The sequence below is a fragment of the Lissotriton vulgaris genome, chromosome 12 (assembly GCF_964263255.1).
Source record: "Lissotriton vulgaris chromosome 12, aLisVul1.2, whole genome shotgun sequence".
Lineage (NCBI taxonomy): Eukaryota > Metazoa > Chordata > Amphibia > Caudata > Salamandridae > Lissotriton > Lissotriton vulgaris.
The window spans coordinates 14,109,764-14,313,134 of NC_141700.1; the positions used below are offsets into that span (position 1 = coordinate 14,109,764).

Sequence of the window (203,371 nt, forward strand, 5' to 3'; positions counted from 1 at the left end):
GCCACATCACTCTGGGGGCACCGCCACATCACTCTGGGGGCACCACCACATCACTCTGGGGGCACCACCACATCACTCAGGAACACGACCACATCACTCTGGGGACACGACCACATCACTCGGGGACACCACCACATCACTCAGGGACACCACCACATCACTCTCGGGACACCACCACATCACTCTGGGGGCACCACCACATCACTCTGGGGGCACCACCACATCACTCAGGGACACCACCACATCACTCTGGGGACACGACCACATCACTCGGGGACACCACCACATCACTCTGGGGACACGACCACATCACTCGGGGACACCACCACATCACTCAGGGACACCACCACATCACTCTGGGGACACCACCACATCACTCTGGGGACACCACCACATCACTCGGGAACACCGCCACATCACTCGGGGACACCACCACATCACTTGGGGACACCACCACTTCACTCGTGGACACCACCACATCACTCGGGGACACCACCACATCACTCGGGGACACCACCACTTCACTCGGGGACACCACCACTTCACTCGGGGACACCACCACACCACTCTGGGTCAGCACCACATCACTCAGGGGCACCACTCGTCACTCGGGGACACCACCACATCACTCGGGGGCATCACTCGGGGACACCACCACATCACTCGGGACACCACCACATCACTCGGGGACACGACCCACTTCACCCTTCCACCAACTCAATTACAATAACTTTTATTTAAGTATTAAAAAAATGAAAAGCCATTGTTATTTGTAATATCAATACATCTAAGTCATGTAAATACAACTCATATTGCATTACAAATGCTATAGGTGTCACATTTGCAAATGTTATAGCTATTGGCATTGTCATACACAATGCCAATAACTCAAACTTTAATGCTGCGAGACCTATTGCATTGTAAATGCTTGTCACTATTGTAAGGCTACCTGCTCCCTTTAGGCCAGATGGGCTGCTGGAATTATTACACTCTATAATCCCAGCAGGCTCAGGGAACATGGTAGAAAATAATGTTTAGTATGCCTGAACTCAGAATAATAAAATACTTCTTTTAGTAAAGTTTATTTTAATATCCTGTGTTTGCAAATGCTACTTTTAGAAAGTTAGCATTTGCTTGCCTAACCATTTCAGCCCGCCTCTGCTAGGATGTGTATCTGACTGTCTGGGATGTGTGAGTGACAGGGCTGGGGGATGACAGGTGGTGAATGCAAGGATTACACCTTAGTGGGAGGTAGGAGTGGCCCTGGACTTTTAATCAGGCTGTGCTCTGCCACCACAATGCTGGCTCCGCCCCCCTGGGGGGCGACTGATGACTCAGCCTGCACCTGGCCCAGGAAGGGCGAAGCACCATCAACAAGGTACTCCTGGCTGACCCTGGCCACACAATGCTGGCTCCACCTCCTGTGGAGCGTCTGATGTGCCTGCCCCTCACACTGAAAGAAGACACCAGAGTACACCCAACAAGAGCTTAGAGACTGAAAGAAATTATGCAGAGGCCCCCCTGGCCTGAGAAGACAAAGGAAATGGGGTATAAAAGTAGGAGCCCTGCTCCTTGTAAATTAGATCCTGTTCAGATCCTGTTTGTGCTACAGAAGAAACTCTGCCCGAAGAGAAGGACCTGGAAAGACTACAAGGAGGAGTGCTGTCTCTGGCCTGTGTCTGGTGCCTTGCTGCAGAAGGAGAGGAGAAGAAAAGACTGAAAGAGACTTTTGCTTTATTGAACTTTGTGCCAAACTCTGCTAAGAGATCTCCAAGGGCTTGCTGTGGAACTTGCCCCCTGAACTGCGCCCCAGGAACATTGGGCGCTACCCCCCCTGGAAGAGGAACTGCTGCTGAGGATTGTGTCCCTGCATCGCTGCCCCGGAAAGCTGAGTGCGCTTTGCCCCCATCGTGCCCTCTGACAAGCCTGCGCTGCCCCTGTCCTGCCAAGCACCGTGAGTTCCTGCCGCCGAGTCGCAGCTCGCACAGCAAAGGTCAGCGCCGCCTGACCCCAGCACCGTGACTGCCTCCCTGAGCCGAAGCTCCCAACGCAAAGCAAAGGACCCGTCCGGTCCAATCACCACAATCTGCTGGCCCTTGCCGGTGGAAAGTACAGAAAAGACAGACCAGAAGCGTGGGCTCGCCTTCCGTGAGAAGCCCTGCTGTAAGCGATCATCCAATCTGCTGCACCCCTCTCCAGGACCCCAGGACTCTGCCCTTGAGAGCCTGTGTCCCCCGGAGCACCGCCAGCCTGAAGGAAAGCGACCCCGTGGCCTCCGCGTCACCCCGCCCTCCAGGACAGCACCGCCCCGCTGGACGACAGCCTAGAGCCGTCCGACCCGAACCAACATCAAGAGCCAAGTTATTGTGCGCTGTGAATGGATGCGCAATGTTTTGCTGTGTCCCCGAGGCTGGCACGCCTCATAGTGCGCTTTTAAAACTGTTTGCCGCTTATGCCTGTTCGCTGGAGGCTTGTACGCCTCCCACTTCACTGTAGTGCCTCGTGGAGCGCTTCGCATCCAGTGCGCCACGTACTGTGTTTCCTGAGGCTGGTACGCCTTACGCTTCACCCTGAGCCTGTGCGCGCTGTACTGAAGCTCTCCCGAGGCTGGTACGCCTCGTACTGCTGGGTTCAGTGTTCGCGTCGTACCCCGTCTCACGCGAGAAGCGTGAGAGTGTGCAGGGGTTCAGTGTACGCATCTCACGCGAGATGCGTGAGACTTGATAGGGCATTTTGCTGTTATCGTAAGGAGCGCACAGGAGCGCTCCAGAGGGCCCAGACCTTCCAACAAACAGTGAATTAAGTAGTACACAGTGCCTGGAGAGCCAGAAATTGTTCTGAGAAGTAATCTCACCTTTTAAAAGAGACTGGACATTGTGAGGGTGTGTTGTGGAGTATTCAACCCTCTTTCAAGAAACTGTCCAGTGTGACATTAAGAACTGTGACCTCATTTTAAAGGGAGTGAAAGCATTCTAAAGTACTGTCCCTGCATAATAAGAACTGTGGCCTATTGAAGAGTAACTGAAACCATTTTCGTGCATAAGACTGTATTTACAAGCCTACGTTGAATATATATACATAAAGATATATTTTTACTAAAATACAGTTTGGTGTCATTGTGTGGTGGGTTAGTGGTCATTGGGTGTGATGTTGCAAATGTTTAACCCTATGTGCTCTAGAGATTAGCCTTGACTGCTTGCGCCACGCTACCTAGAGGGTAAGCAGGGGTTATTTTTAGAGGGTAATCCTTCGCCCTGACTTAGAGGAGAGGGTCCCTGCTTGTCGCAAGTACATACCTGTGCCAACCAGAGACCCCCAATTCTAATAGTGAGGATAGTGGTGATGTCCGTTACCACAGGATACTGTGGCACAACAATTTTATTAACGGCTCTAAGATCAATTACAAAACGGTAAGCATCACCATGTCCCTGTGTACCGGAGTCAGAATTACTTTTCAAAATTGGGAGAATCGGGCTATTACAAATATTGGCAGCAGTTTCTTCCACCACCCCTTTGTCAATGAGATCTTGAATAATGGACAGCAGAGCCCGTTCACCGACTGGTGCAATTTTATACTGCGGGATGCGTGGTAATTTCGCGCCATTCTTCAATGTAATATGAACCGGGGGAATATCCAACTTACCCACGTCTGCGTCCCCTGTTGCCCATAAGGCCGCGGGAATGTCATCAAACTCAGGGGGAAGAGGTTCTTTTTTAGCAAAACATTGTTTCATGCAGTCAGTGCGGGGTTGTATCGTTAAATAAACCCCATCAGTGGAGCAATGTATTTTGGCATTCAACTTTTTCAGCATATCCAAGCCCAGCAGATTCCCCCCACAATGCGAAGTTAGTAGAAAAGGTGATTCAACAGTGGCGGGACCGATCGTAAAGGGGAGGGGTTTGGAGATGGGTTCCGAGAATCCCACGGAAACATTATTTTGCCCGGACAGAGCTGCCCCTGGAACCAATGATCGAGCAACTGAACTATTCATTGCTCCTGTGTCAATTAGGAAATTCTCAGAAGTCCCCATCAATTCCCCTTTTACATAAGGTCCCTGTTGGTTGTCTGGGATCGACACTTGGCCCCTACTCTGTCCCTGGCTGTCCTAGGCATGGACATACGCATCCTGATCCTCAAATGTGTAATCATCATGATAATACTGCCTGCCCTGGTGACAATCGAAATGATTTCATTCAGACTTGCCTGATCCTTCCTCTCTTCGCATATCACTCCGATCGGAGCCGCCTCATCCTCGTCCCCGTCCTCGGATTGCGCCGTTCTGGGCAAGCAACAACGGACACTGCGCTTTCCAATGTCCTTCCTCCTTACAATATGAACATTGGTTTATCCCTACCGTCGGAGCCCCGCCTGTGCCTCGGCCTGCGCCCGCCCCTCTGGACATGGGCCCTCTGGCCCCTCTCCCCCCCTCCTTGACTTCGGACAACTTGCTGAAGCAGCACCCAAGTTTTGAGGTCTTTGGCCTTTTTCTCTACTTTATCCCTACTTTCATTTTCTCTATGTTCGTAGTATTGAGCCATACTCAAGATCACGGAAGGGGTGGAGGTAGTCCAGGTACTCTCTGCAGTCTGTAACCGCGCAGAAATTTCCGGGCCAAGTTTGTTACAAATCTGTTCACAAGCAACCTAATTCCACCCTCCGTGGCCAAATCTTGCCCACTAAAGTCTATGAAGACTCCTTCAAACCTAGTGAAGAAGTCGGATACACTTTCATCCTTTTTCTGCCTACAAGCTGTCAGTTTGTCCCAGTCAACTTTTCGCGGGGGTATCAAGGTGTGCATATATACTATTATTTTTGCCGGCAAAGAAGTTATTTCATTTCTAGGCTTATCCCCTGGTTTACGATCTCGGTCCCAACCTCTCAAGTCTTCCCAGGTTCCCCCTAGTTCAGCATGATCAGTGTTGTGTACCTGCCGCCATATATCAACGGGAACTAGTAACCCAAAGAATAACTCGACATCTGCCAGGGTCATTACGGCAGAGGCAGCAGCCTCTGTCAGTTCCTTGTAGTAGGCGGTGGGATTCTTACGGGGGTCAGGTAGTTGGGATTTCAGAGCAAGAACTTCGCTTCTTTTCCACAGAGTGTATACCCATTGTTCCTGGAACCGGGCATCTACTCGAACCCGTGTTACTTGGTTGGCAGCATCGCGTGCTTCGGGAATTTCGGGATGGTAAATAGGCTGTACCTCTCGCATGGGATGTTGAGAAGTCCAATTGGGACTCTTTAAAAACATCCTGCCTCGATACTTAACCAGTGTGTCGACATTCTTATATACCTCCTGTAGATCCATATTGAATTTATGGGTCTAATCTCGGATGTTATATAGTATCTGAGGGGCACTTCCTTCTCGGAAGCTTACTTCCCAAGCTCCTATGAGGAAATTAGACATTTGGTACAGTGCGTGTTGCTGCATCACCGGCTCTAAATCCTTAAGAGTACTCCATATGTCGGCTACAGTATATACATTGTTCCGCATCCACTGGGCGGCCTGATCTGCCAATGCTTCTTTTTTGCCATACTCCACAGATGATCTAGTGAATAGTCGTTTACCGTCCAAACCTCCCGGTCCCCCTTTTGGTGTCTGTCCCGATTCTCCGGGCGTTGTGCCGGCTGACTGGGAAGTCCATACGGGGCTCGGGACACTTAACAGTGCACAGGGTGATTCCAGGGTATGCCTGGGGTCAGGGACAAGGGTGGCCAGGTCTCTCACTGAGGTAGGTGGGGCACTGATATTCCCCTGAAGGGTGAGAGACTTGCGTTCCTCCGGTGCGGAGGCTTGGGGTGCAGCCGCCACTTGAAGGGGTACCGCAGGGTATATGCGCTGTGGAGCATACGGTGGGGAAGGTCTTTTATCTAACAGATCCTCTATCTCATCTTCGGCCTCAGTTCGTGTTACATAACTCTTATCCACCTGCAACCTAAACTGTCTATCCGCGTACTCAATATTTTTCTCTGTCTTATTCTTGTCATGTGCAATGGCTTTCTGGGTTATAGTTTGCCCTTGCTGTATTTTTAGAAGTTTCTCGGACCGAATGCGACTCCTCTTTGCCTCTTTCTGCCATTTGTTAAGGGTGTCAAACATAGCCTGTCTACTGCGCTTAGCAAAGAAACGCTCTTGTAAATACTGAATCTTTTTCTCGTCAAAAGACCCAGTTTTCGGCCACTGTAGTTCCACATTATCTTTGGTGTATTTGTGCCATAAGGTATTGAAAAGAAGGGGACCTATCCCGTGCTTGCAATACATATCCTGGCTGGGTGTTCCTTCCGGAGGGGCTGGCTGGCTTTCGTCCAACCTCGTGCTTCCTCGGTGAATGCAGCCAAAGCATAATTTACTAAAGCACGGCATTGCCCTTTTCTACCTAATTTGAGCTGAAAAGGAATCGAGTATTATTGTTCATAACACAGAAGAATCAATAATCATTAATCATATCACTCTCATACACATGGCCATGTTTTCATTCAAAGTCACTCTTTCATCGAAAAACAAATCTTCAATTTGACATCAACAAACGGAAACACAGATATTTGCAAACAAGAGGTGGAGCCCGTCGACTCCCACCTATGGAGAACTCTTTCCAAACTTTTAAAGCTGCAAAACGTCTTCTTATAACAGTCTTGTCCTTAGACTGCCTAGAGATAGCTACACAGGTTTCTAAACCACAGACTGACCTACGGGCCATCCGACAGCATTCATGGTTCACCTCCCGAACTATTCTGGCTAAGCCCGCTTTTTCAAGCGCCGCTCCAGATCTGTCCGGGTGCTACCCAATCTCAACTGCCGGCGTTCCCGAGAGCAGTCCGGCCTGGTGAAAACCGCAATTCCCACAAAGGCGTCTAGTCTCTATCTCTAGTTATCCCTCACAGACCAAACCAGAGGCATATGCACGTGCAATTTCACTGTTGCCCCGTCAGACCCCCTATCTCAAAGTTTCTCCGTGACTACAGGTCACCAAATGCCAAGTTCCAAGTCCAAAATTGCAAAATTATATCCAACACAAAACAGGACAAGACACTCACCTGGTGCACGCAGGTCATATTGTACGTTCTTCACTGCCAACTCCTGCTAATGCCAACATGGCTGGTTCTCGGGTTGCACCCGAAGGACTCCGGCGTGGGCCACTAGCAGCTGGGGTTCTCGCGATCGGGAGAGCGGAGCAGACTCCGAATTCTTTTTGGTCTATTCTTCAACCCCCCCGATCAAAATTACCCCTTTCAATGTCCCGCTTTTCTTCTGATTACAGAGGGACGACCCCAATGCGGAGTCCCAGCGGAGTCGCCAACTGAAGCACCGAAAAATATTTACCACCACAAAATTAGAGTTATACTTACAACCAGTCCCATTCCCATTACCAATAATCAGTCGGTTGGCAGTGTAGAAGGTCCAATCGTTTATTATAACAAACAAACTCTGCCAGAGGAGCTCCTTGCGACCTCACCCCACAAGGTTCGCCAAGAAGACTGCTGGCACATTGTCAGAACATCACATATATACTGTTAATTCTCGAAACCATTACCTAAGATGGAAAAATACAAGTTGGTACACGTTGGTGCAGAGGGAAAGACCATATATGGGAGACAAAGCGCTCTTGGTTTAGCTCATCCTATATTAGCAAGGTCGTACGGGTGACTCCCTTCTGCTAACTTCGAGAGAGTCCGCCCCGCACCCCTCCTGGAATGTGCCTATCGCGCCTCCTCCTTCTACCTATAACCTTGACAGGCCTAACGAGCAGAGACACAAGTTTTGCAACAGTTGAGCTATTTCTTAGGGGAACGACTTTGGTGCAAGAAATGAATGGGGTCTGCTAATGTAGGGCTTCGAGCGAGGCCACAAAATGGCGTCGGTCAAGTCAAGCAAGTGTAAAACGTGCAATGCAGTGTATGTTAGAACCCTAAATTACTGCGATTCGGGGGTATGTTAGTGTTTGCGTACTTGAGGTGAGTAATCTAGATACATCATGCTAATTCTTAATAATCGATTATATGCGTTACACTACCGGAAATCATTCCGGGTCCTCAAAACAGATGAGACACCAAACCTACATCTCACATAGTCTTTTACCTGGCTTCAGACGACCTCCTCCAGCATATTGCTTTCATGGCTGTAAATATCCCAGCACCTCTCCCCGTAAAGCAAAGACCTTTGCCCTGCAGCATTTAGCTACTCACTAACACACCTTTCTCACGCAGCTCCACCAAAGATTTTGCCTACAGGAGCCTTCGTGGGATCCTAATGCTTTTCCGCACATCGACAAAGCCATCTCTTTCGTGCTCCCCGTCTCTGAAACTCCTTTCTGGTGCCCGAGTCTCCCCAAGGTTTCCTGCGGCTGTGACAGAAAGTGCAGTTAAATCTCCACCATTGATTGATATCTTCCAGACAAGAAGGTTCGAACCCCTGGCAAACCCATAAGATGAGTCACATTGGAAATCAGTAGGGATTTTTCAAGAAGCCCTCACTCACCACCCTGGGTGGTGGCATGCTTCATCATCGGGCCCACCAGGAGAAGCCGAATGCCTCCCTGGTGTGCTACAACGCCAGATTACTGCGGAACAGGTTATTCATGGCAATAGTGTCAAAAGAAATGGGAGTTAAAAATGTCAAAGGCTGTACCATACAAAAAGTTTATTCAATGGTCAGTCTGACATAGATAAAACATATGTGTGGGAAATCTACCAAATAATGGTTTGGTTGTTACCACTTAAAGTGGGGTCAACATGTTTCTGCCCATCTATGTGTAATTTACTGGGCTTTCATCAGGACCATAAGTAGTGTACCTCGGCGGTATGGGCACGCTAAGGCCCACCCTTACCAGAGGACATGAAAGTTAAAATCAGGTGTAAAAATGAGATTGGGCAAAAAACAAACCATCAAGTTGTGGGTTTTCCCTCAATTGAGAGGAACCTGTATAGTTTGTAAATTAAAAGATCCACATCCCATAGGTCTCCGGAGGGGGTGGAGGCGACAATGGCACAGCGCCCGCAACGCCTGACACCCGCTCGGCACCTAACGTCTCCTACTACCGGACCTCGTGGTCCCTCTCAATTGAGGGAAAACCCACAACTTGATGGTTTGTTTTTTGCCCAATCTCATTTTCACACCTGATTTTAACTTTCAAGTCCTCTGGTAAGGGTGGGCCTTAGCGTGCCCATACCGCCGAGGTACACTACTTATGGTCCTGATGAAAGCCCAGTAAATTACACGTAGATGGGCAGAAACATGTCGACCCCACTTTAAGTGGAAACAACCAAACCATTATTTGGTAGATTTCCCACACATATGTTTTATCTATGTCAGACTGACCATTGAATAAACTTTTTGTACGGTACAGCCTTTGACATTTTTAACTCATATTTCTTTTGACACTATTGCCATGAATAACCTGCTCCGCAGTAATCTGGCGTTGTAGCACACCAGGGAGGCATTTGGCTTCTCCTGGTGGGCCCGATGATGAAGCATGTCACCACCCAGGGTGGTGAGTGAGGGCTTCTTGAAAAATCCCTACTGATTTCCAATGTGACTCATTCAGGTTGATTTGTCCTTCTCTGCTTTCTGTGCTCATACATTTGTCTTTCACGACACTCTTTTGTTGTTTGAAAAGATTGACCAGGGGGACCAAGAGTGTCCTTTACAACTCCCTCTCTCTCAATTTGTTGTTACAAACCCATAAGATGATCATGTCCTCCCCGTCCTCCCAACTGACCTTCCATCGTTGGCACCAAAAGAGTTACTCCATTACCAACTGAACAACCACTGGAAACCAAGCTTGGGAAACCCAACAGGGGTCACCAGCCCCTGAACCCGGCGGGGATCAAGGAGCTGCAAGAGCTGCCGATATGTTCTGTAAATTAGTTCTGTGTGCGGGAAGGTCTCCCTCAGGGCTGGACTGGCTGCCAGGCATTCAGTGGGCTGACAGGGTAGGGGCCGCTTTCACTTTTACTGCTGGGGTCCTGCTGGTGCTCGTGAATAAACAATGCAAAGAACTGGTTTTTAAGTGTACTTGAAATCCATTTGTGTTTGCATTATTTAGAACCGCCCGGCAACCCTGGTCTTCCTCCAGATTCCCCAAGAAGATAGCATTACCGCTAGCTTTATTTTTACGTTTCTATAGCACCCTCTACCAAGAGATGTTGGGTACTTTACATTCCATCTCAACTGTGGGGCTGGAATGTTTCAGCTCTTGCATCAGCATAGATGGGAAGAGGAGCTGGCATAACTGCTAGGGCAGTCAACCTCAAATCTGTCTCGGCAAGGACGCACAACTCTTGTGATTCTGGGCAAATCACTTAATCTTCCTGTGATTAACAAAAATTAATGTGTCCTCATATAACGCAACTGATGCTATGTATAGCGCTCTGATACCCAATACCTTCGAGTTAAGTTTGCGCTATATAAAAGTCCGTAAAATAAAAATAGAGAGCTCCAGGGTTCATTGGAGTCAACCTGCAGGCACAGACACAGCTCTCTGGGTGGAGATCTTAACTTACAGTAGGAATGTAGCGCATGAAAGACTATGGAGGCCAATCCCACCCATTCGTGGCATTTCAGGCATGGTGCAAAGATGGAAGGAAGGAGGAACAGCAGAGAGAGGAGGTGAACAGATAGGTGAGGCGAGAAGGCGATGAAAGTGGAGAGAGCAGAGCTAGTGGTGAACTGTAGGAGCATTCTTTAAAAGAGCTGAATAAAGGGAAAAGGAGGACGTGATGAAGCACACACAGAGGATGAGGCAGTAAGGGGAGTGGAGGAGAAGAAGGTGTAGTAGAGCAAGAGGATGGGAGGATGGAAATAGCAGAGAGAAGAGGTTTAGTTGGGTAGGAGAGCGAAAGGACACTTGGGAGAGAGTTGAGGCAGAGTGCGAAGGTGATATACTGGGATAAAGAAATAAGGTCTGCGTCCTGCTTGGTTCCTGATGCAAGTGTTGTCTGAAAAGCCAGGTTATCCTTGTTGTGAAAGGTTAGTGGGTCATCTTTGTGTTCTAGTTCTATAAATAAACCAGAAAAAGAGCCACACCAAAGCCTCTAATTCACGGGCTGAAACTGTACGAAACCCAATTGAAGAATGAACCTTCTCAGCAGAGGATCAACATTACAGGTTACCATTCCTGGCCCAGCCCTAACGGCCTCCATGTAGGCTTTAGACTGCAATTTCACAGCAAAGAATCTTGTTAGTGCCTGTTGCTATCTAGTGGGTTGTTTTTTTACACCAATCATCAAGGTGCTGCGTGTTCTATCCCTATCCTTTAGAAAGTTTCATCCAAAAAGACTCTTTTCATCCTGGTTATTGTAGTAAATGTAAATACCAGCATTTGTAAAGCGCACAGCTACCTCCGGAGAGGTGTCCCGGCGCTGGGGGCAGTCGGGTAGATTAAGCAAGCTATTGCCCAGAGTGACATGGTGCTGGACTAACCTGCTGCCGGAGCATGGGATCAAACCGTGTACCCTGTGGTCCGGAGTCAGGCACCCTGGCCGCTGCGCCACACCTCTGTATGTGGGAAAACTTGGGTGAGATGCATGAGGTTCTGACACATGATCCGTTCATGCTGCAGTGAGCCTGTTGCTGCTGGGCCTCATGCCAACGATGCTCACAGCAGGATTTCAGACACAGCACACGCCAAGAATGTGACCTCTCTCTCCCCATGCCTGACAGACCAACTCCCAGTGCCGCTCAAATAATATTTAAGTTATTTATATAGAACGTCTATTAAAAGCAATTACATGGTAGGTTGTTACTTGCCATTAGTGTTGCCGAGTCCAAATGGATAGTCATCTTCTTAATTGCAGTTTAGTGAAGCACAGCCCTGACTTATGAAATGGAAGAATGATTCCTTGCTCCAGCTCTCCTCCCCTCTTCCCCACTCAAACTCAACACCACTCTCCCTTCAACTTCCCACCACCCAGTCCTCAGCTCTATCCCCGTCTCTCTCATACTTTCCTCCTCACTCCCACTCCCTCATTCCCTCACCACCTGCTCTACCAAACCTCCCTGTGGCTCCCATCTTGAACTCCCCATTCAAGCTCTTTATTTTATTTATTTATTTTTATAGTTTTTTATAGCCCAAACATGACCCTTGCAGATATCACAGTACTTTACAGAATTGCGCCATGGGGGAGTAGTAGAAACCGTAATATCACATTCACTGCAAGTTCACTAACAATCGAATAACATAGAGCCTTTGTTAGTAACATATTGTCATGGTTCATGCCAGTGAAGGTACCAGGTAGCGTTGAGCAGCAGGGGGGTAAAGTTGGTACTGCTCGGCAGTGCGCCTTAGGTTTCCAGAGATAAATTATCATGTGAGTGACTGACATCTTGAGAAGACTTTTGTTCATAAAGAATTCTTTTACTTCTTTCCTGAATGAGATGATTGAGGGATTTCTTCTGATTTTGGGAGTCAGTGAGTTCCAGATTCTTGGGCCAATCCCAGAGAAGGCACGGTTGTAGGTTTTCTTCTTGTGAAATCTCTGAGGTTTTAGAAGAAAGGTGTTGGAGCTTCTGGATTGTCTAGAACCGCTCGAGAGTCTGAGTTACTGGGAGAGATTGTTGGGGTATTGTGGTGGGGGGCTTTATGTGTCATGCATGCAATTTTTCGCTGGATTATTGCTTCATAAGGGAGCCAGACGAGGGATTTGAGATCCGGGGTGACGTGGTTGTATCTTTTTGAGCCAATGCTGACTCTAGCAGCTGAGTTGAGCGAGGCCCTTAATAGAGCTCGTTTAGATCTGACTTGTACAGCATGTTAAAATCATTGGAAGAAGGTTTTAATTTTCTTAAAATACTCATTTGATGATTAGCTGCTTTGATGGAGGCACAGATGTGTTTCTGCATGTTGAGATTCTTGTCAAGGGTAACACCCAATGACTTTGCAGAGTCAGTGACTTGTGGAGTGCAGTTAAGGGCTGTAAGGTGTTTCAAACATTCTTCGGTGATCAGTGCCTGGTTGGGAGGGGTGATTAGAATGATTTCAGTTTTTTGAGTATTTAGTTTGAGGTGATTAGTTCTTAGCCACTTTTTGGTTTTCTTTAGTGTAGTGTGGAGGGAGCTGATATCATCTGGGCAGAAGACATTCAGGTACAGCTGTGTATCATCCGCATACGCGTGGTATTGGATGTTGGTTGAGCTCAGAAGTTCAGTTAGGGGCTCCATGAATAGGTTGAAGAGGGTGGGCTAAAGAGATGATCCCTGTGGTACCCTAAGAGTGGACTCAGATAGAGAGAGAGTGTTTGACTCTTTGACATCTGTTAAGGAAGTAGAAGGAGAACCATCTAAGGACGAGACCTGTAAGGCCCATACGGTGTTCCAGAAGGTCTAGGAGATTTGCGTGCTTAGCTGTATCGAATGCCGATGATAGGTCAAGGAGGACTAAAAGACAGGCCTGGTTCTGGTCCACCATTTTTAGCGCATCATCAACAATGTGTGTCATAGCAGATTCGGTGCTCTGCCCCGCACAGAAGCTAGATTGAGATTGGTCTAATAGATGGAACTGATCGATGTGGTTGCAGAGTTGAAAGTGGACACATTTTTCTAGGAGTTTCGCCAGGGTAGAGATATTGGAAATAGGTCGGTAGTTGTTAAGGTCAGTTTGTTCCACTTTAGTTTTTTTCAGAATGGGAGTAACTTGACCGGACTTTAGGCAGTCCGGGATGAAGCCTTGAAGGAAGGAGGCATTAACAATCGTGATCAAGATTGGGAGTATTACAGGTATGTCTTTCTTCAGGCTCAAGATATCTCTCTCCCATACACAACCCTCCTGGTCCCCACATATATCATAAGCATCTATAACTGCAAACACAACGCCTGACACAAAATGGAACCCAAAATCTACTCTCCCTGAGATCCACTCCACTCCTCCCTCGCTCCAGATCTACTTAGTTCCATCGCTAAACTAACTCAAGAAAATTGAGAAACTAACTCCTGCAGTTGGCTAGTTGTCCCTCTCACTAGCCTGTTGGAAAGCATACTCACATCCAATCCACCAAAAGAAACATGCGTCCTACAAAAACATCCCTTTGAGGGATCATCTTCCGAGAAGTAATTGTGATCCGCATCCCAATTTAACAAAGTCCTCCCTGAAAGTCAAAGAAGTCAGCAAACTCGCTGATAGCAACAAAATCACAGCTGACGTCTGTGAACCAGTGAAAGACCGAGCCTGAGGCAGCCCGGTCTTCTTAAACCTAAGACTACACTGTTCTTATGCAACATTCACTAAAAAGGAAGTGAACAACCGTGTTCAAATTATGATCAAAGTGCCTAAGAACATGGTGTCCAACTCCACCCACCCCTTGCTTAGGTGTATAGGACACACGTGCTGATCCGCAGCTAGGCACTGCGCGGAGGTCTCTCACAATACTACAAAGGATGACACAGCTATCATAGTGCTAGCAGAAACCTGGCTGTGGAACTCCACAAACAGCATCTTCAACATGTTTTTCTCTCAGCAGTGCTACATCCTACGGTGTGACCACGAACACAGACACTGTGATAGAGTGCCTGTTATCCTCAGGCACACGTCAGACCTCAGAAAACCTCTTATTGGTCACTAACACTCCCTCCAATGCCTCTCTCTGGAAATCTATGCTCACACGATCTCTTATCTCATGCCTGAGGTGATCTACCACTCCCCTGGTGATCCCAGCACATTCATTGAAGAATGCCTGGCATTTATCAACGCCTCAACCGATGATATCTGAGGCCAGCATCTCCCTCTGTGATTTCAGCCTACACTGGGGCACTGCTAACAACAGCTCTGTTAACATGTTCTCATCATTTCTCGTTCCCAGTGATCTCCTACATCGTTGTTGAAACCCAACGCACTGTAAAGGTGCTACTCTCTCTAGACCTTATCGTCACACGGAATACTCATCTATGCGCCACGATGCCCAATGCATATCACATGCAGCTTCCATTTCTGCTAGCCTTTGTCCATTTGAGGTCCTGATGCCAACAGAAAAGAAGAGATGGTGTGGTTTTGTGGCATAAAGAACATTGACATTAGTGCTCCTGCCAACAGAGCATAACAGAGCCTCCCCAACTTCAATTCCCATAAAGACTTTAATTCCACAAATAAGGAATGCAACAGTTGCATAAAGGACTTGATTGAGAGATTTATACTTCTGAAAAGCAAAAAGAAAAGTCTGAATCCCTCACTACCGCCCTTCTCGAAATATTTTTAGGAATAACGAAAATACCATAGTGTAACGTGGCCGGGAAGGGAGGCCGGGAGGACTGGTGGACACCTGATGGTCTTTCCCCTTCTAATCTACAGACTGGCAGACCGAGGGATGCGTGGGAGCTTCCGGAGGACGAGAGTGTAGACGCGTCCACGGGCTCCTTTAATTGGGCGTATTGCAACGAGGAGGAATCCCCTCCTCCTGATGACGTCGCCTCTCCCGGATGGATGAAATCGGGGGAAGTCCTCTACGCGGGGTGTGTGACGACACCGGGACAGCGAGGAGCAGCCCAGGCGAGGAGACGAGAACGGAGGCGCGAGCTGAAGACGGAGGACCCGAAGGACTCGACTGTGGAGGAAAGCCAGGAGGCCAACGTTTCCACGCTCCGCCGTGCCATACTCCCGAGGGAGGAGTATGGCTTAGCCAGGTACGGCGGCGTTTGGCGGGCTGGTTGGGAAAGGGTGCCCCTGTAGCTAACGCGAAGTAGACTTGAGGTTGTGTCCGTCCTGCCGTTTCCCACCCCTCTTCCCGCAATCCCTGTCTTGCTCCCTTTTCCTTACCCCTGTACCTCACACGTACCCTCCCTCCGCAGAGCACGTTTGTAAAGAAAGAGGTGTCCCTGCACAAACACCGGGTTCCTTTGGGGAAAAACGCGATAAGTACATAGCGGCTAACGGCGTCCCTCTCTCCTTCTTTTCTTCCATGACCTGAGCCCTGAGACCACCCGGCAGTGATACGACCGAGAAGGGAGACCAGTACCCCGGGACCCTAAAACAGAGGAGGAACACCACCACCACGGATAACTCCGTATTTGCAAGGGAGAGACTGACTTACAGGACACGCCGCACTATAAAAATAAAACCTAGCTTAAAGAGACATACTAGTCAGCCTCTTACTGTTGAAACGCCTGCTCCCATAACGGATACCGGTCCCAGCACCTCTCCCACGCTTACACATAGAAAACTAGGAAAGTCAGAGGCAAGCACCTCGCCTTCCAGTCTTACTCCTCTTAGGACTTAGGAAGCTAGAACTCCAACATTTTCAGAGCCAAATCCTCTCCCTTTAAATTGCTACTGGACACCTCCAAAATAAACCGAAACTTCTCTTTCAAGTGATGAAACATTCAAACTACCGCACTTTTAACACCTTGATCAATGCTCCAGAAGACAAGTGTGAAGACTTAGTAAAATGTTCTTTGCTGAGAAAGTAAAACTATTCTGTTGAGGTGTCTTTCCATCTATATATCTGCCAACCCAGACCATCTGTTGTAAGGAGGAGACGGACAAAAGTGAAGGGAATAAAGTATTTATTAGGACAGAAAGGCCCACGGGAATACAGTTGGGGCAAAGGTAGTGTGAGGGACAAGATGTGAGAAAATGCAGGGGACGCCGGGGTGACGTCACCTAAATACCAATTCCAAGCATTCCAAAATGGAATGTGTGACGTAACATCAAGAACATAGATAACGCACTGCATAACGATCTGCACGGTCACTGATGTGGACCAACATTCATAAATCAGAACACCATCATAGGTGGTTTGTAAGGACTATCCCCGACAAGCCACCTCCTGGATTATTTCGAAACTGGATACAGCAAGCGGCACGGAAGCTGTCCTGCCTGTAGACTGTTCTACAAGTGATCGATGATGCTCTCAGCATCCTAATCTCAGGTTACTCCAGCTTCTTTGTCCTTCTCAAAATGTCAGCACCCTTTAGTACAGGCAACTATTGCTCGCTACTTAAAACATTGAAAGAACAAATAGATATTGAGGGAACAATTCTAAACTGGGTTATCTCCTATCTCTCAAACAGCTCCCAGGCAGTCAAAATAGGCAATGACCTATCTAGAAAAGCTAACCTTCCACAAAGGGTTCCACTGAAACGGATTCTACCTTTCTGTGGAGCCACTTAGAGAGCTTCCCAGTGATGCTGGTTTACTATAGCACCAATATGTGTCTGATACTCAAATCTACCATACAATCTCTTCCCCGAACTACATCTACCAGCTTTTACATTTCAACACAACCTCAACATCATCTCCTACGCCGATGACACCCAGCTGATCCTCTCCCTCACCAACGACCCCGCCACCGCCAAAGCCAACCTCCAGGAAGGAATGAAAGACGTCGCAGAATGGATGAAGATCAGCCGCCTGAAACTGAACTCAGACCAGACGAAAGTCCTCATCCTAGGACCATCTCCCTCTGCCTGGGACAACTCCTGGTGGCCCCCTGCCCTGGGCATCGGACCCAAACCAACGGACCACGCACGCAACCTGGGCTTCATCCTGGACTCCTCCCTCACAATGACCAAGCAAGTGAATGCTTTCTCGTCATCCTGCTTCAACACCCTGCGCATGCTCCGAAAGATCTTCCGGTGGATCCCCACCGAAACCAGGAAGACGGTCACCCAGGCCCTCGTCACCAGCCGTCTGGACTACGGGAACACCCTCTACACTGGAACCACAGCCAAACTCCAGAAAAGACTCCAGCGCATTCAGAACGCCTCAGCACGACTCATCCTGGACATCCCTCACCGCAGCCACATCTCTGCCCACCTGATTAACCTGCACTGGCTCCCCGTCAACAAGAGGATCACGTTCAGACAGTAGCGGTGCGTCCATTGGGGCATAGGGGCGTAGCCCCACTAAGCCCTGGACGCACCGTGGTGGCATTGCTAAGCTTAATAAATATAGCTGCACTAATTCGCCGATGCCATCAAAACATAAACACTTGAGGCATACAGAACGGGCTGGTAAAACGCAGCGCGGGTGTGACACTGATCTCGGCCGGAGTGCGCAGGGGGTGGGCGGGGGGCGGGGCTGCTGGCCTGCTGCAGCTGCTTGAGTGACAGTCTGCAGCAGGCCAGCACTGTGCGCACTAGTGTGCTGGGCTGAGACTTGCCCGCTCATGCGCCGATGCCAGATTCAAAACACTTCAGGCCTAGAGACAGGGCCGGGGGTGCGGATTCAGCCGGCCGGGTTTTCAAACGCTGCCCAGGGCGAGCAGCAAATGTGCCCCCCTAGCCAATCCTGGTGCTGCATGCAGCGCCAGGATTGGCTGGTCCACCACGTAACATCCATTATTGGATGCCGCACGTGGGTGGGGGCAGAGTGGCGTGACCCCGGGCAGAGAGGAGAAGCAAGCAGACCCCGGCGAGAGCCCCGGAGACCCTGGCATAGAAACTTCCCTTGGCCAATGCCGGCCCATGAGTGAACCTAGTGGGGCACTTTCAAACTGTCTTCCCGTGACCGTCACGTGCAAGAAGTGTTCCAGACTGCAGTCAAAGAGCTGGGTGAAGGCCGGGCACGCTGTGAGCAACAGAGGCCCTCTCAGCACCTTCAGATGCGGAACACGATGTGAAACATGCTGCTCGTCGCCCGGAGGGTAGGGACCCAGCGCTTTCCCCGTGTTCTCTTTCAAGTTTTAATTCTTATATGCATGATGCAGCCAGAGGAAACTGTTGGCAAATAGGCCCCTGCTCCCGACCTGGTGGTTTTAATTACACTGAACTCTTAACTTAAGGTGACGGGTGATGGTGGTGCGGAGCCCTGGGGCTAACATGCCCCCCAAGCTATGTAAATATCAAAAGGGCGGGGCTAGGGGGCTTATGGGGCCCACCTGGGGGCAAGGGGGGGGCAGAGAGAAGCTGGCGTAGGTGTGTGGGTGCTCCGCTATCCCGGGCAACATGGAAATGTACATTTAAAAAATATGTATTTGATGTGTTCATATAGAAATCTGGCTTTATAAACTCTGATGTGTTTTTATTATTGGTGTTGTGTAAAGCGCCAGCATCTCCCTCGTAGCGCTGGAAAGTCTTGGGCGCTATGGTCCCCAGTGCAGGGTTTCCTGCTGCCATGGCAGCAGATGTGGGGAGAGAGTTGGCGGTTCTGCGGACGTTGTTAGGGTCCGTTACATCCTTATAAGAATAGATGACCCGGGGATTGATTTAGTAGCGTGGATAGCTCCTTCTTGAAGAAGCGGGTCCTCGCGGAGCTAGCCGCATTAGATTCCACCCAATGAAATACATCCACAGAAACCCTCTAGATCACGCCCCTTCACCCTCTGTGGGATAGAAGAGGACTGTAGCTCAGCTGGTGGTACGGGTGACACTGCACATAGAGGAACACTGGGGCAACCCTGTGACGATGGGGCCCTGTACTGTAGCAAGGTAATTTGCAATGAAGTAGCCAATGGATGCATGAACACACCAAGTACGGGCCGACTCAGCCTTTCATCCTTCTGAGTCTGGTTCGCATAATCTTTGATGGGGGAGGTGCCGAGGGGCAGTTGGCCTCATCTAGAGAAGCTTTAGCTTGTCATTGAAACTCATTTAATGGGCAGTAACTGCGGTAGGGCGGGGGTGGGGGGGGCATTGCGCAGCAACACACACAAATGTGCACTCGCACAACGAGAAGCGGCGCGAACCTAGGAAGGTTCGGATTATAAAGGTCTATACATGATAACAACGAGGGTCAGTGAATTGCAAGGTTGCTACTACCAGGTCCTGGACGTCATGAGTTTGAATCCTGCAACACTAACTCATCCCTACGAGGACAATATTTAGAACCGTATGTTTTTTAAATCTTTTATCTGTAAACATTAGGAGTGCAAAGAAATGGTCTCAGTTAAGGCAGTGGGTGCTATAAAAAGAATCAGTGAGAAAGAATTGTGTGGATTTTGACAATCACTTTTTGAGAATATGTGTCCCCTCTTTACACAGCTACAAAGTATGTCATAAGAAAACATGATTAACGTGACAACCATTTGATCACGGTCCATTCACTAAAATGAGGTGCTCTTCTGGGACTAAGGAAATAATGAAATTGGCTAAACGTCCTGCCGGAGTATCTAAAACACGGAGAGACATGGACAGACACATGCACACAGAGGACTATGTGTGTTTTAGCAGGCATGTCTCATTTCGCCACCGACAGACTGAGGGCTGTTGCAGGTGCACATAATCTCCAATCATGACCACTTTTTGAAATAATGCATTATTCCAGCGGAGTCTTGTTACCCAAGATGCGCGGAATATTGGCTAAGATCTGTAAGAGTTCCTTAAAACAAACAACCATTTTATCTTGAGAAAATCTATTCATTTTTTGTCATCTCACCCAGTACAGGGGAACGTACGCTTTGTTTGACTGAAGCGGGTCAGGACGAGAACGATTTGGCATGTCAAAGGCAACACAGTGGTATTTAAATGGGTGTCTGAGACCGATGCAAGAAGTGTACACTAAATAGGAAAAAAATAAACGTATACTCACGCTGAGTGACGAACTGTATGAATATTCTTGTAAGGAGAATGACTGAAACACATCTATGTTGAATTTTTTCTTTTTGGCACAGTGACAATTTATCACACTAACTAAAAACTATTCAAGTGGTTTAACTGAATGCAATTTCATCCTTGCTTTGCCGAAGAAATCCTTCTATTGCTGCGTGCATGTTGATGTGTCCAGTTGGTGCAAGGATTCCGTATGAGTCCGTAAACCTAAATCTAGTGCTTAATTTGTAAACAAATATGTGCTGGGACCCACATTTTTCTGAAAAAGCACACCTCTTGCGTCTTTCATTCACCCATATACTATCCCTGCCCCTATATCGCACTGTCGTAGGCTCCTTTCCTTCCTGCTTTTTCCCTTACCATGTTTTCAGTCTTTTTCTTTCTCCTTCTGCCCTCCTTTGCTGCTTTTCTCTCTCTTGTTCTAGGTTAAAGTCTGATGATTACAAATTAGTCCCAACCCCCTAAAAAGAGTGCCAGTGGGCCTCTCCTGCATGCACCTGCTCAAAATATGCATTGCTTAAATGAATTCATCACCATCTTTGCAGAGCTGCATCTCCGTTGCCCAACATAAAAAGATGCAGCTGCTGTTCCCGTTGAGATCCTTTTATAATTTCAGTGCCAGTAAAATGTCTATCTGAAAGTCTGTCTTCGAGCAGTTATGAATGAAGCCTTCTGACTGCCATTTACTAACACAAATAAACCTGGCAGGCAGAGAACTGGATTGTGATGGCTGCTTCTGGTACCGTGAGACTGCTACTCAGATGGGTGTGGGAGTGCTGACTTCTAGTATGTGAGGCGTGTAAGAAAGTGCCTGATGGTGTGTGTCTGTGAGGAGAGAGAGTTCTCCCCGTATTTAGTGTGTTTGGATTTTCCATCATTAGGGCTATACCATCTCCATGTGTGTTTTACCTGAGCCAATGGCTGAAGATATACTATGTACTTATTAAAGGATAGACAAGTCTTACTCTAGAATTCGTGCTGTAGGAGTAATTTTGAAGTGGAGTCCACTTTTGCTGCCTGTGAGCCTTCACAATCTGCTCTCCTAATGATGCCGACCATAGATTGGGGGTGATGAATGACCCAGGTGGTTCACCAGGACGTAAAGAGTCTTCAAGCTATTTAGGTGTGTGACACAACTTGTACGTACAGTACGTGTTCAGCGGTGTTTTGAAAATGTAGAACATATTGTTTGTACTTGTAATTTTATAGCAATACATTGGTACCTTCTTCTGACCCCAACATGGCAATGTGTCTGATGCAACTCTTCCCAAAGACTAACTGTATATCCTGTGACAATTGCTGTGCAAAGTATGGTAGAGCAGAGGTAAATTTTCTCTCAACACTGCCCTGCTTTGTGGGCGGGCAACCACTTGCAGTGACGCCACACCCACAAATATTTATTTTTTTAGGCTGTCAGCCATTAACACCTGCGGATCAAGGTGCCCGGCAGAGAGACATAGGGCAATGTAAAGCTTAGTTGTAGGTAAGCTGCGCGCATATTGTGGGGTGGCTAACAATGTTTATACTGGTGTCTGCTTATTTAAAAACAGGATGTTTGCACAATACACCCTGCTTCTTTTTTCCATCAACATATTTTGTTACTTGAATATTGTCCTTCTGGGGTCAGGTGTCTTTCTCAGGACTACAGGTATCTGACATCAAATAAATATTTAAAGTTCCATCACTGACAGTATAAGATAGGTTGCATTGTCAGAAAGTTTGAAGTGATGCCATAAATTACAGCCAAAACCGGCGTAAACGCAATTTGACCAGTTGAGCACATTTACATTTGTTTTAGGCAACCAGACTTGTTTAGCTGTCTGCCCCTCCCTCGGGCTAGTTGCACGACTGAAATATACCCAAATTGCCACGCATAGTGATTGTGTCTGCCCAGTCTCAGTGAATTGTACACCTTCTTGGGTATTTTGTGAAAGTGTTTTTTTTTTTTAATAGCGCATGCTACCTATATTGAATCTTTTTGAAGCTGCCTACATATTTCAATGCAACTCGAACATGGCGGTAGTAGATAGTGAGACCTTTTCTTTTGGACCTGGGACATTAGGTGGTTACTGGGCACTATATATGGTGGGCACTGCTAAGGGAGGCAGGACTGCACTGTTCAGGACGGCACTTGTTTTAGCACTTTGTGAAAGCTGATAATCTAAATCATTGCGACTGACATGCCTTTTTTTTTTAATTGCCTCAAGCTGTGCATGGTGCGAGCGTGAGCCACACTGTTAAAACATGGTATTTCAAGCTGGTATTTATTTAAAGTCTTATAGTCTGGATTCAGCACCTGAGCCTAATAGGACGGAATGTATGAAGCTCTGTGGTTATACTGAATAAGCAGCCATCTATTAATGTAATAACTGCACTTTCACAATTGCTTTATTAACCTTCCTGCTTTCTCAAATTTTCTTAAAAATGCACAATTTTTCTTCTTTTTTTTCAAAATTTTCTTGGGGGGTGTTACCCCTCCCAAACCCCCCTTTTGGGGTTCGGGTTTGATCGCTTCGCTCACTCGCGACGGTGCAGTATGCAAATCACTTTGCGCCCCACCACTTTCAAATGTCAGCCACCGCCCCTGCTTTCAGACTCCTCACCCACGCACACAAGGCTCTCCACGACACGGGCCCGAAGTACCTCAACAGCCGCCTCACTTTCTACACACCCACCCGCCAGCTCCGATCCGCCAGCCTTGCCCTCGCCTCCGTCCCACGTTTTCGGAAATCCACCGTCGGAGGAAGATCCTTCTCCTACCTGGCAGCCAAGAAATGGAACTCCCTCCCCACTCACCTACGGCTGACCCTGGACCATCTCTCCTTCAGGAAACAACTCAAGACCTGGCTGTTCAAGCAGTAGCGACCCCCCCCCCCTTCAGCGCCTTGAGACCCTTACGGGTGAGTAGCGCGCTATACAAATTTATGTGATTGATAAAGTAGATGTCTAACCAATGCTTTAAACTAATTCCAACTAAAACGGAATTCCCACTAATGTTGCTAGAAAAACTACCCATCAATGGATTGTTTGACTTTTGTTCTCGTTTGGGCTACAAAATGGCTATTGTGGAGAATGTCGAATAACTCTGCGTATGTGACAATTAGCACAATACCGACTGTAGAAACTTTGGGGCATAAGGTACTTCATCCCTGACCAGGATCTAAAGTCTGTAGTCCAGGCACCATTTCTTTCGAGATTAAACTATGGAAATGCTCTCAGAAATCCATGTGGCCTCCGCTTCCAGCTGTGCTCCATGTGGTCACCTGCTTTGTACTGAATGTCAATAAACTAGACCACATCTTTCTCACGCTGCATGATCTTTAATGGCTCATCATCAAAGCAAGAGCAAAAATAAAGGTTGCCTGCAGCATTAACTAGCCCTTCATTGCTAAGAAACTGAAAATCTGAGGTTCTCAACGAGCCTCTGTAATTGAAGGAAGAGCGGAGCGTGAAGCACTCATTATCTGGGAGTGCTACAAGGATTTGGAACTCTCTTTCCCACCTCTGTGTAACCCTTGTCTTGCTACCTTCAAAGAGGAACTACAAATCCTCCTTTTCCAAACATACTTTAACTAATGGCTGTCACAATTTCCACCCCCTCATTTCCATTGCCTTAGTTAGTAAGCATAGTACTGGTTCTTATTCTGCCTCCTATTTGAGTACCTTTTTGGCACTTAACCCTGGAGTAAATGTGCCTTAAGCTTCTGTTCGCTATAATGTCCTTGAGCCAAGGTTATAATGTAGAGAAATACATGAATAAAGGAAAAACTAAATAAACAATACATGTTTATGTTACATATAGACACTGATTTATACAATACACTGAAAACTGTGCATTTCTAATTGCCTAAACTCCATTGCGAGCTGTGTCATAGTCATTGTTGCCAACTGACCCATGTTATGAGTGAACATTTGAGCCAATTCCATTTTTTCAAGGTACGACGTGCGGGGATGTTTTGGTCCTATTTATGATGTATACAGAAAACTACAAGTCCCAGCATTCTTGGTGTTGATGGCTGAGAACCCGTATAGACCAAAAGCCACCGATCATGACAAGCATCCAGTTGGCAGATATTTGCAAAATGCTTATCATGCATTTAAAGCTCTCGAAAAATAAACCTACATTGAGAAAAACACACTCGATACCCTCAAAAAGGGACAGAGCTAGAGAAGAAGGAGGACCCAAAGGTCACCGCTTTGGTCGCCCTGCTCAAGTCCCTCTTCTGTTTCTCTAGCGGTGTCGCTGTTCCTGAGCCATCATGGCGCCCAAAGTTTCCTGAGACTTAGACGAAGGACTGAAGGGGCTGTAATGGTTGGTAAATATGGCTCTCCGTTGCTGAGCCGTACACTGACGGCGGCCGGCACTGTTCCAAGATGGCGGCACCTCTATCACCTGTGTTTTCTGGCCGCCGCCAGCGTGCCTGGATTTCAGGTCCTTTAGGGGATTGTAGTCCTTATTCTGGATATGTTACTGTCTTTGACTTTCGCACGAACTACATCCCCCGTCATGCCACGCTCAATGTCTGTTGCGTGCGCCTGCGCAGTGCAGAGGGCTGCCTGGAGGGCAATGGCGGCGCTGAGGCTGCGGGCGGTGTGTGGTCTCCTCCGTGCGCTCCAACACGAGAAAGGTGAAAGGGCCGAGCCTGGCAGCAGGGAGGGGGCAGCGTCTGAAGAGAGATAGCGGGGTGCAATGTGGTGCGCTGTGAGTGCAGTGTTGGGGCACTTCTAGGGGTGACTGACAAACTTATAGTGAGTGTGTACAAACAACACCTCAGCCCCTGCCAGGGACACCGGCTTCAGCAGCCGAAGCCCCTTCACTCACAAGCACAGCGTGCCAGTTGTGTCAGCTTCACTCACTCACATGACAGGTAGCAGTAGTGTCATTGTCATCTTCACTCACAGTGTTGTACAGCTTTCACTCACAAGCACATCAGTGGCACACTTCCCACTCACAGGACAGGTACTGCACAAGTAGCAGTAGTGCAACCTTCACTCGCATACAGTGTTATACATCTTGAGCTTTCACTCCCAAGCACATCAGTGCAGGCTTCCTACTCGCAGGACAGGTACTGCACTAGTAGCAGTAGTGTCAGCTTCACTCACAGTGTAGTACAGCTTTAAGCTTCTTTCAAAAGCACAGCAGTAGCACACCTCCCACTCTGGACAGGCACAGCACAAGTAGCAGTAGTTTAGACTTCATTCGCAGTGTTGTACAGCTTGAGCTTCTTTCACTCCCAAGCACAGCAGTGGCACACTTCCCACTCACAGGACCGGTACTGCACAAGTAGCAGTAGTGCAAGCTTCACTCACATACAGTGTCGTACGGCTTATACTTGAGCAGTAAAAATTGCGTTTAGTGGACAAAATAAACGTCAAAACTGTGCAAGACTCATTCTATACACGCCACCAGGATCTGTTGGCCTTAGTCCTGCTAGCTCACAGTTTACCGTCTGTACCCCCTAACCTTGCAAACTAACAGGTGGAGTGTGCAACCTCAGATCATGACAACCCTGACTCCCCAAGGAAATCCTGGAAATAGATTAGAACCCTTTCGTTTGGTAACTCATGAATACCCAAAGAGACACATGGCGTTTTAATTATTTGAATATTTTTTAAATATGTAGGGGTGCACACCTCTTTTTCTGTTTTTTTTGTTCCTCATTTTTTTATCTCTCTCTCCTTCATACAATTGCGTGCAGAAAGGTGAAAGGCATGCCCAACTGCCATAGGTTAATAATAAACGTTATGTAGGATGGGACTCCAAAGCCCCAAAACCTCTTGCACAGCTTCATGCCGCCACTGGCGTGCATGTTTATTCAAAATGTTCTTTTAGCCATTTTCTAGTGTTCCATCATTTAACGATACTCCTTAATCTTCTTTAAACACATTTTTTCTTCTTTTTCTCCCAAATCCACAACAGCGGTATACTGCCATTTTCAATTTTCTAATATTCAATCTGTGCCAATCCAGGCCTCTTCAAAGAATATGAATAGTGCAAAAGTTCATCTCAAGCAGCCTTTTATTACACGTAAAAACCCAATGCATTTCGGGCTATATGCCCTTCTTCGGGGGTTGCTACAATTAAAATGAACACAAGAGTTACAAGTCATAAATAAATGTAACATCTGCAACATGATTTCATTAAAGTGTCCTTTTTTTTAAAAACATTTCATTTTAGTGCATTGCATTATCCTCTGTATTTAACTTCCCCATGAAACAGTTCTTCCCTTCCCGGCTGTAATCCAGAGAGCTTCCAATAGTCCGTTTAAACTCACTATAGCTGTCAGGTGGTCTCAGAATCTCTCCCTCCCTTCAACGTATACTTGCTGAGTCCCTCTATCCTGCACTACAAAACACCAAAGCAAGCCAGATCTTACTTCTAACCTCTTCCGGTATGAAAATATTATTTATACTATTTATACTTCAATCCGCCCTTGGTGCTGGACTTTTTCTCACCCTGCTGCGATAGCGTATGCGCCTGAAGATGTCCCAAGGCCTCCCAGAGCTTTTTAATACAAGTTAAACGTGTCTTCCATCCCGTTCTTAAACATACCTGCTATGCTAGTTTAAAAGCCTTCCGTCCTCATTTCTTCCTCAACCAGTGAGCTGCTCCTCTTCCCTCCCGCGCTCTTAAATCCCTCCACCTGTGAGCCCATAAACCCTCACGATCGGTTACAACCCAGAAATTTCCCACCTGTTGCGTGCCTCATTTGTCGTGAAAACTACATTTCCCAACAGACATTTCGTAAAAATAGTATGCAATGTTCATTTGTGAAAACGTAAACATGCCGCTAAACTCTTCTATATCCATTTTCCTATCCTTGTATGCTTGTGCGCTTGGGATGAACTTGGATGTTACGCCAGCTGTGTGGATTTTAACGTTCTGTTTCATTTTCTTATTCGTCAGTCTCTTTATTCCACGGGTGCAATCCCTAGTTGTAGGGCTGTAGTTATGAACATTTTTTAAAGATGTAGGGGTGCACACCTCTTTTTCTGTTTTTTTTGTTCCTCATTTTTTTATGTCTCTCCTTCGTACAATTGCGTGCAGAAAGGTGAAAGGCATGCCCAACTGTCATAGGTTAATAATAAACTTTATGTAGGATGGGACTCCAGAGCCCCAAAACCTCTTGCACAGCTTCATGCCGCCACTGGTGTGCATGTTTATTCAAAATTTTCTTTTAGCCATTTTCTAGTGTTCCATCATTTAACGATACTCCTTAATCTTCTTTAAACACATTTTTCTTCCTTTTCTCCCAAATCCACAACAGCGGTATACTGCCACTTTCAATTTTTAATTATTTGAGCATCTTGATTCTTGAGTAAAATACATGCATTGTAATAATCAATAGAAAGGAACAGAATGGTGTGATCAGCATTACGAGAATGGTGAAGAAGATAAACAGATCATCCATTGTGCTGGTACAGAGAATATTTGCTTGCATGTAAGTACTGTAATCTATTGTACTCCTACCTAGTTTACCTATTCTAGTGTGAGTGAATGTGCCAGAATCCCTGCAGGGTAATCCAACGTCCCGCAATCTGTGAGTTAATGTCATCAGGGAGTCTGTTTTGCTGAAGAGATGGGCGTCATCCTTTGCAGGAGGTAAAGAGGAATCTGCTGAGCTTGAATTCCAGAATGGGGCGACCTCACATTGCCAGCGAAATGCTCCTCTAACTAAACAATGAGTGATGTTTATCTAATAAGCAACACCCATGTTGCCATGCAGAAGTCCGAGCCAGGCTGCCATTATTGATTCCACCCTGACAGAGCTGTGGCCAAGTGAACAATAATAACATTTCGAGCAGTGAGCTTTAGCTTTCGTACAGGATGTTCAATGAATTTGATTATGGGCCTACGAAGATGTGCAAATGTAAGCAAAGCTATTTCTTGGAACAATATCTGTTCCGAGCAAATATGAACCAATAATATCTAAGTCCATTCTTGAATATTGTAAATGTAAAAGGAATAGAGAGTACATGGGCTGTATACTTGCCATCACAAGTTACCTAGCCCCATGATGACTTTTCTATACCATAAGATGTTTACCAACATCTTGTCTTAATAAATCCTCACTGATGCCAGTGTTGGATTTATTACTAAACGCACACAGGAGACCCCTTATAGGGTCTCCATACAACCTACCAAGCACTGGTGTGGTCTCTGACTAGTCTTAGCCAGCCTGCCACCACCAGACAAGTTTCTGACCACATGCAGTGAGAGATAGTGCTCTCAGAGGCCATAAACAAAGCCTGCTCTGGGTGAAGGAGCCCATTTTGGGATTGCAGGAATTAACCTATCATGACTAGGGTAGTGCCCCTTCCCACAGGAAGCATTCACTTAGAGGGTGTAGACACCCTGAAGGTCACCCCCTTTAACACTCCTAAATTTAGTGTTTCAGTGGTATCCCTGGACATCAGATTCGATGGATACAAAGAAGATACGAACAAAGAAGAGCTACTGACCCGAGAACAGAAGACCTGCTGCAGAATTTGTGTCACAAAATCCTGCCTGTTGATTCCAGGACTCGACAATAGTGATGTGCTGTCTCGTCTTGCAGTTATGAGAACGTCAAGAACCCCGAAGCACCCCCAGCCATTTGCTGATCGCCAGTGAACTCACTTGGGGTAGAGGAACGAATCCCCTGCAGACCGCAGGCATAGAACCAGCAGAGTCTGGTATACTGATTTGCTGCTCCCTAGCGACCCGCATCATCCCAGCAAAACAAGGTAGATCCGCTCCGAGAGTCCTGATCTGTCTCCCCCACCAAGTGTGAAGACACCTGGATCCACCGGAGCCGTGCCTCACCAATACCCCGCAACCTACACAGACACAATCAAGAATGAGGTTTGAAACACACGCGCAGACACAATGAATAATGAGGTTTGAAACACACACACACACACTTTTTCTATGTCTCCAATGGAATTGTCAGGTGTCTGATACGACGGTGGCTTCATAGGGTTTCCCTCCCAGGCACGAGGTGACGTTGGTCTGTGGGTCGGACAGGCCACCGGCTGCCGTGGCGTCAGCTCTCTGCCGCCGCGAGCCTTGAATGTCCCTTTGCCCCGCCAGTCCAGTAGGTGAATCGGCGCAGAGTGGCACCAAGCTGTACTTGACACCTGCCTTTATGAGCACCTCAGTGTTTGCCTAAAACACAATTCGGCCTTTAAAGAGAGACTGTGACACAGCCCATTCAACAGATAGATGTCCACGCCACACACCACCGCTGCGGCATCGCAGCTAGCTTAAGTATTTGTTCGGAAAGCAGAAAAAACAGCATAGATTAATGTCCGAAGGAGGCAGGAAGGGAGGGCTGCTTAAAAGAAAGGGTGGGAGTGTTTACATTTGCTTCATGTCTTGAGAGATGTTTCCTGGAACAACGTGTGTCAGTGGCTCAAACAGAAGAACGGGGACAAAAAATGTGAAATCAAAGTATTCCCACACGGTTCACACTAATTATGTGGTGTGTGGCAAACATTTGGAAGACAGTGATACTGTTCATACCGTGAAAAAGACAACGCAAGGTTGCACAGAAACACCCCATTAGGCAAGTGATATTTCGAGGAAAGTAGAAACATATTAGTTAAAAAAAATATTTACCCATATATTTAAAAAAATCGAAATTTGAAGTGCAGTGTAATTATAAACACGGGCCACTGGTACAAAATTCACAGAACCAACCCAAACAGAAGCTATTGGCATCGTACATGAAAATGCCTTTTATTTATGTTTTAAAAACCAACAAGTAAGTAAAAGACATTGCCATTTACAATGCCAATTGCTCAATTGCTCAAAGTCTCACAACTGTGAGACCTATTGCATTGCAAATGCTTGTTTGTGTCTGTGATTGCTGCCATATGGTGAAAGTACCTGTGCCTTGGTCATTTTTGGTTTTGAAAATCTGGTCATGGCATTATGTGATGCGTTGCAGGAATCCTGTATGTTCTTGGCGGCTGGTGAAGAGTTGAATACTGGGATGTACAGTTATTGGTGTTGCTTGAAGATTGCATGGATGATGGGCTAGGGTGCTGCTTTGTATCTGGTGTAGATAAAGACTCCTAGGGTGCAGCTTTGTATCTGGTGTAGATAGACTCCTAGGGTGCTGCTTTGTATCTGGCCTACATAAAGACTCCTAGGGTGCTGCTTTGTATCTGGCCTACATAAAGACTCCTAGGGTGCTGCTTTGTATCTGGTGTAGATAAAGACTCCTAGGGTGCTGCTTTGTATCTGGCCTACATAAAGACTCCTAGGGTGCTGCTTTGTATCTGGCCTACATAAAGACTCCTAGGGTGCTGCTTTGTATCTGGTGTAGATAAAGACTCCTAGGGTGCTGCTTTGAATCTGGCCTAGATAAAGACTCCTAGGGGTCAGCTTTGTATCTGGTGTAGATAAAGACTCCTAGGGTGCAGCTTTGTATCTGGTGTAGATGAAGACTCCTAGGGTGCTGCTTTGTATCTGGCGTAGATAAAGACTCCTAGGGTGCAGCTTTGTATCTGGCGTAGATAAAGACTCCTAGGGTGCTGCTTTGTATCTGGTGTAGATAAAGACTCCTAGGGTGCTGCTTTGTATCTGGCGTAGATAAAGACTCCTAGGGTGCAGCTCTGTATCTGGTGCAGATAAAGACTCCTGGTGCAGCTTTGTATCTGGTGTAGATAAAGACTCCTAGGGTGCTGTTTTGAATCTGGCGTAGATAAAGACTCCTAGGGTGCAGCTTTGTATCTGGCGTAGATAAAGACTCCTAGGGTGCTGCTTTGTATCTGGTGTAGATGAAGACTCCTAGGGTGCTGCTTTGTATCTGGTGTACATAAAGACTCCTAGGGTGCTGCTTTGTATCTGGCGTAGATAAAGACTCCTAGGGTGCAGCTTTGTATCTGGTGTAGATAAAGACTCCTAGGGTGCAGCTTTGTATCTGGTGTAGATAAAGACTCCTAGGGGTCAGCTTTGTATCTGGTGTAGATAAAGACTCCTAGGGTGCTGCTTTGCATCTGGCGTAGATAAAGACTCCTAGGGTGCAGCTTTTTATCTGGTGTAGATAAAGACTCCTAGGGTGCAGCTTTGTATCTGGCGTAGATAAAGACTCCTAGGGTGCAGCTTTGTATCTGGCGTAGATAAAGACTCCTAGGGTGCAGCTTTGTATCTGGTGTAGATAAAGACTCCTAGGGTGCAGCTTTGTATCTGGCGTAGATAAAGACTCCTAGGGTGCAGCTTTGTATCTGGCGTAGATAAAGACTCCTAGGGTGCTGCTTTGTATCTGGCGTAGATAAAGACTCCTAGGGTGCAGCTTTGTATCTGGCGTAGATAAAGACTCCTAGGGTGCAGCTTTGTATCTGGTGTAGATGAAGACTCCTAGGGTGCAGCTTTGTATCTGGTGTAGATGAAGACTCCTAGGGTGCTGCTTTGAATCTGGTGTAGATAAAGACTCCTAGGGTGCTGCTTTGAATCTGGCCTAGATAAAGACTCCTAGGGTGCTGCTTTGTATCTGGTGTAGATAAAGACTCCTAGGGTGCTGCTTTAAATCTGGCCTAGATAAAGACTCCTAGGGTGCTGCTTTGTATCTGGTGTAGATAAAGACTCCTAGGGTGCTGCTTTGTATCTGGTGTAGATAAAGACTCCTAGGGTGCAGCTTTGTATCTGGTGTAGATAAAGACTCCTGGTGCAGCTTTGTATCTGGTGTAGATAAAGACTCCTAGGGTGCTGCTTTGTATCTGGCGTAGATAAAGACTCCTAGGGTGCAGCTTTGTATCTGGCTTAGATAAAGACTCCTGGTGCTGCTTTGTATCTGGCATAGATAAAGACTCCTGGTGCTGCTTTGTATCTGGCATAGATAAAGACTCCTGGTGCAGCTTTGTATCTGGCATAGATAAAGACTCCTAGGGTGCAGCTTTGTATCTGGCATAGATAAAGACTCCTGGTGCTTCTTTGTATCTGGCATAGATAAAGACTCCTGGTGCAGCTTTGTATCTGGTGTAGATAAAGACTCCTAGGGTGCTGCTTTGTATCTGGTGTAGATAAAGACTCCTAGGGTGCTGCTTTGTATCTGGTGTAGATAAAGACTCCTAGGGTGCAGCTTTGTATCTGGCGTAGATAAAGACTCCTAGGGTGCTGCTTTGTATCTGGTGTAGATAAAGACTCCTAGGGTGCAGCTTTGTATCTGGCGTAGATAAAGACTCCTAGGGTGCAGCTTTGTATCTGGTGTAGATAAAGACTCCTAGGGTGCTGCTTTAAATCTGGCCTAGATAAAGACTCCTAGGGTGCTGCTTTGTATCTGGTGTAGATAAAGACTCCTAGGGTGCAGCTTTGTATCTGGCGTAGATAAAGACTCCTAGGGTGCAGCTTTGTATCTGGTGTAGATAAAGACTCCTAGGGTGCTGTTTTGTATCTGGTGTAGATGAAGACTCCTAGGGTGCTGCTTTGAATCTGGCCTAGATAAAGACTCCTAGGGTGCAGCTTTGTATCTGGCGTAGATAGACTCCTAGGGTGCAGCTTTGTATCTGGTGTAGATAAAGACTCCTAGGGTGCTGCTTTGAATCTGGCCTAGATAAAGACTCCTAGGGTGCTGCTTTGTATCTGGTGTAGATAAAGACTCCTAGGGTGCTGCTTTGTATCTGGTGTAGATAAAGACTCCTAGGGTGCAGCTTTGTATCTGGCGTAGATAAAGACTCCTAGGGTGCTGCTTTGTATCTGGTGTAGATAAAGACTCCTAGGGTGCAGCTTTGTATCTGGCGTAGATAAAGACTCCTAGGGTGCAGCTTTGTATCTGGTGTAGATAAAGACTCCTAGGGTGCTGCTTTGAATCTGGCCTAGATAAAGACTCCTAGGGTGCTGCTTTGTATCTGGTGTAGATAAAGACTCCTAGGGTGCAGCTTTGTATCTGGCGTAGATAAAGACTCCTAGGGTGCTGCTTTGTATCTGGTGTAGATAAAGACTCCTAGGGTGCAGCTTTGTATCTGGCGTAGATAAAGACTCATAGGGTGCAGCTTTGTATCTGGTGTAGATAAAGACTCCTAGGGTGCAGCTTTGTATCTGGTGTAGATAAAGACTCCTAGGGTGCTGCTTTGTATCTGGCATAGATAAAGACTCCTAGGGTGCAGCTCTGTATCTGGTGTAGATAAAGACTCCTGGTGCAGCTTTGTATCTGGTGTAGATAAAGACTCCTAGGGTGCTGCTTTGTATCTGGCGTAGATAAAGACTCCTAGGGTGCTGCTTTGTATCTGGTGTAGATAAAGACTCCTAGGGTGCAGCTTTGTATCTGGCGTAGATAAAGACTCCTAGGGTGCTGCTTTGTATCTGGCGTAGATAAAGACTCCTAGGGTGCTGCTTTGTATCTGGCGTAGATAAAGACTCCTAGAGCGCTGCTTTGTATCTGGTATAGATAAAGACTCCTAGGGTGCTGCTTTGTATCTGGTGTACATAAAGACTCCTAGGGTGCAGCTTTGTATCTTGTGTAGATAGACTCCTAGGGTGCTGCTTTGTATCTGGCCTACATAAAGACTCCTAGGGTGCTGCTTTGTATCTGGTGTAGATAAAGACTCCTAGGGTGCTGCTTTGTATCTGGCCTACATAAAGACTCCTAGGGTGCTGCTTTGTATCTGGCGTAGATAAAGACTCCTAGGGTGCTGCTTTGTATCTGGTGTACATAAAGACTCCTAGGGTGCTGCTTTGTATCTGGTGTAGATAAAGACTCCTAGGGTGCTGCTTTGTATCTGGCCTACATAAAGACTCCTAGGGTGCAGCTTTGTATCTGGCATAGATAAAGACTCCTGGTGCTTCTTTGTATCTGGTATAGATAAAGACTCCTAGGGTGCTGCTTTGTATCTGGCGTAGATAAAGACTCCTAGGGCGCAGCTTTGTATCTGGCGTAGATAAAGACTCCTAGGGCGCTGCTTTGTATCTGGTGTAGATAAAGACTCCTAGGGTGCAGCTTTGTATCTGGCGTAGATAAAGACTCCTAGGGTGCTGCTTTGTATCTGGTGTAGATAAAGACTCCTAGGGTGCAGCTTTGTATCTGGCGTAGTTAAAGACTCCTAGGGTGCAGCTTTGTATCTGGTGTAGATAAAGACTCCTAGGGTGCAGCTTTGTATCTGGCGTAGATAAAGACTCCTAGGGTGCAGCTTTGTATCTGGTGTAGATGAAGACTCCTAGGGTGCAGCTTTGTATCTGGTGTAGATGAAGACTCCTAGGGTGCTGCTTTGAATCTGGCCTAGATAAAGACTCCTAGGGTGCAGCTTTGTATCTGGCGTAGATAGACTCCTAGGGTGCAGCTTTGTATCTGGTGTAGATAAAGACTCCTAGGGTGCTGCTTTGAATCTGGCCTAGATAAAGACTCCTAGGGTGCTGCTTTGTATCTGGTGTAGATAAAGACTCCTAGGGTGCTGCTTTGTATCTGGTGTAGATAAAGACTCCTAGGGTGCAGCTCTGTATCTGGTGTAGATAAAGACTCCTGGTGCAGCTTTGTATCTGGTGTAGATAAAGACTCCAAGGGTGCTGCTTTGTATCTGGCGTAGATAAAGACTCCTAGGGTGCTGCTTTGTATCTGGCGTAGATAAAGACTCCTAGGGTGCTGCTTTGTATCTGGCGTAGATAAAGACTCCTAGGGTGCAGCTTTGTATCTGGTGTAGATAAAGACTCCTGGTGCAGCTTTGTATCTGGTGTAGATAAAGACTCCTAGGGTGCAGCTTTGTATCTGGTGTAGATAAAGACTCCTAGGGTGCAGCTTTGTATCTGGCTTAGATAAAGACTCCTGGTGCTGCTTTGTATCTGGCATAGATAAAGACTCCTGGTGCAGCTTTGTATCTGGCATAGATAAAGACTCCTAGGGTGCAGCTTTGTATCTGGCATAGATAAAGACTCCTAGGGTGCTGCTTTGTATCTGGCATAGATAAAGACTCCTAGGGTGCTGCTCTGTATCTGGTGTAGATAAAGACTCCTGGTGCTTCTTTGTATCTGGCATAGATAAAGACTCCTGGTGCAGCTTTGTATCTGGTGTAGATAAAGACTCCTAGGGTGCTGCTTTGTATCTGGTGTAGATAAAGACTCCTAGGGTGCTGCTTTGTATCTGGTGTAGATAAAGACTCCTAGGGTGCTGCTTTGTATCTGGTGTAGATAAAGACTCCTAGGGTGCAGCTTTGTATCTGGCGTAGATAAAGACTCCTAGGGTGCTGCTTTGTATCTGGTGTAGATAAAGACTCCTAGGGTGCAGCTTTGTATCTGGCGTAGATAAAGACTCCTAGGGTGCAGCTTTGTATCTGGTGTAGATAAAGACTCCTAGGGTGCTGCTTTAAATCTGGCCTAGATAAAGACTCCTAGGGTGCTGCTTTGTATCTGGTGTAGATAAAGACTCCTAGGGTGCAGCTTTGTATCTGGCGTAGATAAAGACTCCTAGGGTGCAGCTTTGTATCTGGTGTAGATAAAGACTCCTAGGGTGCTGTTTTGTATCTGGTGTAGATGAAGACTCCTAGGGTGCTGCTTTGAATCTGGCCTAGATAAAGACTCCTAGGGTGCAGCTTTGTATCTGGCGTAGATAGACTCCTAGGGTGCAGCTTTGTATCTGGTGTAGATAAAGACTCCTAGGGTGCTGCTTTGAATCTGGCCTAGATAAAGACTCCTAGGGTGCTGCTTTGTATCTGGTGTAGATAAAGACTCCTAGGGTGCTGCTTTGTATCTGGTGTAGATAAAGACTCCTAGGGTGCAGCTTTGTATCTGGCGTAGATAAAGACTCCTAGGGTGCTGCTTTGTATCTGGTGTAGATAAAGACTCCTAGGGTGCAGCTTTGTATCTGGCGTAGATAAAGACTCCTAGGGTGCAGCTTTGTATCTGGTGTAGATAAAGACTCCTAGGGTGCTGCTTTGAATCTGGCCTAGATAAAGACTCCTAGGGTGCTGCTTTGTATCTGGTGTAGATAAAGACTCCTAGGGTGCAGCTTTGTATCTGGCGTAGATAAAGACTCCTAGGGTGCTGCTTTGTATCTGGCGTAGATAAAGACTCCTAGGGTGCTGCTTTGTATCTGGCGTAGATAAAGACTCCTAGGGCGCTGCTTTGTATCTGGTATAGATAAAGACTCCTAGGGTGCTGCTTTGTATCTGGTGTACATAAAGACTCCTAGGGTGCAGCTTTGTATCTTGTGTAGATAGACTCCTAGGGTGCTGCTTTGTATCTGGCCTACATAAAGACTCCTAGGGTGCTGCTTTGTATCTGGTGTAGATAAAGACTCCTAGGGTGCTGCTTTGTATCTGGCCTACATAAAGACTCCTAGGGTGCTGCTTTGTATCTGGCGTAGATAAAGACTCCTAGGGTGCTGCTTTGTATCTGGTGTACATAAAGACTCCTAGGGTGCTGCTTTGTATCTGGTGTACATAAAGACTCCTAGGGTGCTGCTTTGTATCTGGTGTAGATAAAGACTCCTAGGGTGCTGCTTTGTATCTGGCCTACATAAAGACTCCTAGGGTGCAGCTTTGTATCTGGTGTAGATAAAGACTCCTAGGGTGCTGCTTTGTATCTGGTGTACATAAAGACTCCTAGGGTGCTGCTTTGTATCTGGTGGACTCCTAGGGTGCTGCTTTGTATCTTGTGTAGATAAAGACTCCTAGGGTGCAGCTTTGTATCTTGTGTAGATAGACTCCTAGGGTGCTGCTTTGTATCTGGTGTACATAAAGACTCCTAGGGTGCAGCTTTGTATCTGGTGTAGATGAAGACTCCTATGGTGCTGCTTTGTATCTGGTGTAGATAAAGACTCCTAGGGTGCAGCTTTGTATCTGGTGTACATAAAGACTCCTAGGGTGCAGATTTGTATCTTGTGTAGATAGACTCCTAGGGTGCTGCTTTGTATCTGGTGTACATAAAGACTCCTAGGGTGCTGCTTTGTATCTGGTGTACATAAAGACTCCTAGGGTGCTGCTTTGTATCTGGTGTACATAAAGACTCCTCGGGTGCAGCTTTGTATCTTGTGTAGATAGACTCCTAGGGTGCTGCTTTGTATCTGGCCTACATAAAGACTCCTAGGGTGCAGCTTTGTATCTGGTGTAGATAAAGACTCCTAGGGTGCTGCTTTGTATCTGGCGTAGATGGACTCCTAGGGTGCAGCTTTGTATCTGGCGTAGATAGACTCCTAGGGTGCTGCTTTGTATCTGGCGTAGATGGACTCCTAGGGTGCTGCTTTGTATCTGGCCTACATAAAGACTCCTAGGGTGCTGCTTTGTATCTGGTGTAGATAAAGACTCCTAGGGTGCTGCTTTGTATCTGGCCTACATAAAGACTCCTAGGGTGCTGCTTTGTATCTGGTGTACATAAAGACTCCTAGGGTGCTGCTTTGTATCTGGTGTACATAAAGACTCCTAGGGTGCAGCTTTGTATCTTGTGTAGATAGACTCCTAGGGTGCTGCTTTGTATCTGGCCTACATAAAGACTCCTAGGGTGCTGCTTTGTATCTGGTGTAGATAAAGACTCCTAGGGTGCAGCTTTGTATCTGGTGTAGATAAAGACTCCTAGGGTGCTGCTTTGTATCTGGCGTAGATGGACTCCTAGGGTGCAGCTTTGTATCTGGCGTAGATAGACGCCTAGGGTGCTGCTTTGTATCTGGCGTAGATGGACTCCTAGGGTGCTGCTTTGTATCTGGCCTACATAAAGACTCCTAGGGTGCTGCTTTGTATCTGGTGTAGATAAAGACTCCTAGGGTGCTGCTTTGTATCTGGCCTACATAAAGACCCCTAGGGTGCTGCTTTGTATCTGGCGTAGATAAAGACTCCTAGGGTGCTGCTTTGTATCTGGTGTACATAAAGACTCCTAGGGTGCAGCTTTGTATCTTGTGTAGATAGACTCCTAGGGTGCTGCTTTGTATCTGGCCTACATAAAGACTCCTAGGGTGCTGCTTTGTATCTGGTGTAGATAAAGACTCCTAGGGTGCTGCTTTGTATCTGGCCTACATAAAGTCTCCTAGGGTGCAGCTTTGTATCTGGTGTAGATAAAGACTCCTAGGGTGCTGCTTTGTATCTGGCGTAGATGGACTCCTAGGGTGCAGCTTTGTATCTGGCGTAGATAGACTCCTAGGGTGCTGCTTTGTATCTGGCGTAGATGGACTCCTAGGGTGCTGCTTTGTATCTGGCCTACATAAAGACTCCTAGGGTGCTGCTTTGTATCTGGTGTAGATAAAGACTCCTAGGGTGCTGCTTTGTATCTGGCCTACATAAAGACTCCTAGGGTGCAGCTTTGTATCTGGTGTAGATAAAGACTCCTAGGGTGCTGCTTTGTATCTGGCGTAGATGGACTCCTAGGGTGCAGCTTTGTATCTGGCGTAGATAGACTCCTAGGGTGCTGCTTTGTATCTGGCGTAGATGGACTCCTAGGGTGCTGCTTTGTATCTGGCCTACATAAAGACTCCTAGGGTGCTGCTTTGTATCTGGTGTAGATAAAGACTCCTAGGGTGCTGCTTTGTATCTGGCCTACATAAAGACTCCTAGGGTGCTGCTTTGTATCTGGTGTACATAAAGACTCCTAGGGTGCTGCTTTGTATCTGGTGTACATAAAGACTCCTAGGGTGCAGCTTTGTATCTTGTGTAGATAGACTCCTAGGGTGCTGCTTTGTATCTGGCCTACATAAAGACTCCTAGGGTGCTGCTTTGTATCTGGTGTAGATAAAGACTCCTAGGGTGCAGCTTTGTATCTGGTGTAGATAAAGACTCCTAGGGTGCTGCTTTGTATCTGGCGTAGATGGACTCCTAGGGTGCAGCTTTGTATCTGGCGTAGATAGACGCCTAGGGTGCTGCTTTGTATCTGGCGTAGATGGACTCCTAGGGTGCTGCTTTGTATCTGGCCTACATAAAGACTCCTAGGGTGCTGCTTTGTATCTGGTGTAGATAAAGACTCCTAGGGTGCTGCTTTGTATCTGGCCTACATAAAGACCCCTAGGGTGCTGCTTTGTATCTGGCGTAGATAAAGACTCCTAGGGTGCTGCTTTGTATCTGGTGTACATAAAGACTCCTAGGGTGCAGCTTTGTATCTTGTGTAGATAGACTCCTAGGGTGCTGCTTTGTATCTGGCCTACATAAAGACTCCTAGGGTGCTGCTTTGTATCTGGCCTACATAAAGACTCCTAGGGTGCTGCTTTGTATCTGGCCTACATAAAGACTCCTAGGGTGCTGCTTTGTATCTGGCCTACATAAAGACTCCTAGGGTGCTGCTTTGTATCTGGCGTAGATAAAGACTCCTAGGGTGCAGCTCTGTATCTGGCGTAGATGGACTCCTAGGGTGCTGCTTTGTATCTGGCCTACATAAAGACTCCTAGGGTGCTGCTTTGTATCTGGCCTACATAAAGACTCCTAGGGTGCTGCTTTGTATCTGGCCTACATAAAGACTCCTAGGGTGCTGCTTTGTATCTGGCGTAGATAAAGACTCCTAGGGTGCTGCTTTGTATCTGGTGTAGATAAAGACTCCTAGGGTGCAGCTCTGTATCTGGTGTAGATAAAGACTCCTGGTGCAGCTTTGTATCTGGCCTACATAAAGACTCCTAGGGTGCAGCTTTGTATCTGGTGTAGATAAAGACTCCTAGGGTGCTGCTTTGTATCTGGCGTAGATGGACTCCTAGGGTGCAGCTTTGTATCTGGCGTAGATAGACTCCTAGGGTGCTGCTTTGTATCTGGCGTAGATGGACTCCTAGGCTGCTGCTTTGTATCTGCTTTGTATCTGGCGTAGATGGACTCCTAGGGTGCTGCTTTGTATCTGGCGTAGATGGACTCCTAGGGTGCTGCTTTGTATCTGGCCTACATAAAGACTCCTAGGGTGCTGCTTTGTATCTGGTGTAGATAAAGACTTCTAGGGTGCTGCTTTGTATCTGGCCTACATAAAGACTCCTAGGGTGCTGCTTTGTATCTGGTGTACATAAAGACTCCTAGGGTGCTGCTTTGTATCTGGTGTACATAAAGACTCCTAGGGTGCAGCTTTGTATCTTGTGTAGATGGACTCCTAGGGTGCAGCTTTGTATCTGGCGTAGATAGACTCCTAGGGTGCTGCTTTGTATCTGGCGTAGATGGACTCCTAGGGTGCTGCTTTGTATCTGGCCTACATAAAGACTCCTAGGGTGCTGCTTTGTATCTGGTGTAGATAAAGACTCCTAGGGTGCTGCTTTGTATCTGGCCTACATAAAGACTCCTAGGGTGCAGCTTTGTATCTGGTGTAGATAAAGTCTCCTAGGGTGCAGCTTTGTATCTGGCGTAGATGGACTCCTAGGGTGCAGCTTTGTATCTGGCGTAGATGGACTCCTAGGGTGCTGCTTTGTATCTGGTGTACATAAAGACTCCTAGGGTGCTGCTTTGTATCTGGTGTACATAAAGACTCCTAGGGTGCAGCTTTGTATCTTGTGTAGATAGACTCCTAGGGTGCTGCTTTGTATCTGGCCTACATAAAGACTCCTAGGGTGCTGCTTTGTATCTGGTGTAGATAAAGACTCCTAGGGTGCAGCTTTGTATCTGGTGTAGATAAAGACTCCTAGGGTGCTGCTTTGTATCTGGCGTAGATGGACTCCTAGGGTGCAGCTTTGTATCTGGCGTAGATAGACGCCTAGGGTGCTGCTTTGTATCTGGCGTAGATGGACTCCTAGGGTGCTGCTTTGTATCTGGCCTACATAAAGACTCCTAGGGTGCTGCTTTGTATCTGGTGTAGATAAAGACTCCTAGGGTGCTGCTTTGTATCTGGCCTACATAAAGACCCCTAGGGTGCTGCTTTGTATCTGGCGTAGATAAAGACTCCTAGGGTGCTGCTTTGTATCTGGTGTACATAAAGACTCCTAGGGTGCAGCTTTGTATCTTGTGTAGATAGACTCCTAGGGTGCTGCTTTGTATCTGGCCTACATAAAGACTCCTAGGGTGCTGCTTTGTATCTGGCCTACATAAAGACTCCTAGGGTGCTGCTTTGTATCTGGCCTACATAAAGACTCCTAGGGTGCTGCTTTGTATCTGGCCTACATAAAGACTCCTAGGGTGCTGCTTTGTATCTGGCGTAGATAAAGACTCCTAGGGTGCAGCTCTGTATCTGGCGTAGATGGACTCCTAGGGTGCTGCTTTGTATCTGGCCTACATAAAGACTCCTAGGGTGCTGCTTTGTATCTGGCCTACATAAAGACTCCTAGGGTGCAGCTTTGTATCTGGCGTAGATGGACTCCTAGGGTGCTGCTTTGTATCTGGCCTACATAAAGACTCCTAGGGTGCTGCTTTGTATCTGGTGTAGATAAAGACTCCTAGGGTGCAGCTTTGTATCTGGTGTAGATAAAGACTCCTAGGGTGCTGCTTTGTATCTGGTGTACATAAAGACTCCTAGGGTGCTGCTTTGTATCTGGTGTACATAAAGACTCCTAGGGTGCTGCTTTGTATCTGGTGTACATAAAGACTCCTAGGGTGCAGCTTTGTATCTTGTGTAGATGGACTCCTAGGGTGCAGCCTTGTATCTGGCGTAGATAGACTCCTAGGGTGCTGCTTTGTATCTGGCGTAGATGGACTCCTAGGGTGCTGCTTTGTATCTGGCCTACATAAAGACTCCTAGGGTGCTGCTTTGTATCTGGTGTAGATAAAGACTCCTAGGGTGCTGCTTTGTATCTGGCCTACATAAAGACTCCTAGGGTGCAGCTTTGTATCTGGTGTAGATAAAGTCTCCTAGGGTGCAGCTTTGTATCTGGCGTAGATGGACTCCTAGGGTGCAGCTTTGTATCTGGCGTAGATAGACTCCTAGGGTGCTGCTTTGTATCTGGCGTAGATGGACTCCTAGGGTGCTGCTTTGTATCTGGCCTACATAAAGACTCCTAGGGTGCTGCTTTGTATCTGGTGTAGATAAAGACTCCTAGGGTGCTGCTTTGTATCTGGCCTACATAAAGACTCCTAGGGTGCTGCTTTGTATCTGGTGTAGATAAAGACTCCTGGTGCAGCTTTGTATCTGGCCTACATAAAGACTCCTAGGGTGCAGCTTTGTATCTGGTGTAGATAAAGACTCCTAGGGTGCTGCTTTGTATCTGGCGTAGATGGACTCCTAGGGTGCAGCTTTGTATCTGGCGTAGATGGACTCCTAGGGTGCTGCTTTGTATCTGCTTTGTATCTGGCGTAGATGGACTCCTAGGGTGCTGCTTTGTATCTGGCGTAGATGGACTCCTAGGGTGCTGCTTTGTATCTGGCCTACATAAAGACTCCTAGGGTGCTGCTTTGTATCTGGTGTAGATAAAGACTTCTAGGGTGCTGCTTTGTATCTGGCCTACATAAAGACTCCTAGGGTGCTGCTTTGTATCTGGTGTACATAAAGACTCCTAGGGTGCTGCTTTGTATCTGGCCTACATAAAGACTCCTAGGGTGCTGCTTTGTATCTGGTGTAGATAAAGACTCCTAGGGTGCTGCTTTGTATCTGGCCTACATAAAGACTCCTAGGGTGCTGCTTTGTATCTGGTGTAGATAAAGACTCCTGGTGCAGCTTTGTATCTGGCCTACATAAAGACTCCTAGGGTGCAGCTTTGTATCTGGTGTAGATAAAGACTCCTAGGGTGCTGCTTTGTATCTGGCGTAGATGGACTCCTAGGGTGCAGCTTTGTATCTGGCGTAGATAGACTCCTAGGGTGCTGCTTTGTATCTGGCGTAGATGGACTCCTAGGGTGCTGCTTTGTATCTGCTTTGTATCTGGCGTAGATGGACTCCTAGGGTGCTGCTTTGTATCTGGCGTAGATGGACTCCTAGGGTGCTGCTTTGTATCTGGCCTACATAAAGACTCCTAGGGTGCTGCTTTGTATCTGGTGTAGATAAAGACTTCTAGGGTGCTGCTTTGTATCTGGCCTACATAAAGACTCCTAGGGTGCTGCTTTGTATCTGGTGTACATAAAGACTCCTAGGGTGCTGCTTTGTATCTGGTGTACATAAAGACTCCTAGGGTGCAGCTTTGTATCTTGTGTAGATGGACTCCTAGGGTGCAGCTTTGTATCTGGCGTAGATAGACTCCTTTGGTGCTGCTTTGTATCTGGCGTAGATGGACTCCTAGGGTGCTGCTTTGTATCTGGCCTACATAAAGACTCCTAGGGTGCTGCTTTGTATCTGGTGTAGATAAAGACTCCTAGGGTGCTGCTTTGTATCTGGCCTACATAAAGACTCCTAGGGTGCAGCTTTGTATCTGGTGTAGATAAAGTCTCCTAGGGTGCAGCTTTGTATCTGGCGTAGATGGACTCCTAGGGTGCAGCTTTGTATCTGGCGTAGATAGACTCCTAGGGTGCTGCTTTGTATCTGGCGTAGATGGACTCCTAGGGTGCTGCTTTGTATCTGGCCTACATAAAGACTCCTAGGGTGCTGCTTTGTATCTGGTGTAGATAAAGACTCCTAGGGTGCTGCTTTGTATCTGGCCTACATAAAGACTCCTAGGGTGCTGCTTTGTATCTGGTGTACATAAAGACTCCTAGGGTGCTGCTTTGTATCTGGTGTACATAAAGACTCCTAGGGTGCAGCTTTGTATCTTGTGTAGATAGACTCCTAGGGTGCTGCTTTGTATCTGGCCTACATAAAGACTCCTGGGGTGCTGCTTTGTATCTGGTGTAGATAAAGACTCCTAGGGTGCAGCTTTGTATCTGGTGTAGATAAAGACTCCTAGGGTGCAGCTTTGTATCTGGCGTAGATGGACTCCTAGGGTGCAGCTTTGTATCTGGCGTAGATAGACTCCTAGGGTGCTGCTTTGTATCTGGCGTAGATGGACTCCTAGGGTGCTGCTTTGTATCTGGCCTACATAAAGACTCCTAGGGTGCTGCTTTGTATCTGGTGTAGATAAAGACTCCTAGGGTGCTGCTTTGTATCTGGCGTAGATAAAGACTCCTAGGGTGCAGCTTTGTATCTGGTGTAGATGAAGACTCCTAGGGTGCTGCTTTGTATCTGGCGTAGATGGACTCCTAGGGTGCTGCTTTGTATCTGGCCTACATAAAGACTCCTAGGGTGCTGCTTTGTATCTGGCCTACATAAAGACCCCTAGGGTGCTGCTTTGTATCTGGCGTAGATAAAGACTCCTAGGGTGCTGCTTTGTATCTGGCCTACATAAAGACTCCTAGGGTGCTGCTTTGTATCTGGTGTACATAAAGACTCCTAGGGTGCTGCTTTGTATCTGGCCTACATAAAGACTCCTAGGGTGCAGCTTTGTATCTGGTGTAGATAAAGACTCCTAGGGTGCTGCTTTAAATCTGGCCTAGATAAAGACTCCTAGGGTGCAGCTTTGTATCTGGCGTAGATGGACTCCTAGGGTGCTGCTTTGTATCTGGCCTACATAAAGACTCCTAGGGTGCAGCTTTGTATCTGGTGTAGATAAAGACTCCTAGGGTGCTGCTTTAAATCTGGCCTAGATAAAGACTCCTAGGGTGCTGCTTTGTATCTGGCGTAGATGGACTCCTAGGGTGCTGCTTTGTATCTGGCCTACATAAAGACTCCTAGGGTGCTGCTTTGTATCTGGCCTACATAAAGACTCCTAGGGTGCTGCTTTGTATCTGGCGTAGATAAAGACTCCTAGGGTGCAGCTCTGTATCTGGTGTAGATAAAGACTCCTGGTGCAGCTTTGTATCTGGTGTAGATAAAGACTCCAAGGGTGCTGCTTTGTATCTGGCGTAGATAAAGACTCCTAGGGTGCTGCTTTGTATCTGGCGTAGATAAAGACTCCTAGGGTGCTGCTTTGTATCTGGCGTAGATAAAGACTCCTAGGGTGCAGCTTTGTGTCTGGCGTAGATAAAGACTCCTAGGGTGCAGCTTTGTATCTGGTGCCCTCACTGCGGGGACGGAACACTGGCTGTTGGCATCAAATGCTGTGCCCTCACTGCGGTGACGGACACTGGCTGTTGGCATCAAATGCTGTGCCCTCACTGCGGTGACGGAACACTGGCTGTTGGCATCAAATGCTGTGCCCTCACTGCGGTGACGGAACACTGGCTGTTGGCATCAAATGCTGTGCCCTCACTGCGGGGACGGAACACTGGCTGTTGGCATAAAATGCTGTGCCCTCACTGCGGTGACGGACACTGGCTGTTGGCATCAAATGCTGTGCCCTCACTGCGGGGACGGAACACTGGCTGTTGGCATCAAATGCTGTGCCCTCACTGCGGGGACGGAACACTGGCTGTTGGCATCAAATGCTGTGCCCTCCCTGCGGTGACGGACACTGGTTGTTGGCATCAAATGCTGTGCTCTCACTGCGGGGACGGAACACTGGCTGTTGGCATCAAATGCTGTGCCCTCACTCCGGTGACGGAACACTGGCTGTTGACATCAAATGCTGTGCCCTCACTGCGGTGACGGAACACTGGCTGTTGGCATCAAATGCTGTGCCCTCACTGCGGTGACGGACACTGGCTGTTGGCATCAAATGCTGTGCCCTCACTGCGGTGACGGAACACTGGCTGTTGACATCAAATGCTGTGCCCTCACTGCGGGGACGGCACACTGGCTGTTGGCATCAAATGCTGTGCCCTCACTGCGGTGACAGACACTGGCCGTTGGCATCAAAAGCTGTGCCCTCACTGCGGTGATGGACCACTGGCTGTTGGCATCAAATGCTGTGCCCTCACTGCGGTGACGGAACACTGGCTGTTGGCATCAAATGCTGTGCCCTCCCTGCGGTGACGGAACACTGGCTGTTGGCATCAAATGCTGTGCCCTCCCTGCGGTGATGGAACACTGGCTGTTGGCATCAAATGCTGTGCCCTCCCTGCGGTAACGGACACTGGCTGTTGGCATTAAATGCTGTGCCCTCACTGCAGGGATGGAACACTGGCTGTTGGCATCAAATGCTGTGCCCTCCCTGCGGTGACGGACACTGGCTGTTGGCATCAAATGCTGTGCCCTCACTGCGGGGACGGACACTGGCTGTTGGCATCAAATGCTGTGCCCTCACTGCGGGGACGGAACACTGGCTGTTGACATCAAATGCTGTGCCCTAACTGCGGTGACGGACACTGGCTGTTGGCATCAAATGCTGTGCCCTCCCTATGGTGACGGACACTGGCTGTTGGCATCAAAGGCTGTGCCCTCACTGCGGGGACGGAACACTGGCTGTTGACATCAAATGCTGTGCCCTCCCTGCGGTGACGGAACACTGGCTGTTGGCATCAAATGCTGTGCCCTCACTGCGGGGACGGGACACTGGCTGTTGGCATCAAATGCTGTGCCCTCACTGCGGGGACGGAACACTGGCTGTTGGCATCAAATGCTGTGCCCTCACTGCGGTGACGGACACTGGCTGTTGGCTGCTGTGCCCTCACTGCGGTGACGGACACTGGCTGTTGACATCAAATGCTGTGCCCTCACTGCGGTGACGGACACTGGCTGTTGACATCAAATGCTGTGCCCTCACTGCGGTGACGGACACTGGCTGTTGGCATCAAATGCTGTGCCCTCACTGCGGGGATGGAACACTGGCTGTTGACATCAAATGCTGTGCCCTCACTGCGGTGACGGAACACTGGCTGTTGGCATCAAATGCTGTGCCCTCCCTGCGGTGACGGAACACTGGCTGTTGGCATCAAATGCTGTGCCCTCCCTGCGGTGACGGAACACTGGCTGTTGACATCAAATGCTGTGCCCTCCCTGCGGTGACGGAACACTGGCTGTTGGCATCAAATGCTGTGCCCTCACTGCGGGGACGGAACACTCGCTGTTGGCATCAAATGCTGTGCCCTCCCTGTGGGGACGGAACACTGGCTGTTGGCATCAAATGCTGTGCCCTCAATCCGGTGACGGAACACTGGCTGTTGACCTCAAATGCTGTGCCCTCACTGCGGTGACGGACACTGGCTGTTGGCATCAAATGCTGTGCCCTCACTGCGAGGACGGAACACTGGCTGTTGGCATCAAATGCTGTGCCCTCACTGCAGTGACTGAACACTGGCTGTTGGCATCAAATGCTGTGCCCTCACTGCGGTGACGGAACACTGGCTGTTGGCATCAAATGCTGTGCCCTCACTGCGGGGACGGAACACTGGCTGTTGGCATCAAATGCTGTGCCCTCACTGCAGTGACGGAACACTGGCTGTTGGCATCAAATGCTGTGCCCTCACTGCGGGGACGGAACACTGGCTGTTGGCATAAAATGCTGTGCCCTCACTGCGGTGACGGACACTGGCTGTTGGCATCAAATGCTGTGCCCTCACTGCGGGGACGGAACACTGGCTGTTGGCATCAAATGCTGTGCCCTCACTGCGGGGACGGAACACTGGCTGTTGGCATCAAATGCTGTGCCCTCCCTGCGGTGACGGACACTGGTTGTTGGCATCAAATGCTCTGCTCTCACTGCGGGGACGGAACACTGGCTGTTGGCATCAAATGCTGTGCCCTCACTCCGGTGACGGAACACTGGCTGTTGACATCAAATGCTGTGCCCTCACTGCGGTGACGGAACACTGGCTGTTGGCATCAAATGCTGTGCCCTCACTGCGGGGACGGAACACTGGCTGTTGGCATCAAATGCTGTGCCCTCACTGCGGGGACGGAACACTGGCTGTTGACATCAAATGCTAAGCCCTCACTGCAGTGACGGACACTGGCTGTTGGCATCAAATGCTGTGCCCTCCCTGCGGTGACGGATACTGGCTGTTGGCATCAAATGCTGTGCCCTCCCTGCGGTGACGGAACACTGGCTGTTGGCATCAAATGCTGTGCCCTCACTGCGGGGACGGAACACTGGCTGTTGACATCAAATGCTGTGCCCTCACTCCGGTGACGGAACACTGGCTGTTGACCTTAAATGCTGTGCCCTCACTCCGGTGACGGAACACTGGCTGTTGACATCAAATGCTGTGCCCTCACTGCGGTGACGGAACACTGGCTGTTGGCATCAAATGCTGTGCCCTCCCTGCGGTGACGGAACACTGGCTGTTGACCTCAAATGCTGTGCCCTCACTGCAGTGACGGTACACTGGCTGTTGGCATCAAATGCTGTGCCCTCCCTGAGGTGACGGACACTGTCTGTTGGCATCAAATGCTGTGTCCTCCCTGCGGTGACGGACACTGGCTGTTGGCATCAAATGCTGTGCCCTCACTGCGGTGACGGACACTGGCTGTTGGCATCCAATGCTGTGCCCTCACTGCAGTGACGGTACACTTGCTGTTGGCATCAAATGCTGTGCCCTCCCTGCGGTGACGGACACTGGCTGTTGGCATCAAATGCTGTGCCCTCCCTGCGGTGACGGACACTGGCTGTTGGCATCAAATGCTGTGCCCTCCCTGCGGTGACGGACACTGGCTGTTGGCATCAAATGCTGTGCCCTCACTGCGGGGACGGAACGCTGGCTGTTGACATCAAATGCTGTGCCACTGCGGTGACTGAACACTGGCTGTTGGCATCAAATGCTGTGCCCTCACTGCGGGGACGGAACACTGGCTGTTGGCATCAAATGCTGTGCCCTCACTCCGGTGACGGAACACTGGCTGTTGGCATCAAATGCTGTGCCCTCACTGCGGGGACGGACCACTGGCTGTTGGCATCAAATGCTGTGCCCTCACTCGGTGACGGAACACTGGCTGTTAGCATCAAATGCTGTGCCCTCCCTGCGGTGACGGACACTGGCTGTTGACATCAAATGCTGTGCCCTCACTGCGGGGACGGAACACTGGCTGTTGGCATCAAATGCTGTGCCCTCACTGCGGGGACGGAACGCTGGCTGTTGGCATCAAATGCTGTGCCCTCACTGCGGGGACGGAACACTGGCTGTTGGCATCAAATGCTGTGCCCTCACTGCGGTGACGGACACTGGCTGTTGATATCAAATGCTGTGCCCTCACTGCCGTGACGGACACTGGCTGTTGGCATCAAATGCTGTGCCCTCACTGCGGGGATGGAACACTGGCTGTTGACATCAAATGCTGTGCCCTCACTGCGGTGACGGAACACTGGCTGTTGGCATCAAATGCTGTGCCCTCCCTGCGGTGACGGAACACTGGCTGTTGGCATCAAATGCTGTGCCCTCCCTGTGGGGACGGAACACTGGCTGTTGGCATCAAATGCTGTGCCCTCAATCCGGTGACGGAACACTGGCTGTTGACCTCAAATGCTGTGCCCTCACTGCGGTGACGGACACTGGCTGTTGGCATCAAATGCTGTGCCCTCACTGCGAGGACGGAACACTGGCTGTTGGCATCAAATGCTGTGCCCTCACTGCAGTGACTGAACACTGGCTGTTGGCATCAAATGCTGTGCCCTCACTGCGGTGACGGAACACTGGCTGTTGGCATCAAATGCTGTGCCCTCACTGCGGGGACGGAACACTGGCTGTTGGCATCAAATGCTGTGCCCTCACTGCAGTGACGGAACACTGGCTGTTGGCATCAAATGCTGTGCCCTCACTGCGGGGACGGAACACTGGCTGTTGGCATAAAATGCTGTGCCCTCACTGCGGTGACGGACACTGGCTGTTGGCATCAAATGCTGTGCCCTCACTGCGGGGACGGAACACTGGCTGTTGGCATCAAATGCTGTGCCCTCACTGCGGGGACGGAACACTGGCTGTTGGCATCAAATGCTGTGCCCTCCCTGCGGTGACGGACACTGGTTGTTGGCATCAAATGCTCTGCTCTCACTGCGGGGACGGAACACTGGCTGTTGGCATCAAATGCTGTGCCCTCACTCCGGTGACGGAACACTGGCTGTTGACATCAAATGCTGTGCCCTCACTGCGGTGACGGAACACTGGCTGTTGGCATCAAATGCTGTGCCCTCACTGCGGGGACGGAACACTGGCTGTTGGCATCAAATGCTGTGCCCTCACTGCGGGGACGGAACACTGGCTGTTGACATCAAATGCTAAGCCCTCACTGCGGTGACGGACACTGGCTGTTGGCATCAAATGCTGTGCCCTCCCTGCGGTGACGGATACTGGCTGTTGGCATCAAATGCTGTGCCCTCCCTGCGGTGACGGAACACTGGCTGTTGGCATCAAATGCTGTGCCCTCACTGCGGGGACGGAACACTGGCTGTTGACATCAAATGCTGTGCCCTCACTCCGGTGACGGAACACTGGCTGTTGACCTTAAATGCTGTGCCCTCACTCCGGTGACGGAACACTGGCTGTTGACATCAAATGCTGTGCCCTCACTGCGGTGACGGAACACTGGCTGTTGGCATCAAATGCTGTGCCCTCCCTGCGGTGACGGAACACTGGCTGTTGACCTCAAATGCTGTGCCCTCACTGCAGTGACGGTACACTGGCTGTTGGCATCAAATGCTGTGCCCTCCCTGAGGTGACGGACACTGTCTGTTGGCATCAAATGCTGTGTCCTCCCTGCGGTGACGGACACTGGCTGTTGGCATCAAATGCTGTGCCCTCACTGCGGTGACGGACACTGGCTGTTGGCATCCAATGCTGTGCCCTCACTGCAGTGACGGTACACTTGCTGTTGGCATCAAATGCTGTGCCCTCCCTGCGGTGACGGACACTGGCTGTTGGCATCAAATGCTGTGCCCTCCCTGCGGTGACGGACACTGGCTGTTGGCATCAAATGCTGTGCCCTCCCTGCGGTGACGGACACTGGCTGTTGGCATCAAATGCTGTGCCCTCACTGCGGGGACGGAACGCTGGCTGTTGACATCAAATGCTGTGCCACTGCGGTGACTGAACACTGGCTGTTGGCATCAAATGCTGTGCCCTCACTGCGGGGACGGAACACTGGCTGTTGGCATCAAATGCTGTGCCCTCACTCCGGTGACGGAACACTGGCTGTTGGCATCAAATGCTGTGCCCTCACTGCGGGGACGGACCACTGGCTGTTGGCATCAAATGCTGTGCCCTCACTCGGTGACGGAACACTGGCTGTTAGCATCAAATGCTGTGCCCTCCCTGCGGTGACGGACACTGGCTGTTGACATCAAATGCTGTGCCCTCACTGCGGGGACGGAACACTGGCTGTTGGCATCAAATGCTGTGCCCTCACTGCGGGGACGGAACGCTGGCTGTTGGCATCAAATGCTGTGCCCTCACTGCGGGGACGGAACACTGGCTGTTGGCATCAAATGCTGTGCCCTCACTGCGGTGACGGACACTGGCTGTTGATATCAAATGCTGTGCCCTCACTGCCGTGACGGACACTGGCTGTTGGCATCAAATGCTGTGCCCTCACTGCGGGGATGGAACACTGGCTGTTGACATCAAATGCTGTGCCCTCACTGCGGTGACGGAACACTGGCTGTTGGCATCAAATGCTGTGCCCTCCCTGCGGTGACGGAACACTGGCTGTTGGCATCAAATGCTGTGCCCTCCCTGCGGTGACGGAACACTGGCTGTTGACATCAAATGCTGTGCCCTCCCTGCGGTGACGGAACACTGGCTGTTGGCATCAAATGCTGTGCCCTCACTGCGGGACGGAACACTGGCTGTTGGCATCAAATGCTGAGCCTTCCCTGCGGGGACGGAACACTGGCTGTTGGCATCAAATGCTGTGCCCTCACTGCGGTGACGGACACTGGCTGTTGGCATCAAATGCTGTGCCCTCACTCCGGTGACGGAACACTGGCTGTTGACCTCAAATGCTGTGCCCTCACTGCGGTGACGGACACTGGCTGTTGGCATCAAATGCTGTGCCCTCACTGCGGGGACGGAACACCGGCTGTTGGCATCAAATGCTGTGCCCTCACTGCGGGGACGGAACACTGGCTGTTGACATCAAATGCTGTGCCCTCACTGCGATGACGGAACACTGGCTGTTGGCATCAAATGCTGTGCCCTCACTGCAGTGACGGAACACTGGCTGTTGGCATCAAATGCTGTGCCCTCACTGCGGTGACGGACACTGGTTGTTGCCATCAAATGCTGTGCCCTCACTGCGGGGACGGAACACTGGCTGTTGACATAAAATGCTGTGCCCTCACTGCGGTGACGGAACACTGGCTGTTTACATCAAATGCTGTGCCCTCACTGCGGGGACGGAACACTGGCTGTTGGCATCAAATGCTGTGCCCTCACTGCGGGGACGGAACACTGGCCTTTGACATCAAATGCTGTGCCCTCACTGCGGGGACGGAACACTGGCTGTTGACATCAAATGCTGTGCCCTCACTGCGGGGACGGAACACTGGCTGTTGGCATCAAATGCTGTGCCCTCACTGCGGTGACAGACACTGGCCGTTGGCATCAAAAGCTGTGCCCTCACTGCGGTGATGGACCACTGGCTGTTGGCATCAAATGCTGTGCCCTCACTGCGGTGACGGAACACTGGCTGTTGGCATCAAATGCTGTGCCCTCCCTGCGGTGACGGAACACTGGCTGTTGGCATCAAATGCTGTGCCCTCCCTGCGGTGATGGAACACTGGCTGTTGGCATCAAATGCTGTGCCCTCCCTGCGGTAACGGACACTGGCTGTTGGCATTAAATGCTGTGCCCTCACTGCAGGGATGGAACACTGGCTGTTGGCATCAAATGCTGTGCCCTCCCTGCGGTGACGGACACTGGCTGTTGGCATCAAATGCTGTGCCCTCACTGCGGGGACGGACACTGGCTGTTGGCATCAAATGCTGTGCCCTCACTGCGGGGACGGAACACTGGCTGTTGACATCAAATGCTGTGCCCTAACTGCGGTGACGGACACTGGCTGTTGGCATCAAATGCTGTGCCCTCCCTATGGTGACGGACACTGGCTGTTGGCATCAAAGGCTGTGCCCTCACTGCGGGGACGGAACACTGGCTGTTGACATCAAATGCTGTGCCCTCCCTGCGGTGACGGAACACTGGCTGTTGGCATCAAATGCTGTGCCCTCACTGCGGGGACGGGACACTGGCTGTTGGCATCAAATGCTGTGCCCTCACTGCGGGGACGGAACACTGGCTGTTGGCATCAAATGCTGTGCCCTCACTGCGGGGACGGAACACTGGCTGTTGGCATCAAATGCTGTGCCCTCACTGCGGTGACGGACACTGGCTGTTGACATCAAATGCTGTGCCCTCACTGCGGTGACGGACACTGGCTGTTGGCATCAAATGCTGTGCCCTCACTGCGGGGATGGAACACTGGCTGTTGACATCAAATGCTGTGCCCTCACTGCGGTGACGGAACACTGGCTGTTGGCATCAAATGCTGTGCCCTCCCTGCGGTGACGGAACACTGGCTGTTGGCATCAAATGCTGTGCCCTCCCTGCGGTGACGGAACACTGGCTGTTGACATCAAATGCTGTGCCCTCCCTGCGGTGACGGAACACTGGCTGTTGGCATCAAATGCTGTGCCCTCACTGCGGGGACGGAACACTCGCTGTTGGCATCAAATGCTGTGCCCTCCCTGTGGGGACGGAACACTGGCTGTTGGCATCAAATGCTGTGCCCTCAATCCGGTGACGGAACACTGGCTGTTGACCTCAAATGCTGTGCCCTCACTGCGGTGACGGACACTGGCTGTTGGCATCAAATGCTGTGCCCTCACTGCGAGGACGGAACACTGGCTGTTGGCATCAAATGCTGTGCCCTCACTGCAGTGACTGAACACTGGCTGTTGGCATCAAATGCTGTGCCCTCACTGCGGGGACGGAACACTGGCTGTTGGCATCAAATGCTGTGCCCTCACTGCAGTGACGGAACACTGGCTGTTGGCATCAAATGCTGTGCCCTCACTGCGGGGACGGAACACTGGCTGTTGGCATAAAATGCTGTGCCCTCACTGCGGTGACGGACACTGGCTGTTGGCATCAAATGCTGTGCCCTCACTGCGGGGACGGAACACTGGCTGTTGGCATCAAATGCTGTGCCCTCACTGCGGGGACGGAACACTGGCTGTTGGCATCAAATGCTGTGCCCTCCCTGCGGTGACGGACACTGGTTGTTGGCATCAAATGCTGTGCTCTCACTGCGGGGACGGAACACTGGCTGTTGGCATCAAATGCTGTGCCCTCACTCCGGTGACGGAACACTGGCTGTTGACATCAAATGCTGTGCCCTCACTGCGGTGACGGAACACTGGCTGTTGGCATCAAATGCTGTGCCCTCACTGCGGGGACGGAACACTGGCTGTTGGCATCAAATGCTGTGCCCTCACTGCGGGGACGGAACACTGGCTGTTGACATCAAATGCTAAGCCCTCACTGCGGTGACGGACACTGGCTGTTGGCATCAAATGCTGTGCCCTCCCTGCGGTGACGGATACTGGCTGTTGGCATCAAATGCTGTGCCCTCCCTGCGGTGACGGAACACTGGCTGTTGGCATCAAATGCTGTGCCCTCACTGCGGGGACGGAACACTGTCTGTTGACATCAAATGCTGTGCCCTCACTCCGGTGACGGAACACTGGCTGTTGACCTTAAATGCTGTGCCCTCACTCCGGTGACGGAACACTGGCTGTTGACATCAAATGCTGTGCCCTCACTGCGGTGACGGAACACTGGCTGTTGGCATCAAATGCTGTGCCCTCCCTGCGGTGACGGAACACTGGCTGTTGACCTCAAATGCTGTGCCCTCACTGCAGTGACGGTACACTGGCTGTTGGCATCAAATGCTGTGCCCTCCCTGAGGTGACGGACACTGTCTGTTGGCATCAAATGCTGTGTCCTCCCTGCGGTGACGGACACTGGCTGTTGGCATCAAATGCTGTGCCCTCACTGCGGTGACGGACACTGGCTGTTTGCATCCAATGCTGTGCCCTCACTGCAGTGACGGTACACTTGCTGTTGGCATCAAATGCTGTGCCCTCCCTGCGGTGACGGACACTGGCTGTTGGCATCAAATGCTGTGCCCTCCCTGCGGTGACGGACACTGGCTGTTGGCATCAAATGCTGTGCCCTCCCTGCGGTGACGGACACTGGCTGTTGGCATCAAATGCTGTGCCCTCACTGCGGGGACGGAACACTGGCTGTTGGCATCAAATGCTGTGCCCTCACTCCAGTGACGGAACACTGGCTGTTGACATCAAATGCTGTGCCCTCACTGTGGGGACGGAACACTGGCTGTTGACATCAAATGCTGTGCCCTCATTGCGGTGACGGACACAGGCAGTTGGCATCAAATGCTGTGCCCTCCCTGCGGTGACGGACACTGGCTGTTGGCATCAAATGCTGTGCCCTCACTGCGGGGACGGAACGCTGGCTGTTGACATCAAATGCTGTGCCACTGCGGTGACTGAACACTGGCTGTTGGCATCAAATGCTGTGCCCTCACTGCGGGGACGGAACACTGGCTGTTGGCATCAAATGCTGTGCCCTCACTCCGGTGACGGAACACTGGCTGTTGGCATCAAATGCTGTGCCCTCACTGCGGGGACGGACCACTGGCTGTTGGCATCAAATGCTGTGCCCTCACTCGGTGACGGAACACTGGCTGTTAGCATCAAATGCTGTGCCCTCCCTGCGGTGACGGACACTGGCTGTTGACATCAAATGCTGTGCCCTCACTGCGGGGACGGAACACTGGCTGTTGGCATCAAATGCTGTGCCCTCACTGCGGGGACGGAACGCTGGCTGTTGGCGTCAAATGCTGTGCCCTCACTGCGGGGACGGAACACTGGCTGTTGGCATCAAATGCTGTGCCCTCACTGCGGTGACGGACACTGGCTGTTGATATCAAATGCTGTGCCCTCACTGCCGTGACGGACACTGGCTGTTGGCATCAAATGCTGTGCCCTCACTGCGGGGATGGAACACTGGCTGTTGACATCAAATGCTGTGCCCTCACTGCGGTGACGGAACACTGGCTGTTGGCATCAAATGCTGTGCCCTCCCTGCGGTGACGGAACACTGGCTGTTGGCATCAAATGCTGTGCCCTCCCTGCGGTGACGGAACACTGGCTGTTGACATCAAATGCTGTGCCCTCCCTGCGGTGACGGAACACTGGCTGTTGGCATCAAATGCTGTGCCCTCACTGCGGGACGGAACACTGGCTGTTGGCATCAAATGCTGAGCCTTCCCTGCGGGGACGGAACACTGGCTGTTGGCTTCAAATGCTGTGCCCTCACTGCGGTGACGGACACTGGCTGTTGGCATCAAATGCTGTGCCCTCACTCCGGTGACGGAACACTGGCTGTTGACCTCAAATGCTGTGCCCTCACTGCAGTGACGGACACTGGCTGTTGGCATCAAATGCTGTGCCCTCACTGCGGGGACGGAACACCGGCTGTTGGCATCAAATGCTGTGCCCTCACTGCGGGGACGGAACACTGGCTGTTGACATCAAATGCTGTGCCCTCACTGCGATGACGGAACACTGGCTGTTGGCATCAAATGCTGTGCCCTCACTGCAGTGACGGAACACTGGCTGTTGGCATCAAATGCTGTGCCCTCACTGCGGTGACGGACACTGGTTGTTGCCATCAAATGCTGTGCCCTCACTGCGGGGACGGAACACTGGCTGTTGACATAAAATGCTGTGCCCTCACTGCGGTGACGGAACACTGGCTGTTTACATCAAATGCTGTGCCCTCACTGCGGGGACGGAACACTGGCTGTTGGCATCAAATGCTGTGCCCTCACTGCGGGGACGGAACACTGGCCTTTGACATCAAATGCTGTGCCCTCACTGCGGGGACGGAACACTGGCTGTTGACATCAAATGCTGTGCCCTCACTGCGGGGACGGAACACTGGCTGTTGGCATCAAATGCTGTGCCCTCACTGCGGTGACAGACACTGGCCGTTGGCATCAAAAGCTGTGCCCTCACTGCGGTGATGGACCACTGGCTGTTGGCATCAAATGCTGTGCCCTCACTGCGGTGACGGAACACTGGCTGTTGGCATCAAATGCTGTGCCCTCCCTGCGGTGACGGAACACTGGCTGTTGGCATCAAATGCTGTGCCCTCCCTGCGGTGATGGAACACTGGCTGTTGGCATCAAATGCTGTGCCCTCCCTGCGGTAACGGACACTGGCTGTTGGCATTAAATGCTGTGCCCTCACTGCAGGGATGGAACACTGGCTGTTGGCATCAAATGCTGTGCCCTCCCTGCGGTGACGGACACTGGCTGTTGGCATCAAATGCTGTGCCCTCACTGCGGGGACGGACACTGGCTGTTGGCATCAAATGCTGTGCCCTCACTGCGGGGACGGAACACTGGCTGTTGACATCAAATGCTGTGCCCTAACTGCGGTGACGGACACTGGCTGTTGGCATCAAATGCTGTGCCCTCCCTATGGTGACGGACACTGGCTGTTGGCATCAAAGGCTGTGCCCTCACTGCGGGGACGGAACACTGGCTGTTGACATCAAATGCTGTGCCCTCCCTGCGGTGACGGAACACTGGCTGTTGGCATCAAATGCTGTGCCCTCACTGCGGGGACGGGACACTGGCTGTTGGCATCAAATGCTGTGCCCTCACTGCGGGGACGGAACACTGGCTGTTGGCATCAAATGCTGTGCCCTCACTGCGGGGACGGAACACTGGCTGTTGGCATCAAATGCTGTGCCCTCACTGCGGTGACGGACACTGGCTGTTGACATCAAATGCTGTGCCCTCACTGCGGTGACGGAACACTGGCTGTTGGCATCAAATGCTGTGCCCTCACTGCGGGGACGGAACACTGGCTGTTGGCATAAAATGCTGTGCCCTCACTGTGGGGACGGAACACTGGCTGTTGACATCAAATGCTGTGCCCTCATTGCGGTGACGGACACAGGCAGTTGGCATCAAATGCTGTGCCCTCCCTGCGGTGACGGACACTGGCTGTTGGCATCAAATGCTGTGCCCTCACTGCGGGGACGGAACGCTGGCTGTTGACATCAAATGCTGTGCCACTGCGGTGACTGAACACTGGCTGTTGGCATCAAATGCTGTGCCCTCACTGCGGGGACGGAACACTGGCTGTTGGCATCAAATGCTGTGCCCTCACTCCGGTGACGGAACACTGGCTGTTGGCATCAAATGCTGTGCCCTCACTGCGGGGACGGACCACTGGCTGTTGGCATCAAATGCTGTGCCCTCACTCGGTGACGGAACACTGGCTGTTAGCATCAAATGCTGTGCCCTCCCTGCGGTGACGGACACTGGCTGTTGACATCAAATGCTGTGCCCTCACTGCGGGGACGGAACACTGGCTGTTGGCATCAAATGCTGTGCCCTCACTGCGGGGACGGAACGCTGGCTGTTGGCGTCAAATGCTGTGCCCTCACTGCGGGGACGGAACACTGGCTGTTGGCATCAAATGCTGTGCCCTCACTGCGGTGACGGACACTGGCTGTTGATATCAAATGCTGTGCCCTCACTGCCGTGACGGACACTGGCTGTTGGCATCAAATGCTGTGCCCTCACTGCGGGGATGGAACACTGGCTGTTGACATCAAATGCTGTGCCCTCACTGCGGTGACGGAACACTGGCTGTTGGCATCAAATGCTGTGCCCTCCCTGCGGTGACGGAACACTGGCTGTTGGCATCAAATGCTGTGCCCTCCCTGCGGTGACGGAACACTGGCTGTTGACATCAAATGCTGTGCCCTCCCTGCGGTGACGGAACACTGGCTGTTGGCATCAAATGCTGTGCCCTCACTGCGGGACGGAACACTGGCTGTTGGCATCAAATGCTGAGCCTTCCCTGCGGGGACGGAACACTGGCTGTTGGCATCAAATGCTGTGCCCTCACTGCGGTGACGGACACTGGCTGTTGGCATCAAATGCTGTGCCCTCACTCCGGTGACGGAACACTGGCTGTTGACCTCAAATGCTGTGCCCTCACTGCAGTGACGGACACTGGCTGTTGGCATCAAATGCTGTGCCCTCACTGCGGGGACGGAACACCGGCTGTTGGCATCAAATGCTGTGCCCTCACTGCGGGGACGGAACACTGGCTGTTGACATCAAATGCTGTGCCCTCACTGCGATGACGGAACACTGGCTGTTGGCATCAAATGCTGTGCCCTCACTGCAGTGACGGAACACTGGCTGTTGGCATCAAATGCTGTGCCCTCACTGCGGTGACGGACACTGGTTGTTGCCATCAAATGCTGTGCCCTCACTGCGGGGACGGAACACTGGCTGTTGACATAAAATGCTGTGCCCTCACTGCGGTGACGGAACACTGGCTGTTTACATCAAATGCTGTGCCCTCACTGCGGGGACGGAACACTGGCTGTTGGCATCAAATGCTGTGCCCTCACTGCGGGGACGGAACACTGGCCTTTGACATCAAATGCTGTGCCCTCACTGCGGGGACGGAACACTGGCTGTTGACATCAAATGCTGTGCCCTCACTGCGGGGACGGAACACTGGCTGTTGGCATCAAATGCTGTGCCCTCACTGCGGTGACAGACACTGGCCGTTGGCATCAAAAGCTGTGCCCTCACTGCGGTGATGGACCACTGGCTGTTGGCATCAAATGCTGTGCCCTCACTGCGGTGACGGAACACTGGCTGTTGGCATCAAATGCTGTGCCCTCCCTGCGGTGACGGAACACTGGCTGTTGGCATCAAATGCTGTGCCCTCCCTGCGGTGATGGAACACTGGCTGTTGGCATCAAATGCTGTGCCCTCCCTGCGGTAACGGACACTGGCTGTTGGCATTAAATGCTGTGCCCTCACTGCAGGGATGGAACACTGGCTGTTGGCATCAAATGCTGTGCCCTCCCTGCGGTGACGGACACTGGCTGTTGGCATCAAATGCTGTGCCCTCACTGCGGGGACGGACACTGGCTGTTGGCATCAAATGCTGTGCCCTCACTGCGGGGACGGAACACTGGCTGTTGACATCAAATGCTGTGCCCTAACTGCGGTGACGGACACTGGCTGTTGGCATCAAATGCTGTGCCCTCCCTATGGTGACGGACACTGGCTGTTGGCATCAAAGGCTGTGCCCTCACTGCGGGGACGGAACACTGGCTGTTGAAATCAAATGCTGTGCCCTCCCTGCGGTGACGGAACACTGGCTGTTGGCATCAAATGCTGTGCCCTCACTGCGGGGACGGGACACTGGCTGTTGGCATCAAATGCTGTGCCCTCACTGCGGGGACGGAACACTGGCTGTTGGCATCAAATGCTGTGCCCTCACTGCGGGGACGGAACACTGGCTGTTGGCATCAAATGCTGTGCCCTCACTGCGGTGACGGACACTGGCTGTTGACATCAAATGCTGTGCCCTCACTGCGGTGACGGAACACTGGCTGTTGGCATCAAATGCTGTGCCCTCACTGCGGGGACGGAACACTGGCTGTTGGCATAAAATGCTGTGCCCTCACTGCGGTGACGGACACTGGCTGTTGGCATCAAATGCTGTGCCCTCACTGCGGGGACGGAACACTGGCTGTTGGCATCAAATGCTGTGCCCTCACTGCGGGGACGGAACACTGGCTGTTGGCATCAAATGCTGTGCCCTCCCTGCGGTGACGGACACTGGTTGTTGGCATCAAATGCTGTGCTCTCACTGCGGGGACGGAACACTGGCTGTTGGCATCAAATGCTGTGCCCTCACTCCGGTGACGGAACACTGGCTGTTGACATCAAATGCTGTGCCCTCACTGCGGTGACGGAACACTGGCTGTTGGCATCAAATGCTGTGCCCTCACTGCGGTGACGGACACTGGCTGTTGGCATCAAATGCTGTGCCCTCACTGCGGTGACGGAACACTGGCTGTTGACATCAAATGCTGTGCCCTCACTGCGGGGACGGAACACTGGCTGTTGGCATCAAATGCTGTGCCCTCACTGCGGTGACAGACACTGGCCGTTGGCATCAAAAGCTGTGCCCTCACTGCGGTGATGGACCACTGGCTGTTGGCATCAAATGCTGTGCCCTCACTGCGGTGACGGAACACTGGCTGTTGGCATCAAATGCTGTGCCCTCCCTGCGGTGACGGAACACTGGCTGTTGGCATCAAATGCTGTGCCCTCCCTGCGGTGATGGAACACTGGCTGTTGGCATCAAATGCTGTGCCCTCCCTGCGGTAACGGACACTGGCTGTTGGCATTAAATGCTGTGCCCTCACTGCAGGGATGGAACACTGGCTGTTGGCATCAAATGCTGTGCCCTCCCTGCGGTGACGGACACTGGCTGTTGGCATCAAATGCTGTGCCCTCACTGCGGGGACGGACACTGGCTGTTGGCATCAAATGCTGTGCCCTCACTGCGGGGACGGAACACTGGCTGTTGACATCAAATGCTGTGCCCTAACTGCGGTGACGGACACTGGCTGTTGGCATCAAATGCTGTGCCCTCCCTATGGTGACGGACACTGGCTGTTGGCATCAAAGGCTGTGCCCTCACTGCGGGGACGGAACACTGGCTGTTGACATCAAATGCTGTGCCCTCCCTGCGGTGACGGAACACTGGCTGTTGGCATCAAATGCTGTGCCCTCACTGCGGGGACGGGACACTGGCTGTTGGCATCAAATGCTGTGCCCTCACTGCGGGGACGGAACACTGGCTGTTGGCATCAAATGCTGTGCCCTCACTGCGGGGACGGAACACTGGCTGTTGGCATCAAATGCTGTGCCCTCACTGCGGTGACGGACACTGGCTGTTGACATCAAATGCTGTGCCCTCACTGCGGTGACGGACACTGGCTGTTGGCATCAAATGCTGTGCCCTCACTGCGGGGATGGAACACTGGCTGTTGACATCAAATGCTGTGCCCTCACTGCGGTGACGGAACACTGGCTGTTGGCATCAAATGCTGTGCCCTCCCTGCGGTGACGGAACACTGGCTGTTGGCATCAAATGCTGTGCCCTCCCTGCGGTGACGGAACACTGGCTGTTGACATCAAATGCTGTGCCCTCCCTGCGGTGACGGAACACTGGCTGTTGGCATCAAATGCTGTGCCCTCACTGCGGGGACGGAACACTCGCTGTTGGCATCAAATGCTGTGCCCTCCCTGTGGGGACGGAACACTGGCTGTTGACATCAAATGCTGTGCCCTCAATCCGGTGACGGAACACTGGCTGTTGACCTCAAATGCTGTGCCCTCACTGCGGTGACGGACACTGGCTGTTGGCATCAAATGCTGTGCCCTCACTGCGAGGACGGAACACTGGCTGTTGGCATCAAATGCTGTGCCCTCACTGCAGTGACTGAACACTGGCTGTTGGCATCAAATGCTGTGCCCTCACTGCGGTGACGGAACACTGGCTGTTGGCATCAAATGCTGTGCCCTCACTGCGGGGACGGAACACTGGCTGTTGGCATCAAATGCTGTGCCCTCACTGCAGTGACGGAACACTGGCTGTTGGCATCAAATGCTGTGCCCTCACTGCGGGGACGGAACACTGGCTGTTGGCATAAAATGCTGTGCCCTCACTGCGGTGACGGACACTGGCTGTTGGCATCAAATGCTGTGCCCTCACTGCGGGGACGGAACACTGGCTGTTGGCATCAAATGCTGTGCCCTCACTGCGGGGACGGAACACTGGCTGTTGGCATCAAATGCTGTGCCCTCCCTGCGGTGACGGACACTGGTTGTTGGCATCAAATGCTCTGCTCTCACTGCGGGGACGGAACACTGGCTGTTGGCATCAAATGCTGTGCCCTCACTCCGGTGACGGAACACTGGCTGTTGACATCAAATGCTGTGCCCTCACTGCGGTGACGGAACACTGGCTGTTGGCATCAAATGCTGGGCCCTCACTGCGGGGACGGAACACTGGCTGTTGGCATCAAATGCTGTGCCCTCACTGCGGGGACGGAACACTGGCTGTTGACATCAAATGCTAAGCCCTCACTGCGGTGACGGACACTGGCTGTTGGCATCAAATGCTGTGCCCTCCCTGCGGTGACGGATACTGGCTGTTGGCATCAAATGCTGTGCCCTCCCTGCGGTGACGGAACACTGGCTGTTGGCATCAAATGCTGTGCCCTCACTGCGGGGACGGAACACTGGCTGTTGACATCAAATGCTGTGCCCTCACTCCGGTGACGGAACACTGGCTGTTGACCTTAAATGCTGTGCCCTCACTCCGGTGACGGAACACTGGCTGTTGACATCAAATGCTGTGCCCTCACTGCGGTGACGGAACACTGGCTGTTGGCATCAAATGCTGTGCCCTCCCTGCGGTGACGGAACACTGGCTGTTGACCTCAAATGCTGTGCCCTCACTGCAGTGACGGTACACTGGCTGTTGGCATCAAATGCTGTGCCCTCCCTGAGGTGACGGACACTGTCTGTTGGCATCAAATGCTGTGTCCTCCCTGCGGTGACGGACACTGGCTGTTGGCATCAAATGCTGTGCCCTCACTGCGGTGACGGACACTGGCTGTTGGCATCCAATGCTGTGCCCTCACTGCAGTGACGGTACACTTGCTGTTGGCATCAAATGCTGTGCCCTCCCTGCGGTGACGGACACTGGCTGTTGGCATCAAATGCTGTGCCCTCCCTGCGGTGACGGACACTGGCTGTTGGCATCAAATGCTGTGCCCTCCCTGCGGTGACGGACACTGGCTGTTGGCATCAAATGCTGTGCCCTCACTGCGGGGACGGAACGCTGGCTGTTGACATCAAATGCTGTGCCACTGCGGTGACTGAACACTGGCTGTTGGCATCAAATGCTGTGCCCTCACTGCGGGGACGGAACACTGGCTGTTGGCATCAAATGCTGTGCCCTCACTCCGGTGACGGAACACTGGCTGTTGGCATCAAATGCTGTGCCCTCACTGCGGGGACGGACCACTGGCTGTTGGCATCAAATGCTGTGCCCTCACTCGGTGACGGAACACTGGCTGTTAGCATCAAATGCTGTGCCCTCCCTGCGGTGACGGACACTGGCTGTTGACATCAAATGCTGTGCCCTCACTGCGGGGACGGAACACTGGCTGTTGGCATCAAATGCTGTGCCCTCACTGCGGGGACGGAACGCTGGCTGTTGGCATCAAATGCTGTGCCCTCACTGCGGGGACGGAACACTGGCTGTTGGCATCAAATGCTGTGCCCTCACTGCGGTGACGGACACTGGCTGTTGATATTAAATGCTGTGCCCTCACTGCCGTGACGGACACTGGCTGTTGGCATCAAATGCTGTGCCCTCACTGCGGGGATGGAACACTGGCTGTTGACATCAAATGCTGTGCCCTCACTGCGGTGACGGAACACTGGCTGTTGGCATCAAATGCTGTGCCCTCCCTGCGGTGACGGAACACTGGCTGTTGGCATCAAATGCTGTGCCCTCCCTGCGGTGACGGAACACTGGCTGTTGACATCAAATGCTGTGCCCTCCCTGCGGTGACGGAACACTGGCTGTTGGCATCAAATGCTGTGCCCTCACTGCGGGACGGAACACTGGCTGTTGGCATCAAATGCTGTGCCCTCACTGCGGTGACGGACACTGGCTGTTGGCATCAAATGCTGTGCCCTCACTCCGGTGACGGAACACTGGCTGTTGACCTCAAATGCTGTGCCCTCACTGCGGTGACGGACACTGGCTGTTGGCATCAAATGCTGTGCCCTCACTGCGGGGACGGAACACCGGCTGTTGGCATCAAATGCTGTGCCCTCACTGCGGGGACGGAACACTGGCTGTTGACATCAAATGCTGTGCCCTCACTGCGATGACGGAACACTGGCTGTTGGCATCAAATGCTGTGCCCTCACTGCAGTGACGGAACACTGGCTGTTGGCATCAAATGCTGTGCCCTCACTGCGGTGACGGACACTGGTTGTTGCCATCAAATGCTGTGCCCTCACTGCGGGGACGGAACACTGGCTGTTGACATAAAATGCTGTGCCCTCACTGCGGTGACGGAACACTGGCTGTTTACATCAAATGCTGTGCCCTCACTGCGGGGACGGAACACTGGCTGTTGGCATCAAATGCTGTGCCCTCACTGCGGGGACGGAACACTGGCCTTTGACATCAAATGCTGTGCCCTCACTGCGGGGACGGAACACTGGCTGTTGACATCAAATGCTGTGCCCTCACTGCGGGGACGGAACACTGGCTGTTGGCATCAAATGCTGTGCCCTCACTGCGGTGACAGACACTGGCCGTTGGCATCAAAAGCTGTGCCCTCACTGCGGTGATGGACCACTGGCTGTTGGCATCAAATGCTGTGCCCTCACTGCGGTGACGGAACACTGGCTGTTGGCATCAAATGCTGTGCCCTCCCTGCGGTGACGGAACACTGGCTGTTGGCATCAAATGCTGTGCCCTCCCTGCGGTGATGGAACACTGGCTGTTGGCATCAAATGCTGTGCCCTCCCTGCGGTAACGGACACTGGCTGTTGGCATTAAATGCTGTGCCCTCACTGCAGGGATGGAACACTGGCTGTTGGCATCAAATGCTGTGCCCTCCCTGCGGTGACGGACACTGGCTGTTGGCATCAAATGCTGTGCCCTCACTGCGGGGACGGACACTGGCTGTTGGCATCAAATGCTGTGCCCTCACTGCGGGGACGGAACACTGGCTGTTGACATCAAATGCTGTGCCCTAACTGCGGTGACGGACACTGGCTGTTGGCATCAAATGCTGTGCCCTCCCTATGGTGACGGACACTGGCTGTTGGCATCAAAGGCTGTGCCCTCACTGCGGGGACGGAACACTGGCTGTTGACATCAAATGCTGTGCCCTCCCTGCGGTGACGGAACACTGGCTGTTGGCATCAAATGCTGTGCCCTCACTGCGGGGACGGGACACTGGCTGTTGGCATCAAATGCTGTGCCCTCACTGCGGGGACGGAACACTGGCTGTTGGCATCAAATGCTGTGCCCTCACTGCGGGGACGGAACACTGGCTGTTGGCATCAAATGCTGTGCCCTCACTGCGGTGACGGACACTGGCTGTTGACATCAAATGCTGTGCCCTCACTGCGGTGACGGACACTGGCTGTTGGCATCAAATGCTGTGCCCTCACTGCGGGGATGGAACACTGGCTGTTGACATCAAATGCTGTGCCCTCACTGCGGTGACGGAACACTGGCTGTTGGCATCAAATGCTGTGCCCTCCCTGCGGTGACGGAACACTGGCTGTTGGCATCAAATGCTGTGCCCTCCCTGCGGTGACGGAACACTGGCTGTTGACATCAAATGCTGTGCCCTCCCTGCGGTGACGGAACACTGGCTGTTGGCATCAAATGCTGTGCCCTCACTGCGGGGACGGAACACTCGCTGTTGGCATCAAATGCTGTGCCCTCCCTGTGGGGACAGAACACTGGCTGTTGGCATCAAATGCTGTGCCCTCAATCCGGTGACGGAACACTGGCTGTTGACCTCAAATGCTGTGCCCTCACTGCGGTGACGGACACTGGCTGTTGGCATCAAATGCTGTGCCCTCACTGCGAGGACGGAACACTGGCTGTTGGCATCAAATGCTGTGCCCTCACTGCAGTGACTGAACACTGGCTGTTGGCATCAAATGCTGTGCCCTCACTGCGGTGACGGAACACTGGCTGTTGGCATCAAATGCTGTGCCCTCACTGCGGGGACGGAACACTGGCTGTTGGCATCAAATGCTGTGCCCTCACTGCAGTGACGGAACACTGGCTGTTGGCATCAAATGCTGTGCCCTCACTGCGGGGACGGAACACTGGCTGTTGGCATAAAATGCTGTGCCCTCACTGCGGTGACGGACACTGGCTGTTGGCATCAAATGCTGTGCCCTCACTGCGGGGACGGAACACTGGCTGTTGGCATCAAATGCTGTGCCCTCACTGCGGGGACGGAACACTGGCTGTTGGCATCAAATGCTGTGCCCTCCCTGCGGTGACGGACACTGGTTGTTGGCATCAAATGCTGTGCTCTCACTGCGGGGACGGAACACTGGCTGTTGGCATCAAATGCTGTGCCCTCACTCCGGTGACGGAACACTGGCTGTTGACATCAAATGCTGTGCCCTCACTGCGGTGACGGAACACTGGCTGTTGGCATCAAATGCTGTGCCCTCACTGCGGGGACGGAACACTGGCTGTTGGCATCAAATGCTGTGCCCTCACTGCGGGGACGGAACACTGGCTGTTGACATCAAATGCTAAGCCCTCACTGCGGTGACGGACACTGGCTGTTGGCATCAAATGCTGTGCCCTCCCTGCGGTGACGGATACTGGCTGTTGGCATCAAATGCTGTGCCCTCCCTGCGGTGACGGAACACTGGCTGTTGGCATCAAATGCTGTGCCCTCACTGCGGGGACGGAACACTGTCTGTTGACATCAAATGCTGTGCCCTCACTCCGGTGACGGAACACTGGCTGTTGACCTTAAATGCTGTGCCCTCACTCCGGTGACGGAACACTGGCTGTTGACATCAAATGCTGTGCCCTCACTGCGGTGACGGAACACTGGCTGTTGGCATCAAATGCTGTGCCCTCACTGCAGTGACGGTACACTGGCTGTTGGCATCAAATGCTGTGCCCTCCCTGAGGTGACGGACACTGTCTGTTGGCATCAAATGCTGTGTCCTCCCTGCGGTGACGGACACTGGCTGTTGGCATCAAATGCTGTGCCCTCACTGCGGTGACGGACACTGGCTGTTTGCATCCAATGCTGTGCCCTCACTGCAGTGACGGTACACTTGCTGTTGGCATCAAATGCTGTGCCCTCCCTGCGGTGACGGACACTGGCTGTTGGCATCAAATGCTGTGCCCTCCCTGCGGTGACGGACACTGGCTGTTGGCATCAAATGCTGTGCCCTCCCTGCGGTGACGGACACTGGCTGTTGGCATCAAATGCTGTGCCCTCACTGCGGGGACGGAACACTGGCTGTTGACATCAAATGCTGTGCCCTCACTGCGGGGACGGAACACTGGCTGTTGACATCAAATGCTGTGCCCTCACTGCGGTGACGGAACACTGGCTGTTAGCATCAAATGCTGTGCCCTCACTGTGGGGACGGAACACTGGCTGTTGACATCAAATGCTGTGCCCTCACTCCAGTGACGGAACACTGGCTGTTGACATCAAATGCTGTGCCCTCACTGCGGTGACGGAACACTGGCTGTTAGCATCAAATGCTGTGCCCTCACTGTGGGGACGGAACACTGGCTGTTGACATCAAATGCTGTGCCCTCATTGCGGTGACGGACACAGGCAGTTGGCATCAAATGCTGTGCCCTCCCTGCGGTGACGGACACTGGCTGTTGGCATCAAATGCTGTGCCCTCACTGCGGGGACGGAACGCTGGCTGTTGACATCAAATGCTGTGCCACTGCGGTGACTGAACACTGGCTGTTGGCATCAAATGCTGTGCCCTCACTGCGGGGACGGAACACTGGCTGTTGGCATCAAATGCTGTGCCCTCACTCCGGTGACGGAACACTGGCTGTTGGCATCAAATGCTGTGCCCTCACTGCGGGGACGGACCACTGGCTGTTGGCATCAAATGCTGTGCCCTCACTCGGTGACGGAACACTGGCTGTTAGCATCAAATGCTGTGCCCTCCCTGCGGTGACGGACACTGGCTGTTGACATCAAATGCTGTGCCCTCACTGCGGGGACGGAACACTGGCTGTTGGCATCAAATGCTGTGCCCTCACTGCGGGGACGGAACGCTGGCTGTTGGCGTCAAATGCTGTGCCCTCACTGCGGGGACGGAACACTGGCTGTTGGCATCAAATGCTGTGCCCTCACTGCGGTGACGGACACTGGCTGTTGATATCAAATGCTGTGCCCTCACTGCCGTGACGGACACTGGCTGTTGGCATCAAATGCTGTGCCCTCACTGCGGGGATGGAACACTGGCTGTTGACATCAAATGCTGTGCCCTCACTGCGGTGACGGAACACTGGCTGTTGGCATCAAATGCTGTGCCCTCCCTGCGGTGACGGAACACTGGCTGTTGGCATCAAATGCTGTGCCCTCCCTGCGGTGACGGAACACTGGCTGTTGACATCAAATGCTGTGCCCTCCCTGCGGTGACGGAACACTGGCTGTTGGCATCAAATGCTGAGCCTTCCCTGCGGGGACGGAACACTGGCTGTTGACCTCAAATGCTGTGCCCTCACTGCAGTGACGGACACTGGCTGTTGGCATCAAATGCTGTGCCCTCACTGCGGGGACGGAACACCGGCTGTTGGCATCAAATGCTGTGCCCTCACTGCGGGGACGGAACACTGGCTGTTGACATCAAATGCTGTGCCCTCACTGCGATGACGGAACACTGGCTGTTGGCATCAAATGCTGTGCCCTCACTGCAGTGACGGAACACTGGCTGTTGGCATCAAATGCTGTGCCCTCACTGCGGTGACGGACACTGGTTGTTGCCATCAAATGCTGTGCCCTCACTGCGGGGACGGAACACTGGCTGTTGACATAAAATGCTGTGCCCTCACTGCGGTGACGGAACACTGGCTGTTTACATCAAATGCTGTGCCCTCACTGCGGGGACGGAACACTGGCTGTTGGCATCAAATGCTGTGCCCTCACTGCGGGGACGGAACACTGGCCTTTGACATCAAATGCTGTGCCCTCACTGCGGGGACGGAACACTGGCTGTTGACATCAAATGCTGTGCCCTCACTGCGGGGACGGAACACTGGCTGTTGGCATCAAATGCTGTGCCCTCACTGCGGTGACAGACACTGGCCGTTGGCATCAAAAGCTGTGCCCTCACTGCGGTGATGGACCACTGGCTGTTGGCATCAAATGCTGTGCCCTCACTGCGGTGACGGAACACTGGCTGTTGGCATCAAATGCTGTGCCCTCCCTGCGGTGACGGAACACTGGCTGTTGGCATCAAATGCTGTGCCCTCCCTGCGGTGATGGAACACTGGCTGTTGGCATCAAATGCTGTGCCCTCCCTGCGGTAACGGACACTGGCTGTTGGCATTAAATGCTGTGCCCTCACTGCAGGGATGGAACACTGGCTGTTGGCATCAAATGCTGTGCCCTCCCTGCGGTGACGGACACTGGCTGTTGGCATCAAATGCTGTGCCCTCACTGCGGGGACGGACACTGGCTGTTGGCATCAAATGCTGTGCCCTCACTGCGGGGACGGAACACTGGCTGTTGACATCAAATGCTGTGCCCTAACTGCGGTGACGGACACTGGCTGTTGGCATCAAATGCTGTGCCCTCCCTATGGTGACGGACACTGGCTGTTGGCATCAAAGGCTGTGCCCTCACTGCGGGGACGGAACACTGGCTGTTGACATCAAATGCTGTGCCCTCCCTGCGGTGACGGAACACTGGCTGTTGGCATCAAATGCTGTGCCCTCACTGCGGGGACGGGACACTGGCTGTTGGCATCAAATGCTGTGCCCTCACTGCGGGGACGGAACACTGGCTGTTGGCATCAAATGCTGTGCCCTCACTGCGGGGACGGAACACTGGCTGTTGGCATCAAATGCTGTGCCCTCACTGCGGTGACGGACACTGGCTGTTGACATCAAATGCTGTGCCCTCACTGCGGTGACGGACACTGGCTGTTGGCATCAAATGCTGTGCCCTCACTGCGGGGATGGAACACTGGCTGTTGACATCAAATGCTGTGCCCTCACTGCGGTGACGGAACACTGGCTGTTGGCATCAAATGCTGTGCCCTCCCTGCGGTGACGGAACACTGTCTGTTGGCATCAAATGCTGTGCCCTCCCTGCGGTGACGGAACACTGGCTGTTGACATCAAATGCTGTGCCCTCCCTGCGGTGACGGAACACTGGCTGTTGGCATCAAATGCTGTGCCCTCACTGCGGGGACGGAACACTCGCTGTTGGCATCAAATGCTGTGCCCTCCCTGCGGGGACGGAACACTGGCTGTTGGCATCAAATGCTGTGCCCTCAATCCGGTGACGGAACACTGGCTGTTGACCTCAAATGCTGTGCCCTCACTGCGGTGACGGACACTGGCTGTTGGCATCAAATGCTGTGCCCTCACTGCGAGGACGGAACACTGGCTGTTGGCATCAAATGCTGTGCCCTCACTGCAGTGACTGAACACTGGCTGTTGGCATCAAATGCTGTGCCCTCACTGCGGTGACGGAACACTGGCTGTTGGCATCAAATGCTGTGCCCTCACTGCGGGGACGGAACACTGGCTGTTGGCATCAAATGCTGTGCCCTCACTGCAGTGACGGAACACTGGCTGTTGGCATCAAATGCTGTGCCCTCACTGCGGGGACGGAACACTGGCTGTTGGCATAAAATGCTGTGCCCTCACTGCGGTGACGGACACTGGCTGTTGGCATCAAATGCTGTGCCCTCACTGCGGGGACGGAACACTGGCTGTTGGCATCAAATGCTGTGCCCTCACTGCGGGGACGGAACACTGGCTGTTGGCATCAAATGCTGTGCCCTCCCTGCGGTGACGGACACTGGTTGTTGGCATCAAATGCTGTGCTCTCACTGCGGGGACGGAACACTGGCTGTTGGCATCAAATGCTGTGCCCTCACTCCGGTGACGGAACACTGGCTGTTGACATCAAATGCTGTGCCCTCACTGCGGTGACGGAACACTGGCTGTTGGCATCAAATGCTGTGCCCTCACTGCGGGGACGGAACACTGGCTGTTGGCATCAAATGCTGTGCCCTCACTGCGGGGACGGAACACTGGCTGTTGACATCAAATGCTAAGCCCTCACTGCGGTGACGGACACTGGCTGTTGGCATCAAATGCTGTGCCCTCCCTGCGGTGACGGATACTGGCTGTTGGCATCAAATGCTGTGCCCTCCCTGCGGTGACGGAACACTGGCTGTTGGCATCAAATGCTGTGCCCTCACTGCGGGGACGGAACACTGGCTGTTGACATCAAATGCTGTGCCCTCACTCCGGTGACGGAACACTGGCTGTTGACCTTAAATGCTGTGCCCTCACTCCGGTGACGGAACACTGGCTGTTGACATCAAATGCTGTGCCCTCCCTGCGGTGACGGAACACTGGCTGTTGGCCTCAAATGCTGTGCCCTCACTGCAGTGACGGTACACTGGCTGTTGGCATCAAATGCTGTGCCCTCCCTGAGGTGACGGACACTGTCTGTTGGCATCAAATGCTGTGCCCTCCCTGCGGTGACGGACACTGGCTGTTGGCATCAAATGCTGTGCCCTCACTGCGGTGACGGACACTGGCTGTTGGCATCCAATGCTGTGCCCTCACTGCAGTGACGGTACACTTGCTGTTGGCATCAAATGCTGTGCCCTCCCTGCGGTGACGGACACTGGCTGTTGGCATCAAATGCTGTGACCTCCCTGCGGTGACGGACACTGGCTGTTGGCATCAAATGCTGTGCCCTCACTGCGGGGACGGAACACTGGCTGTTGGCATCAAATGCTGTGCCCTCACTCCAGTGACGGAACACTGGCTGTTGACATCAAATGCTGTGCCCTCACTGCCGTGACGGAACACTGGCTGTTAGCATCAAATGCTGTGCCCTCACTGTGGGGACGGAACACTGGCTGTTGACATCAAATGCTGTGCCCTCATTGCGGTGACGGACACAGGCAGTTGGCATCAAATGCTGTGCCCTCCCTGCGGTGACGGACACTGGCTGTTGGCATCAAATGCTCTGCCCTCACTGCGGGGACGGAACGCTGGCTGTTGACATCAAATGCTGTGCCACTGCGGTGACTGAACACTGGCTGTTGGCATCAAATGCTGTGCCCTCACTGCGGCTACGGAACACTGGCTGTTGGCATCAAATGCTGTGCCCTCACTCCGGTGACGGAACACTGGCTGTTGGCATCAAATGCTGTGCCCTCACTGCGGGGACGGACCACTGGCTGTTGGCATCAAATGCTGTGCCCTCACTCGGTGACGGAACACTGGCTGTTAGCATCAAATGCTGTGCCCTCCCTGCGGTGACGGACACTGGCTGTTGACATCAAATGCTGTGCCCTCACTGCGGGGACGGAACACTGGCTGTTGGCATCAAATGCTGTGCCCTCACTGCGGGGACGGAACGCTGGCTGTTGGCGTCAAATGCTGTGCCCTCACTGCGGGGACGGAACACTGGCTGTTGGCATCAAATGCTGTGCCCTCACTGCGGTGACGGACACTGGCTGTTGATATCAAATGCTGTGCCCTCACTGCCGTGACGGACACTGGCTGTTGGCATCAAATGCTGTGCCCTCACTGCGGGGATGGAACACTGGCTGTTGACATCAAATGCTGTGCCCTCACTGCGGTGACGGAACACTGGCTGTTGGCATCAAATGCTGTGCCCTCCCTGCGGTGACGGAACACTGGCTGTTGGCATCAAATGCTGTGCCCTCCCTGCGGTGACGGAACACTGGCTGTTGACATCAAATGCTGTGCCCTCCCTGCGGTGACGGAACACTGGCTGTTGGCATCAAATGCTGTGCCCTCACTGCGGGACGGAACACTGGCTGTTGGCATCAAATGCTGAGCCTTCCCTGCGGGGACGGAACACTGGCTGTTGGCATCAAATGCTGTGCCCTCACTGCGGTGACGGACACTGGCTGTTGGCATCAAATGCTGTGCCCTCACTCCGGTGACGGAACACTGGCTGTTGACCTCAAATGCTGTGCCCTCACTGCAGTGACGGACACTGGCTGTTGGCATCAAATGCTGTGCCCTCACTGCGGGGACGGAACACCGGCTGTTGGCATCAAATGCTGTGCCCTCACTGCGGGGACGGAACACTGGCTGTTGACATCAAATGCTGTGCCCTCACTGCGATGACGGAACACTGGCTGTTGGCATCAAATGCTGTGCCCTCACTGCAGTGACGGAACACTGGCTGTTGGCATCAAATGCTGTGCCCTCACTGCGGTGACGGACACTGGTTGTTGCCATCAAATGCTGTGCCCTCACTGCGGGGACGGAACACTGGCTGTTGACATAAAATGCTGTGCCCTCACTGCGGTGACGGAACACTGGCTGTTTACATCAAATGCTGTGCCCTCACTGCGGGGACGGAACACTGGCTGTTGGCATCAAATGCTGTGCCCTCACTGCGGGGACGGAACACTGGCCTTTGACATCAAATGCTGTGCCCTCACTGCGGGGACGGAACACTGGCTGTTGACATCAAATGCTGTGCCCTCACTGCGGGGACGGAACACTGGCTGTTGGCATCAAATGCTGTGCCCTCACTGCGGTGACAGACACTGGCCGTTGGCATCAAAAGCTGTGCCCTCACTGCGGTGATGGACCACTGGCTGTTGGCATCAAATGCTGTGCCCTCACTGCGGTGACGGAACACTGGCTGTTGGCATCAAATGCTGTGCCCTCCCTGCGGTGACGGAACACTGGCTGTTGGCATCAAATGCTGTGCCCTCCCTGCGGTGATGGAACACTGGCTGTTGGCATCAAATGCTGTGCCCTCCCTGCGGTAACGGACACTGGCTGTTGGCATTAAATGCTGTGCCCTCACTGCAGGGATGGAACACTGGCTGTTGGCATCAAATGCTGTGCCCTCCCTGCGGTGACGGACACTGGCTGTTGGCATCAAATGCTGTGCCCTCACTGCGGGGACGGACACTGGCTGTTGGCATCAAATGCTGTGCCCTCACTGCGGGGACGGAACACTGGCTGTTGACATCAAATGCTGTGCCCTAACTGCGGTGACGGACACTGGCTGTTGGCATCAAATGCTGTGCCCTCCCTATGGTGACGGACACTGGCTGTTGGCATCAAAGGCTGTGCCCTCACTGCGGGGACGGAACACTGGCTGTTGACATCAAATGCTGTGCCCTCCCTGCGGTGACGGAACACTGGCTGTTGGCATCAAATGCTGTGCCCTCACTGCGGGGACGGGACACTGGCTGTTGGCATCAAATGCTGTGCCCTCACTGCGGGGACGGAACACTGGCTGTTGGCATCAAATGCTGTGCCCTCACTGCGGGGACGGAACACTGGCTGTTGGCATCAAATGCTGTGCCCTCACTGCGGTGACGGACACTGGCTGTTGACATCAAATGCTGTGCCCTCACTGCGGTGACGGACACTGGCTGTTGGCATCAAATGCTGTGCCCTCACTGCGGGGATGGAACACTGGCTGTTGACATCAAATGCTGTGCCCTCACTGCGGTGACGGAACACTGGCTGTTGGCATCAAATGCTGTGCCCTCCCTGCGGTGACGGAACACTGTCTGTTGGCATCAAATGCTGTGCCCTCCCTGCGGTGACGGAACACTGGCTGTTGACATCAAATGCTGTGCCCTCCCTGCGGTGACGGAACACTGGCTGTTGGCATCAAATGCTGTGCCCTCACTGCGGGGACGGAACACTCGCTGTTGGCATCAAATGCTGTGCCCTCCCTGCGGGGACGAACACTGGCTGTTGGCATCAAATGCTGTGCCCTCAATCCGGTGACGGAACACTGGCTGTTGACCTCAAATGCTGTGCCCTCACTGCGGTGACGGACACTGGCTGTTGGCATCAAATGCTGTGCCCTCACTGCGAGGACGGAACACTGGCTGTTGGCATCAAATGCTGTGCCCTCACTGCAGTGACTGAACACTGGCTGTTGGCATCAAATGCTGTGCCCTCACTGCGGTGACGGAACACTGGCTGTTGGCATCAAATGCTGTGCCCTCACTGCGGGGACGGAACACTGGCTGTTGGCATCAAATGCTGTGCCCTCACTGCAGTGACGGAACACTGGCTGTTGGCATCAAATGCTGTGCCCTCACTGCGGGGACGGAACACTGGCTGTTGGCATAAAATGCTGTGCCCTCACTGCGGTGACGGACACTGGCTGTTGGCATCAAATGCTGTGCCCTCACTGCGGGGACGGAACACTGGCTGTTGGCATCAAATGCTGTGCCCTCACTGCGGGGACGGAACACTGGCTGTTGGCATCAAATGCTGTGCCCTCCCTGCGGTGACGGACACTGGTTGTTGGCATCAAATGCTGTGCTCTCACTGCGGGGACGGAACACTGGCTGTTGGCATCAAATGCTGTGCCCTCACTCCGGTGACGGAACACTGGCTGTTGACATCAAATGCTGTGCCCTCACTGCGGTGACGGAACACTGGCTGTTGGCATCAAATGCTGTGCCCTCACTGCGGGGACGGAACACTGGCTGTTGGCATCAAATGCTGTGCCCTCACTGCGGGGACGGAACACTGGCTGTTGACATCAAATGCTAAGCCCTCACTGCGGTGACGGACACTGGCTGTTGGCATCAAATGCTGTGCCCTCCCTGCGGTGACGGATACTGGCTGTTGGCATCAAATGCTGTGCCCTCCCTGCGGTGACGGAACACTGGCTGTTGGCATCAAATGCTGTGCCCTCACTTCGGGGACGGAACACTGGCTGTTGACATCAAATGCTGTGCCCTCACTCCGGTGACGGAACACTGGCTGTTGACCTTAAATGCTGTGCCCTCACTCCGGTGACGGAACACTGGCTGTTGACATCAAATGCTGTGCCCTCACTGCGGTGACGGAACACTGGCTGTTGGCATCAAATGCTGTGCCCTCCCTGCGGTGACGGAACACTGGCTGTTGACCTCAAATGCTGTGCCCTCACTGCAGTGACGGTACACTGGCTGTTGGCATCAAATGCTGTGCCCTCCCTGAGGTGACGGACACTGTCTGTTGGCATCAAATGCTGTGCCCTCCCTGCGGTGACGGACACTGGCTGTTGGCATCAAATGCTGTGCCCTCACTGCGGTGACGGACACTGGCTGTTGGCATCCAATGCTGTGCCCTCACTGCAGTGACGGTACACTTGCTGTTGGCATCAAATGCTGTGCCCTCCCTGCGGTGACGGACACTGGCTGTTGGCATCAAATGCTGTGACCTCCCTGCGGTGACGGACACTGGCTGTTGGCATCAAATGCTGTGCCCTCACTGCGGGGACGGAACACTGGCTGTTGGCATCAAATGCTGTGCCCTCACTCCAGTGACGGAACACTGGCTGTTGACATCAAATGCTGTGCCCTCACTGCCGTGACGGAACACTGGCTGTTAGCATCAAATGCTGTGCCCTCACTGTGGGGACGGAACACTGGCTGTTGACATCAAATGCTGTGCCCTCATTGCGGTGACGGACACAGGCAGTTGGCATCAAATGCTGTGCCCTCCCTGCGGTGACGGACACTGGCTGTTGGCATCAAATGCTCTGCCCTCACTGCGGGGACGGAACGCTGGCTGTTGACATCAAATGCTGTGCCACTGCGGTGACTGGACACTGGCTGTTGGCATCAAATGCTGTGCCCTCACTGCGGCTACGGAACACTGGCTGTTGGCATCAAATGCTGTGCCCTCACTCTGGTGACGGAACACTGGCTGTTGGCATCAAATGCTGTGCCCTCACTGCGGGGACGGACCACTGGCTGTTGGCATCAAATGCTGTGCCCTCACTCGGTGACGGAACACTGGCTGTTAGCATCAAATGCTGTGCCCTCCCTGCGGTGACGGACACTGGCTGTTGACATCAAATGCTGTGCCCTCACTGCGGGGACGGAACACTGGCTGTTGGCATCAAATGCTGTGCCCTCACTGCGGGGACGGAACGCTGGCTGTTGGCATCAAATGCTGTGCCCTCACTGCGGGGACGGAACACTGGCTGTTGGCATCAAATGCTGTGCCCTCACTGCGGTGACGGACACTGGCTGTTGATATCAAATGCTGTGCCCTCACTGCCGTGACGGACACTGGCTGTTGGCATCAAATGCTGTGCCCTCACTGCGGGGATGGAACACTGGCTGTTGACATCAAATGCTGTGCCCTCACTGCGGTGACGGAACACTGTCTGTTGGCATCAAATGCTGTGCCCTCCCTGCGGTGACGGAACACTGGCTGTTGGCATCAAATGCTGTGCCCTCCCTGCGGTGACGGAACACTGGCTGTTGACATCAAATGCTGTGCCCTCCCTGCGGTGACGGAACACTGGCTGTTGGCATCAAATGCTGTGCCCTCACTGCGGGACGGAACACTGGCTGTTGGCATCAAATGCTGAGCCTTCCCTGCGGGGACGGAACACTGGCTGTTGGCATCAAATGCTGTGCCCTCACTGCGATGACGGACACTGGCTGTTGGCATCAAATGCTGTGCCCTCACTCCGGTGACGGAACACTGGCTGTTGACCTCAAATGCTGTGCCCTCACTGCGGTGACGGACACTGGCTGTTGGCATCAAATGCTGTGCCCTCACTGCGGGGACGGAACACCGGCTGTTGGCATCAAATGCTGTGCCCTCACTGCGGGGACGGAACACTGGCTGTTGACATAAAATGCTGTGCCCTCACTGCGGTGACGGAACACTGGCTGTTTACATCAAATGCTGTGCCCTCACTGCGGGGACGGAACACTGGCTGTTGGCATCAAATGCTGTGCCCTCACTGCGGGGACGGAACACTGGCCTTTGACATCAAATGCTGTGCCCTCACTGCGGGGACGGAACACTGGCTGTTGACATCAAATGCTGTGCCCTCACTGCGGGGACGGAACACTGGCTGTTGGCATCAAATGCTTTGCCCTCACTGCGGTGACACACTGGCCGTTGGCATCAAAAGCTGTGCCCTCACTGCGGTGATGGACCACTGGCTGTTGGCATCAAATGCTGTGCCCTCACTGCGGTGACGGAACACTGGCTGTTGGCATCAAATGCTGTGCCCTCCCTGCGGTGACGGAACACTGGCTGTTGGCATCAAATGCTGTGCCCTCCCTGCGGTGATGGAACACTGGCTGTTGGCATCAAATGCTGTGCCCTCCCTGCGGTAACGGACACTGGCTGTTGGCATTAAATGCTGTGCCCTCACTGCAGGGATGGAACACTGGCTGTTGGCATCAAATGCTGTGCCCTCCCTGCGGTGACGGACACTGGCTGTTGGCATCAAATGCTGTGCCCTCACTGCGGGGACGGACACTGGCTGTTGGCATCAAATGCTGTGCCCTCACTGCGGGGACGGAACACTGGCTGTTGACATCAAATGCTGTGCCCTAACTGCGGTGACGGACACTGGCTGTTGGCATCAAATGCTGTGCCCTCCCTATGGTGACGGACACTGGCTGTTGGCATCAAATGCTGTGCCCTCACTGCGGGGACGGAACACTGGCTGTTGGCATCAAATGCTGTGCCCTCACTCCGGTGACGGCACACTGGCTGTTGACATCAAATGCTGTGCCCTCACTGCGGTGACGGAACACTGGCGGTTGGCATCAAATGCTGTGCCCTCACTGCGGGGACGGAACACTGGCTGTTGACATCAAATGCTAAGCCCTCACTGCGGTGACGGACACTGGCTGTTGGCATCAAATGCTGTGCCCTCCCTGCGGTGACGGATACTGGCTGTTGGCATCAAATGCTGTGCCCTCCCTGCGGTGACGGAACACTGGCTGTTGTCATCAAAGGCTGTGCCCTCACTGCGGGGACGGAACACTGGCTGTTGACATCAAATGCTGTGCCCTCCCTGCGGTGACGGAACACTGGCTGTTGGCATCAAATGCTGTGCCCTCACTGCGGGGACGGGACACTGGCTGTTGGCATCAAATGCTGTGCCCTCACTGCGGGGACGGAACACTGGCTGTTGGCATCAAATGCTGTGCCCTCACTGCGGGGACGGAACACTGGCTGTTGGCATCAAATGCTGTGCCCTCACTGCGGGGACGGAACACTGGCTGTTGGCATCAAATGCTGTGCCCTCACTCCGGTGACGGAACACTGGCTGTTGGCATCAAATGCTGTGCCCTCCCTGCGGTGACGGACACTGGCTGTTGACATCAAATGCTGTGCCCTCATTGCGGGGACGGAACACTGGCTGTTGGCATCAAATGCTGTGCCCTCACTGCGGGGACGGAACACTGGCTGTTGGCATCAAATGCTGTGCCCTCACTGCGGGGACGGAACACTGGCTGTTGGCATCAAATGCTGTGCCCTCACTGCGGTGACGGACACTGGCTGTTGACATCAAATGCTGTGCCCTCACTGCGGTGACGGACACTGGCTGTTGGCATCAAATGCTGTGCCCTCACTGCGGGGATGGAACACTGGCTGTTGACATCAAATGCTGTGCCCTCACTGCGGTGACGGAACACTGGCTGTTGGCATCAAATGCTGTGCCCTCCCTGCGGTGACGGAACACTGGCTGTTGGCATCAAATGCTGTGCCCTCCCTGCGGTGACGGAACACTGGCTGTTGACATCAAATGCTGTGCCCTCCCTGCGGTGACGGAACACTGGCTGTTGGCATCAAATGCTGTGCCCTCACTGCGGGGACGGAACACTCGCTGTTGGCATCAAATGCTGTGCCCTCCCTGCGGGGACGGAACACTGGCTGTTGGCATCAAATGCTGTGCCCTCAATCCGGTGACGGAACACTGGCTGTTGACCTCAAATGCTGTGCCCTCACTGCGGTGACGGACACTGGCTGTTGGCATCAAATGCTGTGCCCTCACTGCGAGGACGGAACACTGGCTGTTGGCATCAAATGCTGTGCCCTCACTGCGGTGACGGAACACTGGCTGTTGGCATCAAATGCTGTGCCCTCACTGCGGTGACGGACACTGGCTGTTGGCATCAAATGCTGTGCCCTCACTGCGGGGACGGAACACTGGCTGTTGGCATCAAATGCTGTGCCCTCACTGCGGGGACGGAACACTGGCTGTTGGCATCAAATGCTGTGCCCTCACTGCGGGGACGGAACACTGGCTGTTGGCATCAAATGCTGTGCCCTCACTGCGGTGACGGACACTGGCTGTTGGCATCAAATGCTGTGCCCTCACTCCGGTGACGGAACACTGGCTGTTGACCTCAAATGCTGTGCCCTCACTGCGGTGACGGACACTGGCTGTTGGCATCAAATGCTGTGCCCTCACTGCGGGGACGGAACACTGGCTGTTGGCATCAAATGCTGTGCCCTCACTGCGGGGACGGAACACTGGCTGTTGGCATCAAATGCTGTGCCCTCACTGCGGGGATGGAACACTGGCTGTTGGCATCAAATGCTGTGCCCTCCCTGCGGGGACGGAACACTTGCTGTTGGCATTAAATGCTGTGCCCTCACTGCGGTGACGGACACTGGCTGTTGGCATCAAATGCTGTGCCCTCACTGCAGTGACGGAACACTGGCTGTTTGCATCAAATGCTGTGCCCTCACTGCGGTGAACGAACACTGGCTGTTGGCATCAAATGCTGTGCCCTCACTGCGGTGACGGACACTGGCTGTTGGCATCAAATGCTGTGCCCTCACTGCGGTGAACGAACACTGGCTGTTGGCATCAAATGCTGTGCCCTCACTGCGGTGACGGACACTGGCTGTTGGCATCAAATGCTGTGCCTTCACTGCGGTGACGGAACACTGGCTGTTGGCATCAAATGCTGTGCCCTCACTGCGGTGATGGACCACTGGCTGTTGGCATCAAATGCTGTGCCCTCACTGCGGTGACGGAACACTGGCTGTTGGCATCAAATGCTGTGCCCTCCCTGCGGTGACGGAACACTGGCTGTTGGCATCAAATGCTGTGCCCTCCCTGCGGTGATGGAACACTGGCTGTTGGCATCAAATGCTGTGCCCTCCCTGCGGTAACGGACACTGGCTGTTGGCATTAAATGCTGTGCCCTCACTGCAGGGATGGAACACTGGCTGTTGGCATCAAATGCTGTGCCCTCCCTGCGGTGACGGACACTGGCTGTTGGCATCAAATGCTGTGCCCTCACTGCGGGGACGGACACTGGCTGTTGGCATCAAATGCTGTGCCCTCACTACGGGGACGGAACACTGGCTGTTGACATCAAATGCTGTGCCCTAACTGCGGTGACGGACACTGGCTGTTGGCATCAAATGCTGTGTCCTCCCTATGGTGACGGACACTGGCTGTTGGCATCAAATGCTGTGCCCTCACTGCGGGGACGGAACACTGGCTGTTGGCATCAAATGCTGTGCCCTCACTCCGGTGACGGAACACTGGCTGTTGACATCAAATGCTGTGCCCTCACTGCGGTGACGGAACACTGGCTGTTGGCATCAAATGCTGTGCCCTCACTGCGGGGACGGAACACTGGCTGTTGACATCAAATGCTAAGCCCTCACTGCGGTGACGGACACTGGCTGTTGGCATCAAATGCTGTGCCCTCCCTGCGGTGACGGATACTGGCTGTTGGCATCAAATGCTGTGCCCTCCCTGCGGTGACGGAACACTGGCTGTTGTCATCAAAGGCTGTGCCCTCACTGCGGGGACGGAACACTGGCTGTTGACATCAAATGCTGTGCCCTCCCTGCGGTGACGGAACACTGGCTGTTGGCATCAAATGCTGTGCCCTCACTGCGGGGACGGGACACTGGCTGTTGGCATCAAATGCTGTGCCCTCACTGCGGGGACGGAACACTGGCTGTTGGCATCAAATGCTGTGCCCTCACTGCGGGGACGGAACACTGGCTGTTGGCATCAAATGCTGTGCCCTCACTGCGGGGACGGAACACTGGCTGTTGGCATCAAATGCTGTGCCCTCACTCCGGTGACGGAACACTGGCTGTTGGCATCAAATGCTGTGCCCTCCCTGCGGTGACGGACACTGGCTGTTGACATCAAATGCTGTGCCCTCATTGCGGGGACGGAACACTGGCTGTTGGCATCAAATGCTGTGCCCTCACTGCGGGGACGGAACACTGGCTGTTGGCATCAAATGCTGTGCCCTCACTGCGGGGACGGAACACTGGCTGTTGGCATCAAATGCTGTGCCCTCACTGCGGTGACGGACACTGGCTGTTGACATCAAATGCTGTGCCCTCACTGCGGTGACGGACACTGGCTGTTGGCATCAAATGCTGTGCCCTCACTGCGGGGATGGAACACTGGCTGTTGACATCAAATGCTGTGCCCTCACTGCGGTGACGGAACACTGGCTGTTGGCATCAACTGCTGTGCCCTCCCTGCGGTGACGGAACACTGGCTGTTGGCATCAAATGCTGTGCCCTCCCTGCGGTGACGGAACACTGGCTGTTGACATCAAATGCTGTGCCCTCCCTGCGGTGACGGAACACTGGCTGTTGGCATCAAATGCTGTGCCCTCACTGCGGGGACGGAACACTCGCTGTTGGCATCAAATGCTGTGCCCTCCCTGCGGGGACGGAACACTGGCTGTTGGCATCAAATGCTGTGCCCTCAATCCGGTGACGGAACACTGGCTGTTGACCTCAAATGCTGTGCCCTCACTGCGGTGACGGACACTGGCTGTTGGCATCAAATGCTGTGCCCTCACTGCGAGGACGGAACACTGGCTGTTGGCATCAAATGCTGTGCCCTCACTGCAGTGACTGAACACTGGCTGTTGGCATCAAATGCTGTGCCCTCACTGCGGTGACGGAACACTGGCTGTTGGCATCAAATGCTGTGCCCTCACTGCGGGGACGGAACACTGGCTGTTGGCATAAAATGCTGTGCCCTCACTGCGGTGACGGACACTGGCTGTTGGCATCAAATGCTGTGCCCTCACTGCGGGGACGGAACACTGGCTGTTGGCATCAAATGCTGTGCCCTCACTGCGGGGACGGAACACTGGCTGTTGGCATCAAATGCTGTGCCCTCACTGCGGGGACGGAACACTGGCTGTTGGCATCAAATGCTGTGCCCTCACTGCGGTGACGGACACTGGCTGTTGGCATCAAATGCTGTGCCCTCACTCCGGTGACGGAACACTGGCTGTTGACCTCAAATGCTGTGCCCTCACTGCGGTGACGGACACTGGCTGTTGGCATCAAATGCTGTGCCCTCACTGCGGGGACGGAACACTGGCTGTTGGCATCAAATGCTGTGCCCTCACTGCGGGGACGGAACACTGGCTGTTGGCATCAAATGCTGTGCCCTCACTGCGGGGATGGAACACTGGCTGTTGGCATCAAATGCTGTGCCCTCCCTGCGGGGACGGAACACTTGCTGTTGGCATTAAATGCTGTGCCCTCACTGCGGTGACGGACACTGGCTGTTGGCATCAAATGCTGTGCCCTCACTGCAGTGACGGAACACTGGCTGTTTGCATCAAATGCTGTGCCCTCACTGCGGTGAACGAACACTGGCTGTTGGCATCAAATGCTGTGCCCTCACTGCAGTGACGGACACTGGCTGTTGGCATCAAATGCTGTGCCCTCACTGCGGTGAACGAACACTGGCTGTTGGCATCAAATGCTGTGCCCTCACTGCGGTGACGGACACTGGCTGTTGGCATCAAATGCTGTGCCTTCACTGCGGTGACGGAACACTGGCTGTTGGCATCAAATGCTGTGCCCTCACTGCGGTGACGGAACACTGGCTGTTGGCATCAAATGCTTTGCCCTCACTGCGGTGACGGACACTGGCTGTTGGCATCAAATGATGTGCCCTCACTGCGGTGAACGAACACTGGCTGTTGGCATCAAATGCTGTGCCCTCACTGCGGTGACGGACACTGGCTGTTGGCATCAAATGCTGTGCCCTCACTGCGGTGAACGAACACTGGCTGTTGGCATCAAATGATGTGCCCTCACTGCGGTGACGGACACTGGCTGTTGGCATCAAATGCTGTGCCCTCACTGCGGTGACGGAACACTGGCTGTTGGCATGAAATACTGTGCCCTCACTGCGCTGAACGAACACTGGCTGTTGGCATCAAATGCTGTGCCCTCACTGCGGGGACGGAACACTGGCTGTTGGCATCAAATGCTGTGCCCTCACTGCGGGGACGGAACACTGGCTGTTGGCATCAAATGCTGTGCCCTCACTGCGGGGACGGAACACTGGCTGTTGGCATCAAATGCTGTGCCCTCACTGCGGTGACGGACACTGGCTGTTGGCATCAAATGCTGTGCCCTCACTCCGGTGACGGAACACTGGCTGTTGACCTCAAATGCTGTGCCCTCACTGCGGTGACGGACACTGGCTGTTGGCATCAAATGCTGTGCCCTCACTGCGGGGACGGAACACTGGCTGTTGGCATCAAATGCTGTGCCCTCACTGCGGGGACGGAACACTGGCTGTTGGCATCAAATGCTGTGCCCTCACTGCGGGGATGGAACACTGGCTGTTGGCATCAAATGCTGTGCCCTCCCTGCGGGGACGGAACACTTGCTGTTGGCATTAAATGCTGTGCCCTCACTGCGGTGACGGACACTGGCTGTTGGCATCAAATGCTGTGCCCTCACTGCAGTGACGGAACACTGGCTGTTTGCATCAAATGCTGTGCCCTCACTGCGGTGAACGAACACTGGCTGTTGGCATCAAATGCTGTGCCCTCACTGCGGTGACGGACACTGGCTGTTGGCATCAAATGCTGTGCCCTCACTGCGGTGAACGAACACTGGCTGTTGGCATCAAATGCTGTGCCCTCACTGCGGTGACGGACACTGGCTGTTGGCATCAAATGCTGTGCCTTCACTGCGGTGACGGAACACTGGCTGTTGGCATCAAATGCTGTGCCCTCACTGCGGTGACGGAACACTGGCTGTTGGCATCAAATGCTTTGCCCTCACTGCGGTGACGGACACTGGCTGTTGGCATCAAATGATGTGCCCTCACTGCGGTGAACGAACACTGGCTGTTGGCATCAAATGCTGTGCCCTCACTGCGGTGACGGACACTGGCTGTTGGCATCAAATGCTGTGCCCTCACTGCGGTGAACGAACACTGGCTGTTGGCATCAAATGATGTGCCCTCACTGCGGTGACGGACACTGGCTGTTGGCATCAAATGCTGTGCCCTCACTGCGGTGACGGAACACTGGCTGTTGGCATGAAATACTGTGCCCTCACTGCGCTGAACGAACACTGGCTGTTGGCATCAAATGCTGTGCCCTCACTGCGGTGACGGACACTGGCTGTTGGCATCAAATGCTGTGCCCTCACTGCGGTGAACGAACACTGGCTGTTGGCATGAAATACTGTGCCCTCACTGCGCTGAACGAACACTGGCTGTTGGCATCAAATGCTGTGCCCTCACTGCGGTGACGGACACTGGCTGTTGGCATCAAATGCTGTGCCCTCACTGCGGTGAACGAACACTGGCTGTTGGCATCAAATGCTGTGCCCTCACTGCGTTGACGGACACTGGCTGTTGGCATCAAATGCTGTGCCCTCACTGCGGTGACGGAACACTGGCTGTTGGCATCAAATGCTGTGCCCTCACTGCGGTGAACGAACACTGGCTGTTGGCATCAAATGCTGTGCCCTCACTGCGGTGAACGAACACTGGCTGTTGGCATCAAATGCTGTGCCCTCACTGCGGTGAACGAACACTGGCTGTTGGCATCAAATGCTGTGCCCTCACTGCGGGGACGGAACACTGGCTGTTGACATCAAATGCTGTGCCCTCACTGCGGGGACGGAACACTGGCTGTTGGCATCAAATGCTGTGCCCTCCCTGCGGTGATGGAACACTGGCTGTTGGCATCAAATGCTGTGCCCTCACTGCGGTGACGGACACTGGCTGTTGGCATCAAATGCTGTGGCATTACTGCGGCGACGGACACTGGCTGTTGGCATCAAATGCTGTGCCCTCCCTGCGGTGACGGACACTGGCTGTTGGCATCAAATGCTGTGCCCTCACTGCGGTGACAGACACTGGCTGTTGGCATCAAATGCTGTGGCATTACTGCGGCGACGGACACTGGCTGTTGGCATCAAATGCTGTGCCCTCCCTGCGGTGACGGACACTGGCTGTTGGCATCAAATGCTGTGCCCTCCCTGCGGTGACGGACACTGGCTGTTGGCATCAAATGCTGTGCCCTCACTGCGGTGACGGACACTGGCTGTTGGCATCAAATGCTGTGGCATTACTGCGGCGACGGACACTGGCTGTTGGCATCAAATGCTGAGCCTTCCCTGCGGGGACGGAACACTGGCTGTTGGCATCAAATGCTGTGCCCTCACTGCGGGGACGGAACACTGGCTGTTGGCATCAAATGCTGTGCCCTCACTGCGGTGCTGGAACACTGGGAGCTGTTCTTATTCCGGTTACATTACACTGGTTCCTAACCTTCCTGCAGTATGATCATGACCAGACCTCCCTTTGGTACCATCACATAACCCATAGAGCTGTCTTTGCTTCAGTAACATTAAACTTAGATCTACCATTAACGCAGCGATTGAACATTGGTACACTCCGCTATCAAAGGGTAGTAAACGAGGTGCTGTCTTACAAAACAGACGGCCTTATTTTGAGTTTGACTGACAGGGTACTCTGCTACAAAGCTGGCTGAGGACCCTGTTCCCCAACTCGCGATTCCCCCACTCAATTTAGAGTGGGGTGAACGGCAGTGTTTCTGCCGGGGGACCTTCGGCTGGTGAATACCTTTGACTGATGGCCTGACTGACATTAGGACCTTGGCAGTGGGTGTCAGACTTTTAACCTTTTTGAAGTTGGCTGTTCTGAGATTTTTGCTGTTTGGGTCCCGACAGAAAATACGATTAATGACCCGCCCCACTCACTGAAAAACTGTTCCCAGTGCATGAATGCCATTAATAATTTGAGCAACAAACTGTAGCTATGGTAGTTTGTTTATAAAGTACAGAAAAACTTTAATGTGTTGGTGCATTGAACATAGAGCATACCCAGCAAAGTTTCAGTGCCTTAGGAGAGCTGGTTTAGCAACAGCCTTCTTGGTGGATCTGTCTAAAGATGTCAGACTGTAGCTCTCCTGCATAATGTATTTCACCCCTTTATAGGCCCGGCGCAAGAAAGTACAGCCTGACGAACTTTAAATAAGACCCAGAGCTGTCATGGGATCACATTCGGCTGGCGCAAGAACACCACCATTTTACATGTTCACTTTTAAACTTGAAATATGGTCTTGAACATTGACATTTGACACACATTTCATAGCATGCCTGTATAGGATCATTTTCTCTGAACTGGCTTTTATATTCCCAATTCTTCATAGGCATTTTTTCTGGAGCCTTGAACATTTCTGTACAAGTGCTGCCTTCACTGCACACAATTGTATTTGTTCTTGTACGCGCTCGACATCTCTGTGTACATAGAATCAATAATGGTGGTCTGACTGGTGCTTTGGTATGGAACAAGGATGAAGTTTATTATATAATATATATATGTGTATGGCATCCCTCCTTTGTGTATGTTGGAGAAGCATTTAGCTGACACTGTCAGGGTCACCCACGCCAGAAGTCCAGCCCAGCTGATTCCAGTTTACCTCCTGCGAGGGACGGTACCGGGCTCTCCAGCAGGACGGGCTCCCTATGACACCCACATGTAATTGGTGAGTTAGATCACCCTACAGGGGTTCTGGCAGATTCGCCCACCCTATATCCACGAGGTTAGGGAGCGCTAGGTAGGAGCACAGAATATAATTGTATTTGCATGCAAACATATACTCGATGTGATGCAATGGTTGAACTCTTTATCTTCTTTGTTTACTCTCGAAATTGTTTATTCTGTTTCCTTCTATTGATTATTGCAGCGCACGTATTTTATACGAGAATCTCGTTGCTTCAATAAATATTGAAATGCCGATCTGAGCAATTCTTGTGCTTCTCTTTGGGCAGGCACAAGTTACCTAATGAAAGGTTTCTAGATCTGTTTGCACGATTTCTTTGGGCTGTCAGGGAAGTCCTGTTCTGAGGTTGCACATCCCACCTGTTACCTGATTGGGATGGGGGCAGCTGGTGCAGCTGGTGCACTGTCAGCTAGCCTGGATTCAGGACAACAAATCCCAATGGTGTGCCTGGACTCAGGCTCGCACAGTTCCCCAACAAACACACAGTTTTACTGAATAAGTAGAAACCGTACGACAGAGTCTCTGAATTGTTGATAAAAAATTGCAAGCTTCTTACTTTTGGTCAACAGTGGCATATCCGGTCTGTGTTTGGCTAGAAGTAGCATATTTAAGGACTGCTGAATGATTCCCCTAGACAGACATTATGTGTTGTTGTCCAATAGTTATTTTAATGCTTTTGAAATTGATAGCCTGAGGAAGACAGCAAAGTAACTATTGGTCAAACATGTTGACGATTTATGCATGGTACTCCATCCAATATATTGCTTGTTTTTACCTATGCTACTTTTTCAGTGGACTCTTATATGGTTGTTGTCTGGAACGGCTAGCTATTTCTTATTTTAATGCCTTTGAACCTTTCATGTCTCTTGTCAGGCTGCTCATTTGGGACATTCAGAAGAAGATATTCACCTGTAAACCCTAAAAATGATGCTGGAGCCGTGGAGAATGTGCCCGTGGTGGAGCTGGTGGAAGGTAACCTTTGTCCTGACCCCATACCTCTACCAGGAATGTTTTATTGAGTGGTTCCTGTATACTGTGCCCAATGCCAGCTGAAGACAGATTCTGTTCTGCGTTATTTTATTGTAATCACTGAGTTAGTGACATGGTTGATTGTAGAGGTCAGATTTGGCTTATAAATAGTGGGTGTGGCTTGTGATCTTTAGGTATTGTCAGGCAGGTGCTGGTGAGGCAACAGGATCTGATGTGGGTTGAGGGGTGGGCGGCGGTGAGGCCATGACCAGAGCATTAAAGGGTAGGGGCTGGAGAGACAGCAGGATCTGATGTGGGTTGAGGGGTGGGCAGCGGTGAGGCCATGACCAGAGCATTAAAGGGTAGGGGCTGGAGAGGCAACAGGATCTGATGTGGGTTGAGGGGTGGGCGGCGGTGAGGCCATGACCAGAGCATTAAAGGGTAGGGGCTGGAGAGACAGCAGGATCTGATGTGGGTTGAGGGGTGGGCAGCGGTGAGGCCATGACCAGAGCATTAAAGGGTAGGGGCTGGAGAGGCAACAGGATCTGATGTGGGTTGAGGGGTGGGCGGCGGTGAGGCCATGACCAGAGCATTGAAGGGTAGGTGCTGGTGAGGCAACAGGATCTGATGTGGGTTGAGGGGTGGGCGGCGGTGAGGCCTTGACCAGAGCATTGAAGGGTAGGTGCTGGTGAGGCAACAGTATCTGATGTGGGTTGAGGGGTGGGCAGGGGTGGGCGGCGGTGAGGCCATGACCAGAGCATTGAAGGGTAGGGGCTGGTGAGGCAACAGGATCTGATGTGGGTTGAGGGGTGGGCGGCGGTGAGGCCATGACCAGAGCATTGAAGGGTAGGGGCTGGAGAGGCAACAGGATCTGATGTGGGTTGAAGGGTGGGCGGCGGTGAGGCCATGACCAGAGCATTGAAGGGTAGGGGCTGGAGAGGCAGCAGGATATGATGTGGGTTGAGGGGTGGGCGGCGGTGAGGCCATGACCAGAGCATTGAAGGGTAGGGGCTGGAGAGGCAGCAGGATATGATGTGGGTTGAGGGGTGGGCGGCGGTGAGGCCATGCCCAGAGCATTGAAGGGTAGGGGCTGGAGAGGCAGCAGGATATGATGTGGGTTGAGGGGTGGGCGGCGGTGAGGCCATGCCCAGAGCATTGAAGGGTAGGGGCTGGAGAGGCAACAGGATCTGATGTGGGTTGAGGGGTGGGCGGCGGTGAGGCCATGCCCAGAGCATTGAAGGGCAGGGGCTGGAGAGGCAGCAGGATCTGATGTGGGTTGAGGGGTGGGCGGCGGTGAGGCCATGACCAGATCATTAAAGGGTAGGGGCTGGAGAGGCAACAGGATCTGATGTGGGTTGAGGGGTGGGCGGCGGTGAGGCCTTGACCAGAGCATTGAAGGGTAGGGGCTGGAGAGACAGCAGGATCTGATGTGGGTTGAGGGGTGGGCGGCGGTGAGGCCATGACCAGAGCATTAAAGGGTAGGGGCTGGAGAGGCAGCAGGATATGATGTGGGTTGAGGGGTGGGCGGCGGTGAGGCCATGACCAGAGCATTGAAGGGGCTGGAGAGGCAACAGGATATGATGTGGGTTGAGGGGTGGGCAGCGGTGAAGCCATGCCCCGATCATTGAAGGGTATGAAGGGTAAGAGCTGGGGTGCGGCAAAGCAGAGGACAGAGGGAAAGCTCAATGAGGGACGTCAGATAAACATGTTCTATGGCACCAGGAAGGGGTACCTCACCTCTGGCCATGGACTCCAGAGGGTTCACCCAGGGCGGCTGCAGGCGCTCTACCTGAGATGTCTGAAGGAGTCTGTGAAGTTACAAGGCTAGTAGGAGCTGTGTGCGGGGTATATAGTGGAGCCTGCAATGGCTTCTGATCGTCTGAAGATGGCCGGTCACAGTGTATCCAGAGGATCTGGGTTCCTCTGTGGGGGTTGGTCTAACACGGGTAGTGATCACAGATTCCATATGTGGTGTCTGTGGATTACCCTCTCTTTGATGGGGTTCTGCATGTGCTTTTAGTCTTGGATGTGATTTGGTTGTCTTCTGTAGTGAGTATCTTGGTCTGTATGACAAGGCCACCTGCTAACACTTCCATCATTGGTTGTCCTTAACACTTGCAGTGTTGGAACTTCGAATGCATCAGCTCCTTGCAGAGAATCCGCATGGTTGCTCCTTGGATGAGACATCGCTTCCACAAATGAAGGACGATAACAGTCCGAGCCACCCACAGAATTCAGAGACTTTAAGCCCAGAGAGATGTCACAGCAGCTGCCCCAAACCTAGCCGATGGATGGAAAAGCTGGACAAGGAGAGGTGGACCAATCAAAAGAGGCAGCAGCGCTTAGAAGAACAGTTATGGCGTTCTCCTTTCCGGCAAGGGCTTGGCATGGACCCTGAAGAAGCAGCCAACACCTCTCCTCACAATGATGCCTCCATAGACCCCAAGCCAAAGCTGCCAAAGTTATTCACACCCAAAAAGAAACCACCAAAGGGAAGTAAGGTCAAGGAGGTGAAGGCACACCAGCCCTCCATCAAAACCATCTCTTCCCGCAAGGGCAGCTCCACGAAGGCCAGTGCCGGCAGCCAGAGGCTAGAGATGCTGGCAGATGCGGCTCATCTGGCTGCCATTGAAGCTCTAGAGGACCAGATGCAAGGCTGGGAGGCGCTGAACACAGGCCCTCCGCTGACTGACAAAGAGGGCAAAATGCATGAAAGCCACCAGCTTGGCATTCTGGCCTTTTTGGAGGCGTGTGTCTTCACGGGTGCCCTAGAACCTGCCCAACAGTTCCTGCTCTACCACCACCGCTTCCCGGCCAAACGGAAGCTCCTGGGCTTAAAGATGTACAACCTCCTACTGCACGGCTGGGCACAGAAGGTAGGAAAAGAAGTTAATTCATGGCCAAGCGAATGAGGCAGGGAAAGGGTGGCGCATTCAGCCGTACTCAAGGGCTTGCAAGGGCTAGGAAAGGGAGGACACAAAGACATGGGAAGGAGGGAGCATGTGGCCTGGCGCCATACTAATAAATGCTAATATATGAAGCGGCAGGAAGGAATGAACATGCAAGCTACCTGCCAGCAAAGTTTAGGTAGTTTGTAAAAGTATCAGATGAAGTGAGCATGCAGTAATGCACCAGGTATAACGGAGTGAAGATGTGAAGGTATGTAAAGGGGGAGCATCCGGCTGGGCACCACTCCAAGTGAAGGACCTTTGTGAGGGTTTGGGAAGGAGCGGGTTTGTGACCTTGCTTCTGTCTAACTAATGGCAATATATCTGTATGCACAGTTGCTTAGGTTTACTTGGATGCATGTGTTTGCTTGTTGGTGACCTGTATTTCTAGTTTGAAGGGTGTATTTGCCTGTCCACTTCTGCCTATGTTTGTGTTTTATATATGTGAACAGAGCAATGTTCCTTTGGGATCATTTGAAAGGCAAATAGTTTTTTAATTTAAAGGTCAAGTGAATTGTACCCAATAATGCAGTCCAAGCCATGCGTATGTTTAGTATTACTGTGAAGAAGAAAAGAAAGGACCCAAAGTGAACATATCATACAGTAAATATATTTATGAGAAAAAATCACCGTTAACGTGCTACAAGTAAATTCCAAGTGAAGATACAGCTCTTAGGTGTACCAAATTTGCAAAGAGTGCAGGGAGTTAAATAAAGCTGATAAAACATAAAACAAGTGGCTGTTTCCAATTTTAAATTCTGGATTATAGAAAAGTTTGTTATTGAATTGTAAGATAAGGTGGTAAAAAGATAGTTGTAATTCGGTTTAATGTCGACTCTCGGGACCATATCAAGGGCACTTATAAATATATCAACCCATAAAATTAAACTGTTCAAATAATGGGGTAACCCTGTGTCCCTCAGAACCTGGGTAATATAGACGTTTCAAGAAAAAGCGGTTCTGTCGGGTAGACCTATTATTACTTCAAAATACAATATATGAAATACTGAGAAATTATGATACTCTCAACACACACATGGAAAAAAACCAAAACTAGTACTCTGTAAATCTGTGCTCAATCTTTATCAGAATTACTTCATTCCGTTATGAGCTGTTTGTTTGTATCAAAAGAAAACAAGTCATGTACAAAATACTGTTTAGTGACATTTGTGCATAGTGAAAAAGTGACTCAGTGCGCAATATATACAATATTAACAGGACATTATATCTAAAATTATTTCTGTAGAAGAGGCCAGAGTTCTATTTGAAACCACAGTTTCATCTTTGTTGTGGAAACCGGGTCATTCTGGACCTAAAGATTAGTGATAGTCAATATGATCACGCTTGTAACTGCTGGCCAAGACTCTGTTCCGTGGCTTTGTTACCAGATTGATCGCTGCATTGGACTGAATCATATTGACCCTTTGTGCGATTGCACTTCAGGCATAGAACCCCCATGCCTGGCAGGACAGTGCACCTATAATCTCAGCTTCTCGGTCTTGATAAAGGCCCTCCGTGACCACCAACAGGGGCACAGAAGGGTCCAAACGTCAACGTAATCTTTAGGTCCAGAATGACCCGGTTTCCACAACAAGGATGAAACTGTGGTTTCAAATAGAACTCTGGTCTCTTCTACAGAAATAATTTTAGATATAATGTCCTGTTAATATTGTATATATTGCGCATTGAGTCACTTTTTCACTATGCACAAATGTCACTAAACAGTATTGTACATGACTTGTTTTCTTTTGATACAAACAAACAGCTCATAACGGAATGAAGTAATTCTGATAAAGATTGAGCACAGATTTACAGAGAACTAGATTAGTTTTTTTCTCCGTGTGTGGTGAGAGTATCATAATTTCTCAGTATTTCATATATTGTATTTTGAAGTAATAGGTCTACCTAAAAATTAAACTGGACTAGCAATTATCAGGAAGCAATTATAATATATGTTCTTACATCTACAAAATGAGTCCAAAACAGTTACCGTAGAAAATGTTGTAAGGAAAGTGAAATAACTAGAAAAAATAAAACAGTGTATTATTCAGGGGCATAGAGGAGTTAAGCGAAACCTTGACAAACCCAGCAATATATTTCTCTGCACACAATTTTTTATGTTTTAAGATTTTTAGGGCTTTAATGTTTGTCGGTATCCTCTGTACCGTTTGACCTTTTAGAACGCACTCCCTGGGGCGAGCCGTTGACAATAAGCCTAATTGGGTGTTTTTTGCCTCTGTTAAGGGGGTATCCTGCAATTTAGTGGCAGACATTTCTATAATTCCCAATTATGAATTTAGACACTTGAAGAATTGTTTTATGATTTCCATGCTTGATTTATCTTTTGAAATCTGCACATTTTCTAGACCTGAGCTCTGTCCTGTCTCTTGGTATTAGCCTATACTTCCTTCATTTCTCCTCGGTGCCACATATATTGATGCTTTGTTCTCCAGGGTCCTTCCTTTCATTCTTAACAGTGATCTTTGCAACTTGGATTAAACTAATTCTCTGGGTACAGTTCACTTGACCTTCAAAAAAGACAAATTCTTTTTCAAATGACCCCGAAGGGACTGTTTCTCTCTTCCCATGTGTAATATTACCCAGGGTCCCAGGCGTAGAGAGTGCCCCTTCGTTCTCCCATGAGTGTTTCACGTCTCAGTGTCTTGTTTGTGTGTGCCGGAATCTCTGTCCATTGATGTATGTGTGCCGGCTAATGGTGGTGATCCTTCCACGTTCTTGCCCTTGTGTTTGAAGCGCTGTATAGAGGCGGTCGACTGGCTATGGTAACCCTGAAGTTCTATAGGACAGTACAACCAAAACCGAGCCAGGCGAGCTGTGAATATGCCTTGAGTCAGAGAGAGGGGAAATAGATTGGCGAGGAGAAAGGGCAGAGGGTAAGAAGATGGACAGTTGTCAGGAGCAGGCTGGGCAGCGAGGGATGCCGGTAACAGCCCTTTGAGGCACAGGTCAGTGAGAAACATAAGGAACTAAATTTGGCCTGGGGATTGGCGAAAAAGGTCAAAGTAGAGAGAGATCGGAGGGGAAGGACAGGCCACGGGAGAAGAGTGACACTACGGCAGGCTAGTATGAAAGCAGGTAGTGCTGGAGCTGTCAGTAGAATGAGGTGTGACTGGGGCATCATCTTCTGACAGTCAGCCCACATTCACCAGTGGATGAGTTTACCACTGTGCACACCTCCTACTCATCCTCTCCGTTGTCGTGCCATGACAAGGTTCGCCTCACGCTTTGGCTCTTGGAGCCATGGATATTCGACAAGTAATTCCCCACCCTTCCTCAAGCGCCTTGAGACCCTCTGGGTATGTAGTGCGCTATATAAATTACTTGACTTGACATGCCGGCCCCTGGGCTCGGCTCGGACTCTGCTTTTCTCGTAGAATCGCTGTCTTTTCCTCCTCTGGTGCTGTACTGACAGCATACAAATGATGCAAAACTCGGGTACTTCATTTTCTTCACTAAAAGTTCCCAATAGGTTGTAATTTGAAGAATAGGAGAGAAGATAGCCTAAGTGAGTCAAGAAGGGAGACAATGGTAGTGCAGTTCTTTGTGTAGGGGCTTTTAGAGAAAGACCTTTGCAGAATCTAACTCTAGGGAGAAGTGACTGGGAAGGGCATAAGGATATGAATACACAGCGACAAGAGAGGAGAGACCCGGAGGTGCAAAATCATGTAGACGGGAAACATGCAGCTGAATCTAATTTGGAGACAGCACTGAAAAGGCATCCAATTAATGTATATAAAAGAAGGAAATACATGCAGAAAAGGAATGTTTACATCCAGATGAAGAAGCAGTGGAGAGGAAGTTAAGTGTGAGAGAGTAACTATGAGAACCAAACCATGACTCTAACTGGCACAGATAATATGAGGTGTTGCTAACTTATTTCTTACTTGTACGGTATTGTTGACAACAGCAAGTGCAGAGAAGAGGTGTGAATTAGATAGTGATGGAGCGGACGCATGGAAACGCAGAGTGCAGACTAATGAGTCTATGTATTGTTTATTTCGTATGTTTTAATTGTTCATGCCTGCCTTTGTGGCTCTGTTATAATGGACAAAAACTGTGTTTTATTGTTAGCAAGGAGTACATGATGAATCTAAGCTAAGCCAGTGACCACACACTGTGCCACTGTTCATAAAATGGCCTATGTTACATTTGCAGGCTGTGAGGCATGTCATTATGTGTCTTGGAGTGGGACTTTTTCTGTTACATTTGGATTTTGACACTGGCTAATGTGCTGTCATCATGTTTGCCGCGTAGAGCTTAAGTGCACCAGTGCTCTCTGTGATAACACATATTTCTTCCTGTGTCTACAGGGATCCTTGCAGCCAATTGGCCGGCTCTTCAACATGATAGAGGAGGCCGGCCTGAAGCCCAACGTGAGCTCCTACGCAGCAGCCCTGGAGTGCATGGGGCGCGGGAACATCTCGCCCAAAGTCATCCGCAGGTAAAGGTAGGGAAAGAGGTGGCGCTTGTACGCCTCACTTCCCCTTTTGCTGTCTGACGGTTTCATGTACTGGTTTGGTTTTGTTGAAAGTGAACTGGATAACTAGCTGACCAGCGAGCGGACCAGCTGAGCCCAAGAGGCAAGCAATGCGCAGTCGTACCGGTGTGCTAGACTGACCCTCAGAGTCTAGGGAGTGGGTTGCAGAGTCGCACTGGTGGGCTGGACTGACCCTCAGAGGCTAGGGAGTGGGTTGTAACGGTGCACTAGTGTGCTGAACTGCCCCGCAGAGGCTAGGGAGTGGGTTGCAGAGTCGCACTGGTGTGCTGGACTGCCCCGCAGAGGCTAGGGAGTGGGTTGCAGAGTCGCACTGGTGCGCTGTACTGACCCTTAGAGGCTAGGGAGTGGGTTGCAGAGTCGCACTGGTGTGCTGGACTGCCCCGCAGAGGCTAGGGAGTGGGTTGCAGAGTCGCACTGGTGTGCTGGACTGCCCCGCAGAGTCTAGGGAGTGGGTTGCAGAGTCGCACTGGTGTGCTGGACTGCCCCGCAGAGGCTAGGGAGTGGGTTGCAGAGTCGCACTGGTGCCCTGGACTTCCACGCAGAGGCTAGGGAGTGGGTTGCAGAGTCGCACTGGTGCGCTGGACTGCCCCGCAGAGTCTAGGGAGTGGGTTGCAGAGTCACACTGGTGCGCTGGACTGCCCCGCAGAGTCTAGGGAGTGGGTTGCAGAGTCGCACTGGTGTGCTGGACTGCCCCTTAGAGGCTAGGGAGTGGGTTGCAGAGTCGCACTGGTGCGCTGGACTGCCCCGCAGAGTCTAGGGAGTGGGTTGCAGAGTCGCACTGGTGTGCTGGACTGCCCCTTAGAGGCTAGGGAGTGGGTTGCAGAGTCGCACTGGTGCGCTGGACTGCCCCGCAGAGGCTAGGGAGTGGGTTGCAGAGTCGCACTGGTGCACTGGACTGCCCCGCAGAGGCTAGGGAGTGGGTTGCAGTGTTGCACTTGTGCACTGGACTGCCCCGCATAGGCTAGGGAGTGGGTTGCAGAGTTGCACTGGTGCGCTGGACTGCCCCGCAGAGGCTAGGGAGTGGGTTGCAGTGTTGCACTTGTGCGCTGGACTGCCCCTCAGAGGCTAGGGAGTGGGTTGCAGAGTCGCACTGGTGCGCTGGACTGCCCCGCAGAGGCTAGGGAGTGGGTTGCAGAGTCGCGCTGGACTGCCCCGCAGAGGCTAGGGAGTGGGTTGCAGAGTCGCACTGGTGCGCTGGACTGCCCTGCAGAGCTAGGGAGTGGGTTGCAGTGTTGCACTTGTGCGCTGGACTGCCCCGCAGAGGCTAGGGAGTGGGTGCAGTGTTGCACTGGTGGGCTGGACTGACACTTAGAGGCTAGGGAGTGGGTTGCAGAGTCGCACTGGTGCGCTGGACTTCCACGCAGAGGCTAGGGAGTGGGTTGCAGAGTCGCACTGGTGCGCTGTACTGACCCTTAGAGGCTAGGGAGTGGGTTGCAGAGTCGCACTGGTGTGCTGGACTGCCCCGCAGAGGCTAGGGAGTGGGTTGCAGAGTCGCACTGGTGCCCTGGACTTCCACGCAGAGGCTAGGGAGTGGGTTGCAGAGTCGCACTGGTGCGCTGGACTGCCCCGCAGAGTCTAGGGAGTGGGTTGCAGAGTCGCACTGGTGTGCTGGACTGCCCCGCAGAGGCTAGGGAGTGGGTTGCAGAGTCGCACTGGTGCCCTGGACTTCCACGCAGAGGCTAGGGAGTGGGTTGCAGAGTCGCACTGGTGCGCTGGACTGCCCCGCAGAGTCTAGGGAGTGGGTTGCAGAGTCACACTGGTGCGCTGGACTGCCCCGCAGAGTATAGGGAGTGGGTTGCAGAGTCACACTGGTGCGCTGGACTGCCCCGCAGAGTCTAGGGAGTGGGTTGCAGAGTCGCACTGGTGCGCTAGACTGCCCCGCAGAGTCTAGGGAGTGGGTTGCAGAGTCGCACTGGTGTGCTGGACTGCCCCGCAGAGGCTAGGGAGTGGGTTGCAGAGTCGCACTGGTGCGCTGTACTGACCCTTAGAGGCTAGGGAGTGGGTTGCAGAGTCGCACTGGTGTGCTGGACTGCCCCGCAGAGGCTAGGGAGTGGGTTGCAGAGTCGCACTGTTGCGCTGTACTGACCCTTAGAGGCTAGGGAGTGGGTTGCAGAGTCGCACTGGTGTGCTGGACTGCCCCGCAGAGGCTAGGGAGTGGGTTGCAGAGTCGCACTGGTGTGCTGGACTGCCCCGCAGAGTCTAGGGAGTGGGTTGCAGAGTCGCACTGGTGCGCTGGACTGCCCCGCAGAGTCTAGGGAGTGGGTTGCAGAGTCGCACTGGTGTGCTGGACTGCCCCGCAGAGGCTAGGGAGTGGGTTGCAGTGTTGCACTGGTGTGCTGGACTGCCCCGCAGAGGCTAGGGAGTGGGTTGCAGAGTCGCACTGGTGCGCTGGACTGCCCTGCAGAGCTAGGGAGTGGGTTGCAGTGTTGCACTTGTGCGCTGGACTGCCCCGCAGAGGCTAGGGAGTGGGTTGCAGTGTTGCACTGGTGCGCTGGACTGACCCTTAGAGGCTAGGGAGTGGGTTGCAGAGTCGCACTGGTGCGCTGGACTGCCCCGCAGAGTCTAGGGAGTGGGTTGCAGAGTCGCACTGGTGCGCTGGACTGCCCCGCAGAGGCTAGGGAGTGGGTTGAAGAGTCGCGCTGGACTGCCCCGCAGAGGCTAGGGAGTGGGTTGCAGTGTTGAACTTGTGCGCTGGACTGCCCCGCAGAGGCTAGGGAGTGGGTTGCAGTGTTGCACTTGTGCGCTGGATTGACCCTTAGAGGCTAGGGAGTGGGTTGCAGTGTTGCACTTATGCGCTGGACTGCACCGCAGAGGCGAGGGAGTGGGTTGCAGTGTTGCACTTGTGCGCTGGACTGCCCCGCAGAGGCGAGGGAGTGGGTTGCAGTGTTGCACTTGTGCACTGGACTGACACTTAGAGGCTAGGGAGTGGGTTGCAGAGTCGCACTGGTGCGCTGGACTTCCACGCAGAGGCTAGGGAGTGGGTTGCAGAGTCGCACTGGTGCGCTGTACTGACCCTTAGAGGCTAGGGAGTGGGTTGCAGAGTCGCACTGGTGTGCTGGACTGCCCCGCAGAGGCTAGGGAGTGGGTTGCAGAGTCGCACTGGTGCCCTGGACTTCCACGCAGAGGCTAGGGAGTGGGTTGCAGAGTCGCACTGGTGCGCTGGGCTGCCCCGCAGAGTCTAGGGAGTGGGTTGCAGAGTCGCACTGGTGTGCTGGACTGCCCCGCAGAGGCTAGGGAGTGGGTTGCAGAGTCGCACTGGTGCCCTGGACTTCCACGCAGAGGCTAGGGAGTGGGTTGCAGAGTCGCACTGGTGCGCTGGACTGCCCCGCAGAGTCTAGGGAGTGGGTTGCAGAGTCACACTGGTGCGCTGGACTGCCCTGCAGAGTCTAGGGAGTGGGTTGCAGAGTCACACTGGTGCGCTGGACTGCCCCGCAGAGTCTAGGGAGTGGGTTGCAGAGTCGCACTGGTGCGCTGGACTGCCCCGCAGAGTCTAGGGAGTGGGTTGCAGAGTCACACTGGTGCGCTGGACTGCCCCGCAGAGGCTAGGGAGTGGGTTGCAGAGTCGCACTGGTGCGCTGGACTGCCCTGCAGAGGCTAGGGAGTGGGTTGCAGTGTTGCACTTGTGCGCTGGACTGACCCTTAGAGGCTAGGGAGTGGGTTGCAGTGTTGCACTGGTGCGCTGGACTGCCCCGCAGAGTCTAGGGAGTGGGTTGCAGAGTTGCACTGGTGTACTGGACTGCCCCGCAGAGTCTAGGGAGTGGGTTGCAGAGTTGCACTGGTGCGCTGGACTGCCCTGCAGAGCTAGGGAGTGGGTTGCAGAGTCACACTGGTGCGCTGGACTGCCCCGCAGAGTATAGGGAGTGGGTTGCAGAGTCACACTGGTGCGCTGGACTGCCCCGCAGAGTCTAGGGAGTGGGTTGCAGAGTCGCACTGGTGCGCTGGACTGCCCCGCAGAGTCTAGGGAGTGGGTTGCAGAGTCGCACTGGTGTGCTGGACTGCCCCGCAGAGGCTAGGGAGTGGGTTGCAGAGTCGCACTGGTGCGCTGTACTGACCCTTAGAGGCTAGGGAGTGGGTTGCAGAGTCGCACTGGTGTGCTGGACTGCCCCGCAGAGGCTAGGGAGTGGGTTGCAGAGTCGCACTGTTGCGCTGTACTGACCCTTAGAGGCTAGGGAGTGGGTTGCAGAGTCGCACTGGTGTGCTGGACTGCCCCGCAGAGTCTAGGGAGTGGGTTGCAGAGTCGCACTGGTGCGCTGGACTGCCCCGCAGAGTCTAGGGAGTGGGTTGCAGAGTCGCACTGGTGTGCTGGACTGCCCCGCAGAGGCTAGGGAGTGGGTTGCAGTGTTGCACTGGTGTGCTGGACTGCCCCGCAGAGGCTAGGGAGTGGGTTGCAGAGTCGCACTGGTGCGCTGGACTGCCCTGCAGAGCTAGGGAGTGAGTTGCAGTGTTGCACTTGTGCGCTGGACTGCCCCGCAGAGGCTAGGGAGTGGGTTGCAGTGTTGCACTGGTGCGCTGGACTGACCCTTAGAGGCTAGGGAGTGGGTTGCAGAGTCGCACTGGTGCGCTGGACTGCCCCGCAGAGTCTAGGGAGTGGGTTGCAGAGTCGCACTGGTGCGCTGGACTGCCCCGCAGAGGCTAGGGAGTGGGTTGAAGAGTCGCGCTGGACTGCCCCGCAGAGGCTAGGGAGTGGGTTGCAGTGTTGAACTTGTGCGCTGGACTGCCCCGCAGAGGCTAGGGAGTGGGTTGCAGTGTTGCACTTGTGCGCTGGATTGACCCTTAGAGGCTAGGGAGTGGGTTGCAGTGTTGCACTTGTGCGCTGGACTGCACCGCAGAGGCGAGGGAGTGGGTTGCAGTGTTGCACTTGTGCGCTGGACTGCCCCGCAGAGGCGAGGGAGTGGGTTGCAGTGTTGCACTTGTGCGCTGGACTGACACTTAGAGGCTAGGGAGTGGGTTGCAGAGTCGCACTAGTGCGCTGGACTTCCACGCAGAGGCTAGGGAGTGGGTTGCAGAGTCGCACTGGTGCGCTGTACTGACCCTTAGAGGCTAGGGAGTGGGTTGCAGAGTCGCACTGGTGTGCTGGACTGCCCCGCAGAGGCTAGGGAGTGGGTTGCAGAGTCGCACTGGTGCCCTGGACTTCCACGCAGAGGCTAGGGAGTGGGTTGCAGAGTCGCACTGGTGCGCTGGACTGCCCCGCAGAGTCTAGGGAGTGGGTTGCAGAGTCGCACTGGTGTGCTGGACTGCCCCGCAGAGGCTAGGGAGTGGGTTGCAGAGTCGCACTGGTGCCCTGGACTTCCACGCAGAGGCTAGGGAGTGGGTTGCAGAGTCGCACTGGTGCGCTGGACTGCCCCGCAGAGTCTAGGGAGTGGGTTGCAGAGTCACACTGGTGCGCTGGACTGCCCCGCAGAGTCTAGGGAGTGGGTTGCAGAGTCACACTGGTGCGCTGGACTGCCCCGCAGAGTCTAGGGAGTGGGTTGCAGAGTCGCACTGGTGCGCTGGACTGCCCCGCAGAGTCTAGGGAGTGGGTTGCAGAGTCACACTGGTGCGCTGGACTGCCCCGCAGAGGCTAGGGAGTGGGTTGCAGAGTCGCACTGGTGCGCTGGACTGCCCTGCAGAGGCTAGGGAGTGGGTTGCAGTGTTGCACTTGTGCGCTGGACTGACCCTTAGAGGCTAGGGAGTGGGTTGCAGTGTTGCACTGGTGCGCTGGACTGCCCCGCAGAGTCTAGGGAGTGGGTTGCAGAGTTGCACTGGTGTACTGGACTGCCCCGCAGAGTCTAGGGAGTGGGTTGCAGAGTTGCACTGGTGCGCTGGACTGCCCTGCAGAGCTAGGGAGTGGGTTGCAGAGTCGCACTGGTGCGCTGGACTGCCCCGCAGAGGCTAGGGAGTGGGTTGCAGAGTCGCACTGGTGCGCTGGACTGCCCCGCAGAGGCTAGGGAGTGGGTTGCAGTGTTGCACTTGTGCGCTGGACTGCCCCGCAGAGGCTAGGGAGTGGGTTGCAGTGTTGCACTTGTGCGCTGGACTGCACCGCAGAGGCTAGGGAGTGGGTTGCAGAGTCGCACTGGTGCGCTGGACTGCCCCGCAGAGGCTAGGGAGTGGGTTGCAGAGTCGCGCTGGACTGCCCCGCAGAGGCTAGGGAGTGGGTTGCAGAGTCGCGCTGGACTGCCCCGCAGAGGCTAGGGAGTGGGTTGCAGTGTTGAACTTGTGCGCTGGACTGCCCCGCAGAGGCTAGGGAGGGGGTTGCAGAGTTGCACTGGTGCGCTGGACTGCCCCGCAGAGGCTAGGGAGTGGGTTGCAGTGTTGCACTTGTACGCTGGACTGCCCCGCATAGGCTAGGGAGTGGGTTGCAGAGTCGCACTGGTGCGCTGGACTTCCCCGCAGAGGCTAGGGAGTGGGTTGCAGTGTTGCACTTGTGCGCTGGACTGCACCGCAGAGGCTAGGGAGTGGGTTGCAGAGTCGCACTGGTGCGCTGGACTGCCCCGCAGAGGCTAGGGAGTGGGTTGAAGAGTCGCGCTGGACTGCCCCGCAGAGTCTAGGGAGTGGGTTGCAGTGTTACACTTGTGCACTGGACTGCCCCGCAGAGGCTAGGGAGTGGGTTGCAGAGTCGCACTGGTGCGCTGGACTGCCCCGCAGAGGCTAGGGAGTGGGTTGCAGTGTTACACTTGTACGCTGGACTGCCCCGCAGAGTCTAGGGAGTGGGTTGCAGTGTTGCACTTGTGCACTGGACTGCCCCGCAGAGGCTAGGGAGTGGGTTGCAGTGTTGAACTTGTGCGCTGGACTGCCCTGCAGAGGCTAGGGAGTGGGTTGCAGAGTCGCACTGGTGCGCTGGACTGACCCTTAGAGGCTAGGGAGTGGGTTGCAGAGTCGCACTGGTGTGCTGGACTGCCCCGCAGAGGCTAGGGAGTGGGTTGCAGAGTCGCACTGGTGCGCTGTACTGACCCTTAGAGGCTAGGGAGTGGGTTGCAGAGTCGCACTGGTGTGCTGGACTGCCCCGCAGAGGCTTGGGAGTGGGTTGCAGAGTCGCACTGGTGCCCTGGACTTCCACGCAGAGGCTAGGGAGTGGGTCGCAGAGTCGCACTGGTGCGCTGGACTGACCCTTAGAGGCTAGGGAGTGGGTTGCAGAGTCGCACTGGTGCGCTGGACTGCCCCGCAGAGGCTAGGGAGTGGGTTGCAGTGTTGCACTGGTGCGCTGGACTGACCCTTAGAGGCTAGGGAGTGGGTTGCAGAGTCGCACTGGTGCGCTGGACTGCCCCGCAGAGTCTAGGGAGTGGGTTGCAGAGTCGCACTGGTGCGCTGGACTGCCCCGCAGAGGCTAGGGAGTGGGTTGAAGAGTCGCGCTGGACTGCCCCGCAGAGTCTAGGGAGTGGGTTGCAGAGTTGCACTGGTGCGCTGGACTGCCCTGCAGAGCTAGGGAGTGGGTTGCAGAGTCGCACTGGTGCGCTGGACTGCCCCGCAGAGGCTAGGGAGTGGGTTGCAGAGTCGCACTGGTGCGCTGGACTGCCCCGCAGAGGCTAGGGAGTGGGTTGCAGTGTTGCACTTGTGCGCTGGACTGCCCCGCAGAGGCTAGGGAGTGGGTTGCAGTGTTGCACTTGTGCGCTGGACTGCACCGCAGAGGCTAGGGAGTGGGTTGCAGAGTCGCACTGGTGCGCTGGACTGCCCCGCAGAGGCTAGGGAGTGGGTTGCAGAGTCGCGCTGGACTGCCCCGCAGAGGCTAGGGAGTGGGTTGCAGAGTCGCGCTGGACTGCCCCGCAGAGGCTAGGGAGTGGGTTGCAGTGTTGAACTTGTGCGCTGGACTGCCCCGCAGAGGCTAGGGAGGGGGTTGCAGAGTTGCACTGGTGCGCTGGACTGCCCCGCAGAGGCTAGGGAGTGGGTTGCAGTGTTGCACTTGTACGCTGGACTGCCCCGCATAGGCTAGGGAGTGGGTTGCAGAGTCGCACTGGTGCGCTGGACTTCCCCGCAGAGGCTAGGGAGTGGGTTGCAGTGTTGCACTTGTGCGCTGGACTGCACCGCAGAGGCTAGGGAGTGGGTTGCAGAGTCGCACTGGTGCGCTGGACTGCCCCGCAGAGGCTAGGGAGTGGGTTGAAGAGTCGCGCTGGACTGCCCCGCAGAGTCTAGGGAGTGGGTTGCAGTGTTACACTTGTGCACTGGACTGCCCCGCAGAGGCTAGGGAGTGGGTTGCAGAGTCGCACTGGTGCGCTGGACTGCCCCGCAGAGGCTAGGGAGTGGGTTGCAGTGTTACACTTGTACGCTGGACTGCCCCGCAGAGTCTAGGGAGTGGGTTGCAGTGTTGCACTTGTGCACTGGACTGCCCCGCAGAGGCTAGGGAGTGGGTTGCAGTGTTGAACTTGTGCGCTGGACTGCCCTGCAGAGGCTAGGGAGTGGGTTGCAGAGTCGCACTGGTGCGCTGGACTGACCCTTAGAGGCTAGGGAGTGGGTTGCAGAGTCGCACTGGTGTGCTGGACTGCCCCGCAGAGGCTAGGGAGTGGGTTGCAGAGTCGCACTGGTGCGCTGTACTGACCCTTAGAGGCTAGGGAGTGGGTTGCAGAGTCGCACTGGTGTGCTGGACTGCCCCGCAGAGGCTTGGGAGTGGGTTGCAGAGTCGCACTGGTGCCCTGGACTTCCACGCAGAGGCTAGGGAGTGGGTCGCAGAGTCGCACTGGTGCGCTGGACTGACCCTTAGAGGCTAGGGAGTGGGTTGCAGAGTCGCACTGGTGCGCTGGACTGCCCCGCAGAGGCTAGGGAGTGGGTTGCAGTGTTGCACTGGTGCGCTGGACTGACCCTTAGAGGCTAGGGAGTGGGTTGCAGAGTCGCACTGGTGCGCTGGACTGCCCCGCAGAGTCTAGGGAGTGGGTTGCAGAGTCGCACTGGTGCGCTGGACTGCCCCGCAGAGGCTAGGGAGTGGGTTGAAGAGTCGCGCTGGACTGCCCCGCAGAGGCTAGGGAGTGGGTTGCAGTGTTGAACTTGTGCGCTGGACTGCCCCGCAGAGGCTAGGGAGTGGGTTGCAGTGTTGCACTTGTGCGCTGGATTAACCCTTAGAGGCTAGGGAGTGGGTTGCAGTGTTGCACTTGTGCGCTGGACTGCACCGCAGAGGCGAGGGAGTGGGTTGCAGTGTTGCACTTGTGCGCTGGACTGCCCCGCAGAGGCGAGGGAGTGGGTTGCAGTGTTGCACTTGTGCGCTGGACTGACACTTAGAGGCTAGGGAGTGGGTTGCAGAGTCGCACTGGTGCGCTGGACTTCCACGCAGAGGCTAGGGAGTGGGTTGCAGAGTCGCACTGGTGCGCTGTACTGACCCTTAGAGGCTAGGGAGTGGGTTGCAGAGTCGCACTGGTGTGCTGGACTGCCCCGCAGAGGCTAGGGAGTGGGTTGCAGAGTCGCACTGGTGCCCTGGACTTCCACGCAGAGGCTAGGGAGTGGGTTGCAGAGTCGCACTGGTGCGCTGGACTGCCCCGCAGAGTCTAGGGAGTGGGTTGCAGAGTCGCACTGGTGTGCTGGACTGCCCCGCAGAGGCTAGGGAGTGGGTTGCAGAGTCGCACTGGTGCCCTGGACTTCCACGCAGAGGCTAGGGAGTGGGTTGCAGAGTCGCACTGGTGCGCTGGACTGCCCCGCAGAGTCTAGGGAGTGGGTTGCAGAGTCACACTGGTGCGCTGGACTGCCCCGCAGAGTCTAGGGAGTGGGTTGCAGAGTTGCACTGGTGTACTGGACTGCCCCGCAGAGTCTAGGGAGTGGGTTGCAGAGTTGCACTGGTGCGCTGGACTGCCCTGCAGAGCTAGGGAGTGGGTTGCAGAGTCGCACTGGTGCGCTGGACTGCCCCGCAGAGGCTAGGGAGTGGGTTGCAGAGTCGCACTGGTGCGCTGGACTGCCCCGCAGAGGCTAGGGAGTGGGTTGCAGTGTTGCACTTGTGCGCTGGACTGCCCCGCAGAGGCTAGGGAGTGGGTTGCAGTGTTGCACTTGTGCGCTGGTCTGCACCGCAGAGGCTAGGGAGTGGGTTGCAGAGTCTCACTGGTGCGCTGGACTGCCCCGCAGAGGCTAGAGAGTGGGTTGCAGAGTCGCGCTGGACTGCCCCGCAGAGGCTAGGGAGTGGGTTGCAGAGTCGCACTGGTGCGCTGGACTGCCCCGCAGAGGCTAGGGAGTGGGTTGCAGAGTCGCACTGGTGCGCTGGACTGCCCCGCAGAGGCTAGGGAGTGGGTTGCAGTGTTGCACTTGTGCGCTGGACTGACCCTTAGAGGCTAGGGAGTGGGTTGCAGTGTTGCACTGGTGCGCTGGACTTCCCCGCAGAGTCTAGGGAGTGGGTTGCAGAGTTGCTCTGGTGTACTGGACTGCCCCGCAGAGTCTAGGGAGTGGGTTGCAGAGTCGCACTGGTGTGCTGGACTGCCCCGCAGAGGCTAGGGAGTGGGTTGCAGTGTTGCACCTGTGCACTGGACTGCCCCGCAGAGTCTAGGGAGTGGGTTGCAGAGTTGCACTGGTGTGCTGGACTGACTGACCCTTCGAGGCTAGTGAGTGGGTTGCAGGTTGCACTGCTGTACTGGACTGCCCCGCAGAGTCTAGGGAGTGGGTGGCAGAGTCGCACTGGTGCGCTGGACTGCCCCGCAGAGGCTAGGGAGTGGGTTGCAGAGTCGCACTGGTGCGCTGGACTGCCCCGCAGAGGCTAGGGAGTGGGTTGCAGTGTTGCACTTGTGCACTGGACTGCCCCGCATAGGCTAGGGAGTGGGTTGCAGAGTTGCACTGGTGCGCTGGACTGCCCCGCAGAGGCTAGGGAGTGGGTTGCAGTGTTGCACTTGTGCGCTGGACTGCCCCTCAGAGGCTAGGGAGTGGGTTGCAGAGTCGCACTAGTGCGCTGGACTGCCCCGCAGAGGCTAGGGAGTGGGTTGCAGAGTCGCGCCGGACTGCCCCGCAGAGGCTAGGGAGTGGGTTGCAGAGTCGCACTGGTGCGCTGGACTGCCCCGCAGAGGCTAGGGAGTGGGTTGCAGTGTTGCACTTGTGCGCTGGACTGCCCCGCAGAGTCTAGGGAGTGGGTTGCAGAGTTGCACTGGTGTGCTGGACTGACCCTTAGAGGCTAGGGAGTGGGTTGCAGAGTTGCACTTGTGCGCTGGACTGTCCCGCAGAGTCTAGGGAGTGGGTTGCACTGGTGTGCTGGACTGACCCTTAGAGGCTAGGGAGTGGGTTGCAGAGTCGCACTGGTGCGCTGGACTGCCCCGCAGAGGCTAGGGAGTGGGTTGCAGTGTTGCACTTGTGCGCTGGACTGTCCCGCAGAGTCTAGGGAGTGGGTTGCAGAGTTGCACTGGTGTGCTGGACTGACCCTTAGAGGCTAGGGAGTGGGTTGCAGAGTCGCACTGGTGCGCTGGACTGCCCCGCAGAGGCTAGGGAGTGGGTTGCAGAGTTGCACTGGTGTGCTGGACTGCCCCGCAGAGTCTAGGGAGTGGGTTGCAGAGTCGCACTGGTGCGCTGGACTGCCCCGCAGAGGCTAGGGAGTGGGTTGCAGAGTTGCACTGGTGTACTGGACTGCCCCGCAGAGTCTAGGGAGTGGGTTGCAGAGTCGCACTGGTGCGCTGGACTGCCCCGCAGAGGCTAGGGAGTGGGTTGCAGAGTCGCACTGGTGCGCTGGACTGCCCCGCAGAGGCTAGGGAGTGGGTTGCAGAGTTGCACTGGTGTGCTGGACTGACCCTTAGAGGCTAGGGAGTGGGTTGCAGAGTCGCACTGGTGCGCTGGACTGCCCCGCAGAGTCTAGGGAGTGGGTTGCAGAGTCACACTGGTGCGCTGGACTGCCCCGCAGAGTATAGGGAGTGGGTTGCAGAGTCACACTGGTGCGCTGGACTGCCCCGCAGAGTCTAGGGAGTGGGTTGCAGAGTCGCACTGGTGCGCTAGACTGCCCCGCAGAGTCTAGGGAGTGGGTTGCAGAGTCGCACTGGTGTGCTGGACTGCCCCGCAGAGGCTAGGGAGTGGGTTGCAGAGTCGCACTGGTGCGCTGTACTGACCCTTAGAGGCTAGGGAGTGGGTTGCAGAGTCGCACTGGTGTGCTGGACTGCCCCGCAGAGGCTAGGGAGTGGGTTGCAGAGTCGCACTGTTGCGCTGTACTGACCCTTAGAGGCTAGGGAGTGGGTTGCAGAGTCGCACTGGTGTGCTGGACTGCCCCGCAGAGGCTAGGGAGTGGGTTGCAGAGTCGCACTGGTGTGCTGGACTGCCCCGCAGAGTCTAGGGAGTGGGTTGCAGAGTCGCACTGGTGCGCTGGACTGCCCCGCAGAGTCTAGGGAGTGGGTTGCAGAGTCGCACTGGTGTGCTGGACTGCCCCGCAGAGGCTAGGGAGTGGGTTGCAGTGTTGCACTGGTGTGCTGGACTGCCCCGCAGAGGCTAGGGAGTGGGTTGCAGAGTCGCACTGGTGCGCTGGACTGCCCTGCAGAGCTAGGGAGTGGGTTGCAGTGTTGCACTTGTGCGCTGGACTGCCCCGCAGAGGCTAGGGAGTGGGTTGCAGTGTTGCACTGGTGCGCTGGACTGACCCTTAGAGGCTAGGGAGTGGGTTGCAGAGTCGCACTGGTGCGCTGGACTGCCCCGCAGAGTCTAGGGAGTGGGTTGCAGAGTCGCACTGGTGCGCTGGACTGCCCCGCAGAGGCTAGGGAGTGGGTTGAAGAGTCGCGCTGGACTGCCCCGCAGAGGCTAGGGAGTGGGTTGCAGTGTTGAACTTGTGCGCTGGACTGCCCCGCAGAGGCTAGGGAGTGGGTTGCAGTGTTGCACTTGTGCGCTGGATTGACCCTTAGAGGCTAGGGAGTGGGTTGCAGTGTTGCACTTATGCGCTGGACTGCACCGCAGAGGCGAGGGAGTGGGTTGCAGTGTTGCACTTGTGCGCTGGACTGCCCCGCAGAGGCGAGGGAGTGGGTTGCAGTGTTGCACTTGTGCACTGGACTGACACTTAGAGGCTAGGGAGTGGGTTGCAGAGTCGCACTGGTGCGCTGGACTTCCACGCAGAGGCTAGGGAGTGGGTTGCAGAGTCGCACTGGTGCGCTGTACTGACCCTTAGAGGCTAGGGAGTGGGTTGCAGAGTCGCACTGGTGTGCTGGACTGCCCCGCAGAGGCTAGGGAGTGGGTTGCAGAGTCGCACTGGTGCCCTGGACTTCCACGCAGAGGCTAGGGAGTGGGTTGCAGAGTCGCACTGGTGCGCTGGGCTGCCCCGCAGAGTCTAGGGAGTGGGTTGCAGAGTCGCACTGGTGTGCTGGACTGCCCCGCAGAGGCTAGGGAGTGGGTTGCAGAGTCGCACTGGTGCCCTGGACTTCCACGCAGAGGCTAGGGAGTGGGTTGCAGAGTCGCACTGGTGCGCTGGACTGCCCCGCAGAGTCTAGGGAGTGGGTTGCAGAGTCACACTGGTGCGCTGGACTGCCCTGCAGAGTCTAGGGAGTGGGTTGCAGAGTCACACTGGTGCGCTGGACTGCCCCGCAGAGTCTAGGGAGTGGGTTGCAGAGTCGCACTGGTGCGCTGGACTGCCCCGCAGAGTCTAGGGAGTGGGTTGCAGAGTCACACTGGTGCGCTGGACTGCCCCGCAGAGGCTAGGGAGTGGGTTGCAGAGTCGCACTGGTGCGCTGGACTGCCCTGCAGAGGCTAGGGAGTGGGTTGCAGTGTTGCACTTGTGCGCTGGACTGACCCTTAGAGGCTAGGGAGTGGGTTGCAGTGTTGCACTGGTGCGCTGGACTGCCCCGCAGAGTCTAGGGAGTGGGTTGCAGAGTTGCACTGGTGTACTGGACTGCCCCGCAGAGTCTAGGGAGTGGGTTGCAGAGTTGCACTGGTGCGCTGGACTGCCCTGCAGAGCTAGGGAGTGGGTTGCAGAGTCACACTGGTGCGCTGGACTGCCCCGCAGAGTATAGGGAGTGGGTTGCAGAGTCACACTGGTGCGCTGGACTGCCCCGCAGAGTCTAGGGAGTGGGTTGCAGAGTCGCACTGGTGCGCTGGACTGCCCCGCAGAGTCTAGGGAGTGGGTTGCAGAGTCGCACTGGTGTGCTGGACTGCCCCGCAGAGGCTAGGGAGTGGGTTGCAGAGTCGCACTGGTGCGCTGTACTGACCCTTAGAGGCTAGGGAGTGGGTTGCAGAGTCGCACTGGTGTGCTGGACTGCCCCGCAGAGGCTAGGGAGTGGGTTGCAGAGTCGCACTGTTGCGCTGTACTGACCCTTAGAGGCTAGGGAGTGGGTTGCAGAGTCGCACTGGTGTGCTGGACTGCCCCGCAGAGTCTAGGGAGTGGGTTGCAGAGTCGCACTGGTGCGCTGGACTGCCCCGCAGAGTCTAGGGAGTGGGTTGCAGAGTCGCACTGGTGTGCTGGACTGCCCCGCAGAGGCTAGGGAGTGGGTTGCAGTGTTGCACTGGTGTGCTGGACTGCCCCGCAGAGGCTAGGGAGTGGGTTGCAGAGTCGCACTGGTGCGCTGGACTGCCCTGCAGAGCTAGGGAGTGAGTTGCAGTGTTGCACTTGTGCGCTGGACTGCCCCGCAGAGGCTAGGGAGTGGGTTGCAGTGTTGCACTGGTGCGCTGGACTGACCCTTAGAGGCTAGGGAGTGGGTTGCAGAGTCGCACTGGTGCGCTGGACTGCCCCGCAGAGTCTAGGGAGTGGGTTGCAGAGTCGCACTGGTGCGCTGGACTGCCCCGCAGAGGCTAGGGAGTGGGTTGAAGAGTCGCGCTGGACTGCCCCGCAGAGGCTAGGGAGTGGGTTGCAGTGTTGAACTTGTGCGCTGGACTGCCCCGCAGAGGCTAGGGAGTGGGTTGCAGTGTTGCACTTGTGCGCTGGATTGACCCTTAGAGGCTAGGGAGTGGGTTGCAGTGTTGCACTTGTGCGCTGGACTGCACCGCAGAGGCGAGGGAGTGGGTTGCAGTGTTGCACTTGTGCGCTGGACTGCCCCGCAGAGGCGAGGGAGTGGGTTGCAGTGTTGCACTTGTGCGCTGGACTGACACTTAGAGGCTAGGGAGTGGGTTGCAGAGTCGCACTAGTGCGCTGGACTTCCACGCAGAGGCTAGGGAGTGGGTTGCAGAGTCGCACTGGTGCGCTGTACTGACCCTTAGAGGCTAGGGAGTGGGTTGCAGAGTCGCACTGGTGTGCTGGACTGCCCCGCAGAGGCTAGGGAGTGGGTTGCAGAGTCGCACTGGTGCCCTGGACTTCCACGCAGAGGCTAGGGAGTGGGTTGCAGAGTCGCACTGGTGCGCTGGACTGCCCCGCAGAGTCTAGGGAGTGGGTTGCAGAGTCGCACTGGTGTGCTGGACTGCCCCGCAGAGGCTAGGGAGTGGGTTGCAGAGTCGCACTGGTGCCCTGGACTTCCACGCAGAGGCTAGGGAGTGGGTTGCAGAGTCGCACTGGTGCGCTGGACTGCCCCGCAGAGTCTAGGGAGTGGGTTGCAGAGTCACACTGGTGCGCTGGACTGCCCCGCAGAGTCTAGGGAGTGGGTTGCAGAGTCACACTGGTGCGCTGGACTGCCCCGCAGAGTCTAGGGAGTGGGTTGCAGAGTCGCACTGGTGCGCTGGACTGCCCCGCAGAGTCTAGGGAGTGGGTTGCAGAGTCACACTGGTGCGCTGGACTGCCCCGCAGAGGCTAGGGAGTGGGTTGCAGAGTCGCACTGGTGCGCTGGACTGCCCTGCAGAGGCTAGGGAGTGGGTTGCAGTGTTGCACTTGTGCGCTGGACTGACCCTTAGAGGCTAGGGAGTGGGTTGCAGTGTTGCACTGGTGCGCTGGACTGCCCCGCAGAGTCTAGGGAGTGGGTTGCAGAGTTGCACTGGTGTACTGGACTGCCCCGCAGAGTCTAGGGAGTGGGTTGCAGAGTTGCACTGGTGCGCTGGACTGCCCTGCAGAGCTAGGGAGTGGGTTGCAGAGTCGCACTGGTGCGCTGGACTGCCCCGCAGAGGCTAGGGAGTGGGTTGCAGAGTCGCACTGGTGCGCTGGACTGCCCCGCAGAGGCTAGGGAGTGGGTTGCAGTGTTGCACTTGTGCGCTGGACTGCCCCGCAGAGGCTAGGGAGTGGGTTGCAGTGTTGCACTTGTGCGCTGGACTGCACCGCAGAGGCTAGGGAGTGGGTTGCAGAGTCGCACTGGTGCGCTGGACTGCCCCGCAGAGGCTAGGGAGTGGGTTGCAGAGTCGCGCTGGACTGCCCCGCAGAGGCTAGGGAGTGGGTTGCAGAGTCGCGCTGGACTGCCCCGCAGAGGCTAGGGAGTGGGTTGCAGTGTTGAACTTGTGCGCTGGACTGCCCCGCAGAGGCTAGGGAGGGGGTTGCAGAGTTGCACTGGTGCGCTGGACTGCCCCGCAGAGGCTAGGGAGTGGGTTGCAGTGTTGCACTTGTACGCTGGACTGCCCCGCATAGGCTAGGGAGTGGGTTGCAGAGTCGCACTGGTGCGCTGGACTTCCCCGCAGAGGCTAGGGAGTGGGTTGCAGTGTTGCACTTGTGCGCTGGACTGCACCGCAGAGGCTAGGGAGTGGGTTGCAGAGTCGCACTGGTGCGCTGGACTGCCCCGCAGAGGCTAGGGAGTGGGTTGAAGAGTCGCGCTGGACTGCCCCGCAGAGTCTAGGGAGTGGGTTGCAGTGTTACACTTGTGCACTGGACTGCCCCGCAGAGGCTAGGGAGTGGGTTGCAGAGTCGCACTGGTGCGCTGGACTGCCCCGCAGAGGCTAGGGAGTGGGTTGCAGTGTTACACTTGTACGCTGGACTGCCCCGCAGAGTCTAGGGAGTGGGTTGCAGTGTTGCACTTGTGCACTGGACTGCCCCGCAGAGGCTAGGGAGTGGGTTGCAGTGTTGAACTTGTGCGCTGGACTGCCCTGCAGAGGCTAGGGAGTGGGTTGCAGAGTCGCACTGGTGCGCTGGACTGACCCTTAGAGGCTAGGGAGTGGGTTGCAGAGTCGCACTGGTGTGCTGGACTGCCCCGCAGAGGCTAGGGAGTGGGTTGCAGAGTCGCACTGGTGCGCTGTACTGACCCTTAGAGGCTAGGGAGTGGGTTGCAGAGTCGCACTGGTGTGCTGGACTGCCCCGCAGAGGCTTGGGAGTGGGTTGCAGAGTCGCACTGGTGCCCTGGACTTCCACGCAGAGGCTAGGGAGTGGGTCGCAGAGTCGCACTGGTGCGCTGGACTGACCCTTAGAGGCTAGGGAGTGGGTTGCAGAGTCGCACTGGTGCGCTGGACTGCCCCGCAGAGGCTAGGGAGTGGGTTGCAGTGTTGCACTGGTGCGCTGGACTGACCCTTAGAGGCTAGGGAGTGGGTTGCAGAGTCGCACTGGTGCGCTGGACTGCCCCGCAGAGTCTAGGGAGTGGGTTGCAGAGTCGCACTGGTGCGCTGGACTGCCCCGCAGAGGCTAGGGAGTGGGTTGAAGAGTCGCGCTGGACTGCCCCGCAGAGGCTAGGGAGTGGGTTGCAGTGTTGAACTTGTGCGCTGGACTGCCCCGCAGAGGCTAGGGAGTGGGTTGCAGTGTTGCACTTGTGCGCTGGATTGACCCTTAGAGGCTAGGGAGTGGGTTGCAGTGTTGCACTTGTGCGCTGGACTGCACCGCAGAGGCGAGGGAGTGGGTTGCAGTGTTGCACTTGTGCGCTGGACTGCCCCGCAGAGGCGAGGGAGTGGGTTGCAGTGTTGCACTTGTGCGCTGGACTGACACTTAGAGGCTAGGGAGTGGGTTGCAGAGTCGCACTGGTGCGCTGGACTTCCACGCAGAGGCTAGGGAGTGGGTTGCAGAGTCGCACTGGTGCGCTGTACTGACCCTTAGAGGCTAGGGAGTGGGTTGCAGAGTCGCACTGGTGTGCTGGACTGCCCCGCAGAGGCTAGGGAGTGGGTTGCAGAGTCGCACTGGTGCCCTGGACTTCCACGCAGAGGCTAGGGAGTGGGTTGCAGAGTCGCACTGGTGCGCTGGACTGCCCCGCAGAGTCTAGGGAGTGGGTTGCAGAGTCGCACTGGTGTGCTGGACTGCCCCGCAGAGGCTAGGGAGTGGGTTGCAGAGTCGCACTGGTGCCCTGGACTTCCACGCAGAGGCTAGGGAGTGGGTTGCAGAGTCGCACTGGTGCGCTGGACTGCCCCGCAGAGTCTAGGGAGTGGGTTGCAGAGTCACACTGGTGCGCTGGACTGCCCCGCAGAGTCTAGGGAGTGGGTTGCAGAGTTGCACTGGTGTACTGGACTGCCCCGCAGAGTCTAGGGAGTGGGTTGCAGAGTTGCACTGGTGCGCTGGACTGCCCTGCAGAGCTAGGGAGTGGGTTGCAGAGTCGCACTGGTGCGCTGGACTGCCCCGCAGAGGCTAGGGAGTGGGTTGCAGAGTCGCACTGGTGCGCTGGACTGCCCCGCAGAGGCTAGGGAGTGGGTTGCAGTGTTGCACTTGTGCGCTGGACTGCCCCGCAGAGGCTAGGGAGTGGGTTGCAGTGTTGCACTTGTGCGCTGGTCTGCACCGCAGAGGCTAGGGAGTGGGTTGCAGAGTCTCACTGGTGCGCTGGACTGCCCCGCAGAGGCTAGAGAGTGGGTTGCAGAGTCGCGCTGGACTGCCCCGCAGAGGCTAGGGAGTGGGTTGCAGAGTCGCACTGGTGCGCTGGACTGCCCCGCAGAGGCTAGGGAGTGGGTTGCAGAGTCGCACTGGTGCGCTGGACTGCCCCGCAGAGGCTAGGGAGTGGGTTGCAGTGTTGCACTTGTGCGCTGGACTGACCCTTAGAGGCTAGGGAGTGGGTTGCAGTGTTGCACTGGTGCGCTGGACTTCCCCGCAGAGTCTAGGGAGTGGGTTGCAGAGTTGCTCTGGTGTACTGGACTGCCCCGCAGAGTCTAGGGAGTGGGTTGCAGAGTCGCACTGGTGTGCTGGACTGCCCCGCAGAGGCTAGGGAGTGGGTTGCAGTGTTGCACCTGTGCACTGGACTGCCCCGCAGAGTCTAGGGAGTGGGTTGCAGAGTTGCACTGGTGTGCTGGACTGACTGACCCTTCGAGGCTAGTGAGTGGGTTGCAGGTTGCACTGCTGTACTGGACTGCCCCGCAGAGTCTAGGGAGTGGGTGGCAGAGTCGCACTGGTGCGCTGGACTGCCCCGCAGAGGCTAGGGAGTGGGTTGCAGAGTCGCACTGGTGCGCTGGACTGCCCCGCAGAGGCTAGGGAGTGGGTTGCAGTGTTGCACTTGTGCACTGGACTGCCCCGCATAGGCTAGGGAGTGGGTTGCAGAGTTGCACTGGTGCGCTGGACTGCCCCGCAGAGGCTAGGGAGTGGGTTGCAGTGTTGCACTTGTGCGCTGGACTGCCCCTCAGAGGCTAGGGAGTGGGTTGCAGAGTCGCACTAGTGCGCTGGACTGCCCCGCAGAGGCTAGGGAGTGGGTTGCAGAGTCGCGCCGGACTGCCCCGCAGAGGCTAGGGAGTGGGTTGCAGAGTCGCACTGGTGCGCTGGACTGCCCCGCAGAGGCTAGGGAGTGGGTTGCAGTGTTGCACTTGTGCGCTGGACTGCCCCGCAGAGTCTAGGGAGTGGGTTGCAGAGTTGCACTGGTGTGCTGGACTGACCCTTAGAGGCTAGGGAGTGGGTTGCAGAGTTGCACTTGTGCGCTGGACTGTCCCGCAGAGTCTAGGGAGTGGGTTGCACTGGTGTGCTGGACTGACCCTTAGAGGCTAGGGAGTGGGTTGCAGAGTCGCACTGGTGCGCTGGACTGCCCCGCAGAGGCTAGGGAGTGGGTTGCAGTGTTGCACTTGTGCGCTGGACTGTCCCGCAGAGTCTAGGGAGTGGGTTGCAGAGTTGCACTGGTGTGCTGGACTGACCCTTAGAGGCTAGGGAGTGGGTTGCAGAGTCGCACTGGTGCGCTGGACTGCCCCGCAGAGGCTAGGGAGTGGGTTGCAGAGTTGCACTGGTGTGCTGGACTGCCCCGCAGAGTCTAGGGAGTGGGTTGCAGAGTCGCACTGGTGCGCTGGACTGCCCCGCAGAGGCTAGGGAGTGGGTTGCAGAGTTGCACTGGTGTACTGGACTGCCCCGCAGAGTCTAGGGAGTGGGTTGCAGAGTCGCACTGGTGCGCTGGACTGCCCCGCAGAGGCTAGGGAGTGGGTTGCAGAGTCGCACTGGTGCGCTGGACTGCCCCGCAGAGGCTAGGGAGTGGGTTGCAGAGTTGCACTGGTGTGCTGGACTGACCCTTAGAGGCTAGGGAGTGGGTTGCAGAGTTGCACTGGTGTACTGGACTGCCCCGCAGAGTCTAGGGAGTGGGTTGCAGAGTCGCACTGGTGCGCTGGACTGCCCCGCAGAGGCTAGGGAGTGGGTTGCAGAGTCGCACTGCTGCGCTGGACTGCCCCGCAGAGTCTAGGGAGTGGGTTGCAGTGTTGAACTTGTGCGCTGGACTGCCCCGCAGAGGCTAGGGAGGGGGTTGCAGAGTTGCACTGGTGCGCTGGACTGCCCCGCAGAGGCTAGGGAGTGGGTTGCAGTGTTGCACTTGTACGCTGGACTGCCCCGCATAGGCTAGGGAGTGGGTTGCAGAGTCGCACTGGTGCGCTGGACTGCCCCGCAGAGGCTAGGGAGTGGGTTGCAGTGTTGCACTTGTGCGCTGGACTGCACCGCAGAGGCTAGGGAGTGGGTTGCAGAGTCGCACTGGTGCGCTGGACTGCCCCGCAGAGGCTAGGGAGTGGGTTGAAGAGTCGCGCTGGACTGCCCCGCAGAGTCTAGGGAGTGGGTTGCAGTGTTACACTTGTGCACTGGACTGCCCCGCAGAGGCTAGGGAGTGGGTTGCAGAGTCGCACTGGTGCGCTGGACTGCCCCGCAGAGGCTAGGGAGTGGGTTGCAGTGTTACACTTGTACGCTGGACTGCCCCGCAGAGTCTAGGGAGTGGGTTGCAGTGTTGCACTTGTGCACTGGACTGCCCCGCAGAGGCTAGGGAGTGGGTTGCAGTGTTGAACTTGTGCGCTGGACTGCCCTGCAGAGGCTAGGGAGTGGGTTGCAGAGTCGCACTGGTGCGCTGGACTGACCCTTAGAGGCTAGGGAGTGGGTTGCAGAGTCGCACTGGTGTGCTGGACTGCCCCGCAGAGGCTAGGGAGTGGGTTGCAGAGTCGCAGTGGTGCGCTGTACTGACCCTTAGAGGCTAGGGAGTGGGTTGCAGAGTCGCACTGGTGTGCTGGACTGCCCCGCAGAGGCTTGGGAGTGGGTTGCAGAGTCGCACTGGTGCCCTGGACTTCCACGCAGAGGCTAGGGAGTGGGTCGCAGAGTCGCACTGGTGCGCTGGACTGACCCTTAGAGGCTAGGGAGTGGGTTGCAGAGTCGCACTGGTGCGCTGGACTGCCCCGCAGAGGCTAGGGAGTGGGTTGCAGTGTTACACTTGTGCACTGGACTGCCCCGCAGAGGCTAGGGAGTGGGTTGCAGTGTTGCACTTGTGCACTGGACTGCCCCGCAGAGGCTAGGGAGTGGGTTGCAGTGTTACACTTGTACGCTGGACTGCCCCGCAGAGTCTAGGGAGTGGGTTGCAGTGTTGCACTTGTGCACTGGACTGCCCCGCAGAGGCTAGGGAGTGGGTTGCAGTGTTGAACTTGTGCGCTGGACTGCCCTGCAGAGGCTAGGGAGTGGGTTGCAGAGTCGCACTGGTGCGCTGGACTGCCCCGCAGAGGCTAGGGAGTGGGTTGCAGTGTTGCACTTGTGCGCTGGACTGACGCTTAGAGGCTAGCGAGTGGGTTGCAGTGTTGCACTTGTGCGCTGGACTGCCCCGCAGAGGCTAGGGAGTGGGTTGCAGTGTTGCACTTGTGCGCTGGACTGCCCCTTAGAGGCTAGGGAGTGGGTTGCAGTGTTGCACTTGTGCACTGGACTGCCCCGCAGAGGCTAGGGAGTGGGTTGCAGTGTTGAACTTGTGCGCTGGACTGCCCTGCAGAGGCTAGGCAGTGGGTTGCAGAGTCGCACTGGTGCGCTGGACTGCCCCGCAGAGGCTAGGGAGTGGGTTGCAGTGTTGCACTGGTGGGCTGGACTGACGCTTAGAGGCTAGCGAGTGGGTTGCAGTGTTGCACTTGTGCGCTGGACTGCCCCGCAGAGGCTAGGGAGTGGGTTGCAGTGTTGAACTTGTGCGCTGGACTGCCCTGCAGAGGCTAGGGAGTGGGTTGCAGAGTCGCACTGGTGCGCTGGACTGCCCCGCAGAGGCTAGGGAGTGGGTTGCAGTGTTGCACTGGTGGGCTGGACTGACGCTTAGAGGCTAGCGAGTGGGTTGCAGTGTTGCACTTGTGCGCTGGACTGCCCCGCAGAGGCTAGGGAGTGGGTTGCAGTGTTGAACTTGTGCGCTGGACTGCCCTGCAGAGGCTAGGGAGTGGGTTGCAGAGTCGCACTGGTGCGCTGGACTGCCCCGCAGAGGCTAGGGAGTGGGTTGCAGTGTTGCACTTGTGCACTGGACTGCCCCGCAGAGGCTAGGGAGTGGGTTGCAGTGTTGAACTTGTGCGCTGGACTGCCCCGCAGAGGCTAGGGAGTGGGTTGCAGAGTCGCACTGGTGCGCTGGACTGCCCCGCAGAGGCTAGGGAGTGGGTTGCAGTGTTGCACTGGTGGGCTGGACTGACGCTTAGAGGCTAGCGAGTGGGTTGCAGTGTTGCACTGGTGTGCTGGACTGCCCCGCAGAGGCTAGGGAGTGGGTTGCAGTGTTGAACTTGTGCGCTGGACTGCCTCGCAGAGGCTAGGGAGTGGGTTGCAGTGTTGCCCTGGTGCGCTGGACTGCCTCGCAGAGGCTAGGGAGTGGGTTGCAGTGTTGAACTTGTGCGCTGGACTGCCCCGCAGAGTCTAGGGAGTGGGTTGCAGAGTCACACTGGTGCGCTGGACTGCCCCGCAGAGGCTAGGGAGTGGGTTGCAGAGTCGCACTTGTGCGCTGGACTGCCCCGCAGAGGCTAGGGTGTGGGTTGCAGTGTTGCACTGGTGCGCTGGACTGCCCCTTAGTGGCTAGGGAGTGGGTTGCAGTGTTGCACTTGTGCACTGGACTGCCCCGCAGAGGCTAGGGAGTGGGTTGCAGTGTTGCACTGGTGCGCTGGACTGCCCCGCAGAGGCTAGCGAGTGGGTTGCAGTGTTGAACTTGTGCGCTGGACTGCCCCGCAGAGGCTAGGGAGTGGGTTGCAGAGTCGCACTGGTGCGCTGGACTGCCCCGCAGAGGCTAGGGAGTGGGTTGCAGTGTTGCACTGGTGGGCTGGACTGACCCTTAGAGGCTAGCGAGTGGGTTGCAGTGTTGCACTTGTGCGCTGGACTGCCCCGCAGAGGCTAGCGAGTAGGTTTCCCATCCGGGCTGGCAGCACTGTAATCCAGAGGCGTATGGCAGATACACTCTGTGGCCCCAAGAGATGCGTCTCTGCTGAAGCTGGGGGCCTGTCTGCAAAGCCAGGTACTGTTCTGAGGCTCGGTAGTTGGCTGGAAGGCGGATAACCGCACTGGGGCTACATCGCAAGTTGCCCCTTTAGGTTGGTGGGTAGTTCTCTTGAGCCCTCTTCCTTTTCCCGTTGTCACCGTGTGTGGTGTGACACGAGCAGTGTCATGATTTCTTCTTCAGATTATTCATCCTAACAGAGCTCATTCTGTAATGCAGCTTATCCCTGCTCTTTCTCGTGGTCACTATGGAATAAATGGATGTTTTAATGCCCCTGTCCTGGCCACAGAACGCTGCTTAAAGCCCCAGTGTTGTTGTCTATAAAGGTCACAGTGCAGGGGTTGCTTGAGGTGGAATTCTGTAGATGAATACTGCAGCTCCCTGCCTGTGGGTCAGGAGACCGTATACGGCATATAAATCCACATTAGATGCAAGATCAAACTCCGACATACAGAGGCCTTTTAGATCAACCTAGTGTGCAGTGTATTAGAGCAAACGACAAGTATAAAAAACATAGCTACATTTATCCAGAGACCAGCATTGCCTGAACTACGAGAGATGTGTTTAGAGTTTGCCTGAGTTGGTTGAGGATTTCTGGCCGAAGTTTGAGGCTTGGTGCCAACACTGCCAGTTCACTGGATAAATTAGCTAGTGTCGGAGTGAAACAGGAGAGCTTCTATCTTCTATATGTACTGCTGCTCACTGCGCTGTACCTACTCTGCATGTGACGGAAGGTTACACGGCTCTAGATGAGCTGTAGGTATTCACTGTGTGAGGGAGTTCACACTGCTGCTCCCTGCACTGTACCTGCAGTGTGTAAGAGAATCTTGTGCCGCTGCTCCCTGCGCTGTACCTGCAGTGTGCAAGAGAATCTTGTGCCGCTGCTCCCTGCGCTGTACCTGCAGTGTGTAAGAGAATCTTGTGCCGCTGCTCCCTGCGCTGTACCTGCAGTGTGTAAGAGAATCTTGTGCTGCTGCTCCCTGCGCTGTACCTGCAGTGTGTAAGAGAATCTTGTGCTGCTGCTCCCTGCGCTGTACCAGCAGTGTGTAAGAGAATCTTGTGCTGCTGCTCCCTGCGGTGTACCTGCAGTGTGCAAGAGAATCTTGTGCCGCTGCTCCCTGCGCTGTACCTGCAGTGTGTAAGAGAATCTTGTGCCGCTGCTCCCTGCGCTGTACCTGCAGTGTGCAAGAGAATCTTGTGCTGCTGCTCCCTGCGCTGTACCTGCAGTGTGCAAGAGAATCTTGTGCTGCTGCTCCCTGCGCTGTACCAGCAGTGTGTAAGAGAATCTTGTGCTGCTGCTCCCTGCGCTGTACCTGCAGTGTGTAAGAGAATCTTGTGCTGCTGCTCCCTGCGCTGTACCAGCAGTGTGTAAGAGAATCTTGTGCTGCTGCTCCCTGCGCTGTACCAGCAGTGTGTAAGAGAATCTTGTGCTGCTGCTCCCTGCGCTGTACCAGCAGTGTGTAAGAGAATCTTGTGCTGCTGCTCCCTGCGCTGTACCAGCAGTGTGTAAGAGAATCTTGTGCTGCTGCTCCCTGCGCTGTACCAGCAGTGTGTAAGAGAATCTTGTGCTGCTGCTCCCTGCGCTGTACCAGCAGTGTGTAAGAGAATCTTGTGCTGCTGCTCCCTGCGCTGTACCTGCAGTGTGTAAGAGAATCTTGTGCCGCTGCTCCCTGCGCTGTACCTGCAGTGTGCAAGAGAATCTTGTGCTGCTGCTCCCTGCGCTGTACCAGCAGTGTGTAAGAGAATCTTGTGCCGCTGCTCCCTGCGCTGTACCAGCAGTGTGTAAGAGAATCTTGTGCTGCTGCTCCCTGCGCTGTACCAGCAGTGTGTAAGAGAATCTTGTGCTGCTGCTCCCTGCGCTGTACCTGCAGTGTGTAAGAGAATCTTGTGCTGCTGCTCCCTGCGCTGTACCTGCAGTGTGTAAGAGAATCTTGTGCTGCTGCTCCCTGCGCTGTACCTGCAGTGTGTAAGAGAATCTTGTGCCGCTGCTCCCTGCGCTGTACCTGCAGTGTGCAAGAGAATCTTGTGCCGCTGCTCCCTGCGCTGTACCAGCAGTGTGCAAGAGAATCTTGTGCCGCTGCTCCCTGCGCTGTACCTGCAGTGTGTAAGAGAATCTTGTGCCGCTGCTCCCTGCGCTGTACCTGCAGTGTGCAAGAGAATCTTGTGCTGCTGCTCCCTGCGCTGTACCTGCAGTGTGTAAGAGAATCTTGTGCCGCTGCTCCCTGCGCTGTACCTGCAGTGTGTAAGAGAATCTTGTGCCGCTGCTCCCTGCGCTGTACCTGCAGTGTGCAAGAGAATCTTGTGCCGCTGCTCCCTGCGCTGTACCAGCAGTGTGTAAGAGAATCTTGTGCCGCTGCTCCCTGCGCTGTACCAGCAGTGTGTAAGAGAATCTTGTGCCACTGCTCCCTGCGCTGTACCTGCAGTGTGTAAGAGAATCTTGTGCCGCTGCTCCCTGCGCTGTACCTGCAGTGTGTAAGAGAATCTTGTGCTGCTGCTCCCTGCGCTGTACCAGCAGTGTGTAAGAGAATCTTGTGCTGCTGCTCCCTGCGCTGTACCAGCAGTGTGTAAGAGAATCTTGTGCTGCTGCTCCCTGCGCTGTACCTGCAGTGTGTAAGAGAATCTTGTGCTGCTGCTCCCTGCGCTGTACCTGCAGTGTGTAAGAGAATCTTGTGCTGCTGCTCCCTGCGCTGTACCTGCAGTGTGTAAGAGAATCTTGTGCTGCTGCTCCCTGCGCTGTACCAGCAGTGTGTAAGAGAATCTTGTGCTGCTGCTCCCTGCGCTGTACCAGCAGTGTGTAAGAGAATCTTGTGCTGCTGCTCCCTGCGCTGTACCAGCAGTGTGTAAGAGAATCTTGTGCTGCTGCTCCCTGCGCTGTACCAGCAGTGTGTAAGAGAATCTTGTGCTGCTGCTCCCTGCGCTGTACCTGCAGTGTGTAAGAGAATCTTGTGCTGCTGCTCCCTGTGCTGTTCCTGCAGTGTGTAAGAGAATCTTGTGCTGCTGCTCCCTGCGCTGTACCAGCAGTGTGTAAGAGAATCTTGTGCTGCTGCTCCCTGCGCTGTACCTGCAGTGTGTAAGAGAATCTTGTGCTGCTGCTCCCTGCGCTGTACCAGCAGTGTGTAAGAGAATCTTGTGCCGCTGCTCCCTGCGCTGTACCTGCAGTGTGTAAGAGAATCTTGTGCCGCTGCTCCCTGCGCTGTACCTGCAGTGTGCAAGAGAATCTTGTGCTGCTGCTCCCTGCGCTGTACCAGCAGTGTGTAAGAGAATCTTGTGCCGCTGCTCCCTGCGCTGTACCAGCAGTGTGTAAGAGAATCTTGTGCTGCTGCTCCCTGCGCTGTACCAGCAGTGTGTAAGAGAATCTTGTGCTGCTGCTCCCTGCGCTGTACTTATTCTACATGTGACGGAAGGCTGCCTTTTCTTTTCTGAATGGGGCTTCTGGGGCTGCCTGTAGTGTGGTTGCAAACCTCCTGGCTGTCTCACTGCACCAGTACCTATTTCTGATGGATCCTACAGGCCTCAGTAGTGCAAGGTCGGCTTTCCCTCTCTTCACTGTCTAAGAGCATGACACAGGATGGAAGTCAAAGACAGTGTCTAGATGCAGTGTTGGACACACCGTCTCCAGGCAGCCCTCTGTCAGGCCGACAACAGTTCTTGTTTGTCTAAGATGCTGGAAGCTAATGATGATGCCATTTCCCATAGGCAGAAGCGCACCTACAGGCATGAGCAGGAGTCGGCCGACAGTCACCGTCATTATAGTTTAGGTCTTGCCTAGGCAGCACTTGAGCCGTCTCTTCAAGACATGCTGTGTTCAGGATATGGGCTTTAAGTTCCGTCCATGATTTCAATTGGCTCTTGTGACTGTCCTATGTCAATGTTTTATTGTCTTTGGTTCTTTGCTTACCAGTCCCCCCTTTTCTACTCTTGTAACCTCCCATAAAGACTGCCCCTATTTCATGTGTTGTTACTCAGAATGTTTTATTTACAGTTTGTGAGCACTCTTTTGTTAAAGACTTATTCACCATGGCTACTGTTGCAGGCACAACAGCTATTCACTGCCCAAACCTCACTTCCTCAACATGTTGTTCTTGAAATTGTTTCTTGTAGTTTTAGGTGTGTTTTTCTATGGTTTCCGTTGCATTAGCGTGCAAGGTAACATTTTATTTATTCCAGCACGGCATGCTGCGATTCATCGTTACCAATGGCAGCCGCCTGTCTTTTCTTTTAATGTGCGTGGCTCGCCCAACAATGTTTTTTTTTTTGGGAGTGGGGTATGCCATGCCTTATTCATACCAATGACAGCCACTGAGAGGACACCAGCGCCCTGGGCAGGATGCACACGCTGCATAGTATTGCAAAACACCATAGCCCACTGTTTCGTCCTCTGTTGCTCAAGTTAAAACTTAAGAAGTGCCCTTCGTTGGCAGCCTGTTGTGCTTGGGACATAAAAGTACCAGGAAAGTAAATGCAATATTGCGACCGCCCATCTCCAAGCCCGTCGTTATGCTTGTGCATTAGACACCCGGCGCAGGCGCACTGTTGCCGGTTGCAGTTTTATGACAAAATAAAAGTCTGGCACGGCATGAAGCAGGAGCAACGCAGTAAGGGAGTGAAGATCAACACTTATTTTAGCTGAGTGTGCACAGGCAATGCTTCGGAAAGTAGCTTAACAACATCAATTGCTCTAACTTTCAACAATGTGAGATCTATTGCATTGTAAATGCTTGTTTAAAGATAATATTGGGACTATAAGTGGAACATGGCTGTCACCGATAAGTTGGTGGGTCTCCCAACCATGTCTAACTACATCTGTTGATCCTTTGTGGTAGCAATCCATCTACTAACATGCATTGCAACTTTTTTCAGCCTGTGCCAAAAATTCACGCTCTGCACGTATGTCTGCACTCATCCCAATCATACTTAGTCCCTTTATCAAGAAACATGCTCACTTTGCTGCCTTGAAATGGCCATTGTGTCGCTGATGCCTCCCTAGATCTGGATGGGTGAGTCCTTGCTGTTTGCCACCACCAAGTGTTTACTGCTTACCTCCAGGCTCAGAAAACCCAATAGTGTTTTACATGTCTCAGATCTCTCAAATGTACCGTATAACAAGGCTCTGCTCTCTACGTTTGTTACTAAACCACCTCTGCTTACTGTTGGGGGAAATGTCTTTTCTGCAACAGATGTGAAATGGCTCTTTATAACTCTGTAGCGGTATGTTGCCGCTTTTTGGGCATCTCTCATGCAAACTCTGCGTGATATCGGGGAAAGATGTCCTATTGGGCATCTTTCCTTCTTAAAAGGCAGAGCTTGGTGATGACGATGTTGCCATACACGAAGGAGAAGGCGGCAGCGTCACCAGTGCAGGACTAAAGGTGGCTTATATGTGTGTGTGTCTTTCCGCCTTTTTGTGCCTGTGTGTGTGTCTTGCTGCGTATGCCTGTACATATGTGTCTATATTTGCATACATTGTATTGGTACGTAAAATATATGGCACATTTTCCATAAAGAATTCAAAAGTCCTATTTTATTGATAAGTTTAGCAAGTCCTTCAAGTTTGGAATATCATCTTGGAAATCAAAGGTCCCTCTATTTCTAAAGTTTGGTGAACAATGTAAAACTCTTTTTTGAAGTCCGGTTTTGTGCACTTTAATATTGGTTCTTCCAGAGATCATCTAATTAGCAAAAAGGCTAAAGAACATGTGGATAAACTTTGGCCATATTTGTCTACACTTAAAGCCCATGTGTTTCCTTTGCATAAAAACATATGAAAGTGAAGGCCTTGGACCATGGAGTTTTAAATTCTTTCTGATGCACTGAGAATGTATTTTATGTGTGAGACTGAGAACTGAAGTGGAATGGATGTAGACACTGTTGAAATCTTACTAGCAGCTGTAGGGAAAAAGAGGAAGGCCGCACCATTGATATGCTGCTACAGGGTATCAGTAGCATTAAAAAAAATCATGTTATGTTATGGTCCTCTTATATAGCGCATGACTCTCCCAGGGGCATATCAGCGCTTACTTAGGCGAAAACCGGAGGGAAAATGATGCATCAAAGCCAAAGGGAGTTAAAATAGGAAGGTCTTGAGTTGTTTCCTGAAAACCAGATAGGAAGTATATTTACGCAAAGACTCTGGTAGGGAATTCCAGTACTTGGGGGCAATATATGAGAAAGCTTTGCCTCCTGAACGGGTACGTTGAATGCGAGGGATTTTCAACAGCGCCATCTCGTTTGATTTCAGGTTACGACAGGAAATCTGCTTACAAAATTTCTGTTGCAAATAGCCAGGACCTGTTCCATTGATGGCTTTTAAAGTGAGACAACAGACCTTGAAGAATGATCTCTCTTTCACTGAAAGCCATTGAAGCTCTCTGAGCAGCGGGAGTGATGGAGAGCCTGGGGGTGGTTTAAGACCATCCTTGCCGCCGTATTTTGGATGATTTGAAGTTTAGCTACCAAGGTTTCACCTACTTCGGCCAATAGGGCGTTCCCGTAGTCCAAGCGGCTCTACACCGTCGCCTGGACCACTGTTCTACGATGTTTCGCTGGTAGGTATGGAATAATTCTACGGAGTAGACGAAGACTATAGTAGCATGAGCTTGTGATGTTTTTGACATTGTCCTTCATAGTCAGTTTGTCATCCAGTTGTACTCCCAAGCTCTTCACTGAGGATGAGGGATTGGGCGCCCTCCCCAACTGGGCAGGCCACTATTCGGCCATATTGAAGTTATTCGTTCTTCCCAGAAGCATAAGCTCTGTTTTTTCTGGATTAAGTTGAAGGCAGCATTCTGTCATCCAGTTTGAAATGGCCAACATTCCTGCTAAAAAACGCAATCTCTCCTCATTTAGATTCGATCCAGTATGGAAAATCAGCTGAGTATCGTCTGCATACAATATAATCTCAAACCCAAAAGGTCGAACGATCTTGGCCAGTGGAGCCATATATACGTTAAAGAGAGTAGGGCTCAAGCAGGAGCCCTGTGGTACTGCCTTATCTAGCAGGAATTTTTGAGACCTGAAAGGGCCCAGCATGACCGTTTGCCCTCTGTCTTCCAGAAACGTTTTAGCAATTTCAGAGCGAGGTCCTCAACACCACATTCCCGTACCCTCTCCACAAGCAGTCGATGGGAGACAGTATCGAATGCTGCGGAGAGGTCCAAGAGGATGAGTATTGCAGATCCTCCCTCGTCAAGGGTTTGTCTTATTGAATCCGTGACTGCCAATATGGCGGTCTCGGTACTAAAGCCCGGCCGAAAACCGGACTGCGAGGGGTCCAAGATATTATTAATCTCTAAATAATGACTCAGTTGTTTATTTATCATGTCAGTTGTCCCATTTTGCTAGTTTAGTTGGGCCTCATTGGAGATATGGTCTAGATACTGTTCCTCTGTGGGCTGTGTTAGCGGTGCTTCCTCCTGCCCTCTGCTTCTTTCCCTTCCTTCACCTGTGGCTGACCAGGTTCTTGTTTGTACTGCAGGTGTTTGCTTCAGCTGACTGAGGATGGACTACACCTGGATCAGCTGTTCAAGGACTACCCCTTCCAGTTGGATGAGAAGGAGATGGTGCTTCGGGCCATCCATGCGGTCAATCCCAAATTCCAGCCTCCCACCTTGTTGCTTAGGGAAAAGTGCTCCTCGCCTTTACTCTTGGACTTCTACTGCAAGGTACGGGCAGAGGGGGACCTGTTGCTGAGCCCTGCTCCAGAAGCAGCTCAGCTGCTGCCATTTGTGTGGGACTTGGAAGTGATGACCACCCAGGAGGTATAGCTGTGAGCCACGATTAGTAATGGGGGGCTTTTGATGTGGGTGTGTGCATCGTCTACATCAGTATTGGGTGAGTATTAAGAGTTGGGCAGTGCATACAGACTAGTATTCTTTGTTAATGCCATATGCTCAACATCCTGGAGTTAGGTGTTCCGGGTTTGTAAAGCCATGGCTGTTGCTATTCTTACATGCAGTAGGCGGTCTCTCTGGATTTAGCTGCATTCCCTTCAAGGCACGCGATGATCGAAGCTGTGGTCTCTGATTCAGGAGCTGTTATTCAATGCAGTAGACAGCCTCTGCTGCTTTAGCTGCACTCCTTATAGGGCACACTACGATCGGAGCTGTAGTAGCCTGATCTCTGCTGTGGTCTCTGCTGCTGTAGCTGTTCTTAGGTGCAGTAGACAGCCTCTGCTGCTTTAGCTGCACCCCGTACGGGGCCCGCTATGATCTAAGCTGTGTTAACCTGATCTCTGCTGTGTTCTCTGATGTAGGAGCTGGTCTTATATGCAGTAGGCGTCCTCTCCTGCTTCAGCTGTACTGACTGCAGGAAACGCTGTGACCGAAGGTGCAGTAGTGTGATCTCCTCTGTGGCCCCTGCTTCAGCGCCTGGTGTGTGTAACTGGTTGTGCTTACATTCTGACTCCTGCAGCACAAACCTGGGTCGGGGCTGCAGTAGTCCTCCTCTCTCTTGACTGTGGTCTTTGCTGCAGATTAGCTTGTCTTGCTATAGCTGCAGTGTCTGCCGGACAGGCCATTATCCTGTCTGCCGTTCCTTCCTCAGCTGCTGGCTCCTGCTTCTTCATGCTCCTCTTCTTAGTGTCATTCTCGAAGTCATACCCAGCTCCCCCTCTCAGATACTTTGCTGCTTTGATGAAACAAGCGCTCGCTGGTTCGGGTGGCGGATTTTCTGGTGTGCTTTAGGTTGAAGCACCAGTGCCATTTAACCCAGGCTACCTCCGCTCCTTACATTATGTACAGTATAGGTGACGGGCTGATTCCTACTTGTGCCTACAGTACAACCGGAATACTGTTTGTAACCTTAGCCGGAGTGTGCAACACTGTGTGATCCCACTCTTCTCCTGGGTAAAGTATAATGACCAGGTATGGTGTATGCCAGGTGGCCCTGCGGTGCTGTGGCGTGTACCCTCATGAGATGCAGTGACTGCATTGTTGATTTCTTTCCTAGGTGGATCCTGTGTCCTATCCAAAGCTGGAGTTCTCAACGTCAGACCTGCAGAAACGCTTCCAGAAACAGCTTTCTCTGGAGAGAGCGGGAGTGGTTACCATTGACTCTGTGGAAGCGGTGAAACCTCTGACCGATCAGAACCATAAAGCGGTATGTTCTCTGACTGGAATTTTCCAGTAGGCTCCTGTTGAAAGGAAGATTACCCTGTCACATGCAGCAAAAGGCTTCAAGGGTCCTTCAGCTAGGATGGGAGAGATCTGATTTCTTGGCACATTTGCAGATATACCTGAAGGACGTCTCTAGCGAGGGTAGGAGTGGGTTGATTCCTTGGCACGTACAGTGATAGGCTTGAAGGGCGCCTGCCGCGAGAATGCAAGAGATCCCGCATACCATTGTGTTCAGCTTGCATGATAGATAGGAAGACGTCCTTCATTTGCTAACACCCACAACTTTTGCTTTTGAAAGCTTTTTTCCTTTTGATGATGTGAAAATCAGAGAGTCAGACAGTTATAGAAGGTCTTTTAAGCAAATTCATAGCCAGAGATTGCTTTTAGAAGTTGAGGTAAAGCCCTGTTGGTTCCGCCAGTATATTCGATCCAAGCATGCTAGAAAAGCAGGAGGGTTTGGTTGCCCGACAGTGGCGTCATTGTTGCTAATTTTGCGGCAGTGTTTTTCAGGTATAGATCAGCACACGTTAAACAGTGTCTTCTGGACAGAGCTCTGATTGGAAGTCACACTCTGTTGTTGCTCTCTAGAGAGCTCTAGGCTGTTTGGTTACCTCCTGCTCCAGGAGTTGGGTCTTGGAAGGGGTTTGGTGAAGCAATAGTGTGGTTGGGTGTGACTGATTCGTTTCAGAGGCTCCAGTGACCCCTCTAGTGCTTCTGGGTGACGGATGCTGCGCAGAGGGGTTGTTCAGGGATAGTACAGGTATGCACAGGTGTGCTAGTGATTGGTGGTAGGCTTGGGTTTGGAAGGGTATGTGACTGGTAATAAGATTATGCTCAGAGTGGTTGGTAATGGGGCGCAGGAGTTTGTTTGGAGTGTTGGGTATGAGTGGCACGCTTAGGATTGACTGCTGTCTTAGATCGTTATCGAAGCCTACGTAGTGCATTTAGTAACTTCCACAATATCATTGTGAAAGTCTGTGGCATCTTTAACCAGAAGCGCCTAATATTTCCTGTTACAAGTAATTCAAACAGGATATTTAATTCTGTAACAGAATGAAGACAGCCGTGTACCACCATAAACCGCTTCCAAGACAGATATAGTTCTGTACTGGTCAAAAGTATTTTGAAAGCTTTATTTATTAATGAAACTTGAAGAACAGAACCTGCTATTTAGTAGCCGTGGTGTTAAAGAGGCATTTGTCCAGGGTCGATGGGCTTTGTTCTTGAGTCTTGATGTGGGACGTTGCTCCTATTACGCAGAGTGTTGCAGGATGAGTGATACCAGGGCTCAGGCAAAGTGTGGGAATAGGTTTCAGTTCTAAGTTGAAACGTTCCTGTGATCTCGTGGATTTGTTTTTGATGGAACCGAGAGCTTGTTTGTGAAGAGGTCCAAGTGAAGCAGTTTTCTTCAATTGATTGCTTTTGACGCATCGTTCGGACCGTCCTCTATTACTTGTGCAAATGAAAGTTGTTTAATCGGTGGAAATGTGTACATCTTGAGGGTAGACACCCCTGTCTTGGTGTTCCCCTGCAGCGAGAGCTGTTGAAGGTTCTTCGTGCCCGCTGGCGGAAGTCTCTTCGCCGCGCCTTCTATGACTCGAAGGTCCGAATGGCTGCCCTGAACATCCAGTCACAGCGCATAAACCTGCACCCCTTCCTGTGCCTGCTGGACGACGAAGAGTACGTGGATATTATGCTGCAGGTATGTTCTCGCATTGAAGGCGGTGCTCCTTGTGATAGTGGTGCGCATGCAGAGTGAGACCGCTGTAGTAGAGCGCTTGTGCATCTCCCACTGGTGAAGCTGAGCATCTTCGGTTCAGGAGCCCCCCCTGCAGATCAGAGACACATTTTGAAAATTGCATCTTTCTTGGTGGTGTGTGTTGGAGCTCTGTGAATGGAAATGTTGCTTGGACAGTCTGATGCCTGATGTTAGCTCTGATACAATAAACATGTTGTTCTGGTAAAGGCAAATGCTTCCGGTTTGCTTACGTATCTCGGTTTCCCTCGAATCCCTTTGCTTGCAGAGCTTGTCTAACCTCCCTCCCAGCGGTGACTCTCTCCTGGTTGTCGCCAGAGACCTGGGCACACAAATCTACAACAAATATTCCATCCGGAGGAAGACTCGCAGCCAGGTGGAGAGCAAGGTGCAGGCCCTGTATGCAGAGTATGTGCAGCTGCTTGCAAAGGAGAGCCAGGTGAGCCGTATGTGGCGGGAGGGCCCCACTCTCCCTGCGGAGTGAGGGCACCCAAGCTCCCGGTGATAGGCAGTCTGACAGTACATAGGAAGGATTTCGTTAAATGAAAATACATTTTTGGCTGTTAATCAGAAGAGTGTGGATCCTTCACCCATATCTCCCATGTGCACTCTTTTCTGTATCTAACGTAGCAGAGCTTAACATATGTATTTGTAAAGTGCACATTTCCCCAGAAGTGTATCTTGGTGCATAATTAACAGATGTTTTTTGTCACTCAACGGCACATTTTATTGGCCCCAGAATTATAAGTTGACCTGCCCGGATTCGAACCTGTGATCATGACATCAAACCCAGACCTCTGCAGTGCATGGGTTAGCCCACTGAGCAGGCTAGAGCTGTAGCATATCCTAAACCTGCAGGTCTTGCACTTTTCCTCTTCTCTGTATTTTGCACACTAATAAAGAGATTTAGAATACCATATTTCACAGCTAGATTTGTCTCTTGGCACTTTAATAGCAACTGCTATGTTTACTGTTTCAGTGCTTTTTACAGAAAAGTGCTCTGCCTAACCCTTGTGCAGCATTCACAGTATCATGTCCACTGTAGTGTGCAGCATTCACAGTATCATGTCCAGCATTGGCTGTAAGATGGCCACAAACATGTCCTGTCCAACCTGCGTTACAGTACAGTGTGTCCAGGAATGCGCCTATTCTAACAGTGTGTGCCTCTTGTATAGACCCCAAACAGTGAACCACTGTAGTCCCACTGTATTGTAGCTTCCTTGATATAACTCTGAGTAGGCTGGGATGGTTGGGCTGGTGTAAAGTGCACTCCTCAGCGCTCCTACTCAAGCCTTAATGTGGCATGGGCCGCCTATCTCTCGTGGGCCACTGTTTCCCTATCTCTTGCTTTGATAGGGCAGGCAGCTTTCCTCGTTGGATTCCTTATTTTATGTTGCATCAGTTATCTACTGCTTTGCTGCAGCACAGGCCTGAGTGCGGCCTCTCATGCCTTGCTGCAGCACAGACCTGAGTGCGTCATCTCATGCCTTGCTGCAGTACAGGCCTGAATGTGTCATCTCATGCTTTGCTACATCAGAGACATGAGTGTGTCATCTCCTGCCTTGCTGCAGCACAGGCCTGAGTGCGGTCTCTCATGCCTTGCTACATCAGAGACATGAGTGTGTCATCTCATGCCTTGCTGCAGCACAGGTCTGATTGTGTCATCTCATGCCTTGCTACATCAGAGACCTGAGTGTGTCATCTCCTGCCTTGCTGCAGCACGGGCCTGAGTTCATCATCTCATGCCCTGGTGCTACACAGGGCCTCAGTGCATCATCTCATGCCTTGGTACAGCACAGGCCTGAGTGTTTCATCTCATGCCTTGTCGCAGCACATATCTGAGTGAGTCATCTGATTCCTTGCTGCAGCACAGACCTGAGTGCGTCATCTCATGCCTTGCTGCAGTACAGGCCTGAATGTGTCATCTCATGCTTTGCTACATCAGAGACATGAGTGTGTCATCTCATGCCTTGCTGCAGCACAGGCCTGAGTGCGGTCTCTCATGCCTTGCTACATCAGAGACATGAGTGTGTCATCTCATGCCTTGCTGCAGCACAGGCCTGATTGTGTCATCTCATGCCTTGCTGCATCAGAGACCTGAGTGTGTCATCTCCTGCCTTGCTGCAGCACGGGCCCGAGTTCATCATCTCATGCCCTGGTGCTACACAGGGCCTCAGTGCATCATCTCATGCCTTGGTACAGCACAGGCCTGAGTGTTTCATCTCATGCCTTGTCGCAGCACATATCTGAGTGAGTCATCTGATTCCTTGCTTCAGCACAGGCCTGAGTGTGTCATCTCATGTCTTGCTGCATCAGAGACCTGAGTGCTTCATCTCATGCCTTGCTGTAGCACAGAGCCTCAGTGCATCATCTCATTTCTTGGTGCAGCACAGTCCTGAGTGCGTCATCTCATGCCCTGCTGCAGCACAGCCTGAATGCATCATCTCATGCCTTGGTGCAGCACAGTCTTGAGTACATCATCTCATGCCTTGGTGCCTCACAGGGCCTCAGTGCATCATCTCATTTCTTGGTGCAGCACAGTTCTGAGTGTGTCATCTCATGCCCTGCTGCAGCACAGCCTGAATGCATCAACTCATGCCTGGGTGCTTCACAGGCCTGAGTGTGTAATTTCATGCTTTTCTGCAGCACAGGCCTGAGTGAGTCATCTCATGCTTTGCTGCAGCACAGGCCTGAGTGCCATATCATGCCTTGCTGCAGCACCGGCCTGCTTGCCTCATTTCATGCCTTGCTGCAGCACAGGCCTGCTTGCCTCATTTCATGCTTTGCTGCAGCACAGGCCTGAGTGCCTCATTTCATGCCTTGCTGCAGCACTGGCCTGGATGTTTACCTTATGCCTTGCTGCAACACAAGCAGAGTAGTTAATCTCATGCATTGCTCTAATGCAGACCGCAGTACCTCATCTCATATTTCTCTGCACTTGTCCCACATAGGTCAACAATTATCTGCCACGTGAATACTGGCAGAAGCTGGAGTCTGAGATGGCTTCGGGCCCTTCTTTGGTTCTTGATGACTGTCCGTGGCCACACATCTTGCTGGTGCAGCTCGGTGCACACTTGGTTGATCTCATGGTGGGCGCCATTAAGGTGATGAATACAGCCCCAGATCCGAAACCAATTCCTGTGCTGTATCACATGTACACGTTTCGGAGCCATCGGCAGGTGAGTTGTTTGGGGCCCTTCTCGCTCATACTGAGCCAGATGATACCTCGTTTTGTACCAGGCGATAGCTGGGAGTCTGTCTTTGGCTGTCACAGAAACAAACCTAGCGCTAGAGTTAGGAAGTCACAAAGGACATATGTCTATCTCTTCTTATGTGAAGTGACCAGTGGCCAAGATGTTCTATTCCTATTTTTTGCTTTCGGACGCCGACACGGCACAGCAGACATGGAATAGTGAGAAGTTACGGGTGACACCTATGCTCATTGTATTTACAAACCTTCCCTGACACTGAGAGGCGAGAAACTGGAGAGCACCCCTCCTGCACCCTTTGCACATATGTGACTTCCAGGCACTGGCCAGCCAGAAACAGAGCACCCCTCCTGCGCCCTTAGCATATACATGACTTCCAGGCACTGGGCAGCCAGAAAAAGAGCACCCCTCCTGCACCCTTTGCACATACATGACTTCCAGGCACTGACCAGCCAGAAACAGAGCACCCCTCCTGCACCCTTTGCACATACATGACTTCCAGGCACTGACCAGCCAGAAACCAAGCACCCCTCCTGCACCCTTTGCACATACATGACTTCCAGGCACTGAGCAGCCAGAAACAGAGCACCCCTCCGGCACCCTTTGCACATACAGGACTTCCAGGCACTGACCAGCCAGAAACAGAGCACCCCTCCGGCACCCTTTGCACATACATGACTTCCAGGCACTGACCAGCCAGAAACCAAGCACCCCTCCTGCACCCTTTGCACATACATGACTTCCAGGCACTGACCAGCCAGAAACAGAGCACCCCTCCGGCACCCTTTGCACATACATGACTTCCAGGCACTGACCAGCCAGAAACAGAGCACCCCTCCGGCACCCTTTGCACATACATGACTTCCAGGCACTGACTAGCCAAAAACAGGAGAGCACCTCTGCTAAATCCATAGCACATACTTGACTTCCCTCCCAGCACTAACCAGCACGACTCTGGCGAGTGCTATTCCCGCTTATCTTGTTGCATTCATGACTTCCCTGCACTACTCCCAAGAACTTGGCGAGCACATGTCCTGCATCAGTTGTACATGCATGACTCTCTGCCCAGCAGTGACTGGTGAGGAGCTGGAGGGTGCCTTTCTGTAGCTCTTATACATATGTGTCAGATTTTTCCCTCCTGTGACCTCTCAATGTCTTTGAGGGTTCACACCCTGCCACAGTGTACCCTTTTTTAGATGCATGCTTTCTACTGATGTGCTTTGAAATGAATATCCTGAAGGGTTTCCACTCAGTGGGTAGAACATGTGTTGATCTGGGAGGTCGGCTTCACTGCTGCAAGCTTCATCTGCCTTTGTCTGTAGATCTCTCTAGGTTGGAGATTGCTGCTCGCACCATTCTTCTATTGTGCTTAGAACAAGCTTTGTCTTGTCCTTGACACTCACGGTGTGTTCTCTCATGTGCCTGCCATGTGCGGTTTCTAAAAATCACAAACCATAAATACAGAACATTGTATCATTTCCCCATCACCTTTCCTTTTCATTTACCTCATGGTTGCCTCCTAACTATCCATAGCGTGCCCTGTCAGATGCCTGATGTCACTTCTCCCTTTTCCCAGTAGCTCTGTTCCTGTCTATGTTCCGCCCATCACTTTGTCTATATGATTCTTACCCGGCAGTTCTTCTACAGTTTCTGTTACTGCCAGAACTTACTTTTTTCCTGCCAACCAGTGGTCTCCATCGCCCTAGCGCTTTCCTCTCCCTTAGTTTGTTTCCAACGCACGCACATATGAACTGCTGCTGATCTCCTAGCAGCTGTCTCTCTTCTCCTCCAGCTCTTTTCCTGTGCGTCTGGCCTGCTCTTCTTTTGTCTCTCCTTATGTTATATAACCTTTTCTCTTGCTGTTGCTTCACCATTTAGTTGCAATTAAATCTTCAGAAGTCTGAGGAATGTTTTTGTACCAGAGTTTTCTGAGCCCCATCTTCATTTCCTCCCGTTTTCCAGATTGGCTTCATCAAACCTCACCCGATCCTCACCCAGCTGCGGTCTGATGCAGCAGAGACCACCCTCACCTTTGATTCTTATATCATGCCCATGCTGTGCCCTCCCATTCCCTGGACATCGCCCCGTTTCGGCACCTATATCCTCACCCCCACAAAGCTGATGCGCTGTGTGGAGGGGGCCATCCAGCACCAACTCCGGCTGGAGCGGAGCCCTGTGGCAGACCTGCATCCCGTGCTGGACTCCCTCAACCAGCTGGGTAACTGTCCTTGGAAAATCAACCAGCCTATTTTGGACATCATCATCACAATTTTCAACGAGAAGGGCAACGAGAAGCTGGACGTACCGCCGCCCCTCTCAGAGGCACCTAAATATTGTCCCCTGGAAGACGCCATCCCTGTTGACAAACTGGCCATGAAGCGGGAAATGGCGATGTGCCGTAAGAAGACGGCCGAGATGTATAGTCTGCGCATGGACGCGCTCTACAAGCTGTCCATTGCAAAGCACATGAGGGACGAGGTTTTTTGGTTTCCACACAACATGGACTTCAGAGGACGAACTTACCCCTGCCCGCCGTACTTCAACCACCTGGGCAGTGACGTCACAAGAGCCATCCTCCTTTTTGCCGAGGGCAAGGCTCTGGGCCCGCACGGGTTGGACTGGTTAAAAACCCACCTCATCAACCTGACCGGGCTGAAGAAGAAGAATTCTCTGCGGGAAAGGCTGGCATATGCCAACGAGATCATGGACGACATCCTGGACTCCGCCGACTGCCCGCTGACGGTATGTATTCAGACCGCGTGAGCTGAGCGCTCTGGGTTCCATTGAAATTGTGCTGCTGCTATAGTAACAAAGTTGTTGTGGTGTTTAAAACATTAAAATGAAAATGATGGTCTTGCATTAGTAATATACTTCTATTTTGCCTGTATCTTAGTGGATGTTTTGCAAAGACCGGTTTGCCACAGGTTTTAGCAAAATCTGTTCAGTGAGAGTATTGTTTCGGATATGTTACTGTAAACTGGAACCATGTGATATTCAAACACATCCGCTCCATGTCAACTGCTGAAGTGAATTACGTGGGATGTAAAAAGAAAACACTTTCAATAAATACAATTATTGGGACATGTTCAATCAGAAATTGATGTGGTTAAGTGAAGGTTAACATGCCAGTGAGTATTTCTAAAAAGTAGCTACTTTCTTTTAGAAATCAGGCTTTGTCTGTTCTGCAGTCCAACAAAATGGTCATTATTGGAATAAATAGGAATTTTGCAATATTTTGGAATACTGGGGGGGTTTCTAAAAGCAAATGTTTAATTTGAACTATACATAGAATACACATTTTTGTACGTACAAATTCGACTTTTTTATTTACCAAGCCAATGATTGCAAACATGAGGACTGATAGCAACATTAGTGCTGAAATGCATATTGTTGTGTTCTCAGACCAGCTTTCAGTTTTTATGAAATATGATTCTAACGATCACTCCATATGCGATTATAACTTTTAAACTAAACTTAAGCCCTATCTTATAGGAACTTCTAGCTTGAGATTCCTTACCTTAGAATTTCCTAAGGCGTCTGTCTGGATCCAAAAGATTTTTTGTGCACATTAACCCTGCCCGCCGGTTGATGGTGTTGTCCGTCCTGGAAGTGACGTCGCGGTACCTAGATAGGCACCACCCAGGTGCGCTGACGTCAGTTCTTTTCTTTCTGCACCAGCCAGCACTAATCCGGAGAAGCGCTACCCCTCTGACGCTTTTTGACAGGCCGTTTTCCATGTTTTTGTCTGCTCCTTTTGAGGCTTATGTTATGTCAAAATTTTGTACAGCGTTCACATCACCCTGGGGCATTGCGGCGCTAACTAGGCAGAAGAAATATTCCTTAAAGGGAGGACGAAAAGATGAATCACCCAAGATGTTAAAACAGGTAGGCTTTCAGCTGTTTCCTGAAGACCTGATAGCTAGTGATTTTACGTAAAGCCTGCGGGAGTTGATTCCAATACGTTGGCGCTAAAAAGGAAAAATATCTGCCTCCCGTTCAGACCAGCCGAATTTGAGGAGTCTGTAACAGATCCTGAGCACTGGATCTGAGATTCCTACAAGGGGAATATTTCTGTAATTTTTTTCGCAGATACAGAGGGCGTCTTTCATTTAATGCATTGTACGTCAGGCAGCAAATCTTAAAAAAAGACCTTTCCCTTAATGACAGCCAATGCAATTCCTTCAGCAAGGGAGCTGACGGTGAACCTGCCGGCTGATTTAAGATCATTCTGGTAGCCGTGTTTTGAACCACCTGAAGTTTGGCCAGTAGTGTCTCTCCAACTTCCGCCAGCAAAGCATTCCCATAGTCCAGGCGGCTCGTTACCATGGCCTGTACTAGAATCCTGCGATGGGGAACGGGTATGTAAGGTATAATTTTTCTCAACAATCGGAGGCCGTAATAGCACGAACTAGTCGTGGCCGAGACGTGATGTTTCATATTCAAGACCCAGTCAAGCTTTAGCCCCAGATTTTTTACTCTTAGTTTGGGCGAAGGGGCGAGTCCCAAGTGCGTCGGCCACCAGTCGTCTGACCAGACATTTATGGCTTTCCCCATAAGAATCACCTCGGTTTTTTCCGGGTTTAACTGGAGACAGTTTTCTGTCATCCAGTCAGAGATGGCAAGCATACCGGTGGCAAAGCGGACTTTGTCGAGTGCTGGGTTTGGACCAATGGTAAATATCAGCTGTGTATCATCTGCGTAAGAGATGATCTCGAAACCCAGCCGCTCGACAATCCTTGCTAATGGAGCCATTTATAAGTTAAAAAGAGTTGGGCTTAAACAGAAGCCCTGCGGAACTCCCCTGTCAAGATGTCTTTTTTCAGAGGTGTATGGACCCATCATCACCGTTTGGGTTCTGCCAGACAGAAAGTGTTTAAGCCACTTAAGTGCAGCCCCCTCGATACCCGAGGCTGCAAATCTCTCCGCCAGTCTAGAATGCGAGATGGTATCAAAGGCTGCGGAGAGATCTAGGAGGATCGGAATGGCTGAACCCCCCGCATCAAAATTCAGTCTGAGGGAATCGGTCACTGCCAGGATTGCAGTCTATGTACCAAAGCTTGGTCGAAACCCTGACTGTGAAGGATCCAAAAGCTGATTATCCTCTAGATAGGTACTCAGTTGTCGATTAATGATACCTTCCAGAATTTTGCTCAACAAAGGAAGAAAAGAGATGGGCCGATAGTTAGCAAGAATTAAGGTGTCCGCCATGGGTTTTTTCAAAATAGGGCGCACATATGCCTCCTTCCATGTCACTGGAATGGTATCCGTGTGGATTGAAAGATTGAAAATATCTCTAATAATTGGAGCACAGCAGGTTGCTAATAGAGCCATTGTTTTAGGCGGACAGGGATCTGAAGGTGACCCTGATTTGGCCGGGGTCAGACCTTTCATAACCTCCTCTGTTGTAATTTTATTTATTTATTTGTAAAGTTTAATATAGCGCGAACAAGATCTTTGCAGATATCCGAGCGCTTTACAAGACACGGGGTGATAGAGTAATACAATGTAATAGTTGAGGTAGTTAGGTAGTTACATAGTTACATAGGTAGGTCAAAAAAACATGAGGTAGGTCACAGGTGAGGTAGTGTCGGTACAAGGTGCATAGTCAAACAGTTGTGCCAATAATATAAAGTACAAAAATAAGGAGCATATACTTGCGTAAGCGTGTTAAAAATTTTTGGAGATAGCATAAAGGAGGGCATAGTTGAGGTGGGTGAGTGCAGGATGTGTAGTCACATAGGTGCATCAGTAGTACAAGAGTAGGGATCGTTGAGGTGGTGTAGGTACAGTGTGCAAAGTCAGGCAGGTGCGTCAACAATATAACAATATACAAAGAGGGAACGTATACAATCAAGTAAGCCGATAATACCAGTAATACATAAAGACCAAGGTGGTCAGGCAGGTCTTACAGAGCAGATTCATGAGAGATACAGAATAATAGATCATGTGTGTTTAGCCATGAGGATAGCTTTTACTTCTTTCTTAAAAAGTTTGTTGGAGGAGATGAGCCTGGTTTCAGGGGGGAGTGAGTTCCAGATCCTGGGTGCTATTCCTGAAAAGGAGCGTTTATAGGTTTTTTCCTTCCGAAATCTTCGAGGCTTCAGTAGAAGATTGTTTGTGCTTCTAGTAGTTCTAGAGCCACCCGAGATTGTCAGCTTTTGAGTGAGGTAGCTGGGCGAGTTGTGGTGTACAGCCTTGTGAGTCATGCAGGCGATTTTCAGATGTATTCTGGCTTCAAAAGGCAGCCAGTTCAGGGATTTAAAGTCAGCGGAAATATGCGAGTGTTTTTTTGAACCAGTGATGAGTCTCGCTGCAGCGTTAAGGGACGCTCTTAGGGGTGCCGTTGTAGTTAGGGGGGAGCCCGCAGAGGGCGGTGCTACCATATTCTATGTGCGGGATGACTATAGATTGTACTGCGGTTTGGAAGTCTTTGGCTGGGAGGAAGGGTTTAAGTTTTCTCAGGGTATTGATTTGGAAGTTCGCTCCTTTGGTTGCCTTGCTGATGTGCTGCTGCATGTCGAGATTGGCGTCGAGTGTTATGCCTAGAGATTTTGCCGAGTCTACGATGGTAGGTTGTACATTTAGAGCCGTTAAGTGTTTAAACCATGTTTGGGCCGTAGAGATTTTTGCGGGAGGTGAGATCAGGACGAACTCAGTCTTCAGCGCATTGAGTTTGAGGTGATTCTCGGCAAGCCAGGATTGGGTGTTTCTGATCGTGGTGTTCAGAAGCATGATGTCCTTGGGAGATTGTATTTTGAGATAAAGTTGGGTGTCGTCGGCATACATGTGAAAGTGAACATTGGATGTCTGTAGCAAAGTAGTGAGAGGTTCCATAACTAGGTTGAACAGTGTTGGGGAGAGGGAGGATCCTTGCGGGACGCCTAGCGATACAGGTACCGGAGGGGACAACAGGTTGTTACTTTTGAATCTTTATGACCGGTTGTGTAGAAAGGAGATGAACCACTTGAGAACAGTCCCAGAAATGCCCATTCTTGTGTTTAACAGTTCGAGTAAGTTCTTATGTTTAACTGTGTCGAATGCTGAGGAGTGATCCAGGAGGATGAGGAGGCAAGTATCGTTTTGGTCTAGGATTTGGAGGGCGTCGTCCACTATGTGAGTCATGGCAGTTTCGGTACTGTGCCCTGCTCGGAAGCCTGACTGATGGGCGTTAAGGAGATCAAACTTGTCTATGTGTTTAGTCAGTTGTAGCTGTACGCATTTCTCCAACAGTTTAGCGAGGGTGGGAATATTTGTAATAGGGCGGTAATTGTTTAGATCAGTGGGGTCTGCTGTTGGTTTTTTTAATAGCGGTGTGACTTGCCCGACTTTGAGGGCGCTAGGGATGGATCCTTGTTGAAGAGAGCTATTGATAATCTTAGTCCAGAGTGGAAGGAGCAAAGGGGTAAAGTCTTTTACAGCGTCAGCAGGAAGGGGGTCAGTGAGGTGATTGGATGGTTTCAGGGTGCTGAGCAATCTGCCAATTTCTTCTTCGGAGTAGGTGCCAAAGGATTACCATGTAGCATTGTTCTTTGGTTCAGGCATAGCTGTGTGTTGGGGGTTGGAGTAAAGGATTGCGTCATTGAGGAGATCGCTTCTTATGTTGTCAGTTTTTTGGATAAAAAAAGCAGAGAAGTCTTCACAGGAAGGTGTAACGCCCCTGGTGCTGAGTGTCTGGGGTTGTTCTTTGGATTGTGTTCTGATTAAGTCAAATAATTTTCTTGGGCGGTTTTTTGCTTGGGCGAGCTGGAGGCTGAAGAAATCTCTTTTTGAGCGTTTTATTTTCCTGAAGTAGGCATTTCTCTGTTTCTTCAGGGTTTTTAGGTGCAGTGCAGAGGGGGCTGATCTCCAGGTGCGCTCTGCCATTCGCATGGCCCGTCTATCCTCATTGAGGCTCCCGTCATACCATGGGTTGGAAATCTTGGACGAAACTCTTTTCAGTTGCATGGGTGCAGCCTCATTGATTATTGTGGACATAGCATTGAGATAGTCGTCAGTCAGTAGTTGAACGTCCGTAGCGCCGGGAGGAGGGAGTAGTCGATTGCGACTGTTAGGCGGTAAGGAGTTTGGGTTGAGTTTCTTCAAGTCTCTTTTCCAAACTTTGGGTTTAGCGTGTTGAACAGGGTTAAATTTAAGTTTTTCATTGATGAGGAAGGAGACAATATGATGATCTGACCAGTCACAGGGTTGGATTGACTCAAGTTGAATAGCGTCCTCTTTGGAGATGATAAGGTCGAGGATAGAACCTCTCTCATGGGTCGGACTATTGCATATTTGGGTGAGATCAAGTGCGTTGAGGAAGCTTTTGAGGCTGTTTACCACTGTGTCACTGCTGTCATTCCAGTGGAGATTGTTGTCGCCAAGGAAAATTTGGGTGTTCTGCCGTCCCGAGTTGGCTGATATTGTATCCATGAGTTGTTGGGAGAAGGAAATCTTGTCCCCAGGTGGGTGGTATATAATGTGTAGTGAGCATACCGGTTTGCTTTCGCTGATGACATCAAGGCAAAGGTATTCACAGGAAGTAAGAGAGGGGGCGGACGCTTTAGAGACTGAGAGGTTGCTTCTGTAGATACAGGCAATTCCACCGCCTGTCTTTTTGGCCGCCCTGTCAAGTCTAATGATACAGTAGTTGGGGGACTAGGATATCCAAGATAGGTGTTGAGGAATCGGACAGCCATGTTTCAGTTAGAATGGCTAGATCCGGTTCCATAGACATGATGAGGTCGGCGACCTCCGCGGAATGTTTTTGGGCCGATCTGCAGTTGAGAAGTATGCATTTGAGGCTAGGGGTGCAAAGGGTGGAGGAGGGTTCTATAGTGAGGGGTACATTTGTGAGGTTGTTGGGGACGGCGCCTCTGTTGTTATCCTTTTGGTGCCTGAGGGGGTTAGAGATAATCGTTGGGATGGACATGTGGTTGGTGGCTAGGCGATTTTGGGGAGCCGGGACGTAGGAGTGGAGAAGGGTGTGTACGTCATGGTCTGAGATCGTATTGGTAGTGCGTCTGGGGCGATTGGTGGTATTGCGATAGGGGGTAAAGGTCCAGTGTGGGTAGAGTTGTGTGATAAGGCGAGTAGGAGGTGATGAGGAAGTGTTAGGTGTAGTGGGAATATTACACTTGGTGGTAATGTGATTGCGATTGTTATTGCGATTGGTGGTATTGCGAGGGGGGATAGAGGTCCTGTGTGTGGAGTGTTGTGTGGTAGGGCGAGAAGGAGGTGAGGGGGAAGTGTTATTAGGTGTAAGGGTGGTGGTGGGATGAGGGTGTCTGGGGTATGTGATGAGCAACTCTTTGATGAAGTGTAGCTCTTCTTTCATTTGGAGGAGGGTGGACATAATCATGTCCAGCGTGGTGATGGGCGCGGGGTTGGGGGGGGGGGGGGTACTGGCGGTGAACAGACGAATAGGTTGCTGGAGACGGGGGGATCGGGGTGGAGAGGTGGAGCTGGTGAGGGTGTTAGCGAGAGGATAGGTGTTAGGGTTGGTGTTGGCGTTATTGGGAAGGGCATCAGTGCTAGGGGGGGACGGGTAAATGGGGGCGATGTGGAGGCTGGCTGTTGTGGGGGAGGAGGTGTGATAGTGGGGTGTGAGCGAGGGGGGTGAGAGGTTGAAGGAGGGGTGCTGCCCTATGCAATTGTGGTGCATAGGGCAGCTGAGGTCCTTGACCTTCAGCTCCCCACCAGGGCAGTCAAGACTAATCTCTTGACAGATGCTGCAACCAGGAATCTCTGCGCCAGAAACCTTACTCTCATTCAGTGACACCCTCACTGATGTCCTGTTGTGTACCTGGTCCAAATCTAACACAGGGGCTCCTTTGAATAGGTTATTGCCCGCTGCCATCGACCTGCGCCCGGGGAGCCAAACCTCTTCACACAAAACCCTGCTCCTGAGAACTTGGTGGTCAAAACCTCCTCCCCCAAAGGAGCTTTCCCTACCCTTCCCCCGGATGGGGAACTCAAGAGGCTGGACTCATTTAGGAAGAAGATGTTTTCTTCCGCCAGCCTGGCATTGCAGTCATTGAACACCTTATTGTCTGTTATTGTCACGCTTGGTGGGATATGGTTTCTCAAGTGCTGATACAGATCCTGGAGGAGGCCTCTGCTTTACTCTCCCAAGTGACAGTAGAAATAAGGAAAATTTCACTATTAGATGTGAATTTGACATGACTGACTAGCTAGGCAGGGTAGTTTCCTTGACATTTGGATTTTGCAGATTGTCCAAAGGTGCTACACCCTCCCCTTCTATCAATCAATCAATCAATGACACTTATAGAGCGCGCTACATACCCGTAGGGTCTCAAGGCGCTGGGGGGGGGGGGGCGCTACTGCTCGAACAGCCAGGTCTTCAGCTTCTTCCTGAAGGAGAGGTGGTCTTGGGTCAGGCGCAGGTCGGGAGGGAGGGAGTTCCAGGTCTTGGCGGCCAGGTAGGAGAAGGACCTTCCACCTGTAGTCGCTCTTCGGATGCGGGGGACGGCGGCGAGGGCGTGGTTGGCTGATCGGAGGTGGCGTTTGGGAGCGTAGAAGTTGATCCGGCTGTTGAGGTAGCTCGGGCCTTGGTCGTGTAGGGCTTTGTGTGCGTGGGTGAGGAGGCGGAAGGTGATTCTTTTGTTGACGGGGAGCCAGTGAAGGTCTCTCAGGTGTCCGGTGATGTGGCTGGTTCGTGGGATGTCGAGGATGAGTCTGGCTGAGGCGTTCTGGATCCGCTGGAGTCTCTTCTGGAGCTTGGCGGTGGTACCGGCGTAGAGGGCGTTGCCGTAGTCCAGTCGGCTGGTGACGAGGGCCTGGGTGACGGTCTTCCTGGTCTCGGTGGGGATTCTAGACTACCCCTCTCCCCATTCCACCATCTCACAATCGGCTGATGGAGGATCATCTGTCCCGTCTCTGCAAAGAGGTCACAGCTTTATTGGCCAAGGAAGCCGTAGAGAGGGTTCCTGTGCCAGAAGTCCGCTGTGGTTGTTATTTCTGATACTTTCTGGTTCCCAGGAAGGACAAGGGCCTTCATCCTAGCCTCGATCTCTGAACTCTTAATCTCTTCCTCAAAAAGGAGAAATTCAAAATGCTCACGTTGGCTCAGGTCTGGTCTGCCCTTGAATTAAGAGACTGGATGGTTGTGTAGGACTTGCAGGATGCCTACTTTCACATTCATGTCTTAACTGCCCATTGGCATTATCCACGTTATCTGCAGTGTACGGTTGGCCACAAGTATTTTCAATTTGCTGTGCTTCCTTTTTGACTTAACAGAGCCGCTCATATGTTCACCAAAGTAACGCCAATGGTTGCAGCTCCTCTGCGGAGATCTGGGGTCAGTCTTCCCTTATCTCCACAACTGGCTGTTGACCATGGGTTTGTCCCAGGCTGTTGTCCCCCACCTCCAGACTACGGTGAACTTCCTGCACTCGCTGGGTTCACTATCAACGTACCGAAGTCACACCGGACTCCCTCTCAGACGCTCCCTTTCATTGGAGCTGTTCTGGCGACAGTGCAGTTCCGGGTTTATCCTCCTGAGCATTGTGTCCAGGACATTCATTCTAAGATACTGATATTTCAGCCTCCGTCCTGGATTTCAGTGAGACTCTCTGAGGCTGCTATGCCTCCTGGCCTCCTGCATCCTGCTAGTGACACAGGCCTGCTCGCAAATGCGGGCCCTGCAGTGGGATCTGAATTTTCAGTGGGCACAGCATCAGGGGAATCTCTCCAACTTGGTACAGATCTCGGAGGGGACTGCGATCGACCTACAGTGGTGACTCACAAACCAGGATTGGGTCAGAGGCAGACTTCTCTCCCTTCCCCACTCAGATTTCACAGTAGTGACAAATGCGTCACTCCTGTGATTGGCCGGCCTTCTGGGAGAGATGGAAATCAGAGTCTGGTCTCTGACGGAATCCGGGCTCCACATCAACCTGCTAGAGATCCGAGCAATGCAACTGGCATTAAAAGCCTTTCTACCCTCCATCAAGGGAAGGCTGGTTCAGGTGTTTATGTACCACACTACCACCATTTGATACTGCGACAAGCAGGGCGGGGTTGGATCCTGGACCCTTCATCGCTAGGCCCTGCACCTCTGGACGTGGCTGGAATGCCAGTGCTTTTCTCTGTTGGTTCAACATCTGTCCGGTTCTCTGAACGCCTCAGTGGACAAACTCAGCCAACAGTGCCTAGTAGATCACAAATGGCATCTCCATACAGAGGTGGCGCAAGGTCTCGTTCTGCTGTAGGGAGAACCTTGGATAGATTTAGCCTCTGCTGAGAACAGACAATGTCAGCAGATTTGCATGCTGGAGTTTCCAAGGTCACTGTGGAGAGCCTAGTACACAATCATCACATCACCCATTTCAAAAAATTAAAGAAAAACATTTTGAAGGTTCACTTCTCTTTTTATCATAGCATTATATTCATGCATCTTAGATATAAAAAAACATAGATGCTCCGGGTGGGATAGTGCTCAAAGCAAGTACTCGTTGTGAGGGTTTCGGAAAACGTGGAAAGAGGAGTGTTCATACAATATTTTCAGAGTCTTTTATAAGAATACCTGTCTGATAGCCTATGCGGCCAAAAAGCATTTTGCAATAATGGATATGGTAACACAATAACTGTTATCAACATTTTGCAGCATAATCAGTACGGTTTTAAATTAGAGTCGAAGTTTCGACCCCATTAATAAACAAAAGTGCATTAAGTCCTTAAACCAGGATCTTCTTCAGGACAGAGGGAGACAACTTATATCCAACCGTTTCATGAGCTGAATCAGGATATAAACATGGGCCAACAGGCTCCTGTGCCAGAGGGGTAGAAAAGGAGACGCAACCCAGTCCTATTTTTGGACTGCGTGAGTATAAGGAAGGCTGTGCGGTTGTAAGTTAATTTGATAAATCACGCCGTGTCTTGCAGAAATCGAATACTGCTGGCCAGCAGGCTCACGTCTAGAGGAAATTAATCTAAATGTAACTTGTAATCATTCGAAACAATGTTGCTGATAGAATCATGAAGCTTCTAAAGGTCCGCGTGATCATGCAGTGTCTTGCTCGAACACATTGCAAAATGCTTTTTGGCTGCATAGGCAAATGCGTATGTTTCTTTGGTTAATCTCTTTTCTAGCCCCTCCTTAGTAACGCCTTTTGTACCCTCCCATAAGGACTGCTCCTGTTACATGTGTTGTTACCCAGGATCTGTTATAGCGAGTACTATTTTCTTTATGAAGCACACTGGCCTCCTGCTTTGGAGCTTCAATAATGGTGGTTGTGCAAATTATATTTCTTTACGCAGAGCCTTTGGCGGCCGCACAACTTTCTTATAGCGCGGCTTGCCCAAATCCTTGAATTTCTTTTTAATACATTTTTTTGGTGCAGAGCGGCACGCTAAGCTTGATATTCATGGCGACCTCAACCCTTTCTTTTTAATGTCTCTCACCTAGCGTTGCAGTGCGCAGCATTTCTCACGCAGCGCGAGACATTTATTAGCTGAAAAACGGGGTTTCAGCACTGACCTAGGAATCGCACACGCTCGTGCGTGTTCTTTTCCTTTTGTACTACGCGATTGGCCTTTGCGTGCGTCTTTTTATAAAAGACTGCACGCAATTGGCCAAAGGCAGGCGCATTGCTCCGCTCATGGCCTATTGGTGTCTATTACGCGCTTGGTGCGCGTAATAGACACCAATAGGCCATGTGGTTTAAATTATCGTGCCCAGACACGGGCACGATAATTGAAACCACGGCTCGCTGTGGCGCGCACACACCAGTCGTGGGCTTCTGCTTTTTTGTAACCATTTTACAGAGAAGCAAGTACATGAAAGAAGGCATGTGAGGTGGGCTGCTTGTTTTTCTGTTTCTTCCTGTTGGTCCTGTGCGCGTGCAGGCCTTGAGCCATCCAAACAGCGGGTGCCGGAAACCCTGCACGGATTGCAGCTGGAGCTCGTGCAGAAGAGGCCCGGCCAAGGACAGTGAGCTGTGTGTGCGCGCGCGGGCCGAGTCTCAAAATTAAACACAGTCCGCGGATCTGTTGGTAAGTCAGCAGCACACTTTAAGCAATGCACGTTCTAGGCAGGGGACGAGTCTGTATCAGACCAGTGCCCCAGTAAGACTAGGTGCGAGAACTGAGCCGCGTTAACAGCTTTTGGGGGTAGGTTTGTAGCGGGTGTGATTTTCCATTTTAAGTCCAGTATGAATTAACCTGTGGCCTTTAAAATTTCACCGCCCGGCTGGTGTTTATTTTGGGGACGTCTTGGGTCATGATGGTGAAATACACGTTTTAAATGTACACTAACTCATTCCCAGAAAATTGAAACCGGTGGATGGCTAGACTTGCAGCCACCCACGTGCTACCATCCCCAAACGAGGGGGTTTGGGAATGCCCGTCTGCGGGGGTGAGTTTAGGTGCCCTTACCCCACGTTCGGTACCCGAGGGCAACAGCTGGCCACTGCTCCGGGGTAGAGATTTAGTGATGTACTGTGTATAGCACTTCTTGTAGGATAGCACCTCTCAGCTAGAACCGCGTCTATGCAGCCTGCTTCCAGTGAGTGTTGCGCTCTGTGCTGGCCCGGGGTTGCCAAGACCGCGACCCAGCTGCCCTTCCTGTTTGGGCTCTGGGGACCGGTTTCTCGAAAGGGCCTTCTCTTTCTTGTCAGGGTGACCTCCGTGCACACAGGGCTCACTGCAGCGACCGATCCGTCCTTGGCAGACCTTGTCAGCGACAAAGACGTTACTGTACTCACACGCTCCCTGAAAGGGGGTGGGGGGGGTCTCACAAATTGGTGCACTTTCACTCAGTGAGTGTGAGTCTCATGCCACGCGCAATGATGCCACAGGCTTTAATGGAGTTACAGGTTTTGGCACGGGCTCATTCAGTGAGCGTGCAATCCTCACACTTTTGGCGTGACACACACCAATGAACAGCCTCAATAGGCGGACATTGGACTCCCAAGACACAGACCCACTCCTGCCGCTGTGAAACTATACTTTTTATTGGAGTTGCACATGCTGGCGGAATCAGACTGCTTGGTTAGGCGTAGGCGTGTCTCACGCTTGGTCACCCTGTAGACTAATGCAATTGTACACCTTGGAGTAATGTCACTCACTGGATGTGGTGGTCACTATTTGGATCACAGCCTCCCCATGTTGGTGAGAGTCTGTATGACTGTGGCACTCTGTCGGCCCCTATGCATGATGGTCTCACATCTTAGTGCACTCCCTCATTCGGAGTGTGTAAGCCTCACAGTGATGCGCACACAGTCTCACTCCAGCCTCAGCCATCCCAACAGCTTTAAGAGTGGCACATTCATCAGATGGTGTCACTCAGCTCATGTGCGTTTTACACAATGGTACACTAGTGCGATGTCTCACTGAAGTTGCAGTCATCCTCTGTACTTCAGTGATGTGGCACACAGTGAAGCAGCCTCTCGCTCACTTTTGTTTAGTCTTATAGTCTCACACCTCAGTGCACAGCTCTGTTCAGCAGTGGTAATCTCACATTTGAGCACAAGATCTCACTACAGCCTTCGTCATTACACTATCTTTAATGAAGTGACACACAGTGACTCCCTTCTGGTTTAATTTAACATGAGCCTCGCTCTTGTGCGTGGGCTCAGTCCAGCCTAAAGGATCCTTTGAAGCATTGGTGTTTAAGGAGCCCAACCCGTGCACACAGTTGGACACAGAGGCAACGGAACTTCAGTGTCAGCCCACATCCCACCCTCACGTGGGCGACACGCTGCCCAGACCGGAGTGTACCACCTCGGCAGTGCAATTTCACTTTTTACACACGCCTACTCACTACAGACATCAGAAGGTGCTAATTAAAGGATACTGCACAACCACAGAGGAAACACAGCAGTATCATTAACAAACAGAGCCATTTACCAGCACTAAAACCTATAGATGGACAGTGAACAAACTGAATGGCAAGCAGGAGCACAGCCCTGCCAAGTACAACACATCAGGTGTTACTAGACCGTACAATAAGGTAAGCTGAAAGGGTGTATTGGAGCTCGGCCGAATCGACCCAGGCACAATGGTGTCCATCCCTCTCCAAGATGAGTTTGATGTAGAGGAGAGCTCTTATAGATATACCGTCAATCCCCATCACTACACAAAACAACTTGGGCACCCCATCCGAATTACTGCTGAAATTACTGGCTTCTTTTTTTATGGTAGGAGACCTCTCCAGATGCACCATCGGCTCGTCCTTGACATAATCGTGGAACTGACAAGCTAAGCTGATTTGTCTCCAACCATGTACGGTGGAGTCAACTTAATCTACAACTGGCATAGAAATAGTGGCTGACTATCGAGAAAATGTATAGTGTCCATGACTTGCTGGGATTCTACCATGTAGGTACCGAAAGTGCAGCCCCACTTAGGGGGTGCATTTTCAGCACCTACATATGCTAGTCATTTTTATCTCCATTCACTGACATTGTTAAATTCTCCATTGAAATGTTTCCTAGGAGTCATGAGTAAACCTATTCCGACCATGCAACCAACCCTAAATCTGGCAAATTTCCAAGTACCAAAGCAGATTCTCGTAGTTGAGAGAGTGCCAGTCACATCCAGTCACTTAACCGAAACTATTTAGAATTGTGTATATCATTCCTCTGGCAACCAGTACAACAGCAATGTCCTTCCTCAGGTTGCTTGGCTCGATACGCCACCTCTTTGCATTCCACTCGTTGAACTGAGCACTTCCCGTTTATTCACGAAGCCATCTTCATGAGAGTCTTCCGCTGCGGTGTCATATCTTCATATTTCTGGTCCCTTTGTTGATGCTTCATCTTGAAAACCTCAGGATGCATCTTGTCCCAGGGATCTGCTTTCGTCATGGCTTCTCCAAAGTACTCCTCCACGAACATTGCCTGAGTTTATGATACGGGATTTTCGAGCTCATTATATTTTCCCAGCTCATATCTGTCTTGCCAAAGATGAGCTGCTGTAGTTTGGAGGATCAGCATGCATGGATAATCTGGGTCCTTCCTTCATCATTATGATCACCAATTTCCTATGGCGACGTGGGTTAATCAGTGGACGTCCTATTTGCCTGCTTGTCTGAGGTTATTCATTCATTACCGGCATTGATAGAAGGGGCCAAGTGACTGTTTAGGACTTTGAAGTCGGAGGTGAAGTTGTCGTGCCCTGGTTTGGGTTGAGTGAGGAATACCGTGTGGACCTCTTTGTTTCACAAAATATAGTGACGCAGAGCATTTGGCCATGGTATTCCTCTCTTTCGTTGCATGGATTTAGTTCTGAAGATGTTCCGCGCTCTGTTTCAGCTTGAAGGTTCTGAAGAGGAACAGTTGTGAGGCTAAAAGTTGGGAACACAATAGAACAAGCTTTGGCATAGCCAATAGGTCACGCCTTTGGGACCTTATAAGTGTTTTGCCAGAGCTATTGGCTTGGCCAATGTGTTTAAGCTATGTTGTAGAGCAGTGTACCTGCTGTCCAGTATGTTTAAAAGTTATAATAAAGTCTAATAAAGCATTTTTGTTACCTTTATATATAACCAAGTAAACATTATGTACAAACGTATGACCCTATTAAAAAAAACAAAATTGTAAATGTCTATGCCTTTTATTTTGGTTTTTAAAACATAAATAAAAGACATTGCCATTCACAAAGGCAATAGCTTTAACTCGTTTTACATAAACAAATAGCGACGTGGTTTAATTATAGGTTCAGTGGCGCTTAGGATTCAGATTCACCCTTTTTTCATCAGTTTCCAAATATTCGTACGGTGCTCAAAGGTATGGAAAACCACACAAAATCCATAAATCGAGAGACAAGTCTCTCACCAGGAAAATTTCTAACTCCCAAAGACACGTAATTTATGTCAAATTATTTCTACTTATTCAGAACAATACATATATCTTAAACAAAAAAACAGGTGAGTCGATAGTTGCAATTTCCAAATCAGATTCTTGTCTTGTTTTAATTCTGATTTTTCTCCAAACATCACAACAGCCAACGCGTTTCGTCGCTACAGATAGTGGCTCCTGCGACTTTCTCAAGGCTAATTTATGTGTGGTGATATTTCCAACCCACACGTGGGTTCCAAGTGGCGAAAATTATATCCGTGTTGGTATTCTTATAATCCGTGTTAGGTTCTCATCATTTATTTCTATTAATCCAGCTAGAGTGGCGCTGCTTCAGAGTACTTCCTCGCCATGTCTGTTTCACGTTCCTAGGAACGCGAAATGCGTTGGCTGTTGTGCTGTTTGGAGAAAAATCAGAATTAAAACAAGACAAGAATCTGACTTGGAAATTGGAACTATTGACTCACTTGTTTTTTTGTTTAAGATATATGTATTGTTCTGAATAAGTAGAAATAATTTGACGTTAAATTACGTGTGCTTGGGAGTTAGAAATTTTCGTTTTACATACTTGCCGCTTTTGCTTCTGCTACCGCAGCAATACATTTTGAGTCGGTTTCACTTATATTTACGTTCCGCTTTTGCTGTACTAACATTAGGTTACTGTTTAGGGCAACTCACAGGACATATTTAACTAGTGTTTGTTTTGCATGTTTATAAGCAGCACTTTGAACGTGCTACTATATTTCTCTGCAATTTGTTAATAAATATTATCCCACTACACATATAACAACAAACAGAGGCAACAAATACCAATTGTTATTGATACCTTCTGCTATGTTTTACAAATAGTAGTGTACAAACAGATGCCCTTGTGTGTCTCTTATAAGTTCAGTTATACGTGTCTATGCGCTTTCTGGTGCCTTGCAGGGCACAGCCACATGCAGCATCTGCTTATTATTTCTTACCTACGTAGTGTCCAATATATGCCTTTATCCGTGTTTGTACTTTATAAATATCGGCGCTTTGATTTTTTATCCGTACTATGTTTATGGTTTACAAATAATCATTATTGCTACCCTAGCTTATGCTAAATATACTATTACACCAGCAAATATTCAATGCGAAAGGTATAATACACAAACTTACTCCACAGATACATAAAAAACTAGTTAGCTAACACATTCAGTACAAAAAACAACAAACAAATCCAGCAAAATATAAACAATGCCAAAATCTCTAACCAATGCGAGGCCTATTGCATTGCAAATGCTTGTTTTTTTTACTCTTATCTCCGGGGTGACATGCCGCTTTTGAGATTCACTAATGGCGGGAGCGCGATTTCGTTATTGCATGGCTCGCCCAAATCTTTTTTTTATTTGATTTTTTTTTTTTTACAAAGCGCTTATGGTGGCTGCGCAACTTTCTTATAGCACGGCAAGCCAAAATCTTGAAAAAAAAATTTTTAGGAAGTGCAGCACGCCACGCCAACCTTGTTGTTCATTTTTGTCTGCACTGAGCTGTTTTCTGAGGGCACCTTTTCATCCTCTGTCGCACAACACCTCCCTAATCGTTGCTTGACCTTTCCTTGTTTCAGGCGGTTGCTCATATTGTACCCTGTGACCGATGTCGGCCGTGTAACACATAAACGCATGTATTACTGTAAGTTTAGCTAATGGAGTTTCAAATAATATTGCAACGCCAACTGCTCAAACTTACATTATTGCGATAAAAATGCTTGTTCTGGTTTGCATATACATTTTCAGGTCTTTTTTTGTCTGAACCTGTGTATGGCTTAGCTCTTTCTTTCAAATTCTACTCTTCAAAGGCTTATACTGAAGCAAAAATTCACATTGTTGACCAATATGTTCAAGCTTAAGGAAATTAATCTGAAAGGTATTCGGATTCTTTCTCCTTCAGGGCCGGAGGTGGTGGATGAGCGTTGACGAACCCTGGCAGGCCCTGGCTTGCTGTATGGAAATAGCAAACGCGTCCAGGTCACCGAACCCAGCCGAGTACATCTCCCACTTCCCAGTGCATCAGGTGCGTTGTGATGGGGGGGTTAGGGCGGGAGGGGAGGGTTGCACAAAGTACTCCATTTGGCACAGGTATTTATCTGGTGAAATCAATGGGGCTTTTCTTCTGCTTTGGTTGACTTCTATTTAACCCTGGCGTCTGCCTGTGGATGGGAGATGTTGGGACTTTGAGCGATGATCTTGTGTACTTTGTCCTCCAGGCCTCTCTGCTGCTGAGTGAGTGCTACCAGGGGGCTCCGGGGACCCAACTCTGTCTGTCTGGTGCTGAGAGGTGTTGGTGGTAGTGGCAAGGGTGGTGTTCGGTGTCAAGTTTGGATGTAGATGGTATTAAGAAGGGGGGCTCACAACGCACCCTGTACAGAGCTTGTTTGAGACTTGGATTTTTGAGATGTGTGAATTTGATAAAGGAGGCCTCCCGCTGTTTCTTCCTTCTTTTCGCGGAGCATGTGTGAGGGTTTCTTTTATGGGTTTGATGCGCCCTGATGCTCGTGCAGTCCTTTGTACGGTCTAAAGCTGAGGGATATTGGCGAGTTGTGGCTTCTGGTGATCGGGTTCTGAGTTGTCTTTTTGAAGCATGGTCTTAATGGGGCAGAATGGGGTCTTCTTAGAGGCAGCAGGGATACTCTATTTTTTGTGAGAGGGGGGCGGGGGGAGTTGTGCTTGGCGTTTTCCTTCTCCATTCTCCAATTTGTGTCTGCCGAACAATATCTTCACTAAATCTGAAAAATGCCCTTTCTGACCACGCTTTGATTATTAAAAAATTATAGATTCTTGTGAAACGAAGCTCATTATGCTTTATCGACTGTGCCTTCCATACGTTGACGATTTGTGCAAGGGACCTGTTTCTTGGTAAGCAGCCGCATCTGCTTTTTAAGTGTAGTTGACTTTCACTGTCAAGCATTCTTGATATTTTACTGCCAGACACAGACCCTTCCATGTGCCAACTTTGTCCTTTCCGTTCACTGTTCCTAACTCAGTAACTAAATGCTCTACTTATCCATCCCTTTATAGCTAAATCTCGATATCCAAATTTGTACTCTCCCACCTAAAACATGTATAGGCCTGATTCGGGACGTAACCTTATACCCTGAAGGCTGCAGTATTCCTTCTCCTGTCCACCCCTTCGGTCGCAGGCCTTGACCGCTCCTTTTCAACATGATTGACGCTCCATGCGTTCAATACCCTTTTCATGACCAAACAATTGTTGCTCTTGAGCCAACTGGACAGCAATCCTGACCCCTTATTCTTTTACCTCACATCTGCAACCCTCTCGGCGGTGATAACACCCAATAAGAAATCACATGCCTTATTAAAGATTAACCCTCCCTCTGACTGTACCTAAGCACTATGCGTCTTTGCCGTCTTCCTTGTAAGACTAATGATGCAAATCGAGTAAGGAATTGATAGTGGTCAGGCAGGTACTATGCGTCTTTCCCGCCCTCCTGGCAGAACTACGGAGGCAGTGCTTTGAAAGGTTGGTAGTTGTCCAGTAGGTTCTCCAGTCTCTGATTCACTGGCTGACCTCTGATTGTTACCTTAACCAGGTTCCATTTCCTTTTCCTTCGAATCCTAGAGCAACCCACCCTTAACGAAGCTCAAAAGCCTGGAGCAGCCTAGCCAATGACAGGTTCTTCATTCTAAGGTAGTCTCCCCAGAGGCAGGTTCAGAATTCTGAAGAAGCCTACCCTAGAGAGAGACTGCACCCTTGGGCAACCTACTGTACCTGCCAGATAAGATCTGACACCTTTGGCAGCGCACGGGGAACACAAAAAATTGACTTGGCTGTCATGGGCCCTTGAGAAAAAAGTGTCAAAAGGGCAAGTGACTGGTAATTACCAACCTATAAATATATCCAAAGCACCTGAAACAGATAACCGCTTCAGAATGGTGACATGGGATTACAAGATAGCGACATGGGTATAGGGAGGCATTAGAACAGGGGACACGTGGTGAGGCCTCCACAAGAAACTGAAACCCTTCCTCGCGGATCATACGGATATCAACAGCCCAGCGGCATGAAACTAGACTCAACGTAAACACTTGTGGTAGTGATACCCGACCCATACACCACACACACCCTTCAAACTCACCTAACACCTAAAAAGAACAGCATGGAGAACAGGAAAGGACCCCATTCAGATGGGCTGACGACTGTGATTGGTTAGTTGGGGAGGGGGGATCGGGTGTGGGAGGAAGGGTGATAGATGTACTGCAGTACTCTCCTGGACAACCCAAAAGCATCTCACACAAGTTAGCACCACCGGCTCCTTTCCCTTCGGAATGCAACTGCAGGAGAAAGTCGACATCCAACAGGACACCACTCACTACTTTGGGGTTGTCTGTCCATGGGTACCCCTGCTGATACTCCCCATGATGAAACCCACATCCGAAAATGCAAACATCTTCTGATAAAAGTACTCAGAGAGGCCGGAGATTGATGGGAAGTGTCTCACCTCCCCTCTCACATTTCTGAACCTGTGTGCTCTTGGTGTTGCATTGGTGTGTGCTCTGTGCATGCGTGTGCTTATCTGACACTGCTAGGCACTCAGTCTGCTTCACTTATGCCTGTCTCCCCTGTGTGACTGAACACTCACACACCTTTACTTAATGTGTCTCCCAGCTAACCCATGTCTCTCTTAGTGACTCTGGACACTCACACCTTTACTCAATGTATCTCTCAGCTTACCCGTCTCCCCTGTGTGACTCTGGACACTCTCACACCTTTACTTAATGTATCCCCCAGCTAACCCATGTCTCCCCTAGTGACTCTGAACACTCTCACACCTTTACTTAATGTGTCTCCCAGCTTACCCGTCTCCCCTGTGTGACTCTGAACACTCTCACACCTTTACTTAATGTCTCCCAGCTTAACCGTCTCCCCTGTGTGACTCTGAACACTCTCACACCTTTACTTAATGTATCTCCCAGCTAACCCATGTCTCTCACACACACACCTTTACTTAATGTGTCTCCCAGCTAACCCATGTCTCTCTTAGTGACTCTGAACACTCTCACACCTTTACTTAATGTGTCTCCCAGCTAACCCATGTCTCTCTTAGTGACTCTGAACACCCTCACACCTTTACCTAATGTGTCTCTCAACTAACCCATGTCTCCCCTAGTGACTCTGAACACTCTCACACCTTTACTTAATGTGTCTCCCAGCTTACCAGTCTCCCCTGTGTGACTCTGGACACTTTCACACCTTTACTTAATGTGTCTCTCAACTAACCCATGTCTCCCCTAGTGACTCTGAACACTCTCACACCTTTACTTAATGTGTCTCCCAGCTTACCTGTCTCCCCTGTGCGACTCTGAACACTCTCACACCTTTACTTAATGTGTCTCCCAGCTTACCCGTCTCCCCTGTGTGACTCTGAACACACTCACACCTTTAATTAATGTATCTCCCAGCTAACCCATGTCTCTTAGTGACTCTGAACACCCTCACACCTTTACTTAATGTCTCCCAGCTTACCCGTCTCCCCTGTGTGACTCTGAACACTCTCACACCTTTACTTAATGTGTCTCCCAGCTTACCCGTCTCCCCTGTGTGACTCTGAACACTCTCACACCTTTACTTAATGTCTCCCAGCGTACCCGTCTCCCCTGTGTGACTCTGAACACTCTCACACCTTTACTTAATGTATCTCCCAGTTAACCCATGTCTCTCTTAGTGACTCTGAACACCCTCACACCTTTACTTAATGTGTCTCTCAACTAACCCATGTCTCCCCTAGTGACTCTGAACACTCTCACACCTTTACTTAATGTGTCTCCCAGCTTACCCGTCTCCCCTGTGTGACTCTGGACACTTTCACACCTTTACTTAATGTGTCTCCCAGCTTACCCGTCTCCCCTGTGTGACTCTGGACACTTTCACACCTTTACTTAATGTGTCTCTCAACTAACCCATGTCTCCCCTAGTGACTCTGAACACTCTCACACCTTTACTTAATGTATCTCCCAGTTAACCCATGTCTCTCTTAGTGACTCAGAACACTCTCACACCTTTACTTAATGTATCTCCCAGCTAACCCATGTCTCTCTTAGTGACTCAGAACACTCTCACACCTTTACTTAATGTGTCTCTCAACTAACCCATGTCTCCCCTAGTGACTCTGAACACTCTCACACCTTTACTTAATGTGTCTCCCAGCTTACCCGTCTCCCCTGTGTGACTCTGGACACTTTCACACCTTTTCTTAATGTGTCTCTCAACTAACCAATGTCTCCCCTAGTGACTGAACACTCTCACACCTTTACTTAATGTATCTCCCAGCTAACCCATGTCTCTCTTAGTGACTCTGAACACCCTCACACCTTTACTTAATGTCTCCCAGCTTACCCGTCTCCCCTGTGTGACTCTGGACACTTTCACACCTTTACTTAATGTGTCTCTCAACTAACCCATGTCTCCCCTAGTGACTCTGAACACTCTCACACCTTTACTTAATGTGTCTCCCAGCTTACCTGTCTCCCCTGTGCGACTCTGAACACTCTCACACCTTTACTTAATGTGTCTCCCAGCTTACCCGTCTCCCCTGTGTGACTCTGAACACACTCACACCTTTAATTAATGTATCTCCCAGCTAACCCATGTCTCTTAGTGACTCTGAACACCCTCACACCTTTACTTAATGTCTCCCAGCTTACCCGTCTCCCCTGTGTGACTCTGAACACTCTCACACCTTTACTTAATGTGTCTCCCAGCTTACCCGTCTCCCCTGTGTGACTCTGAACACACTCACACCTTTAATTAATGTATCTCCCAGCTAACCCATGTCTCTTAGTGACTCTGAACACCCTCACACCTTTACTTAATGTCTCCCAGCTTACCCGTCTCCCCTGTGTGACTCTGAACACTCTCACACCTTTACTTAATGTATCTCCCAGTTAACCCATGTCTCTCTTAGTGACTCTGAACACCCTCACACCTTTACTTAATGTGTCTCTCAACTAACCCATGTCTCCCCTAGTGACTCTGAACACTCTCACACCTTTACTTAATGTGTCTCCCAGCTTACCCGTCTCCCCTGTGTGACTCTGGACACTTTCACACCTTTACTTAATGTGTCTCTCAACTAACCAATGTCTCCCCTAGTGACTGAACACTCTCACACCTTTACTTAATGTATCTCCCAGCTAACCCATGTCTCTCTTAGTGACTCTGAACACCCTCACACCTTTACTTAATGTCTCCCAGCTTACCCGTCTCCCCTGTGTGACTCTGAACACTCTCACACCTTTACTTAATGTATCTCCCAGTTAACCCATGTCTCTCTTAGTGACTCTGAACACCCTCACACCTTTACTTAATGTGTCTCTCAACTAACCCATGTCTCCCCTAGTGACTCTGAACACTCTCACACCTTTACTTAATGTGTCTCCCAGCTTACCCGTCTCCCCTGTGTGACTCTGGACACTTTCACACCTTTACTTAATGTGTCTCTCAACTAACCAATGTCTCCCCTAGTGACTCTGAACACTCTCACACCTTTACTTAATGTATCTTCCAGCTAACCCATGTCTCTCTTAGTGACTCAGAACACTCTCACACCTTTACTTAATGTGTCTCCCAGCTTACCCGTCTCCCCTGTGTGACTCTGGACACTTTCACACCTTTACTTAATGTGTCTCTCAACTAACCCATGTCTCCCCTAGTGACTCTGAACACTCACACCTTTACTTAATGTATCTCCCAGCTAACCCATGTCTCTCTTAGTGACTCAGAACACTCTCACACCTTTACTTAATGTGTCTCTCAACTAACCCATGTCTCCCCTAGTGACTCTGAACACTCTCACACCTTTACTTAATGTATCTCCCAGCTAACCCATGTCTCTCTTAGTGACTCTGAACACTCTCACACCTTTACTTAATGTGTCTCCCAGCGTACCCGTCTCCCCTGTGTGACTCTGGACACTCTCACACCTTTACTTAATGTATCTCCCAGCTAACCCATGTCTCTCTTAGTGACTCAGAACACTCTCACACCTTTACTTAATGTGTCTCTCAACTAACCCATGTCTCCCCTAGTGACTCTGAACACCCTCACACCTTTACTTAATGTGTCTCTCAACTAACCCATGTCTCCCCTAGTGACTCTGAACACTCTCACACCTTTACTTAATGTGTCTCCCAGCTTACCCGTCTCCCCTGTGTGACTCTGGACACTGTCACACCTTTACTTAATGTGTCTCTCAACTAACCCATGTCTCCCCTAGTGACTCTGAACACTCTCACACCTTTACTTAAAGTGTCTCTTAACTAACCCATGTCTCCCATAGTGACTCTGAACACTCACACCTTTACTTAATGTGTCTCCCAGCTTACCCGTCTCCCCTGTGTGACTCTGAACACTCTCACACCTTTACTTAATGTATCTTCCAGCTAACCCATGTCTCCCCTAGTGACTCTGAACACTCTCACACCTTTACTTAATGTATCTTCCAGCTAACCCATGTCTCTCTTAGTGACTCAGAACACTCTCACACCTTTACTTAATGTGTCTCTCAACTAACCCATGTCTCCCCTAGTGACTCTGAACACTCTCACACCTTTACTTAATGTATCTCCCAGCTAACCCATGTCTCTCTTAGTGACTCTGGACACTCTCACACCTTTACTTAATGTATCTCTCAGCTTACCCGTCTCCCCTGTGTGACTCTGAACACTCTCACACCTTTACTTAATGTATCTCCCAGCTAACCCATGTCTCTCTTAGTGACTCTGGACACTCTCACACCTTTACTTAATGTGTCTCCCAGCTTACCCGTCTCCCCTGTGTGACTCTGGACACTTTCACACCTTTACTTAATGTGTCTCTCAACTAACCCATGTCTCCCCTAGTGACTCTGAACACTCTCACACCTTTACTTAATGTATCTCCCAGCTAACCCATGTCTCTCTTAGTGACTCAGAACACTCTCACACCTTTACTTAATGTGTCTCTCAACTAACCCATGTCTCCCCTAGTGACTCTGAACACTCTCACACCTTTACTTAATGTATCTCCCAGCTAACCCATGTCTCTCTTAGTGACTCTGAACACTCTCACACCTTTACTTAATGTGTCTCCCAGCTTACCCGTCTCCCCTGTGTGACTCTGGACACTTTCACACCTTTACTTAATGTGTCTCTCAACTAACCCATGTCTCCCCTAGTGACTCTGAACACTCTCACACCTTTACTTAATGTGTCTCCCAGCTTACCCGTCTCCCCTGTGTGACTCTGTACACTTTCACACCTTTACTTAATGTGTCTCTCAACTAACCCATGTCTCCCCTAGTGACTCTGAACACCCTCACACCTTTACTTAATGTGTCTCTCAACTAACCCATGTCTCCCCTAGTGACTCTGAACACTCTCACACCTTTACTTAATGTGTCTCCCAGCTTACCCGTCTCCCCTGTGTGACTCTGGACACTTTCACACCTTTACTTAATGTGTCTCTCAACTAACCCATGTCTCCCCTAGTGACTCTGAACACTCTCACACCTTTACTTAAAGTGTCTCTTAACTAACCCATGTCTCCCCTAGTGACTCTGAACACTCACACCTTTACTTAATGTGTCTCCCAGCTTACCCGTCTCCCCTGTGTGACTCTGAACACTCTCACACCTTTACTTAATGTGTCTCCCAGCTTACCCGTCTCCCCTGTGTGACTCTGAACACCCTCACACCTTTACTTAATGTGTCTCTTAACTAACCCATGTCTCCCCTAGTGACTCTGGACACTCTCACATCTTTACTTAATGAGTCTCACAGCTAACCCGTGTCTCTCCTAGTGACTCTGAGAACAGTCACTCAGGCATTCAGTCAGTCTCCCAGTTACTTCATGTCTGTCCACGTTGCCCCACCCTGTCATCACCCAGAGTAGATTTCTCATTGGAGTTTCCTGAAGCACACCAAACACACACTTCACATCACTGCCCTCTCTGAAACTTCATCGCAGCTCTTGACACCAAATGCTGGCCATGTCCCACAATGCCCCCTTAGTGACAGACCGGTGTCTTCAACCACTGCTGTGGCTGGGTATTGTGCACTTTGCCACTCTAGACTCATCTTGAATCTCTTCTCACATTTTGTTTTAAAACTTCATAGGACGGCTCATGCAATGGGCTGCAGCATTATGCTGCCCTCGGACGAGACGTCGCTGGTGCCACCTCTGTCAACTTGATGCCCTGTGACACCCCTCAGGATGTGTACAGTGGGGTGTCTCAGCAGGTGAGCTCATACCTAGACTTGTATTCCAGACTGCATTTAAATCCCTACTCTGCTGTTTCATTTGATTCACATATTGTAATATTAGCATTTTGTGACATTGTAACAAAGTTGTGATTTGTGTTGCTTGTCATTAAGCTATTGCAGCAGATCTGCCCCTGCGTGACATTTATACTGTTTCAGCAGATGTGCGTTGACTTTAAACTACTGTAACGTATCTACCTTTACCTGCCATTATGACGGATATGGAACCCTCACTGAGGGCCACGAATCATGTACACTGTTATCCGCTTCTGTCCTGCCCCGCAGCAAGGTGGCAGTGCATGGCTTGGGCTACGAGATGTCCAAGAAATTCAATAATCTTCATCAAGGTTTTGTCATTACAAGATTCATATCGTTCGTTCGTTTATTTACTTAGGCTTTATTGTATTGCGCTGATTGCAACCTCAAGGTTGCTTCAGCGGCCTGATGATCGTGGTGGTTAATCCTCTTTCTCCCTTAATCCTTAAGTGGTGTCACTTTCAAAGCATTAAGACAGACATTGTTATGTTGCTCTGCCTAGTGCCCCCTGCCTCAACAATGCCCTGTATTTATAGTGTTACCTACACTAATCATGTTTGCGCTCAATCTGGTGTCTGCTGTTCGATACCAAAGTTGTTTGACCTCTGTCTAGATTCAACTCCAACGCACATCTACCTTGACCCCTGCCAGGTCTGTCCTGCCCTTATCTAGCTCTGGTCTTGTGCTTTTGTACGGTTCCAGGACCTCTACCAGACATTGGTCAGGTGTCTCCATCTTTTGATCCTCCCAGACTTGGCCCAGTGTTGCCTCTTCTGACCTGTGCCTTTGTCCCCTGACCTGACTTTGACCTAGCAACACAGCCCTGTCATCGTGTTCACATTCTCGTGGTGTCACCCACTTGATTTCAACTTGATGTTTCGAGTGGGCTCCTCCTCCTACTGTTCCCAATATGATAACTGCCGGATCCCTTATAGATGTTCACGGCCCCAACCTGAGGCTGAGCTTGCTTAACCTGACACTCCGTGCTCGGGTCTGTGCTTGGCGTCCCCTGCCCTAACTTCAGCCATATGTGCCCTAGCCTCTTTCCTAGTGTCCATGCACCTCTTGCTAGCCCTAGTTTGACTGCTTCTTCCTGTTGCCAGTTTGAGCTCTGCTTGTAACCTTTGCCATAACCTTACCTATGCTTTTCGCACTTCAGGTTGAGGAGTTCCGTAAACGAGATGCTGAACGGGGCCTGAAGATTGCACAGGTGTTGGAAGGGTACATCAGCCGGAAGGTGGTGAAGCAGACGGTGATGACGATAGTGTACGGAGTCACGCGGTATGGAGGCCGACTGCAGATCGAGAAGCGGCTCCGTGAGATCGACAGCTTTCCTCAGGTATAATTGGAGCTCCTCTAAACTACAAGGCTAATAATGCATTTCTGAAATTTAAAAATGCCTGCTAAGTATCGTTGTTTGTGTGCGGTCTCCATGAGAAGCAACAGTACTCGCCTGTGGTCCTGTGTAGCACCTTCATGTTGGGCGTGAAGCAGTGGTGTCACTGCACACCGCACTCTCGAGCTTCTCGTGCTGATAAGCAAAGAAAGGAGGCAGCCCTGACGCCTCGTCAATGACTCCGTCACTTGTGGAAATGGTGCAAATCTGAGGCCTAGTCAGTGGGTCTGTCAGACCTAGGAGTGATGCCCATCTGAGGCCTAGTCAGTGGGTCTGTCGAACCTAGGAGAGATGCCCATCTGAGGCCTAGTCAGTGGGTCTGTCGAACCTAGGAGAGATGCCCATCTGATGCCTAGTCAGTGGGTCTGTCGAACCTAGGAGAGATGCCCATCTGTGGCCCGGTCAGTGGGTCTGTCAGACCTAGGAGTGATGCCCATCTGAGGCCTAGTCAGTGGGTCTGTCGAACCTAGGAGAGATGCCCATCTGTGGCCCGGTCAGTGGGTCTGTCAGACCTAGGAGTGATGCCCATCTGTGGCCCGGTCAGTGGGCCTGTCAGACCTAGGAGTGATGCCCATCTGTGGCCCGGTCAGTGGGTCTGTCAGACCTAGGAGTGATGCCCATCTGTGGCCCGGTCAGTGGGCCTGTCTGTTAATTCTGAAAGTGCTGCAGATCTTTGTCCTTGTCAGTGGGTCCGTCGCTGTGCATCTTGCCTGGAAGGAGTAGAGATCAATCGCCTACTTCTCATATGTAGTTAGAGTTGAAATGTACAAATACATATTTTTGTCCAGAGCAACCATGGCTGTAATTTAAACATAGATCCTAATTATGTACATTTAATGCTATCATGTTTGTATGAACTTTAAATATTTAGTAAGATATTTTCCTATTCTTCATCCAAAACACTAGTTTTGATTATTTATAAATGAATCTTCAAAAAAATATTCTTAGTCTTGTGTAATGAAAATAATTAATGTCTACTGAAAAGCAGTACAAAAATGTCCTATTTCACTTCTAAAACATCTGCTCACATTTGATCGTACACAACCTCAAGAGAAGACAATTATATACAGGTGAATTAAAAAATATGGAAAAAGCAAGGAGTAGTAAAGTGTGTGCAATAAACTCCACTCACAGAAACATTGTGAGCAGTGGTTGTGCTCCCTGGTGATTGAAGTGGGTTGAATATGAGGAACGTCTTAGCTTTGTATATGTATGATACATCTTTTTTAAATTATATGTAATTTGCTAGCATGTTTCGGACCAATCCTTCACAACTCCCAGGGGCCTTCTTTAAAAGAAACGAATGGCCGTGACAAAGGCATCTGGTTCATAGAAGTTGAAAATAGATATAAAGGCACCCGAGACACACACACAAAAATACATGGATGCACACATATTAAATTTCTCTTTGCATCTATTCAATAAACCACACATAAGAACCTGTGTCATGAATTCTAAGTCATTTATTATCAAACAGTATGATATGATATTTCCCACAACACCACTTTATCTTTTTCCCTTTTCTTGAGCGCAACCTGGGACCATTTTTATGATAATCTCATACTGTTTGATAATAAATGAATTAGAATTTATGACACAGGTTCTTATGTGTGGTTTATTGAATAGATGCAAAGAGAAATTTAATCGGATCCGGTGCCTCCCAAGATTTGGAAGGAATTTGAGGACGAATTATTCCGCCCCTTCAACAAATCTGCAATCAATCCTTGGTTACTGGCACTGTCCCAACCCATTGGAAATGGGCGCTAGTTTCTCCTCTGTTAAAGAAGCCCTCTTTGGATCCTGACTGTTCTAAGAACTATCGACCGATCTCCTTGCTGCCTTTCCCGGCTAACATAGTTGAGCGTTTGGATAGTAACACTCTTGTCAACCATCTCGAACGCCATCTATTATTGGATGGGGACCAATTTGGTTTTCGGCCTGCCCATGGGACCGAAACAGCCCTCATCACCGCTATGGACAAGCTTCAAAGGCGTGCAGACAGAAGACAGGCAGCATTCCTGATCCTGCTCGATATGTCTGCCGCCTTTGATACGGTGAACCATAAGATCTTAATGCAGCGGTTATGGGAGGCAGGAGTGAGAGACACTGCGCTGCTCTGGTTCCACTCTTTTTTGAAGGATAGGCAGCAGGCAGTCTCTATGCCACCTTTTCAGTCAGCTTTTTCCCTGGTATCACATGGAGTCCCTCAGGGCTCTGCTATCAGCCCCATTCTTTTTAATATTTATCTTAGACCTCTGATCTCTCTTATCAAAAGCTTCGGCATTGAGATTGTGAATTACGCCGACGACACGCAGATGATTCTCTCCCTGGAAGGCGAGGATTCTACTTCCTTGGAGGTTTTACATAATTGTCTGCGTGAAACGTCTAGGTGGCTGAAGGACAATTCCCTTCAGTTTAATGCAGGAAAGACGGAGGTGCTTTTCAGTGCTGGCACTAGGATTCCTCAACCTTTTCCACCTAATTTTTGGCCACCAGAAACGAGGACTTCTGTCCGGCCAGTGGAATCTGTTCGGAATCTGGGAGTCATGCTGGACCAGAGGCTCAGCATGGAAACGCATGTTCAAAAAATGTCTGCCTGCTGCTTTGCTATCCTTCGCTCTCTAAGGAAAGTCCTCCCCCTCCTACCTACCTGTGCTCGCGCTCAAGTGGTTAGATGTACCATCCTTAGCAGGCTGGACTATTGTAATGCCCTCCTGCTCGGGTCCCCTGAGTTTTTGCTGGATCGTCTCCAGAGGGTCCAATCAGCGGCTGCGAAACTGGCCCTGGGGCTCCCAAGAAGGTCTCATGGAGCATCCACACTGGCAAAGTTGCACTGGCAAAGCTGCACTGGCTTCCCATAAGGCAGAGGATCCAGTTTAAGGCCCTCTGTATAGTGTTCAGGGCCCTCCATGGAGCTGGCCCAGCTTCTTTGCAATCTAAATTTGCTTGGTATTCCCCTACTAGACCGCTTCGTTCCTCTGCCGCTAAACTGGTGGTTGTTCCCAGATTCAGAAAGGTTAGAGCCGGTGGCAGATCCTTTGAAGTAACTGCCGCCAGACTATGGAACACTCTTCTCATCGAGATAAGGCATATTGGTGAACTCCTCCCGTTCAGAAGGAGGATAAAAACTTGGCTATTCCCCTGCTAATCCGCTTCCCTCCGGTCTTTTTTATCTCTTAGCGCCAGGATGCCTGCAGTGGTGATGGTTGCGCTTTATAAATGCTTAAAATAAATAATAAATATCTATATTGTCTAATTAGAATTCCTTACCTTCTCTGCATAAATTGATTCGCAGAGGAAACAATAACTGTCGTCTGATCCAGGTCATGGACCACTGTTTGTATTCAAGAATAACGCCCAGGTCCGGACTGACCTTACAGGCAACCCCATTATCATTAATCATAAAAATATATTAACATATCATTTAAAAAAATCCAGATTCTCTCTGAACGAACCACACCTGTTAACTGGATCCGATAGAGAGATCTAGCCACAGATTCCTTACATTTGAATTTCCCAGGTGTCAGACTGGATCTGGAAGATTTTTCTATGAGCAATACCCATGCGCGCTGGTAGATGGCATTGGTGGATCACGCGTGATGAAGTCCGAGTCATCCGCCCCGGAAGTGATTGCAGCATCACCGCAGGGATGTGGAATTCCTATAGCCCGACGCCCTGGACATATTGTTAGGGCAACACGTTTTCATGTGTATTTTGTCCTCGGGACAAGTAGGCACAACCCCCTGGCGCACAAACCCTTTGGATGCCAGTTTGCAGTACACATTATGGATCAGGGAAGGGCACTGTCTGCAGTTAAGGTAATAATTTTGTCTAGACATGAATGCTGTTCAAACTTGTATTTATGGTTCATTAATTGAAATCTTTTATTATTAGGGCAACTCTAAGTAAATGTTGTTAGCTCTGACTGCACGACTGACAGTGGTTCCAGTATAAAAATGTGTACACACGTTTTCAAAGTTTAGTAGTATGATGCTATATATAATGCTCCCAGAATGCTCTCTGATCTGATGCAAACATTTGCAGAAGTTTGAAAGCAAAATTGATGATTCTGTGCTTTCAAAATAAAATGTTAATAAAAAATGAAAGCATGAAAAAAAAACATTTTGCTAAACTACTGTAAAATTTCCGGCACCATTTCTTTGCAGCATAGTAAGATGTGTTGATGCATGCTAGTGTTTCCCAAAAATATTCATAATGGAAAATGAGTGCAACCAGTTTCAATAAGATTAAGGGAAACACAAATATACAAGCACGGGCAGAGCCAGCAGGTCTGAAATTGGTGCTCAGCTTTTTAGTTTTGTCAATGTAGGACTTGTTTTGGCATGGTTTTTGTAAAATCTTATTGGTGTGAAAGCTGCCGGGCCCTCACCATTATAACAAAGATTGGTAAAAGCAAAGATTTTTATCGTCTCAAAAAGCACACACTGCCACAGTAGTTACTGGCACTGAACAAAACTACTTTGGGTGCCGCTATGCTCCTTGGAAAGAGCAGAATGCTGTCACTCCCAATGAAACTGACCGATGCAGAGAGAGAGACAGAGAGAGACAGAATTGTAATAAACACAAAAGGTCATGGTTCACGCCAAACCAAATTTGGGACCCAATTATTAAAGAAATTCTCTAAAGTGCACCCATGGTCTATGTCTTTGCATTAAGAGCAGCTATACGACTTTCGTGAATTCCCAAGAATTTGCAGAAGTAGGACAAGAAACGGTGCTCCTAGAAATTATTTGTGAATTGCCTTTTAGCATGAGCAAATATGCATGTGTAGATTTGCTCATGCGAAAATCTGAGTGTTGGCAAGAGCTATAATCCTCCAACCACTTTTTACCAACACTGGAGGATTTATGTCTGCCATTGTCAGGAGTACATTTCCAACTTTTCTCAGTACGGGAATAGATGAGAGAAGAGTTGTTGAAAACCCTTAAAACATGCACGTTAGTCGGTTTGCACAGACTCAAAATGGCATTCTAACTCTGGAACTATTACTTACCACAAGCTTCAACCCCAGTATGAATCTTGATCAGCTCAAACTCAATCTCGACAAGACTGAGTTAGTTCTTACTGGTCCCCCTGACAACCCCTGGAATTCCTCTTTTTGGCCACTTTCACTTGGACCTTCCCCTTCCCCTGTTGACTCAGTTAAGAGCCTTGGCATCACCATCTGCAAGGACCTCTCCATGAGGGCGCAAGCTAACTCAGTTGTTTCTACCTGCTTTTAACATCTGCGCTGCATCCGCAAAATCAGCAGACTCCTCTCCTGAGAAACTCTGGTGCAGGTCACCCTGGAACTAGTCATGTCTTGCATCGACTATGCGAACTCCCTATATGTGGGCATACCAGCATATCAATCACAACGCCTCCAACTCATCCAGAATCAGGCAGCCAGGTTGATCTATGGCCTGCCAAGATATAGCCACACTAAGCCTCTCCTTAAGAGCCTTCATTAGCTCCCTGTTACCCAGCGCGGCCTTTTAAAACTTGGCTCCTGATTCACAAAACCCTTTCCTCTCAGGGTCCCGCTTTCATTTCCTCCCTTTTACACCGATATGTTCCCCAACGTGTCCTCCGCTCCTCAAATTCCAACCTTCTTACCCCTTGCTCTTTCAGGCGTAAGAAACACGGAGGCCGGAGATTCTCCACCCAGGCTCCTCTCCTCTGGAACTCCCTTCCCCCTGCACTTCGCCTTCTCCCCTCCTACGTTCATTTTAGAAAATCATTAAAAACCTGGCTTTTCTCGTTTGCTCACAACTAGTCCGCCCCATGATGTGCCGCACAGCCCTTCCACTCCAGCGCCAAGAAACCGTAGGTGAACACGCGCTTAACAAATCCCATTTATCATGTATCATATCATATGTAGATCTGCGGAAACGTTGCAACATAACGGCATTGCAAGTATTCAAACACTACTTTGGTATAAACCCTGGCTCAATCAGAGAGGCTATATCAAAGCTCTTATATAATGAGATTGCTGCCATAATATGTCGCCGCACTACATGGCACAAAAGGGACAAGTAGATTTAAGAAGCAACCTGCCCTATGGACAACTTGATATTTTATTTAATTCCACACCCCTAGTCACCTATATAGCGCCACTTCGGCATGCTAATATCAGGTCTTTTCTTTCCGCGTCAGTCAAGGGCTGATCCGTGAAGAGAGCTACCCTCTATCACTTTTTGACAGGTTTTTTCCCAATTTTTGTTTTTGGTGTGTAGGTACCATATCTAGAAGGACTTTGGGTTCAAGCTGTGCGGTACCTGTTACCGCGCCATTTCAGTGAGCGACCCACTTTTGGTTTGGCTCTAGTGTCTGGAGCGCGACCACAACTCAGTCATGCTCCGACTGCTGGGTCATGGCTCCGAAGGCTTTTAGGGAGTGGTCCCAAAAGTTGCTTGCAGCCCGGCTGGCTACACCTTGTCGCTCGACTCCTCAGAGGTCAGGGCCCTGTTGAGAGGAAGGTCCTGGCACCGCTCCAGGAGTCCCAAGTCCTCTTCGTCCCACTTAAAATCGTTTGGACATTCAGGTAAGAGGCACAAAAAAACACAAGAAGTCGAACTGTGCTTTGACTTTTCCCTGTCCGTCAGCCGACACGATTGAGGAGGACCCGCTGCACTTATGCTTGATCCTGCTCCATGGCTCCCTGAATTTCTGGCAGCCGGGGGGACCTCTGCCTAACTTTAAGAATTTTAAGGCCATGCACCTCATTTCTGGGTTGCCTGACTCCACCATAGTGTTTTAGGGCCCCGTGGGGTCTGAGGGGCTCAATTGGGTTCCGCGCCAGCGGCTCCGCTGTCGATGTTCCTCTATGGATCTGGGGATGGATTTGGTTTGGCTACGGTCATGCCTTTGCGACCTTCCCTGGCGCCGACCTCAACGCACTGGATGTAGCTGGTGCACCCAACCTTGCCCCCCCAACAGCAGCATCAGCCCCATTCTGATTCCTGATTATCCGAAGCCGGTACTGCGCAGACTGATGCCAGGTTCGGCACCAACAGGAGTTCCAGGGCCTGTCTCGCTTCCTGAGCCCTATTCTGAAGGGCTAGGAGTGGGAGAAGATTGGGAGGGGTCGCTGGACCCTTTAGAAGACCAGCCGGAATAGGAACAATATGAGGAACTGGGTGAGGCCAGTGGCCTGGACACTTCTCCAGATACTGGCATGCTTTCTCCCCCTCCCGGGCTACGGAGGAGGGAGTGTCGTATGCAATGGTGGTGCGAAAGGCGACTGAGGTCTTTGGCATTTGTGGCAGTCAAGACTAACATCTTGATGGATGTGAAAACAGCCGGGCGTTTCGTCCTCAGAGCCCCTACTCCCATTTAGTGAGGCCCTCAGGGACTTCCTAATGGGAACCTGGTCCAAGCACAACACACAGACTCCTGTGAAGAGGACAAGTGCCAGCCGCCATCACCCTGCTCCGTGCAACCCCACTTTCCTCACCACCCACTCTACCCCAGAGAGTTTCGTAGTCCAGGCATCTACTACCCAGGGCACGTTGCCTTCCACTCCCCCAGATAGGAATTCCAAGAGGCTGAAAATGTTTTCTTCCGCCATCCTTGCATTGTGGTTGGTGAACACTGAATGTTTATTGGGCCGTTACTTCCACACTCTGTGGGAGATGGTTGCCCAAGTGCTGCCACAGGTCCCAGAGGAGACCCGGCCGTCCTTTCCCAAGCAGTGGCAGATGGGAGAGATGCAGCAAAATTCGCCATTCGATGTGGACCGACTCTCTGGCCAGAGCGATATCGACAGTGTCTGTCAGATGCCATGCATGGCTGAGAACATCTGGATTCCAGGCTTTACCCATGTATGTATGTAAATGTAAATGTATAGGCATTTATATAGCGCACTACTTACCCGTAGGGTCCCAAGGCGCTTCGACCGCTGCGAAACCCTTCCTGGCTTCCCTGAGAGATGGTCCCTTAATGGGTATCTCCAGGGTGAGACCAGGCATCCCCGGCGGTCTGGTGGGGCCGTTAGTGAAGATGAGGCAAGCTAATGCCCAGAGTTGCCGAGTGTGATCGCTGATCAGAGTGGGCACCGAGGCGAGAGATTTATCGAGTCCGCTGACCCTGGTCCAGAAACCTGCCGCGCCGGGAATCGAACCCTGGTCCCAGGCCGTCCTCTGCTCTCGGGTCTGCCGCCTCTAACCAGTGAGCCACACTACTTCACTTGCACTTGCCCTTTGATGGCACCCGTCTTTGCGGAGACAAGATAGACATGGTGCTGGAGTGTTTTTAAGGACTCGAGGACTACGGCCAAGTCCTTAAGCCTCTCAGTGGCCGCACGACCCCAGACTGCCTTATGCCTCTTTTCGTGTCTACAGAAGGGGCTTTCAGCCGGGCTAGCCATACCCAAGCCACTGAGCCATGCAAGTTCAGCAACCTGTGCACAGCTGCAGGCGCGTTTCATTCCAACCATGTGGGTCAGGTGACCAGAGGTCGGGCAGATCCCCCTCCTTCCTCCCCCTGCAGCTTTAGCCTCCAAACCCTCCTAGTCTCACCCTTCCAGACCATGGACATCCATTTAGTGGCAGGATCAGCCATCACTTCCACCAATGGTAGAACATCACCTGGTACAGATGGGTCCTCCAGATAGTATGAAGGGGCTCCTCCCGCCCCTTAGAGACCACCTATCCCTCCAGGCCGCTATCCAACGGCCGGCGGACGGAGGATCATTTAAATTCTCTCCAGGAGGAAAGCATGACTCTCTTGGCCAAGAGATCCTTAGAGAGGGTTCTGGCGCCAGAAGTAGGCTGTGATTGCTATTATCGTTCCTTTCTGGTCCCAAAATAGGACAAGGGCCTTCGTCTTATCCTAGACCTAAGAGTCCTCAACTACTTGCGTAAAAAAGGAAAAGCCCAGATGCTCACACCAGCTCAGGGCCTATTTGCCCTGGACCCGGGAGACTAGATGGTAGCATTAGACTTACAACACGACTATTTCCACATTCCCGTCATGCCTGCTCATTGGTGCTACTTACGGTTTACCGTAAGTCACAAGCATTTTTGGTTCATCGTGCTCCCCTTTGATTTTACCAACGCCCCACGGATGTTCACCAAGGTGATGGTGGTGGTCGCAGCTCATGTGCGCGGATCAGGGGCATAATCTTCTCCAACCTCGATGACTGGTTGTTGAAGGCGGGCTCGCCCCAGGCTGTCGTCTTCCACTTTCAGACTACGGAGGACCTCCTGCATTCGTTGGGGTTCACTATCAACGTGAAGAAGTCACACCTGACTCTCTCTCAGAGGCTCCCTTTCATCGGAGTAGTTCTGGACACAGTGCAGTTTCGTGCCTATCCTCTCGAGCGATGAGTCCAGGATATTTAGTCTATGATACTGATGTTTCAGCCTCTATCCTGGATTTCAGAAAGAATGACTCTGAGGCTGCTGGGCCTCATGGCGTACTGCATCCTGCTAGTGACACATGCCAGATGGCATAATCGGGCTCTGCAGTGGGACCCGATGTACCAGTGGGTGCCGCATCAGGGGAATTACTCCGAAATGGTCCAGAATTTGGAGGGAACTGCATGAGACCTGCACTGGTGGCTAAAGGGCCGTAATTGAGTCGGAGGCAGACCCCTCTCCCTTCCCTAAATAGATCTCACAGCAGTGACAGATGCGTCACTCCTGGGATGGGGCGGCCATCTGGGAGAAGTGGAGATCAGAGGACTCTGGTCTCCAGGGGAATCTGGACTCCACATCAACTTGCTGGAGCTCTGGGCGACCCGACTGGCTTTTAAAGCCTTTCCACCCTCTATCAAAGGAAGGCTAGTGCAGGTGTGCACCACCACCACCATGTGGTACTGTAACAAACGGGGTGGGGTGGGGTCGTGGGCCATATGTCAGGCGGCCCTGCATCTCTGCACATGGATGGAACAGCAGGGCATATCCCTCGTGGTAAGACATCTTGCAGGTTCTCTGAATGCCAGGGCGAATGAACTCAGCCGGCGATGCCTAGTGGATCACAAATGGCATCTTCATCCGGGGGTGACGCAAGGTCGCTTTCAGCAGTGGGCAGAGTCTTGGTTAGATTTGTTTGCCTCTGCCGAGAACACGCAATGTCAGCAGTTTTGCACGCTGGAGTTTCCAAGGTGGCTCTCGCTCGGAGACACTTTTCATTTCGAGTGGCATTCTGGCTTCCTGTACACCTTTCCATCCAGACGACTCCTGCCCAGACTTCTCAAGAAGATCCGGATCGACTGGGCCCAAGTCATCCTTGTGGCTCCGTATTGCGGACGGAGAGTTTGGTATCCTGAGCTCTTGCAAATGAGCATCAACCCTCCTTGTCAGGCTGTCCCTTTGGGAGGATCTTCGGTTGCAGCAGCAGGGGAGGGTTCTCCACCCGAACCTGTCAACTGTACGCCTTTTTGCGTGGCGATTGAGCGGTGGCAGTTTACAGCTTTTGACCTCCCTCCCTAAGTTTGCAATGTTATTCTGGCAGACGGGCATCCCCCCACTAAAACAGTATATGCCTGCAGGTGGATGAAATTTTTATTTTGTACAGAGAAGTAGATCGCTCCTCGTTCTGCTTCCATTTCCGATGTCTTACTTTTTATTTTAATCCTCACCTACCAAGAAGGGCTCTCTTCTGGGCACCTGGAGAGGGTATTTATCTGCTGTGTCTGCTTCCCTGAGGCTGCCAGACAAACCCTCCTTATTTAAGTCACCTATTGTAAATAGAATCTTAAAAGGTCTTGTACATATGTAACCACCTTCCCCTGCATTATGCCTCAGTGGGACCTTAATTTGATACTCACCTTCATCATGTGCGCTCTATTTGGAACCTCTGCACAATTGCCCCTCCGACTGCTCACCATCAAAACAGCCTGTTTAGTGGCAATCACATCTGCTGGGAAGGTGATTGAACTGCCGGCTCTATCATTCAAGCCTCCCTTCTTGACGGTATTCCCTGACAAATTGATGCTTCGCACTAGAGCATCTTTCCTTCTGAAAGGGATAACACCCTTTCATGTGGGACAGTCTGTCACCTTGCCCGCTTTTTATGCTACTTCACATCCCTTTAAGGAAGAGGCACGACTCCCCTCCTGGATCCACAAAGAGCTTTGCCGTTCTATCTTGACCGCACAAAAGATTTCCAGGTGAATTACCAACTCTTTGTGAGGTTGGTGCGTTGAAAGGTCAGACGGTGCACACATGGACCATCTCTCGGTGAGCCGTTCTCTGCAACAAGATCTGCTATGCTTTGGCGAAGAAGCAGCCTCCTGAAGCCTTAAGAGCTCATTGCACCAGAGCTGAAGCTGCGACCACTGCACTAACACGTGGAGTCCGAGTCCTGGATATCTGTCAGGCAGCGACATGGGCGTCTCTGCACACATTCACCAAACACTACTGCCTGGACAGTCGGGTCCGCAGGAACGGGCACTTCACCTGTTCGGTCCTGCAGGGCTTCCTAGTATAGCATTTGTCAGCAGCCCTCCACAGAGGATGGTATTGCTTGGGTATCTATTCAGAGTTAAGGAATCTGCAGCCAGATATCACTGTCAGATGAACAAGTTGCTTACCTTCAGGAACGCCTTAGCTGGTAGAGACATGATCTAGCTACAGATTCCTTACCGACCTAGCCATCCTCCTAGTACTGAGGATGTTTCTAGGGTCAAAATTGTTCCCTTTCAGGGCTCTAGCTGTTTGAAACACACCAATGTCTGATGTCTCCATCACTCCCCGTTTCTGGTGTGGAAAGTATTGATAAGTAATTGACATCAGCATGCCGAGTTGGCACCTATATAGATGACACAGAGCCAACCGACTCCATCTACAGGCACGCAGGAGTGTATTGCTTGAAGAAAAATCTTCCGGATCCAGTCCGATGCCTGAGAAATTCAAAGGTAAGGAATCTGGGGCCAGAAATAGTCTCCACAAGCGAAGGCGTTACCGAATGTAAGTAACTTGTTCTTCACTACCCATTTTGATCTCTGTGGTGATAGGGTTTTTCAGAAAGAGACCAGGTATTAATTTATATGGAAATTTGTACTTAAGCCATTAAAATATGATATGTATTAAGGAATTTGTTGCAGGTCCCCTCTGATTCTGCGAGTCTAAGGTTATCAAAAATGTTAACAGTGGAAAGGCAGGCAAGACTATTCTACTCCGCTATATTGTAATGAAGCGGTACACCCTTCATCGCCTCGCAGGCATTGTATTCACTACATCTAGCTCACTGGTGTCTGGAATTTTCACAGGTGCACTAGAGTCTTAGAGCTGTGCAAGAATCTGTTCTAGAAGAGCTTAGATTCTCCTCAAAAAGAGAATCCAGTTGAAAAGCGACAACTGGAGTCACAGATATGTCATAAGCTGACACTAATTAATTAATTAATTAATTGTGGGTTTGTAATGCGCTAGAATCGACTCCCGAAGGAGTATCTCTGCGCAGTAGACCGCTGGGGAACCCGTCCTGGCTTTCCCTGTGAGATGGTCCCTACTGGGTATCTCCAAGGTGAAACCAGGCATCCCCGGTGCATGTGGGGGGCCGTTGTGGAGATGAGGCAAGCTAATGCCCAGAGTTGCCGAGTGTGATCTCTGGTTAGAGTAGGCACCGAGATGAGAATTATCGAGTCCGCTGACCCTGGTGCACAACCCTGCCGCGTCGAGAATTGAACCCTGGTCCCGGGCCGTCCTCTGCTATCGGGTCTGCCGCCTCTAACCAGTGATTCAGAAAAGGGGGTGGTGATGAACAGTGTCTGAATTAAGCAGACCACTCTTACCCAGTCCAAAGATCAGGGCTTGATCCATCACCGTTTTTTTAGCTCACTGCACCATCCCAGCTCAGAACCTGGCTACATGCAAATTAGTCTGTTCCTGTCCCAGTGCATGATGGGAACAGGGCAAACCAAACTACCAAGCCAATTCTTATACTGGGAAGGAAACAAGCTACCGTTGACCGGTTTCTGGCATTTCAGCCGTCGTCGGCCCGGCTTGCTTGAATCCTGATGGTGCAATGAGCAAGGGACTCACATCTGAGTATACCCTCCCACACATAGTGTGGACAAAATCGATTTTGGAAAAGGGGGTGGTGATGGACAGAGTGTCTGAATTAAGCAGACCACTCTTACCCAGTCCAAAGATCAGGGCTTGACCATCACCGTTTTTTAGCTCACTGCACCATCCCAGCTCAGAACCTGGCTACATGCAAATTAGTCTGTTCCTGTCCCAGTGCATGATGGGTACAGGGCACACCAAACTACCAAGCCAATTATTATACTGGGAAGGAAACAAGCTACCGGGGACCGGTTTCTGGCATTTCAGCCGTCGTCGGCCCGGCTTGCTTGAATCCTGATGGTGCAATGAGCAAGGGACTCACATCTGAGTATACCCTTCCACGCTTATGGTAGACAAAATGATTCAGAAAAGGGGGTGGTGATGAACAGAGTGTCTGAATTAAGCAGACCACTCTTACCCAGTCCAAAGATCAGGGTTTGATCCATCACCTTTTTTTTAGCTCACTGCACCATCCCAGCTCAGAACCTGGCTACATGCAAATTAGTCTGTTCCTGTCCCAGTGCATGATGGGAACAGGGCAAACCAAACTACCAAGCCAATTCTTATACTGGGAAGGAAACAAGCTACCGGGGGCCAGTTTCTGGCATTTCAGCCGTCGTCGGCCCGGCTTGCTTGAATCCTGATGGTGCAATGAGCAAGGGACTCACATCTGAGTATACCCTTCCACGCTTATGGTGGACAAAATGATTCAGAAAAGGGGGTGGTGATGAACAGTGAGCCACACCACTCCACTAATGCACTAATGCACATTTGATGCTCCACTCACTTTTTCACATGGGTGTTTTCAATTGATTAGCATGTTGTTATGTTGTAGTTGGTGCACAAGACTGTTTAATGGGGAAGTTGGTACCCTGCTCATTAGTTCTAGTCTCAAAGTGATATTAGCAACATCCCCTGGACACTTAATACTTTAATTATAATATAGTTATTTATTAATTTTATGACATAGACAGTATTTTCTTTATTTCATTTAGTTCACCTCTGTCCAGTCACCCCAAAATGCCTCTTTGCAGAGTCTCCGTGCGTGACCTGTCAGTTATAGATCATGCATTGTGTACTGTTCGGTGTTGAATGCCGTTCGGTAGCCTGGTGGAGCCCTGGCTCCATGCTTATCCGGTTTACGACCCAACTCTCTTCGTTAAAATATAGGATTCCCTGATTGTTTTGCCTCTTGGATATGGGCGTTTGTTTAGTAGAATACATCATTGCACCCGGCAATACTTGGTGTCCTTAGAGGTGTTTATTAAGGTGAGTGTTCTTACCCCCTGTGCACTTGTGCTGTTCTCTCTTAGTCAGACCCATGTGTATTCTTTGACACCAGCTCTTGGTTGTACATACTACACATTTTGTGTGTCAGTTAGTGAAGCATCTCAATTGAATTTGCACTCCTTTGAGCTCTGTTAGAGGTCACACGACAAGCACTGACCACAGCGATGGCGTCCTGTCCGTGGTGGACACCTCACAGCTTTGCGATGTAGACTTTGTGACTGGTTATCTAAAGACAATGACTAGATGGTTGTTAATGCTCCCACCTTTTTATTTGGCAAATGTGGGCTACTTGATCTATGCCAGTTCTCCATAATCCGTTTCTTGATTTGGGTATTTTGGTGGTGAAGGTTGGCACATAGTCTAAAGCTCATCGTCTGTTTGTTTGACTCCAGGTTCCAGTAAGATCTTGTGAGATTATATCCTAGTCTTTTGCATGTCACCCTCTATAAACATACTGGCTTTCTCATTCTTTCTATTGGATACATAGATTTATAGCTACTTCTGGAGTAGGTTGTCTCTTTTTGCCATTGCTCCTAATTTACAACGTTTCTGTAGGGTTTTCTGGTTTTGGCAGGTGCATAAAATTGAGCAGTGTTGTTTTCCTTCTTCTGGCATAAACTACTTTACAATCGGTGAGGTTTTAATGTGTCAAGATCTGCCCTTCCTTTGAAACCTTCCTGGATCTAATCACGCCACCACTTGTAAAAAGCCTACATGTTAGATTTAGGTATGGTAATCTTCTACAACGGTTTTCTAGCGATCGGACATTGGGACTATCTTTAGAACCCTGCCCTGCATGCGCTAAAACTTTGGAGACAGAAGAGCACATCCATTTTTTCTTTACAAAATACCAAAGATCCGCAGGAGATGGATATGACCGACCTGCTTAAACATTGGAGTTAGGCAATATCAGGTTGCATATAGAATCCTGAGAAACGACACCACAGGACTAATAGTTTACGCGGTCAGTCGTTTCTTATTCTCTTTCTGGATCAAACAGGAAAAGCTTCTGCATATAGTTGGTACCGATTGTGAACACTAAAAATAAATCCTTATGATTCGAATTGATTTGCTGGCTTAAATGAATTGTATGCTGTAAGCAAAAACCCCTTTATTACTGTTACACTAGTGTCGTGCTCCTCAATTGTATGCTGCTTTACATGTTATTAGTTGATAAATGTGCTAATAATTGTTTTTAGAATGTATAACTACGCACTCTTTTATCGATTTTTAGATATGCTGGATGACTTTATATTTTGTTCAAATACTTTTAAAAACCAAGTATTGCTCGTACTTGTATTTGTACACTTTGATGGTTTTAAACAAACCGAATCCAGTTATTCAACAAGTTTACAACCGTTTGTTCTATTCGATAATGTTTACAGGAGTATGTAAAGATCTCCGCTGCGGCGTGACTGAAGGTATTCATTCTGCCTGTTAACCAGTTCTCTGAATAGACTTCTTCCTCTAGCTCAGCCTTCCTAGATCATGGCTGTATTGTGTACGTGTGTGTGTGTGTGTCCCAAATTTTAGTGTTGCTCGAATCTGGATAAGCATTTCTCAAATCGCGCCATGTGATTGACAGCTTTTGGAACCAGTGTAGCTCCTGTTGTTGGCTTCTTTGACCAGTCACAATATTTTGGGTTTTATTAAAACCTCTTCCTTATTTTTCAGTATGAAATGTGTTTGATTTCTCAGAGGCTGTGGATTCTTCTCTAGATATTTTAGCTCCTTTGGAGATATCCAGTAGTGGAATGCTTTGACATAGATTGGATTTCTTGATCCGCATTCCTGTTCTCCACTATGTTAATGCCGTAGTGCCCTTTAAATGTGTGTTTGTAAGAAGTGGCTGAAAGGAGATGCACAGAAGTACACACGACCTTCCCGTGGGTTGTATAGTTTTTCAGCATTTTTGGGAGTACCTGAAACACTAAACCAGCAATGCTGCATCCCTCAGGACTCCCAGGTTCCCATTTGGTACTTCCAACATTGTGGAATTTACTGTTCTCCTTTTATTTTGGATTGCTCATGAGGTTTTTTTTTTAACAATCATTTGCGCCCCGATAGGCGATGTAACAGCTTTTCTGATGATTTGCTCTGTCGCTCCCCTCACTTGTTGTATCATATTTGTCTTTTTCATGTACTCGGCCCATCCTTCAGCATTCTCTCAAAGTTGAACATGCCTAGATTCTTGATGGATATAAGCTCCTCACATCAGGCGGAGCGGGGTAAGACATCTTAAAAAAAAAACCCCAGGTGTATTTGCCACAATCATTTAGAAAGTTACTTTGAATGAATCTGGGGCTTGTGTAGACACATTTATCACTCTTGAAAGACTTGGTGATATTAATACAATGATAAATTGTCCCTGTTTGGAATTAGAAGTAAATGATTGAGATGGGTCTTCGCTCATCTGTCTTCCCAGTTGGTCCTGGTGGGGGTGTAGTCACCAGCTCCTGCGATGAAAATAACTGGTATTGAGGCTAGAGATAATGTCCTTATGTTTGTCACCTCCTCTGTGGTTTATAGTCTTGCATCTTGCTGTGTGTTTTTTTTACTTGGGCTGAGGGGTGTTCTGAAGGGTTGTCACAACTTCCCTCTTGGTGGTTATATAGGAGGTTTCTTCCTTGTGCTGTAACAAGGTTTGACTTCCTCTGGGGCAAGTTTTCATCTTCCCTTCCCTCTTAACCCTTTTTTCTCCATCCAACCCTTTTGCAGAGCAGTCAGTCATCAGTCGCTGCGCTATTACTTCCAGGTCGTGTCCTCGCTCTAGCAGAGTCCTTGCCCGATTTTGAGCCAGGAACCATCTCAGCTGGAGTGAGGATTAGGAACACAACTGAAATGTATTTTATTTCAGATGAGCGTCTTCATGAGGGGGGTGCTGGGCTGGAGCAACCCATCATGTCGCGGCCAAGTTTATCTATGTTACTATGTCACTCATACCAGTAAATGATGTCATTGTACACAGTCTCTCTCAAGGACTGACCTGAGTGCTTGTTCTCTCTATCAGGAGTACGTCTGGGAGGCCTCACACTACCTTGTCCAGCAGGTGTTCAGTGGACTGAAGGAGATGTTTTCTGGTACTCGAGAGATTCAGGTGAGTGTTTCGCTCTCATTGCATCTTTCTTTCTGTTCTTCTGCAGGTTGGAGGTGGGCTCTCCTCTGTAGGGCAGCTCTCATTGGCTGCAGGTCCCATCTCTTCCCTGCCAGCCTCGCACCGGTGTAAGCACCCCTGCCTTTCTAGACTCTAGTCTGTTTCTTTTGTGCTTCCTCTCGTTGGTTTCTGTGAAGTTGCTGCTGAGCTCTTTTGTCTTTCCAGCTTTGGCTCACAGAGAGCGCCCGGATGATTTCAAAGTCGGGGAGCACGGTGGAGTGGGTCACCCCTTTGGGTCTCCCCATAGTGCAGCCTTATCATCGAGCCAAGCACAGCATTGTGAGTATGTGCGAGCTGGAGATGTCTTAAGAAGGGTTGTTTGTGTACGCTGGCATTGTACCACTTAATGTAAACAGAGAGTACAAGCTTAGCATTGGTTTAGGTGAGTACTTTAAGATAAGTTGCTGCTCTAGTTATGTGTGGATCATTGAACACTTTATAATTTCATACCTTGATTATATTACATTTTTACATTAGGAAATGTGTACACTAGAAGAGAGGGGGTCTGGAAATGTCTGCAGGTCACAGAAAGTGATCTATTCAGTAGCATTTTTTCAAGCTGCACTGGATGAGTTTACAGTGTGGGTTCGAGGGAAGGAAAGGCTTGTGGGCCAACAGGGAGAGTGGACCAGTAGAAAGACAGGTTGAAACTGGACTCAATGCTGGGTAGTTGGGTGCATAGGTTCTGGTTCAGGCTGTGGTATGTAAGAGCAGTGCTGTGGGTTGGTTTTAAAACAAGCTAGCAGCTTCAAGGGAGCTCTGCGTTTCATGATCAGGCCGTCCGTGTGAAGTGCTAGGTGTTTATCTGGAGAGTTTTACAAGAGCACCTATGACAAGGTTTGGGAGCCTTGGTTGCAGTTTGCTCGTGACTAATGATGATTGGTGTTCTACTGGTTTGGAGTGATTTGGGAGAGAGGTTTGGGGAGATTTTCTTGCGTTAAGTGTATGATACGTGCAGCAGTGCTGTGATGTAGTTTAGCGCCAACACGCATCTTACAGTTTAGCGGAAGGCCCTCGTTCTTGGCAGAGAGACGGAGTCAGGTAGTTGATGAAACTGAATGTGACGCTGCTGAAGTAAACATGGAATACTCCACATGAGCATCCATTCAACGACGGGGGTGCTGTGAAGGAGTCGAAACTTCATCTCTGGAGGTGGATGAACAAATATGGGCCAGAAATTAAGGTTGGAGTGTTGTCCACACAGAGGTGAAAGGGGCAGCCGAATGAGGGTCGCTTTATCAACCAATAATGTGTCGAGTCAGGAGAACATTAGTGGTTCTAGGATAGAGACTTGGGGGCGGGGCTGTAAAGTCTGGTATTTGGGGGCAGGCCCTGAGCTCATAGGTGGGAGACAAGACAATGGTTTGTGGGCTGAAGGTATTTGTTGGGGGTGCAGCATGAGCTTAGGGACTGGAGGACAGGCATTGGTTCCACAAGGCTATTTTGAAAGAGTGGAGTGGGGCAACGAAAGGAGGGAGCAGATGAAACCTAAGGGGGAAGAAGGTGAAATGTTTTGTGGATGCTTTAAGATTTCCATTAGTCTTAAGCAAAACCTTGGTGGTGTTCCACATTTCAGAACTCGTGAACCCATTGCGTCCCTGAGCCAGACCTGCTCATGAATGCACAGAGTAAAAGACAGTGGGACAAAACATTACATCTGTGATCTCCCCAGAGTAAACAGGACTGTTAAATTCTGTGAATGTACCTGTCCAGCTGTGGAAGGATACAGGCTATGCAGAGTTGTACGTGTGTGGATGTACAACTCGGTCACGCCTTTTATAAAGTGGAGGAACCGGATCATGTTAGGGTTTGAGGGCCCTTCTCCTGGCCTTAGTCTCAGCAGTTATAAACGCTCCAGCTCCTCCCGTATTTTTGGCGCACAGTGACTGGTGTCCAGCGAGCAGGAGCGCTGTGTGGCCAAGGCGTATAAAAGATGAAACAAACTGGCGCAGTCAGAAGTAGATAGCTCCGGTGTAGGCTTCATTTCGCCCTGGTGCTCCTGATGGAATTGACTGTCTTTGTCAAGTTGTAACCGTGGGATGATGCAAGACGTGCGTTGGTTCATCTTAGAACTCATGAGTGCTCCTTCACTGATCCTTAGTTGAAGCTGATGGGGTTCCCGTGAAATGTACATAAGATAACAGAGATGCTCCTGGTGCACCGGTGCAATGCGTTTGGCTCGATGTGTATTTGTATGCTGCTCTGTGGCTATTGGTTTGGTGCCAGCGGTGCTCCAGTGTGCAAGTCTTTTGTCAGACTGATGCAGGCCTTGCTAGAGATTTAGGACACATTTTATCACTGAAAACTTGGATTTTCAATGAACCAACCTGCCAAAGGCCGACCTAACCCGACACACCTGCTCAGCGCCAGGATACCCTGGCGGGTGATTGTAGACTATGAATTCACATAACATTAACATAACATAACAATGCTGCTTCCATTTCAACATATCTGTGACACATTTTCTCTTCCTCTCCAGTTGCGAAGCAGCATGCAGACCGTAAACCTCCAGACGAACTTTGATCCTTGCGAGTAAGTCCATCGTTTGCATCTCTTCATTTCACTACCTTTCTCGCACCTTCGGCATGTCTCATCTCCCACCTTTGTTTTCTTTCTTCAGGAAACCAGACACAGTGAAGCAGAAGAACGCATTCCCACCCAACTTCATTCACTCTCTGGACTCCACGCACATGATGCTGACAGCGCTTCATTGTCACAGGTAGGCTGTGGGAAGTGTCCTCTCGGCCTGGCCGGGGGCACCTGTGCTACCTTCTCTCACTGCAAACATCAGCCCACCTGCCCCTCAGGGCTCACTACCTGCCCCCCAGTTAGACCATCAAGGGTAACATGCACCATTTGATCCATCCCGAGGCTTCCTTGATGCAAGGAGACCTGGACACCAAGACAGGCAGTGATCACTGGGGGAACCGGTCGCCAACCAAGAAATTCTGTTCCCTGCTGGCTTTGTCCATTGAGGCTGTGATGACATCAGAGTTATTCTTGTTCATTCATGGAGATCTAGAAAAAACCCCACCCTGAGACCTGTATTTCAAAGTATATGGGCAGCAAATATCGGGTACGCAAAGAACGCCCCAAGAGTCTTTCTGCGCTGTGCGTGGAGCGGAGCTGCATCCCGTGGCTGTGTTTTAATCACATTTGATCCCTTTTGAATCTGCCAATTGTGATGATGGTGGCCTATATACAAGGGCAGCAAATCTATAATACTGAGAACAATGCAGTGACTGCAGAATCGCAGAACTCTGCAGTCTTGTTAGGCTCTCCGACAGGGGAAGAGGAAAGGAGGCCTGAGTGGTAGTGCTAATCTGTGTGGTTTCTTTCTCTTAGGGAAGGGTTGACGTTCGTCTCTGTCCATGACTGTTTCTGGACGCATGCAGTCACTGTGGACATCATGAACAAGGTACAACTCTCTCCAGTTTCACTCCCTGCTTTTAATGTTTGCTATTAAATGGAGTCCCTGTCCTGTGGGTATAAAACTGTATACATCCCCCTTGCCTTCCCATAGCCTCTTCCAGCCCATAGTTGTAGCATTCATGTCTTAGTACTACCCCATATTTACAACAAGGGGTGGTGAGGGACAGAGTCTCTGAATTAAACAGAATACTCTCACCCAGTCAAGAGATCAGGGCTAGATCCAACACCGTTTTTTAGCTCACTGCACCATCCCAGTTTCAGAACCTGGCTGTATGCAAATTAGTCTGTTCCTGTCCCAGTGCATGATGGGAACAGGGCAAACCAAACTACAAAAGCCAATTCTTACACTGGGAAGGAAACAAGCTACCGGGGACCGGTTTCTGGCATTTCAGCCTCTTCGGCCCGGCTTGCTTGAATCCTGATGGTGCAATGAGCAAGGGACTCACATCTGAGTATACCCTTCCACGCTTAGGGTGGACAAAAATATTTACAACAAGGGGTGGTGAGGGACAGAGTCTCTGAATTAAACAGAATACTCTCACCCAGTCAAGAGATCAGGGCTAGATCCAACACCGTTTTTTAGCTCACTGCACCATCCCAGTTTCAGAACCTGGCTGTATGCAAATTAGTCTGTTCCTGTCCCAGTGCATGATGGGAACAGGGCAAACCAAACTACAAAAGCCAATTCTTACACTGGGAAGGAAACAAGCTACCGGGGACCGGTTTCTGGCATTTCAGCCTCTTCGGCCCGGCTTGCTTGAATCCTGATGGTGCAATGAGCAAGGGACTCACATCTGAGTATACCCTTCCACGCTTAGGGTGGACAAAAATATTTACAACAAGGGGTGGTGAGGGACAGAGTCTCTGAATTAAACAGAATACTCTCACCCAGTCAAGAGATCAGGGCTAGATCCAACACCGTTTTTTAGCTCACTGCACCATCCCAGTTTCAGAACCTGGCTGTATGCAAATTAGTCTGTTCCTGTCCCAGTGCATGATGGGAACAGGGCAAACCAAACTACAAAAGCCAATTCTTACACTGGGAAGGAAACAAGCTACCGGGGACCGGTTTCTGGCATTTCAGCCTCTTCGGCCCGGCTTGCTTGAATCCTGATGGTGCAATGAGCAAGGGACTCACATCTGAGTATACCCTTCCACGCTTAGGGTGGACAAAAATATTTACAACAAGGGGTGGTGAGGGACAGAGTCTCTGAATTAAACAGAATACTCTCACCCAGTCAAGAGATCAGGGCTAGATCCAACACCGTTTTTTAGCTCACTGCACCATCCCAGTTTCAGAACCTGGCTGTATGCAAATTAGTCTGTTCCTGTCCCAGTGCATGATGGGAACAGGGCAAACCAAACTACAAAAGCCAATTCTTACACTGGGAAGGAAACAAGCTACCGGGGACCGGTTTCTGGCATTTCAGCCTCTTCGGCCCGGCTTGCTTGAATCCTGATGGTGCAATGAGCAAGGGACTCACATCTGAGTATACCCTTCCACGCTTAGGGTGGACAAAAATATTTACAACAAGGGGTGGTGAGGGACAGAGTCTCTGAATTAAACAGAATACTCTCACCCAGTCAAGAGATCAGGGCTAGATCCAACACCGTTTTTTAGCTCACTGCACCATCCCAGTTTCAGAACCTGGCTGTATGCAAATTAGTCTGTTCCTGTCCCAGTGCATGATGGGAACAGGGCAAACCAAACTACAAAAGCCAATTCTTACACTGGGAAGGAAACAAGCTACCGGGGACCGGTTTCTGGCATTTCAGCCTCTTCGGCCCGGCTTGCTTGAATCCTGATGGTGCAATGAGCAAGGGACTCACATCTGAGTATACCCTTCCACGCTTAGGGTGGACAAAAATATTTACAACAAGGGGTGGTGAGGGACAGAGTCTCTGAATTAAACAGAATACTCTCACCCAGTCAAGAGATCAGGGCTAGATCCAACACCGTTTTTTAGCTCACTGCACCATCCCAGTTTCAGAACCTGGCTGTATGCAAATTAGTCTGTTCCTGTCCCAGTGCATGATGGGAACAGGGCAAACCAAACTACAAAAGCCAATTCTTACACTGGGAAGGAAACAAGCTACCGGGGACCGGTTTCTGGCATTTCAGCCTCTTCGGCCCGGCTTGCTTGAATCCTGATGGTGCAATGAGCAAGGGACTCACATCTGAGTATACCCTTCCACGCTTAGGGTGGACAAAAATATTTACAACAAGGGGTGGTGAGGGACAGAGTCTCTGAATTAAACAGAATACTCTCACCCAGTCAAGAGATCAGGGCTAGATCCAACACCGTTTTTTAGCTCACTGCACCATCCCAGTTTCAGAACCTGGCTGTATGCAAATTAGTCTGTTCCTGTCCCAGTGCATGATGGGAACAGGGCAAACCAAACTAGAGTGGTCTGTTTAACTCAGACACTCTGTTCATCACCACCCCCTTTTCTAAATCGTTTTTGGCCACTATAGGTGTGGCAGGGTATACTCAGACATGAGTCCCTTTCTCACTGCTCCATCAGGATTCAAGCAAGCCGGGCCGAAGAAGGCTGAAATGCCAGAAACCGGTCCCCGATAGCTTGTCTCCTTTCTGGTGAAGAATTGGCTTGGTAGTTTAGTCTGCCCTGTTCCCATGATGCACTGGGCCAGGGACAGACTGATTTGCATATAGCCAGGTTCTGAGCTGGGATGGGGCAGTGAGATAAATAACGGTGATGGATCAAGCCCTGATCTTTGGACTGGGTAAGAGTGGTCTGTTTAACTCAGACACTCTGTTCATCACCACCCCCTTTTCTAAATCGTTTTTGGCCACTATAGGTGTGGCAGGGTATACTCAGACATGAGTCCCTTTCTCACTGCTCCATCAGGATTCAAGCAAGCCGGGCCGAAGAAGGCTGAAATGCCAGAAACCGGTCCCCGGTAGCTTGTCTCCTTTCTGGTGAAGAATTGGCTTGGTAGTTTAGTCTGCCCTGTTCCCATGATGCACTGGGCCAGGGACAGACTGATTTGCATATAGCCAGGTTCTGAGCTGGGATGGGGCAGTGAGATAAATAACGGTGATGGATCAAGCCCTGATCTTTGGACTGGGTAAGAGTGGTCTGTTTAACTCAGACACTCTGTTCATCACCACCCCCTTTTCTAAATCGTTAGTACTACCCCAGCATTTGCATGCTCGTTCGACCCTTAAGCCTCCTTCGTTGCTCGACCCTTTTACCCTCATTGCCACTGCTTGACTTGTGAACCCCCCATCACTCTGTGCCTTGTTTGAGCCTTTAGTCCCCACCATTCCTAGGATCTGATTTGAGCCATAAGTGATTTGAAGGGTCCCAGGACGTTGTCTGTGTTCTCCAGCATTGAATCTTCTGTAGATTCTCACTGGCTGTGCTTGTCCTTTCCTCTGCTGCTTGTGTAGTAGAAAATAAATGCTTTGTTGAGGGCTTATCGTGGCATTTTGAGTACCCCCTCTCCTTCTGCTCACGCCTCATTCTAAATTTACCTAAATACAATTCAGGATCTCGCTCTGTCAAAAAGAGCTAAGTGAATGTGCAAAGTTATTGAAAAGTGGCCTTGGGTTCTTGACTCCTGTGTGCTGTGGCTGTGCAGGCAGGTGCAGATGCTGAACCCCGTAAACCCATGTTGGACTTGCAGACTCTCTCCTGGCCTGGTTCACAGCGAGCTCTTTTTCTCCGCAGGTCTGCAGGGAGCAGTTTGTGCAGCTGCACAGTCAGCCCATCCTCCAGGACCTGTCCAGATTCCTCTTGCAGAAGTACTGCGCCAGCATCCCGTAAGTGACCCCGTCTCCAGTCTCTCCTCCCTTCCTCCACACCTCAGCCTTGTGCCGAGAAGGCAAGCCTCAGCATTAGAAGTATTTGTGCCTGTTAATGTGCGAGATGCTGTACGTCAGTCAGCCATCTATTGGCTGCTCTTTCAATGTTTTATGTCTTTACCTCTACAGCTTTTACTTCTTCCACTTTACTTGGTCCTGCCTTCGTTTTGAGCCTTGTATCTAATCCTAAACTTTACTCACATGCCCTCCCAAACCTACACGCTCTCCCAAACACCCGCTTCTCACACAGGCCTCATGGTGAGCATGCTCCCTCTGATATCCTTGAGGTAGAATTACCTTCTCTCTCCTGCTCTTTACTTTCTTGGATCAGGGAGGATCGGAAGAGTAAGAACCTGGCGGAGTACAGACGCATGCTGGAACTCCTCAGCAAGTTACCGGAGAGAGGTATGTGTAATTTTTATTTCAAGCATTGGGTAAAGATTTCCCTAACATACTCTTTTCACTAGCCACTAGGTGGCACTAGTATCTGCAGCCTCTTCAAGCAAGTGCCACAGAGTCATCAGTCTGTGTGCTTCATCCCTTACGCCATCTCCTGAAGCCACTCTCGGACTGATTGCTAGTTGGCCTTTCTGTTCTGTTGTTCACCCCGTCTACTGCCCTGTGTGACCCTCACCGTTTGCCTGCTGCCATGTCTTGCAGGTTTCATTCAGACTTCAGCCAATGTCATACTGTGTCAGGGCACTTTGTAACACCATGCCAGTAGTGCTTGTGCTTGCTCATTTCTCTGTACACCGGGTGGGACAGGTGTTTGGTTTCTCCCTAAAAGGTGTGCAGCAGCGCTGTTAATGGTGAGGGCCTGTCTGCTGTTCCTCTCTCTGTACACCTAGTGGCACTGTTGTCCCTCAGAAGTGCTGTTCTGTAGTACCGGGATCTCTGTGTATAGTCATAATCTAGTGAATAGTCCCGCCCATGTGCGTGGACCCCGGAGCAATCAAAAATAATCTCCAAGTGTCGAAAAAATGCAGAACTGCACAGACACTTAAGAGAGAATTAAAGACAGATAATGCAGCCTATCAAACCAGGCTACACTGTCCAGTACTTCAACTAGAAATTCCACCAAAAATCCACAAACAGCAAAGCCTGTCCAGATTTCCCTTGCCTCAGCAGCAAAAAACCCTCTGGAATGATAGAGAGGAAGACCTGGACAGACAAGCCCCATAGGCTGCCATTATGCGGCTCAGAACAGGATACTGTGCCTTTAAGAGAACTTTCCAGAACTTCACAGTATCCCAGAATGCACTGCAGGTCCCTTTTACTTTCAGTTCTTTTTTCCGGCTCCTGCAACCAGGACCCTGGAGCATTGAGCTCTCCCTTTTCAAGGGTTTATTGGTGATTTTTCACTTTTGTTTCAAGTTGAGTGCTTTCTAAAGTACTTTAGTGCTTTTCTTCTTGGTTTTTGCACCCTTTTGATGTCAAATATGCCTGCATTATTTGACAAATGTCCGGAGTGCTCCAGGAAGAAGGCCAAATCAGATCCCCATGAGGTGTGTATCCTCTGCCTTCCCTCTTCCCATATCCCAGATGAGTGTGTGATTTGTCAGGGCTTCTCTGGCAGCACCCTGAAGGACAGAAAGAAGATCAGGCTTCAGGGCCTTGAGGAAAGAAAGCTGAAGGCGCAAGGTGGGTCTGGAGGGGCTTCCTCTGCCCGTGCTGAGGCCTCTGGGGTGCTCCCCAGGGGCAGGAAGACCAGCAAGCGTCCCCATTCTCCGTCTGGGTCGATTGCACCGACTACGGCGTCGAGAGGGATGACTACAGTCTTTTCCCCGTCTGGCGCAAAGCGACGTCGACGCTCGACGTCGAAGGAATTGAACAGACCGCCGTCGAAGTCTCCTGTGACGATTTCGTCGTCGTCCTCGTCAAAGTCCTCGTCGAGTGATTGACGTCGAAAGGCCCGGCGTCGGCGCCCACCGTCGAGGCGACACCGCCGTTCGCCGTCGGCGAAAAAAGGAGAAGATCGTCGTCGAGGGGATCCTCGTCGTCGAGGAGTAGATTGCCGTTGAGGCGCAAATCGCCGTCGAGGCGGAGAAGGTCGCCGTCGAGGCGCAGGACGCCGTCGAGGCGCAAGAGGTCGTCGTCGAGGCAGACGAGGTCGCCGTCGAGGCGAAAGCACTCGCCGTCGAGGGAGAGACGCTCGCCGTACGGTCGCCGTTCTTCGACGCCGAAGAGACGTGGAAGGAGGTCTGACGCCATGGGAGGTTCACCAACGTCTTAGGCTGGAAAGGGCCCCTACTCCCTCCTTTACCACCACTTCCGCAACCTGGACCTCGACCTCAGTTGCCAGAAAAGCTGCCTCCGGTCCCTCCGAGGTAGGTCTCAATGCCTAGACTTCCGACCCCTCCCAAGGGGACACCTAAGCCAAAGGCCCCGGCCAAGCCTAAGTCACCTGCTCCGGCGGAACCGGCGGATCGACCGAGGCCAAGGAAGTCGCGATCATGCTCCGGACGGAGAGGAAGATCGAGGAGTCGACGTAGATCCTCCACCAGATCAAGATGTCGCCATAGAAGGCTAGGTCCCGCACGGAATCCTCCAGGACCCGGTCCTATTCACGACCTTGTCGGACTCCCCACGGACAAGTGTGTCTCCGGTGGACGACATCAGCACGTTCCAGGAGGTTCTCCTGAGGGGGGCTGCAAAATTGGGAATCACGGTAACGGCTCCAACACCCACGACGTCCGTGATATTCGAAACGCTTCACAAGAAGCATTTCTATCTCGCCCTCTACTGCTACTAGTGCCTGGTTTGGTGGAACCTGCGGAGGAGCTGTTCCTCACACCAGCGGTGGTGAAGGCCGCACCCTCCCGACTTCTGAAGAAGTACAGGGCCCCGTATTTGGACCTGGCCTTTCTGCGGATAGATCCGGTGCCTGACTCTGTTATAGTGACGGCGGCCAGGAAGTTACATTCTACCTCCCCGTCCTCCACCGTGCCGCCCGATAAGGAAAGCCGATGGATCGACTCGGCTGGAAGGAAGGCATGTGGGACTGCATCCACGGACATGAAAGCGTCCAGCGATACGGCGTTGCTAGGGCAGTATGACCGTGCCCTGTGGGACTCCCTGCAACAGTTCACGGAACTTCTGCCACGAGAAAAAAGGGAGGACTTCCAAGAGATCCTCAAAAAGGGAGGACTTCCAAGAGATCCTCAAACAGGGGATGATGGTGTCAAACCAGGTCATCAGCGCGGCTGCGGATGTCTCTTTTGGCTGCCCATAGGTACTGTCATGGGATCAACCAGCGGCGCCATGCTTGGCTCAGGCTTACATCACTCAAGCCGGAGGCCAAGCAGCGGGTGGCCAATCTGCCTTTTTCCGGGGAAACCTTGTTCGGAAAGCACGCAGATGATGAGCTGGCCCGCATGAAGGTGGAGGCAGAGACTCTGACGGCTGTGGGTAGGAGAAGCCCAAAGAAAAGAAGGCCTACCGCCCGCTCCAGAGACGGTTCGGTGCACAGGGAAGAGGACGAGGTCAGTCTTCGGGACAGCAGCAGCAACAACAGCAGCAGTTCCGGAGCCCCTTCCAGAAGCGCCAGAAGGGTAGAGGGGGACAGCAGTCCTCTACAGCGAACAAGAGCCCGGCCGGGTCTCGACCCTAAGTGGTTACTTCCCCTACATCCATTACCCGCTCCGGTGGGGGGAAGCGTTCAATTTTTTCTGGCAGAGTGGAGAAAAATTACTCAGGACAAGTGGGTGCTGAATATTGTTTGCAATGGATACAGTCTTCGGTTCACCAGCCCGCCTCCATCAATTCCTCCGGTCAGCCCGCGGTTTCAACTGTTCGAGCTCCAGGCGGAGGCCGATATCCTGTTAAGGAAAAGGGCGATAAAAGACGTACCTCTGGCTCAAAGAGGAAGAGGTCTGTACTCCCGGTTCTTCCTGGTTCGCAAGAAGGACAAGAACGAGTTCAGGCCCATTCTGGACTTGCGGCAGGCAAACAAGTGGATTCGCAGAGAAAAGTTTCACATGCTGTTGTTGCATCAGATTTACCCTCAGTTGCAACAGGGAGACTGGCTTTGCGCTATAGATCTACAGGATGCTTACTTCCATGTGCCCATTGCACACAAACACAGGAAGTTCCTGCGATTTCAAGTCGGCACCAATCATTATCAATATACAGTACTGCCATTCGGGCTGAAGTCTGCGACCAGAACATTCTCGAAGTGCATGGCAGTGGTAGCAGCACACCTAAGGTGTTTGTCTACCCGTACCTGGACGATTGGTTGATCAAGGCCTCCTCCTTCTCGGAAGCTCAAGCACACTTACAGAAGACGTGCGTTCTCTTGAACAAGCTGGGGTTGCACATCAACATGTCCAAGTCTGTCCCGACCCCGGTCCAGTGCATTCAGTACTTGGGAGCCACCATCAATACACTATCAGCAAGCGTGTCTCCTTCGGAGGAGCGACGGCGATCGGTCCTTCGGAAGGCTCAGGCTCTTATGACCACTCCATCTACAACAGTGAGGACAGTGTCTTCTCTACTGGGATCGATGGCCTCTTGTATCTTCCTAACGCCACACGCACGGCTGCACATGACACCACTGCAGGAGTGCTTGGAGTATCAGTGGGATCAGAAGAGAGGGTCTTGGGACGGCAAGATACGACTGTCTCTGCATGCTCTTCAGTCTCTGAAGTGGTGGTGTTCAGCGAAAAATCTCCTCAGAGGGGTTCCCTTCCACAAGGACATTCTTACTCAGATTATTGTGACGGATGTTTCTCTCCACGGTTGGGGGGCGCATTCCCGAGACTTACAAATTCAAGGAACGTGGTCCCCGATGTAGTCCACGTATCACATCAATTTCCTGGAACTCAGAGCTGTTCACTTGGCACTGAAGGCCTTTCATCCGTCCTTTCAGACCAACTCTCTGCTTGTACAGACGGACAATACGACCACGATGTATTACCTAATCAAGCAGGGGACTCAAGATCACGCACTCTGTCGCAGGGGGCACAGGCGATCTGGCACTGGCTTCTGCCCAGAGGACTGACGATAACGGCTACCCATCTGCCAGGTGTGCAGAATGTTCAGGCGGACGCACTGAGCAGGCTGATTCAGGAAAACCACGAATGGGTCATAAACGACGAAGTACTAGGAGAAGTCTTCGCAAGGTGGGGGACTCCAGACGTAGATCTGTTCGCCACCGCCAAAAACAGCAAATGCCGAGACTTCACCTTCAGGTACTACCAGCAGGGGACACTGGGGAATGCGCTATGGATCAACTGGTCGAACAGCTTTCTGTACGCTTTTCCACCCATTCCCCTGATTCCGGCGGTGCTCATCAAGCTGTCCCAGTCCAGGGAGCGGATGATCCTGATTGCCACGGAATGGTCCAGGCAGTGGTGGTTCACGGACCTGCTTCACCGGTCTCTCCTTCCGCACATATGGCTGCCGTGCAGGCCGGACCTTCTCACGAAGTTCGGGGGGTAGATGGTGCACCCCAACCTCTCGTCTTTGAGTTTGGCGGCATGGCTCCTGAGATAGTGCAATATGGCCATTTAAATTTATCCGAAGATTGCATGGACATACTGAAGGAGGCTAAGCGACCTTCCACTCAGACTTCCTATGCTTACAAGTGGAAAAGGTTCTGTATCTGGTGCAAGTCCAAGAACTATGACCCGACGACATGCAAGGAAGACGTCATCCTTCCTTACCTTCTACATTTGGCACAGTCTGGCCTTAATGTTCATTCCATTAAGGTTCATCTCGCTGCATTGACTGCCTACAGGAAATGCCCTTCACAGACTTCCTTCTTCCAGATCCCTGTGATCAAAGATTTTTTGGAAGGCTTGAAGAAAGTGTTCCCTCCTGTCCGGCTTCCTTCGCCTTCATGGGAATTGAATGTGGTGCTGTCCAGATTGATGAAGGTGCCTTTTGAACCTATTCATAAGGCTTCGTTGCAGCACCTGTCCTGGAAGGCGGCGTTCCTCGTGGCCATTACATCGGCACTCAGGGTGAGTGAAATTCAGGCTTTGTGTTGCCAAGAACCTTATACTGTATTTCATGTTGCTAAGGTTGTGATGCGTACTCACCCTAAATTTCTTCCCAAAGTTATTTCTGATTTTCATGTCAACCAGACTATAACTTTGCCTACGTTTTTTCAGAATCCTTCATCTCCAGCGGAAAGGACCTTACATTCCCTGGATGTTAGTAGGGTGTTGAAATTTTATCTGGATAAGACCAAAGATATTCGTAGGTCAGACCAATTGTTTATCAATTATGGATCGGTCAGGGCGGGTCTTGCAACCTCTAAGCAGTCCATCTCTCTCTCTCTCTGGGCGTGGCCAAGATGGCGGGCTGAGAGGTCGCACTCGCCGAGAGCTCCCGGACCCCTGAATCCCTGCACCGCTTGTAACCGCTGATTCCCCCCCGGATCACGCGGCGACTGAGCCTGGTGCCCGCGGTGGAGGTGTGGAGCGACTACTGAGCCCGGTTTGCGCCGTCGGGGGTGAGATCCTGACCGGTGAAGCCCGGGTCGGGGCCCGCTGCATGGCCCGTGTGTGAGCCGGAAGCCGCGAGCCTCCCGACCCTCGGAGCGTGACGGAGCGCCCAGCCGCCTGTGTGTGAAGCCTGCAGCAGCGCATGAACTGTCGGAGTGGGAGTCAGCAGCGGCTTCGCGAACGGCTCGGAGTTGTCCGACGGCGGTTGTGCGGAGCGTAGCAGAGCGGAGGTGAAGAGCGGAGGCGGAGTCGACATCGCCTCACTACGCCAGCCCGTGGATTGAAGAGGCCCGCTGGGAGAGGCCGCTCCGGCCGGTTGTCTGAGCGGAGCAGAGGAACGGGGCTCCCGGGGCAGATCTCCCCCTGAGGCTATGGGCCCCGGCGACCATCGCACCCTGACTTTGCCCACTGGCTGGATTTTTGGGCCCCGGATCAGAGACGGAGAGGGGTTCTCCATCTTGGGCGTTGGCCCCTCGACATCACAGGGCGGCCATTTTGTGGTCTCCGGCCGGACAGCTCGGCCTTCCTGGTGCTCTTTGTGTGGCGCTGCCCCCGGCTGGCATATAGCTGCTTTCTTTGCCCTCAACGTCCTCTACTCGGCTGCGATGTCGAACGCTAGAGGACAGCGACGGGGCGACCGAACCTTGCCGGACATGCTGGGTCGCGGCGCCCTACGCAGCGGCGGAACCCAACCCACCGCGACATCCCCGGCCCCGACCAGGGGAGCAGATGGCGGAGAACCCCCGGTGACGAGATCATTTCTCGAATCGCTCTTTAGCTCCCTTCGGGAGGACTTTCAAACGCTCAAGCGTGAGGTGGCCGGGGAGGTCCGCGAAGTAAGGAGAGAGATGGACTCCCTGGGGGAACGTGTGAACACAGTGGAGGAAGCGGGTCACTCCAGGGATGAAGAGATCACCCATCTGCAGCAGGAGGTCTTGCGACTGCGGGAGCAGCAGATTGAACTACAGGCCCACGCCGAGGACCTTGAAAATCGGTCCAGGCGGAACAACATACGGGTCCGCGGTGTGCCGTCCGGTGAGGAGGGTGAGGACGTGACTGCATATCTGGTGGCCCTCTTTCGTGCGATCCTGGGAGAGTCGGAGGACTTTCGGATCCGCATAGACCGAGCACATCGGGTGGGCCGCCCCCGCAGAGCTACGGCGCCCGCCCCGGACATTCTGGCCTTCCTCCCGAACTTTCCCTTGAAGGAGCGGATCCTCCGAGAAGCACGAGGGCAGCAATCTTTCCGATTCCGGGACCACCCTGTGACCCTGTTTCAGGACTTATCTACAGTCACGCTGCAGAAGAGGAAGTCATTCAAGATCGCCACTGACTTCCTCCGGGAGCAAGGGACACAGTACTCTTGGGGGCACCCCTTCCGTCTGATATTTCGATGGAACGGTGTTTTACATCAGCTTCGGTCCCTCCAGGATGTCTGCGCGGTGTTGGGCCTCACAGCATCGGATACAGATACCCCGGCTCCGCGGCGGAGGCGAAGCACTCGTGACGGATGGCAGCAAGCTGGAGGGGGGACCTCTCCTCCGTCGGAGCGTCCGGGCTCGCCCATGATCAGGGCGGACATGGCGGCCGCCATCCAGGAGGCCTCCAGAGTGGCGGCGAACGGCGAAGTGGCCCTGACGGCCTGAACTCACTCCGGGGGGAGTCTACTCTAGCTTATTCCTCTTGCAGGTGCGGGGATCCGGGGGGTGGGCTGGGAGGAATGGCGAGTGCTGGAGGAGGTGGCTGGACGTCCACTAGACTGATTTACCACGGCCCTGCCCGTTACGGGCCGGACTGGGACAATGTCTTTTTTGGAAAGTTTGAGTAGCAGGGAATGGGGTTGGGACAGGCGGGCAGATGTTTTGATTCTGGGGCCTAGAGGGGGGCCAGTTGCGGGGGATGGTGTAGATTTGGTTGTGTGGGGACATGGGGGTTTTTTCTAGTTGTGGGGTGTTTGGGTTCGGGGACTGTACTGTGCCAGTGGACGGTTCAAAGTTGCTCTGTTTTGAGGCCTCGAGTTGTGCCTTCTGTGTTTGCCTGCGGGGCTTTGCCTCTTGACATGTGCTCCATTGATCCCCCTCCTTGATGGCTCTTAAGGTGCTTACTCTCAATGTGAAAGGGCTGAATAATCCGGTTAAGAGGCGGGCAGTGTTATCCTTGTTAGAAAACTCACAGGCGGATATCTGTCTGTTGCAGGAGACCCATTTGCTGGCTAAGGATTGCTCGAGGCTGCGTACCCCTAAGTTCCCCACGCAGCTGTTCTCCTCTAGCGCCTCCAAGACGGCAGGGGTGGCGATCTTGTTTTCTAGGGGGTTCAGGGGAGAGGTCGTGTGCAAGGTAGCAGAACAGAAAGGGAGGCTTCTAGTGTACAGGATCAAGATGGGGGGTTTAGCACTGACTGTTGGCACCATCTACTGCCCCAATGATCACCAGGACCAATTCTTACACAGGGCTTTGGAGGACGTAGCATCCACCTCTGATAGGCACATAGTGTTGGGGGGTGATTTGAACCTGGTTTTCGACGCGGCGATGGACAGGTCTGTGCAGCGGCGCCACCAGTTGGGTGAGCTTTCGGGCTCGATTCGAACTCGACTTGAGGAGCTGGATCTGCATGACATGTGGCGCCACCTCCACCCCACCACCCGCGCATACTCTTACTTTTCACATGCCCATAGATCTTATGCGCGATTAGATCATCTCCTTGTGTCGGGCCCAATGCTCCCTTTGGCTTCGAGTGTGGACATGGGGGTCCTCTCTCTTTCTGACCACGCCCCGGTGGAGGGCGCTTTCACTCTGCCCCCGGTGGTTCGGCCGAGAGGGGTCTGGCGGCTCCGGGACACGCTTTTGCACAGGCGGTCGGTGGTGGATCAGATCCGGGCGGCCATTTTGGATTTTCAGACCATAAACGATACTGGGGATACTTCTCGTGCGACACAGTGGGCAGCCCTGAAGGCGGTGCTCCGAGGCGAATTTATAGCGATTTCCTCGGCCGAGAATAGGGACCGACCGCTCAAGAGAGATGAGCTCACCCAGCAGGTGAGGGAGCTGGAGCAGGTTCATCACAGGAATGGGGCCCCCAGGGTGTGGCGGCAGCTGAAGGCGGCACGGAAACTCCTGGCGGCCCTTGACACGGACCGGGCGGAGTATGCGATGCTTCGCCTGAAACACAAATATTATACAGGGGGCGATCGGTGTGGGCGGCTCCTGGCTAATAAACTTAGGGTGCAACACCAGCAGCACCAAATGAAGGAACTGGTGGACCCGACCGGTGGTAGGGTCACGGCTGATGAGCAAATAGCAGACGTCTTTCGCAGCTTTTATGCTGACCTCTACACCGGGGAGGCCCCTTCGGCCCGGGCTGAGATGGCCTATCTGGACTCGGTCCCGCTCCCGTCGTTGTCTCAGGAGCAGGCTCAGTATCTGGAGCGTGACATCCGTATCGAGGAGGTGATCACGGCGATATCCCGGCTTAAATTGGGCAAGGCCCCGGGTCCTGATGGCTTTATCCCGCTGTTCTATAAAACTTTCTGTCAGGAACTGGCGCCTCTACTGACCCGCCTTTTTAACTCCTTCGCAGAGCCGGGAGCCATCCCCTCCGAATTTCTCCAGGCCACGGTTTCCGTGATTCCGAAGCCAAGTAAGGACAGGACCGCCTGTGGGTCCTACCGTCCCATTTCGCTACTGAACACAGATTTGAAAGTGTTCACCAGTATATTAGCTGCACGCCTGGCGTTGCACCTCCCAGGCCTGGTTGACTCGGACCAAGCGGGCTTCGTGCCCGGTAGGCAAACAGTAGATAACACAAAGAGGGTGACGCACATCCTCGAGAAGGCTTCCAGGATCCCTGGGGAGAGGATGCTCCTGTCCATAGACGCGGAGAAGGCTTTCGACAGGGTGCACTGGCCCTACCTAGAGAAGGTCCTGAGCAAATTCGGGATTGGGGAGAAGTTCCGTCATCTGATCTTCAATTGTTACCGGTTCCCCTCTGCGGTAGTCCGGGTGAACGGCGGCAGCTCTCGACCCTTCCCCATTGAGCGGGGTACGAGACAGGGGTGCCCTCTCTCCCCTCTGCTCTTTGCCCTGTACATGGAGCCTTTTGCTCAGAGGGTTAGGCAGAACCCTGACATTGTCGGTGTCAAGATGGGTGAATTCCATCATGCGATCAGCCTGTACGCGGATGATGTCATTCTGACGCTGGATGATCCGCGGAGATCGCTGCCGGCCTGTGTAGAGGAACTGAACTTATTCGCCGACGTGGCGGACTTCAAGGTGAACCTGGGGAAGTCGGCCGCCCTTGACATTTCGCTTACTAACGCCACTAGAGCGGAACTACAGAGGCTTTACCCTCTGAGCTGGTCCAGGGACCGGATCCCGTACTTGGGGATCCTATTGGCGCCCTCCCTCCCGGAGATGGTCACGGCCAACTACGCGGCTCTGGGCGCGAAAATCAGGGAGGAATTGGGCCGGTGGAATAAGGGCACGCTGTCGTTACTGGGTAGGGTGGCCGCGGTGAAGATGACCCTCCTGCCTCAGGTGCTTTACCTCTTCAGAGCGTTGCCGCTCCAGCCCCCCGCGGGGTGGCTTGCGGAGACACAGACTGCCATTGCGCGGTTCGTGTGGCAGGGTCGCAGGCCGAGGATCAAGAGAAGCATCGCTATGCTGTCACCGGAATCCGGGGGGCTGGGGATACCGGACTTGCGGAAATATTTCCAGGCCGCTCTGCTCCGCTATCTAGTGGAATGGAGCCGGTGGGAGTCTGATAAGCACTGGCTGTTCCAGGACCAGGCGGTGGCGGGTAGGACGCTGCAGGAAGTACCATTCTTGAAGCGAGCCCATCGACCCCCCAATCTCTATGCGTCTCTGGTAACGCGGGTCCCGCTCCGGACGTGGGACTCGGTGGCTGCCAGGTGCGAGCTTACCACCTTCCCCTCTCCCTTTACGCCGCTCATTGGCAACCCGGACTTCGGCCCCGGGATGGAGCAGGGTGCTTATGAGCGCTGGCGGGTGGCCCGCTGCTGCACTCTGTATCACTTGTACTGCCCTGAGGGAGTTGTCCCCTTCCTGGACCTGAGGAGGGATTATGGCCTCCCGGAAACGGAGCGCATGCTATACATGCAGGCGCGCCACTGGGCATTACAACCCCAAGTGCGCGACGCGGCACACCGGGAAATCACGGCGTATGAGCGTTGGTTAATTACTCGCACGTCGGACGCTAAACTGATCTCCGACCTGTATAAAATGCTGCAGCCCCCCTCCTTTCATATTCACAACCCCGGTCGGGAACGTTGGGAGCGTGAGCTCGGGCGCGTGTTGAGCCATAAAGAATGGGAACACATCTCCTTCCGCGCACGTCATTCGGCCTACCACACGGGTCTTACGGAGCCCTTCACTAAAATCTCGACCTACTGGTACCGTACTCCGGAGAAACTGCACGAGATGGACAGGGCAATACCAGGGACGTGCTGGCGCAACTGTGGCAATACTGGTACCCTAACACACATACTATGGGAATGTCCCCTGCTGGCTCCTTACTGGGAAGAGGTTTTGGGCGAGGTAGACAAATGCTTTGGGATAGAACTGCCTAGATTCCCGGCCTATGTTCTGCTAGGGTTGCCGAATGGGCTGATGTATCCCCTTAGATCTAAGAGAGGTAGACAGATCGCAATTGCGCTGGGGTCAGCGGTGCAGAATATTCTCATACACTGGCGCACTACCACACTTCCCTCTGTAGTTGGTTGGCTGCACAGATTGTGGCATGTCCTTGGAATGGAGAAGATGTCCTTAGTAGCCTTGGGGGATACTGATACCTTTGAGGAACTGTGGGAACCCTTTCACAGCCTGTTATGTTCCGAGTTTCGGGAGTTCACCTGCCCTAGATACCTTAGGTTGTTAAGACTGACACCGCCACCGGACCCGCCTGCTTGATTGGGTGGGGTCGGTACTGTATAGCGGGGATTTTCGGAGAGTTGCATGTAGTGGAGACTGTAGATATTGGCACAGTACAGGGGGTGGGTTAGGGTTAGGTAGTTGGGGGTTCTGTTTGGTTAGGTAGGTTCTTGGAGCGGGGTTGCTTCTCCTCCCTTCACCCCTCCCTTTTTTCCCCTCCCCTCTTCCCCCCCCCCCCTTTTTTTCTTTTCTTTTTTTCTTCCGTTCTCTCTTGGTCCCCCCACCCCCCTGATTTTCTTTCCTCCCCCCCCCATCCCCCCCCCCCCTCCCTTTCTCCCCCCCCCCCCCCTTGTTGTTTGTATGTGACCACAGGTGCGAAAGCTATGCTGCTCCCGAGTCGGATGGGGCCTCTTGCAAACTTGTAACTGCATTACTGTACTTGCTGTATGATGCACATTGCTGTGCGGTTCCTGTGGTTTATTTGTTCCTTGCCCCCTTGTGTCCTACCCCACCCTGCTTCAATAAAATACTTTAAACCTAAGCAGTCCATCTCTAGGTGGATTGTGTCCTGCATACAACTGTGTTACCAGAAGGCTAATAAGACCTTAGGGGGTAAACCTAAGGCTCATTCCACCAGGGGCAAAGCTGCCACGACGGCTTTGCTCCGTAATGTTCCAATTGCAGAAATTTGCAAGGCTGCCACTTGGAAGTCGGTCCATACCTTTGCTAAGCATTACTGTCTGGACACTGATGCCAGGGCAGACGCTCAGGTTGGGCAGGCTTCGCTAAATCTGTTCGCACAATAGTGGTGTTATTTCTCTCTTCTCCACCGCCGCTTTGGTGTGGGGATGGGCTTGCCATTCTATTCACTAGATTATGACTATACACAGAGATCCCCTACTACAGAAGGAGTAGTTTCTGTCCTGTAACTCCAGTTCTGTAGTAGGGGTATCTCTGTTATAGTCATAAGCGCCCGCCCTCCTCCCCGGTGTTACGCCTTCAAAAAGAACTGAAAGTAAAAGGAACCTGCATTGCATTCTGGGATACTGTGAGGTTCTGGAAAGTTCTCTTAAAGGCACAGTATCCTTTTTTGAGCCACATAATGGCAGCCTATGGGGCTTGTCTGTCCATGTCTTCCTCTCGATGATTCCAGAGGGTTTTTGCTGCTGAGGCAAGGGAAATCTGGACAGACTTTGCTGTTTGTGGATTTTTGGTGAAATATCTAGTTGAAGTACTGGACAGTGTAGCCTGGTTATTGGCTGCATTATCTGTCTTTAATTCTCTCTTAAGTGTCTGTGCATTTCTGCATTTTTTTCGACACTTGGAGATTATTTTTGATTGCTCCGGGGTCCACGCACAATTCACTAGATTATGACTATAACAGAGCTACCCCTACTACAGAACTGGAGTTACAGGACAGAAACTACTCCTTCCTCTTTCTGTGCACCAGGTGGCACTGGTGCTTGGGTTCTCCCTTAAGGATGTGCATCAGTTCTGTTACTGGTGCAGGGCCTGTCTGCTTTCCCTCCCTGTAGACACTAGGTAGCGCTATTCATGCTATATGTGACCGAGCTTGTATTGTTTGCGTCACCTGAGCGGGATAGCTGTCCTTGGAGACCCAAATGTGTATCCTCCCTGTAACCCAAGAGCTGTAGCTCCGCTGTGTGACCTGAGCCTGTGTGATCTGTGCCACGAGGGGGAAGGTTGTGCTGTGTGTGCAAGATTCATGAATTGTTCCTTGTTGTACCCATGTACAGCCATCTTCTCCTGACATACCTTTCTCTCTCCACCTCTCTCGTCTCTTCCAGGAGACTTTGATCTGCAGAGGGTGAAGGAGTCTACCTACTTCTTCAGCTGAGACGGAGGCAGTGAAAGGTTTCGCCTTTGACCGGTGGTCACCGCGCCTGGTGAGCAGGTCTGAGCTGCTTCCTGCTAGTTACATTCACCGACACCAACGGCTTGGGCACACTGGTGAGGAGGACAGTGGTCCATGCACTCTTCTCCCACCTGAGCAAAGGACAGATGAATAGCAAGAGCTGCTGGGTGCTTAGGAATACCCAGTGTGCCTGTGCCACCCTGATCGGCTCACTGGCAGTGTCTGGCGGATATGTTTGAGTGCTTGAACTGTTAAAGAGACTCTGGACCGGCATTGGATGCCAATTGTACCTTGATGGCCTTGGGACTTCGGAGCCGGTACTCGCGCAGTTTTTGGGCCACCTCCAAGAGTCCAGTGGGATACCCTGGTGAATAGTTTACAAGGAGAGGGCACAGTGCTGACTCCTCCGCCTATAAGGAATGACTTTGGAAGATGGCCCCACAGCTGCAGTGGGATGCATGGCACAAGCCTCATTGACTGGTAGGGGTTCATTCAGCTGGCCGTGACCCCGCAGACCTAGGACCTAATCCAGGAGAAACCTAAATATCCCATCACAGGCATAATGCGACATGTTGTGGCTTGAGGCCTGCACCTGAGACTGTTTATGCTGTAATATATTAATAATAAAAGTATTGAAAGACTCTGCCATGGCTCTTAATGAATGGAGATTAGCTGGGGTTTTGGAATGATAGACGCTTAGTTATCTCCAAACCAGGGGCCATATGGTCACAGGGGAAAACCTTAGACATGCTCTCTCTTCCAGGCTCAAGAGTCCCATCATGGCTCAAAAGTAGGTGTCTACTGCTGTGTAGTGCATGCATCCTTATGTAGTGTGTCATCTGAAAGATG

General features: G+C 51.9%; 1 protein-coding gene across 2 annotated transcripts; it reads left to right on the plus strand.

Annotated features, from left to right (window-relative positions):
• Window positions 1–25,005: 25,005 nt before the first annotated feature.
• On the plus strand, window positions 25,006–203,163 carry POLRMT (RNA polymerase mitochondrial). Of its 2 annotated transcripts, XM_086946739.1 has the most exons (21): window positions 25,006–25,099; window positions 89,220–89,318; window positions 91,437–92,191; window positions 96,595–96,725; window positions 127,482–127,668; window positions 128,954–129,103; window positions 130,655–130,822; window positions 131,145–131,315; window positions 133,828–134,055; window positions 136,048–136,827; window positions 153,795–153,917; window positions 162,017–162,139; window positions 163,356–163,535; window positions 180,906–180,992; window positions 181,215–181,328; window positions 183,529–183,581; window positions 183,670–183,768; window positions 184,395–184,467; window positions 188,178–188,269; window positions 188,643–188,716; window positions 202,455–203,163. In XM_086946739.1, exons 1-21 carry the CDS (start codon window positions 25,039–25,041, stop codon window positions 202,502–202,504), a joined length of 3,798 nt encoding a protein of 1,265 aa, XP_086802865.1. In that variant the 5' UTR covers window positions 25,006–25,038; the 3' UTR covers window positions 202,505–203,163. The 2 variants fall into 2 exon arrangements, with proteins under 2 accessions (XP_086802865.1, XP_086802866.1); XM_086946740.1 differs by lacking the exon at window positions 91,437–92,191 and having other exon boundaries at window positions 25,024–25,099.
• The last annotated feature ends 208 nt before the right edge of the window (window positions 203,164–203,371 follow it).

Bases quoted from the DNA above. Each gene is read 5' to 3' on its own strand.
- POLRMT (XM_086946739.1), top strand. From the start codon at position 25,039: ATGGCGGCGCTGAGGCTGCGGGCGGTGTGTGGTCTCCTCCGTGCGCTC. The intron at 25,100-89,219 runs GTGAAAGGGCCG...GTCTCTTGTCAG, and splicing joins TGCGCTCCAACACGAGAAAG to GCTGCTCATTTGGGACATTC. The intron at 130,823-131,144 runs GTATGTTCTCGC...CTTTGCTTGCAG, and splicing joins ACGTGGATATTATGCTGCAG to AGCTTGTCTAACCTCCCTCC.